Source organism: Microcaecilia unicolor, chromosome 6 (genome assembly GCF_901765095.1).
Source record: "Microcaecilia unicolor chromosome 6, aMicUni1.1, whole genome shotgun sequence".
NCBI classification, from domain to species: Eukaryota; Metazoa; Chordata; class Amphibia; order Gymnophiona; family Siphonopidae; genus Microcaecilia; species Microcaecilia unicolor.
In genome coordinates this window covers 224382437-224670794 of record NC_044036.1, presented here as the reverse complement: position 1 = coordinate 224670794, position 288358 = coordinate 224382437, and the positions used below count along the sequence as shown (strand labels likewise).

Genomic DNA, 288358 nt, shown 5'->3' with positions numbered 1-288358 from the left:
CGATACACTTTGTACCCCGGTATGACAGTGTCCCACTGGTTGTCCTCCTTCCACCAGGTCTCAGTAATGCCTATTATATCCAATTTTTCATTTAGTGCAATATATTCCAACTCTCCCATCTTATTTCTTAGACTCCTAGCATTTGCATATAGACATTTCAGAGTATGTTTGTTGTTCCTATTTGCATGATGCTTAGTACTTGACACTATTGATTTGCCATCTTTTGTCTGATCTTTAGTTATATTTAAGGGCACCTGGCCTACCACGGTCTGTTGTGCAACCTCACTATCCAGAAACCCTATCTTCCCTGTTTGTGAGGTATCCCTGCAAGATACCTTATCCCGAACCATGCGCTTTTGAGCGACTGTCGGCCTTCCCCACATTTCTAGTTTAAAAGCTGCTCTATCTCCTTTTTATATTTCAACTTTTTTATTGAAGTAAGCAAACACATACACAAAGAGAAACTGGTGGTAACAGAAATCTGTCCTCTGTCTGTCCATCGCATAATATCCCCTCCCTTCCCCCCACCCTCCTCCCTCCTCAACCATAGAGAATTCCGAATGTGGACTACATTTCATCAAACCAATCCCGTCCCCTCACCCACCTTCCCCACCCTCGTACCGTAGAGCAAGAAGATCCACTACTATCTGCCTCTAAGCCAGCCCTCCGTAGCCCTCCCCTCCCCACCCCCACTATCTCTACCTCAGTGCAACACTCATAGTGCCAAATAGACTTAGAGGCATATTTTCAAAGCACTTTGGGAGGCTAAGTTCCATAGGTTTCTATGGAACTTTGGGAGGCTAAGTGCTTTGAAAATATGCCTCTTAGTCACCTCTGCCATGGGAGTTTATTCAGAATTTGACTACGTGCCCATGGCGAGATTGTATTTAAATACGCCCCCCACACTGCCAGAAACCTCCGCTGCCTTCCCGGCGACAGACCCGCACCCCTAGCTTCCCAGATCATTAATTCATGCAGTTTGTTCCTCCAATGCCAAAAGGAGGTAGGGTGTTCTTGTATCCAGCAAATAAGATGATCGCGCTGGCTGGTGGCTTGTGGAAGGTGCTGTGAAAAGATGTAAAGTCCGGTCCCTTAGAAGCATTGAGCGAAACAGGGGCTCGCTGTTGGGTGCGGACATTCGCTACCATTCCAGCACAGCCACAGCTACCGGTAAGTATTTGTTCTTTTTTTACACTGCACAGCATGTATGAAATATTCTAACAAATGTGAAAAAAATATATTACTGCTAGTGCTAGTGTGAGAGGATTTGGACTGATGAGGATTCTCGCCAGCGTGAGTCAAATAATTGGCCACGCAGAGCAGAGCAATCAGCGAGCCTGTTATATGTTGGATCAGCTGTTGTAGAGTTTCTGAAGTCTTTTCCTCTATCAGTTAAAAGGTTATCTAGGTAACAGAGATAGTTCGCTTGTTCTATTTAGTGATTTGTATATCCAACAAATAAGGATACATTTTTTCCACACAATGTAAGCCTTCCCTAAAAACAATTTCTCCCCCCATGTGCCTACACTCCATTGACCTGGTGCACTAAATAACACTCTTTCAAATGCTAGTCTAAATGTTCTAACCAGAACCTCTTGAAGAAATCGGGAGATTGCGGTCCAGTAGCTAGCACTATATCTGCACTGCCATAAGCCATGAAAGAGAGTGGCCTCGTCCCTGGTACATTTAGGACAACATTGTGTTGCCGTTACCCCTACATGAACAGCCTGTCTCTGGGAGATGTAAGCCCTGTGCACTGTCCTAAAATGGCACTCCTGGAGCTCTGCGTTATGAGCCAGCCGAGGACCACTCTGGAGAGCCACCAATAACACCTTTGCAGCTATCGGTACTCCTACCTCCCTGCTTCACCTGTCCGGCACCACCTGTAAATCACGGGTTTTTTCTTTACTGCATAATTCTCTGTGAAACCACGCTATTGACACTTGACCCATGGCATCTCCCTCTAATAACACCCGGAGCTGTTCCCCAAAACCAGTCGACAAGCTATCCATCGGCTGCGATCGCACATAGTGGGCCAGTTGGCCGTATGCCAATACGCTCAGGGGACCCCGCCCTCCCAGCTCAGCAAGGGTCTGGTAGTCTACCTAGGAACCATCCTGTTGAAGTATATTTTCCAGCCTGATCATTCCTTTATCCTTCAATTGGCGGAACACCTTGGAGTCCCTTCCCGGTTGAAAGTCTACATTCCACTGAAGTGGAAGCCACACATAGTAACATAGTAACATAACATACTACTACTACTACTACTAACTAACATTTCTAAAGCGCTACTAGGGTTACGCAGCGCTGTACAATTTAAACATAGAAGGACAGTCCCTGCTCAAAGAGCTTACAATCTAAAAGACAAGAGAACAATCTAAAGACAAGTGAATAATCTAGAGGACGAGTGAACAGTTAATCTGATAGGGTGGATAGATTGGGGCATTTTATATTTCTCGAGCGGTTAGGCGCCGAAGGCAGCATTGAAGAGGTGAGTTTTAAGCAGAGATTTGAAGATGGGTAGGGAGGGGGCATGGCGTATGGGTAAAGGAAGATTGTTCCAGGCATAGGGTGAGGCAAGGCAGAATGAGCGGAGCCTGGAGTTGGCAGTGGTGGAGAAGGGTACTGAGAGAAGGGCTTTGTCCTGTGAGCAGAGGTTACGGGCGGGAACATAGGGGGAGATGAGGGTGGAGAGGTAGTGAGGAGCCGCAGACTGAGTGCATTTGTAGGTAAGGAGGAGAAGCTTGAATTGTATGCGATATCTGATCGGAAGCCAATGAAGTGATTTGAGGAGAGGGGTGATATGAGTATATCGGTTTTGGCGGAATATAAGACGTGCAGCAGCGTTCTGAACAGATTGAAGGGGGGATAGATGGCCGAGTGGGAGGCCGGTGAGGAGTAAGTTGCAGTAATCAAGGCGAGAGGTAATGAGAGCGTGGACGAGAGTTCTGGTGGTATGCTCAGAGAGGAAAGGGCGAATTTTGCTGATGTTGAAGAGGAAGAAGCGACAGGTCTTGGCAGTCTGTTGGATATGCGCAGAGAAGGAGAGGGAGGAGTCGAAGATGACTCCGAGGTTGCGGGCAGATGGGACGGGGAGGATGAGGGTGTTATCAACAGAGATAGAGAGTGGAGGAAGAGGAGAAGTGGGTTTAGGAGGAAAGACGAGGAGCTTCAGGTTGGACATCCATGCCGCAATGTCGGATAAACAGGCCGATACCTTGGCCTGGGTCTCCGCGGTGATGTCAGGTGTGGAGAGGTATAGCTGGGTGTCATCAGCATAAAGATGATACTGAAAACCATGAGACGAGATCAGCGAGCCCAGGGAAGAGGTGTAGATTGAGACGAGAAGGGGTCCAAGGACAGATCCCTGGGGAACTCCAACAGATAGTGGGATGGGAGTGGAGGAAGATCCATGGGAGTGTACCCTGAAGGTGCGGTGGGAGAGATAAGAGGAGAACCAGAAGAGGACAGGGCCTTGGAACCCAAAAGAGGACAGCGTGGCAAGAAGTAAATCATGATTGACAGTGTCAAACGCGGCGGAAAGATCGAGGAGGATGAGGATGGAGTAGTGACCTCTGGATTTGGCCAGGAGCAGGTCATTGCAAACTTTAGAGAGTGCCGTTTCAGTCGCGTGCAGAGGGCGAAAACCGGATTGAAGTGGATCGAGGATGGCATGAGAGGAGAGAAAATCAAGGCAGCGACTGTGAACGGCGCGCTCAAGTATTTTGGAAAGGAAGGGTAAAAGAGAGATGGGGCGGTAGTTGGAGGGGCAGGTATGGTCAAGTGAAGGTTTTTTGAGGAGAGGTGTGACAACGGCGTGCTTGAAGGTGTCAGGGACAGTTGCAGTGGAGAGAGAGAGGTTGAGGATGCGACAGATGGCGGGGGTGACAGTATGGGAGATGGTGTTGAGTAGGTTGGTGGGGATGGGATCAGAGGAACAGGTGGTGCATTTCGAGGAGAAAAGAAGGCGGGAAGTTTCATCCTCGGTGATCTCAGGAAAAGAGGAGAAAGAGACCTGGGTAGGTTGGTTGAGGGAGAGGGTTGAAGGGTGAAGAGGAGGTGGTGGCTTGGTCATGAACTCAAGGTTGATCTTTTGCACTTTGTCGTGGAAATAGTCGGCCAGTGATTGAGGAGAGAGAGAAGGGGGAGTAGGAGCGGGGGGCACTTTTAGGAGGGAGTTAAGGGTGGTGAAGGGTTGGAGCTGAGAGAATTGGTCAATTGGGTGTAATAGTCCTGTTTTGCACGGAATAGGGAGGAGTGGAGGGAGGATAGCATGAATTTGTAGTGGAGGAAGTCTGAAAGGGTACGAGATTTCCTCCAGAGGCGCTCAGCGGATCGGGTGCAGGAGCGAAGGTAACGGATGCAAGGAGTCAGCCAGGGCTGGGGATTGGTGCGTTTTGTGGGATGGGAGATGGATGGCGCGAGGGTGTCCAAAGCAGAGGAGAGAGCGGTATTGTAAGCGGAGACCGCTTTGTCGACAGTTGCGGAGGACGTGATGGAGGGGAGGAGATTAGAGATAGTAGATGATAAGGTGGAGGGGTCAATAGCCTGGAGGTTCCTGGAGGTGGTGGTTAAAGTTGGACGGGGTGGAGGGGGGGTGAAGAAGTGTGAATGTGATCAGGTGATGGTCGGAGAGAGGAAGAGCTGAGACGTGGAAATTGGAGGGTGAGCCGGAGGAGGAGAGGACGAGGTCAAGACAATGGCCGTCACGGTGAGTAGGGGTGGAGGAGCACAGCTGGAGGTTGAAGGAGGATGTTAGGGTGAGGAACTTAGAAGCATGGGGGTCGGATAGGTCATCAGCATGTACGTTAAAGTCTCCGAGAATGAGGGACGGAGATGAGGGGTCAAGAAAGACAGAGAGCCAAGCATCAAAGTCGGTAAGGAAGGAAGGGAAGGATTTATCAGGGGGGCGGTAAATGACTCTGAGTGGTAGCGGGTAGAATAGCCGGATGGAATGGGCTTCAAAGGATGAGAAGCAGTGAGACTGCGGAAGGTGGAGGGGTTGGAAACTACAGGAGGGTGAGAGTAGTAGCCCAACGCCTCCGCCGCGGCCAACTGTGCGGGGCATGTGGGAGAAGAGATAGCCTCCATGGCAGAGGGCTGCAACTGAGGCAGAGTCTTCCGGGGAGATCCAGGTTTCGGTTAGGGCAAGCAGTTGAAGGGAGCGAGAGATAAAGAGATCGTGGGTGAGAGACAGTTTGTTGCAGACTGAGTGGGCATTCCACAAGGCGCATGAGAAGGGGAGGGAGGAGGGGGGAAGGAGGGGAATAGAGACGAGATTGGAGACATCCCGGGTTCGTTCGCAGGGATAGGACGGGGACAGGTGGGGAGGACCTGGATTAGGGTTAATGTCTCTCGCGGATAGCAGGAGGAGGAGCAAGAGAGTGCGGAGGAGGGTGGGGGAGGTCGGGCGACGAAGGCGACGAAGAAGTGGCAGGAAGGAAGTGCCGAAGGTTGAGAGCTACGAAGGAGGAGGGGGACAAGAGGGATGGTGAGGTGAGGGATGGAGGTGAATAGGGTATTGCGGTGGCGGGCAGGGTGGGAGGGCAGCGGGTAGTTCTAATGGTAGACAGTGGGAGTGGGGGGGAAAGAAGATTAGGAAGGGACAGGGCAAGGAAGAGAACATGGACAGGGGCCATAGGTGGTGACTGAGGTGTAACAGGTGACTGTATAGTGACTGAGGTGTTAAGCAGTTAACACTGCTTGCTTGCCCGCTCCAGCCTCTCCCTGCTTGCCTGCTCCAGCCTGTTCCAGCTCTCCAGATCCCTACATACATAGTAACATAGTAGATGACGGCAGAAAAAGACCTGCATGGTCCATCTAGTCTGCCCAAGATAAACTCATATCTTGAATTTGTACCTGTCTTTTTCAGGGCACAGACCGTATAAGTCTGCCCAGCAGTATTTCCCGCCTCCCAACCACCAGTCCCGTCTCCCATCACCGGCTCTGGTACAGACCGTATAAGTCTGCCCTCCCACATCCTAGCCTCCCAACCACCAACCCCTCTTCCCCCCACCTGCTCCACCACCCAATTTCAGCTAAGCTTCTGAGGATCCATTCCTGCTGCACTGGATTCCTTTATGCATATCCCACGCATGTTTGAATTCCGTTACCGTTTTCATCTCCACCACCTCCCGCGGGAGGGCATTTCAAGCATCCACCACCCTCTCCGTGAAAAAATACTTCCTGACATCTTTTTTGAGTCTGCCCCCCTTCAATCTCATTTCATGTCCTCTCGTTCTACCGCCTTCCCATCTCCGGAAAAGATTTTTTTGCGGATTAATACCTTTCAAGTATTTGAATGTCTGTATCATATCACCCCTGTTCCTCCTTTCCTCCAGGGTATACATGTTCAGGTCAGTAAGTCTTTGGTCATACGTCTTGGAACACAAATCCCATACCATTCTCTTAGCTTTTCTTTGCACCGCTTCCATTTTTTTAACATCCTTCGCAAGGTACGGCCTCCAAAACTGAACACAATACTCCAGGTGGGGCCTCACCAACGACTTGTACAGGGGCATCAACACTTCCTTTCTTCTGCTGATCACACCTCTCTCTATACAGCCTAGCAACCTTCTCGCTATGGCCACCGCCTTGTCACACTGTTTCGTCGCCTTCAGATCCTCGGATACTATCACCCCAAGATCCCTCTCCCCCTCAGTACCTATCAGACTCTCACCACCTAACACATACGTCTCTCGTGGGTTTCTACTCCCTAAATGCATCACTTTGCATTTCTTCGCATTGAATTTTAATTGCCAAACCTCAGACCATTCTTCTAGCTTCCTCAGATCCCTTTTCATGCTTTCCACTCCCTCCCGGGCGTCCACTCTGTTGCAAATCTTAGTATCATCCGCAAATAGGCAAACTTTACCTTCTAACCCTTCGGCAATGTCACTCACAAATATATTGAACAGAATCGGCCCCAGCACCGATCCCTGAGGCACTCCGCTACTCATCTTTCCCTCCTCCGAGCGAACTCCATGTACCACCACCCTCTGTCGTCTGTCCGTCAACCAGTTCCTAATCCAGTTCACCACTTCGGGACCTATCTTCAGCCCATCTAGTTTATTTAAGAGCCTCCTGTGAGGAACCGTGTCAAAAGCTTTGCTAAAATCTAAGTAGATTACGTCTATAGCACGTCGATGATTCAATTCTCCAGTTACCCAATCAAAGAATTCAATGAGATTCGTTTGGCACGATTTCCCTCTGGTAAAACCATGTTGTCTCGGATCTTGCAGCTTGTTGGCTTCTAGGAAATTCACTATCCTTTCCTTCAGCATGGCTTCCATTACTTTTCCACACACTACTCATAGGAGTCTGCTGCCATAACGGCAACACTGCTCTCCACAATTGCCATAAGGAGCACAGTGAAATACTGTTTCGAAAATATTCAGGGACGTGTAGCAGCGAGGCCACATTCCAAGGCTTGAAGTAACTCTTTTCCAGCCCCATATACTACTACTACTACTACTTAACATTTCTAGAGCGCTACTAGGGTTATGCAGCGCTGTACAATTTAACATAGAGGGACAGTCCCTGCTCAAAGAGCTTACAATCTAATAGACAAGTGAACGGTCGGTCCGATAGGGGCAGTCTGGATTCACTGAACGGTAAGGGTTAGGTGCCGAACGCAGCTTTGAAGAGGTGGGCTTTAAGCAAAGACTTGAAGACGGGCAGGGAGGGGGCTTGGCGTAAGGGCTCAGGAAGGTTGTTCCAAGCATAGGGTGAGGGAGGCAGAATGAGCGGAGCCTGGAGTTGGCGGTGGTGGAGAAGGGTACTGAGAGGAGGGATTTATCCTGTGAACGGAGGTTACGGGCGGGAACATAAGGGGAGATGAGGGTAGAAAGATAGTGAGGGGCAGCAGACTGAGTGCATTTGTAGGTAAGAAGGAGAAGCTTGAATTGAATGCGGTATCTGATCGGAAGCCAGTGAAGTGACTTGAGGAGAGGGGTGATATGAGTATATCGGTTCTGGCGGAATATGAGACATGCAGCAGAGTTCTGAACAGATTGAAGGGGGGATAGATGGCTAAGTGGGAGGCCGGTGAGGAGTAAGTTGCAATAGTCCAGGCGAGAGGTAATGAGAGCGTGGACGAGAGTTCGGGTGGTGTGTTCAGAGAGGAAAGGGCGAATTTTGCTGATGTTAAAGAGGAAGAAGCGACAGGTCTTGGCTATCTGCTGGATATGCGCAGAGAAGGAGAGAGTGGAGTCAAAGACGACTCCGAGGTTGTGGGCAGATGAGACGGGGAGGATGAGGGTGTTATCAACTGAGATAGAAAGTGGAGGAAGAGGAGAAGTGGGTTTTGGTGGAAAGATGATAAGCTCGGTCTTGGACATGTTCAGTTTCAGGTGGCGGTTGGACATCCAGGCAGCAATGTCGGATAAGCAGGCCGATACCTTTGCCTGGGTCTCTGCAGTGATGTCTGGTGTGGAGAGATACAGTTGGGTGTCATCAGCATAGAGATGATACTGGAAACCATGAGATGAGATCAGGGAGCCCAGGGAAGAGGTGTAGATTGAGAAGAGAAGGGGTCCAAGGACAGATCCCTGGGGAACATTAACAGATAAGGGGATGGGGGTGGAGGAAGATCCATGAGAGTGAACTTTGAAGGTGCGGTGGGAGAGATAGGAGGAGAACCAGGAGAGGACAGAGCCCTGGAACCCAAATGAGGACAGTGTGGCAAGAAGTAAGTCATGATTGACAGTGTCAAAAGCGGCAGATAGATCGAGGAGGATGAGGATGGAGTAGTGGCTTCTGGATTTGGCAAGGAACAGGTCATTACAGACTTTACAGAGTGCTGTTTCTGTCGAGTGAAGAGGGCGAAAACCGGATTGAAGCAGATCGAGGATGGCATGAGAGGAGAGAAAATCAAGGCAGCAGCTGTGGACTGCGCGCTCAAGTATCTTGGAGAGGAAGGGTAGGAGGGAGATGGGGTGGTAGTTGGAGGGACAGGTAGGGTCTAGTGATGGTTTTTTGAGGAGTGGCGTGACTACGGCATGCTTGAAGGTGTCGGGGACAGTTGCAGTGGAGAGAGAGAGGTTGAGGATATGACATATGGGGGGGGGGGTGATAGTAGGAGAGATGGTGTTAAGTAAGTTGGTGGGGAAGGGATCAGAGGAACAAGTGGTGCATTTTGAGGAGGAAAGAAGGCGGGCGGTTTCCTCCTCGGAGATATCAGGAAAGGAGGAGAAGGAGGTCTGGGTTGGTTGGTTGAGGGAGAGGGTTGAAGGGTGAAGAGGAGGAGGTGGCTTGGTAGTGAACTCAAGGTTGATCTTTTGCACCTTGTCGCGGAAGTAGTCAGCCAGTGATTGAGGAGAGAGCGAGGGGGGGGGGGGGTGGGAGCGGATGGCACTTTGAGGAGGGAGTTAAGGGTGGCGAAGAGACGACGAGGGTTAGAGCTGAGAGAATTAGTCAATTGGGTGTAATAGTCCTGTTTGGCAAGGAATAGTGAGGACTGGAAGGAGGATAGCATGAATTTGTAGTGAAGGAAATCTGAATGGGTGCGAGATTTCCTCCAGAGGCGTTCAGCAGATCGGGCGCAGGAGCGAAGATAACGGATGCAAGGGGTCAGCCAGGGCTGGGGATTAGTACGCCTTGTGGGACGGGAGGTGGATGGTGCAAGGGTGTCCAGAGCAGATGTAAGTACATATCTATGTAAGTACTGGTTCCTAGCAACCAAACTCTTAAATATCGGAGCAGACAGGCTTGATTATACCTTCTAAGGTCAGGAAATCCCAACCCTCCAGATTTTGTGTTGCCCACCACCAGCTTCCATTTCATCTTTGCCTTCCTACCCCCCCCCCAGCAAAATCTTGCCGCCAGTTTGTAAAACGCTTCCAGATCCCGTATCATAAGCCAAAAGGGCAGTACTTGCAATACATAAAGCCATCGTGGAAAAAGAATCATTTTAAGCAGGTGTATCTACCCAAAAATGACACCGGAAAGACCAACCAGCGCACCACCTGTTCCTTCGTCTCCTGCAGCAACTTAGATATATTGATCTTGTACAGCATTGAGGTGTCCATTGCTATCTGAGTTCCTAAGTATCGAAAGTTCCCTGTTGCCCACCTCAAGGGGAAATCCCTTCCCCAAATGTTTCTTATTTCTTCCGAGCTTGCCAGTGCCTTTGATTTCAATAGATTCAATTGGAAACCAGAAAAGTCTCCAAATTCCACAAGACTTTCCATAAGATTTGCCAAGGAAGTCTTAGGGTCTTGTTTTTCTAGGAGTTGGTTTATCCACCCCTCTCTAGACCTACGGGGAATCCCTTTCCACGGTGAGGTGAACAGGGGACCAAAGGAATTCCTCCGGCCACGGAGGTGTAGAGGGGGTGACGGAAGGCGCAATTCAAATCTAACTCCCATGACCTCGACTTCTAGGATCTATGTGTATCTTTGGCCACATATTGTCAACCCTAATATGTTTGAGAACAGGTGTTAGTTTCTATTGTGAGTGTGTAGGTGCATTGAGGGAAATAGATGTAAGATGCAAAGAATTGATTCAAAGACTGAAATAGATACAGATAGAATAAGTCTTTATTCTTACCGAATGAGGTTTCAATCTGTTACAGACATCAGTCAAATTCTCAGTTCAACCGACCGTAGCTTCGCTGACGGTGACAGGCGTTGGGGAGTGACTCCGACGCCTGTCCAGATTTGCAACCCTTATATAGCAAATCTCCCCAATACAATTCTATGGAGAGATACTTTTTTTTCCTATTTCTGATTCATGCGTAACCGCAGGTCAGGTGCCCACCTCTCCTTTCCGTTTAGTTATTGCAAATTATTGTGTAATTTCCTTTTTTGTCAACATCTCCTTATATGAAGATACCCTAATATGGACAAATCAGTCTCATATCATCTTGTGATCTGGGTGCCATCTTATAAGGACAGACTCCATCTTATGAACCAAACTTTTTACCATTTCTGCCATTAATTCCTTCATCTTAACTCTTACACTGAATTTGAAAGTTGTACTAGGTTTCAATAAGACTCACCAAGCAGTCCTGCTCTTGCAGGCTCTCAACTATAAGGCCATCATCTGATTTTCAGGCCTAGTCAGTGCTTTTCAGCAGTTTAAGCTATGTAACCTGGCCCACCACTATTCCAGTGGATGGGTCTCAAGCTGGGACACATATTAACATTCCCCTCTTCACCCTATCTCATAGGGTGACACCAGGGTTATCTTACCATCCATTCCGGAAGGTATCCTGTAAAACTATCGGATTAGAGAGTCTAATTGAAAACCGGTATGGCCAAGATTTTGGAATTCAGGTTACAACATAGACACTGTTTCTGTTATTCTAACCCTTCTTGGGGCTTACCCATATCTGCGGTTAAGTAACATATTATGATTACAAAGATAATATATTTCAACCTATTAATATGCAGGTTAAATCTTGCTTTTACATATGTATATATATTGCTAACAATCATTAATTCTTTGGTTATATACTGATTATATGCTAAGTATACGTTTGCATTGATTACATAGTCATATTGCTTATTGATCACATCATTTTATAAAGCCTTACATCATTATATTGCATCCCTGTGTGCTCTTAATCGATTATACAGTTGCAGACATCTCTACAGTGTTTCTAACATTTGCATAGCGATTGGTCCATTTCATAGGGAGATAGTCCAATGTGTTGTCTCCTGTGGTATTGGGAAGGAGATTTTCGTACAGGACATATTGTCCTGTGGCTGCTTTCTTGGTTATGGCAGTTTCAATTAAGCGTTCTACTAAGCCTCTAGCACAAGGGATTATGCAGCATCCTACTAATACAAAAATTGCAACCACTATGATTATGGTGGTGGCTGCAGAGATGATAAATGTCTTCCATTTACCAAATGCTTTATCCATCCAACCAGTCCAAGATGTATCAACACCTGAGTTCTCAGCCAATTCCTTTGACAGTGAGGTAAGGCCTTTCAAAGCTCTAGTAATTGACCCATCTGGGGCAGTGTTGTTGGGGATAAGGTGCAACACTGTGTACCTATTTTGTGACATATGCCGCCATCTGCCGCTAGCATTTGGTCAAGCACTAATCGATTTTCAAGCGTCATTCTGCTAGTGGCATCTAACTGCGCTGCAATTCCTTGAACCGCATCTCTAGTATAATTCACAAATCTCTGCTGGTTGTAATATACAGTGGTGGAAATAAGTATTTGATCCCTTGCTGATTTTGTAAGTTTGCCCACTGACAAAGACATGAGCAGCCCATAATTGAAGGGTAGGTTATTGGTAACAGTGAGAGATAGCACATCACAAATTAAATCCGGAAAATCACATTGTGGAAAGTATATGAATTTATTTGCATTCTGCAGAGGGAAATAAGTATTTGATCCCCCACCAACCAGTAAGAGATCTGGCCCCTACAGACCAGGTAGATGCTCCAAATCAACTTGTTACCTGCATGACAGACAGCTGTCGGCAATGGTCACCTGTATGAAAGACACCTGTCCACAGACTCAGTGAATCAGTCAGACTCTAACCTCTACAAAATGGCCAAGAGCAAGGAGCTGTCTAAGGATGTCAGGGACAAGATCATACACCTGCACAAGGCTGAAATGGGCTACAAAACCATCAGTAAGACGCTGGGCGAGAAGGAGACAACTGTTGGTGCCATAGTAAGAAAATGGAAGAAGTACAAAATGACTGTCAATCGACAAAGATCTGGGGCTCCACGCAAAATCTCACCTCGTGGGGTATCCTTGATCATGAGGAAGGTTAGAAATCAGCCTACAACTACAAGGGGGGAACTTGTCAATGATCTCAAGGCAGCTGGGACCACTGTCACCACGAAAACCATTGGTAACACATTACGACATAACGGATTGCAATCCTGCAGTGCCCGCAAGGTCCCCCTGCTCCGGAAGGCACATGTGACGGCCCGTCTGAAGTTTGCCAGTGAACACCTGGATGATGCCGAGAGTGATTGGGAGAAGGTGCTGTGGTCAGATGAGACAAAAATTGAGCTCTTTGGCATGAACTCAACTCGCCGTGGTTGGAGGAAGAGAAATGCTGCCTATGACCCAAAGAACACCGTCCCCACTGTCAAGCATGGAGGTGGAAATGTTATGTTTTGGGGGTGTTTCTCTGCTAAGGGCACAGGACTACTTCACCGCATCAATGGGAGAATGGATGGGGCCATGTACCGTACAATTCTGAGTGACAACCTCCTTCCCTCCGCCAGGGCCTTAAAAATGGGTCGTGGCTGGGTCTTCCAGCACGACAATGACCCAAAACATACAGCCAAGGCAACAAAGGAGTGGCTCAGGAAGAAGCACATTAGGGTCATGGAGTGGCCTAGCCAGTCACCAGACCTTAATCCCATTGAAAACTTATGGAGGGAGCTGAAGCTGCGAGTTGCCAAGCGACAGTCCAGAACTCTTAATGATTTAGAGATGATCTGCAAAGAGGAGTGGACCAAAATTCCTCCTGACATGTGTGCAAACCTCATCATCAACTACAGAAGACGTCTGACCGCTGTGCTTGCCAACAAGGGTTTTGCCACCAAGTATTAGGTCTTGTTTGCCAGAGGGATTAAATACTTATTTCCCTCTGCAGAATGCAAATAAATTCATATACTTTCCACAATGTGATTTTCCAGATTTAATTTGTGATGTGCTATCTCTCACTGTTACCAATAACCTACCCTTCAATTATGGGCTGCTCATGTCTTTGTCAGTGGGCAAACTTACAAAATCAGCAAGGGATCAAATACTTATTTCCACCACTGTATGTAGTTAATCCAATCTACGTTCTTATTGATGGTCGACCACCAAAAGAAGGCAGATTCGAATCCTGCAGCAATCTGATTTCTAGCTTTGAACTCATCAGGGACCCCTCTTGGAACTTCAATTGCATCTTTATAGACCCGATCGTCAAAAGATCCAGGCATTGCATGTCTCTTTACTCGTGAGGAAGAGCTGCTATGAGGAGGAATCAAAGATGCTATAATGATTGGAATTACCAATTTGACTAGGGCACATCTGCCTGTCCAACTTCTGTGAAGTGTATGGTGGATGGTGTGGGTTCCACAATACCACCATACATCGGCTCTAGCCTGTGAAAAGTCTGTGAGGTTCAGACCTCGCAGAGCCCCTCTTCCAAGGGTGGTATTGCAATTGGTCAAATTTCCCTGAAACCGTGGGTTTTTAACTGCATATCGGTCCAGACATGTATGATACTTTGTGGCAGAGTCTGGAATTCTGAATGCGGGTGGTACCCTCAACCAAGGGGGCAAGTAGGGGTGATGTTTGTCAAGATGTTGACAAGACTGATTAATTTCTTCTTTTACCTGCAATAGCTCTAACATACACCAAAAACCATCTGGATCATTGTAAAGATCTAAAGGAAAAGGGACGACTGTAGGTTCTGCCCTTGCATGGGCACAAAAATAACAATTAGAAACATTCAGACTCGCTGTAGTATAGTGGGCCCATTCGAGCCACAGATTAGTATCCCCAAACCCAGTTTCTAGTGCAATTAAATCTTTGGAGTTATTAATCGGTACAACTTGATAGGGAATCTTTACTTCCGGGATCTTGGTTGGCATTAAGGGGTTTCTTGCAGGTTGTGGAGGGGGAATAATCTGAAATATGCCAATAGGATCCCTGCCTGTGGTATCTATTCCTAAGGAATAGGTTCTGTACGTAACAGCAGTTACTCCTCTGAAAGTGATAGCTACTTGATTGCACTTGGTCATTGGACAACTAGTAAGCACTCGTGGTTTCATAATAGAAATACTCTTTTTGAGTTCTGGAATCTCTCTACCTGAATAGGGAACCCATGTACCCGTGTACCACCATACTTCTGCCCAACTTCCACATGTGGAAAAGGGACACAGGTATATCTCAAAAGCTGACAGATATTGCTGCACAGGATGTTCATCACACGCAGTGTAAGCACACACATCGAGGGTTATTGTAATCGTCTTCTTAGTTGTAGCTAATGTTATTTTGTTATTAGGCATCATTTTCTGAATAAAACTTTCTAAAGTCTGCATTCCTTGTACAATGGGCATGGTGAACACACATAGTAGGAGGACTAGGCACATCATGTTGGCAGTTTTCATTATTAAATAGCGTATCAGGACTGTAAGAATGGCAATTGACGGGTAATGAATAATGTGAGTAACAAAATTAGTCCTAGGGTTTTAGCAAGAGCTGCAATTACAACAATCACTATTCCGAAATACACCAAGAACTGATATATCATTAGGTGTTACTTGGGTAAGGAGGATAGATTCTAGTAGCTCCTGTTTCGGTGGGACTACCTGTTTCAAAAAGGCTAAATACCTCCAAAAGTCTCGATCCTACCTCTCTAATGAATAGAAAGGGTATCCAATCAGTTTTAAGCACACCGTATGTGATTAACCAGAAATCTACTACCTCACGAGTTCCTGGTCTCACTAGGGGCACTTCAGTCTGTTCTACTTGTAAACCTAAACTTCCTCCAAACAATGCAAGGGTATGAATGACAGTCCGACTGGGGCCAATAGTCCAACTCTCAAGTAAGGGTTCACACAGTGTATGATACCGGGTAAAGGGATCCCAACTGGGAACGTCCTGTGGAGCTGGGTCCCAGTGGGGATATCTCAACCCTCGAGGATCTGAAAAGTGATTCGGGGGTTCAGGAATTACTGAATTCCAGAAGTCGGAAGGTGACAGTGGTGGGAATTCGAGGGAAGGTACTGTTTGTGGCGGTGAATGCTGGTTATCTATTCTTCTGCGGGACATATATTTATATGTCACGGGTGTAAACGGACTGCGGCAAATGAACCCTTGCCGTCTGATGAGATGCAATACTTCTCAAGGAGTCTGTTCCCGACTTTTCTAACGAAAAGCCAAGGCAACCAATCTGTACAATAAAGCTTATAAGTGACAATCCAAAAGATAACTTCTTCACCTGTATGAGGTCTAATGAATGGGAGAGTACCTCGTGCTACCTTTACTGTTACTGTGTTGTGAAGTATCGAGGCGAGATGTTGTACAACTCTGGCGGGGCCAGGACCGGAGGCGTGTAATAGGGGCTCACACAACAAATGATATCTGTAATTGGGATCCCAAAGAATACAATCGTCGGGCGCTGGATCCCAATATCCAGCAACACTATGCAGGGGGTCAATCTGGCTCATATGGGGGCCTGTTACACTTAATAGGAGCGTGTGGTAGGAAGGGAAAGTTCTATGGGTTTGCTACAATGCCCAGGTTAAGTGGGAAGCCTTCTGAAGGAGATGAAACGGCGATGCGGTCTGGGTGGGCGTGTATGTGAATCGGTAGCTGGGACTTCGGTATCCTGGGTGGTCAGGGTAGTATTCGTGGGAGGAGGAACGTCGCTATCAGGCACCAGAGGATAAGAAGGAGGCAAGGTAATATTATCCTCAGAAGTAGTTGCAAAAATGGGGACAATATGGTCTGAGCTACCGTTATTATTGGGAGCACTTGTAGGATGCAGAGTAGGAAAATCAGTGAGGACAGGAGTAGTCTCAGAATTTTCAATTGGCAATGTAAGATTTCCAGCCGGAAATTCTGTTGCGGCAGGTGTGTCTGCCAACGGGGTGGTATTACTGGTGGAGATAGAACTGAACCTTATGGCCGTGTGGAGGGATGTGCTTTCAGGTATATGTCTTGATGTGGTGTTCTCTTTGGGCGTTGTGTAGGCTGCTGGAGTAGTTGCTAGTACAGTGGCGTCTCCAACGGGCAAGGTAAAGTTGCCAGATGGAGAGGCACTGAGTGTGGGCCAATAATCACTTAGGTTTCTGTTGGTAGTGAAGGTAAACAGTGCAGTAAAAAACAACACCAAACCTATGCAAAATATGATAAAACACACAAGTCCAACTGCAAACAACCGAACAGATGGGAAGCAGAAGAAGAGGGTGTACTGATGTACCACCGCGACTTCTGCGGAGACAGCACTTGCAGCGGTGCTTTCTTCGTCAGTGTCTCCAATATCGTTGGACCACTGAGTGATGGTATCGGAAAACTGCTCAGAGTTACACTTATCAACAGGGTAAAGTTCAGTTTTACGTGGGTCAGGTTCCTTGATGTCGTCGAGGGCAGTTAGGTCCTCTGCAGTTGGTTCCTTGCGGAGTACAACACCAACGAGAGAAACTGGAGGAGGTGGTACCATAACTGGGATACACAAAGGAGGTGGTGATGGAATTGAAACTTTCTGCAAGGGAATAGCCTCTGGAGTGGACTGTGGCTTAGGTTGCTGTGGCATTTATCTGGCTTGATTCGGGAAATACAGATGCAAAATGTCGAGCAGGTCGGTGATGTTGCAGTATAGATTCTGCAGGGTAGAATACTCGGCAGACTCTGGTTCACCCAAATCCAATTCTGCTGCTAAATTGTGGATTCGGATGAGACGGATACGGAGATCTACGTAGGGAAGTGGAAATTCTGGAACACTGGAAGGTGGAGGTGTGGATGCCCACTCACGGGGAGCAGGTACAAGTTGAGGTGAGAGGAGCGGTGGTGACTCAGGTGGTGACTCAGGTGTATCTGCGATCTCTTGGACGGTGATGTCGGAGAGATCAATCAACTGCTGGACGGTGATGTCAGAGAGATCAACCAACTGCGACTCAGGGGAAGGTTGGTCAGGTTGGTCAAAGTGATTAAGAAGAGTTGGGTTCGGTGTCGGAGGTCTTGGGCTCAGTGGCGGTGGAGATGAGTGGTCTTCGAGCTTGGCAGCTGTAGCTGACAGAGCTTCAATCTTGAAGGGCCCAATATAGATGGGATCTCTCCAGGTCTTGTGCGTATAATAACGCCGGTGCACCAGATCACCCACTTTAAAAGGGGGGGATCTATTGGCATCACAATCCCCTCTTCTGTCCAAGATAGCCTGCGGAATTGAGGACAGAGAGCTTACTATCGTTTGCAAGACATCCCAATATACTGAGTACTGATCGGGCAATAGAGCGTCTGGATTGCCAGGTAGAAGTCGCATAGGGCGACCGGTACATAATTGAAAGGGAGTCAGCTTTAGGGAAGCGGATGGAGCGGCACGAAGGGATAAGAGTGCCAATGGAAGGGCATCAAGCCAATTTTTAATACCATTTGCCATAAGCTGACGCAATTTGGTTTTTAGCAATCCATTGTACCGTTCAACCAACCCATTACTGGTGGGTTTGTAGACACACACAGTTCTGTGTGTTATACCAAGTGCAGGAAGGAGAGATTGCAGGAGTTCATTAACAAAGTGTGTGCCATTATCGGTGGTGATTTTGGCAGGGATTCCAAATCGTGGGATAATTTCATTACAGAGTGACTGTGCCATAATTTGTGCAGTTTCTCTAGAGCAGGGGAAAGCTTCTACCCACTTAGAGAAAGCGTGCACGCAGACAAGCAGGTACCGTTTACCACAAACAGGTGTCTGCATATCTGTAAAATCAACGTGCCAATGTTGGCTGGGTCCTTGGACCACGGGCAAATGACCCGAAGGGATAACGGGTCCCCGTTTGGGTGTATACAAGAAACATTTATAACAATTGTGATCAACAGTGTGACACATGGGCATCAGTTGGGGAGCCCATAATTTGGAAGAAAGTTGATCATACAGTGTATTGGCATTTAAATGTAAAGGGTAATGGAGAGCATGCAGAAGAAGGGACAAAACATGCTGTGAAACACATAATTGACCATTGGGATGGGTCCAAATACCATTCGGGTTAAGGAAACATCCAGCTTGCTTCCACAAGGTGAGTTCTGCTTATGTGAGGGAGGAGGTAAGGGTAGAAGAGAAGTCGGAAATAAGGGAGTCAGAGGATGAAGGAGACGTAGCAGGAGAAGAAAGCTCTTTCGGAGTAGGTGCAGGTACAGGAGATAAGAGGGAGGTAATGATGGGAGGAGCGTGAAAAAGGGGAGGGGTACTCGGAGAAGAAGTATCAGATTCTGTGGAATCCGATGGAGTAGAAGGAGGCGTGTCAAAGAGAGGCGCTGAGGACGCAATTACAGGAAATGTAGCATCAGCAGCGGATCCGGAAGAAAGGGTGGAACTGGAAGTGACCTCACAGGCCAGCTCATCAGCAGCATGGTTGCCATTGATGGCGAAAGAAAAAACCGTCTCCTGATGCACTTTTATCCAGGAGATACTGGTGCGGAGACCTTTCTGATGGCGCTGCTCCAGCGCATCAAAAAGTGCTGTCCACAAAGGTAAATGACTTAAAGGTTGCCCAGTAGAGGAAATCATACCCCTCTGGTTCCACTTGCGAACATGGGAGTGCAGGGAAGCAAAAACATAGTCAGAGTCAGTTACGATGCTCAAATCTGAGTGTAGTGCTTTAAACAGCAGAACATATAAAACAGCGGCTAGTTCTGCAGTTTGAGCTGTGAATGTATCGGGTAGTCTAAATTGTACCGGGTCCAGTATGTCTTCTTCTGGTGTATAGCGGAGGGCAGCAAAACCGGCTACCCCATTTTGCTGGGAACCGTCTGTAAACCAAATCTCGCCATTCTGCAAAATTTCAGAATGCACATGGAGGGATTCGGGCACAGACAATTGGGTAGTGCACTGGTGGGGAAAGATAGCATTCTGTGCTGTCTCTGTGACGGTGAGTAGTGGATCCAGACGTTGAAGGTCAGTTAAAGTTAATGGGTGAATGGAGTGCACTACACTAAACAAAAGTACCTGATACTTTTGTAAACGGCAGACAGTCATGTAACTAATCTGTTTGTCTAGCAGATATTTAACATCATGGGACGTATGGAGAATCACCGGAAGGTGAGGAATGTAGCTGTATAATTTCGTAACAGCAGTGCTGGCGGCAACAAGGCCTTTCTCACAAGTAGCAAATGCCTTTTCAACAGGTGAAAAGGTACCCGAAAGGTAACTGCATGCAATGTCATCATGCTCTTGGGTAATCAAGCAGGACCATGTGTCTTCAGTATGCACAACCCATAGGTGCACATCCTGAGACACATCTATGGTTGCCAATGGTGATGAAAGCATAACATCTTTCACCAGGGCCATAAGATCTGTAGTCTCCTGGGTTGTAAAATGCAAGGGTTCACGTTTAACTTTCTGTTTGCCTTGCAGTTTCATATAAAACGGCTGAGTCCGGGCCGAATAATTGGGTATCCAGAGGCGACAAAAATTTAACATGCCAAGGACACCTCTGAGATCGGAAACGGTTGTAGTCCATAGTGAGAGGCTACTCCTCTCGGATATTCAAGATTCATTCCAAGTAACTTCAAACTATATGATAACATCCTTTTATTACAAAATTTGTATTAACCTTCCTTAAAGAGGATTGTATCACTTTAAATCTTTCAATAAAAGTGATTGGATAATAGGATACAAACAGGTTAGCTCAGGGATTGGCTACCTGAAATAACTACGGAACTCCTACTGGGTGGAGTTATTGATGCTGGCGTTCTATATTAATAGTCGCCATGTTCTGAACCAAGGTTCGCGATGGATAGAAAAGAAACATATTTAATTGTTTTTGGATATTTCTCCTGACGAAGAACGCGAAACAGTGGGGACCCTTGCTGTCGAGAAAATCAAGAAGACATTACGGCTGAGCAGATTTACCGCTCTAGCAGCTCCCACGTTAAAATATTTTGCTTCACAACCGGAACTATAGGTGTCTGAAGAATAAGAACTAGAGTTGGGAACCGTTTTCAACTGCTTTTGGTGGACTGTTTCTGGTGGATATAAGTGACAACATCCCCAGGCTTCAAGATAAGTGGTTTATTTCAATATTGAAAATAGGTTCCAACCAAGCAATGAATTAATGAATGATGGTTCTCTATTCCTGAACATCGCTTCAGTATACAACTTTAAGAGGATTGTGAAGTGACTTCATATACTTTTTCTTTACTTCCATTTAATACTCTCTGTGATATAATGCACTTATAGTCATATTGATATTTGAATTAAGTTATTAAAACACCCCTCCATCCGTTTTTTATTCACAAGATCTTTTTCTTCCTCTTGTAGGGAGTTTTTTGTTACTTGTGGATGTTTTTTCGGAAAGGAGGAGGAGCCCATGATAAAGGCCAATTCAGTGGAGTCCTAAGTAATGGTTCCCTGGGCTATTGAGGCTAGTTTATAAACATAAAATAGATGATATATATCAGTATTGTGCAATTTTTCACAGAGTGTATAGCAAGAGTGCATTTACTAGTTCACTAGTTTTTTGATATATGTTAGTGCATTCTAGACAATTGAAGATATTTCCATTTTTGTATTAATTGTCATCATGGCTCAGAACTGGCAGTCTGGGTTAAGATTTACAGCAGACCAAAGGTCTTCTATATTACAAGCACCCACACTATCCCAACTGGGCAATATGGGTACTGATAATTCTCAGATATCTGAATTATTTGAAAACTACAAAAAATTGACTCGCTGGGAACTACATAGTGCCTCTTTAGTTGAATATTGCAAATTAGAAATCATCCCTAGAGGTTTACGCATGCAAAGAGGTCCGAAATTGTTCCCAGAAGATGAGACATTTGTCAATAGTTGGAATAGTATATTAAATCAATGTTCCTTAGACCTCATGTTACTTTTAATTCAAACCTTACAACAAAAAATTAACATTGAGAAACCACTAATTGAGGAGAAAAAGGGATGCATCTTTTCTCAGGAAGGTTTAGATAGGTCTTTAGAGGAATTTAACATGAAAATAGAGAAGTTTAATAAAGATCTACAACAGGTCAAATATAAAAAGATGACCCGTGATAAAAAAGATTATTCAGATGGGTTTGTTTATATTTGGATGAAAAATCAAGGGACTCACGAAAATAGTGATACAGATAAACCCCGAGGTGAGTTATCATCTAGTGTCTCAAGTGGAGAAGATGATTCCAAATCGGGGTCGACATATATGAGAACAAGGGGTTGAGGAAGGGGGACTCGAAGAAATCGAGGAAGGGCCACAGTAACATTCGAGCAATCCAGACTACGAGGGAGATCACGCAAAAGGGAAGACTCCCTGTAGTTAATTTAACTACAAAAAATTTTTCTCCCACACAAATACAAATACTCAGTAAAGGTTTATCGTTTGTTCCAACTACGATATATGATCCCTTTCAAACTAGGGTGGACATTGCTAAATTTATTAGAACTTTACGTTTGAAAATGTTTTTCGGACAAGATGACACACAACATAAGGGATATTCTACAGTCTATCAAAAAAGTACATGGACTCCTTCCGGTACGGTAGATCCTGTGATAGACACTTTTCATAGACATATTATGAAAGATTTAGAACAAATGGAACATCAACATATTCATTTCAATCATAATGTTTCTAAAGATGAAAGGGAAGCAATTCAATCTTTGGCCCATGATACAGAAATTGTCATTCGCCGTGCCGATAAGGGCGGCGCTATAGTCATTCTTCACATTAATGACTATTTGAAAGAAGCGTATAGACAACTGAATGACACTAAGACGTACCAAAGGATTGATAAGGACCCTACTGACAGTCTATTAGAAGAAATGTCAGCCATTACCATCGAAGCATTCCAAACTGGATTCTTGACTAGAAATGAAATGAAATATTTAAATCATAAGAAAGCCAAAATCCCGATTTTCTACCTTCTCCCCAAAATTCATAAGACTCTTGTCGAACCCCCAGGTAGACCTATAGTGTCAGCTCGAGACTCCCTATTAGAAAGATCTTGCAAATATATAGATGGATTCTTAGCTCCTCTAGTGGTCAATACTAAATCTTACATTAAAGATACGACTCATTTTTTGACAAAACTAGAAACCTTGCCAGTTCAACCAAGTACAGTAATATTAGTCACATTGGATGTTCAATCTCTTTATACCGCGATACCCCAACAAGAGGCACTAAATGTCATTGAATTGATTTTGGAACAACGTCCCAAACCTGTGACTGTTCCCACGGATTTTTTATTGAAGTTGTTGAAGTTGTCTTTATTCAATAACTATTTTCTGTTTAATGGAGAACTGTTTTTGCAATTATCTGGAATTGCCATGGGAGCAGCTTTTGCTCCTGCAGTGGCCAATTTATTTATGGCCCATTTGGAAGAAAGTGTCATCTACAAGCTCCCTCGGTACAAACATGCTAAATGCTGGTGGAGATTTATTGATGATATTTTTATTTTATGGGGTTCCTCATTAGAAATGTTAGATTTATTTCTGATTGATTTAAATGCATGCCATCCTACGATCAAATTTCAACACACGGTTCATAATCATGAAATTAGTTTTCTAGATGTTAAGATCAATAAAAATAGAGAGAAGTTTGAAACCGATGTTTTTACTAAACCAACTGATCGTAATTCATTACTATCCTATGATAGTATGCATCCAATTCATATTAGGAACAATCTTCCATTTGCACAATTTTTACGTTATAGACGCATCTGTGATAATTCACGGAAATATAAAGATTCAGCTGTCCAATTGAAAGATAAACTTACGGAAAGAGGGTATCCTAGTAAAATTGTTAAACAAGCTTATAAAAGAGCTCTTTATAATCATCGAGAACATTTATTAGAACCCAAATCTCAGGAACATCAAACTATAAAAGATCAAAAAGCGGTCTGCATTATGCAGTACACATCAATGGCACCCAGGGTTGCTAATATTATATATAAGAACTGGAAAATACTATCTATCCATCAAATGTTTGCCAAACAAAAATGCATGATATCATATTCCAGACGTGCAAATTTAGCAGAAGTTTTATGCCATTCAGATGTTAGAACAAATATTTGGCATAATGACAATGATATACGTGGCCATAAGAAATGTGGAGAATGCATTATGTGTTCAGTCATGGAGGAAACAAACAAATTTTGGGATAGAATCAAACAGAATTGGATATATCTAAAAGGAGTGACTTCATGTACATCAAAAGCAGTAATTTACATGATTACATGCCCATGTGGATTACGGTATATAGGTCAAACTAAACGCATGTTTAAAATTAGACTCTCGGAACATAAGCATGCGATTCAATCGGGCAAAACACACATGCCTTTGGCTAAACACTGTATAGAAAGGAACCATAAATTTGAACAGCTACGTTGTCTAATTATTGAACAACTAATAGATAACAACAGAAGAGGTGATGTTTCACGTGTTCTACATCAAAAGGAGCAGAAATGGATTTACTATTTGCAAACTGTGTATCCAGAAGGTCTAAATGGACCGATGGAATGGGAAGCATTTTTTTAATTTTCAAAAAAGCATACACTCAGGATCATTATCATCTGAAGAGAAAGAAAAAATATTTTCTTCACACGTGTATATAAATAATCTCGATTTCAACATGTTAACATCTAAGATCATTGATAGAATAGTCCATAGTGAGAGGCTACTCCTCTCGGATATTCAAGATTCATTCCAAGTAACTTCAAACTATATGATAACATCCTTTTATTACAAAATTTGTATTAACCTTCCTTAAAGAGGATTGTATCACTTTAAATCTTTCAATAAAAGTGATTGGATAATAGGATACAAACAGGTTAGCTCAGGGATTGGCTACCTGAAATAACTACGGAACTCCTACTGGGTGGAGTTATTGATGCTGGCGTTCTATATTAATAGTCGCCATGTTCTGAACCAAGGTTCGCGATGGATAGAAAAGAAACATATTTAATTGTTTTTGGATATTTCTCCTGACGAAGAACGCGAAACAGTGGGGACCCTTGCTGTCGAGAAAATCAAGAAGACATTACGGCTGAGCAGATTTACCGCTCTAGCAGCTCCCACGTTAAAATATTTTGCTTCACAACCGGAACTATAGGTGTCTGAAGAATAAGAACTAGAGTTGGGAACCGTTTTCAACTGCTTTTGGTGGACTGTTTCTGGTGGATATAAGTGACAACATCCCCAGGCTTCAAGATAAGTGGTTTATTTCAATATTGAAAATAGGTTCCAACCAAGCAATGAATTAATGAATGATGGTTCTCTATTCCTGAACATCGCTTCAGTATACAACTTTAAGAGGATTGTGAAGTGACTTCATATACTTTTTCTTTACTTCCATTTAATACTCTCTGTGATATAATGCACTTATAGTCATATTGATATTTGAATTAAGTTATTAAAACACCCCTCCATCCGTTTTTTATTCACAAGATCTTTTTCTTCCTCTTGTAGGGAGTTTTTTGTTACTTGTGGATGTTTTTTCGGAAAGGAGGAGGAGCCCATGATAAAGGCCAATTCAGTGGAGTCCTAAGTAATGGTTCCCTGGGCTATTGAGGCTAGTTTATAAACATAAAATAGATGATATATATCAGTATTGTGCAATTTTTCACAGAGTGTATAGCAAGAGTGCATTTACTAGTTCACTAGTTTTTTGATATATGTTAGTGCATTCTAGACAATTGAAGATATTTCCATTTTTGTATTAATTGTCATCATGGCTCAGAACTGGCAGTCTGGGTTAAGATTTACAGCAGACCAAAGGTCTTCTATATTACAAGCACCCACACTATCCCAACTGGGCAATATGGGTACTGATAATTCTCAGATATCTGAATTATTTGAAAACTACAAAAAATTGACTCGCTGGGAACTACATAGTGCCTCTTTAGTTGAATATTGCAAATTAGAAATCATCCCTAGAGGTTTACGCATGCAAAGAGGTCCGAAATTGTTCCCAGAAGATGAGACATTTGTCAATAGTTGGAATAGTATATTAAATCAATGTTCCTTAGACCTCATGTTACTTTTAATTCAAACCTTACAACAAAAAATTAACATTGAGAAACCACTAATTGAGGAGAAAAAGGGATGCATCTTTTCTCAGGAATTTAACATGAAAATAGAGAAGTTTAATAAAGATCTACAACAGGTCAAATATAAAAAGATGACCCGTGATAAAAAAGATTATTCAGATGGGTTTGTTTATATTTGGATGAAAAATCAAGGGACTCACGAAAATAGTGATACAGATAAACCCCGAGGTGAGTTATCATCTAGTGTCTCAAGTGGAGAAGATGATTCCAAATCGGGGTCGACATATATGAGAACAAGGGGTTGAGGAAGGGGGACTCGAAGAAATCGAGGAAGGGCCACAGTAACATTCGAGCAATCCAGACTACGAGGGAGATCACGCAAAAGGGAAGACTCCCTGTAGTTAATTTAACTACAAAAAATTTTTCTCCCACACAAATACAAATACTCAGTAAAGGTTTATCGTTTGTTCCAACTACGATATATGATCCCTTTCAAACTAGGGTGGACATTGCTAAATTTATTAGAACTTTACGTTTGAAAATGTTTTTCGGACAAGATGACACACAACATAAGGGATATTCTACAGTCTATCAAAAAAGTACATGGACTCCTTCCGGTACGGTAGATCCTGTGATAGACACTTTTCATAGACATATTATGAAAGATTTAGAACAAATGGAACATCAACATATTCATTTCAATCATAATGTTTCTAAAGATGAAAGGGAAGCAATTCAATCTTTGGCCCATGATACAGAAATTGTCATTCGCCGTGCCGATAAGGGCGGCGCTATAGTCATTCTTCACATTAATGACTATTTGAAAGAAGCGTATAGACAACTGAATGACACTAAGACGTACCAAAGGATTGATAAGGACCCTACTGACAGTCTATTAGAAGAAATGTCAGCCATTACCATCGAAGCATTCCAAACTGGATTCTTGACTAGAAATGAAATGAAATATTTAAATCATAAGAAAGCCAAAATCCCGATTTTCTACCTTCTCCCCAAAATTCATAAGACTCTTGTCGAACCCCCAGGTAGACCTATAGTGTCAGCTCGAGACTCCCTATTAGAAAGATCTTGCAAATATATAGATGGATTCTTAGCTCCTCTAGTGGTCAATACTAAATCTTACATTAAAGATACGACTCATTTTTTGACAAAACTAGAAACCTTGCCAGTTCAACCAAGTACAGTAATATTAGTCACATTGGATGTTCAATCTCTTTATACCGCGATACCCCAACAAGAGGCACTAAATGTCATTGAATTGATTTTGGAACAACGTCCCAAACCTGTGACTGTTCCCACGGATTTTTTATTGAAGTTGTTGAAGTTGTCTTTATTCAATAACTATTTTCTGTTTAATGGAGAACTGTTTTTGCAATTATCTGGAATTGCCATGGGAGCAGCTTTTGCTCCTGCAGTGGCCAATTTATTTATGGCCCATTTGGAAGAAAGTGTCATCTACAAGCTCCCTCGGTACAAACATGCTAAATGCTGGTGGAGATTTATTGATGATATTTTTATTTTATGGGGTTCCTCATTAGAAATGTTAGATTTATTTCTGATTGATTTAAATGCATGCCATCCTACGATCAAATTTCAACACACGGTTCATAATCATGAAATTAGTTTTCTAGATGTTAAGATCAATAAAAATAGAGAGAAGTTTGAAACCGATGTTTTTACTAAACCAACTGATCGTAATTCATTACTATCCTATGATAGTATGCATCCAATTCATATTAGGAACAATCTTCCATTTGCACAATTTTTACGTTATAGACGCATCTGTGATAATTCACGGAAATATAAAGATTCAGCTGTCCAATTGAAAGATAAACTTACGGAAAGAGGGTATCCTAGTAAAATTGTTAAACAAGCTTATAAAAGAGCTCTTTATAATCATCGAGAACATTTATTAGAACCCAAATCTCAGGAACATCAAACTATAAAAGATCAAAAAGCGGTCTGCATTATGCAGTACACATCAATGGCACCCAGGGTTGCTAATATTATATATAAGAACTGGAAAATACTATCTATCCATCAAATGTTTGCCAAACAAAAATGCATGATATCATATTCCAGACGTGCAAATTTAGCAGAAGTTTTATGCCATTCAGATGTTAGAACAAATATTTGGCATAATGACAATGATATACGTGGCCATAAGAAATGTGGAGAATGCATTATGTGTTCAGTCATGGAGGAAACAAACAAATTTTGGGATAGAATCAAACAGAATTGGATATATCTAAAAGGAGTGACTTCATGTACATCAAAAGCAGTAATTTACATGATTACATGCCCATGTGGATTACGGTATATAGGTCAAACTAAACGCATGTTTAAAATTAGACTCTCGGAACATAAGCATGCGATTCAATCGGGCAAAACACACATGCCTTTGGCTAAACACTGTATAGAAAGGAACCATAAATTTGAACAGCTACGTTGTCTAATTATTGAACAACTAATAGATAACAACAGAAGAGGTGATGTTTCACGTGTTCTACATCAAAAGGAGCAGAAATGGATTTACTATTTGCAAACTGTGTATCCAGAAGGTCTAAATGGACCGATGGAATGGGAAGCATTTTTTTAATTTTCAAAAAAGCATACACTCAGGATCATTATCATCTGAAGAGAAAGAAAAAATATTTTCTTCACACGTGTATATAAATAATCTCGATTTCAACATGTTAACATCTAAGATCATTGATAGAATAGTCCATAGTGAGAGGCTACTCCTCTCGGATATTCAAGATTCATTCCAAGTAACTTCAAACTATATGATAACATCCTTTTATTACAAAATTTGTATTAACCTTCCTTAAAGAGGATTGTATCACTTTAAATCTTTCAATAAAAGTGATTGGATAATAGGATACAAACAGGTTAGCTCAGGGATTGGCTACCTGAAATAACTACAGAACTCCTACTGGGTGGAGTTATTGATGCTGGCGTTCTATATTAATAGTCGCCATGTTCTGAACCAAGGTTCGCGATGGATAGAAAAGAAACATATTTAATTGTTTTTGGATATTTCTCCTGACGAAGAACGCGAAACAGTGGGGACCCTTGCTGTCGAGAAAATCAAGAAGACATTACGGCTGAGCAGATTTACCGCTCTAGCAGCTCCCACGTTAAAATATTTTGCTTCACAACCGGAACTATAGGTGTCTGAAGAATAAGAACTAGAGTTGGGAACCGTTTTCAACTGCTTTTGGTGGACTGTTTCTGGTGGATATAAGTGACAACATCCCCAGGCTTCAAGATAAGTGGTTTATTTCAATATTGAAAATAGGTTCCAACCAAGCAATGAATTAATGAATGATGGTTCTCTATTCCTGAACATCGCTTCAGTATACAACTTTAAGAGGATTGTGAAGTGACTTCATATACTTTTTCTTTACTTCCATTTAATACTCTCTGTGATATAATGCACTTATAGTCATATTGATATTTGAATTAAGTTATTAAAACACCCCTCCATCCGTTTTTTATTCACAAGATCTTTTTCTTCCTCTTGTAGGGAGTTTTTTGTTACTTGTGGATGTTTTTTCGGAAAGGAGGAGGAGCCCATGATAAAGGCCAATTCAGTGGAGTCCTAAGTAATGGTTCCCTGGGCTATTGAGGCTAGTTTATAAACATAAAATAGATGATATATATCAGTATTGTGCAATTTTTCACAGAGTGTATAGCAAGAGTGCATTTACTAGTTCACTAGTTTTTTGATATATGTTAGTGCATTCTAGACAATTGAAGATATTTCCATTTTTGTATTAATTGTCATCATGGCTCAGAACTGGCAGTCTGGGTTAAGATTTACAGCAGACCAAAGGTCTTCTATATTACAAGCACCCACACTATCCCAACTGGGCAATATGGGTACTGATAATTCTCAGATATCTGAATTATTTGAAAACTACAAAAAATTGACTCGCTGGGAACTACATAGTGCCTCTTTAGTTGAATATTGCAAATTAGAAATCATCCCTAGAGGTTTACGCATGCAAAGAGGTCCGAAATTGTTCCCAGAAGATGAGACATTTGTCAATAGTTGGAATAGTATATTAAATCAATGTTCCTTAGACCTCATGTTACTTTTAATTCAAACCTTACAACAAAAAATTAACATTGAGAAACCACTAATTGAGGAGAAAAAGGGATGCATCTTTTCTCAGGAAGGTTTAGATAGGTCTTTAGAGGAATTTAACATGAAAATAGAGAAGTTTAATAAAGATCTACAACAGGTCAAATATAAAAAGATGACCCGTGATAAAAAAGATTATTCAGATGGGTTTGTTTATATTTGGATGAAAAATCAAGGGACTCACGAAAATAGTGATACAGATAAACCCCGAGGTGAGTTATCATCTAGTGTCTCAAGTGGAGAAGATGATTCCAAATCGGGGTCGACATATATGAGAACAAGGGGTTGAGGAAGGGGGACTCGAAGAAATCGAGGAAGGGCCACAGTAACATTCGAGCAATCCAGACTACGAGGGAGATCACGCAAAAGGGAAGACTCCCTGTAGTTAATTTAACTACAAAAAATTTTTCTCCCACACAAATACAAATACTCAGTAAAGGTTTATCGTTTGTTCCAACTACGATATATGATCCCTTTCAAACTAGGGTGGACATTGCTAAATTTATTAGAACTTTACGTTTGAAAATGTTTTTCGGACAAGATGACACACAACATAAGGGATATTCTACAGTCTATCAAAAAAGTACATGGACTCCTTCCGGTACGGTAGATCCTGTGATAGACACTTTTCATAGACATATTATGAAAGATTTAGAACAAATGGAACATCAACATATTCATTTCAATCATAATGTTTCTAAAGATGAAAGGGAAGCAATTCAATCTTTGGCCCATGATACAGAAATTGTCATTCGCCGTGCCGATAAGGGCGGCGCTATAGTCATTCTTCACATTAATGACTATTTGAAAGAAGCGTATAGACAACTGAATGACACTAAGACGTACCAAAGGATTGATAAGGACCCTACTGACAGTCTATTAGAAGAAATGTCAGCCATTACCATCGAAGCATTCCAAACTGGATTCTTGACTAGAAATGAAATGAAATATTTAAATCATAAGAAAGCCAAAATCCCGATTTTCTACCTTCTCCCCAAAATTCATAAGACTCTTGTCGAACCCCCAGGTAGACCTATAGTGTCAGCTCGAGACTCCCTATTAGAAAGATCTTGCAAATATATAGATGGATTCTTAGCTCCTCTAGTGGTCAATACTAAATCTTACATTAAAGATACGACTCATTTTTTGACAAAACTAGAAACCTTGCCAGTTCAACCAAGTACAGTAATATTAGTCACATTGGATGTTCAATCTCTTTATACCGCGATACCCCAACAAGAGGCACTAAATGTCATTGAATTGATTTTGGAACAACGTCCCAAACCTGTGACTGTTCCCACGGATTTTTTATTGAAGTTGTTGAAGTTGTCTTTATTCAATAACTATTTTCTGTTTAATGGAGAACTGTTTTTGCAATTATCTGGAATTGCCATGGGAGCAGCTTTTGCTCCTGCAGTGGCCAATTTATTTATGGCCCATTTGGAAGAAAGTGTCATCTACAAGCTCCCTCGGTACAAACATGCTAAATGCTGGTGGAGATTTATTGATGATATTTTTATTTTATGGGGTTCCTCATTAGAAATGTTAGATTTATTTCTGATTGATTTAAATGCATGCCATCCTACGATCAAATTTCAACACACGGTTCATAATCATGAAATTAGTTTTCTAGATGTTAAGATCAATAAAAATAGAGAGAAGTTTGAAACCGATGTTTTTACTAAACCAACTGATCGTAATTCATTACTATCCTATGATAGTATGCATCCAATTCATATTAGGAACAATCTTCCATTTGCACAATTTTTACGTTATAGACGCATCTGTGATAATTCACGGAAATATAAAGATTCAGCTGTCCAATTGAAAGATAAACTTACGGAAAGAGGGTATCCTAGTAAAATTGTTAAACAAGCTTATAAAAGAGCTCTTTATAATCATCGAGAACATTTATTAGAACCCAAATCTCAGGAACATCAAACTATAAAAGATCAAAAAGCGGTCTGCATTATGCAGTACACATCAATGGCACCCAGGGTTGCTAATATTATATATAAGAACTGGAAAATACTATCTATCCATCAAATGTTTGCCAAACAAAAATGCATGATATCATATTCCAGACGTGCAAATTTAGCAGAAGTTTTATGCCATTCAGATGTTAGAACAAATATTTGGCATAATGACAATGATATACGTGGCCATAAGAAATGTGGAGAATGCATTATGTGTTCAGTCATGGAGGAAACAAACAAATTTTGGGATAGAATCAAACAGAATTGGATATATCTAAAAGGAGTGACTTCATGTACATCAAAAGCAGTAATTTACATGATTACATGCCCATGTGGATTACGGTATATAGGTCAAACTAAACGCATGTTTAAAATTAGACTCTCGGAACATAAGCATGCGATTCAATCGGGCAAAACACACATGCCTTTGGCTAAACACTGTATAGAAAGGAACCATAAATTTGAACAGCTACGTTGTCTAATTATTGAACAACTAATAGATAACAACAGAAGAGGTGATGTTTCACGTGTTCTACATCAAAAGGAGCAGAAATGGATTTACTATTTGCAAACTGTGTATCCAGAAGGTCTAAATGGACCGATGGAATGGGAAGCATTTTTTTAATTTTCAAAAAAGCATACACTCAGGATCATTATCATCTGAAGAGAAAGAAAAAATATTTTCTTCACACGTGTATATAAATAATCTCGATTTCAACATGTTAACATCTAAGATCATTGATAGAATAGTCCATAGTGAGAGGCTACTCCTCTCGGATATTCAAGATTCATTCCAAGTAACTTCAAACTATATGATAACATCCTTTTATTACAAAATTTGTATTAACCTTCCTTAAAGAGGATTGTATCACTTTAAATCTTTCAATAAAAGTGATTGGATAATAGGATACAAACAGGTTAGCTCAGGGATTGGCTACCTGAAATAACTACAGAACTCCTACTGGGTGGAGTTATTGATGCTGGCGTTCTATATTAATAGTCGCCATGTTCTGAACCAAGGTTCGCGATGGATAGAAAAGAAACATATTTAATTGTTTTTGGATATTTCTCCTGACGAAGAACGCGAAACAGTGGGGACCCTTGCTGTCGAGAAAATCAAGAAGACATTACGGCTGAGCAGATTTACCGCTCTAGCAGCTCCCACGTTAAAATATTTTGCTTCACAACCGGAACTATAGGTGTCTGAAGAATAAGAACTAGAGTTGGGAACCGTTTTCAACTGCTTTTGGTGGACTGTTTCTGGTGGATATAAGTGACAACATCCCCAGGCTTCAAGATAAGTGGTTTATTTCAATATTGAAAATAGGTTCCAACCAAGCAATGAATTAATGAATGATGGTTCTCTATTCCTGAACATCGCTTCAGTATACAACTTTAAGAGGATTGTGAAGTGACTTCATATACTTTTTCTTTACTTCCATTTAATACTCTCTGTGATATAATGCACTTATAGTCATATTGATATTTGAATTAAGTTATTAAAACACCCCTCCATCCGTTTTTTATTCACAAGATCTTTTTCTTCCTCTTGTAGGGAGTTTTTTGTTACTTGTGGATGTTTTTTCGGAAAGGAGGAGGAGCCCATGATAAAGGCCAATTCAGTGGAGTCCTAAGTAATGGTTCCCTGGGCTATTGAGGCTAGTTTATAAACATAAAATAGATGATATATATCAGTATTGTGCAATTTTTCACAGAGTGTATAGCAAGAGTGCATTTACTAGTTCACTAGTTTTTTGATATATGTTAGTGCATTCTAGACAATTGAAGATATTTCCATATACGCAAGGATGAGACATGTTGAAGAGTATCGGGGCCAAGGCCCTTCTGACGGGGGCCAATGTGATGGCCAAGGAAGGTAACATGTGTCTGAGCAACTTTCAATTTTTTTCTGTTAACTTTATAGCCTTTCATGGCAAGAAAGCCAAGAAAGTCACAGGTGACTTGAACACAGGTGTCAGTCAGGGCATGTGATGAGCATGTCATCCACATACTGAACAATAGAAGTATGTGGTGGGAGAACATATCTGTCACGTTTAAATTCCCGTATGTGCCCATCTAGAGTTTGGGAAAAGATGGTAGGACTGTCGGTGAACCCTTGAGGAAGACGGGTCCATTGATAAGTAGTATTATCGAACTGGAAAGCCGTCAGTGGGCGGCTTTCGGGGTCAAGGGTGATGGAGAAGAAGGCGTTGGATAAATCAATAGTGGAATGATACGTCTGTAGGGAGATGCTATTAAGGAGTGTAGTTGGATTCTCAACATTCGGAAATGAAGAATAAGTGAGGTCATTTAGTGCGCGTAAGTCTTGCACTATGCAGAAAGTTCCAGGTTCCTTCTTTGGAACTGGGAACAATGGAGTATTGTATGGCGAATTGCACTTCTCAATAACGCCTTGCTGTAGTAAGGAATCAATTTGTTCCTGAGCTCCAGCAATAACTTCGGGCTTCAGCGGGTATTGGGCAATTTTAGGGCCTTTGCAGCCGGGTAGGAGCTGGATTCGATGGGGAGGGCCTGTAACCTCACCATAGGGTTTCTCAAGTGTGGCCCAAAGAAAGCCAGGTAAGTCATTTAATGCAACCTCTATTTGTTTCTCAACCATAGAGGTGACAGCCATCATGAGTGAAGTATTCTCATTGGGGGAAGGATCAAAATGAATTTCAAAGTGAAACAATGTCAACAGATCTCTTCCAAGTAAATTAACAGGGCATAGTGGAGCATACAAAAATGGAGCTGAAAGCTGTAGATCGGCATATTTGATGGGCAAAGGCTCGAGCAGTGGTGTGTCCGTTGGGACACCATCAAAACCGGTGGTGGTAATGTTGTCTGGAGAAACTTTGAGAAGTCTCTGCAGTTTATGCGGGACGTGGGCCAGCACAGAGTGAGAAGCGCCTGTGTCAATTAAAAAGGGGACAGGGACATCACAGATAAGCAGGGTGATCATAGGATCATCCAAGCCTGCTGTAGTGCGGACCACGCCTAGTCACTTTGGGCGGCGTTGATCCGGGTTCCACAAAGGGAATGACTGGCGGTCAGGAGGATCTTGACGGACCTGCTTTCTAAATCTATGTGGGTGCGTCTGAGCGCATTCAGCAGCATAATGACCGTATTGCTGGCAGCGGTAACACTGCACATCAGGATAGCGATTGGGACTAGGGCGGGAACGGTAGTCTCTGGGTCGTCTATTTGTATCAGGAGGGCCCCGTGGGGGACCTCTCTGAGGTTGAGATCGGCGACCTCGTTCTTCAGGGTAGTCAGTTCTGCGATCTGGGCGGTAGGGCCGTGGGCCCTAGTTTTGAGTGTTATAGTCGTAGCGTTGGTCAGCATACATGACTATAACAGGGGGAGAGGTCTCGGGGGTATTGGGATCAGTGTCAGAGCTCTTAGAGGCTCTTTTGTCTTTGAGGTCCTCTGTCTGCAACACATCCAGATTAGTGCGTATGGTCTTACGATTTTGAACTTCATCTTGCTTGCTTTTAATAAGCCGTCTGCAATGATGTAAGATATGTTCCCGAATTTTTGGCCATTTTTCCAGTTGGAGACCAACTGTGTTTTCTAATTTATTTCTGATCTCTGAAGGTAGGGTTCCTTTGAGTAAATGGTAGAACACTGGAAGAGCATTATTGGAGTCAAATTTTTCCTCCGTCTCTTCTTTAAAGAGTTCTTGGAGTCTGAGTAAGTAAGTCTCAATAGGCTCGGAGCCCGCTTCCCACCGTTGGGAGGTGATAACAGAGAAATCTTTGAGGGCCGGATACATGGTCCGGATCTCCTGAAACACTCTGGTTTGAATCTCTGTCAAGGGGTTGCCATCATACTTGTTGTCAGTAACAAATTTGGCATAGCCCGATTGAGTGAATATATCGGTGACGCTAGCATGCGGGGTTCTTCCCAATAATGCTTTCATGTCACCAACTGACAGGGTGGTACCTAATGTAATATCTTGTAATTTCTTCAACCATCAGTTGCCACCCATTGCAATATCTGGGAGCTGAAGTATAAGGCCATTTAGTTCCACAGCCGAAAGTGGAGTGTACTCTTTATGAGGAACACCACCTGACATCCTATTCAGCAGGGGTAGAAGTTTAACATCTGGGGAAGTGATTGGGCTTACAGCAGCGGTTGGGGGAAACTGATTCTCATACTTCTTCCAAACCTGAAGGCCTTGGATTAAGTATAATGTGGTCTCCTGTTCCCAATGGGGGTCAGGGTGGTCACGCACTAACAAGAGCTTGTCAGAACGCAAGGATCCTTCACGTGGGTAAAGGGCGGACTGGGGCTGGAGAGCCTCAGACCATCCTGCAAGATCATCGAAAGCTCAAATCCAGATCCTCTAGGGTAGCATTTTCTGAAATGCTACCTGTTCCACGTACAGGGACCAAGAGACAGGCAGAGCTCCAGAGTCTCAATGCGTGGATGAGACGATGGTGCAGGGAGGAGGGTTTTAGATTTGTTAGGAACTGGGCAACATTCTGGGGAAGGGGGAGCCTATTCCGAAAGGATGGGCTCCACCTTAACCAGGGTGGGACCAGGCTGCTGGCGTCGGCATTTAAAAAGGAGATAGAGCAGCTTTTAAACTAGAAATGGGGGGAAGGCCGACAGTTGCTCAAAAGCGCATGGTTCAGGAAAAGGTATCTTGCAAAGATACCTCACAAACAGGGAAGATAGGGTTTCTGGATAGTGAGGTTACACAACAGACCGTGGTAGGCCAGGTGCCCTTAAATACAACTAAAGATCAGACAAAAGATGTCAAATCAATAGTGTCAGGTACTAAGCATCATGCAAATAAGAACAACAAATATACTCTGAAATGTCTATATGCAAATGCTAGGAGTCTAAGAAATAAGATGGGAGAGTTGGAATATATTGCACTAAATGAAAAATTGGATATAATAGGCATTACTGAGACCTGGTGGAAGGAGGATAACCAGTGGGACACTGTCATACCCGGGTACAAAGTATATCGTAATGATAGGGTAGACCGGACTAGTGGAGGGGTAGCATTGTATATTAACGAGAGCCTTGACTCAGATAGATTACAAATTCAGCAGGACACAAATCACACCTTTGAATCACTGTGGGTTGAAATTCCATGTATAAAAGGGAAAAAAATGGTGATAGGAGTGTACTACCGTCCGCCTCTCCAGGATGAGCAGGTAGACACAGAAATGATAAAAGAAATCAGAGACGCGAACAAAATGGGCAATGTGATAATAATGGGTGACTTCAATTATCCAAATATAGACTGGGTAAATGTAACATCGGGACACGCTACAGAGATACAATTCCTTGATGAAATCAAGGACAGCTTTATGGAGCAACTGGTGCAGGAGCCGACGAGAGAAGGAAAAATTCTAGACTTGGTCCTTAGTGGAGCGCATGATCTGGTGAGGGACGTTATGGTACTGGGGCCGCTTGATAACAGTGACCATAATATGATCAGTTTTGACATCGACCTTGAAGTAACTGTACACAGAAAGTCAAATACGTTAGCGTTTAACTTTAAAAAAGGAGACTATGATAAAATGAGAAGAACGGTAAAAAAAAAACTTAGGGGGGCAACTGAGAGAGTAAAAACTGTACAACAGGCGTGGACGCTGTTCAAAAATACCATCCTGGAGTCCCAGGCCATACATATTCCGCAAATTAGAAAAGAAAGACGGAAGTCCAAAAGACACCCGGCCTGGTTGAAAAGTGAGGTGAAGGAAGCTATTAGGGCTAAAAGAAACGCCTTCAGAAAATGGAAGAAGGAACCGTCTGAAAATAACAAGAAACAGCATAAGGAGTGTCAAAGCAAATGCAAGGCGCAGATTAAGAAGGCCAAGAGGGAGTATGAAAAAAAGATAGCATTAGAGGCAAAAAAACATAGTAAAAATTTTTTTTCGGTATATTAAAAGCAGGGTGTTATTAGGAAGGGTATGGAGTCCAGGTGTGCGGATGTTATAATGCCGTTGTATCGCTCCATGGTGCGACCGCACCTGGAGTATTGTGTTCAGTACTGGTCTCCGTATCTCAAAAAAGATATAGTAGAATTGGAAAAGGTACAGTGAAGGGCGACGAAAATGATAGTGGGGATGGGACGACTTTCCTACGAAGAGAGGCTGAGAAGGCTAGGGCTTTTCAGCTTGGAGAAGAGACGGCTGAGGGGAGATATGATAGAAGTGTATAAAATAATGAGTGGAATGGATCGGGTGGATGTGAAGCGACTGTTCACGCTATCCAAAAATACTAGGACTAGAGGGCATGAGTTGAAGCTACAGTGTGGTAAATTTAAAACGAATCGGAGAAAATTTTTCTTCACCCAACGTGTAATTAGACTCTGGAATTCGTTGCCGGAGAACGTGGTACGGGCGGTTAGCTTGACGGAGTTTAAAAAGGGGTTAGATAGATTCCTAAAGGACAAGTCCATAGACCGCTATTAAATGGACTTGGAAAAATTCCGCATTTTTAGGTATAACTTGTCTGGAATGTTTTTACGTTTGGGGAGCGTGCCAGGTGCCCTTGACCTGGATTGGCCACTGTCGGTGACAGGATGCTGGGCTAGATGGACCTTTGGTCTTTCCCAGTATGGCACTACTTATGTACTTATGTAAGAATCGGTTGGGCCGCTGGATGACCGAGGGGTAAAAGGGGCGATCAAGGAAGACAAAGACGTAGCGGAGAGACTGAATGAATTCTTTGCTTCAGTCTTCACCGAGGACGATTTGGGTGGGATACCGGTGTCGGAAATGGTATTTCAAGCGGACGTGTCGAAGAAACTTACTGACTTCACGGTAAACCTGGAGGACGTAATGGGGCAGTTCGGCAAACTGAAGAGTAGCAAATCTCCTGGACCGGATGGTATTCATCCTAGAGTACTGATAGAACTGAAAAACGAGCTTGCGGAGCTACTGCTAGTGATATGCAACTTATCCTTAAAATCGAGCGTGGTACCAGAAGATTGGAGGGTGGCCAATGTAACGCCCATTTTTAAAAAAGGCTCCAGGGGAGATCCGGGAAATTATAGACCGGTGAGTCTGACGTCGGTGCCTGGGAAAATGGTAGAGGCTATTATTAAAAACAAAATTACAGAGCACATCCGAGGACATGGATTACTGAGACCAAGTCAGCATGGCTTTTGTGTGGGGAAATCTTGCCTGACCAATTTACTTCAATTCTTTGAAGGAGTGAACAAACATGTGGACAAAGGGGAGTCGGTTGATATTATGTATCTGGATTTTCAAAAGGCGTTTGACAAGGTACCTCATGAAAGGCTACAGAGGAAATTGGAGGGTCATGGGATAGGAGGAAATGTCCTATTGTGGATTAAAAACTGGTTGAAGGATAGGAAACAGAGAGTGGGGTTAAATGGGCAGTATTCACAATGGAGAAGGGTAGTTAGTGGGGTTCCTCAGGGGTCCGTACTAGGACCGCTGCTTTTTAATATATTTATAAATGATTTAGAGATGGGAGTAACTAGCGAGGTAATTAAATTTGCTGATGACACAAAGTTATTCAAAGTCGTTAAATCACGACAGGATTGTGAAAAATTACAAGAGGACCTTACGAGACTGGGAGACTGGGCGGCTAAATGGCAGATGATGTTTAATGTGAGCAAGTGCAAGGTGATGCATGTGGGAAAAAAGAACCCGAATTATAGCTACGTCATGCAAGGTTCCACGTTAGGAGTTACGGACCAAGAAAGGGATCTGGGTGTCGTCGTCGATAACACACTGAAACCTTCTGCTCAGTGTGCTGCTGCGGCTAAGAAAGCGAATAGAATGCTGGGTATTATTAGGAAAGGTATGGAAAACAGGTGTGAGGATGTTATAATGCCGTTGTATCGCTCCATGGTGCGACCGCACCTTGAGTATTGTGTTCAATTCTGGTCGCCGCATCTCAAGAAAGATATAGTAGAATTGGAAAAGGTGCAGCGAAGGGCGACTAAAATGATAGTGGGGATGGGACGACTTTCCTACGAAGAGAGGCTGAGAAGGCTAGGGCTTTTCAGCTTGGAGAAGAGACGGCTGAGGGGAGATATGATAGAAGTGTATAAAATAATGAGTGGAATGGATCGGGTGGATGTGAAGCGACTGTTCACGCTATCCAAAAATACTAGGACTAGAGGGCATGAGTTGAAGCTACAGTGTGGTAAATTTAAAACGAATCGGAGAAAATTTTTCTTCACCCAACGTGTAATTAGACTCTGGAATTCGTTGCCGGAGAACGTGGTACGGGCGGTTAGCTTGACGGAGTTTAAAAAGGGGTTAGATAGATTCCTAAAGGACAAGTCCATAGACCGCTATTAAATGGACTTGGAAAAATTCCGCATTTTTAGGTATAACTTGTCTGGAATGTTTTTACGTTTGGGGAGCGTGCCAGGTGCCCTTGACCTGGATTGGCCACTGTCGGTGACAGGATGCTGGGCTAGATGGACCTTTGGTCTTTCCCAGTATGGCACTACTTATGTACTTATGTAAGAATCGGTTGGGCCGCTGGATGACCGAGGGGTAAAAGGGGCGATCAAGGAAGACAAAGACGTAGCGGAGAGACTGAATGAATTCTTTGCTTCAGTCTTCACCGAGGACGATTTGGGTGGGATACCGGTGTCGGAAATGGTATTTCAAGCGGACGTGTCGAAGAAACTTACTGACTTCACGGTAAACCTGGAGGACGTAATGGGGCAGTTCGGCAAACTGAAGAGTAGCAAATCTCCTGGACCGGATGGTATTCATCCTAGAGTACTGATAGAACTGAAAAACGAGCTTGCGGAGCTACTGCTAGTGATATGCAACTTATCCTTAAAATCGAGCGTGGTACCAGAAGATTGGAGGGTGGCCAATGTAACGCCCATTTTTAAAAAAGGCTCCAGGGGAGATCCGGGAAATTATAGACCGGTGAGTCTGACGTCGGTGCCTGGGAAAATGGTAGAGGCTATTATTAAAAACAAAATGACAGAGCACATCCGAGGACATGGATTACTGAGACCAAGTCAGCATGGCTTTTGTGTGGGGAAATCTTGCCTGACCAATTTACTTCAATTCTTTGAAGGAGTGAACAAACATGTGGACAAAGGGGAGTCGGTTGATATTATGTATCTGGATTTTCAAAAGGCGTTTGACAAGGTACCTCATGAAAGGCTACAGAGGAAATTGGAGGGTCATGGGATAGGAGGAAATGTCCTATTGTGGATTAAAAACTGGTTGAAGGATAGGAAACAGAGAGTGGGGTTAAATGGGCAGTATTCACAATGGAGAAGGGTAGTTAGTGGGGTTCCTCAGGGGTCCGTACTAGGACCGCTGCTTTTTAATATATTTATAAATGATTTAGAGATGGGAGTAACTAGCGAGGTAATTAAATTTGCTGATGACACAAAGTTATTCAAAGTCGTTAAATCACGACAGGATTGTGAAAAATTACAAGAGGACCTTACGAGACTGGGAGACTGGGCGGCTAAATGGCAGATGATGTTTAATGTGAGCAAGTGCAAGGTGATGCATGTGGGAAAAAAGAACCCGAATTATAGCTACGTCATGCAAGGTTCCACGTTAGGAGTTACGGACCAAGAAAGGGATCTGGGTGTCGTCGTCGATAACACACTGAAACCTTCTGCTCAGTGTGCTGCTGCGGCTAAGAAAGCGAATAGAATGCTGGGTATTATTAGGAAAGGTATGGAAAACAGGTGTGAGGATGTTATAATGCCGTTGTATCGCTCCATGGTGCGACCGCACCTTGAGTATTGTGTTCAATTCTGGTCGCCGCATCTCAAGAAAGATATAGTAGAATTGGAAAAGGTGCAGCGAAGGGCGACTAAAATGATAGCGGGGATGGGACGACTTCCCTATGAAGAAAGACTAAGGAGGCTAGGGCTATACAGCTTGGAGAAGAGACGGCTGAGGGGAGACATGATAGAGGTATATAAAATAATGAGTGGAGTGGAACAGGTGGATGTGAAGCTTCTGTTCACGCTTTCCAAAAATACTAGGACTAGGGGGCATGCGATGAAACTACAGTGTAGTAAATTTAAAACAAATCGGAGAAAATTTTTCTTCACCCAACGTGTAATTAAACTCTGGAATTCGTTGCCGGAGAAAGTGGTGAAGGCGGTTAGCTTAGCAGAGTTTAAAAAGGGGTTGGACGGTTTCCTAAAGGACAAGTCCATAAACCGCTACTAAACAGACTTGGAAAAATCCAAAATTCCAGGAATAACATGTATAGAATGTTTATACGTTTGGGAAGCTTGCCAGGTGCCCTTGGCCTGGATTGGCCACTGTCGTGGACAGGATGCTGGGCTCGATGGACCCTTGGTCTTTTCCCAGTATGGCATTACTTATGTACTTATGTACTTATCAATCCATGGCTGAACATAGTGCCATGAATTTTCATGTAATGCCACATATTGGGCAGGAGTGGTAGGTAGATTAGATAGGGTATGCAATGTACTAGTATCGGTGGCAAGGAGCACTGTAGGTTTACGAGGCCTGCCTGTATCTGGAAGGCACCGGTTAGTACCCTCGGCAGTAAGATAACTTCTAGGTTGACGCTGCCTGGTGTTATGAGCAATAGAGTCATGTTGCTGGGGTAATTCAAATGTCATGGCAGCGGATGCAACTGTGCCAGGGATATCAGGACACGGGTTCGTGGAAAGGGACTTACGTAAGGAACGGAGTCCTTCAGAAAAAAAAGCAAGGTCATCCCCCATACTGGCCAATGTTCGGCCGCATGGTGGCAAAGAACTTGCCCCTGAAGGGATCGGTGTACCACGTGGAAGGGCTGTGGGTAGAGTAAGACGAGGTGAATCGTCTGCAAAGGAAGGGATCGCTTCACAATCCTCAAGGGAGGAAAAGTGGAACGTTGGAAGAGGCTCATCTCGGATATCTTCCTTACCAGATTTGGTTGGAAGTAACAGGGGACGCTTAAGAGCTTCCAACTCTTCCTCTGATGGAGGGGGTCTAACCTTGGGACGCGCGCCCAACATGTCCCATCTCGGGGGAGTAGAGCATTCAGGCACAAGGGTAGGCATCGAAGGATTAACGGGAACAGAGGGAAACTTCACGTAACCCTGATCATACAATTCCTGACAAATAGCGCGTGCTTGCGTAGCTGGGCTGTATGGTACAAAGCCCATCTGTCGTAACTGGGACAGAGTAGGGATGCAGGGGGCAAGGGACCAGTTTGGACAGAAGAGTCCAAAAGTGGTGGTGGAGGCGATGTCTGAGTAGCATTCCACGCATATGGGTTGGTGGTCGTTTGGGTGGTCATGTGTGAGGCCTGGCCTGCCCCTAACTCAGGGCAGGTGGCTGTCTGGGCAGCGGCATCTGCTCTGCTATTAGATGGTCTGTGGGTGGCTACCGGAACCGGGGGATCCGTAACACAAGGATAATGTTCAATAACAGAAGGAGGTATTTCAATTTCGTAGCCATCTATAGTGCGATAGACATGAGATGGCTGCGGGACAACTGTCTGAGTAGATGGTTGCATTGGGGGATAATATGCTCCAGTGGGAGCAGTAGTAGTAGTAGGCATCTGAGCAATAGTTGGGGCCACTGGTATTGTTGGTGGGGTTGTGGACGGCTGAGTTAATGCCGACCCCTGGGAAGGAGGCAGATCAGTTGTTGATCCAGAGGGACCTGAAGGTTGTGTAGGATTAGTTTGGGATGAAAGAGGAGATATATCTACTGTGCCAGAGATGAGCACGGTCGTAGGTGGGTCAAATATCATGGGAGCAAGAGATCCCGGAGGTAGCGGGGAGGTCATCGGCTGAGACCCCTGGGGAACCTTTACCTGGGAATCCATTGCAGGTTTATCACAGTATCCTTAGGGGGTATTGGGGTATATCCCACTGCACATGGTAGCAGCTTGGCAGGACTAGCAGCAGTTGCCGCATCATAAGGTGGTGGGGCACTAGGTGTCACTGCTTCTTGGCAAGGGGCTTGGTTAGTATTGGAGTCAGCCAGAGCTTTATCATGCTCGTTTCGAGAGATAAGTATGAACTTGTTTATGGCAGCTAAATGTTTAACCCTTGATTTTCCTGTTTTGCGGGATTCATTATAACAGACCAAGGCTTGAAGCTTGCCCTGATCAAATGAACCACCTGATGGCCATTCCAGTCCCTGGTCTTTAGTGGACCATGAGGAACTCCATTTCTGACATAAACGGGTGAGTTCTTTCCTATCTGCGGGGAAAAAGTTGAGAACTCTTTCCAGGGGAGTAGGGGATGATGGAGAGGACATGGTGTAAAAAAAAAAAAAGAAGGGAAAAAAACAATCCAAATAGGAAAATATGTACAACGTACAGTAGTGTTTAAAGGCAAGGCCCTCAGGTGGCCCAAGTTAAATCTCGAGCTGGATCCTAGCTCAGGGATTTATAACAAGGGCACCTTTAATATATCTGTGGTAAAAAAATGTGCAAAAAATTATCAGAACAAGAAAATATGCATCATGCATAGACAAAACACCTTAATACTCACGCGTCTTCAAGAGCGTTCCAGCGAAGGGACCTAAAACAGAAATTACTAATTGGCGGAAAGCTCAACGCTTTAACCGCAAGTGACATTAGGAAAAAGAAAGACAAAAACTGCAAACGGAAATGTACCTAAAGAGTGGGTGTATAAGTGAATAAATACCTAGTGTCAGCTTACGTATGTATCCTATTCTAAAAATACTGGCCTCCAGAGTATGCTTCTATAGAAATTGATCATGGGACTACACTCGCCATGAATTAAGCATGGGATTACACTCGCCATGAATTTGGCATGGGATTACACTCGCCATGAATTAAGCATGAGATTACACTCGCCATGGTGAAACCCCAAAAAGCGGGGGAAGCTAAAACCCCTGAAAGATTTCAGAGAACGGCGAAAATAAGTTCCCTAAAACCGAAGGGCAGTGATCTAATGGGTCTTCGCCGGTTAGGAGATACACTCGCCAAACTGTCGCTAACCCCCCAATAGATGCTTAAATATACGTCTAAAAATTTAAAATCCCCTAGTCAGCTTGTCCGAATGGCAACTAATGCATTGAGCGTCCCCTTATAGCACAGCGCGTATCAGAACAAAGCTAACTCATGCAGGGGCTGAAGGTCAAGCTGTGGAGCTAGCACACTTCGAAAATGAAGTGGGATATTGCTCAATTTCTAAAAATCTATTTATACCGTCATCCACCTAAGGGGCAGTTATGAGTCCCATAGGTGGGTGTAAGCGATTCCTCAAGCATCGGTATTAAAGCCAATAGTTATAGCATGACACAAGTAAAAGGTGGAACAGGGGCATAGCATGTCCCTGTGAGTAATACACATGGGCATACCTAAAGGATAGTGCTATTAAAGAAAGTAAAGAGAAATAAAGAGTTGAAAAACAAAGCAAACAAATAGAGACAGAGAAACAAAACGGGTTCTAGATTAATGTTCTAGATCATTAACACGATCTAGAACAACGTTCTAGATTAAGTTATAGACTATGGTTCTATAGCAAAATTGCAGTCTAGAACGATGTGCTGGAGTTACAGTGGGTTATAGAGAAGAAACCAAACCTCCAGATTTTGTGTTGCCCACCACCAGCTTCCATTTCATCTTTGCCTTCCTACCCCCCCCCAGCAAAATCTTGCCGCCAGTTTGTAAAACGCTTCCAGATCCCGTATCATAAGCCAAAAGGGCAGTACTTGCAATACATAAAGCCATCATGGAAAAAGAATCATTTTAAGCAGGTGTATCTACCCAAAAATGACACCGGAAAGAACAACCAGCGCACCAGCTGTTCCTTCGTCTCCTGCAGCAACTTAGATATATTGATCTTGTACAGCGTTGAGGTGTCCATTGCTATCTGAGTTCCTAAGTATCGAAAGTTCCCTGTTGCCCACCTCAAGGGGAAATCCCTTTCCCAAATGTTTCTTATTTCTTCCAAGCTTGCCAGTGCCTCTGATTTCAATAGATTCAATTGGAAACCAGAAAAGTCTCCAAATTCCACAAGACTTTCCATAAGATTTGCCAAGGAAGTCTTAGGGTCTGTAATCAGCACTAGCACGTCATCTGCAATCGCTGTGGTTTTAAAAGTGTGTTCCCCTATTGCTACTCCCCGTATGCCCTGGTTAAGTTGAATCTCTCGCAAGAAAGGGTCCAAAGTTAGGACGAAAAGCAACGGTGACAGTGGGCACCCTTGTCTTATTCCTCTACAAATTGGGAAGCTTTCCGACAGTACCCCGTTAGCAAACACCTGTGCCCTCGGTTCTGTATATAGCGCTCGTACTGCCTTCAAGAACCCGCCTCCTATGCCATATGCTTCCAGGACCCCATACATGTATCCCCAGTCTACCCGGTCGAACGCCTCTATCTCTTTTTTTAAATGCCGATGCCAGCGACTTCCGGTGGAGCTGCCGGTCAAGATGGCCGCCGCGATTTGAGCTCCTGAAGACGAAGATCGGGGATCCCACCAGAAATAGCATTACCGGCCCCAAAATTATGGTAGAAGAGAGAGCTACGGGAAGCGGAATACTTACTGTATGCCTCCGAACACATTACGACCCATCCGGTTCGAATGAGGAGTAGAAATTCGATAAAATCCTGCTTGCTCGCGCCCGCGTGGAGCCGCGATTTGTAATAGCCGGAAGGCACCTTCCAGTTGTAAAAAGAACTGAGAAAGGAGGCGGATTTGACGGGAAAATATCCATACCCGCTAAAGCGAGAAAGCAACGGAGCGGCAAATCGGAGGAGCAAACAGAGGGGCGAACAAGCAATGAGACGCATGTGAGAGAGAGAAGGGAGCCAAGAAAAGCAGCGAAGTGCCTGCGAGGTGAGCGGCAGAGAGCCGAAAAGGCCAAACGAATGGCTCCCACACGTGCTCCTCAAGCTAATCCGTGGAGGATGAGGTTAGCGGTATAAAAAGACTTGTATTTAGTAGATTTCACCGACCAGATCAGACAAATTATAAATATAAAGACATCTACCTTTATTGTAGCTGCAAAGGCAGGGCAGAACTATCTATTCTTGGAAAGCAAATCCGAATACAGGCGACTCCATTACAATTACATGGCGACCAGAAGCACCAAGAAAGAGTTAGAAAAAAACAAGAACGGAGGAACAAAGATGGCAGATAAAAGTTTTCAGTCATCACCATCGGTCAGCTCTGCTTGGGCCTCAGAAATAGTAACAGAAGTAAAAGCTGCTGTGGAGGACACTATGAACCATAAGCTCCAACAAATTATCGATAAACTTGAAGGAATGGATCAAAAAATCACTACTTTTACCACAGAATTTCAGGAGGTTCAACAGAGGTTGGGGTCTGTGGAAGATTCCTCGCAGGAAACATCAAAGTCAATTGAACATCTCCAAAAAACGATTTCAATCCTGGAGGAAAAAGTAGATGACTTGGAGAATCGTTCTCGAAGGAACAATCTCCGTTTAGTAGGAATACCGGAATCTATAACTGATGCAGAACTAAGGGGCTTTTTAGAGCCGTGGCTTGCTAAGAACCTGCCTCACTCAGCTATGAAAGGACCACTTCAGATTGAGCGGGCACACCGCTTGGGACTGCGAAAGGAGGCCAATGCAAGGCCTAGAGTGGTCATCTTACGTTTACTCCATTATCAGCATAAGATGGATGTGCTAGCAGCTCTTCGGCAAGGGAAGGCATTGGAAATAGATGGCCACAAGATACTGTGTTTTCAAGACTATTCTACCAAAGTATCACTCCAACGTAAACAGTATTCACCAGTTTGCGGGCGACTACACAAGATGAAGGTCCGGTTCAGCTTATTATACCCAGCTAAATTGAGAATCCAACACAACGGCGCAGTAAAGTATTGTGACACAGTAGAAGCCGCCCAAGCATTTGTGGACAGGTTGGAGGAAGACAGACTAAATACTTCTGGAAACACCTGAACAAAGACCTAGAGGGAATAAAAAGAGCCTGGACGAACGGATGTGGAGAACGGATGTGATAGTTTAGCAGTTATACAGTTGTTGGTTTAATTTGCAAGGAAACAGGGGGGACGATAAGTATCTAATGATATAGTTTAATGGATCGGGTGGGACCCCAGATCCGGTGCACGGAAGTGAAGCACACGGGTGCTGCAAGGTGTGGAGGGGGTTTGGGAAGTCGGGGAGGGGGGAGGGTAGAGGGAGGGACAATGAGGAACATACATTTCATGGTAGTTGAAGTACAGAAAAAAGGTAATGACATCTTAGACAAAGCATGTTTAGGAGACACACTGTCGCGTCTCTGATGACACGTTTGTGGAGGTGAGCTCTTGAGATTTCCCGAGCTCCGCAGACCAGGAAATAACCGAACACCCCGAATCTTCACCCGCGGCGACCGCCGTTCACCGAGGGTTGAGCCCTCAGCTGCGGGCGGCCAGCAGGACTGCTGGAACCACGGGGAACGGCTGGCCTGGTCGGATCTGGGTACAGCGTCCTAGGTACTGTGGACTAGCCGGGTGGCTAGCGGACAACAGGGACGTACGCTGACTAGACAATTGCTAGCACAACGGCTAGTTGGCTTGGAGCACCACACAGTCTTGGAAAGGACTAGCCGGACGGCTAGCTGGCATGGAGGAGGAACACAGTCTTGGAAACCGCTAGCAGGACAGCTAGCAGTCTTGAAGGACAAACTTAAACTTGGAGAAGACTAGCAGGACGGCTAGCAGTCTTGAAGAACAGACAACACTTGGAAAAGGCTAGCCGGACGGCTAGCAGTCTTGAAGGAGAAACAAACGTGGAAAAGGCTAGCAGGACGGCTAGCAGTCTGGAAGAACAAACACACTTGGAAAAGGCTAGCAGGGCGGCTAGCAGTCTTGAAGAACAAACAAACTTGGAAAAGGCTAGCAGGGCGGCTAGCAGTCTTGAAGAACAAACAAACTTGGAAAAGGCTAGCAGGGCGGCTAGCAGTCGTGAAGAACAAACAAACTTGGAAAGGGCTAGCAGGGCGGCTAGCAGTCTTGAAGAACAAACAAACTTGGAAAGGGCTAGCAGGACGGCTAGCAGTCTTGAAGAACAAACAGGCTTGGAATCCTCTTGGCAGGACGGCTTCAGACAAGAAAACGGAAGCACTGGTTCCCCTCCGTGCTTCCGTTTAAATCCCCCGCTTGCCTTGACTGAAGAACAGCTGGCGCCAATCGTCTCCAGCCCCGCCGACCCCGGGAACCGGATTGGTCCCTTCGTTTGATGGGCGGAGTTCCCCAGAAGATGCGCCAATCCGGCGCGGGTGGGCGGAGCCTCCTCGCTGGTCCTGCTGCAGCGAGGAGGACGCCGACGTCGGCGCCGCCATCTTGGCGGGCGGGTTTCACTCTCCGAGGCCGGCGTTAGTTCTTTGGGATCGCCGGCCTCGAAGCACTCCATCGTCGCGACGATCCCCGCGGCAGCCCCCACCCGTCGGTCAGCGCTCCCCTGACGCCTTTGACGACCGCCACGGGCCGCGGGGCGCCAGGTAAGAGCCCGGAACAGGACACACACTGTCTAGTCATTGGTGGCGGGGGCACAGGCTGGGATGCCCCTTCTGCCCAAACAATGAAATCTTAGAATCATGGGTTTTAGCATCAAAGAGCATGTGGGATGACACTTAAAGTAGTGTCCTGGAATGTGGGAGGGATATCTTCACCGATAAAAAGACAGAAAATTCTCCAGGAACTTCATAAGCAGAAAGTCACAATTGCAATGCTGCAAGAAACACATTTAAATGCCAAAGAACATGAGAAATTACGGCGCTGGTGGGTAGGTACATATTATGAATCTCCGGCACAGGCTAAGAAAGCGGGAGTCATAATACTGATTAAGAAAGGGATCCAGGTTGAGACACATAAAATCATTGCTGATAAGGAAGATAGGTTTGTATTGGCACATTTAACAGTAGAGCGTCAATCAGTGGTTCTATGTAACGTTTACGCTCCTAATACATATGCCAAGGGATTTTATAAACAACTTCTGTGACATCTAATAAGTTTTGAAGGTACCCCCCTGCTGGTGGGAGGGGACTTCAATGCGGTGGGAGACCCCAAACTAGACAGGTCGCAGGGGGAGAAGAGGGGGGCGGGAGGGGAATCTAGAGGGATAGCAATGTTGAGTGGGGTCCTTGACCTGGTGGACGTGTGGAGAACATTGCATCCATCAGAGCGTGACTATACTCACCTGTCTCGGGCGCACGGCACCATGTCGAGGATAGACTACATATTTATCTCCCGACCACTCTTTACACAAATCCGTGCAGCGGACATAGGCCCTATTAAAATATCAGACCATGCTATGGTAACAGTAATGTGAGATGCATCAGAAAGAAGACCTGGTTTATTTCAGTGGAGATTTCCTCCTCGATTGTATAAAGATCCGAACTTTAAAGAGTTCATACTTAAAAAATATAAGCAATTCCAAGACGCTAATCAGGCACATAAGACGACTCCAATACTTTATTGGGATACGGCCAAGGCCGTACTTAGAGGGGAGACAATTGCCTATACTAGTCACCAAAAAAAGGTATGGGAGAAGCAACAGCTTCGGTTAGAAAAAGAAATAACAAGGGTTAGGCGAGAATATGGCCGACGCCACACTATAGCACTAAAAGCCCAACTTTTGGAATTACAACAAACATTGAATGAGAGGCTGCACTGTAGGGCAAAAAAAAATTATACTTATTATAGATATCAATTATACAAATATGCCAACAAAAGTGGAAGAATGCTGGCCAGACTGACAAAGTCTCAGCAAGGCCCCTATAAGATAAATGCATTGCAATCAGCTACAGGAACCTTAGAAAACGAGGATATTCAAATTAATAAAATTATGCAAGAATACTATAAGAACCTATATGCCATCCCAGATCCACCTGCGGTAGATAGTGAGATCTATTTTGATGGACAGGATCTCCCACAAATAGATGTAACAAGCTTAGAAATGTTAAACGCTCCTATTGAAGTAGAGGAAGTCTCATGGGCTATACAGCAGGGGCCTTTGGGTAAAGCTCCGGGCCTGGATGGGTACAGAGGAGAATTCTACAAATTATTAAAAGACGAAATAGTAACACCACTTACTTCAATGTTTAATGCTATAGTGCAGGAGAAACAAATGCCCGCCTCTCTAAGGACAGCACAAATCACAGTAATTCCAAAACCAGGGAGGGATATCCAGAAACCTGAATCCTATAGGCCAATATCACTGCTTAATTATGAAGCTAAATTATTTGCTAAAGTCTTGGCAAATCGTCTATCTCGAATACTGCCAGATCTAATTGAGGAATCTCAGGTGGGTTTTGTACAGGGTAGAACTATTACCAAAAACATGAGGAAGATTTTGACAACCTTGGAGAAGACATCTAAACAGGCCATGCCATCGGTACTAGTTAGTTTTGACGCCGAAAAGGCGTTTGATAGAGTAGTATGGGGTTTTTTATTTGGAACTTTAGACGCCTATGGTATAAAGGGGTTCTTTCAAGAAGCGATTCAAGCTTTATACTATCTGCCACAAGCTCAGGTGGGGGTCAATGGTATCTTGTCCTCGCCGTTTCCCATAAATCGGGGGACAAGGCAGGGATGCCCATTGTCGCCCCTATTGTTTGTTCTAACTTTGGACCCATTGATAAGAGATATACAGAAGACACCTGATGTACAAGGTATTCAGATGGGATCGGAAATTTTTAAAATAGCAGCTTTCGCCGATGATTTACTAGCTCATGTAATCCGACCAGAAACATCGTTGCCGGCTCTTTTAGAGTGTATGGCAGAATATGGTGACTTCTCTGGCTTTAAGCTCAACCTAGAGAAGTCTGAAGTCTTGCAGAGGGAGGGAGATCAAATAAGAGATAGGTTGAGACACTTACCACTGAGATGGGCAGAGGAATCCTTTAGGTATTTGGGAATCCGCTTGACAATGGATACCACAAAAATCTATACAATTAATGTGGCAAAACAATTACAGGATACTAGACAGTCTATTGAACGATGGAACCCCTTACCGATATCATTAATGGGCCGAATAAATCTATTTAAAATGATCATATTCCCTAGATGGCTCTATCTGTTGCAGGTGCTACCAATATACATAAACAGTAAGGATTTACGACAGTTGAATAAGATTTGTCGGGGATTTTTATGGGGAGGGAAGAAATCCAAGGTGCGATTTGACTACTTGAACGATGGGTGGGCGCGGGGTGGAATGGGATTACCCTGTATTAAAAGGTACAACCAGGCATGCCTTACGAGACATCTCAGGGATTGGCTCTGTAATACCACTCAGTATACACCATTGAGCTGGGAGCAAGCATTATTTAGGCCCTGGCATCTGAACTTCTTGTTACATGCAAAAACAAAAAGTTTACCAGTTTGTGCCAGAAACAGTATATTGCTTCAACCTTTGAGAAGGGTATGGAGAGTAGTTATGCAGTCTTGGAAATATAATCCCAATGTTAGTGATCAGCTCCCAATGTGTGGGAATGGAGACTTCCTACCAGGGCTGGAAAAGGGGTTATTTGAGAGATGGTCGGCACAGGGTATCACCTTGTTAGAACACTTAGTGAATGAAGAGGGGTTTCTATATAGTTTTAATGATATGAGGCAGAGATTATCTCTAAACGCTAAGGATCATTACACATATCGGCAATTACATCACTATTGGTACAGCATGGACCAAACTGCTCTGGGCATAAGGTTGGGATCCAGGATTCGTGATTTTTTGAAAGGGGACGCGCATGGGCAGGTGTCCATATCGAGTTTACACAAAGTGTGGGAGACCCTTAGTCCCCCCCGTGTATATGAGACACTTGAAAAGTCATGGAGCAAAGATTTAGGATATGAGCTGACAGGTATAGATTTTGCAAAATTGATAAAAGATATTCCGGGACAAGTGGGAGGGGCGGAACTACAGGAGAGTCAATACAGGGTAATTCACAGGGGATACATATCGCAATCACAAGCAGTAAAGGCAGGATGGATAACAGATGTACAATGCCCAAAGTGCCATGAAGACAATAATACATTTTTACACGCATTTTGGCGATGTGCTAGTATACAACACTTTTGGAAAATGTTGCAGACATATTTCGAACAACTTTTGGGACATAGATTGTTACCCTCATGGAGGGGAGTGCTTTTGAATAAAAGAAATGCGTATGGGATTTCTGATAAAGATCAGGAGCTATTTTTGTGTAAGGCCTATGCAGTGGGGAAAAAATGTATACTTAAACATTGGTTGCAGGCCGAACCTCCATCCTTTTGGTACTGGAGAAGCAGACTACATGAGTTAATGCTCTGGGAGGCCAGGGAGGTGTACAGCGCTCCGAAGAAAAGGAAAATATTTGTTAAGATATGGTCAAGCTATTTACAACATATCTCCCACAAGGCTAGAAGTGCAGTGCTTAACAAATTGGGGCCGCCCTAGACAGTGCAACATTAAGCAGATGTGGGCTTTGGACTGTAATAGACATTGATAGTATCAATACCATGGAAAATAGTAGCTATAGATAAAGGGACAAATGAGGAGGGGGGGTGGGGATAAGAGGGGAAACTGTGAAATAAGGAAGATGATGTAAGATTTGATGCAGGTGAACACTTGTGTTATGACTGAATGGTTACACAGTGAGTGACTTTATTGGTTTTTGTTTGACATGGTGAATCATCAATCAAAATCGTTAATAATTAAAGTATGGGGAAGGGGAAGGGGTAGGGACTGTTCATACATGTCACAAAGCTTATCAATGAGGTAAAAGTCAGCTGTTGGTTAGACTGCTTTGTTTAAGTTTTTCGATCCATTGTATACTGAACTCGTGGGAAACATATTTTGTTACATCACCAATAACACTTGTTGAAACGTAGTCAGAGGGGGAGGGGTGGGGGACGGGAGGAGGGGACGGGGGGATAAAAGGGGGAAAAATTTGTATAGCGACTGGAGTTATGGCATTGACAATGTATAATGGTCTCTTTTCAAAGCATACTCTGTATCAGTTTTGTTACAATTAATAAAAAGATTTAAACATAAATGCCGATGCCAGCAGCCTGGTCCCACCCTGGTTAAGGTGGAGCCCATCCTTTCGGCATTTCGGCATAGGCTCCCCCTTCCCCAGAATGTTGCCCAGTTCCTAACAAATCTAAAACCCTCCTCCCTGCACCATCGTCTCATCTACGCATTGAGACTCCAGAGCTCTGCCTGTCTCTTTGGCCCTGCGCGTGGAACAGGTAGCATTTCAGAAAATGCTACCCTAGAGGATCTGGATTTGAGCCTATATTTGGCTTCCAGAACCTCTCTCCTACATTTGCTATGTCATTGGTACCCACATGTAACAAGACAGCCAACTCCTCCACAGCACTATCTAAAATCCTATCTAGGTGACGCGTGAGGTCCACCACCTTCGCACTAGGCATGCAAGTCACCAGGCGATCCTCACATCCACCAGCCACCCAGCTATCTATATGCCTAATGATCGAATCATCAACTACAACAGCTGTCCTAACTTTTCCCTCCCAGGCAGCACTTGGAGACATATCCTCGGTGTGAGAGGATAGTACATCTCCTGGTGGGCAGGTCATGGCTACAGGAGTACTTTCTACTTCACCAGGGTGATGCTGTCCTTCTAGGAGACCTCCCTCCTGCAAGGTAGCACAAGGGCTACCAGACTGGAGGTGGGACTTCCTACAACATCCCTGTAGGTCTCCTCTATGTACCTCTCTGTCTCCCTCAGCTCCACCAAGTCTGCTACTCTAGCCTCAAGAGAACGGACACTTTCTCTAAGAGCTAGGAGCTCTTTGCATCGGGCACACACATATGACATCTCACCAACTGGGAGATAATCATACATACACTCAATGCAAAAGACTGGATAGTACCCCTCTTGCTGCTGGACTGCTGACTCCATCTTAGTGTTTTTGAGTTTTTCAATAATTTAAAACTTGCTACAGTATTAAGGATATTAGCCTAATATAAAAGTGTCTTTTAGTTTATATAGTGTAGTGTATGATTTATTTAGTGTTTCCTTCTTAGATGGTAATGGTCTTACGAGGCTTGGCATCTATTTTTAAAAAAATTTTTTAGAAGTCTTTATTGAACATTGTTAATTCTGAACATAGCGTACCTAACACATTCTCAATACAAAATTGCACATAGTAATGTGCCAATTACATAACAAAGAATACACAATAGAGTTTGCCATGCGTAATCAAATACAGAACATACTTCAACTTTTTAATTTTTATTTATGAGTGACCTCCCATTCCCTGCCTATCGCCCTCCCCTCTCTCCCCCCTCCGACTCCCCCCCCCCCGAATCCCTCCCCTTTCCAGTAGCATCCATCCCATTGTCAGTCAAATTGATGGAAAGTATGGTAGCCAAACAACTCACAGATTACATACACAAATTCTCAATACTACATGAATCACAGTCAGGTTTTCGGCCCTTACACAGCACAGAAACAGTACTAATCACTCTACTAGCCAAATTCAAGCGGGAAATTGCAACAGGAAAAAACATACTCCTCCTCCAATTCGACATGTCTAGTGCATTTGACAAGGTAAACCACAATATATTAATAAGATTACTAGATAAATTCGGGGTTGGTGGTAACATACTTAGCTGGGTCAAAGGCTTCCTAACCACAAGAACCTACCAAGCAAAATCAAACTCAAACATATCATCACCTTCGAAAGCAGACTGCGGAGTACCACAAGGATCACCGTTATCACCAATCCTCTTCAACCTTATGATGACCCCTCTAGCCAAGACCTTATCCAACCAAGGACTTAACCCTTTCATCTATGCAGACGATGTCACAATATACATTCATTACAAATCTAAATTGACAGAAATAACCAAAGAAATCAAGACCAGCTAAAATATCTGGACTCTTGGGCAAACGCATTTCAACTAGAACTCAACAAAGAAAAAACACATTGCCTTGTCATCTCATCCCAACACAGCACAGATAACCCCACAATCATCAATACACCAGACTACACACTCCCTAATTCAGACAGCCTGAAAATCCTCGGAGTCACATTAGACCGCAACCTAACACTAGAGAGCTAAGTGAAAACCACACAAAGAAAATGTTCCAATCAATGTGGAAACTTAAGCGCATGAAACAATTCTTCCCGAGGGAAACATTTCGCAACCTAATACAATCAATGGTACTAAGTCATTTAGACTACTGCAATGGAATTTATGTGGGATGCAAAGAACAAATCCTAAAGAAACTTCAGACAGCTCAAAACACAGCAGCCAGGCTCATCTTCGGGAAAACGCGATTTGAAAGTGTTAAACCCCTTCTCGAAAAATTACACTGGCTTCCAATCAAAGAACACATTGCTTTCAAAATCTGCACTATGGTCCACAAAATAATCTACGGTGAAGCCCCGGGATACATGACAGACTTGATCGACGTACCAACTAGAAACACTTCTGAATCATCACGAACATACCTAAGCCTGCACTACCCAAGCTGCAAAGGACTCAAATACAAACCATCTTATGCATCATGTTTTTCCTAAATAAGCACACAACTTGATCGATCTTCCGCCCAGGAATGCCAATGTTGCTCGGTCTTATCTCCATCTACACTTCCCAAACTGTAAGGGTGTCAAGTACAAGAAGATTTTCACCTCTTCTTTCCGCTATTGGAGCCCTAAACACTGGAATGCTCTCCAGCATTACCTTAAAGCTCAAGTGGACCACACCCTCTTCAAGAAGTTGCTGAAGACCTACTTCTTTGCTAAGACTTACTCCCCTATTTACACCGCTGATTGATGCACCCTCCCTGACCCCTACCCTGCTTAGTCTCACATTGTTCGCTGTTGTTCCCCTTGTCTATTCTTGGTATACTTTTCTAAGATTCTTACATTGTAAATTTTACTTAACTTTCTTTAAGCCACATTGTGCCTGCACGAGTGGAAAAATGTGGGGTATAAGTGAACCATAAATAAATAAATAAACTGTGGAACGTACTACCAAAAGCCTTAAAAACCACGTACGACCATATACACTTACGGAGAACACTAAAAACTAACCTGTTTAAAAAGGCATACCCCACCAATCCAACATAAATGCCTGATCTCTGGAACAACAACAACAACAAAAAATAGACATAACACAACCCTTCCAGCTGCGATTCCCTTATTTGGCTATACCACATGAACTTTATCTTACCACAACGTCACTATGTATTTGTTTACACTGGGGTCCGCAATCGCCTCTCCAGTACTATGTAAGCCACGTTGAGCCTGAGGTGGGAAAATGTGGGATACAAATGTAACAAACAAATAAATAAAATAAATAAATAAATAACAAAGTAGGCAGTAATTCTGTTTTCTTAAGGGAGAATATTAGGCATAAAGCTACATTTTGGACTGTTTGAACTTTTCTCAACAGATATTCTGGTAAAGCCAAATAGATAATGTTACAATAATTGAGCTTACTAGTTGAAATAGGTCAACTGAAAAAATATTTGCAAATAACCCTTAACTTTCTCATAGTATAAAATAAGCTGCTTAGTAAAGAATTTATATGATGCTCCATAGATAATTTATCTAATATAACACCCAGATTTTTAATAAATTTATCAAAAGCAAAACAAGAGCAGTTTTGATCTTATTTCTTGATCCTGTTGTGCCCTATTAATAGAAATGTAGCTTTTTTTCTTATTCAGTTTCAAATAGAACTCTATTTGAATTTTACCCACACCCTTTAATTTCACCCCACATCCTTTTCTTAATCTCATTTCCCACCTAGTCCTGCCTAATTATGCTCTCATCTATCTACCCTTAATTATTTGTTTGTCCTTGAGATAGTCTAAATCCATGGTTACTTACTGCAAATGTATTAATTTGTTCTTGAAGTTATTGTAATTTGTGTTATATTCTGTATATTATTATGTTTTATTCACTTTATTGTTTGTTTGTAAGCCACATTGAACTTGAGTCTATTTCGGGCTAATGTGGTATATAAATGACATGAATAAATAAATAAATAGTGAGATGACATAGAATTGGTGATAGTATGAAAGCAATGAGAAACAGTATCAATTAAGGTATGAAAACTACGTGATTACGACAAAATGAGAAAAATGGTGAAAAAAAGACTGAAAGGAGCAGCTCGCAGAGTAAAAAACTTGCATCAGGCATGGATGCTGTTTAAAAACGCCATCCTGGAGGTTCAGGACAAATATATTCCACGTATTAGAAAAAAGGGAAAAAAGACTAAACGTCAGCCGGCGTGGCTAAACAGTAAGATAAAGGAAATCATTAGAGCCAAAAAACAATCCTTCAGAAAGTGGAGAAGAGAACCAACTGAAAGTAACAGGATAGATCATAAGGAATGCCAAGCCAAATGCAAAGCGGAGATAAGGAGGGCAAAAAAGGACTTTGAGAAGAAATTAGCGTTGGAAGCAAAAATACATAGTAAAAACTTTTTTAGATACATTAAAAGCAGGAAACCGGCCAAAGAGTCGGTTGGGCCGCTGGACGAAAATGGTGTTAAAGGGGCGATCAAGGAGGACAAAGCCGTAGCGGAGAAATTAAACGAATTCTTTGCTTCGGTCTTCACCGAGGAGGATTTGGGGGGGACACCGGTGCCGGAAAGAATATTTGAAGCGGGGGAATCGGAGAAACTAAACAAATTCTCTGTAACCTTGGAGGATGTAATGGGTCAGTTCAGCAAGCTGAAGAGTAGTAAATCACCGGGACCTGATGGTATTCATCCCAGAGTATTAATAGAACTAAAAAATGAACTTGCGGAGCTACTGTTAGAAATATGCAATCTGTCCCTAAAATCGAGTGTAATACCGGAAGACTGGAGGGTAGCCAATGTTACTCCGATTTTTAAGAAGGGTTCCAGAGGAGATCCGGGAAATTATAGACCGGTGAGTCTGACGTCGGTGCCGGGCAAGATGGTGGAGGCTATTATTAAGAATAAAATTGCAGAGCATATACAAAAACATGGACTGATGAGACAAAGTCAGCACGGATTTAGTGAAGGGAAGTCTTGCCTCACCAATCTAATGCATTTTTTTGAGGGGGTAAGCAAACATGTGGACAATGGGGAGCCGGTTGATATTGTATATCTGGATTTTCAGAAGGCGTTGACAAAGTGCCGCACGAAAGACTCCTGAAGAAATTGCAGAGTCATGGAATCGGAGGTAGGGTATTATTATGGATTAAGAACTGGTTGAAAGATAGGAAGCAGAGAGTAGGATTGCGTGGCCAGTATTCTCAGTGGAGGAGGGTAGTTAGTGGGGTCCCGCAGGGGTCTGTGCTGGGTCCGTTGCTTTTTAATGTATTTATAAATGACCTAGAGATGGGAATAACTAGTGAGGTAATTAAATTCGCCGATGACACAAAATTATTCAGGGTCGTCAAGTCGCAGGAGGAATGTGAACGATTACAGGAGGACCTTGCGAGACTGGGAGAATGGGCGTGCAAGTGGCAGATGAAGTTCAATGTTGACAAGTGCAAAGTGATGCATGTGGGTAAGAGGAACCCGAATTATAGCTACGTCTTGCAAGGTTCCGCGTTAGGAGTTACGGATCAAGAAAGGGATCTGGGTGTCATCGTCGATGATACGCTGAAACCTTCTGCTCAGTGTGCTGCTGCGGCTAGGAAAGCGAATAGAATGTTGGGTGTTATTAAGAAGGGTATGGAGTCCAGGTGTGCGGATGTTATAATGCCGTTGTATCGCTCCATGGTGCGACCGCACCTGGAGTATTGTGTTCAGTACTGGTCTCCGTATCTCAAAAAAGATATAGTAGAATTGGAAAAGGTACAGCGAAGGGCGACGAAAATGATAGTGGGGATGGGACGACTTTCCTATGAAGAGAGGCTGAGAAGGCTAGGGCTTTTCAGCTTGGAGAAGAGACGGCTGAGGGGAGATATGATAGAAGTGTATAAAATAATGAGTGGAATGGATCGGGTGGATGTGAAGCGACTGTTCACGCTATCCAAAAATACTAGGACTAGAGGGCATGAGTTGAAGCTACAGTGTGGTAAATTTAAAACGAATCGGAGAAAATTTTTCTTCACCCAACGTGTAATTAGACTCTGGAATTCATTGCCGGAGAACGTGGTACGGGCGGTTAGCTTGACGGAGTTTAAAAAGGGGTTAGATAGATTCCTAAAGGACAAGTCCATAGACCGCTATTAAATGGACTGGAAAAATTCCTCATTTTTAGGTACAACTTGTCTGGAATGTTTTTACGTTTGGGGAGCGTGCCAGGTGCCCTTGACCTGGATTGGCCACTGTCGGTGACAGGATGCTGGGCTAGATGGACCTTTGGTCTTTCCCAGTATGGCACTACTTATGTACTTATGTACTTATGTACTTAACTAGCAGCAAGGGGAAAAATTATAGTAATATCATCAGCATAAATGAAACTTATGTAACCCTCTTTCTCCAAAATATGACCCCAGGAAGACATAAGAATCCCTGGGGTGCCCACGAAGGTGGGGATGAGCACAGGGCCGGTCAAACCCGGTAAGCGGGATAAGCACGCAGGGGGGCGCCTGCCTTCAAGGGCACCGCTGCGGTGCTGCGCCGCCATACCGCACTGCCCTTGGGGGTTTAAATCTTTTATTTACCTCCGTTGCAGCGGCCGCGTCATTTCAAAGCCCTGCCCGTCTCTAGCCTTCCCTCCCTTTGTGAGTTCGTTCCCTCAGAGTCCCACCGTCTGACGTCATTTCCTCTTTCCTCGAGGGCGGGACTATGAGGGAACAAACTCACGAAGGGATGGAAGGCTAGAGATGGGCAGGGCTTTGAAATGACACGGCCGCTGGGACAGAGGTAAATTAAAAAAGATTTAAACCACGCAGGGTGGCAGGAAGAAAAAAGGGGATGTTGGGGGGGGGGGGGGGGGGGGGGAGAAGTCTCTCTTTTTAAGTGCTCGTGACTTTGCTGAGGTTCAGTAGTGTTTCCTCAAATTCAGATTATTGTAGATTTCATCTTTTCTTTTTCTATACCTGTTTGAACCCACAAGTTTAAATCCTGGTTGCACATTTGGTTTGTACCCAGTGCCACTGCTATATGAATACTGTGATAGGCTTATTTTAATTATTTTCTTTTTCACCACCAATTTATTTTGCATTGTTTTCTTCTCAGGTCATTCTGTAAAGAAGTTAGCATTTTGTAAAGGTTTATGAAAAACTTACAGTCATGTGTTTTATGTCCTATTGATAAAAGGAACCATGGCAGGAAAGGGTTAATTTTAATAAATGCTTTAGGAAGATTTTGCTACAATTTTGACCCCGTCCCCTTTTTTTTCTTCCTCAATGGATTGCAGTTCACATTGTAAAGCAGTCGGACTGAGAGGTCTGCCCCCAACCCATGAAAGCTATTAAGATGCCATATTTTTTGGTTTTTTATTTGTAAGAAGTCTTTTATTGAAAATTCTCATTAGACAACATACAATATTCATCGCTCTACACTGGCATGTTTACAATGTAGTCCAAGTATGCCAACCCGCACAGAAGGTGTTTTTTCCACAGCAGAGCAATGAAGCAAAAACAACAGTGGATCCAAAAAACCTCTCAGATGGTGTCTTCTTAAACAAGTTCTTTATTGTAAAGTGAATAAAAATGAATAAAAACAACAGCCCGACACGAAATCGTGTTTCGGCCGTATAGGCCTGCGTCAGGGGTCTATAAATGAACAAATACAAATCAATATACATTCAGATTACATGTGGAACACACAAAAATAAAAATAAAAATAAAAACATATATATGTATCTTAAAAATGAGGTATAAATATCTATACATAGAGGAACATACCTATTTCCTTCCAATCAAGAAAGAAATATGTAGATAAAATTAGCTGAACAAATTTCTGCAAATTGAAATGCTCTGTGATAAAAAGATAACAAAAAACAAATTACATATGACATAAGCAGATAAAATATAAAATATAAATATAACACAAAATCATGTATCTATGTTTTTTGAGCGTCAAACTTATATTGTTAATACATTCAGAAGGAGGGAAGTATAAATACTAATAATAAATGTTAATTAAATGCTGATGTATATATATCTGTACAATCTTTAACTACAAACAAAAATACAAAAACCAAAGAATCAAAAACAAAATAACACAAATTAAATGATAATATTATAATGAATATGAGAAAGACAAGACACAGATCTATATGCAAAGCCCCAAAAAAAAAGGATGAAATGTGTAAAAAATATATATATATATATTCCATGTATATAGATGACAAGAGATGCATGTAATGTATTAAAATTATATCAAAAAATTTTTTATATATAAAAAAATATATATATATAAAAAGTGTAGAAAAAAACAAATAAAAGCCAGGCATATGACTCCAAAAATATTTATAAGCAACGCTAATTTAAAAAAAGAAAAGAGAATATAAAGGAGCGCATGCATATGACTTCAAAAAAATTTTTTTAAAACCGCAATTGGAACTATAGACCGCACTGGTATGAAAAGGCAACTGAAGAACGGGGCATGATAATGCAATAATTGCCCACCAGTTTATAAAAATGAGGGTCAACGGCATCGAACTTAAGAGGAATGAAATTTGTAAAAAAACTAAATGTGGAGACAGGCCAAAACGTAGCTACTATGTAAAGGAGGAACGTTTCCGTTTTTTTGTAACGTCACTTTTTTTTATATATATGTATACATTCAAATTTAAGCCCTAACGTCTCTAAACCCATAATTGTATATCTGTAGGCGCTTGTAAAGGCACTATTATAAAAGTAACATCCATTTAAGGTAGCCGAAAAGTGGAATATAATAAATCACCGAAACGTGACTGCTATGTAAAAAATGAACGCTTTCGTGATTTATACAACGTCACTATTTCTATATATATATACATTCAAATTCAAGCCCTGACATCTCAAAACCCATAATTGTATATCTGTAGGCGCTTGTAAAGGCACTATTATAAAAGTAACATCCATTTAAGGTAACCGAAAAGTGGAACATAATAGATCGCCGAAACGTAACTGCTATGTAAAAAAGAACGCTTTCATAGTTTATACAACGTCACTATTTTTATATACATGCAAGTTATAGCCTTAATATATCTGGTCAAGTAATTGTATATCTGTGGGCGCTTGTAAAGGTAATCATGTAGAGGTAACATCCGTCTAACGTAACCGAAAAGTTAAGTATAATAAATCGCCGATTAGAACTTTCCTGTGTTGGGAGCACTATGTGCTTTCACAAAAACTAAATCTCGAAATAAATTTTAGATTTTACCACTTACCGATTCAAGGATACTGCCACATAAACTTTCCTGTCAAGCCAGTGATTACACAAATGTAAAAGCGGAAACAGACCCGCAGTACTCCAAAGGGATTTTGAAACATAACAACGGAAATGACGTCACTCCAATCTCATGAAAGTATATAAATAACGTATCTAAAAGAGGAGTAGTTGTGCGCAACTCAAAAAAAAGGAGAAAACATATTGTGAACAATGAGCTAATAAACAGATTGACACAAGAAAAATAAAAATAAATATAAATAAAAATAAAAAATTCCAAATAGATATTGTGAAGTAACATAAAAATAAAAATAAAGCAAGTATGCTGGTATGAAAAAGTATGCAAACTGCCGGCCCTAAATACATCGGTTAAACACATTAATAAAAAATCAAGATACTAATTTTAAAGGCACAAACCACTACGTGGTTATGTAAATCTGTATAAGTATAAATGACAGAACTTATTGCGATATCTATACATTAAAATACGTTAAAATACGTAAGAACTGATTAAAATGATCTGTGCACATAAAAATGAAAAAAATTATTATATATATGGTTTGGGTATGTGAAATAAACTCTTGTACACTTAAAGAAAGAGGACGGGGGGGGGGGAAGGGAAGGGGGAAAAAAAAGGGGGAGGGGGAAGGGGGAAGGGGTGAGGGAAGGAAAGAAGGGAAGGGGAGGGGTGGGAAAACAGAAAAAAGGGGGGGGGGGAAGGGGGGAAGGGAAGGGGAAGAAAGGGAAAAGGGGATAATTTGACCATATGGGCTCTAAAATGGTCAATATAAAAGATATTAAAAATAAAATTAATCCAAACTATAAAGAATATATATATAATTGGATACTAATTAGACTATAAAAAAGTAAATATATTAACATGACCCAAAGTAACAGGATATGCATATATTGATCTGTGTTGCCATCATAAAACCTATCTTACAAGAAAAAACTCCAAACTTACAAAAGGAACTTAAATCCGTGTCAGTGTTTAGACCATTTGGTATAACTGTATTAAGAGTATATATTGTTCTTTGTTCTTCTCTTAACAACTTAACATCAATATTTCCTCCCCGCCATGACATATATAACTTCTTATATACAAAAAACTTAAGATCTTCTATAGTGTGATTCTTTTCGACCCAGTGTGGAACCAATGGGGCACTTTGCACCTGTCTTGTTAAACAGCTCCTATGTTCTATTATTCTTGTTTTCACTGCCCTTTTAGTTTTCCCCACATATAACAAGCCACAGGGGCATATAATAATATAAATTACACCCACAGTATTACAATCTGAAAACTGTTTTAAAGGATAGTGTTTTTGATTGTTTTGACAATAAAATGATGTTAGAGTCAAAGAGTGTTTGCATACTGAACACCTACCACAAGGGATGTGACCATTACCTCCATCTATAGTTGAACTGGGACCTGGAAGGGTAGACGGTACCAAAAACTCTTTCAAATTACGGTTGCGTGAATATGCTATCACTGGTACTAAATCAGTAAAGCACTTTTCTGTTTCTAAAATGTGCCAGTGTTTTTTGATAATTTTCTTGATGCCTCCTGAAAAATGTGAAAATTTGAGCGTACAAACTAAGTCTGGGCTGCGTCTGTCTGTCTTCTCATATAAAAGATCTTGTCTATCCTTCCCAATGGCCTTTCTTAGACTTTTCTTTACGCATTCTTGGGGATAACCTCTATTGTTAAACCTATGAGCCATATATTTAGATTTGTCCTTGAAGTCGTCAAAATCTGTACAAAGTCTCCGTAACCTCAAAAATTGTGAGTATGGTAGATTTTCTTTTAATGACCGGTTATGAAAACTAGTGAAATGTAAGTAATTATTCTTGTCTGTAGACTTCCTATAGATCGTTGTTTTAAAGGAATAAGTAGTTTTTTTAATCAAAATGTCTAAAAAAGAGATCTCATGATAATGATAATGCATCTGGAAATGTAAATTTGGGTCCCTGGTATTCAACCAATCTAGGAAAGTGAATAAACTTTCCATGTCGCCCTTCCATAAGATGAAAATATCATCTATGTAACGTTTGTACAATCTTATTTCTTTTTTATATTGATGCTCTTTCAAAAACTTTTGTTCAAACTCCGCAACATACAGGTTAGCAATATCAGGAGCCATGGCCGACCCCATGGCTGTCCCTTTTATTTGTTGAAAATAGCTCTCCTCAAAACCAAAGTAGTTCTTTGTTAATGCGAGAGTAGCCAAAGTAATTATAAAATGGTTGGGGACACGTCTATCATGGGTTCTTCTTCCAAGAGTGTTTTCAATAACCAATAGAGCCTCTAACTGTGGTATGTTGGTGTAGAGGGCCTCTATATCTAAAGTGACCATAATCAAGTCATCAAGTTCACCATCAAAAGTCTCCAAAGTGGTAATCATATGTGAGGAATCTCTGACATAGGATTCTATTAAAGGAACAAAAGGTCTTAAAAAGTAGTCAACAAATTTAGAGAGCGGTTCTAAAACAGATCCATTGCCTGATATAATTGGACGGCCTGGAGGGTTATCTAATCTTTTATGAATCTTGGGTAGCATATAAATAGTTGGAACTGTAGGATATTTAATGGTAAGAAAGTTTTTCTCTTTAGATGTTATGTACCCTGCGTCATAGGCAAAATTTACCAATCCTAATATCTCTTCCTGGAGAACGGGAGTAGGATCTTCTTCTAATTCAACATAATATTGTCTATCAAAAATCTGCCTTTTAACCTCCGTTACATAGAGCGGCATAATCGACCAGAAACGCCTATCTCCATGGGCGTTAATCTCCGAGAACGGGTCCGTGAAGGGGCGGAGTGAACCGTATTTTTTAAAAAAAATAGACGCCCATGCTTTATTCGCCAAGGTGTGAGCTGGGCGTTTTTGCTTTTCACCGATAATGGAAAATGAAATCGCCCAGCTCAAAAACGAATAAATGCAAGGCATTTGTTCGTGGGAGGGGCCAGGATTCATAGTGCACTGGTCCCCCTCACATGCCAGGACACCAACCGGGCACCCTAGGGGGCACTTTTACAAAAACAAAAAAAAAGGTAAAAGAGCTCCCAGGTGCATAGCACCCTTCCCTTGGGTGTTGAGCCCCCCAAATCCCCCTCAAAACCCACTGCCCACAAGTCTACACCAGTACTATAGCCCTAAGCGGTGAAGGGGGGCACCTACATGTGGGTACAGGGGGTTTGGGGGGGGGGTTGGACGACTAGTAGCATTAAGCAGCACAATTGTAACAGGTAGGGGGGGGATGGGCCTGGGTCCACCTGCCTGACGTCCACTGCACCCCCTAACAACTGTTCCAGGGACCTGCATACTGCTGCTTGGGAGGAGGGTATGACATTTGAGGGTGAAAGTAAAAAGTTGTGAAACATCATTTGTTGTGGTGGGAGGGGGTTAGTGACCACTGGGGGAGTCAGGGGAGGTCATCCCCGACTCCCTCTGGGGGTCATCTGGTCATTTAGGGCACTTTTTGGGGCCTTATTCGTCAAAAAACAGGGTCCAGGAAAAGTGCCCTAAATTCTAGCTACAAACGCATCCATTATCGGCGAAGGGCGCCCATCTCTGTTCGGGTGATAACCACGCCCCAGTTCCGCCTTCACCACGCCTCCGACACTCCCCCGTCAACTTTGTCCGCATCCGCGACGGAGTGCAGTTGAAAGCGTCCAAAGTTCGGCTTTCGATTATGCCGCTTTATTTGTTTTTGTGAGAAGAACGCCCATCTCCCGATTTAGGTCGGAACTTGGGCGTTATTCTCGTTCGATTATAAGCAGGATAGTCATCTCTGTTTTGTATGACTATTGCTCCTCCTTTATCAGCTGGTTTCAAGACAATTTCATGGTTACGTGATAATGCTAACATGGCTGTGTGCTCATCTTTTGTGAGATTATGATGTGCCTTGTATTTATTTTTCTCTAAACGGTCGATGTCTGCTAAAACACATTTGTAAAATGTAGACACGACCGGATCAGGGGGGCCAGGTGGCATCCATTTAGATTTGTCCTTCACAACTGAAGTGTCATTACCTATCTCCGCATTCCCAGAAAAGAACTTCTTTATTAATAATTTCCTATAAAAACGATACATATCTACCCTCGTTTGAAATGAATCATACTTAGCTGTAGGTACAAAAGACAATCCTTTCTTAAGGACCTGAATTTGATTTTCCGTAAGATTAATATCAGAGAGATTCACAATAGGAGTATCTTCATTAATGTCTATATCATCTAGTATTGTTGATTGTAATGATTCTGATAGGTGAAGCTTTTGCCTCTGGGTCGGCCTCTTCCTCTTCCTCGATGGTAATAGTGGCCTCTCATGTAATGACCCCTGTTTGGAAACTGTGCATTGGCCCCTGTTGTCTGTCTTTCTTCTAAATTTCTCATTGGTAATATTTGGTCTAAAAAAGACAACGAGTTTGATGGGCCTGCTACTGGGGCATGAGTAGGGCTTGATAAAGGTGAAGTAAAAAATTCTTCCGAATCACTCCTAATTCTCTTATTATTTCTATGATTAGGTGAACCATTAGAATCTGCTGATCTTTTATTCTTTTGATGTATATAGCCTATAGGCTGTCTATAGGCCGGATAATTCTGAAAACGAGACCTAGATCTTGACTGATTCGGTCTCTGGTCTTTCTTTGGCCTAGACCATGGGTATATTGAGCCCCTCTTGTAGTCTTCATTATCTCTATGCAATTTGTTAATCTTATTTCTCTTGATTTCACTCCTAAAATTATCCATCCTCCTATTTACATCTATAATAACCTCATCGAATTTGGGATCAATATTTTTCAAAACTTCTAATTTCTCAGTCACATTAGGACGTAAGGTATCGTTCCTTTTCTTAGATGTCTCTATAATGAGAATCATCAAATCCAAAGAACATTTATTCAAGATAGAACACCACTGATTGAGGAAGTCCTCATCATCAGTGAAGAGCCTAGGTTCTTTCATAACTCTTAATCCCCTCGGGATCTTTTTATTTCTACAATATTGTAACAGAGTAGCATAATGCAATTCATTCTGTATTATAGATTTATTAACCTTAACCATATTCATCCACATATCTGTAAGGGATACAGTAGAATCTTCTTCACCTTCTAGAGGTGTAAAATCTTGCATCAGTCTTTGTAATCTCTCTCCACTGAAGCTGAGGACATCGTCCCATGGCTCAAAAGCCATGTTGTACCTTCGGTACCAAGTATGCCAACCCGCACAGAAGGTGTTTTATCATGCCCCGTTCTTCAGTTGCCTTTTCATACCAGTGCGGTCTATAGTTCCAATTGCGGTTTTAAAAAAATTTTTTTGAAGTCATATGCATGCGCTCCTTTATATTCTCTTTTCTTTTTTTAAATTAGCGTTGCTTATAAATATTTTTGGAGTCATATGCCTGGCTTTTATTTGTTTTTTTCTACACTTTTTATATATATATATTTTTTTATATATAAAAAATTTTTTGATATAATTTTAATACATTACATGCATCTCTTGTCATCTATATACATGGAATATATATATATATATTTTTTACACATTTCATCCTTTTTTTTTGGGGCTTTGCATATAGATCTGTGTCTTGTCTTTCTCATATTCATTATAATATTATCATTTAATTTGTGTTATTTTGTTTTTGATTCTTTGGTTTTTGTATTTTTGTTTGTAGTTAAAGATTGTACAGATATATATACATCAGCATTTAATTAACATTTATTATTAGTATTTATACTTCCCTCCTTCTGAATGTATTAACAATATAAGTTTGACGCTCAAAAAACATAGATACATGATTTTGTGTTATATTTATATTTTATATTTTATCTGCTTATGTCATATGTAATTTGTTTTTTGTTATCTTTTTATCACAGAGCATTTCAATTTGCAGAAATTTGTTCAGCTAATTTTATCTACATATTTCTTTCTTGATTGGAAGGAAATAGGTATGTTCCTCTATGTATAGATATTTATACCTCATTTTTAAGATACATATATATGTTTTTATTTTTATTTTTATTTTTGTGTGTTCCACATGTAATCTGAATGTATATTGATTTGTATTTATGTTCATTTATAGACCCCTGACGCAGGCCTATACGGCCGAAACACGATTTCGTGTCGGGCTGTTGTTTTTATTCATTTTTATTCACTTTACAATAAAGAACTTGTTTAAGAAGACACCATCTGAGAGGTTTTTTGGATCCACTGTTGTTTTTGCTACAATGTAGTCCAGACAAGATGAAACCCAGGTAGTGCAATTTACTGCCACAGTACAACAATTAAATATAAACTGTAGAAACTTCAACTTTTTATTGAAAAAAAAATTCCCACCCCATCCCCCATCTTATCAACAGCCCCCATCTATTGCTAAATCCTGCCCAATCCCTCCCACCCCCATCTATTTCCCCGCCCTACACAACTGTCTCACTATGTGCCACTCACACTTCTCGTATGTGCCTGTTCTAAACATTACCTGCTGCATTAACAAAAAACTGCCATATGTCATGCCACTTGTGCGTTTGATGTCTCCTGACTGCCAAGAGTCTTTCCATCTCACACACATGTTTCAGTTTATTGTGCCATCTCTTAACCGACGGGACCCCCTGTCGTTTCCAGTGCTGGGCGATTGTCACTCGGGCAACACATACCGCCTGCCTCAGCAGTTTATGCTGCGCAGCCGGCATGCCCTCTACTTTTGCAGCAAAAAGAAACACCGTCGAAGGCCATGGAATTGGTGTTTGTAACCAGCTCTGCAGCCTGTTTTGAACTGCCTTCCAGAAAGCTCTCACTTTGTAACAACTCCACCAGAGATGCCCCATAGTCCCCCTCATACCACACCCCCTCCAGCAGAGACCTGATATGTTTGGGTATATGCGCTGGAGGCGATCAGGAGTAAGGTACCACCTGTATAGCACCTTCATAGCATTTTCCTTTAGCGGGACGTGTATGGAGACCTTTGTCGCTTCACGTTCTATTCTCTCCCACCCCGGCACATCCAGTGTCACCCCCAATTCCCTCTCCCATCCCCTCCTATGGCACTCGTACACAGGGTTCTGCGCAGTGATATATTTGTAAAGTGTGCCTATCAAGCCCCTAGAAGTGGTTAACTTTTCACATATCTCCTCCAGGTAGCCTTTGGTCCGCTTAATTACCGTAGTAACTGCCTTGGTACGGAGGAATTGAGCTAATTGGTAGTATGCAAAATCGTCTCTCAGCACCCCAGGGTATCGTGACTGCAGCTCTCCAAATTCAAGGAGAGTGTCTCCATCAAATAGCTGGTCCCTTGTTCGCAGCCCTTCCCCGTACCACCTCATGACGAACCCGTCCGTCGTCCCAGGCAAGAATAACGGATTGTGAGCTATAGGGGCCAAACGTGTCAAAGTACACCTGCCCCCCCGGAAACAATTTATCCCAGTAGTGAAGGGTAACTTCCACCGAGGGACACACACTCTCACCTAGTTTGCGAAATGGCTTTGGTAGCCACATAAGTGCTCCCACTCCCAACGGTGTCGCCCCCGCAGAGTGTTGCTCCAAATGCACCCATTGTCTATCCGGATATCCCTGGTACCATTCCAAAGCTACCTTTCCTTGGGCCGCCCGATAGTACCAGAAGACATTCGGGACCGCCAGGCCTCCCCGACGTCTCCCTTGATATAGTAGGGTACGGGACAGCCTAGGATGTTTTCCTGCCCAGACGAAACGCACAATTCTATCTTGCAAAGAGGCAAGAAATCGCCTGGGCATCATTACAGGCAGCACCTGGAATAAGTATAAGATTCGTGGTAAGACATTCATCTTAAGAATTGCTATACGACCAAACCAGGAGACCTCTAAATCACCCCAGCGTTCCATATCTGCCGCAAGGGCTCGAACCAGGCCTCTATAGTTAGCTGAGAATAAGTCTGACAAGTTGGAAGTGAGGTTCACCCCCAGATATCTAATATATCTACCCGCCCACCGAAATGCATGAGCAGCTTTAAGTTCTGCAACTGTATCTTCCGGTAGAGAGATGTTCAGGGCCTCAGACTTGGTCATATCGACTTTAAAGCCCGATACTACAGAATACTCCTCAATAAGTTGAGTAAGCCTAGGGAACGTGTCGTGGGGGCGGGTAATATACAGCAGAACATCGTCCGCAAAGAGTGCCATTTTATGCATTCTCCCTGCCACAGTAGGCCCTGCAATCAGCGGATCTTTCCGAACCTTGGAGGCAAATGGCTCCATGACAATAGCAAACAAAAGAGGGGAAAGAGGACAACCCTGCCTTGTGCCCCTATGCAAGGAAAATGAACCTGAGTGGCTGCCATTAATTTTAATGCAAGCTCTGGGAAAGGAGTAAAATGCCTGTATCCAGCCCCTAAACCGTGTACCAAACCCCAAAGTCTCCAGGGTCCTGTACATAAAGGGCCAGTGGACCCTATCGAAGGCCTTTTCTGCATCTAAGCTTAAGAGGCACAGCGGTCTCTGGTTTCGCTTGGCCAAGTATATGAGATCTAAAGTGCATCTGATATTATCCATCGCCTTTCGATAGGAAACAAAGCCCACTTGGTCAGGGTGCACTAGGGTTGGTAGGAGTGGCACCAGCCTATTAGCAAGGACCTTTGCCAGGATTTTAACGTCAGCATTTAGTACAGATATAGGCCTATAAGAGCCGCATTCAGTGGGATCTTTGCCGGGCTTTGGGATCACCGCTATCCAGGCTTCTAACGTATGCGGCAGAGTTCCTCCCACCCCTACCTGATTAAACATATCTGCAAGCAAGGGGGCCAATTCAGTGGCGAATGTCCGGTAGAAGTCATTGGGGAAGCCATCAAGCCCTGGGGACTTATTTGAAGGCATACCTCCAATCGCCTCCTGGACCTCTTTAGGTGTAACAGGTTTCTCCAACAGTTCCTGATGTTGCTTAGCTAAAGGGATAAGATCACTGTCTAGCAAGTAGTTATCAATTTTTTCCCTAGGAGGTTCAATCTCCTGCTCGTATAGCTTCTGGTAATATTCTCTGAAGCGCTGGCGAATAAGTGCCGAGTGACGCAACAAACCACCCCCCGTATCTTTCACCTGTTTAATTGTTCTGTCCACTTTCTGTCTTCGCAACCTCATTGCCAGGAGTCGCCCAGCTTTATTAGTTAATTCATACGATTGCACACCCTGTCTTGCCCTGATTAAATCAAGTTGTTCCGAATACATCGAGTCCAATGCCATTCTCTCCCTACACAGGGCATCCCAAATTTGTGGCGAGGGACCGGCCTTGTGCTGTTGCTCCAATGCCTGTATATGCCCTGTGCATGCAGTTAGGCGAGATCTACGGGCCCTAGCACGAGTACTAGCCAACTGCAAAAAGTGCCCTCTGGACACCGCCTTTAAAGCGTCCCACACAACATGCAATGGTGGACTGGAAGCTAAGTTGTGGTCCAGGTATTCTTTAAGCACCTGTTTATAGCCCTCCACCACCTGCTCTTCCTGCAACAGGCTCGTGTTCAGTGACCAGCGTCTGTCTTTGACTTCAGTCTGAATATTTGGGAGAGTGACCCATCTTGGGGCGTGGTCGGATATTGTCATACTACCAATTCCAGCGTCCGGACCCAGTTCCACTAATGTTGTGTCTAGGAAGATATAATCAATATGGGAGTATGTTTCGTGTACCGGAGAATAGTAGGAGTAGTCCCGTTCTGTATGGTGTGTTAATCTCCAGAGATCTAAAAGTCCCAGGGAATAAGCCAACAAGGCCAATGATTGCGCTTCTTTGTGCCCCTCCTTCCTAGCTGCCCCTGAGCGGTTGTGTGCTGGATTCATAACTGCGTTGAAATCGCCCCCTAGTATGAGTGCCCCTGTAGTGAAGGTCCCCAATAAGGTTCGAATCTTGGTAAAAAAGTCCCCTTGGCCAGAATTTGGGGCATATATTGATGCTATCGTGAGGGCTACTTGATCTAGCGTAAGTTGTAGAAATAAATAGCGCCCCCCAGGGTCTCTTTTAGTCTGCGTCACCTGGGCCCCAAGTGAAGAGTGCAGCAATATCGCCACTCCTCCCCTCCTTGAGTCCGCCCCAGATGCGCAGTAGACCCCTGAATAGCCAGGGCAGGAGAGAAATTTCTCGTGTTTGCGACGCAGGTGCGTTTCTTGCAAAAGAACTATATGTGGTTTTAACCGGTGGAGTTCCCCATAGAGCTTCTGTCTTTTTTGAGGCATGTTAAGTCCCTTGACATTATAGGAGACTATCTTCAACTCAGGACACATGTCTTAGTGTGGAGAAAAAGCTGAGGTCTGCATAGGATGAGAGTAGTGCACATCCCCCTTGTGAGCAGCACAGTTCTGTATAGCCAAAGTTGTTACCCATGTCCTCCCTCTCCCCACAACCCTCCCTCGTCTCGTTCCCCCAGTCTCTCCCCGACATCCCCCCACTGTTACACCAACCAGGAGTGTACAACCTCTAGATGGGTTCCGAGAAAGTGGGTCACAACACTCCTGACACCCCAGCCAGGCATCCCCTCCCCCCGCCCAGTTGTATTTCAGCATTCAACAATCATTGTATACAGCCCTATCTGTCCCCCTTCAACATAGTGATAGTTCCTATAAAGTGTGTCTATACACATCCATCCTCAGCCATCCACATCATGTCATTCGTGCTATCTAATCAAACTTATAACCCCACAACCCTCACCTCACAGCAATATTTAGCTGGCCGTCCCCCAGACTTGCTCGCCTGTTTGAGCAGTTCTTGTCAGACCAACGAGAGCTAAGCAAAAAGATATATATCTATGTCCATTTACTCAGTCCAAATGTCTTTTTCTGAGCTTTGGTCTGTCCAATCATCTCTTGGTTTTGCCACGTCGCACTGGTCCCGCTGCTCGTTGCCAGCCCTGAAGCTTAGCCATGGTAGATGACGCCAGTTCACCTGGTGGGACGGCCGAATTCACCAGCTTTGCCGCGTGCAGGGCCTCCCAGGCTTCTTGTAAAGATCGCACACGATATTTGCTACCCTTCAGGGTAAAGTTCAAAGAAAACGGGAAGCCCCATCTGTATTGCACTTGATTTTTTGTTAAAGTATCTAGGGCTGGTTTCATTTGTCGTCGTTGCTGTAGGGTATATTGTGACAAATCTTGATACACCAAAATCTTTGCGCCTCCAAACTCGAGATTCTGCGCCTTCCGCGCCTTTGTCATGATCAATTCCTTGGTTTCGTATTTGTGGAAGCGGACAATAATATCTCACTGTTGCTGTTCTTTGCGAGCTCCAAGCGCTCTATGCGCTCTGTCCAGTTCCACGGTATTCTCTCCAGCTTCTGGGCCAAATAAGGAGGCACATAGCGTCTGCACAATCTGTATAACGTCCTCTGTTTCTCCCCCTTCTGGCATGCCACGAAACCTAAGGTTGTTTCGCCTCCCTCGATTTTCTAACTCATCTAGCTTATATTCTAAGTCCAATCGGTGTTTGTCCAGTTCAAGCAGCTTTTCGTCATGTTTAAGCAATGTCTCTGCCTGCTCTTCTAGTTTAAGTTCCGCATCTTCCACCTGCCCCCCCAACTCACGGAGATCCGTGTTCAAGGAGTCCATACGTTCCAGGATTTCATCCTTCGACTGCTTTATCTCCGCCTGGATATTCGCTAGGAACCTCCGCAGCTCAGTCGGGATACTTTTTTTGGAGGGCGGGTGTCGCTGTTCAGCCTGAGACTGGGCCGAGTCGGAGTCAGAATGCGAGGCTTGCTCTGGTGACTCATGGCGTTTGGCGCTTTTTCCCGCCATGATTTTCTTGGACCACTCGTTCTCTTTTTTGCGTGTGGCGGGGGTTTTGCTCATCGCCAATTCTGTTGAAGGGGGGTTTTAACAAGCTGTGATCGCTATTTTCTCCCGCTTGCTGCCGTTTTTTTATTGCTGTTTAAGGCTGATATCTAGCGCGAGGAGACGGAGCTTCCAAGCTAGACTGCCATCTCTCCCGGTGACGTCACTTCCTCTCAAGATGCCATATTTTAAAAAAAATGTATGGGTTTTCCTGCAAGAGAAATTCAGAGATTTGTTTACATGCCAACAGGGCTTTCCCATTTAATAACTCTGGATCCCAGGCAGGCTACTTTGGTGTCACAGGCCAAAGGCTGGCATGGGATCTTCTCGAACACTATTCCACATGGGCTCTCAGAAGAGAGATGTCATTGTAGCCAACATGGATGCTGTCCTATGTTTGTTAAAACCTGTAATTGTAAGGCATAGTTTGTGCCCTTCAAACAGCAGTCTTTAGAAACATATGTTTAATAAGAATTTTCAGAATAATGTTTCATGTGTGTAGCTGTAGTGACAGCATATATAGAAAAGGTGAGATGTTTTAAAAGAAATAGGACAGTTAAATGAATTACTGGCTTCCAAGGGCTGTTCAAGCTGTAGAAGCAACCCCATCTCCTATGGCCCATGTTAGATATTTTAACGTTTTACAGACAAAGCATAACTGTCCAATGCAGATGAAATAGAATTGATACAGGAATCAACACAGATTTGGTTTTAAGAGCACATACATGGCTGTATGAGTAGCAGCACAGGTGTGGGGTTACTGAAAGTAAATACAGACTGCTCTGCATCTTTCCCCTTGCAGATTATCTTACAATCTGAAGAATATCTTGCTACTAGTAGTGCCCGTCAATTTTTATTATCACTGCATTACCTCCTCGAGACCCCTCTGTACAATGTCAGTTATAATTTTATTTTTCCCTTAGTTTAATGGTTCACAGTCAGAAAAAAGGTATAAACCTTCATGCTATCTTGCTAGTTCCCGTTCATGCTGGCAGTCATTGAATGTGTCTCACCTGGATTCCCTGTGGTCCTGTCCTAGCATACCTAGAAATGGCCATCCCCAGTTCCTCCTCAGTTTTTGTGTTTTCAAAGTGTGTTTCTTTTCTACTGTTGTCATGAGGTGCTCCATAGGCGGTCAGTAGCCCAACTGTTTGGGGAGGCTAAAGGGGCGGGGTTAGGGGTGGGGCCAGGGGTGGAGCTTAAATCCATAATTGTCTGATAACACGCAGAAAAAATAAATAAAAATAAAAGTCACAATTAATACCTTTTATTAAATTTAGATATTAGATATGTATCATATGTCAAAGAATAAAGTGGTTGCTCAAAGCATATTCTAACCATAATCGCTCAACTGCAAAACACTATGCACAACTTTGTCCAAAAGCACACTCAGAACCTTACTGTACCATAAATATTACACTGGGCAGACCTAATACACCAATATACCACTTATATGGAAAATGCAGACTGTCAACAATATGAAACAAGGGATCATATCATCACAATTCTCATGTAGAGCCACAAAACATCCTAATTCATGTTTAATGTGGGATAAAATGCCATACATAAGTAAATAAATATAAATTTTTAATGTTGAGCACCTGATTCTCAAAGTGGACATATTCCAAACACTATAATGAAAATAAAATGATCTTTTCTTCCATTTTTATGTCTGGTGACTTTTTCTGATCATGCTGGCCCAGTATCCGTTCTGCTGCTATCTGTCCTCAGTGCAGGTCAGGAAGTCATCCTCATTAAATATCTCCCTGGCAACCCAGGACACCTCCAGCCAACCCCCCCTGCTTTCCCAGCAGTAAGGTAAACAAACCATAAACCAATTTCTACAACTGCTAGAGGGCTTTCACTGCAGCTCCTGCTGTAAGGATGGAGGTAAATCAACAATTTAATCCCCTCAGAGCAGCTGGACTCCACAGCTGATCCATTCTGCTGCAGCAGGGGGAGGCTTAGCCTCTCCAAGCCTCTTATACCGGGCGCCTATGAGGTGCTCCTTGTATCCTCCCAGAGTTCTGGCTAATGTTTTCTGGGGCCACTGTTTAAATTTGACCTCTGCTGAACAACAGTACCCGCTGAGCACAGGAGTAGCACTAGAGCAATAAGGGCATGGGCTTACTTAGAAGGCTGCAGCATTAGGGTTTGGCAAGAAATGTTCAGATCACTGTTTTCCAGGCTCATTATACTGCAGCACAAGTTGCTTGATGTTCCTTCCCTGTGAAGTGGTTGTAAACCCTCTATTTGTTCAGCAGTCCCACAAAGATGCACTCCATCTCTTTCAGCTCCTATTTCCTTTGCATCTTGTGCTCCCTCTGCCTGCAGTGGATTCTGACTTAGGCTATTTCAAGTTGGGTTGTTATAGACTCGGCTGTAGTTTCTGTGGTGAAGTGGGAGTGGTAAATTAGTGCTATACCTCCGCCTCTCTTTCCCTTCCTGGTCCAGTGAGTGATTTTGTATCCTGGAGGGCACAGATCTAGGATTATGGGGTCTTTTTGATCGCGGATCCAAGTTTCATTGATGAAAGATAGATCGAGGATTTTTTTTTTTTAATTATTTGTTTATTAAATTTTTGCAACTTAAACAGACATACAAGAACTGTTAAGTGAAATACAGCTTTAGAAACAAATTGAATATACAGAAATTTACTTTCCTCAATAGTAACATATCATTCAGCTTCTATTGTTTTAGATCTCATAGAGAGAAACAATTTTCTTTTTTGTTGAGTAGTCTTTGTTACATCTGGATAAATCCAGATTTTACAGTATGTCCTCCAAATATACGATTTGTAGTTTTAAAATAAAGTCTCATTACTGAGTTCAAATCTTGCTGGAAGACAAAAGAAACAATCAGAGTTGCTCTTTCAGTTGGTTCTTCTAAAGATTGTTCCAGAATGGCTGTAATATTGTTTAAATCCACTGATTTTTCTCCTTCTACTTTTTTAATTGTATTAGGTATATAATATATTTTATTTAATGGCGGGATTGCCTCATGTGGAAAATTTAAATTTTCTCTCAAAAATCTTGTAAAAATCTCTAATGGGGAAATCCCCACTAACTTAGGAAAATTAAGTAGACGAAGGTTTAGTCTTCTATTAAAGTTCTCCATTTGCTCTATTTTTCTTCTTAATTCCATATTATCTTTTATTGCAGCCATTTTGAATTCAGTATTTTGAATGATCTCTTTCTGTAAAGTCTCTATCTTAGAGGAAAAATCTTGTTTTACAACTTCTATGGAGTCCTTCAATTCTTGTACAGTAACATTCAAAGTTTTTACCTCTGTAGAGGACTGCTGTAAGGTTTTATCCATATCCAACAACTTCAGCCAAATCTGACCTAGGCTTAGATCGAGGATTTTTGACATGATCCAATCTGTAATTGTTGCTGCCTTATTAACTGCGGATCTGGCGTTGATGTAGCTCACGTGAATGTTTTGGTAATGTGCGGATTTTAGTTAGTTGTTGTTCCTTAGTTAGTGTGTGTTTGTTGTGGTTTTTCATTCTGTGTTGTTGATGCTGTCTATATGTAGGTGTTTTTCTTTGTTTTGGTGATTGTCTGTTTGGTGAGGTGTGGATTGTCTGATCAGCCTTTTGTGGTTCTGTAGGATGGGTATGATGTTGTTGTCTGCGAATGGGATGACTAGTGTTAGGTGAATCAGTGATAGGGAGTATATTGCTAGGAGTATTTGGATTGTATTCATTTCGTTGTCAGTTTGGAGGTAGGAAGATGATCGGGAGTGATGTCCTAGGGTATGGTGTCTTTCATGTAAATGTAGTACCAGTTAGATGTACTGAGTATTGCCCAGGGTCCAGAGGCTCCGTGGTTCTGGGAACTGTGGTAGTGATTGGAGATGGGAAGCTGGGAAGAGACAGTTGTGTTGCTGGGGCGGGTGGGTGGTCGAGCAGGCGGAAGGCGTTTGGGGTTGCGGAACCACAATCATCGCGTTCTCACAGAAACGTCCAGAATAGAGGTGGTGTCACTCCAAACAGCTTGATGTGCCACATGGGGTAACATGATTTATATTAATGTGAGGATCTCCTGTTATGAATTTTACCTTTAACTAAATACTGGACCCACTAGTGAGGCGTTTCGGTCTTATGGCTTCCTGGTTGTGCTTAGTATGTCAGTCCTTTTAATTTGATAATCTTTATTGCAAATGAGGCACTGGTGTTTTCATTATTGTAGCACCATTCTAATATAGTTAGGTGTTTTATATTGGTGTCTCAGGGGAAGAGGCTCCGCTCATAGGTGCCCGGTATAAGAGGCTTGGGGAGGCTATGCCTCCCCAGCCACAGCAGGATGGATCAGCTCTTTCTATAGAAATGCTAAATAGTATTAGTAGTAGTTCTCCTGCGAGTCCTGCTGCTCTGGGGGGGGGGGGGGGGGGGTTAAATAGCAGCAGCAGCTGCAGTGAAAGCTGTCTCTAGCCTTGTGTATAATCAGTTGTAATTTGATTATCTTACTGCTGGGAGAGCAGAGCAGCGGGTTGGCTGGAAGTGTCCTGGGTTGCCAGGGAGATATTTAACTAGGATCATGAATTCTGAGCAGTTCACACCAAAGAGACTTACACTGACCCCTGAAATTTTAAAAGTGCTAAAAATAAGTTTTAAATGTATTTGCACTAAATCTAATTGCAGAATTTAGGTGCTAGGAAGTGGGATTGGTATGCTAGGTACTCAAATTTGCTCAAGCCATATGCAAATTAGTCCGTTTTTGGGAGGTTCTCATTTGCATATTTATGGGTAAAAATTGTTGGAAATGTTTACAGCCTTAATGTTAGGGCATGGCTCTGATCAAAAATGTGAACTTTGATCCAAAAACGAAGAGTTTAGCTAGTGTTTTTGACTAAAAATTCCCATTAGAATGTCTGTATGTTAATCTGCATTCAAATAGAGCTCTCTGATTGGATGAACAGCTCCTGTTAGAAAATCTGCCCTGGAACAGAGAGGAGAGGACAGAATCAATGGGTGGGTGGGTGTACATGGCTGGAGGGGGGCAGGGGAGAGGAGAGAATCAATGGGTGGGTATGGATGGGGAGGGGGGGGGCAGGGGAGCGAGGACAAGAAATGAAGAAGAAAGGCAGAAAGTAAAGAAATAAATGGAAAGGAAGCCCTGGAAACGGAGTTAAGAAGACAGATAGCAGCAGAATCGGATACTGGGCCAGCATGATCAGAAAAACAAAGTCACCAGACAACAAAGGTAGAAAAGATCATTTTATTTTCATTATAGTGTTTGGAATATGTCCACTTTGCGAATCAGGTGCTCAACATTAAATGTTTATATTTATTTATTTACTTATGTATGGCATTTTATCCCACATTAAACATGAATTAGGATGTTTTGTGGCTCTACATGAGAATTGTGATAGTATGATCCTTGTTTCATATTGTTGACGGTCTGCATTTTCCGTATGGGAGGTATATTGGTGTATTAGGTTCTGCCCAGTATAATATTTATGGTACAGTAAGGTTCTGAGTGTGTTTTTGCACAAAGTTGTGCATAGTGTTTTGTAGTTGAGCGATTGTGGTTAGTATATGCTTTGAGCAACCACTTTATTCTTTGACATATGATACATATCTAATATCTAAATTTATTAAAAGGTATTGTGACTTTTATTTTTATTTATTTTTTCTGCGTGTTATCAGACAATTATGGATTTAAGCTCCACCCTTGGCACCACCCCTAACCACGCCCCCTTTAGCCTCCCCAATCAGTTGGGCCTATGTCGGAGACTCCGTTTTCTAACTGTAGTGGTAGTATATCAGTCCCTCTCACTTAGATAAACTTTATTGCAAATGAGACACTGGTATTTTCATTCTCCGAGGACAAGCAGGTGTAAGAAATATAAAGTGGAAAGAGTTGAAAAGTTCACAGCAGCAGGAAGTGCTGACAGTGATTAATGCAACCTCCCCCATGTCTTCAGAGAGAAAGAATGTGCTGAAATATGGGCAAGGTGCCTGACTGTCTGTGAGAGAAGAAAATGGAGCAATAATGGGAAACAGATGTAGCATATGTTCTGCTTTAAATTAAGGATTTATGGTATGGTACAGCCTGCATACATCCTGCACGTGATATCAGGAGAAGATTATTCATAAAACAGTATATAAGGAGGGTAGAACAAAGAGGTAGTAAGCATTTTGATTTGCCTTAAGCATTCTAACTTGTATATTGCTTATACAATGCTTCCTGAATAAGCCCATTGATGCTATTCAGTAAATTCTGAACTAAGAATAAACTTTTTATATTAAATATGAAATTCGTCTAGCCTTTTCTTCAAAGTGGCGACCGCGGCAGGACTGAAGATTTATGCCGCACACGGAAAGAGAAGGCGAGACGAATGACAAATTAAGTGTTTGTTGTTAACGAAGTTTTTTACAGGATTTTGAGAGCAAGCGTTGTTTAAGCCTGATTTCTGTGCACCACGGAAGTGGGAGTGATCAACCTACTGAAGTGGACATACAGGCGACGACTCCTGAGCTTGCCAAAGAGAAATAAGAAGACGCGTGAGTAAGCTTACATTGTGGACTTATTAGTGGTATATTTGTTTAGCTTTGTAGTTTTCTTTTTTGTATATTTTCTTTGTTTAGGTGCATTAGTATATTTTTGTAGGTTGTGGTTATATCGGAGAAATTGTAATAGTCAGAATAAAATGGAAGGGAAAGGGGCAGATAAGAAAGAAAAGCCCCCTGTATATACTTTGTATTTAGATTTAGATAGTTCAAAAAAATGCACCCCTTTGCAGCATGTCATAGAATTATTCCCGTTAGAAAAAAAACAGATTGAAAAAACACATGAGAAATGGGTCAAATATGATGCAAACTGGTCTCAGTATGGATCGTTTGATCGTCCAAAATTATTATCTCTCCTGAGATACTTACAAGAAAATAAAAATAAGCAGAAGAAAAGTTTAGAGAAGCATCTTACAATTTGGAATTTATTTTCTGTAGCAGCAGATCTTTTTCATGCTGATGTAGATAGGATACAACAAGAGGCAGAAATGTATAAAAGAAATAATCCCCCGTCGTATGAATCTAGCAGGGACACGTTGTGCCCCCTAAGGGCGACTGATAAAATGAAGGAATCAAAGCCAAAGCGCCCTGTGCCATGCGCTGGGTATTCGGCTCTTGATGACCCCCCCAGTGATTCAGAAAGTGAAAAGGGAGGGGATAATGAGGACAGTGATGTGGGGACTAGGGAACAGAAAAAGGAGGAAAAACGGGTGAGACAGAAAGAAAAAGGAAAGTTTAATATAGATTCAGGTACTTACCCTGATTTGAAAACTCTAATTACATCAGAACAATATGACCTAGCCACACAATTTGAAATTGAGGGATGACTGCGGATGTATTCCGAGCCTCCCATGACCATGTCAACCCCAACTCATAAGCGAACAAAAACTATGCCAACATCTTTAACCCCAGGGCCCCCCAGGCCAATTTTTCGAAGCAAGCATGTGGCTGCAGAACTTATGAGACTGAATAGTACTAAATATGGTGAGGAATGGTGGGGGGCTACTAGACACTTGTTAAATGTAAAATGGCTCCCCTTGCCGTGCGATGAAAATGGTCCTAGTACACATGAGGACATTCAGGAATTATTAAAGGCTGTCCACAAAAATTGCCCGGGTATAGGGAATGGAACATTTGTAAAAGAGGGATTGGAATTCTGGGATAATTGGTTCCACAAAATAAAACGTGATTTGGAAGAAGAACAAAAGCAGGAAGTCTGTGGGGCATTGGCCTCCAGCTTCAGTGAACAGGTCATGCCAGTTATGACACGGGTGGACGCGGCTGGCAATCGAATACAACATTACAAGCCATACACCCCCGTAGATGTTACAACTTTAGTTGCAAAAATTCCCAGTATAGTGAAAGGAGCTCGTATGTGGTTAGATGGGATAGAACAGGCAACAGCAGGAACTCAATTGACTATTGGGGATTTTAAAGCTTTGTGTGCAGCATCAGGTATCAGTATTTCTCAACTGGCAGTGCAGTGTGGATATCAGCGTCTGCCGTCACATACTGCAGATGGGGATGTATATGTAGGGAATATTAAGGCTGCTCTTTCTGCAGCTCTGCATGTGATGTATCCAACCCCGATTGATTTTTCAGCCATAACGGCAAATAAATGGGACCCTAAAACTGATTTTTCGGCGCATTTAACAAAATGTATAAATTTGTATAAGGCTCAAACAGGGCAAGATGCGGATGAGGACCATAATGTAGCAGTATTTTTACACCTATTCATGTCCACACTGCCTGATAATATGCGTAAGAATTTAGATGCTGTCATTGCCCTGTCCTCAAAGCCGTGGCCAGAAATAAGAGAGACGTTGATGCATTTTAGTAATGTGCATCGTAAAATGATAGAGACCCCTCAGAAAGAACATGTTAAATTAACTTCTAAGTTAATGACTATGCAGTTAAAGGATTTGGAAAGCAAGGAACAAGATAGAAACAAAAAACAGGAAACAATGGTAATGCCCTCTGCCTCACCTCCACAGGTCATTTACTATGTACAACCGGGATATAGCCGGCCGTACCAACCAAGGGGACGAGGCATGGTTAGAGGAAGGGGTAGAGGTCGAGGGATGCAAGGATCAGGACCATCACCTAATAGAAGGGCACATGTACAATGTTGGGGATGTCAGCAATATGGTCACTATGCTTCAGAATGTTATCAGAACACAGGAATGCCCCAAGTACAAATGCAGACGCAGCAAGGATTGATGCCCCAAGTAGTAGGGATACCTGCGAGTGCCCCGCAGACTGCAATACAGCAGCCGGCGACGCAATCACAGGGACCAGGAGCGGCAGTACAGAGACTGGGCACTGTAAATGCCTTTCCAACTTGGCAGAATATTCCAGACCAATGCTATTGACTGGAAGCAGACCAGTGTCAGGAAGAGGGAATGATTTTCAGGTTAGACACAAGGGAGCCCTTTATTACATTGATAATTGGCAAATATGGAACTCCTGTGAGATTTTTGATAGATACAGGGGCGAGTACCTCTGTGTTATGTACAAAACCACAGGGAGTTAAGCTTTCAAATCAGTATAGAACAACAGTGGGATTTACGGGGATAGAACAAAGAAAAAGGCTAACAGAATCGACTCTGGTGCGACTGGAATGCCAACCGCACGGTTCAAGGGAGGCTGTGGTACCCTTCTTAGTGGCACCTGATTGCCCAGTAAATTTGTGTGGTAGAGACTTGTTGTCTCAATTAGGATTGTGTTTAGATTTTGGAGATAAAGAAATACCAAGTTTGCTCACCATGGTTCAACAGTTGAATAATGAAAATAAAGTAAGGGTTATGGAAGAATTACTGCAACATATTTGGAGTACAAGTGATTCACCATATGGACTAGCCGTAAATGCAAAACCCCATAAGATAGAATTAATAGAAGGGGCAAAGGGGCCGAAGCAAGACCCTTACCCCATACGACCTAAATTAGTATCCAAAACCCTGGAACACATTGATAAATTATTGAAATGTGGTATTATTGAACCTTCAGTATCCCCGTACAATACCCCATTGTTTCCGGTCCCGAAAGGGGAAAACAATGTAAGGATAGTACATGATTTAAGAGAGCTAAATGAGGTTACAAAAAATCAATTTCCGATTTGTGCAAATCCTGCTACTCTTTTGCATACCCAGAATATATATGCATATAACACTGTTATTGACTTGTCTAATGCATTCTTTTCAATACCTCTTCATCCAGAGTCTAGGGATTTGACGTCATTTATAGTACAGAATGAGGCATATCGATGGACTAGGATGCCGCAAGGCTTTACTGATAGTCCATCGGTATTCTCAAAACAACTAATGATGGATTTAAAGGATTTCAGGAGTCAATTGCCTGACACGATGTCATTGTTTGTCTATGTAGATGATATTCTACTGTCTGCTGAGACTGAAGCAGAATGCCTAGAATGGACTAGAAAATTATTTTTGTTATTAGGAGAGTTAGGATATAAATGTAACAAGGAGAAATGTGTTGTAGCTCAGTCTACTGTCACCTTTTTAGGACAAAATGTTTCAGCAGAACATAAGGTCATTATACCGGAAGTTATATCTATTTTAAATGAGACCCCGGTACCGCAAACAGTTACCCAGTTACGTGCTGTTTTGGGAATGTTAAATTACTGCAGACAATGGATACCAAATTATACACAAAAAGTAATGAGACTTTATAAACATTTGAAACTGCCCGCAGCTACACCTAAGAATACACTAATTGTGTTGGAAGAGCAGGATAAGATAATACTGGCTAAGATTGTGAGGGATTTGTTATCCCCAGAACCCTTAGCAGTAATAGATATCCAATCACCTGTGCATTTGTGGGTAAAAGACATGGGAAACAGTTGGGCAGCTATGATTAATCAAAATAATGAAGTAAATACACCAGTAACTTTTTTATCAGGCTCTTTTAATCATGTGGAAAAGGGAATGAAAGAAATACCAAAGTTATTGACAGCTATTGTGGCAGCAGTAGGCAAATGGAGAGCACAAATGCCTTTTGTGCCTATTGTAATACATACCAACCACACGATTAAAACGCTGTTGAGCCCTAGCCAGACGGCATTGACAGCCACTAGATTTGGAAAATATCAAGCAGTACTTTTAGGACAAGATATAAGAATAATACCATTAACTAAAGAACAGAGAAATAAGATAGATCTGCTTTTTCCTGTCGATCAAGAGGGTGAGATCGATACTATAGAAATCCCTACATTTCACTGTCTTACTTTTGAACCCTTATCTGATGGGTTAATATGGTTTACAGATGGAGCTTGTGAAAGGACTGTTGCAGGCTTTGCCTGCGTGCAGGTAGATGAGAATCTAAGAAAGATAATGCAAGTACAATATAAAACCCCTCCTGACCATACTGCACAGCATGCTGAACTTTTGGCCGTTATTACGGCCTTACAACAAACTGATATGACTCAAAATGTCACCATATATACTGATAGTGGTTACGTTGCAAGTTCACTACAGTATCATATATTAAAATGGCAATGTAGGGGATGAAAACCAGTGCAGGTAAAAATTTACAACATTACACATATTGGAAATTGCTGTTTGAAATTTTGGCAAGAAGGGAACGTGAAGGTAGAAAAACTGCAGTTGTGTGGACCCCGGCCCACACTGAAAGGCCAACCTTTGAGGCACTAGGTAATGCAATGGCTGATGCAGCAGCAACGGAGGTGGTTAAGCAAAGTGAAAAGATTTTGTATAATACTAGACAGACACAGGAAGGGCCACTTACGAATGTAGATAAGATTAAAATGTGGCAGCCAGAGGGACAGGAAAGTGAAAAATGGTTGAAGAAAGGATGTATGAAATTGGGAAGTGAATGGTTTAATGAGGAAGAAGGATTACCTTGCATGCCAATGAGCCAGGCGATTAAGGTATTAACTGGGTGGCATGCAACCATGCATTGGAATAAGGAAACAATGAAACAACAATTTGAGCAAAGATTTTGGACTTTGAAAATTGATAACTTGATTCAACAGGTTGTGCAAAATTGCATGGTATGTAATATTAACATACCTAAAAGAGGTCCTAAAATATCACCTGGGACACTTCCAATACCAGAAGGCCCAGCAAAAGAATGGTATATTGATTTCACTGATATGATTGTTCCAGTGCAGGGAAAAAGATATTTGTTAGTTTGGGTGGATGCTTTCTCAAGGTGGATAGAAGCATTTCCATGTAAAAGGGAGACAGCACATGAGGTGGTACAATGCCTGGTAACTCATATTATGCCAAGACATGGGTGTCCGTCTAGAATAATTTCTGATAACGGGACACATTTCAATAACAGTATTTTGAAAGAAATGGAAACGATTATGGGTTTAACACACAGGAAAGTATCAGTGTATCGCCCCACCTCCAATGGTTTGGTGGAGCGCTACAATGGTATTTTAAAAACAAAATTGAGAGTCTTATTAAAATCTCTCAATAAAGAAATGGTGGGAAAATTATATACATGGCTTGATGTATTACCATTAGCATTAATGACAATAAGGGCCCAACCTAATGGGCGTACAAAATTGACCCCATTCCAAATTCAGACAGGACGTCATTTCTTCCCGATGCAGACAGCAAGTACTGATAGCACAGCTCAGTACTGGCAAAAGCTACAACCAATGTTGAACCTGACGAGTGATATGATCCGAACAAATGTAGCATCACAGGCAGGGACTACTAATGATGTTTGTGCTTTTAAAGTAGGTGATCTAGTACTAAGAAAGAACTTTACACATAAAACGTGGAAGGATCCTGTGTATGTAGGGCCTTTTGCTATCATGGCCCTTACTCAGACCGCTGCCCGTCTGGAAGGTCATACTTCTTGGATACATTTATCAGATATTCGACGAACTAATAATATTGAAATGGACAAAGAATAAACAAACATCATGTCCCTAAACATGATGGTATTGGGATGTTGTTGTTTTGTTGTTGTTTGTTAATGGACAATGAACACATATGAGAATAGACTTGTTACAGCAGCCAAGATGTTGAATTTGACTGATTGTATCATATGTGCCCACCGACTGACTGATATATGGGACTACAATGATAAAATCATGTCTGTTATCCCAATAATACCTGTGTAAGGAATGGTGGAAACCTTCATTGGACAAATGAGACTATTTATAAGCAAGCCTTGCTTACGGACAAGTATCCACAGACATCATTTTGGTGTCTAATCAATAGTATGACAACTGAAAACATTCCCCCGATAAAGTGCAATTACACGCACAATGTTGTAACAGGTAATTGGTCTATAGGAAAAAGTACAGTGATTGTAAATGTCACAGCCACCAAAGAAAAGTGTGGCAATAAAACAAGCTGCAATAAGACTTTAACTCAATGGTATGTAACAACTGATTCAATGAATGTTATGCTTTTAATTTGTGTAATTTTTAATACCACATCAGTTAAGGGAGCCCTCACAGCCTAAGCTGTGAGGGTAATAACATTGACTGAAGGCAAAAGTTAGTCAAGTATGGAGGGAGAGGTGTGAAATAAAGGGAAGGAGTGGGGGTGGGGCAGGTCAGATGAGGGTAGGCAGGTTAGCAACAGAAGGAAAAAGAGGAGATTGGATGGAAAGGAAGGAAGGGGATTGGATGGGAAGAGAGAGAGGAGGAGATAAGAAAAGAAGTTTGGCGCTCAAAGTATTCTGTGGGAGGGTAGGAGAGGGTGAGGGTGGATTGAGGGGAGTTTTGACGATTTAGGGTGAAGGAATTGGAAGGACTTACCGGGAGTGCCTGGTGTAGAGCGGCGGAGAGTTGTCGGTAGTTTTTTGCTGAGGCGCGAGGTCACTTCCGGTTTCGTCGGCTGTGGAGCGGGAGGTCTGAAGAATTGAGGAACCGGCGGTAAAGTGCGCTGCAGAGAGGCAGCTTTAAGACGGCAGTGACAGCAGGAGTGACGCGGAACAGGCAGGCGGAGGGGAGCGGAATCTGTGGGGGGTGAGTGTTTTGTGTTTTGGGGGTGTTTGAGTGGAAGTTGCTGATGTTGGAAGCGGAAGTGGGGAAGCGTTTCTCGGGGGAGGAGGAGCTGTAGCGGCGGCGTTTGTAATAGATAACGGAGGGAAAGGAGACAGAATTGTGGGGGATGCATATATGGGGTAATTGTGAAGGGAGAAGAGGGTTTGAAGGTAATAAATAAATAAACGAAGGGAAGGCATTGTTTTTGGGGAGGTAGAAGTTTGTGAGTGGGAGAATTGTTTATTGGGGAAGGCTGGTGTGGGCTGTTGGGGTAAAGTGTATGTGGTGCAGTGAAGTGGGAGTGACTGCAATATTTTGGGGAGTATTTGTGTAAATGGGGCACAAAAAAGTGGCAAAGAGTGGGGGAAAAGTTGTGGGGAAGAGAAAAAATTGTTTGGAAGGTGCAGAGTCGGGGGGGAGGGGTATACTTATGGGGAGAGATGGAGAAAGTGTAATAGGAGACCGGGGTCGATTGTTGGTGGAAACGGGGTGTCAAGTGGGCTGGAACATAGGGCAAGAGCGAGCTGAATTGATGGCAATGGGCAATCCAGCAGGAACAGGAATGAGCAGTGGTGTGCAGCGGCGGGATGATGGGCCAGATGGTGATGGAGCTGGCGAAGATCCGCTAGAGGGGCCTTCTACAGGAAGAGCTGTTGGTGAGTTGACAGATGTCAGCGCAGATATGTATGAAAGGGGAAGGGAGGGAGGGCAGTTGCGGGAGGGGATTCGGGAAAGGAGTGGTCAGATCAAAAAGGTGCATGGTCGGGGTTTGAGGAAGAAGTTGAAGAATAAAAAATTCTTGCGGAATTTATGTCATGTAGTAAAGAGATTAGAGCGTGAAAAAAGGGAAAGGAAAGGAGGGAGTGGTGACCCGTTGCAAGTTTGGGAATCGTCAGATTCATGGGATTCTTCGGGGTCGTCTTCATCTTCTTCTGAAAATGAGGAAGAAGGTATGGGAATAGGGGTGTCGGGTGTGGAGAATACGCAGATTCCAGGTGTGTGTGCCAGTTCGAGGCTGGGGCATACATTATGCAATATAGCACCGTTGGATAGTTATATCACGGTGAAGTGGAGACAGCGAATTTTAAGGGGTAAATTTATTGATTTATTTGCATTGCTAGCACAGGATAGGGATGGTAATGCGGGGAAGGATGGGGGGAAAGAGGAGGGTAAAAAGAAGAAAGGGAGGGTAGCGAAGACGATTATGAATTGGTTGTTGAGTTTTCATGTTTTTGCTAGTGTGCTGGGAGCTAGGAAGCCGGAGTTGTATTCAGGTTTATTGAGATATTGTGATTTAATATTAAGGGCATATAGAATGTATGGGGGGTGGGGGTGGGTCAATTATGACGAGCAGTTTAGACGGAGTTTAGCGAGGGACAAGTCTGAGAATTGGGGTGTACGTGATGTGGATTTGTGGATTGCAAATTTTACCCCTACGGTTAATGCCCCCTTTCGTATGGGAGCCTCTGCCGGAGTGCCCGGGTATGGTAGTGGCTCAATTGGGTTTGCCGGGGGAGCGGGAGTGGTGCGAACAGGTAATGTTGGTTCGGCAGGAGGAGGAGGATTGGGGTCGAGTGGCTTCGGAAGTAGGGGGAGTGTTCCCAGTAATGCGTGTTTCCAATTTAATGCAGGAAGATGTACTCGGGCTGCCTGCAGATTTAAGCATTGTTGCGCCATATGTCAGGGTCTTCACCCGGCGTTTAAATGTAACAGAGGAGGATTCGCAGGTAGGGGGAGGTCGGGTCGAGGAGGAATTCCGAGCGGGCCCGGTTTGGGCTGGCAAGGCCCCTTCTCCCATTAACCTGTTGGTTTTGGAAACCTGGTTGCGCCGGTATCCACTTGGTGGAGAGGCATATTTGCTCTGGGTTGGGTTTTCTGAAGGTTTTCCAATACCGTATGAAGGACCACTGTTGGTGCATAATGGGGAAAATGCGGTATCGGTGGTGCAGCATGCGGAGGTGGTTAAGAAAAAGTTGGAGAAGGAGTTGAGTCTTGGTAGGATTGCAGGACCCTTTGCGGACCCGCCAATTCAGGATTTGATTATATCTCCATTGGGTGTGATACCGAAGAAAGAACCAGGTTCCTTCCGGTTGATTCATAATTTGTCTTATCCGGAGGGTTATGGGGTCAATACTTTTATTGATCCGGAATTTTGTTCGGTGCAATATGCAAGTTTTGAACGGGCGGTGGAGTTGTTGAGGAGGATGGGACAGGGGGCGTTGATGGGAAAAGCAGATATTGAGGCAGCTTTTCGTTTGCTCCCAGTGCACCCGACGGCGTTCAAGTTGCTGGGGTTTAAATTTGCAGGCAAGTTTTATTTTGACAAATGTTTGCCTATGGGGTGTTCAATTTCTTGTAATTATTTTGAAGCCTTTGCTACATTTTTACAGTGGGTGGTGCAACAGGTTAGTGGTTTGGATGCTATGGTGCATTATCTAGATGATTTTCTTTTTGTTGGTCCAGCGAATTCGGATCAGTGTGCGGCTTTGATGTCGGCATTTGGTACAGTGGCAAAGGAGATGGGTGTACCTTTGGCAGTGGAAAAAAGTGAAGGCCCAGTCACTCAGTTGGTGTTTTTGGGAATCGAACTAGACTCCGTGAGGATGGAGTCGCGTTTGCCCAGCAAAAAGATTATTGCATTACGGGAGGAGATTGATCGGGTATATACTAAGAATAAAGTGACTTTGAAGGAGATTCAGTGCTTATTGGGGCATTTTAATTTTGCCACAAGGGTGATTCCCATGGGTAGAGTATTTTCCAGACGGTTAGCTTTGTTGTCAGTGGGGCTGAGGCGGAAGCATTTTAAGGTGCGTTTGACACAAGCGGTGAGGGCGGATTTGCAGTTGTGGAGAAAGTTTTTGTCGGTATTTAATGGCATATGTATCTGGCAGGATGTAGTAGTGTCTAATGTGGATTTGCAATTATTTACTGATGCATCGGGGGAGATAGGATTTGGGATTTACTTTGGAGGTGCATGGTGTGCGGAGGTCTGGCCACAATGGTGGAGAGAGATGGGATGGTGTGCAAATATAGCCCTGTTGGAATTATTTCCGATTTGGGTGGCACTGTGTCTTTGGGATCGGAGATTGAAGAATAGGAGGATTGCTTTCTATTCAGACAATATGTCAGTGGTATGGGCCATCAATAAGCAATATTCGCGTTGTCCACTGTTGATAGAGCTGCTGCGGTTAATAGTATTAAAATGTTTACAGTTGAATGTATGGTTAACTGCTAGGCATGTGCCTGGTGTGTCAAATGAGATTGCTGACTCTTTATCTCGTTTGCAGCTACATCGATTCAGAGCTTTGGCCCCGTCAGCCGATTGGGAGCCTACACGGATGTCCGAAGATTTGTGGCTCAATTTTCGAGAGGTTGTGAGTCGCTGCTGATGAGGGCGCTAGCTACAAATACGTGGAAGGCGTATGGAGTTGGTTGGCGTAGATTCTTAACCTTTTTGGAAGAACAAGATTGGGATTTGGTTTTTCCGATTGGAGAAGAGAGAGTGGTTAGATTTATTGCTTTTGCGGAAAAAAGAGAATGGTCGTTTGGGATGGTTTCCCAGGCGATTGCCGCGTTAGCATTTGTTGCAAAATTGCTGGGTTGGAGTGATCCCGCCGGAACTTTTTTGGTCCGCAAATTATTGTGCGGTTATTCAAGGAAGAAAAAGAGTTCACGCATGGAAAGGGTGAGGCTGCCACTGTTCTATGTGCAGGTTGTGCAGTTGTGTAAAGTTTTGCCGAGGATTTGTTTCTCGGAATACGAAGTAAGGTTGTTTCAAGTGGCGTTTGTGGTGGCTTTCTTTGCTGCTTGCAGAGTGGGGGAATTGGTGGTTTCCTCGAAGAGGGCAAAGGGTGTTGAGGGTTTGCAGAACAGAGATGTGATTGTAGAGAAGGGAGTGTTGCGTTTGTATTTACGTAAGTCAAAAACTGATCAGGCTGGTAAGGGCATGTGGATTATATTGAGGGCAGGTAAGGGTTTGGAATTTTGTCCGGTGCAATGTGCAGTGGATTATAATGGGATAAGGCCTGTGGGTGGGGAGGTGTGGTTGGTACATAAAAATGGTATCCCATTGACTAGGTATCAGTTTGCAGCTGTGCTCAAAAAGGGTCTCAGACAGATGGGTTTAGAGCCTGAGGAGTATGGGACGCATTCATTTAGAATTGGAGCAGCTTCTAATGCAGCTCATGCAGGGGGGTCGGGAGCTTTGATACAGCGTTTGGGGCGGTGGCGTTCTAGCCGATATAAAGGATATATTCGTGAAGGGAAAGTGAATATTGCTTGTTAACTGTTTTAGTTTATTTTGCAGATGGATTGCCTCCTGACATTTGTGTGTGGATTTGTGGCCATTCATATGTCTTCTGGGCCCACAAGCATGCTCGGGAGTCCAAGTGGGGACCCAACTTGGGACTCGTGGAATTCGGTATTAGGATTCGATGGTTGACCATACGAGGCATGATGTGGAAGCAGTTGGTGCCAGCATTGCTACAAGCCCGGAGATTTTCATCACCAGTTTTAATTTGTATTCATTTGGGGGGTAATGATTTATGTAACATCAAGGGAGTTGATTTAATTCGGGTTATGAAAAAAGAATTATTAGATGTGAAGGGTTATTTCCCAGAGGCGATGATTGTATGGTCACATATAATTCCCAGGCGAGTGTGGAGGGGGGCTCACAATCCTAAGGGTGTGGAGCGTTTGCGGCGTAGAGTGAATGGGGAAGTGTCTAAATTTCTGGGAAGAATGGGGGGTTTGGTGTTAGTGCATGAGTTAATTTCTGCGGATTGCGCAGGATTATATAGGAAAGATGGAGTTCATCTTTCAGAAATTGGGATGGATATATTTTTGAGTACACTCCAGGATCTCTTGGAGGATTGTTTAACAAAGGATTTGGCTGCAGCTTATATGGTGGGGGAGCGGCACCGCCACGAGTAAGATGTGGCTTGACGGCACCGTAAGTCACATGGGGAGAAGGGGGATAATGTGGGTGAAGTGAGCCAGTTTCGTTACCGAATGGCTTAGCAATAGTGAACCGCTATGGGCAATTAAATGGGTTTAAAAGATTTTGATGTTACAAAGACAATGTTAGGTGATGTTGAGATATTTACTGATGTTTGGTGAATAAAGCTGCAGCCAAAATTTTATTCCAAAGAAAGTGTTATGGTGTTATTTGAGTTACTAGTAGAGTGTGTTGAAGGGACTGACTGAAGTGCGAATGTCAATGTTATGCAATTAGGCATTATCCTTATAATTGTTCTTATATGAAAAGTAAGAATGACAGGTATCTGTGATGTGACTATAAGTTATAGTACAATTGAATCTGTTTAATGCTGTGTACCATGTGTATTAGCATGTTTGCAAAGATGTGCCAGGATGCTTTTAAAATGACAATGGTAATTGAAATCAAGAATGAACAGAACTTTAATATGTCAGAAAAAAATATTGAAAGACGTACGGCCCGGAGGACTTTCCAGCAAAGTCTTGAAATCTTTAAGTGTCCCTTGTTGCGCGGGCGGCACACTGCGCATACGCAAGCTCCTCTTCCCGCCCGCCGCGCGGACACGTTCCTCAGTTGTTTTTTCTCCGCGTCTGAGGCGACACGGAATTCCATCGATTTCGTGTTGCTTCGAAGCCTGGAGGTGAAGAACTTCAAATTGTATCCTTTACTCTTCTTAGTTTCTTTTTCCATCGTTTTAAGTTTTCTTTCTTTTAGTCGCGACTGTATTTAAGTCGCTCGTTCAAGTTCTTTTCCTTCGTTTTTTTGTGTGTCTCTTTTTTCTGGCACAATCGCGTCCTTTGATTTGGCAGGGGCTGTTTTTCCCGACATGTCATCGAAGACGCCCAGCAGCTTTAAGCCTTGTGCCTGCTGCCACCGGACCATCTCTGGCACTGACCTGCACTCCTGGTGCCTTCAGTGCCTTGGGCCAGAACATCGTTCGGAGGGCTGCAAAATGTGTCTCGCTATGAAAAAGCGGACCCTGCTCTCTCAAGATGCCCAATGAGAGAAGATTTTTGGATCCGGTTCCTCGACGTTGACGCCGTTGACGTCGAAGGCAGCATCGGCATCAGGAGTCTGGGGACAGGCTGCCAAACGACCGATGCAGGCTGGGAGCAGTGATGCATCGAGTGGGTCTCCACCTGCCTCAGCGCCTCCTGCTTTGCAGGCCCCCTGGGACCGTCCCGCATTGGACCCGGACCCGAAGAGGCATGTGGATTCCACGTCCTCCGGCACCGAGGAGCCTCGACGGCGGGCATCGGGCGAAGGCCAAGAAGCACATCCGTCGTTCTCCTTCTCGACACAGTACCGGGAGCTCCGGTACCGATGCGTGGGTCACCTGGCAGCCCAGTCCCGGCTCCCCAGCCTCACCAGACTCTGCCTCCAGCGCCTGTACCGGCCCCACAGCCTCTTCCGACAGCAACTCTGGATGAGCGTATCAAGGCTCTCTTTCCTTTTTTTATGGAAACGATGCTGCGCCAGTTGCACTCAGTACCGGGGGTGCCGGTGCCGATGGAGTCAGAGGCGCTGGTGTCGCCGGTGCCGGAGGTGTCGGCAACGTCGGTGCCGGAGATGCCCGCGGCATCGAGCCTTATGCCTGTGGTGAGGTCTCTTTCACCGGTACCGCTTTCGGTGCAGGTGTTGCCAGCCTCCCGGGTCGACTCTCCGGTAGCATCGGTGGAGGAAGCTTTACCGGAGTCTTCTGGACTGTCGACTTCTCGACGCCCCCATCGAGGTCGTCATGCCTCTTCGTCGAGACGGGCTCGGTTTCGGACGGCTCTATCTGAGCTTTTAGCCCCTTCTGATGATACCTCATCTGATCATGATGAGAGGCGTGAGGAGTTCTCTGCCGAGGATTCTCAAGGCATCCCATCTGATTCTACTCCCTCGCCACAAAGACAACTTTCTCCTCCTGAGAGCTTGTCTTTCTCCTCTTTTGTTCGGGAGATGTCTGAGGCCATCCCCTTCCCTGTGGAGCTTGTGGATGAGCCCAGCGCCAAGATGCTCGAGGTCCTGGACTATCCATCTCCAACTAAGTCTTCTGCCACAGCTCTGCTTCACGATACACTCGGGGAAGTGCTGTTGAGGGGAGAAGCCTCTTTCTTGCCCATCTGTCCCCAAGAAAGTTGAGTCCCAGTCTCGGGTCCACAGGGAACCCAGTCTCATGCAGGCTCAGTTGCCCCATGATTCAGCGGTGGTGGATTCCGCTCTCAGGAGAGCCAAAAGTTCTAGGAACTACGCCTCGGCGCCCCCGGGGCGGGAGTACAGAACTTTGGACTCTTTTGGGAGAAAGGCATATCAGGCTGGTTTGCTCGCGACCAAAATCCAGTCTTACCAGCTCTATACGAGCATCCATTTACGGAACTCTGTGCGGCAACTTGAGAGTTTGGTGGATGCACTCCCACCGGAGCAGGCTGAACCCTTTCGCCAAGTGGTCAGGCAGCAGAAGGCGTGTAGCAAGTTCCTGTCCAGGGGTGTTTATGACACTTGCGATGTGGTATCTAGATTTTCTGCCCAAGGTATAGCGATGCGCAGACTCTCATGGCTGCATGCCTCTAACCTGGAGGAGAGGACTCAGCAGAAAATAGCAGATATCCCGTGCCAGGGGGATCACCTTTTTGGAGAGAAAGTAGAACAGTTGATTGATAACGCTATGGATTCTCTCTCCCGCCGGGCGCCTTCTGCATCCACTTCCACCTCTAGGAAGTATTTTAAGGGAAGGAGAAGTGCTCCTTACACTTCTAGGGGCCGTAGGTACACTTCTTATTCCCGACAGCCGGTTCAGGCTCAGCCCCAGCCCGCTCGCTCTCGTCAGCAGTGTGCGCCGAAGCAGGCCCCTGCAGCTCCCCAGCAAAAACCAGGGACGGGTTTTTGACTGGCTCCAGCAGAGCATAGCCAAAATCATTGTATCTGTACTGAATGATCTACCTGTCGGAGGAAGGTTAAGATTTTTTCACCGAAGGTGGCCTCTGGTAACCTCCGATTGGTGGGTTCTCAAAATAGTTCGGTCCGGGTACACCCTCAATCTGGATTCCGAACCTCCAAATTGCCCGCCAGGAGCTCAGTCCTTCAGCTCCTACCACAAGCAGGTACTTGCAGAGGAACTCTCCGCCCTTCTCAGCGCCAATGCGGTCGAGCCCGTTCCACCTGGGCAAGAAGGGCTGGGATTCTATTCCAGGTACTTCCTTGTGGAAAAGAAGACAGGGGGGATGCGTCCCATCCTAGACCTAAGGGGCCTGAACAAATATCTAGTCCGAGAAAAGTTCAGGATGCTTTCCCTGGGCACCCTTCTACCCATGATTCAGGAAAACGATTGGCTATGCTCTCTGGACTTGAAGGATGCTTACACCCACATATTGATACTTCCAGCTCACAGGAAGTATCTTCGATTTCGGCTGGGATCGCAGCACTTTCAGTACTGTGTATTGCCTTTTGGCTTGGCTTCTGCTCCCAGGGTTTTTACCAAGTGCCTGGCAGTTGTTGCAGCATCACTACGCAGACTGGGAGTGCATGTGTTCCCTTATCTGGACGATTGGCTGGTGAGGAGCACTTCCTCGGAGGGAACTTTGCAGTCCCTACGAATGACTATTCAGGTGCTCGAGCTGCTGGGCTTTGTGATAAATTACCCCAAGTCCAGAAGTTGGAATTCATCGGAGCTCTTTTGTGTACACAGACAGCTTGTGCCTATCTTCCCAGTCCCAGAGCAGACAACCTTCTGTCTCTGGCTTCCAGGGTGCGAGCGTCTCAGCAAATCACAGCTCGGCAGATGTTGAGACTCCTGGGGCACATGGCTTCCACAGTTCATGTCACTCCCATGGCACGTTTACACATGAGATCTGCTCAATGGACCCTAGCTTCCCAGTGGTTTCAGGCTACAGGGAATCTAGAGGATGTCATCCAGCTGTCCATCAGCTTTCGCAACTCCCTCAAGTGGTGGACCATTCGCTCCAATCTGGTCTTGGGACGCCCATTCCAAATTCCTGAGCCACAAAAAGTGCTGACGACGGATGCATCCCTCCTGGGGTGGGGAGCGCAAGTAGATGGGCTTCACACTCAAGGAGCTTGGTCTCTTCAGGAGAGGCATCTCCAGATCAATCTCCTGGAATTGCGAGCGATCTGGAACGCTCTAAAGGCTTTCAGAGATCGGCTATCCAGCAAAATTCTAATTCAGACAGACAATCAGGTTGCAATGTATTACACCAACAAGCAAGGGGGTACCGGATCTCGCCCTCTGTGTCAGGAGGCCGTGCAGATGTGGCTATGGGCCCGCCAACATGGGATGTTTCTCCAAGCCACTTATCTAGCCAGTGTAAACAACAGTCTGGCCGACAGGTTGAGCAGGATTATGCAGCCTCACGAGTGGTCCTTGAACATGACCATTGCCAAAAAGATTTTTCGAGTATGGGGCACTCCCTCGATAGATCTTTTTGCTTCTCAGGACACTCACAAGGTCCCTCAATTCTGTTCCAGACTTCAGGCCCAAGGCAGGCTAGCATCGGATGCCTTCCTCCTTCATTGGGGGACAGGCCTTCTGTAGGCGTATCCTCCCATTCCTCTGGTGGGGAAGACTTTGCTGAAACTCAAGCAAGATCGAGGCACCATGATTCTGATAGCTCCCTTCTGGCCGCGTCAGATATGGTTCCCTCTGCTTCTGGAGTTATCCTGCAGAGATCCATGGAGATTGGACTGTTTTCCAACCCTCATTACTCAGAACGAGGGGGCGCTGCTACATCCCAACCTCACGGCCTGGATGTTGAAGGCATAGATTTTGCCTCCTCAGGTCTTTCTGAGGGTGTCTCCCGAGTCTTGCTTGCTTCCAGGAAAGATTCCACGAAGAGATGTTATGCTTTTAAGTGGAAGAGGTTTGCTGTCTGGTGTGACGGCCGGGCCCTCAATCCTCATTCTTGTCCTACACAGACCTTGCTTGAATACCTTCTGCACTTATCCGAGTCTGGTCTTAAAACCAACTCGGTCAAAGTCCATCTTAGTGCAATCAGTGCTTATCATTATCGTATAGAAGGTCAGCCTATCTCTGGACAGCCTTTGGTGGTTCGCTTTATGAGAGGTTTGTTTTTGACAAAGCCCCCTGTCAAACCTCCTCCAGTGTCATGGGATCTCAACGTCGTCCTCACCCAGCTGATGTCAGCTCCTTTTGAACCACTAGACTCCTGCCATCTGAAGTACTTGACCTGGAAGGTCATTTTCTTGGTGGCTGTTACTTCAGCTCGTAGGGTCAGTGAGCTTCAGGCTTTAGTAGCTAATGCACCTTTTCTTAGTTTTTATCATGACAGGGTAGTCCTTCGCACGCACCCTAAGTTCTTACTGAAGGTGGTGTCGGAGTTCCATCTGAACCAGTCAATTGTCTTGCCAACATTCTTTCCCCCTCCTCATATGAGCCCTGGTGAAAGCAAGTTGCACACTTTGGACTGTAAAAGAGCATTGGCCTGTTACGTGGAGCGGACAAGCCCCTTCAGACAGTCCACCCAGTTGTTTATTTCTTTTAATCCCAACAAGAGGGGAGTTGCTGTCGGGAAATGCACTATATCTTATTGGCTAGCAGATTGCATTTCCTTCACTTACGCCCAAGCTGGGCTGACTTTAGACGGTCATGTCACGGCTCATAATGTTAGAGCCGTGGCTGCGTCACTGGCTCATCTAAGGTCAGCCACTATTGAAGAGATTTGCAAAGCTGCGACGTGGTCTTCAATCCACACATTCACATCTCATTACTGCCTTCAGCAGCATAGCCGACGCGACAGTCGGTTTGGGCAGTCGGTGCTGCAAAGTCTGTTTGGGGTTTAGAATCCAACTCCAACCCCCCTAGGCCCATTTTTATTCTGTTCCGGGCTGCACTCTCAGTTAGTTGAGTTTTGTTTCAGGTCAATCTACGTTATGTCCTCGCCGTTGCGAGGTTCAATTGACCATTTGTTTGTTATGTTGAGTGAGCCTGGGGGCTAGGGATACCCCACATGTGAGTATATTAGCCTGCTTGTCCTCGGAGAAACAGTAGTTACTTACCTGTAGCAGGTGTTCTCCGAGGACAGCAGGCTATATATTCTCACAACCCTCCCACCTCCCCTTAGGAGTTGTATTCCTCTAATCCTTTGGATATAACTGAGGAACGTGTCCGCATGGCGGGCGGGAAGAGGAGCATGCGCAGTGTGCCGCCCGCGCGACAAGGGACACTTAAAGATTTCAAGACTTTGCTGGAAAGTCCTCCGGGCCGACGTGGCGTCACCCCACATGTGTGAATATATAGCCTGCTGTCCTCGGAGAACACCTGCTACAGGTAAGTAACTATTGAAGTACCTTTCTAGGTGCCGTCTGTTAGGTCCGAGTCATGCTCTGCTGCACTTTCCCTCTCTGCTAGTCGTCCATTGCATGACTGCACAGCTTGGCCACGTTCTCCAGACCTTGGGCTTCCTTCCGCGGCGCAAGTTGTCTGTTATCCGCTAGTCTCGCGCTCAGAGCTTGGCTCCCGCATGCAGTCACGACTCAACCCGGTCAGGGGCTGTCCGTTTCTCCACCCCACACAGCTCTGGGGCTTGGAGCTCCCGTGGGCAGCCGCGTCATACGCTGGTCGGGGCCAGCCGCCGATCCCCCGTTCTACCCCTGGCAGTGATCTCCCAACAGGCTGCTGCCATGGCCACGGGCGTTGTGGCGGATCTGGTAGGGTGAGTTCACGGTCAGCACTCGGCGTTCGGCGGCGGCCTCCTGTTTCAGCAGCGCCCAAGGTGACGGTGGTCGCCCTTGGCTCTCGGCAATGGCCTACCTCGGCGGGATGTCCGCATGGGGCTCTGGTCTATCCTCGTCATTTGGGGCTCGGCGGTGGCTGCCCGCCTCAGCAGTAGTTGAGGCCCTGGTCTTGGGCAAGGCGGCAGTCGCCTTCAGTCCTCGGCGAGACGTCTGCGGGGGGTGCCGGTCTACCCTCATACTCACTCTGCCCTCGAGAACTCCCGCGAGGGGCTCCGATCACCTTCAGCGAGTCGCTTATGGAGGCTCCAGTCCACCCTCAAATTTTCCTCTCTCTTCAAGGCAAGACCCTCGCTTTAGGTCGATTTCCGACCTGGTCGCCGGAGCTGGTAGTTCTCGACAGGGTTGCCAGGTGGAAAATTTTTTCCCCACCCAAACCAGCCTAAAACCAGCCCAAAACCCGCCCAAAGTCAAACCCCGCCCCTGACACCCCCACCCCCGCCGTCATCAACCCCGCCCCGGCCGTCATCGGCCCCGCCTCTTCCGTCACTGGCCCCGCCTCCCCGTCATCGGCCCCGCCTCCCCGTCATCGGCCCCGCCCAGAACGTCACTAACCCCGCCCAAAACGTCACTAACCCCGCCCAAAATGCCACTAGCCCCGCCCCCGCAGCCCGAAAAACCGCTGAAAAAACTGCCAAAAGAACCCAAAACAAGCCCAAAAAAACGCAACCCGCCACGGGCAAAAATCTCCCGTGGCGGGTCGCGGAAAACCGCCCACCTGGCAACACTGGTTCTCGAGTCCTCTAGGGCAACTCCTACCCTATGGAAGGCCATTCCTTCATTTGCTGTAATTTTCATCCATGCTTACGTCCACAGGTATCCAATGTGGCTTTTTGTGACACATTTCAATTCATTCAGCACAGACAGCTTGTGGTTGTGCAGCTTTTTGCATCACTCATTAATCTCCTCATTTTTGGTCTTCCACTTTATTACCTTATATTCACGTGCATCCAGATTCATTATCTCATTCACCCCTTTATAATTATGCACATTCCGAATGATTATTATTTTTTGCTTTTAAGATACATATACATTCAAACAGAAACATCAGTACTTAAGGTGATTCACATCACACATACTTTAACACTAGTAACTTTTTGTCATACCCATTAATCTATCCTTTTTGGTTTTCCATAACATAATTTCATTCACCTTATCACTTTATGATTATGCACTTTCAGAATAATCATATCACTCACCTCACTTTTATAATTACATATGTTCACAATATACCTTTTTGCTTTCAAGATACACATGCATTAAGTAGAAATGTCCATCTCCATGGTGATTCACACATACTTTAACACTAGTTACTTCCACCACACACACACCCTCTTGTGGTGACTTTTCAATTTTTTTTGTAGCTATCTTCCAACAAGACCTTTTAGATGATATTTGACATATTTATCTTTTATTGATTTTCTCCTTTACAATCAAACGTGGAGGGGCATAATCGAATGGTGCGGCCAAGTTTTCATGAGGGGGCGGTGCAACCCATATTAGTGAAACAAGATGGGCGTCCATCTTTCGTTTCGATAATACGGTCGGGGACGCCCAAATCATGAAATTTAGGTTGACCTTAGAGATGGTCGTCCTTAGGTCATTTTTGAGATGGTCGTCCCTGGTTTTCGGCGATAATGGAAATCGAGGACGCCCATCTCAAAAAAGACCAAATCCAAGCCATTTGGTCATGGGAGGAGCCAGCATTCATAGAGAAGTGAAGTGGAAGGACAGTGGTCCAGGCTGAAAGAAGCTATAAATAGGGCCACAAACCTTTATGTAAGAAAAGTAAATAAAAGCAAGAGAAAAAGGAAACCGCTATGGTTCTCCAAGCAAATGGCTGAGAAAATAAAGGCTAAAGAGTTGGCGTTCCAGAAATACAGAAAAACTCAAGACAAGGAACACGGGGAGGAATACCAGAGGAAACTGAAAGAAGCCAAGAGAGAGGTACGTCTGGCGAAAGCGCAAGCTGAAGAACAAATGGCTAGAAATGTAAGGAGGGGTGACAAAAATTTCTTCAGGTATATTAGTGAAAGGAGAATGACTAAAAAGGGAATTGTGAGACTAAAAGATACTGCAAACCGCTATGTAGATAATGATGAAGAAAAGGCAAATTTGCTAAATGGATACTTTTGTTCTGTTTTTACTGAAGAAAATTCAGGAGAAGGACCACGATGGACTGGCAAAAGATCATTTGAGAATGGAGTGGATATAGCACCGTTCACGGAAGAGAGAGTGTATCAACCAGGGGCGTATCTGCGTGGGGCCTCAGGGGCCTGGGCCCCCGCAGATTTTGCCCTGGACCCCCCTACCGCCATCAACCCTCCCCCGCTGCCGTTCTTACTTTTGCTGGCGGGGGACCCCAAACCCCCGCCAGCCGCCCCGCGGTGTTTGAAATTCATCTTCGGCCTCCGTGGCCGTGCTGCTGTGATAGGCGCTGTTGAAATCCACTTCGGAGTCTGACGTCGTTGTACGTTGTACGTGCTGCGACGTCAGACTCCGAAGTGGATTTCAACAGCGCCTATCACAGCAGCACGGCCACGGAGGCCGAAGATGAATTTCAAACACCGCGGGGCGGCTGGCGGGGGTTGGGGTCCCCCGCCGGCTGAAGAAGAAGTTTTTACGGCAGCGGCAGGTGGAAGCACACCTCGGCTGGCGGGGGGTTGGGGTCCCCCGCCAGCAAAAGTAAGAACGGCAGCGGGGGAGGGTTGGCTGCGGGAGGGGGGTAGAGAGAGTCATTGGTGGCGGTGGGGGCTCGGCGGTGGGGGGGGGCTAAAATGTGCCCCCTCTCTCTGGCTCTGGCCCCCCCTACCGCCGGAGTCCAGATACGCCCCTGGTATCAACAACTAGAAAAACTAAAGGTGGACAAAGCCATGGGACCGGATGAGATCCACCCCAGGATATTGAGGGAGCTCAGAGAGGTTCTGGCAGGTCCTCTTAAAGATTTGTTTAATAAATCCTTAGAAATGGGAGAAGTTCCGAGGGATTGCAGAACGGCGGAGGTGGTCCCTCTTCACAAAAGTGGTGATAGGGAAGAAGCTGGAAACTACAGGCCGGTAAGCCTCACTTCAACTATTGGAAAAGTAATGGAAGCGATGCTGAAGGAAAGGATAGTGAATTTCCTGGAAGAAAATGAGTTGCAAGATCCGAGACAACATGGTTTTACCAAAGGGAAATCGTGCCAAACAAATCTCATTGAATTCTTTGATTGGATGACCGGAGAATTGAACCGTGGACGTGCTATAGACGTAATCTACTTAGATTTCAGCAAAGCTTTTGACACGGTTCCCCACAGGAGGCTCTTAAATAAACTGGATGGGCTGAAGATAAGACCCAGAGTGGTGAACTGGATTAGGAACTGGTTGATGGACAGGCGCCAGAGGGTGGTGGTGAATGGAGTTCGCTCGGAGGAGGGAAAGGTGAGTAGTGGAGTGCCTCAGGGATCGGTGCTGGGGCCGATTCTGTTCAATATATTTGTGAGTGACATTGCCGAAGGGTTAGAAGGTAAAGTTTGCCTATTTGTGGATGATACTAAGATTTGTAGCACAGTGGACACCCTGGAGGGAGTGGAAAACATGAAAAAGGATCTGAAAAAGCTAGAAGAATGGTCTAAGTTTTGGCAATTAAAATTCAATGTGAAGAAATGCAAAGTGATGCACTTAGGGAGTAGAAATCCACGGGAGACATATGTGTTAGGTGGTGAGAGTCTGCTAGATACGGATGGGGAGAGGGATCTTGGGGTGATAGTATCTGAGGATCTGAAGGCGATGAAACAGTGTGACAAGGCGGTGGCCGTAGCTAGAAGGTTACTAGGCTGTATAGAGAGAGGTGTGACCAGCAGAAGAAAAGAGGTGTTGATGCCCCTGTACAAGTCATTGGTGAGGCCCCACCTGGAGTATTGTGTTCAGTTTTGGAGGCCGTATCTTGCTAAGGATGTAAAAAGAATTGAAGCGGTGCAAAGAAAAGCTATGAGGATGGTATGGGATTTGCGTTACAAGACGTATGAGGAGAGACTTGCTGACCTGAACGTGTATACCCTGGAGGAAAGGAGAAACAGGGGTGATATGATACAGACGTTCAAATATTTGAAAGCTATTAATCCGCAAACAAACCTTTTCCGGAGATGGGAAGGCGGTAGAACGAGAGGGCATGAAATGAGATTGAAGGGGGGCAGACTCAAGAAGAATGTCAGGAAGTATTTTTTCACGGAGAGGGTGGTGGATGCTTGGAATGCCCTCCTGCGGGAGGTGGTGGAGATGAAAACGGTAACGGAATTCAAACATGCTTGGGATAAACATAAAGGAATCCTGTGCAGAAGGAAGGGATCCTCAGGAGCTTAGCCTAGAATGGGTGGCAGAGCTGGTGGTTGGGAGGCGGGGCTAGTGCTGGGCAGACTTATACAGTCTGTGCCGGGGCTGGTGGTTGGGCGGCAGGGATAGTGCTGGGCAGACTTATACGGTCTGTACCAGAGCTGGTGGTGGGAGGCGGGACTGGTAGTTGGGAGGCGGGGATAGTGCTGGGCAGACTTATACGGTCTGTGCCAGAGCTGGTGGTGGGAGGCGGGGTTGGTGGTTGGGAGGCGGGGATAGGGCTGGCCAGACTTATACGGTCTGTGCCCTGAAGAGGACAGTACAAATAAAAAAGTAGCACATGAATTTATCTTCTTGGGCAGACTGGATGGACCGTCCAGGTCTTTTTCTGCCGTCATCTACTATGTTACTATGTAGTGCACTGGTCCCCCTGACATGCCAGGACACCCTAGGGGGCACTGCAGTGGACTTCACAAATTGCTCCCAGCTGCATAGCTCCCTTACCTTCGGTGCTGAGCCCCCCAACCCCTGCCTAAAACCCACTCCACACAACTGTACACCACTACCACAGCCCTAAGGGGTGAAGGGGGCACCTACATGTGGGCAAAGTGGGTTTGGGGGGGGGGGTGGAGGGCTCAACATTTACCACCACAAGTGTAAAAGGTAGGGGGGATGGGCCTGGGTCTGCCTGCCTGAAGTGCACTGCACCCACTAAAAACTGCTCCAGGGCCCTGCATACTGTTGTCATGGAGCTGGGTATGACATTTGAGGCTGGCAAAAAATGTTTTTTTAATTTTGTTTTTTTGGGTGAGAGGGGGTTGGTGACCCTGGGGGAGTAAGGGGAAGTCATCCCTGATTCCCTCCGGTGGCCATCTGGTCAGTTTGGGCACCTTTTCGAGGATTGGTCGTAAAAAATAATGGACCAAGTCGGCCAAATGCTCGTCTGAGATGCCCTTCTTTTTTCCATTATCAGCCGAGGACGCCCATCTCTTAATCGCACCCCAGTCCCGCCTTCGGTATGGTGCCGACATGCCCCTGTGAATTTTGGTTGTCCCTGCGACGGAAAGCAGTTGAGGATGCCCAAAATCGGCTTTCGATTATGCCGATTTGGGTGACCCTGAGAGAGGGACGCCCATCTCCTGATTTGTGTTGGAAGATGGGTGCCCTTCTCTTTCGAAAATGCCCCTGATAGTGGTTTTATTTTTCTCTTGCAAGCAGCAGTATTATCATTCTCTCTCTCTCTCACAGCTGTTTTCCTTTTTTACCTGTTCTACGGTCTATGAGATACACACAGCAAAAAGCTCTCTAAACATCTTTTTAATTATTTTTCAAATCATATTGCTTTCATCAGTTTGAGCACTTTGCATTTTCGCTTTTGTTTATCTCATTTTATTGCACAAGGTGTTCCTTCGTTCATATAACATCATTATTTCCATCACCATATTCATCACTTCAATATCACAATGTTCATACTGTTTTAATGATATATTCACATACTTTTTAGCAGCACTTTCATTCTCATTTTAATTTAATTTGTTTATTTTTATTTACATTTTAACCACACCCACACTTTACATCACATTACACAATGCATCAAGGTAAAGTGTGTTTTTATTCTTTTTTCTCTTTAGACCAGCTTATGTTTATTTTGCAAGACGTATTGCCAAAGATTATCAAATATACGCATCAAGGTTTGTTGTACTTTTTTAGTCATATATATACATCATTCTTTCTGTGTTTTTAAAGATATACAATGTTATAACCTCATTAATCAGTCTTAAGTTGTACTTTGTTGTTTTATTTGATTGCATTCTTTTTATATCATTGCTATTTATTATTATGCACTATCTTATGATTGTTTATTTGTCTCTTTATGCATTTATTTATATTTACAAAATCTCCAATGAGTGCTAGTGGGAGAAACTAAGTAAATACTATACTATATTGAACTTCCACTCTCTTGTAAGAAGCAATGTCTATTCATGCACGATCGTACTTCTTCTATTATCTGTTGAGACAATCAAGCAGGAAAAAAGCCTCAAAGTGCCTCGCTCGGTCCATTATACTTCATACCGGCACCAGATCAATCCCGTTGACCAGTATCACGGTCTTAAAGAAACTTGATATTTATCTTGGGCAAAAAACCTCCTTGATGTCAAAAGGGCATGCAATCAAAAACTGGTAATGTGGACATCTTTTATCTTAAGTCTTATCTCTCCAGAAATCACGTACTGCATGCACTTTATAGCAAGTATTAGTCAAGCAAAATAAACTTAGCTTGTATTGGACTATCGATTGGAATCCACGGTTGCCACATCAAAATTTCCCCTGACCAACGATGGCCAGTGTTTCGCTTGCTTTTTAACAGACTGTAGCTGCTTCAAGGTCCGTACGGGGAATAGCTGTGGAAAAATAAACAGGCTAAATGATACCTGCCCATGATAAATATTAAATCCCTTTAAGTCCTTTATTTATATTTACACAGACTGCTGAGGCAGGCATGTATGTGCCAAACCATGGTACCATGTCGAGTCATCTTAAATAAACATCTTTAATTTCACATTGAGAGTCCTGAGTCTGTTTTTAAAGAGCCAGATCCAGTTCCCACTTCTTGTTTTTGGCCTTGTGTATCCTGTGGGACTTTTGTGTTCTTTCCACTTTTTTTTTTTTTTTTTTTAATTTCTATTGGCATTGAGTGTGCATGTTCAACAACAATCATAATAATATGGGATATAAATGCTACAAATAAATAAACAAACAATCTGTACTATTCTGGCTGGTTTAGGTGTATTGATGTTCAAGTGCTGCCTTTTCCTAGGTACACCCTTGTTGTTTGACACATAGAAGTTACTGCTTATAGTATAGAATTGCTCTGTAGATCCTGAGTAACATTTGTTGTGTTTTGTATTAATTCACAGTATGCCTAATACTAGATTTTGGATTTTAGTACAGAAGGTATTTTCCTGTCTTCTGGAGGGATTACAATTTAATGTAACAAAACATAACAGCTACTCATATACCACTGCCACCTCACAGTGAAGTTAACAATTAAAAGAATCTAGAATATATATCTAGGAATTACATAAAATAAAATAAAAAGGGGAAATGTACAAATCAATTAACACATAGCTTTGAAAAAGTAAAGTTTTTAAAGAATTTCTAAAATCTGTATGATTATAAAAATGCAAAAGAAGGTTAGAAATTTCCATTCCTATTTTAAGCTGCTTGAAAAGCTAATAGTGATTCATAAATAAACCTTAGGATTTCTGTTACAGTGCTGCATTATTTTTTTTTTTGAATTTGTAAAAACTGTTTATTAATAAATCAAGGTAACAATAACTGGGAGACTTACCTGCTTATAATCGAAAGAGAAAAACGCCTATATTTCGACCCAAATCGGGAGATGGGCATTTTTCTCGCAAAGGCGCCCAAATCGGTATAATCGAAAGCCGATTTTGGGCGTTTCCAACTGCACTCCATCGCAGAAATCAATAAAGTTGATGGGGCGTGTCAGAGGCGTGGTGGAGGTGGGACTGGGGCGTGGTTATCAGCTGAGGAGAAATGGGCGTCTTTAGCTGATAATCGAAAAAAAAGGTGTTTTGACCGCGATTTTGGGTCACTTTTTTTGGACCCTTTTTTCTCACGAACAAGTCCCAAAAAAGTGCCCCAATGCCAGATGACCACTGGAGGGAATCGGGGATGACCTCCCCGGACTCCCCCAGTGGTCACTAACCCCCTCCCACCAAAAAAAGCCCCACTTTAAAAACTTTTTTTTCAGCCTGTATGCCAGCCTCAAATGCCATACCCACCTCCATGACAGCAGAATGTGTTCGATCCTGTCACAGCCTTTCCCTGGATCAGATGTGGCTCTCGGGTGCAGTACAGGGTCACATCAGCATTGCATTGTGGTGGGTGTAGGGTATTGGGCTCCGTGATTTCATTAGCTTGTATTACAGTCTCACGATGTTGGTAGTTGGTAGGCTTTTCTCCCATGGTGCTTTTCCCCCTGCCTACTGGGTCAGAGTGTGCAATGTTGTGTTTCCTGTTGTAGTCCATGCGGTAGTGGCCATTTTTGTAAGCCAGTTTTAGTTCCCTTTCCTGTGTTAGCCACGTTACAGAACTTAGTTCTTACCTTGAATGTGGCTGAAAGAGGGCATTGTACAGCATTCTGCCAGCTCTGACGTACTGCTAATCTCAGTACCAGGGAGACTCGTTGCCAGTGGGGCGCAACCTCTGATCTGCAGTTAACTGTGAGTAAACGCGGTTATTCCAATAAAGGACGTTTTCGGAGAAATTAGTCTTCAGGTGTCAACTGGTGTGCCAATGTTATACAGCAGCAACAAGTCCTAGAGGCCTGCGTGTATGCAGGTCCCTGGAGCACTTTTAGTGGGTACCGCAGTGCACTTCAGCCAGGTGGCCCCAGGTCCATCCCCCCCCCCCCCCACCTGTAACACTTGTGCTGGTAAATGGGAGGCCTCCAAAACCCACTGTACCCACATGTAGGTGCCCCCTTCACCCCTAAGAGCTATGGTAGTGTTGTACATTTGTGGGTAGTGGGTTTTGGGGAAGGGGGGTTGGGTGCTCAGTACCCGTGGTAAGGGAGCTATGCATGTGGGAGCATTGTCTGAAGTCCACCGCACTGACCTCTAGGGTGCCCAGTTGGTGTCCTGGCATGTCAGGGGGGGCGAGTGTACTACGAATCGTGGCCCCTCCCACGATCAAATGGCTCGGATTAGGACGTTTTTGAGCTGGGCGTTTTTAGTTTCCATTATCACTAAAAAAAACCACGCCCAGCTCAAAAAATGTCCATTTTTTCGAAAATACGGTTCGACCTGCCCCTTCATGGACCCGTTCTCGGAGATAAACGCCCATGGAGATAGGTGTTTGCGTTCGATTATGTCCCTCTTAGTCTCCTACATACTTCCATAACATCAACATCCAAGCAATGCCAACATCCAATTTTTCCCCCTTTTAACCTTTGTCCCCCCCCACCCTCATCTCCCCTCTCCCGTGTCCTCCCCTTCCCCCCACCCAACCCCCCCTCTTCTTGCACCATTAATTTATATCATCTGACTCCCTTCTCCCCCTTCCAATTGTAACCATTCTTCTGCATTTGAGTTATATTTTCCCCTGCGTCTATCCGTCAACTTTTCCAACCCCATCAGTGTTTGAAGTTTTCCCTTCCAGTCTTGCCCCGTGGGACCCATCTTCTGCTTCCATTTCAGTGCTATAGTTGTTTTTGCTGCTGCTAGGCACAGTCGTTTAATCCTACATTGCCATTTCTTCCCTCCTGTATTCCCATATCCCAGCAGACACCATTTGGGATCACAAGGAAATTGGGCCCCAACTGCTATTGTTATTAATCCCGTGACCACCTCCCAAAACTCTTGCAGACTTGGGCATTCCCACCATATATTTATTTATTTATTGCATTTTTATCCCACATTATCCCACCTATTTGCAGGCTCAATGTGGCTTACAATGTATCGTTCTTGGTGGTAATAGATTAGAACGTAATCACTTATTGTTACATAGAGATATTGAATAACATATTAGAGTTTAGAGCAAGCAGATATTATAAAAGTAATTACTTATTGTTAAATAGAGATTATGAGTGATATAGTAAAAGTATAAAGCAAGCAGATATTATAAAATAGTTCTGAGTAAAGGTGTGGGAGATGTATACATTTATATTTGTTATTGTATGTGGTATGCCTTTTAAAAAGATGGGTCTTCAGTGATATTCGAAAGTTTGTTAGTTTGTAGATCCCTCTCAGGTTGTGCGGTTCCCTTCCCCTGCTCGCATCTCCAGCAGATATCCGAGGCATTAGGATACATAGCTTTTACTCTATCTTGGGTATAATACCACCGGCTCATAACCTTGTAAGCATTTTCCTTCACTAGCACACACACTGATGCCTTTTTAACCTCCATACATATTTTCTTCCACTCTCCCCCACTTAACTCGATTTTAAGATCCTGTTCCCAGGCTTTCATGTAGGACAACTTTACAAACCCTGATCCCCTAATATGTTCATACAGCTTAGAGATTCCTTTCCCTCCACCACTTAATGCCCCCCCCCCCACCGATTTAGTGCTGCATTATTATGGAACCAGCAATTGGTTCATATTTATTCTGAATTTTGTAAAGAAATTTGAGATGGTATATCTGTATCAACATGAAATGAAATTGAGTGGAGCTCAACAAAGAAAAATTAGAAAAGCAAAAGAGGAGGTGATTGAAGCATTGTCAGGATCTATGTTGAAATATGTAATGCCTTTAGCATCACATATAGGTAATAAAAATTTGGAACAAGTGCAAGCTAGTGCATCCAAAGTACCAATACTAGAAACAACACAAGATGATTCAGATGACACAGGGCTGAAAGACGACAATGAATCATCATCATCTATAAGCACTGACAATGAGGAAGAGAAAGGAATTGATAGCAAGTGTCAACATCAACAGGATAAAAAAAATAATGGAGAAGAAAGAGACACTAAGGGCCTTGTTTACTAACACGCGCTGTAGGCATGCTTACATTTTTAGCGCATGCTAAAATTAGGAATATATGGGTGTCTCTAAAAACACGGGCATTTTCGAAAGAGAAGGGTGCCCATCTTTCGACACAAATCGGGAGATGGGCGTCCTTCTCTCAGGGTAACCCAAATCGGCATAATCGAAAGCCAATTTTGGACGTCCTCAACTGCTTTCCATTGCGGGGACAACCAAAGTTCCCGGGGGCGTGTCGGCAGCGTACCGAAGGTGGGACGGGGGCGTGCTTAAGAGATGGGCGTCTTCGGCCGATAATGGAAAAAAGAAGGGCGTTCCTGATGAGCATTTGGCCGAATTGGGCCATTTTTTTTCACGACCAAGCCTCGAAAAGGTGCCCGAACTGACTAGATGACCACTGGAGGGAATCGGGGATGACCTCCCCTTACTTCCCCAGTGGTCACCAACCCCCTCCCACCCAAAAAATTAAAAAACATTTTTTGCCAGCCTCTGTGCCAGCCTCAAATGTCATACCCAGCTCCATGACAGCAGTATGCAGGTCCCTGGAGCAGTTTTTAGTGGGTGCAGTGCACTTCAGGCAGTCAGACCCAGGCCCATCCCCGCCTACCTCTTACACTTGTGGTGGTAAATGTGAGCCCTCCAAAACCCACTGTACCCACATGTAGGTGCCCCCCTTCACCCATAAGGGCTATGGTAGTGTTGTACAGTTGTGGGGAGTGGGTTTGGGGGGGCTCAGCACACAAGGTAAGGGAGCTATGCACTTGGGAGCAATTTGTGAAGTCCACTGCAGTGCCCCCTAGGGTGCCTTGTTGGTGTCCTGGCATGTGAGGGGGACCAGTGTAGTACGAATGCTGGCTCCTCCCACAACCAAATGCCTTGGATTTGGTCGTTTTTGAGATGGGCGTCCTCGGTTTCCATTATTGCCGAAGACTGAGGCCGCCCATCGCTTAGGTCAACCATCTCAACCATTTAGGTCGACCATCTGTAAGGTTGGCCTAAATTTCATGATTTGGGCGTCCCTGACCGTATTATCGAAACGAAAGATGGACGCCCATCTTGTTTCGATAATACGGGATGGTCGTCCCCGTTCAATTATCCCCCTCCAAGTGCGCCTATGGCCCCAAGAGTTTGAACAAATGGCAACGAATAATATTTTACTTTATTGTGATGTGGCTGCTTGAGAGTTAATCTAGTTAAAAGGGGAAGTGAATCTCTTCAGAATAAAGTTGGACCTTTCTCTGCAGTTCAACGAGAAGGAAAAAAGAGCAAAGGAAGCAGTTAACACTTAACAACTTCATGGTTTTATAAATCTTTACCAAAGGGCAAAAAAGTGCTGAGAACTTGGATGGTTTATTCAAAATCAAAAAATTATTTGTGTTATTTTTGCTACAGACTGTTTGCAAATAATGAGACAAAAGCTGGAACATCCATCTTTATAACTGGCTTTAAAAACCAGTGGCGTAGTCAGACAGCCAATTTTGGGTGAGCCTGAGCCCAAAGTAGGTGGGCACAAAATGTTCTCTCTACCCCCCTCCCCCAGCACCTCCCAACTCAAAATATAAATACTGTAGCTGATAGGGATCCCCAAGATCTATTACATGAAGACTTCCACCAAAGATGGCCATAATTCACTTTTACCAAGCTTGGCAGGCAGCAGAAACTCCTTGAGCCATCGATGCCGGCACCCCATGCATGCTTAGTTGTCAGTGGCTCAAGGATGCTGCCCCCATCTGCCAAGCTCAGTAGAAGGGGGTTCTGTCCACCTTCAGAGCAGGTCCTCAGCTAGCAGGGCTTGAGGAGTCCCACCAGCTACAGCAAGGGTCAGGGCTGCTGTTAGCCATGCTGGGACCCAGGGCAGAAAATAAAGAAGCCCTCTCCTCTCTGCCTCCTCTCTAATCTCTTCATCTGCCATTACAGTCACACTGACAGACCACCAAATACAGAACAAGGGATCACAAATTAGAAATAAAAATTTCTAATTTGTATACCCTGGAGGAAAGGAGAAACAGGGGTGATGTGATACAGATGGTCAAATATTTGAAAGGTATTAATTCGCAAACGAACCTTTTCCGGAGATAGGAAGGCGGTAGAACTAGAGGACATGAAATGAGATTGAAGGGGGGCAGACTCAAGAAAAATGTCAGGAAGTACTTTTTCAATGAGAGAGTGGTGGATGCTTGGAATGCCACGGGAGGTGGCGGAGATGAAAACGGTAACAGAATTCAAAAAAGCGTGGGAATCCTGTTCAGAAGGAAGGGATCCTCAGACGTTTAGCGGAGATTGGGTGGCAGAGCCGGTGGGGGGGGGGGGCTGGTGGTTGGGAGGCGGGGCTAGTGCTGGGCAGACTTCTATGGTCTGTGCCGTGAGGATGGCAGATACTAATCAAGGTCAGGTATAGACAAAAGGTAGCACATATGAGTTTATCTTGTTGGGCAGACTGGATGGACCGTGCAGGTCTTTCTCTGCCGTCATCATCTACTATGTTACTGACAGACCCTCACCAAATACAGAACAAGGGATCACAAAGTAGAAATAAAAATATGTAGACAAAAATTGAACTGGGAACCTCAGCATACACTGAAACACTAGAGCAATAAAAACAAAAATGTATTTCCTTTTCTACTGAACACAATAAAAAGACATCCACTATGCACATTTCCCAAAACTAATATATTCCATAAAATAAAGGTCCCTGTTTGCTAAGCCACGCTGTAGGTGCACTGGTATATGGTGCCCAAAATTATTATTCTACCTTTGTTGTCTGGACATTTTATTTTTCCATCATGTTGGTTCCAGTTTCAGTTTTCCACTTTCCTGTCTGACTTCTTCTAATTCTTCAAGCTGCTGCTATCCATTTGTCTTTTCTCAACTCTCGTTCTGTTTCCTCACTACACCTGCCTCTGAAATATTGATCTTTCCATTTTAGTTCTTTCCTTTCTGGGTTTTTTTTTCTGCTTCTTTGCACTCAAATTTCACCCTCTTTCTAAATCTTTTCCTTCTTTTTACTTTTCAGATATCTATCAAATTTCCATCTCCTTATACCCACTCCTTCCCAGCCTTCCATTCCCTTCAATCTATGCGCCATTACCATATTTCTACCCCCTGTAATCACTATCATCTCATTCATTTTCTTGCAATCTCCCCTCCCTTGGCTTCTCCCACATGGTTTCCACAATTCCCAGTGTCACCCTCCCTCCACCCTTCTAGCCCAGTATCTGCTCTCTCTTTCTCCGCTCCTCACCCTCATAGCCTGACATCTCTCTCTCTCTCTCTCCCCTGTTTCCCTGCCTTGAGTCCTTGGTCTAACATATCTTTCTCTCCCCCTCCCCTCTGCTCCCCTCCCCGCAACACCATGTTCAACATTTCCCCCTCTCATCTCTCCCTCCCTTCCTTCCACTGCCATGTCCAGCACCTTTGTCCTCCCTTGTCCTTTACCACTCCCATGCAGCCTTTCCTCCCTCTCCTCACCCATATCCAACAATTCCTCTCTTCCTCCCTGCATCTCACCCTCCCCCCTCATGTTGAACAATTATTCCTCTATCTCACCTAGCATTATCCCTGTCTCACTCTCTCATGCCAACAGTGCTCATTTCTCTCCCCGCCTCCCCCATGCCACCCACCGGCATGCTGCAGGTTTTGTTGGCTCCCTGCCTCGCTTACCATCTCTGCTAGACTAGTATGCTGTAGGTTGTTTTTCCATCCCCCCAGCCACCTACCGGCATGCTGCAAATTTTTGTTCCCTCCCTCACCCTAGCCACCCGCTGGCATGCTGAGCCCAAAGTGGGTGGGCCCTATGCCACTGTTAAAAACTGTTGGAAGTTAAATCTGAAAGTCCCTGAACATGAGATATCCGAACAACATCTCTCCTGTTTAGAAAAATGGAAGACCTTGGCAATGGGACTGCAACTCAAAAAAAACTGTTGATAAAATCCATCAAGTGGAAATGGATAAAGAGAGAAAAAACTGGAGAGATATTTTAAATCGTCTTTTGGTCATAATTATGTTTTTGGCCAAACAAAATCTTCCTTTCCATGGTCACAGATATCAGCAAACAAAGCTCAAAAGAAACTGGCTTGCAGACCTATATATGGAATCTGAAGCCAAAGAATGTCGAAGGTGGAGAGTCCAGATAAATTATATTTGGGACACCACTGTGAAGCCAGAAGCTCCTGAAGAAGCATTGTGTACTGAAATGGAAGGGTTCCATAGAGCTTAAGCTGGGCTGCTTATCAAGTTTAAACCAAAGTTAAGTTATATTATCATTGTTGAACTTCACAGTAAAAAAAAACTTTTATATAAAAAGGACAAAAATGTTTAAAAATAAAAAATAATAAAAAATAGGAAGGGAGAGATTTTCTGACTGGTGATGTGTTATACAGCAGCTACATTTTACTGAAGTCTTTCCTCACTAAATGAAAAATAATAGAGAGTGCAATTTTTCAGCAGACTTGGTTTAGTTTTTGATCAGCAAAAAAGAACATTTTTTGGAGTTGATAGACTTATTCTCAAATTATGACCCAATTTTGAAGAAACGTTTTGTAAAAAAATCATACATGCTGTTCCTTCTGAAGAGAGATTAAGTTCATACTTATCTCCAAAAATTCAAAATGAATTCATTCATCTCTGGAAAATTATGTCAAAGAAAAAATAGTGGCAGATATTTAAAAAGCAAAATATTTTGGAATTCTTATGGATAGCACTCCTGATGTTTCACACACTGATCAAATGTGTGAAGTTATCTGATATGTCCATATTGAAGATGGTAAAGTTGAAATAAACAAATCATTTTTGGACGTCTTTCCTATTTCCCGGAAGACTGCTGCTGACCTCACAGAAAAGATCTTGAAACCACTGGATAGTGATAGACTGGACATAAATCTCTATTGTGGCCAAGGATATGACTACATTGCAACTATAGCTGATATTCATGGTGGTGTTCAGCCAAAAATCAAAGAAATTAATCCCAAGTCTTTATTTGTACCTTGTGCAAATCATTCTCTGAACCTTTGCAGAGTTCACTCTTTTGGAAGTGTTTCTTCAGGCGACCCTCAGGGGGAGGAATGCTGGCTTCGGCCTACTACTACTATTTAACATTTCTAGAGCGCTACAAAGTGTACGCAGCGCTGTACAAACACAGAAGAAAGACAGTCCCTGCTCAAAGAGCTTACAATCTAATAGACAAAAAGTAAAGCATTTAAATTTAAAATATTTAAGCAGTCAAGCACAAGAGAACAGTCACAGAAGGACAGAAGATGTTGAAGGGTGGTCAGTGTGATTAGGTGTAACTCTGGTTGGAGTAGTGGGAGAAGGTGATAGAAGAATAGAAATGGGTGAGGTAAAGTAATGAGTGGGTTGATAGGGAGGTTATATAAGACATGTCACTCTAGGGGTGGGTGGGTAGAGGGGTAGGGTGGGTGGAAGCAGGAGAAGGTATTCTCTGCAGCCTATCTGTGAGATGGAAAATGCTCTCTGAAGCTGCTGCTATAAGTTGTTAGTTTTCTCTCCCTGAAAGAGATCCAAGCCACACCCACGAAGTTCAAACTGTCAGTGGGGAGGGTGAGGGGAGGAAATGGCAGTGCTTGATGAAAAAGAGAGCTCAGTTTGATAGGAGATATACTATAGGATGTCATTCTGAGGCCAGGCTAAGTCTAAAGCAGGAGAAGGTATTCTCTGCAGCCTATCTGTGAGATGGAAAATGCCTAACCCCTGGTAAGCCTTTTCCTCAGCTGAGAGGTGCCCAGCTCTACCACCGGCTGCCTTTCAGGTGCTGTAGAGGACTTGCAGCTCATCTGCATATCCTTTACAGCCTTCTCCGGGGTGACTCCCAGGTCCACTCTGATCCACTCAGGGCCTTCGCTCTAGGTGCCGCGGGCCTAACGGCGCGCGGGGCGTTTTTCTCTTTACATCTACTTTTCTCCCAGTTACTACTTATGGCTCCACTACACTTTTTCTTCTTGGCACTGTCCCTTCCTAATTTGTTTCTCCATCTTAAACCACTGTACACTGCAGGAACACATTGTCCACCATCTGTATTCATAATCTCACCATCTCTTTTTTCCTCTTCCTTTTTCTCAGCTCTCAACCTTAAACATTTCCTTCCTTCTATTCATCCATCTCCTTTCTGAGTACATCTCGCCTTCGTTGCCTTTGTCGCTGTCGTCGTACCTCTCCTACTCTTCTCCGTATTCTCTTACTCCTTCTCCTGCTCTCCGCTGGGGACATTAATCCCAATCCTGGTCCTCCACATCAGCTCTCATCCTATTTGTGCAGGTCACACCATGTTATCTCCAATCTAATTTCTGTTCCTCTCCTCCCCCCTCCTTCCCTGCCTTTCTCTTGCGCTCTGTGGAATGCCCGTTCTGTCTGTAACAAACTTTCCTATATCCATGACCTCTTTATCTCTCGTACTCTCCATCTGCTTGCCCTAACTGAAACTTGGCTTTACCCTGAAGACTCTGCTTCAGTTGCGGCCCTATGCCATGGAGGTTATCTTTTCTCCCATACTCCTCACCCAGTTGGCCGCGGAGGTGGTGTCGGGCTACTACTTTCACCCTCTTGTAGATTTCAACCTTTTCTTCTACCTCAGTTTCACTGTTTTTCTTCCTTTGAAGTCCACTCCATCCATCTATTTGCTCCTCTGCCTCTCCGAGTAGTAGTCATTTATCGACCCCCTGATAAGTCCCTTTCTTCCTTTCTCACTGACTTTGATGCTTGGCTTTCCTTCTTTCTTGAACCTTCATCTCCTTCCCTCATTCTTGGGGATTTTAACATTCATGCTAATAATCCCTCTGACTCTTATGCTTCGCAGTTTCTTGCTTTAACATCCTCTTTCAATCTTCAACTGTGCTCCACTGCCCCCACTCACCAGAACGTCCACTGTCTTGATCTTATCCTTTCCTCAAACTGCTCACTCTCCAGTTTCTGTGCCTCAACTCTTCCCCTCTCTGACCATCATCTGATAACTTTCACACTTAAATACCCTTCTCCCCAGTCCCGTCCAATCTTAACCAATACATTTAGGAATCTTCAGGCTATTGACCCTTCTACTCTGTCCTCCAATGTTTCAAAAGGAGGCGGGGCCTGGGCCAGGGAAGAAGAGACATCATGGAGACTCTACAACCAACACAATAGATCTTCCTGCCCGTGCAGCGCTTCTGAAAGAGGTGAGAGGCGCTGCTCGGGTCGTTAATAGGGAGGGGGGTCTCGGTGGAGGGGGGGAGCGGCGTAGTCGACCTCAGGGGGGGCAGCGGGGGCGGGGCACGGGGCAGAAGAATGACGGGAGGCGGAGTTAGCTCTGTAGAACACAGGAACAGGAAGGGAGGGGGACCGGGGCAGCTAGCATTTTGCTTTTTCGGGGGGGGGGGAGCGGCGGAAAGTGGGGAGCAGCGGGGGGGGGGGGCAAGGCCGTCCATACAGGACGCTCCTGATGAGCGCCCTTGCCCCCTCCCGATCCTTTGTTTTTGGATTTTGCTGACCGGGTAGCCACGTGTATTTGTTGTGGCTTTTTTTTTGTTTTGTTTTTACGTTTGCAGCATGCGCAGAGCAGCCAGCAAAACGCTTGGCTGCTCTGCGCATGATTTAGGGGCCGATTACCGATGTGTATTGTGATTCTTTGATACATTGTACGTTTGAATACCGATCTGAGCATGTGTGACTTTTTTTTTTGGTGCATTCTTCGTTTTTTAAAAATCGTTAGGGACTTTAACGATTTTGATTTTTTTACGTTTGGTTGCTGCATCTGCCTCTAATTCTCTTGGCTCAAACCCTCGTGGTCTCTTTGCCACAATGAACTCTCTCCTCAAAGTGCCTTCACCTCCAACTCCCCCTTCATTTTCCCCCCAGGCACTGGCTGAGTTCTTTCATGATAAGGTTCACAAGATTAAACTTGAATTCTCAGAGATCACTTGATGCCTTGAGGGAGCAAGACGTGTTTCCTTTGCTCTCCGGGACCCTTGCTCCTTAGCATCATTAAAGTAATTGCCTTTAACACCTAATCAGCATTTTATTGCTGTAAATTTGCAGCTCAATGGACAGATACTTGGCAGCCTCCCCGAGCAGTATGGTAGGGAAAGGAAATCAAGGAGAGAAAAAGAAAGCAAAGCAAGCCGGAAATATGGAGGCGAAAAAACAACAAGAAGGGCAGTTCTTCTCCCCAGAGCAGCTGCAGCAGCTAACATTAACAATGTCGAAGGTTTTGGAGCCTCAGATGAGAAAACTGACAGAGCAGCTTGCTTCATTTGAGACACTTTTGGCTGCAATGGGAAACCGGACAGGAGACCTACAGTGGAGGGTCTCTTCTCTGGAAGATGCGGGGCCTTCAGCTGCGGAAGAAAGAAGCAAGCTGGCCAGCACAGTGAGGATGTTATCAGAAAAGGTGGACGATCTTGAAAATCACTCCCGGAGGTCAAATTTAAGGCTTATTGGAATACCAGAATCGATCGGAGACGCGGTGCTTCCTACTCTGTTGGAAGCTTGGCTGAAGAAAGAGTTTGCCTTATCCGACAGTGCGGGGCCGCTGTATCTGGAAAGGGCACACCGAGTGGGCAAGAAGATGGCCGCAGAGCACCAAGAGCAGTGCTTACTAAACTACATAACTATGTCCATAAAGTGGAAATATTACGTGGCTACAGAGTAAAGAAGGACACCTTACAATATGAAGAACACCAAGTTCGCATTTTCCAAGATTACTCGTTTGCTGTGCAGGAGAAACGGAGGCAGTCTACACCACTATGCCATCAGCTGTACGAGAAAAACATCAGGTGCATGTTGTTATACCCGGCCACACTAAAAATAATGCAGAATGGACACTGGCAACTTTATGATTGTGCAGAGACTGCAAAGGCTGGCGTGGCAAAAATTTTACAAAGTTTGCCGGATGCTCAGGCAAAAGGCTGAATCGGGACATGCCCAGTGAGTGTAGAAGGTAACCTGTGAGTGTCGCTAAAATGACAAAGTTATTATATGTAAAGATTGGTTTATAGACATGTTGGGTTTAAAGGTATGTTGAATTTAGAATGTTATTTGTGGGGCGCGGGGGTCCCTGGCAAATTGTATGTGATCTCAGTATCTATCTTGTTCGGAGATGGATAAATGCAAGGGTTTAGGTGGGGGATGGGGAAAAGTGGGGAGGGATGGGAGGGGAAGTGAGGGGGGGGGGTGGGAGAAGGACATAACACTGCAGAGAGTACATGAGTGGAGGGGAAGGAGTAGAGGCAGAAGGAAGAGTGGGGGGACTGGGTGGAGCTGGGCGCCTAGACCCCATACTGTTAAGTTTGAACGTGGAAGGAGAGTAATCTTACAACATTATGATCCAACCTAACACAACGAGATTCATAACATGGAACGTTGGGGGTTTCTCATCACCAATTAAAAGGAAAAAAATTTTAAACGCACTTAAAAGACATAAGGTGGACGTAGCTTGTCTGCAAGAGACACGACTAACAGAGGAAGAGCACCAATAGTTAGCTAGAGACTGGGTGGGAGAGGTGTATGCAGCTTCTTTAGAAGGGAGATATGGGGGAGTAGCTATTTTAGTGCGCAAAGGCCTGGCAGCCAAAACGAAACTGCTGGTACAAGATCCTCAGGGCCGTTACGTGTTGGTGCGCATGTGGCTCCAGGGCCTGGATATGTTAGTTGCGGCAGTATATGGCCCTAACACATATAACCAAAAATTTTACCATGAATTGATCCATCACTGTAATCAATATTCGGGACTCCAACGGTTGATACTGGGAGATTTGAATATGGTAGCAGACCCCCAGTTAGACTGCTCACACCCACGGAAAGCCCATAGGGGGGGCCCTAAAGCTAGAGCGCTATCCCGCCTCATGATAGCAACAAATACAGAGGATGTTTGGCGTGTCCTGCATTCCGGTGAAAAAGACTTTACACATGTCTCGAGAGCCCATGGCACCCAATCTCAAATAGACTATATTCTAGTCGGTCAAAAACTATTTCAAAAAGTTTATGCAGCTGAAATAGGGCCTGAAGAAATATCAGATCATGCCATGGTATGGCTCAATTTAGAGGCGGGAAAGTTTTACCAGGGGCAAGCGGGGTGGAGATTCCCAACTTATTTGGCGACTGATGCAAATTTTAAAGCATATGTGAACAAAAAGTGGGAGGAGTTTGCCAGTCATAATAAGCAAAATGAACAAAATCCAGAGTTGTACTGGCTGACTGCAAAAGCGGTACTGAGAGGAGATATAATAGCATTTGCCTGTGCGCGGAAAAGAAAACTAACCACAGCTATAGTGAGGTTAGAGGCAAAGGCGAGGAGGGCCAAACGCAAGTACACCCAAACACCAAATAAAGAGCATAGGGAGCAACTGCAAGCAGCACAAGTGGCACTTAATTCCCTGCTGCAAGAAAGGGCACTTAAGGGGGCCATATATCACAAGTACAGGCTGCATAGGTTTGGCAATAAAACTGGGACCCTGCTTGCCCGAGTGGTGAAAACATGGGGAGGAAATAGAGTGCTATCAGCCATAAAGGACGAGAAAGGTAAAATACATACGAAAAGCAAAAAAATAGCAAATATATTCCGAGCACATTTCAGCCAAATATATCAAAAATATAAAGACATAGATAAAGAATCCTTCATGAGTTATTTAGAAGCCTCCAAGTTAACAAAACTCTCTGCACTAGCATTACAGACACTGAATGGCCCAATCACTGGTAAAGAGCTCCAAGCCACCATAAAGTCATTGCCACATCACTCTGCCCCGGGCCCCGATGGATTCACGGGAGAATTTTACAATATGATACCCCAGAAAGCGTTATTGGCACTGCATGACTATCTAGAGGACACAGTGGAGACAGGAAGGTTTCCCATTCACAATAATATGGCATTAATATCATTATTACCCAAACCAGGTAAAGAAAGGGACAAACCGGAGGCCTACCGACCAATTTCATTATTGAATGTAGATATAAAAATATTAGCAAAAATCTTGGCCACCAGGTTGGCTCAATACTTACCAGATATAATTGGGCCTGAACAAGTGGGCTTTGTGAAGGGCAGACATTCTTCTACTAATGTGCGTAAATTGCTGATGGCAATGAGCTACAGCCAAGTAAATCATGTACCTGCAGTCCTCCTCAGTCTCGACGCCGAAAAGGCATTTGATAAAATAGGATGGGAATTTTTGTTTGGGGTGTTAAAGTATATGGGCATGCATGGCTGGTACCTTCAGGCCGTACAGACATTATACACTAAGCCGACGGCCTCTGTATTAATTAATGGAGTGCGAACAGACCCTATAGTCATAGAACGGGGTACTCGTCAGGGGTGCCCCCTCTCACCCTTATTGTTCTTGCTGTCTATTGAGCCACTGCTCCGCACATTGAAGACAGATGAGCAGATAAAGGGGCTAGAGGTGGGTGGAGAGGTAGTGCAGACTTTGGCATTTGCGGATGATCTGTTGGTGGTGATGAGGGACCCCCAGAATTCATTGAGGCAGCTCTGGGCACGGATAGAACAATACAGTGCTCTTTCAGGGTTTAAAATAAATGCACACAAATCACATTGGCTCACCATCTCTCCTGGGGTGGGAGGCACAGGGTTAGAGGAACTGGGAGTGGAAGAAGCTGAAGAGGCAATCAAGTACTTAGGAGTCCAAATCCCCCATAACCTGGCTCAAGTGTGTGCCCAAAATGTGAACAGGCTATTGGAGGATATGGCGGACAAGTTGAAGCTGTGGCAATCCCTCCCGCTCTCTTTGCTTGGCAGAATAGCGCTATACAACATGATGATTGTACCCAGATGGTTATATGTGTTCCAAATGCTCCCACTTTATCTTCCAAGGAAAGTGGAACAGCAAATAAACAAAATATTGCAGAAATTCCTTTGGAGAGGAAAGAAAGCAAAAATTGCTCTGCGGATTCTGCAGATCCCAAGAGAATACAGGGGCCTCGGCCTCCTGAGTTTGCGATACTTAACGGTAGCCTGTGGAATCAGGCACCTAAATGACTGGTTTCGAAAGACAAGTGAATACTCTGCTACCACTATGGAATTAGGCTTGTTTGGCCCAGACAACTTTACAGGATTTCTGCATGGTAGCAAGCAACATCCCCCAGCAGTCCTACAGAAGTCACATATTTTGCCTACGATGAAAGCGGTGTGGAAATGGATCTGTCGCATGCATGGCTTTTTGCCTAAAACTACCCCCTACCTGTCGATTTGTGGCAACCCGGGGTTTGAGCCTGGGACAAGTTATACTGTAATCAACAGATGGAAGGAAAAGAGGATAGAATACCTATATCATGTGCTCACAGACGAAGGGCGTATCAGAACGTTTCCAGAACTGAGAGCTCAGTTTAAAATAAATTCAGCGGACTATTTCCATTATTACCAGCTGAGGCACTATGTGTCCAGTCTGACTTGGACAGACCTCACCGAGGACGTGAGGGAAGAACTGGCTGCTGCTATGTCGCTGGGGGTGCAATTGAAAGTGCCCATGGCCTACCATCATCGCCACATCCGAGATACAATGCCAGAATTGGATTACATGGGCTACGCGGCAAAATGGAGCCAAGATCTGGGAAGCCAGATAACTGAGACTATGTTTAAGGACCATGTGCGGTCGCTCTGGCAGACCACAAAACTGGCAGAGCACTGGGAAATACAATATAAATTCGCACTAAGGATATATGTGGCACCTAGAAGAGCTTTCCATATGGGAGCATCACTGGATGGAGCATGTGGGAAATGCCATCAAGAAGGGGCTACATTGGCTCACATGTTTTGGACATGCCCAAGAGTGGTTTGGTTTTGGAAAAGTATACTACAACAAGTGACAGAACTCTGGTCCCGAAGATGGACATATGATCCAAAGTTGCTTTTTGGACACCCAAGGCTAAGCAAGCCAACGCCGAAGGGATTCACAGACTTTGTAAAAAGAGCTACAGTAGTAGCGAAAAAAGCAATCCTGCAGGAGTGGCTGGGGAACAAACCACCATCACTGCAATATTGGCGAACTCAAATGCTTATACTTTTACGTACAGAACATCTGGCAATGCGGAACCAGCCACGGATAAGAAGACAACAATTTGAATGCAGATGGGCACCCTTTTGGGAAACCTTGACCCCAATGGTCCGGAGCCAGATATTGAACCTATAATCCCCGTTGCTGCTGCTCCTGTAACCTCTGCTTGTTATTGGATATATAAGGGGAAAAAGGGGGGGGGGAGGCTTTGGGGAGGGAAGGGAGGTAGGGAACAGGGAGGGGAGGGGGAGTAGTTTAGGGGGGGGGAAATACTAATATCAATAAAAATACAAAATGTGAAAATATGCCAATTGCTGTTATGGAACTTGCTTATGTAATGTAAAATGTTACAGCTGATTATGTTCACTTAATAAAAATGATTGAAACATAAAACTTGAATTCTCAACCAGGTCACCTCCACCTCTCCTTCCCTTAGTCCATTCTCTCAACCCTCCAACCCCTGCCTCCTTTTCTTCTTTTTCTGAAATCACTGAAGAGGATACACATCTTCTTTCCTCCTCAAAACTAACTACCTGTTCCTCTGATCCTATTCCCACCCATCTACTTAACACTATCTCTCCTACTGTCATCCCGTTTATCTGTCATATCCCCAATCTTTCATTGTCCACTGCGACTGTTCCTGATGCCTTGAAACATGCCGTAGTCACACCACTCCTTAAAACCTTCATTGGACCCTACCTGTCCTTCCAACTATTGCCCTATCTCCCTCCTCCCTTTCCTATCCAAGATACTTGAACATGCCGTTCACCGCCGTTGCCTTGACTTTCTTTCATCTCAAGCTATTCTTGATCCACTTCAATCTGGCTTTCGCTCCCTTCATTCAACTGAAACAGCGCTTGCTAAAGTCTCCAATGAAAAGGTCTCTATTCTATCCTCATCCTTCTCGATCTATCTGCTGCTTCTGACACTGTTGATCATAGCCTACTCCTTGATACACTGTCCTCACTTGGATTTCAGGGCTCTGTTCTACACTTCTCCTTTCTTCCTCAAAATGTACCACCTGTTCCTCTGATCCCATTCCCACCCACCTTCTTAATGCCATCTCTCCTGCTCCTATTCCTTTTATCTGTCACATTTTCAACCTCTCACTTTCCACTGCGACTATCCCTGCTGCCTTTAAACATGCTGTGGTCACACCTCTCCTTAAGAAGCCTTCACTCGACCCTACTTGTCCCTCTAATTACCGACCCATCTCCCTCCTTCCCTTTCTCTCCAAATTACTTGAGCGTGCTGTTCACCGCCGCTGCCTTGATTTTCTCTCCTCACATGCTATTCTTGACCCACTACAATCTGGTTTTCGCCCTCTCCACTCAACCAAAACTGCGCTTACTAAAGTCTCCAATGACCTATTACTGGCTAAATCCAGAGGTCAATATTCCATCCTCATTCTTCTTGATCTTTCCGCTGCTTTTGACACTGTCGATCACAGCATACTTCTCGATACCGTGTCCTCACTTGGATTCCAGGGCTCTGTCCTTTCCTGGTTCTCTTCCTACCTCTCCCTCCGCAACTTTAGTGTTCACTCTGGTGGATCCTCTTCTACTTCTATCCCTCTGCCTGTCAGCGTACCTCAGGGTTCTGTTCTTGGTCCCCTCCTCTTTACTATCTACACTTCTTCCCTTGGTTCATTAATCTCATCCCATGGCTTTTCCTACCATCTCTATGCTGATGACTCCCAAATCTACCTTTCTACCCCTGATATCTCACCTTGCATCCAAACCAAAGTTTCAGCGTGCTTGTCTGACATTGCTGTCTGGATGTCTCAACGCCACCTGAAATTAAATATGACCAAAACTGAGCTTCTCATTTTCCCCCCCAAACCCACCTCCCCGCTCCCCCCGTTTTCTATTTCTGTTGATGGCTCTCTCATTCTCCCCGTCTCCTCAGCTCGAAACCTTGGGGTTATCTTTGACTCTTCTCTCTCCTTCTCTGCTCATATCCAGCAGATCGCCAAGACCTGTCATTTCTTTCTTTACAACATCCGTAAAATCCGCCCCTTTCTTTCTGAGCACTCTACCAAAACCCTCATCCACACCCTTGTCACCTCTCGTTTGGACTACTGCAATCTGCTTCTTGCTGGCTTCCCACTTAGTCACCTCTCCCGTCAGTTCAAAACTCTGCTGCCCGTCTCGTCTTCCGCCAGGGTCGCTTTACTCATACTACCCCTCTCCTCAAGTCGCTTCACTGGCTCCCTATCCGTTTTCGCATCCTGTTCAAACTTCTTCTACTAACCTATAATGTACTCACTCTGCTGCTCCTCAGTATCTCTCCACACTCGTCCTTCCCTACACCCCTTCCCGTGCACTCCGTTCCCTGGATAAATCCTTCTTATCTGTTCCGTTCTCCGCTACTGCCAACTCCAGACCACTCCTTCTGTCTTGCTGCGCCCTATGCCTGGAATAGACTTCCTGAGCCCCTACGTCTTGCCCATCCTTGACCATCTTTAAATCTAGATTGAAAGCCCACCTCTTTAACATTGCTTTTGACTCGTAACCACTTGTATCCACTCGCCTCCACCTACCCTCCTCTCCTCTTTCCTCTACACATTAATTGATTTGTTTGCTTTATTTTTTGTCTACTAGATTGTAAGCTCTTTGAGCAGGACTGTCTTTCTTCTATGTTTGTGCAGTGCTGCGTACGCTTTGTAGTGCTATAGAAATGCTAAATAGTACTAGTAGTAGTAGTGTTCTTTCCTGGTTTTCTTCTTATCTCTCCCAGCGTACATTTAGTGTATACTCTAGTGGATCCTCTTCTACTTCTATCTCACTGTCAGTTCTCAGGGATCTGTCCTGGGTCCTCTTCTCTTCTCCATCTATACTTCTTCCCTTGGTACTCTGATCTGATCCCATGGTTTTCAGTATCATCTTTACGCTGATGACTCCCAGATCTACCTCTCCACACCAGAAATCTCAGTCGAAATCCAGGCCAAAGTATCAGCCTGCCTGTCTGACATTGCTGCCTGGATGTCTCAGCGCCATCTGAAACTAAACATTACCAAGACTGAGCTTCTTATCTTTCCCCCTAAACCAACCTCTCCTCCTCCCCCATTCTCTATTTCTGTGGATAACACTCTCACCCTTCCTGTCTCATCAGCTCGTAACCTTGGGGTCATCTTTGACTCCTCCCTCTCCTTCTCTACACATATTCAACAGACTGCTAAAACCTGTCGTTTCTTTCTCTATAATATCAGCAAAATTCGCCCTTTCCTTTCTGAACACACTACCAGAACCCTCATCCACGCTCTTATCACCTCTCGCTTAGACTATTGCAACTTGCTTCTCACAGGTCTCCCACTTAGCCATCTCTCTCCTCTTCAATCTGTTCAAAATTCTGCTGCACGACTAATATTCCGCCAGGGTCGTTATGCGCATATTAGCCCTCTCCTCAAGTCACTTCACTGGCTTCCTATCCGTTTCCACATACAGTTCAAACTCCTCTTATTGCCCTATAAGTGCATTCACTCTGCAGCTCCTCAGTACCTCTCCACTCTCATCTCTCCCTACATTCCTCTCCGGGAACTCCGTTCACTGGATAAATCTCTCTTATCTGCACCCTTCTCCTCCACTGCTAACTCCAGACTCCGTTCCTTTTATCTTGCTGCACCATATGCTTGGAATAGACTTCCTGAGCCGGTACGTCAAGCTCCATCTCTGACCGTCTAAGCTAATCTAAGCTAAAAGCCCACCTTTTTTATGCTGCTTTTAACTCCTAACCCTTGTTCACTTGTTCAGAACCCTTATTGTATCATCCTCACTTTAACATAAGCCTCTTGTTTGTCCTGTTTGTCTGTCCTAATTAGATTGTAAGCTCTGTCGAGCAGGGACTGTCTCTTCATGTTCAAGTGTACAGCGTTGCGTACGTCTAGTAGCGCTATAGAAATGATAAGTAGTAGTAGTGTGACTTTTTTGGAACTTTGGGAAAAAAATTATTCATTCTTTTCAGTCTCACCTCATCAATGGAAAATGCTGCAGAATGTAGGTATAACAGTGAAAAGACTTTCCCAGACAAGATGGAGTGCACATGAAGCTGTGTGCACAATAAAGACACATTTTGTGAACAGTTAATCTCTACCTGTGTGATTCAAAAGAAAATGTGGATACAAGAGGATCAGCTCAGATTTTGCTCTCTGCTGTATGAGATTTTTTTTGCTGTATCAGATTTTTTGTTATCTTTTTTTTCTGGTGTGAGTTTTAGATGCGGTCAGACACAAAAATACTTACAAACAGCCATAATTAGCCTTAAACAATGTACAGTGAAACTGCAAGCTTTAAAATTGTTCCTTGAAGATCAGTGCACAGAATTTGTGAAGGCCATTAACTATGTAACAGCAAAATGTAAGGAAATGGACATTGCCATAAAAAAGAATCAAATTTCGAAGAAGAATGCCTAGAGAAACTACAAAAGATGCTGGTCTTATATTACCAGAAGAAATCAAAAGGGCTATGTTTGAATGCTTTGATCATTTTCATCAAGAACTGGCAACTCGTTCTAAAGCAATGGATCAAACAATGTCAACTCAGTATTTGCTATCAGCCATTCTTTCTGATTTTGGCAGAAAAAAAAAACTTTGGAAGCTTTTACCAAATATAGTTGAAATTTATGATGATTTTTCTGGTGAAGAGATTTTAGTGGAAATGTTTTGACTGTGGAGACATTTAAAAGCTGCTGAAATCAATCCCTAAGAAACAAAGATATGTACAGTGACTTTATAGACTTTTCCTATTTGTATATCTGTTGTTTCATGTGAAAGAAACTTTTTACAATTAATAAAAAGAGTTCTTTGATCAACTATGAGTAAAAATAGATTGACAAATCTGACTATACTGTCCATTGATCAAATTCGATGAAGTCATTGGCAAATTTGCAGAAGTTAAGGCTCAAAAACAGAAACTGTAATGATGTTATTCATTACTGCAACAGATCAATATGTAGGCATGGGGTTTTCCCCCCTCTTTTTCAAAAAATAGATTAATATAATTAAAAAGCATTAATCCATTACTTTTTCCTTTTTTATACTTTAATATTTATTTTATTTTGTTTTTACTGGCATGATGATTACATACAAGGTTTAATAAAAGACAATGTTCACTGTCTGTGTTTCTTTTCTGACCATTTGTCTCATTTCATGATTATTACTAAGTAGAGGAGTGTGGTAGCCGTGTTAGTCCACTCTTAAGGTTATCAATAGAAATCAAACAAAATAAAACATGGAAAAGAAAATAAGATGATACCTTTTTTATTGGACATAACTTAATACATTTCTTGATTAGCTTTCGAAGGTTGCCCTTCTTCGTCAGATCGGAAATAAGCAAATGTGCTAGCTGATAGTGTATATAAGTGAAAACATTCAAGCATTGCTATGACAGTCTGGCAGGGTGGGAGGATGGGGGTGGGTAGGAAGTATGCATGGGGACATCAAAGCATATCATTGGTATTCTAACAGGGTGGGTGTGGATAGGTGAGGGGAGGGTGATCAACAGAGACATACAGCTTTATGGTTTATAATGGGCTAGGAACCCCAGGTCCTTGTTAAGTCCTTTCTGTTGGGTGTTAAAATATTCAATCATTCTGACTTCAAAGGTCTTACGTTCTTGTATGGTTTTAAAGTTACCTTTGAGGATTCTCACTGTGAAGTCACTGGTGCAGTGTCCTGGTCCTGTAAAATGTTGCCCAACAGGCGTGGGAACCCTGCTGGCACCAGCATTGTTTATATGATGTCTATGTAAATTGAATCTTGTCTTAAGCATCTGGCCTGTTTCTCCAATATAGCATCCTTCGTTACATTTTTTACACTGAATGATATATACCACATTGGAAGATGAGCAAGTGAAAGATCCCTTTATGTTGAATATCTTTCCTTTGTGGATGACTTTGGGGTCCTGTGAAATATTTTGGCATAGTTTGCAACTGGATAAATTACAGGGAAGTGTGCCCTTCTGTTCCTTTTCAGTCTGTGAAGGAAGTTTACTTCTGATTAGCTTGTGTTTTAAATTGGGTGGCTGTCGGAAGGCCAGTACTGGTGGGGATGGGAATATCTCTTTCAGTAATTCATCCTCCTGGAGTATAGGTTGTAGGTCTCTTATGATTTTCCTCAGTTTTTCCAGCTCTGGATTGTATGTCACTACAAGCGGGATTCTGTCTGTGGATTTTTTCTTTTTGTACTGTAGCAGATTCTCCCTGGGTGTTTTGAGGGAGGAGGCAATATTCTTGGAGATTATTTTGGGGTTGTAGCCCTTCTGTTTGAAGGATTCAGTCAGGGTTTTAAGGTGTCTGTCTCTGTCCCCTGGGTCAGAGCAGATACGGTGGTATCTTGTGGCTTGGCTGTAAATGATGGACCTTTTTGTATGTGAAGGATGGAAGCTGGAGTTGTGGAGATAGCTACATCTGTCTGTGGGTTTCTTGTATATAGATGTTTGTATACAGCCATCACTGATTGAGACCGTGGTGTCCAAAAAATTGACTTTTTCTGGGGAGTAGTCAATTTTGAATCTGATTGTAGGATGGTATGTATTGAATGCAGAATAAAATTGTTTCAGAGTTTCTTCACCCTCCGTCCAAATCATAAAAATGTCATCGATGTACCGGTAGTATTTTAGAGGTTTGGTCTGGTGTGTATTCAGAAATGTCTCTTCCAGCTCAGCCATAAAAAGGTTGGCATATTGGGGTGCTGTCCTGGTGCCCATCGCAGTGCCCATTATTTGCAGATAGATATCATTGTTAAAGTGGAAGTAGTTGTGAGTTAAGATGAATTTGATTAATTTTGTGATAGTTTCTGGTGAGTATTGATGGTCCAGTGTGGATTTTTTTAGGAGTCTTCCACATGCAGCTATGCCATCCGCATGTGGAATGTTGCTGTATAGTGATTCTACATCCATCGTGACCAGAAGGGTGTTAGGTGGTAGTTGCTTGATATTTATGTATTTATTTATGTAACGAAGGATGCTATATTGGAGAAACAGGCCAGATGCTTAAGACAAGATTCAATTTACATAGACATCATATAAACAATGCTGGTGCCAGCAGGGTTCCCACGCCTGTTGGGCAACATTTTACAGGAACAGGACACTGCACCAGTGACTTCACAGTGAGAATCCTCAAAGGTAACTTTAAAACCATACAAGAACGTAAGACCTTTGAAGTCAGAATGATTGAATATTTTAACACCCAACAGAAAGGACTTAACAAGGACCTGGGGTTCCTAGCCCATTATAAACCATAAAGCTGTATGTCTCTGTTGATCACCCTCCCCTCACCTATCCACACCCACCCTGTTAGAATACCAATGATATGCTTTGATGTCCCCATGCATACTTCCTACCCACCCCCATCCTCCCACCCTGCCAGACTGTCATAGCAATGCTTGAATGTTTTCACTTATATACACTATCAGCTAGCACATTTGCTTATTTCCGATCTGACGAAGAAGGGCAACCTTCGAAAGCTAATCAAGAAATGTATTAAGTTATGTCCAATAAAAAAGGTATCATCTTATTTTCTTTTCCATGTTTTATTTTGTTTGATTTCTAATGATTATTACTAAAACTAACTTTTTCAAATGGGGGGGGGGGGGGGGGTTAGAAAATGATCAGCCCCAGGTGTCAAATACGCTAGGTACTGCACTGGTCTTTGGTTACTTTTATGTCTACCAGGACCGGTGAGGAGAGGGGGTGTCCTGGATAGGCCCAATAACCTAAGGCTGAATTAACTTCTGTTAATAGAAGCACTAACCGTGGAGTGGAGGAGTTCTCTGGGTGGGAAACAGGGGTAACCCAGCTCAGCAGAACAGGAAAAGCCTGTTTGGAGCCAAAGGCAGTAGCCCTGAGAGGTACACTTTTGGGAGAGAGAGGAGGACAGACAGGAAGGTCTGAACCTAAGTGGAGACATCTTGCTGCAAAACTGCTTTAGGCAAACCTTTGGATTATTCTGTCCAAAAGGATGGGTATTTGGACTGGAGGAGCTGTTTGTATGGATTTATAGGATTTGCAAATAGACTACTGATCTACACCAAAACCCTTTGACTTAACCTTCTTTTGAACAAGTTATCTGTTTGGATATAAATTGACCTGTTTGATACTGAAATAACAGTTTGCCTCCAGAATATATGAAGTTTGGATTAACTGCCTGTTGCAGGGTTCAAATAAAGTTCGTGTTTGGTTCATAAAAACCTGGACTGGAGTATTTCTTTGAGTGGGAGTGAAGTTTATTTGCTCCCGGACTAATAAAGAAATATAAAGAATAAAAGTGTGGCTTAAAACCCTATGGCCTACCAGAGTTAGTCCAGCCCCGGCCTGCAGCTAGCTCAGAAGTAGAACTTAAAACTTTTGCTGTGACCCTGGTTTTGGGTGTGATCCGAAGAGCTAGTTGGTGCCTGGAACCTTTATGGTGAGACCAGGGTTACATTTTCTTTATTTCATTTGTGTACAGTGCTGCATACATCTTGAAGCCCTATAGAAATGATTAATAGTAGTAGTAGTAGTAGTAGAAGAAGAAGAAGCTCCTGGTGGACACGCTGACCAATCCCTGGCCTGTACCATTGTGGTCACTCCTGGAGGGGAGTACCAGTACAAAATGATTCAGTCTGCTCTACAGTACCTGAATTCAAGATGCCATCTGCTGAGAGAAGCACAGAACTTAGTCAAGGGTACAATGGCCATACTTTACATATAATTCTGATATGATATGGGAGTTTGTATAAAAAGGATGGTAGTAGATATATTCCTTAGTGATGCACATACTGGGGAACTGTAGGTTTTATTGATGACGCACTCCCATTACTTTTTTATTTTTTTCAAACTATGAGCTTAACAATAGCAGCATTTACTCAAAGTTAAATAAATAAATAGTGGTATTATGTTTGTGTTCTTGATGATAGCTATATTACATGTTTTGTTACTGTGTTACTGAGATAATACTGAACCCATACTGGAAATTGTTACTGCAGATAGTCATACTACATATTGTCTTTTGTTCATGAAATTGCTCTTTGTTTATAATTCCAAGAACCATCTAGTTGAAAAACCTAATGTTACCCAACTTGTCACAGCTGCCTTCCTGGAGGAGGATCTTGTGCTGCCACTCTCACTTCCCCCTGACTCGGAGTTTTACTGCAGCACACTCTGGGTTTAACACATTGCACCAGGGGCTTCTGTGGCAGAGCTCCCCAGCAGGGCTTTACCTTGCAGGCTCTGTGGTCTGCACTTTGAGACTGAATGCTTTTGTCTTCCAGAGAGGGTAGGTAATGTGAATATCCTGCCTCAGCACCACTTCCTGCATTTCAGGTCACTTCAATTTCATATCTTTAAAGGAAATCATGGGAAATGGGCTTGCAAGTTTTCATTTGTACTATGAGCAGGTCACTTGGGAAACTGGCTGATTATTTTTGTAACTGTGATTGTACCTTTGACTAACCTAGGCTATGCTTGATATTACACTGACTGTCAAGAGATGTTCTTGTCCTGGATTTTGTTTGCTGTAAGCAATCTGCTAGAGTTACAGCCCCAGTGCTGATGTATCAGAGAAGAGCTAAGTTACTCTTTAAGCTGGAATTTCTTTTAAAAACTGTTACCTTTTATCATCCATACAAACATGAGATCAAGCCTAGTGACTCTCAGTTGTTTGCCAGTAGACTGGATAAAGAATGACTCGTCCATATCAGCAAATTACAAAATATTTCTTTCAATGGAAATGATCTTCTGCTGGTTTTAATCTATGTCCTCTAGTTCTATCTGTTCCATCTGTTTTACAATTCTTTTGTATGAAGCTATTACTGACACATTTCTAAAATCTATGCGCGTTGTTATAGAATACATCTAGTCCAAACCTAATTTAGGCATTAGTCGCGCAGACCGTCATTCGCTGGATTCTTATAAACTGTGTGGAAATTTAGGTTTATTCTATAAAGTATGCCTAAATTATGGTGTACTTTATAGAATGCACTTTGGCAAATTTAATTTTGGATCCAATTTTTAAGCTTGATATATAGAATCTAGTCCTATAAGCTGACTCTACTTTACTTTCTGACGTTTATAGAAGCTTGGTTTCTGCATCCTGTGTTCCTACAGCTTAAAACCTCCCAGCCTGTTCCTCCCAACTTATTCAATTCACTCTACATACTTCATATTTTGTTTTAGAATTTGTTCTTTCATTTGTGAAGAGGGCATACAGATTGTGCCTGTCAGAGACAACTTGGCAGTAAACTCTATTGCTCTTGCAGTTTCCAAACCAGAGCTGATCATTTTGCCTAGTAACAGCAGTGGACGAAAAGGCTGATGATCAAAGGGAAACATGGTTGCTAGAGGCCATTTGCGCCAAGCCCGAGTTTGCCTTTGCACTATGATCAGTCAGCTGGCTGTGAGCGCAAGCAGCATACAAATGCATGCTAAACAGGGCATTAGGTATTCCTCCGCAATACTCAGTGGGCAGTACGCCAACCATTGAATTAGCTCCTGTGGCAAACCCTACACCAGCTCAGAGCTGGTGTTAGGGACTGCGGAGTATTGGGGAGGAATGGGGAGCCCCCATTGTAGCCCCCCCCCCCCAGAAAAGGGACTGGAGGTCTCCAGCCCCCACATTCAAAACAGTTTCCCTGGTGGCCCAGTGGGCACCCCCCTCCTGTCCTGGTGGCATAGTGCTCCCCAAGCCCTGGTGGCCTAGTGCCCCCCCAAACCTTTTGAAGAAGGAGGAGGGAGTAGCACTCTCTCCTCCTATGAGCACTACCTTCAAAATGGTGGCGCCCTGCCCTGTCTAGTGCATCCTGGGATGCACTGGGTGGGTCTTCAATACCATATAAGGGAGAAATGTCCTTATAAGATACTGAAGCCCCGCCCAGTGCATCCTTCCTCCTGCTTCAAAATGTACAGGAGGGAGGCTTGGGGGGGGGGGGGGGGGACTGTGCCTTGAGCACATGCCCAGGCACAATCCTCCAGCAGATGTACCCCAATGATCAGAGCTAAGAGCGCACCTAAATTTGCATGCTATTAACTCTGATTGTTGGTGCTTTATTTCCCCACACTGTTCCGGTGCTATTTTTACAGCAGTGTTCGGAACAGCATGAGGTTTTTGATCATCTGCTGTGAGGGACTATGAAACCCTATGTCATGCACGTGGCCCTATCTTTGGCTCTTTGCTCCCCTGACCACTGCATCATTAAGTAAGGGGGAGCTTGTGACTGACTAATATGGCCATTGCCAGGGGAAATAAGGAATGAGGGAAACAGAAACAGAACCTACCAGTTGTTGCACTGATTCCAGGAGAAATAAGGTAATCAATAGAAATAAAACATGGAAAAGAAAATAAGATGATACCTTTTTTATTCGACATAACTTAATACATTTCTTGATTAGCTTTCGAAGGTTGTCCTTCTTCGTCAGATCAGAAATAAGCAAATGTTGGTAGATGACAGTATATATAAGTGAAACATCAAAGCATTCCAGTGACAGTCTAACGGGATGGGGGTGGATAAGTGAGAGACAGGAAGAGGGACAGGTGAGATATGCATGGAGACAGGAGAGGGACAGTATTGGTGTCCTGGTTGAATCAGGTTCTTTCTAGACTGGTGCATGCAGACCAGACTGGCTTCGTTCCAGGGTGGTATGCTTCCAATATTATTTGGACCTTGTTGGCGTTGCGGCCTCGAGATGGTCTTGAAAGGGAGGCAGCACTGGTCAGCCTAGACACCAGAAAGGCATTTGATCCGCTGAGAGACAGAGCTGGGCCCAGGGCAGGACTGCCGCCCCCTCACTCAGGCCGCAGCTGCCCCCTCCACTCAGGATGCAACTGATGCCCCTCGCTCACTCAGGCTGCCACCGTCCCCTGCCCCCTACCTTCCTGAGTCAGTGCATCTGCTCTTCCCCGGCCTCCAAGGTGGGGGCCTGGTGCCAGGGTCTGTCTCTCTCAAGGATCTAACCTTCTTGGTCTCTCTCCTGCTTCTGTGTGCCAGGATTGGGTTATCGTGTTAACACAATCACCTGGGTCCTGGCAGGAGCAGAAGAGAGACAGACCCCGGTGCCATGCCCCCCTTGGAGGCTGGGCCTGTGGAATTTTGCCCCTCCCCCGCTACCCTTCTTAGGCCCTGTATATGCATTGGGTGTTGGGGTGGTTTGGGATTAGGGGGGATTTTTTGCAATGGTTGCGGGTGTTATATGCAGCTCCTTAGGCCTAGTTGTTGTTAAATGGGATACTTACTCAACCTTTCCCCCTTTGACAGGGCACTCGACGAGGCTGCCCTTTGTCTCCGCTTCTTTTTGTTCTTACCCTGGAACCCCTGGCACCTAAATTACGCACGAGAACCACTATTGCAGGCATTCAGCTGAGGTCCACAGAGCAGAAAATACACCTTTGTTCAGATGACATATTAATGTTTCTAGAGGATTCAGCTTATAAATCAATTTTGTTCTTTTTCCGGCCTTAAAATTAATTATAAGTCTGAAATTCTCTAGATTTCCTGAAACAAGCCTGGGGTTCTAAAGTACCCAGGCATATGTTTTAGTGTGGATGTGAAACGCCTTTATAAAAGTATAGGTCAAAATCGACCATATTTAGATAAGTGTGTAATAAATTGGAAAGATCTCCCTCTCTTTTTTTGCTGGGTCGGAATGACTTATTCAAAATGGTAGCTTTGCCTAAGCTTTTATATCCTTTGCAGATGGTCCCTTTTTGGATCACTACAAAGGATAAGTGTTGGTTGCAGAGCATTCTTAGACAGTTTCTTTGGAGGAGATGTGTAGCCTGCATTAGTCTTGCTAGATTGTATTTGACTCAGGAGCAGGGGGTTTAGGGGCCCCAGATATCTGGTGATATAATGTTGCCACATTAATGTGCTAGGTACATGAACTTTATAGTACAGCACAGAGGTGCTGGCAGGAGATCTGGATCCTTTGACTACTTCATTGTGGGAGTGGAAGAGGATGGCAACCAGGTATTGTACCTTGTTGTGTCCTTGAAAAAAGCATAGTTCTGGTGGCGGAAATTTTGGAAGTGTTCCGCCAAGATCTCCTCTTTTATGGCCTTAGTAGGGAATCCAGAATTTGAACCTGGTCTTTCTTAGGGTGTGTGTCACCAATGAGTGTGGAAAGGGTGTAGGAGATTAGGTGATCTTCTTAAGCTAGAATCAGCAGCTTTTCCTTCTTTTTGACAGGTCAGGTGGAAATGGGATATTCTCAAGCAGCATTTCTTTTGGTTTTTTTGCAGATCCGCCACTACTATTGAACTTTACTGGCTAAACAGGGAGGAGAAGAAGCATTATAGATGGGAGAGGCTGATGAAGATTTTGAGGGTTGTCTTGACAAGCTGACCATTTGGTATGGGGATGGGCAGCTAGGTCGACCAGAAATGGTTCTGGGCCCCCTGGTCCAGATTTGGTCAGCTGATCTGGCGATTTCGCTTAGTGGGTTGGAATTATCTAAATTATCGGTCACTGGTTATAAATTACTGGCTAGTACATATTTACAAGAAACATTATTTAAAATAATACATAGGGCTTACCTTACCAAAGTGTGTGGTTGTCAAATGCGACTCTGGAATGATGAGTCCTGTTTGCATTTTAAAGTTGGTACAGGCACATGGGTGCATACTGTTTTAGATTGTCCCTGTTTATATGAACTCTGGCGGCATCTTCAGGTGCTGTTGGGGCAGGTGGTGGGAGGGGGTATTGAAAGGACGTAAGACTTGCTGTTGGGTAACTGGGAAGGGCAGGAACGGGTGGCTACATGGAAGAAGAGGATCATTATGTGTGAGATCTTTATTGTACATAAGCTGATTCTACAGAACTGGATTAAAGAAGACTCATCATCTTTTGTCTACTGGACTCGCCAAATGCGCCAACTGGCCCAGTTTGAGTTCTGGCATCAGACCTGGCATGGTGGGAGATATGTCCTCTCTCAGAAAGTACTTTGGACTCAATTGTAGAAGTTCTACCCACAAACCATTCTGCTTCGAATGACCCTCCTTCCTGAGTTTGGGGGATGCTTCTTCTAAGTTGGAATGTGCATACTAGGGGTTCTGCTACCTATATTTATTTTCTGTATACCTTTTTTGGGGTGGTTAAGGGGTTGGGGGTTAGGGAGGTTTGATTATGCATGAGGATGTTTAGGGTATGATTGGTTGAGTGGCTGCGGGTTTGGGGATTTATATGAAAACTATTACAGTGGGCTGGTTAATGTTGTGCACTCTCCTGGATCAGAACCAACCAGGTAGCATGGTGAAATTCATATCTTGTTCATGTTTTCCTATATTGTTTTTGTGTATTTCAGTTTCTGTTTGCTGTTTTTATAATGGCTGTTAACTAGTGTACTGTTTGAAAAAATTAAGGTTTTAAAAAAAAAGGTTTCCTAAATAGGCAGTCCATGATGCTTCTGGCCAACTAGACAAGCGAGTGGTCCTCTCAAAGTTTATTGAAAAATAGTCCAGATCATCTTCTAAAGAACTGCCTGTAGCACTTGGGTTACTTGTATCAGGGACATAAGAACATTACCAAAGGTCAAAGGAATCTGATTGAATTCTTTGACTGGATGACCAGAGAACTGGATCGAGAACATGCGCTAGATTTCAGCAAAGCTTTTGACACAGTTCCTCATAGGAGGCTTTTGGAAAAAACTTGGCAGGCTGAAGTTAGAACCCAAAGTGGTAAACTTGATTAGAAACTTTCCTTCTCTGCCCTGTATTTCGGGGTTATCTCTGCTATAGTTTTTACCTTGTAGCAGTTGCTGTTTTTGTGACTGTGTTTTGTTCTCTGTGTTCTCATAGTGGAGGGAACTGCCCATAGACTGTGTTTTCATAGTGGGGGGAACAGCCCCAGACAGTGTGGGAGCTGTGAGGAGGGAACATATTAACTTTGATATGCCTAGCTGTTGTTCTCTCTCATCAGCTTTGTTGTTGTTCTCTTTTAGTTTTTTTCATATTGTTAGATGGGGCAAGGGTGTTTCTGTGGGGTCTGGAAGAGGGGGGTGGACTGGGATTCGAGAATGAGGGAATCAGAAAAAGTGTTTGCGATGGGAGAAAATTTTTTTTCATTATAGTTTCTTTCCTCTTTGGGAGGATCTCCTACTAAGAAGGGGTACCAGAGCGTGAGGGGTTTGTTAAGTGAACCCATTTTGGAATGTGTAAGGGGGATGGGTTGGGAGACGCAGGTTGTCGGGGGGGGGGGGGGGGGAGGAGGTTATTCAAGGGTTGTGTTTGAGAGGATTGTTTCTACGTTTGGGACTTTTGTTTTGTGTTACCAGTTTATTTTGTTTGTTTGTTTTCTCTCTTCTTCTTCTTTTGGCACACGTGGAGGGGCATAATCGAACGGAAACGTCTATCTCCATGGGCATTTATCTCCGAGAACGGGTCCGTGAAGGGGCGGACCGAACTGTATTTTGGAAAAACATGGACGTTTATCTTTTTTTGAGCTGGGCGTTTTTGTTTTTTAGCGATAATGGAAACCGAAAGCGCCCAGCTCAAAAACGAATAACTCCAAGACATTTATTCGTGGGAGGGGCCAGGATTCGTAGTGCACTGGTCCCTCACACATGCCAGGACACCAACCGGGCACCCTAGGGGGCACTTTTACAAAAAAAAAAAAAAAGGTAAAACAGCTCCCAGGTGCATAGCACCCTTCCCTTGGGTGTTGAGCCCCCCAAATCCCCCTCAAAACCCACTGCCCACAAGTCTACACCATTACTATAGCCCTAAGGGATGAAGGGGGGCACCTACATGTGGGTACAGTGGGTTTGGGGGGCGGTTTGGAGGGCTCCCATTTACCAGCACAAGTGTAACAGGGGGGGGGGATGGGCCTGGGTCCACCTGCCTGAAGTCCACTGCACCCCCTAATAACTGCTCCAGTGACCTGCATACTGCTGCCAGGGAGGTGGGTATGACATTTAAGGGTGAAAATAAAAAGTTGTGAAACGGCATATTTTGTGGTGGGAGAGGGTTTGTGACCACTGGGGGAGTTAGGGGAGGTCATCCCCGATTCCCTTCAGTGGTCATCTGGTCATTTAGGGCACTTTTTGGGGCCTTATTCGTGGAAAAACAGGGTCCAGGAAAAGTGCCCTAAATTCTCGCTAAAAACGCATATTTTTTTCCATTATCGGCGAAAGGCGCCCATCTCTGATTGGCCGATAACCACGCCCCAGTTCCGCCTTTGACACGCCCCCATCAACTTTGTCCATATCCGCGACGGAGTGCAGTTGAAAACGTCCAAATTCGGCTTTCGATTATACCGCTTTATTCGTTTTTGTGAGATAAACGTCTATCTCCCGATTTGGGTCACAATACAGGCGTTTTTCTATTTCGATTATAAGCAGGATAGGAATGTCCAAAATGGGGGAGGATGCAGGCTGGCATGTCCTCTTTTTTATGGAGTACACTGCTTGCAGATCGCTACTTTTCCTTGGCACTAGCAATGGTAGCTGGTGTACTAGAACGTCAGTGGCATTACATCATCTATTAAGCGAAGCAAACTCCTGCAGGGTGTTCAATAGGAAAAATGGGAGACATTTAAATTCCATAGAACACAAGAAATTATGTCGCTGGTGGGTGGAGGATTATCTAGAGAGCCCTACACCCAATAGGAAAGCTGGGGTCATCATACTGTTTCATAAGGGTTTGCTTCTAGAGAAAAAGCATCATTGGGGCGCTATATAATAGCGCATGTGGTGTTGAAACGTGTGCCTGTGGTGTTGGTGAATGTCTATGCTCCCAATCACTATAATAAATCCTTTTCTAAAAATCTAATTGGTCATCTACAAACTTTTGACAATGTTCCTATAATTATACGAGGTGATTGTAATTCCGTGTTTGACCCTTTATTAGGTAATCGGTCTCGAGTCTCCCCGCTAGATTACTCGAGGGGAGTTCCTTTGTTTTGTAATGTGCTTGATTTTGTTTTGACTCCTGGTGGTTGTTTAAACCTGGTGAGCGTGATTATACTCACCATTCTCGGACTCATGATACTTTGTCCCACATTGATTATCTTTATTGTCCTTTGCGTTGGCTCCTTTTTTTTTTTTTTTTTTTTTTACAGCAGGCTGTGATTGGTCCTACTCAAGTTTCTACTACTACTACTATTTAGCATTTCTATAGCGCTACAAGGCATACGCAGCGCTGCACAAACATAGAAGAAAGACAGTCCCTGCTCAAAGAGCTTACAATCTAATAGACAAAAAAAATAAATAAAGCAAGCAAATCAAATCAATTAATGCGAACGGGAAGGAAGAGAGGAGGGTAGGTGGAGGCGAGTGGTTACAAGTGGTTACGAGTCAAATGCAATGTTAAAGAGGTGGGCTTTCAGTCTAGATTTAAAGGTGGCCAAGGATGGGGCAAGACGTAGGGGCTCAGGAAGTTTATTCCAGGCGTAGGGTGCAGCGAGACAGAAGGTGCGAAGTCTGGAGTTGGCAGTAGTGGAGAAGGGAACAGATAAGAAGGATTTATCCATGGAGCGGAGTGCACAGGAAGGACGAGTGTGGAGAGATACTGGGGGGCAGCAGAGTGAGTACATTTATAGGTTAGTAGAAGAAGTTTGAACAGGATGCGAAAACGGATAGGGAGCCAGTGAAGGGTCTTGAGGAGAGGGGTAGTATGAGTAAAGCGACCCTGGCGGAAGATGAGACGGGCAGCAGAGTTTTGAACTGACTGGAGAGGGGAGAGGTGACTAAGTGGGAGGCCAGCAAGAAGCAGATTGCAGTAGTCTAAACGAGAGGTGACAAGGGTGTGGATGAGGGTTTTGGTAGAGTGCTCGGAAAGAAAGGGGCGGATTTTACGGATGTTGTAAAGAAAGAAACGACAGGTCTTGGCAATCTGCTGGATATGAGCAGAGAAGGAGAGAGAAGAGTCAAAGATGACCCCAAGGTTTCGAGCTGAGGAGACGGGGAGAATGAGAGAGCCATCAACAGAAATAGAAAACGGGGGGAGCGGGGAGGTGGTTTGGGGGGGAAAATGAGAAGCTCGGTTTTGGTCATATTTAATTTCAGGTGGCGTTGAGACATCCAGGCAGCAATGTCAGACAAGCACGCTGAAACTTTGGTTTGGATGCAAGGTGAGATATCAGGGGTAGAAAGGTAGATTTGGGAGTCATCAGCATAGAGATGGTAGGAAAAGCCATGGGATGAGATTAATGAACCAAGGGAAGAAGTGTAGATAGAAAAGAGGAGGGGACCAAGAACAGAACCCTGAGGTACGCCAACAGGCAGAGGGATAGAAGTAGAAGAGGATCCACCAGAGTGAACACTAAAGGTGCGGAGGGAGAGGTAGGAAGAGAACCAGGAAAGGACAGAGCCCTGGAATCCAAGTGAGGACAGGGTATCGAGAAGTATGCTGTGATCGACAGTGTCAAAAGCAGCGGAAAGATCAAGAAGAATGAGGATGGAATATTGACCTCTGGATTTAGCCAGTAATAGGTCATTGGAGACTTTAGTAAGCGCAGTTTCGGTTGAGTGGAGAGGGCGAAAACCAGATTGTAGTGGGTCAAGAATAGCATGTGAGGAGAGAAAATCAAGGCAGCGGCGGTGAACAGCACGCTCAAGTAATTTGGAGAGAAAAGGAAGGAGGGAGATGGGTCGGTAATTAGAGGGACAAGTAGGGTCGAGTGAAGGCTTCTTAAGGAGAGGTGTGACCACAGCATGTTTTTTTTTTTTTATTTGTAAGAAGTCTTTTATTGAAAATTTGCAATAAACAATGTACAATAATCATCGCTCTACATTGGAGTGTTTACAATATAGTCTCAGCAAGGTGAAGTCCAAGTAGAACAATGAACTGCTACCGTACAACAGTAAAATATAACTGTAGAAACTTCAACTTTGTATTATTATGTTTTAATAAGGAAACATTCCCCTCCCCCTAACCCTCCTCTCAACAGTCGCCCTTTCCAAAATTAAGACCTACCTAATCCCTCCCACCCCCTGTTTTCTTCCCTGCCCTTCATGGCTGTCTCACTTTGCATCATACAGATTTTTCCCGTGCATTTATGCTAGTAATTACCTACTGCAGTAGCAAAAAACTGCCATATATCATGCCATTGTGCAGTTGATGTCTCCTGACTGCCAAGAGTCTTTCCATCTCACACACATGTTTCAGTTTATTGTGCCATCTCTTAACCGACGGGACCCCGTGGTGCTTCCAGTGCTGAGCAATGGTTACTCGTGCAACACACACCGCCTGCCTCAGCAGCTTATGCTGCGCTGCCGGCATGCCCTCTACTTTTACAGCAAAAAGAAACACCGTCGGGGCCCACGGAATGGGCGTTTGTAACCAGCTCTGCAACCTGTTTTGAACCGCTTTCCAGAAAGCTCTCACTTTATGGCAGTTCCACCAGAGGTGCCCCATCGTCCCCCTCATGCCGCATCCCCTCCAGCAGAGACCTGATGTGTTTGGGTATATGCGCTGGAGGCGATCAGGGGTAAGGTACCATCTGTATAGCACCTTCACAGCATTTTCCTTTAGCGGGACATGTGTGGAAACCTTTGTCGCTTCACGTTCTATTCTCTCCCACCCCGGCACATCCAGTGTCACCCCCAGCTCCCTCTCCCAACCTCTCCTATGACATTCATACACAGGGTGCTGCATAGTAATGTACTTGTAAAGTGTACCTATCAGGCCTCTAGAAGTGGTTAACTTATCACATATCTCCTCTAAGTAGCCCTTGGTCCGCTGGATTACCGTGGCCACGGCCTTGGTGCGCAGGAAGTGAGTTAATTGGTAGTATGCAAAATCATCTCTCAACACCCCAGGGTTTCGTGACTGCAGCTCTCCAAATTCAAGAAGAGTGTCCCCATCATACAGCTGGTCCCATGTTCGTAGCCCTTCCCTGTACCACCGCATGACCGAACCCTCCGTCGTCCCCGGCAGGAATAATGGGTTGTGTGCTATAGGGGCCAAACGAGTCAAGGTACATTTACCCCCCGGAAACAACTTGTCCCAGTAGTGAAGGGTAACCTCCACCGAGGGACAAACGCTCTCGTCGAGCTTGCGAAATGTCTTTGGTAACCACATAAGCGCTCCCAGCGGTGTCGTACCTGCGGAATGTTGTTCCAAGTGCACCCACTGTCTGTCTGGATATGCCTGATACCACTCCAATGCTACCTTTCCCTGGGCCGCCCGATAGTACCAGAAGACATTCGGGACCGCCAGTCCCCCGCGGCGTCTTCCTTGGTACAACAGGGCACGGGACAACCTAGGATGCTTTCCTGCCCAGACGAAACGCACAATTTTATCTTGCAATGAGGCTAGAAATCGCCTGGGCATCATTACAGGCAGCACCTGGAATAAGTATAAGATTCGAGGTAAAACGTTCATCTTAAGAATTGCTATACGGCCAAACCAGGAGACCTCTAAATCACCCCATCGTTCCATATCTGCTGCAAGGGCTCGAACCAGGCCTCTATAGTTGGCAGAGAATAGATCAGACAGGTTGGAAGTGAGATTCACCCCCAAATATCTAATGTGTCTACCCGCCCACCGAAAAGCATGAGCAACTTTAAGTTCTGCAACTGTAGCTTCCGGTAGGGAGATATTTAGGGCCTCGGATTTTGTCATATTGACTTTAAAACCCGATACTACAGAATACTCCTCAATAAGCTGAGCAAGTCTAGGGAACGCGTCACGGGGACGGGTTATATACAGCAAAACATCATCCGCAAAGAGTGCCATTTTATGCATTCTCCCTGCCACAGTAGGCCCTGCCATCAGCGGGTCTTTCCGAACCCTAGAGGCAAATGGTTCCATAACAAGTGCAAACAAAAGGGGGGAGAGAGGGCAGCCCTGTCGTGTGCCCCTATGCAAGGAGAAAGAGTCTGAGTGACTGCCATTGATCTTAATGCAGGCTCTAGGGGAGGAGTAAAATGCTTGTATCCAGCCCTTAAACCGCGTACCGAACCCCAAGATCTCCAAGGTCCTATACATAAAAGGCCAGTGGACCCTGTCAAAGGCCTTTTCTGCATCTAGGCTTAAGAGGCATAATGGTCTCTGATTTCGCTTGGCCAGATATATAAGATCTAAGGTGCGTCTGATGTTGTCCATCGCCTTTCGGTAGGAAACAAAGCCCACTTGGTCAGGGTGCACTAGGGTTGGCATCAACGGTGCAAGCCTATTGGCAAGGACCTTAGCCAGAATCTTGACGTCGGCATTTAGGACAGATATGGGCCTATAAGAGCCACAGTCAGTGGTATCTTTGCCGGGTTTTGGGATCACCGCTATCCAGGCCTCCAACATTGTCCGCGGCAGATTTCCCCCCACCCCCACCTGGTTGAACATATCAGCAAGCAGGGGGGCCAATTCAACGGCGAATGTCCGATAAAACTCGTTGGGAAAGCCGTCAAGCCCCGAAGACTTATTTGAGGGCATACCTCCAATCGCCTCCTGGACCTCTTTAGGTGTAACAGGCTTCTCCAACAATTCCTGGTGTTGCCTAGCTAAAGGGATGAGATCACTATCTTGCAGATAGTTGTCTATTTTTTCCCCAGGAGGATCGATCTCCTGCTCATAGAGCTTCTTATAATATTCTCTAAAGCGCTCACGGATGAAAGCCGAATGACGCAACAAATCACCCCCTCTGTCTTTCACCTGCTTAATCATTCTATCAACTTTCTGTCTTCGCAGTCGCATTGCCAGTAGGCGCCCAGCTTTATTAGTTAATTCGTACGATTGTACCCCTTGTCTCGCCCTTATTAACTCGAGTTGTTCCGAGTACATCAGATTCAGTGCCATTCTCTCCCTGCACAGGGCATCCCAGATTTGCGGCGTGGGACCAGCTTTGTGCTGTTGTTCCAATGCCTGTATCCGCCCCATGCATGTGTTTAAGCGGGATCTACGGGCTCTTGCTCGAGTACTAGCCAATTGCAAAAAATGTCCTCTGGACACCGCTTTTAAAGCGTCCCACACCACATGCATCGGTGGGCCAGAAGCTAGGTTGTGCTCAAGGTATTCTTTAAACACCTGTTTATAACCCTCCACCACCTGCTCATCCTGCAACAGGCTTGTGTTCAGAGACCAGCGTCTATCTTTCACTTCAGTTTGAATATTTGGGAGAGTGACCCATATTGGGGCGTGATCAGATATCGTCATACTACCAATTCCAGCATTTGGGCCTAATTCCACTAGCGTGGTGTCTAAGAAGATGTAGTCAATACGGGAGTATGTTTCGTGCACTGGAGAGTAATATGTATAGTCCCTTTCTGTATGGTGTGTCAACCTCCAAAGATCTAAGAGCCCCAGGGAATAGGCCAACGAGACCAGCGATCGTGCTTCTTTGTGCCCCTCTGTCCTGACAGGCCCAGAGCGATCTTGTCCTGGGCTCATAACAGCATTGAAATCACCCCCAAGTATAAGCGCCCCTGTAGTGAAGGTCCCCAATAAGGCTTGTATTTTGTTAAAAAATTCCCCTTGTCCAGAATTTGGGGCATATATTGATGCCACTGTGAGGATTACTTGGTCTATCTTAAGTTGTAGAAATAAAAAACGCCCCCCAGGGTCCCTTTTAGTCTGCATCACCTGGGCCCCCAGTGAAGATTGCAGCAGTATCGCCACTCCTCCCCTCCTGGAGTCCGCACCGGATGCGCAGTAGACTCCTGAGTAACCAGGGCAGGAGAGAAATTTCTCGTGTTTGCGACGCAGGTGTGTTTCTTGCAATAAAACTATGTGTGGTTTTAACTGGTGGAGTTCTCCATAAAGCTTCTGTCTTTTTTGAGGCATGTTAAGTCCCTTGACATTATAGGAGACTATCTTCAGCTCAGGACACATGTCTTATCGTGTAAAAGACAGCTAATATCTGCAAAGTGTAAAAGCAATGCACCTCCCCCTTGTGAGCAGCACAGGTCAGTAGAGCAATAATTATTACCTATGTCTTCCCTCCTCCCACAACCCACCCTTATCCCTCTATCCCAGTCCCTCCCCCCACATCTCCCCCCTGTTACACCAGCCAGGAGTATAAAACCCCTAGATGGGATCCGAGTAAGTGAGTCACAACACTCCCGACACCTCAGCCAGACATCCCCTCCCCCCGCCCAAGTGCTTTCCAGCATTCAACCGCTATTGTATGCCCTCCTGCCCATCCCCCTCCAACATAGTGTTATTTCCTGTAAAGTGTATCTATACACTTCCAGCTTCAGCCAGCCGCGTCGTGTCATTCATGCAATCCGATCAGTCCTACAGTCCCACAGGCCTCACCTCACATCAAGAATTAGCTGGTCTTACAGCAAACTTGGTCGCCAGTTAGAACAGTTCCTGGCGGACCAATGGTAATCTGACATAGTGGCACATGTCTTTGTCCAGTTACTCAGTCCAAATGTCTCTTGTCTCTCCTGGAGTCTGTCCAGTCATCTCTTGTTGCTGCCTCGTCGCATTGGCCCCGATGCTCTTTGCCAGCCCTGAAGCTTGGCCATGGTGGATAAGGCCAGCTCACCTGGTGGGATAGCCGAGTTCACCAGCTCTGCTGCGTGTAGGGCCTCCCATGCTTCTTGTAGGGATCTCACACGGTATTTGCTACCCTTCAGGGCAAAGTTCAGAGAGAACGGGAAACCCCATCTGTATTGCACTTGATGTTTTGTTAGTATGTCTAGGGCTGGCTTCATTTGCCGTCGTTGCTGCAAGGTATATTGCGACAAATCTTGATACACCAGTACTTTTGCGCCTCCAAACTCCAGGTTCTGCGCCTTCCGCGCCTTAGTCATGATCAATTCCTTGGTTTCGTATTTGTGGAAGCGGACAATAATATCTCGCTGCTGCTGTTCTTTGCGAACTCCAAGCGCTCTATGTGCTCTGTCCAGCTCCACAGTACTCTCTCCCGCTTCTGGGCCAAGTAAAGAGGCACAGATTGTCTGCACGATCTGTGTAACATTCTCTGTTTCTCCTCCTTCTGGCACCCCTCGAAACCTAAGGTTGTTCCGCCTCCCTCGGTTTTCCAAGTCATCTATCTTGTATTCTAAGTCCAATCGGTGTTTGTCCAGTGCAAGCAGCTTCTCATTATGCTTAAGCAGTGTCTCTGCCTGTTCCTCTAGCTTAAGTTCTGCGTCTTCCACCCGCCCCCCCAACTCACGGAGGTCTGTGCTCAAGGAATCCATGCGTTCCAAGATTTCATCCTTCGACTGCTTTATCTCCGCCTGAATGTTCGCTAAAAACCTCCGCAGTTCAGTTGGGATACTTTTTTTGGAGGGTGGATGTCGCTGCTCGGCCTGCGACTGGGCCGATTCGGAGTCGGAGCGCGAGGCCCGCTCTGGTGACTCGTGGCGTTTGGCGCTTTTTCCCGCCATGATTCGCTCAGACCGCTCGCTCTCTTTTTTTCGCGTAGCGGGAGTTTTGCTCATCGCCGATTTTGTTGAAGGGAGCGTTTAATAAGCTGGTTTCGCTAGGTTCTCACGCTCGCTGCCGTTTTTTATAGCTGTTTAAAGCGTAAATCAAGCGCGAGGAGACGGAGCTCTCAGGCTAGGCTGCCATCTCTCCCGATGACGTCACTTCCTCCGACCACAGCATGTTTAAAGGCATCAGGGACAGTCGCAGTGGAAAGTGAGAGGTTGAGAATGTGACAGATAAAAGGAATAAGAGCAGGAGAGATGGCATTAAGAAGGTGGGTGGGAATGGGATCAGAGGAACAGGTGGTACATTTTGAGGAAGAAAGGAGAAGTGTAGTTTCCTCAATAGTAACTTCAGGAAAGGAGGAAAGGGAATGAGGGGAAGGAGAGAGAGGGGAACAGACTAGTGGAGGGAGAGGTGGTGAGGTAGAGAAAGCAAGGTTTATCTTTTGAACCTTGTTGTGAAAGAATTCAGCAAGGGTCTAAGGAGATAATGAAGGGGGAGTTGGGGGAGGGAGCACCTTGAGGAGAGAGTTCAATGTGGTGAAGAGAAGTCGAGGATTAGAGCCAAGAGAGTTGGTCAGTTGGATATAATAATCCTGTTTGGCACGTGAAAGAGCAGATTGGAAGGAGGTCAGCATGAACTTAAAGTGTAAGAAATCAGCAAGGGCCCGAGATTTTCGCCAGAGGCGTTCGGCGGAGCGGGTACAGTTTCTGATCATGCTTTGATTTGGATTGCATTGAATTGGGGCCTGGAGGGTGCAAGGGCTTTTTGTTGGTAGTTCCCTAGACATTTGTATTACAATACCAAATTTCATACTTACCAAAATAAAGACTGTTTCCCTTCCAATCTGGTTCTTTTTTGGGAGGCTGTGAAAGCAGTCTTACATAAGTAAGTGATCTCGTATGCGGCTCATAAGAAAAAAATCTGGTGAGGCGGAGTTACTTCGTTTAGAGGCTCAGGTTAAGAGAGATCAGCAATTGCTTGGTTCTCATCCCACTGCTTTCAATCGGGCTCGTATGCTGGCCTCTCCGTTAGCATACAATCAGCTCGTACACATGAGGACTGAAATCTTTTGCCTATTATCGTTACCAGTTGTTTAAGAATGCGAACATACAGGGGAGTTTGCCGGCTCACTTGGTGCTGCAGTCTGGGAGTCCACGTCGGGTGGCACAATTAATTGATGGGGCTGGTTGCTATGTTTAGTCTGAGGAGGGTATTTGCATTCTTTTCCAGGACTTTTATACCCATCTTTATTCTTTCCTGGAGGATGTGAGTCTGGAGAATGTGCCTTATCTTGCTGATCAGGTTGTCCGATTTGCATGCACTTATCGATTAGGTGGAGTGGGCGCTTAAAGCTACTGGGGTGGATGGCTTGATGTGAAATTTATAAACTGTTAGCCCCCGGCAGTCATCCCTTGTTTGACCATGGCATTTAATTCTTATATTAGTAGTGGGACCCTGGCAGACACTTTACCAATGGCCCAAATTGTGGTGCTTCTCAAATTGGGCAAAGATCCCAATTGTGTGGATTCTTATCACCCCCATCTCCCTTATACCATTCAAAGCTGAGTTGTAAGCTAAAATCTTGGCAAATCATCTGGCCCAGGTTATGCCTCAGCTTGTGGCAGCTCCCCAGGTGGGTTTTGTAAGATCTTGATGATGAAGGTGGTATATCGTCGTTCTATGCCTTCTTCTTTACAGTTTTGATGCAGAGAAGGTATTTTCATGTTTGGGGTGTAACATTTCTGTGGCTTTTCTGGATCTTTTCTGGCTGTGTTTTGAGCTCTTTATCAGGATCCTTGGGCAGTGGTCGTGGTGAATGGGCTAGCATCTGATCCCTTTCCTATACAGGGGGGATGAGACAGGGTTGCCCTCTTTCCCCCACTTCTTTTTGTTCTTGTTTTGGACCCTTTAATTCAAGATCTAATGGGGACTGTAGATATTCAGGGTGTACAGGTTGGCTTTGAAAACTTTTGCAGATGACCTTTTGGTCCTTCTTAGTGAATCTCAGGCTTCATTGCCATCCTTATTAGACACTCTAGCGGAATTCAGAGATTTTTCTGGTATTTGGATTAATCTTACTAAGCCTGAAGTCCTGCCCATTAATGCAGGGGATGTGGCCTTGTGCTGTCCTTTGTGCAGAGTCCAAGACTCCTTTAATTAGTTGAGGATTCAGCTTTATGTGGATATGTCTCAGCTATACACTACTAACTTGTCTCACCCGTTTTCTTTTACTAAACACAAATTGCAGTAGTGGTCTGGTCTTCCTTTATCTTTGTTAGGGAGAATAAACCTTTTTACCATGGTTCACTTTCCCAAATGGCTATATTATTTACCTTTATATTTGACTGCCAAAGATTTGAGATCTTTGTCTGATTTACTTTCTCGGTTTTGCTGGGATGGTAAGAAACAGAAAATTCAGTATCACACTTTAGTAGGTAATTGGTGTCAGGGGGACTTAAGTCTTCCAGACATTAAATTGTGCAATATGGTGTTCTGCTCTGTCTCCAGTTAATCAGAGTATAAAACATCACTGTAAAGACTCAGAACCCTTGAACCAAAATCTTCTTTAATGTAACTTCAAATAAAAGAAAAATGACTTACAATGAGATGTGCTGGACAAGAGTCTCTGCCTTGCAGAACTGGGAGTCTGTTCTCTACTAGCTCACCCTGTATACAAGGGGAGCCAGGAGATCTCAGCACCAAGCTGAGAGAGTAGATGCTGTGAATACTTTAAAAATGGTAAAAATGTGGTTATTTTACAGTAGCATGAAGGGAGAGTATGCAACTTACAGATCTTAGAAAAGCATGCTACAAACACACTCTCATTCCCAATGGAGAGAAAAGGGGTAGGCTACAGCCCAGCATACACAGAGACAAGGGCCAACCAATAGGAAAAGTCCCACATGGCATAGGGAAAACCTATTACAGAGCACTGCAGGAAGACTAAGATTTGTAGTCCAAAGATACTTCCTGCCTTTCTTAAGGGCACATGCACAGCAAACTGCCACAGGCAATGCAATTTGACATAAACAATGTCCAACAAAATATATATAAACAATAGGCAACCTTCCTCCATGCAAATGGGGACACAGCAAAGGCCTGTATGTTGCGCCATTTGTGTGATTGGCTTTCCTAGGGGATGCTTATACTCCTATACTTTTGGAACGTGCTTTATGTTCTCCCCTGCATCATCTTTATGTGCTGCATGCTAAGCCCTCTACATTACCATCTCACCTGTGCAAGAGTGTGCTGGTGCAACCAGTTCAAAAGGTTTGGTGGGATTTAGCTTGGTTGTGGATGTTTAACCCACATTGCAGTGGGTTACTGTCACTCTGGGAGAACTTGGATTTTACTCCTGGCATGGATAATTCTTGGATGTTGCACTGGATGGACCGGGGGGGTTTCTTTCTTCAGATGGTTCCCTACAGGCAGTGGATGCTCTATTTCCCACGACGTTGGACTTCATGGACTGCTATGTGTTTTGGCAACTTATCCATTATATTTCCTCATTAGACTCTTTGCACCTCCTTATTGATTTGGATTCCAAATTCACCAAATTAATTGATGTGCCATCTGTGGGTCCTGTTTCCATTTCTTTGTTACATAAAAGGTTGCTTGTCTCCTGCGAGATCTCAATGCATTAGCCGTTCGGTCAAACAACCTCTGCCTTCGAGTCAGTTCTCAGAATTTAATGGGTCTATGAATTCCTTCTTGGATACACAGTGTAGAACTTCAGGACTGCCAGTATCGTGTGATCCTTCAGGCATAGGCGTAAACTGGGGGGGGGCGAGGGGGGGCAATGCCCCCCCAAACGACGAGGACGTGGACTGGCGCTAGAATGAAAAAAAAAAAAACAAGCAGGCACGCGCTCGTCTCCGTCCGCTTCGCTGCTTCCCTGCCCTCTCTGTCTGCGTCCCGCCCGAAAGGAAATGACATCAGAGGAAGGCGGGACGCAGACAGAGAGGGCAGGGAAGCAGCGAAGCAGACGGAGACAAGCGTGTCTATCTACCCCCTCTCTTCCTACCCTCCGGCGCAGGCAGCACCAATCTTCTCTAAGCCTTTCTTGTTCCTGGCAGCGGTAGCGACGTACACGCTGCCTTCAGCTCTGCCCCGAAGCCTTCTCTTCAAGTTCCTGTTCCCGCATAGGTGGGAACAGGAACTTGAAGAGAAGGCTTCTGGGGCAGACCGAAGGCAGCGTGTATACGTCGCTACCGCTGCCAGGAGCACAGAAAGGTTGAAGAAGACTGCTGCCTGCACGGACGGAGAGAGGAAGAGAGGGGGTAAACGGAGTCACGATCCTGGACCTCGCGCGGGGAGGGGGGGGGGGGGGTAGGGTTACCATATGGCTCCAGAAAAAGGAGGACGGATTGAGCCAGCCGGGTTTTACTTCCATTGCTTTCAATGGAAGTAATTGCTTTCAATGAAAGTAATTGCCCATTGCTTTCAATGGACAGCAATGGAAGTAAAACCCGGCTGGCTCAATCCGTCCTCCTTTTTCTGGAGCCATATGGTAACCCTAGGGGGGGGGGCAGCAGAGGGAAGATGAATGGGACTGGGAGGGTGGGAAGCAGTGGGAAGGAGCAGGAGATGGATGGGACTTGGAGGGGTGGGTGGGGAGCAGAGGGAAGGACCAGGAATTGGATTGGACTGGGAAAGGAGGTGAGCAGAGGGAAGGAGCAGGAGATGGATGGGACTGGGAGGGGTGGGTGGGGAGCAGAGGGAAGGAGCAGGAGATGGATGGGACTGGGAGGGGTGGGGAGCAGAGGGAAGGAACAGAAGATGGATGGGACTGCGAGGGGTGGGGAGCAGAGGGATGGACCAGGAGATGGATGGGATTTGGAGAGGTCAGGCACAGCAGAGGGAAGGAGCAAGAGATGGATGGGACGGAGGGATGGTGAGCAGAGGGAAGGAACAGAAGATGGATGGGACTGGGAGGGGTGGGGAGCAGAGGGAAGGAGCAAGAGATGGATGGGACTGGGAGGGGTGGGTGGGGAGCAGAGGGAAGGACCAGGAATTGGATTGGACTGGGAAAGGAGGTGAGCAGAGGGAAGGAACAGAAGATGGATGGGACTGCGAGGGGTGAGGAGCAGAGGGATGGACCAGGAGATGGATGGGATTTGGAGAGGTCAGGCACAGCAGAGGGAAGGAGCAAGAGATGGATGGGACGGAGGGATGGTGAGCAGAGGGAAGGAACAGAAGATGGATGGGACTGGGAGGGGTGGGGAGCAGAGGGAAGGAGCAAGAGATGGATGGGACTGGGAGGGGTGGGTGGGGAGCAGAGGGAAGGACCAGGAATTGGATTGGACTGGGAAAGGAGGTAAGCAGAGGGAAGGAGCAGGAGATGGATGGGACTGGGAGGGGGGGGAGCAGTGGAAGGAGCAGGAGATGGTTGGGACTGGGAGGGGTGGGGAGCAGAGGGAAGGAGCAAGAGATGGATGGGACTGCGAGGGGTGGGGAGCAGAGGGATGGACCAGGAGATGGATGGGATTGGGAGAGGTCAGGCACAGCAGAGGGAAGGAGCAGAAGATGGATGGGACGGAGGGATGGTGAGCAGACGGAAGGAACAGAAGATGGATGGGACTGGGAGGGGTAGGGAGCAGAGGGAAGGAGCAAGAGATGGATGGGACTGGGAGGGTGGGGAGCAGAGGGAAGCCTACTGGAAAGAAGACACTGCATAAAACAGAAGACACTGGGATCAAAGCGAATAGAAAAACTACATGATCAGACAACAAAGGTAAATAAAAGTTTATTTTATTCATAATTTATTAATTGAAATGTGTCAGCTTTTTGAAATGTGCATCTGTGATATTTTGCCTGTAAATTTCATTTCCTTCCTCCATATTAGCATATTCATTTGCATATGTATATATGCAAATGATATGCTAATATGCTCCGCCCATTTTTTGCCCCCCCAAATGAAACAGTCAAACTACGCCTATGCCTTCAGGCCTATATTTCGTAGTCCAGAATTGATACCCCTTTGTGTCTCAAATATGGAGAGTGTCCCAATACCTTTTATCATGCTTTTTGGGGGTATAAGCTGATTAAGTCCTTCTGGAGGTCTTTGATGCCTTACATTTATATCACAACTAGTAAAAAAGCACCGTTTCTGATGCAAATGAAACGGGGGCTAGCAAGGTTTTTTTCAGAGTGTGCATGTGGGAGTGTGTGTGTCCCTGCCCTCTGCCCTCTCTCCCTTCCCCTGTGCTGTCTGTCCCCTCCCCCCTCCGAGTGGAGTCCTTCAGTGTTAAGTTTCCTGCTGTGCTGTATTTGTGTTACAGAGAGAGTGAGGGCGTCTCTCTCCCCTCTCCCCTCTGAGTCCTTCACTGTGCTGTTTTCCTTCACTGTTTGTGTTACAGAGAGAGCGAGGGTGGGGCAGACACTCATGGGGAAACCGGATATCTCTGGCGCTTCACACTTCCAGCTGGAGGCTTCATTAGAACGTTGGTGGTGCCTTTTATATATAGAGATATTTCTTTTCTCCCTGGTGGTATTCTTTTGGGTCAGGTTTCCACCTTGTGCCTTAGCACTAAAAATCAGAAGGCTTGGGTAATGAAGGCTTGTATAGTGAGGAAGAAGTATCTAGCAATATTGGACCAAATCGGAAGCCCCACAATACTGGCATTAGAGGAATAAGCTCCATGGGTTGCTTTTGATGGAGCTTAGAGCTAAACAGTTTACCTTTAAATCCCAGCGTCAATTTTATTCTGTTTTGGGGAGCTATTCAGTGGCATAGTCACAGGTGGGCCCGGGTGGGCACAGGCCCACCCATTTTGAACTCAGGCCCACCCAGCAGCAGCACAGCTGTGATATGGCTGGCAGGGATCCCCAAGCCCCACCAGCTGAAGGCTCCTGGCATTTCTCCCTCTCCTCCCCACCAGGTGATTGGAAGTCTCTTCACTCCTCTTCCCCAACCCCCCCAGTACCTTTTAAAGCCTTCAGTTCTTTGCCAGCAGCAAGTAGTGACCAGTATTGCCAATTACCCAGTCCCCAAACCCACCCAAAAAGTTCACATCCCCACCCCCGCCGTCATCAACCCCGCCCCCGCCATCATCAACCCCGCTGTAATCAGCTCCACCCCTGCCATCATCAACCCCGCCTCCTCCGTCATCAACCCCACCCAAAACGTCATCAAACCCCGCCCAAAACGTCATTAGCCTCGCCCCCGTGGCCCAAAAAACAGCACAAAACCCCCCAAAATAGCCCAAAAAACCACGACCCGCAGCGGACAAAATTTCCTGCAGTGGGTCGCGGAAAACTGCCCAATTGGGTGGGAAAACCGCCCACCTGGCAACCTTGGACTAGTGACTCACAACCTCTGTTTGTGCCAGCCCTGAGCCTTCCCTCTGACAATTTCCTGTTCTCAGGACCAGGAAATTATGTCAGAGTAAAAACATCAGGGTCAGCACAAGTCATAGCTCACTGCCAGCAAAGAACTAAATGACTTAAAAGGTACCGGGGGGGGGGGGGGGGTTGAGAGAGATGACTTAAGAGACCCCTGTTCACCTGAGGGGGAGAGGGAGGGAGAAACGCTGGGCCATGGGCGGGGTAATTGTCAGTGGTGTAGCTAAGGGGGGGCACAGGGGTCCCCCAAACGGATTTTTATTAAAATGGTGCCTATGCAGTTTTGGACCGGCATTTTTCTAATTTGCGCTTTTTCCCTTCCCACCGTTCTACAACATGCCTCCCTCCCAGCGCCTCTCTCTGTTCTCCTTCTCCAACCCCCCTTCGTACCGTCAAGGCTATTTTGTTATTGCTGCAGGGGCTGCTTCCGCTGCTAAACAAGCAGCCTGATTGAGCCCGGTGTGGGATTCTTCCCTCTCTGCTTGCATCACAACTCCCACCCTCACGCAAACAGGAAGAAGAGCTAGAGCAGCGCCGGACGTGGTAGAGGGAAGGAAGGATCTGACGCGGCTCTGGCAGCTTACTTATCGCTGCAGGGGCTGCTAAATGAAGCAGGTTTGATGGTCCGGGAGGGGGGGATACAGAAAGAGGTACTGGACTCGGGAGGGGGGGTTTGAGGGGGGGAAAGAAACCGGTGCTGAACTCAGGGGAAGGGGAGAGAGGGGGGAAAGAAAGTGGTGCTGGACTCAGGGAAGAGAGAGGGGGAAACAAAGCAGTGCTGGATTGGGGGATGGAGAGAGAAAGGGGAAACTGGTGTTGGACTCGGAGAGGGGGGGGACAGAAACTGGTGCTGTACTTGGGGGAAGGGGAGGGGGGAAAGAAAGTGGTACTGGACCCAGGGGAGGGAGAGGGGGAAACAACGCAGTGCTGCACTGGAGAGGGGTAGAGAGAGAGAGAAGGGAAACAGTGGTATTTGACTCGGAGAGGGGAGAGAGAGAGGGAAACAATGTGGTTCTGGACTGGGGGGTAGAGAGAGAGAGAGAGGGGAAACAGTAGTGTTTGACTCAGACGGGGGGGGGGGGGGGGGGGGAACAGAAAGCCATGCTGGACTCGGGGTGGGGGTTGAAGGCAAGGAGGTTAGATAAAGCAGGTGATGGGGGAGGCTATCAAGAGGTTTGACCCAAAACAATAGTAAAAGCTATAGAAAATGATAGCAAAAAGATTAGCAACAAGGGACTACCTATGTGTGGTCCATCTGTAAAAAGTCTAAAGCTGTTCTATTTAGATAGACAGTGCCTTAAAAGATGGCGGACAAAATTTTTGTTTTTACAGCTTTTCAGTTTATTTGAAAGCTTCCCATATGTAGATATAAATATCATGAAATAACAATTGAATATCACTAAAACAGCTTAAAAATTATTGTATCTGGTAGAAACAGCAGTAATAAATGCTGTATTTTGTGCTCATTTTTCTACGCTGTTCTATATAATACAGATGGCCAAATTTCAGTGAGGATATCCTGTTTCCTGATGGGTTCATGTTAACCGTTGTAATCTGCCTTGGGAGGCCTGATGTTATAAAGATGGAAAGCAGAACTAGAGGAGGAAGATTGTGGACTATAGGAGGAGGAGAAGGGAAAGTGAGTAAGAGAAGGGGAGAAATGCTGGGCCCACAGATGCAGCTACATAAACCCTGATGGCTTGCTCCTTCCCGGATTGTGTATGAAGTAAACCACACTTAGCAGGCTTTCCCTTCTGGTGTGCGGTTTGCTGCTTATACAAACTGGAAGACTCATGGAATTAGGGATTTCTGTAGCCATGTCTCCTGGCACAATAAGAAGGAAAGGGGGACAGAGGGGATAGGGAATTGCTGGACCATAGTGGTGGAGGGGACAGGGAGAGGGGATAGGGAAATGCTGGACCATAGTGGTGGAAGAGAGAGAGGGGTTGGGGGACATTGAGATGCTTGGCTACAAGGGTGTAAGGGGAGATATTGGCATGGTGGAACAACGTGGGGAGAACCATGGCAGTTCTCAAGGAGAGATGAGTGAGAGGAGGATGGTAAGTACAGAGAATAGAATTATATAATGGGAAGTGGGTGAAAGAAGGGATTTGTTTGCTTTATTTTTTGTCTACTAGATTGTAAGCTCTTTGAGCAGGGACTGTCTTTCTTCTATGTTTGTGCAGCGCTGTGTACGCTTTGTAGCGCTATAGAAATGCTAGTAGTAGTAGTAGCCTTTTGGCCTCGACACAGCTCCCCGAACCTTTTCCAAGGTAATGGTGGTAGTAGCTGCCTTTCTCAGGTGAGAGGGTATCCGGGTTCACCCGTACCTCGACGACTGGCTCATCAGAGTGGACTCTGCAGAAGAGAGTCGTCATGTAACAGCCAGAGTTGTCTCAGTACTGCAATCTCTGGGCTGGGTCATCAATATACCCAAATGTCACCTGACCCCCTCTCAATCTCTAGAGTATTTGGGGGTTCGGTTCGACACGGCCTCGGGGTTGGTTTTTTTACCTGAGCAAAGGAGGTGCAAGCTTCAGACCCAGGTCTGTCTGCTCCTGAGGATGCCTCGCCCGCCAGCTTGGGACATTGTCCAGCTCTTGGGGTCAATGACGGCCACCCTAGAAGTGGTGCCTTGGGCGAGAGCGCACATGAGACCGCTGCAGTGTTCCCTGCTACAACGTTGGTCTCCCATTTCCCAGGATTATCAGTGCAGATTCAGTTGGCTCCCTGCGGCCCAACTCAGCATGGAGTGGTGGCTCTCAGACAGCAAGCTGCGGGGAGGAATGCCGTTAGCGCTCCCCGACTGGTGCCTGGTGGTAACCGATGCCAGCCTGAAGGGCTGGGGAGCTCATTGCCAGGAGAGGCATGCCCAGGGTCTGTGGACACTCGAAGAATCGAAGTGGTCCATCAATCACTTGGAGTTAAAAGCAGTTTTCCAGGCGTTGCTGGCCTTTCAATCGACCTTGGAGGGATTGGCTGTCAGAGTGCTGTCGGACAATATGACGGCAGTGGCCTACATAAATCGTCAAGGCGGAACACAGTGCAGAGCACTGGCCGCACAGGCCACTCAGATTTGCCACTGGGCTGAGCTGCATCTACAGTTCTTGTCAGCAGCTCATATTGCAGGTCAGAGCAACGTGCAAGCCGATTATCTAAGCAGACACCACATCGACCCAGCAGAGTGGGAGTTGGCAGACAAAGTGTTCCTTCAACTCTGTGCAAAATGGGGAACACCCGTAACAGATCTGATGGCGTCAAGCACAAATGCCAAAGTCCCGTGCTTTTATAGCAGATGGAGAGATCCTCGCTCGGCGGGGTTGGATGCCTTGGCTCAACCCTGGCCTCTGGGCCTCCTATATGTGTTCCTGCCTTGGCCCTTGATAGGGCGAGTACTCCTGCAAATTCGGCTGCACCAGGGAGTGGTGATTCTCACTGCCCTGGATTGGCCCAGGCGGCCCTGGTATGCGGACCTCCGGCGGATGCTGGTGGAGGTTCCTCTTCCTTTGCCTCTGGTACCAAACCTGTTGACGCAGGGCCCGGTAACCATGGAGGATCCCTGCCGCTTTGGTCTTACGGCATGGCTATTGAGAGGGCGCAATTGAGAGACAAGGGCTATTCTAACAACGTCATCTCCACTCTCTTGCAGGCCCGCAAGCGGTCCACTTCCGTTGCGTATGCCCGGATTTGGCACCAGTTTAAGGCCTGGTATGTTCCAAAGGCGATCACACCCATGCGGGCTTCTGTCTCGCTGATTCTGGACTTTTTGCAGGATGGTGTACAAAAAGGCTTGGTCCGTCCCCCCGTGCAGGCACCTTGTCCGGCTTGGAACCTGGGGCTAGTATTAAAGGCTCTTCAGTGTTCACCCTTCGAGCTGCTGAGGCGAGCTTCGGAGAAGGATGTGACTCTAAAGACAGTCTTTTTGGTGGCCATTACATCGGCGAGACGGGTGTCTGAGCTCCAGGCGCTGTCCTGTCGAGACCCATTTCTGCAATTCTCAGAGTCCGGAGTTATGGTACGTACTGTGCCTTCCTTCCTGCCTAAGGTGGTTTCAGCATTTCACCTAAACCAGCCTATTTTTCTGCCCTCGTTTACTAGGGAGGAGTTTCCGGAATCTTTTGGGCAATTGCACCTTCTGGATGTGCACAGGGCTGTGTTGCAGTATCTGCAGATGTCAAATGCTTTCAGAACCTCTGATCACCTTTTTATATTGTTGTCAGGTCCTCGCAGAGGGTCTCCAGCGTCTAAAGCCACTATAGCCTGTTGGCTTAAGGAAGCCATTTTTTCTGTATATCTGCTATCTGGTCGGCCTCCGCCTGACGCCTTTAAGGCACATTCCACAAGAGCGATTTCCTCTTCATAGGCTGAGACGGGAGCACTCTCTCTTCAAGAGATATGTAGTGCAGCTACTTGGGCTTCTAAGCTCTTTTTTGCCCGTCATTACAGGCTGGATGTGGCTGCCAGGAGGGACGCGCTTTTTGGAGCACAAGTGCTTGCGCGTGGTGTGGCTTATCACCGCCCTATCTAGGGGTTGCTTTGATACATCCCATGTGTAATGGAGTGGAGGAGCAGCCTAGTGGTTAGTGCAGTGGACTTTGATCCTGGGGAACTGAGTTCAATTCCCACTGCAGCTCCTTGTGACTCTGGGCAAGTCACTTAACCCACCATTGCCTCTGGTACAAAATAAGTACCTGAATATATGTAAACCGCTTTGAATATAGTTACAAAAACCTCAAAAAGGCGGTATATCAAGTCCCATTTCCAAATTCATCTGCTGCTGATGACAAGGAAGGGAAAATTTATTTATTTTTATTTGTTGCATTTGTATCCCACATTTTCCCACCTCTTTGCAGGCTCAATGTGGCTTACAATACATCATGAGAAATTATACATTTAGTAATAACAGAAGGATTTTGGGTAACATGCTAATGATAAGACATAATAGTATTTTAACGCTCAAACATAGTAATAAATATTTAAGAAATGTATAAGAATTATATAAGAAAATATACATTTTGTAATAGCAAAAGGATCTTAGGTAACATGATAATGAAAAACATGATAATAGTTTGGCAAGTAAATATTGTAGAGGCAGTTCTGGTTATGTGTATAGGAGTTCATATTTGTTGATCATTGTTGTATGCCTTGTTAAAGAGATGAGTCTTCAGTAGAATTCGGAAGTTAGCTAGTTCATAGATTGTTTTTAAGTTGCGCGGCAGTGCATTCCAGAATTGTGTGCTCAGGTAGGAAAAGGTTGACGCATGCGTTAGTTTGTATTTAAGACCTTTACAGTTTGGGAAGTGAAGATTAAGGAATGTACGGGATGATTTATTAGCATTCCTGGGTGGTAGGTCTATCAGGTCTGACATATAGGCTGGTGCGTCTTCGTGAATAATTTTATGGGCTAGGGTGCATATTTTGAACATGATACTTTCTTTGAGTGGGAGCCAATGCAGCTTTTTGCGTAAGGGTTTAGCGCTTTCATATTTTGTTTTACCGAATATGAGTCTAGCTGCAGTGTTCTTGCTGTCTGTAGTTTCTTGATTATTTGCTCTTTGCAGCCAGCGTAGAGTGCATTGCAGTAATCTAGGTGACTGAATACCATTGATTGTACCAGGTTGCGGAAGACGGTTCTTGGGAAGAAAGGTCTTACTCTTTTTAATTTCCACATTGAGTGGAACATCTTCTTGGTTGTGTTTTTCGCGTGACTCTCAAGTGTTAGGTGTCGATCAATGGTAACTCCAAGAATTTTTAGGGTGTCTGAAATTGGAAGATTCAGTTTTGGTGTGTCAAGGGTGGTGAATTTGCTCGTGTTGTCTTGTGAGGTGAGTATTAGGCATTGGGTTTTTTCTGCATTGTAGGCTTTGGTTGATGTAATTGGAAATTTCCTTTAGATCTTGTTTAAATGGAATGTAGATCATTACGTCGTCTGTGTATATGTATGGGTTAAGGTTTTGGTTTGATAATAGTTTTGCCAAGGGTATCATCATTAAGTTGAATAGGGTCGGTGAGAGGGGGGGATCCCTGTGGAACTCCACATTCAGGTATCTATGTAGCTGATGTAGTCGAATTAGATGTCACTTGGTGTGGTTAGGAACCCCTTGAACCAGTTGAGAACATTTCCTCCAATTCCGAAATACTCGAGGATATGTAATAGTATTCCATGATCAACCATATTGAAGGCGCTAGACATGTCAAATTGTAGCAGTAGTATATTCTTGCCAGTTGCAATCATTTGTTTAAACTTATTCATGAGAGTAACTAGTACTGTTTCCGTGCTATGGTTAGACCGAAATCCTGACTGGGAATCGTGTAATACTGAAAATTTGTTTAAATAGTTTGTGAGTTGTTTGGTTACCATTCCTTCCGTTAGTTTGGTTATTAAGGGTATGGATGCTACTGGCCTGTAGTTGGTTAGTTCACTGGCACTCTTCTTTGCGTCTTTGGGTATAGGAGTGAGTAGAATGTTTCCTTTTTCCTTCGGGAAGAGTCCAATTTGTAGCATATAGTTTACGTGATTCGTGAGGTCTGTTATAAATTGATGAGGGGCAGATGTCATAAGGTTGTTTGGGCATATATCTAATTTGCAATGAGATTTGGCAAATCTTTTGAGCGTTTGGGAGATAGGATCCTCCGATAATAACTCAAAATTGGTCCAGGTTCTGTCTGCTAGGTATAAACCAGGGTCTGGATCTAGACAGTCAAGGAGTGCGGCATAATCGGTGGTGCTGACTGGTATTTTAAGTCGCAGTTGTACGATTTTCTCATTGAAGTATCTCGAGAGATTGTCTGCTCCTGGTGTGTCTTTGTTGTTGGTTGTGATTGGTGTGGTATCTAATAGTTTATTCATAAGTTGGAAGAGTTTGTGTGTGTCTTTGTAGTTCGGTCCGATTTAATTTTTATAAAATAATCTTTTAGGGGGTCACGTGACGTCATGAGCTGAGCTAGCAGCGTGGTGCCTCAGCTCCAAGACCCTCATCCCGTAAACAGCCTAATTCACCAGGGAGAAGTCCTTCAAAATTCGCTGAGCTAATTAGTAACAGCGTATGGAAAAATACATCACGAAATCGCCAACAGCAATGACCCAGCGGCTGGCCAATAAAGGGAAAAACAAGGCGAGCAGCGCAGAGGGCAAGATGGCGGAGGTAGGCCTCGAAGCGGCGGTGCCGAGTTTCACGGAGCAGCAGCTCTCCCAGTTGACCGGCGCAATTACGAGCGCTTGGGCTCTGAAATGGACAGCGCTAAATGATAAATTAGATAATCTCCAAATGGCAATGGACGGTCTGGGCACTCGAACAAGTGACTTAGAAACGCGAGTCTCCGCAATCGAAGACGATACACGCAGCTATGGACCCGATTTGCGAAATTTACAGCAACAGCTGAGAGAACAAGGGTTAAAAATCGAGGATTTGGAGAGCAGATCACGAAGGAACAATGTGCGCATTGTAGGGCTTACTGAACAATTGCCGGAGCGCAACCTAGAGCCATGGCTGGAGGCTTGGTTGACAAAGGAATTGGCCCTAACAGATTCGGCGGGTCCGTTGGTGATTGAGCGCGCACACCGCGTGGGAAGGAAGCTGGAGATAAATGCTAAGCCCAGGGTAGTAGTGGCAAAAATCTTAAACTACAAACACAAGCTTGAAATTCTCCAGGGCTTTAAGATACGGAGAGATTCATTGAAATATGGAGGACAGAATATACTGATTTTTCAGGATTACACCCAAGCAGTACAGGAGCAGAGAAGAAGATTCCATCCTATCTGTTCAAAGCTGGCAGCAAAAAAGATAAAGTTCACTCTGCAATAGCCCGCGAAACTACGGGTGCAGGTGCAAGATCGCTGGCAGACCTTTCAAACAGCAACAGAAGCTGAGAAAAAGCTTAATGAACACCACATGTTGGCAGAGTCCTGACTGTTAATAGGCCTTAATGGTGGAATTGAGAAAAGCTGTTTAATACCTGGTCTCTACTTGTTGCTGACAGAGAGCGGGGACTGGAGGGCGGCAAGGAGCACAGATACCAGCAGAGAGCGGCAAAAAGAATCGGTTGGATTTGTTTGGAAAATTTTAGAGTTTTTGGGTTAACCACTGGTTTATATTAACTATTAGTTTTGATCTACTTTTAAGTTTCACAAATGCGGAGCAGAACTTTATATTTAATCTGTTCAGGACTGGTGGATGAAGGGGAGGAAATTGCAACATCATGGCTGGCAAAATAATGAATGAAAAACCAAGATAACTGGCAGCCCTCTCAAATATTTGGGGCAGTAGAGAGTAAGCTTAATGTAAACAACATGCTGGTGGTGTGAAGCAATACACGTTCCTCTATGAGGGAACAGGAAAAAATTTCCCACCAACGGGCTGGCCAGCTGCTGAAGAGTTAAACTCGAGATTGGATGTTTGTAGAATATATGATTATCATTAACAGTGCAGTGCTAGCGAGATGATATGTTCTAAATGGTTAAAATTGTTTACGGGTTTACAAATGTATTGCACCTGTTGCTATGAAAGAGTTTAAGAAAATTTAATAATATTCAAAGGTTATAGCATTGCAGGAGTTGAGAGATGGTGTCTGCCCGCCCTGATACAGGTTCTTAGGGTGCCGGGGAGAACGGGAGAAATGTTAAAAATGTTTCTTTTGGCAAATACATATCTGTGGGAGTTCATTTGCAGAATATAATCTGCATAACAAGTGAGATGGAGTAGATGGTGAGAGAAGGGGTGGATCACTAATTTGGCTCAATAAGAAGGAGGTATATCACCTAAGAATAGTATTGGCTGGTTGGGCGCGGGATGGGGGGGAGGCGTTAATAGTGACTAAGATCTCGCAGAGGGATAGTAGGGGAACGAAGGGGAGTTTGGGTGGGATGCTTCGGGGTGGGATGGGAAGAGGGTTGGGAGGGACGTTTAGAAAATGTGCGCCAGACAGGAAGAATAAGATTGAATTTTATGCAAAAGCAAATTATTATGATGTGTGTGCTAGTGAGGATTTTGAGATCTTACATGGGGGGGACCGGAGGCTGGGCTGGTTCCCCCTGGACATGGTGTTAAGTAAGTGGGGTTAATTATTATTACCTGTAGGAAACATTGTTAAGATAGTTACGTGGAACGTGGGGGGTATTCACTCCCCCATAAAAAGATCTAAAATACTGCAGTATTTACAACGTATTAAGGCAGATATTGTGTTTTTGCAGGAAACGCATCTGTCGGAGAGTGAACATGCTAAATTAGCAAAATGGTGGGTGGGGGAGTGTGTGGCTTCAACGGCAGTGGGCCGCAAAAGAGGAGTGGCCATTTTAATCAGAAAAGGGGTGGCAATGCAAATTAATAACATCCTGAAAGATCCAGACGGACGCTTTATTTTCTGCCGGGTGACAATAAAGAGACAGCAGTTGCTCCTGGGAAGTATATATGCCCCAAACCAGCTTGACCTAAAATTTTATAAGAACTTAGTAGCGATTTTATCTAAAGTAGAATCTATACCTTTGGTGTTAGGGGGAGATTTTAATACGGCTTGGAATCCTCAGTTGGACAAATCTAATCCCCCGTCAGGGCAAGGGTCAATGAAGGTGAGGGGACTGCCAGATTTCTGTTCAATACTTGACCTTATAGACGTATGGCGAGTCCTACATCCGTTAGAAAGGGAATATACGCATCAGTCTAGAGCGCATGAAACTCATTCCAGGATTGACTACTTGTTGGTCTCGCGAGAGAGTTTCTCGGATGTAGTTGGAGCGGAGATTGGCCCCTGCATAATTTCAGATCATGCAGCGGTGTCGATGTCATGGAAAGTGGGGATTCAAGAGGGGAAGGGAAGAGGTTGGTCTTTTCCTAGTTATCTTTACAAAGATGAAAAATTCAGGGAGTTTCTTGTAAACAAGTGGAAGGACTATTCACACAATAATGAAGAGATGAAAGATAGGGTTACTTTATTCTGGGAGGCTGCAAAAGCGGTTTTGAGGGGGGACATAATAAGTTATGTTAGTCACCACAAGAAAGCCAGAGATAATGAAATTTTACGCTTGGAAAAACAATTATTTGGTTTACGAAAAAAATTTGGAGAACAACCTACTCACCAGATTAGACAAAACATTTTAAATGTCCAGACTGCGTTGAATACTTTACTACATGACAGGGCAGTTAAGTCGCAGGCATATTATAAATTTCAACTTTATAAACATGGGAATAAAGGGGGCAAAATGCTGGCGAAGCTGATTAATTCCAAGAACATGTCCAGACATATATTAACCATTAGAGATGGAGGGGGTATACTGCGTCATGCAGATAAGGATATAAGAGATGTTTTTCAAAGGTTTTTCCAGCAATTATATAATCCAGGAGAGGAGAGTGGCCTTTATTTGGAAAATGTTTTACTACCACACATAACGCAGGAAGAATGTAAGGTTTTGAACGCTCCCATAAGTAGTGATGAGGTGAGCTGGGCCATAGGAAGTTGCAAGCTAGGTAAAGCTCCGGGCCCAGATGGCTTAAGGGCAGAATTTTACAAATTGTTGGGGGATTCCATAGTGCCATCTTTAACTGAGGCATTTAATTCTTGGGTGGAACACGGCCAACTACCAAAACACCTCAATTTAGCCCAGATAATAGTACTGCCTAAACCAAAAAGAGATCACACCCTGGTAACATCTTATAGGCCAATCTCGCTTCTTAACCAGGAAGTAAAGCTATTTGCAAAAATTTTGGCGAACCGGTTGGGACGAGTGCTTCCAGGTGTCATCCACGAGGCACAAGTGGGTTTTGTTCAGGGGAGGTCGGTAACACGGAACCTTAGATGTATTTTAGCCTCCCTAGAACGTTTAGAGAACACAGGTGACCCATCCATTATGATCAGTTTTGATGCCGAAAAGGCATTTGATCGGGTGGAATGGCCTTTTTTGTTTTCTACCCTAGAAAAATATGGATTTCAGGGGTGGTTTATGAGGGCGATAGCAGTTCTATATGAAGCGCCACAGGCTAAGCTGTGGGTGAATGGGATGCACTCTGAAGTATTTAACGTTCAGCGGGGTACTCGGCAGGGTTGCCCGCTTTCACCCCTACTTTTTGTATTATATATGGATCCTTTGATCCGCGATATTTACTCTTGTAGGACAATTAGTGGGGTGAAGTTTGGAGACCGAGAATTTAAAGTGGCAGCCTTTGCTGATGACCTGCTAGTGGTCCTTACTAACCCCCGGGAGTCACTGGGAGACTTGTTGGAAATATTTTCAGAATTTGGGGCATACTCAGGATTTAAAATTAATTATGACAAATCAGAAGCGCTGGCCATAACGGCAGAGACCCGTAGATCATGGGTGGGACAATTTCCACTGCGATGGGTGGAGAACTCCTTTCGTTATCTGGGTATATTACTGACTACAAGGACAGTGGAATTACATAGAACTAACATACAATGGTTGTTAGAGAAAACAAAACAGCAGTTGGAAGCTTGGAAGGCGTTAACACTGTCACTGTCAGGTCGACTGTGCCTGGTACGCATGGTTATTCTCCCTAGATGGCTATATGCCATGCAAACATTGCCAATAAGACTATTACAGAAAGATATACGACTGTTTTATCGTTTGGTGACGAGGTTTTGTTGGGCATATAAAAAGGCAAAGATCCGGTTGCCCTTACTTTTGGGGGGGTGGAAGCAAGGTGGTATGGGATTGCCTAATATTAAATTATATAACATAGCATGTAACCTGAGACAAGTACGTGATTGGATTTGTTTCTCTGAATACCATACACCCCTGGGCATAGAAAGGGAATTGTTTAAACCTTACCAACTGGTCTTGTTGTTGCATGGGGATGGTGCATCATTGGCACACATGGGAGGTAAATCTGTTCTTCTGGGACCTGTATGGGATGCATGGAGATTCTTGGGGAAACATCTGGGAGGGGATCCACAGGTGTCGGAACTCTTAACGATTAGAGGGAATCCTATGTTTGGACCCGGACAGGAAAATCCAGTATTTGTGCGGTGGGAAGCACAAGGCTTCAAGAACTTGGGGACAGTGGTAAGCCACACAGGAGAGCTTAGACTTTTAGACCATCTGATCCCTCAAGAGTCCATTCGGTGGGGTGACACCTTTGCACACTGTCAGTTGAAACACTATGTTCACTCTCTCAATAAGGCGGCACTTCAGTTTCGCTTGGGAGAGAGAATTTTAAACCTATTTGCCGAAGTCTCTAATGAGGCCCCCTCCATTTCCAATCTACAAAAGAAACTTTGGGCATTAGTGCCTGAAAAGGAGCTGGTTCAGCTTAAGAGACGTTGGGAGGTAGATGTAGGCCAAGATCTAGCATCTTGGGATATTGCAGCGCATCTTAAGAATATTACACTATTAATTACTGGTGCAGGATATAGAGAGTGCGCATACAGAGTTATACACAGAGCATACTTCTCACAAGTTCAGCTATTCCGAGCAGGTGGAATAAAGACACCCACTTGCTTGAAGTGCAACTTAGCTGATAATTCTTTATATCATGGGTTTTGGGGATGTCCGCTTATAAGATGCTTTTGGAAGAGGGTGGTGGCATTTCTTTCTCTCATGATGCCGAAATGTGTACAGGGAACGCCTGCCCAGGTGGTGCTTGATTGTCCAGACACATTTAGAGGGCTTAGAGCGGGTGAAGCCTTGCTGTGTCGCAAGCTTTGCTTGATAGCAAGAAAGTGCATCTTGCAAAAATGGGCCTCACAGGACAAGCCAGAATACTGGCATTGGCGAAACCAAGTACATCAGGTAATTACTTGGGAAGCACAAGAGGCTAGAGGTTCTTATAAACGTAAGCTCCGATTCCTTGGGATCTGGAACCCCTACTTGGCCAAGATAACACAACGGGGAAGAAGTCTAATCCTTAATAAATTATGATTAATATTATACTTAAGACTGGTGCACGGTGGGGAAAACATTATATGGGTATATAGGGAGGGAGGAGGGGGTAGGGGAAGGGAGGGGGGTATATGAGTTCAAATATAATACAAGCAACTTATGTTGTCAGGGTGATATACCAGCAGAATATACTGTGTATATGTGGTTTTGGTGTCAGTGGTTTTGTAATTTGCTGTTAATAGGTATATACTCAGTATCACCAGATGGCTGTTTGTTTCTTGGCTTAGTCAAGTCATCAATAACAATCGTTGAAATATAGCAAGTTAAACATAGAACACAGTTAGGGAGGGGGGGAAGGGGATAAAAGTTATAAATATTTGATGGCTGTACGTAATGCAGTATTTTTGAAGTGTTGCTCCATTGAGTTCTGTTAAATTGCACTGAAGCCGCTATGTTAAGGTGTATTTGTACTTTTCGATTTGTCATCAATAAAAACCATTGAAACTAAAAATAATCTTTTAGTTTGCCTTATGGTATACTTATATTTTCTTTGAAGTTGTTTCCAGTCGTTAAGTGTTGGGTCGTCTTTCTTTTTATTCCATGCACATTCTAGCCTTCTAACTTGTGTTTTGAGCTTTTTCAGTTCTTCGGTGAACCATAGTGTTGATTTCTTCCTGTGTGAAGTTCTGGTTTGAGTTGGGGCAATGTTGTCTAGTATTGTTCTGCATCTATCGTCCCATTGTAGGAGGAATTGGTTTGTGTCTGCTTTTGTTGTCCATCCGTTATGGTAGATCTGTTGCCAGAATATTACCGGGACTATTTTTCCTCTCGTGGTGTAGGTTTTTCGTTCTTGTTTATTAATTGTGTCTTTTGTTCGCCATTGGAGGGAGATGTATGCTTTATAGTGGTCTGACCACGGTACGGGCGTCCATCTTGTATCTATTAGTAGAAGGTTTGAGTCTGGATTGAATTTGTGTGTGATAATGTCTAGTGTGTGTCCTTTTATGTGTGTTGGTTGTGTATTTGGTGCATAAAGATCCCATAGTTGTAGGAACTCTTTGCATTCTTGGGTGCTTGTTAAGGTAAGATCTTCAAGATGCAGGTTGATATCTCCTATTATGATAAGATTTGAGGTAGAAACACAAGTGTTCAAGATGAAAGTCCATAAAGTGTGTTTGGGAGTCTTGCCAGTTGCCTGGCGGTCTGTAGAGTAGGATTGTGTTGAGGTGTTCCTGCAAGTTTGGGTGACTGATTCTTACCGAGGCGATTTCAAGTTGTGGTAGAATGGATTCAGCTGTGGTGAACTCGGATTTGTAAATTATGGCTATTCCACCTCCTCTTTTTCCGTTTCTTGTCCAGTGGGTAATTTTGTATCCTGGTGGGCATAGATCTAAGGTTATGGGGTCTTTAAGGTCATGAATCCAGGTTTCAGTGATGAATAGAAGGTCAAGATTATCTGTAGTAATCCAGTCTGTTATAGTCTCTGTTTTATTTACTACTGATCTGGCGTTTATGTACCCCAGTTGGATTGAATGGTAAGGCTCAGTTTGGGGTTTAGATGTGTTGGTTTTTATTAATTGCCTGTTTTCTTGGTATCTGGTTTTGTTGTTTCCTTTTTTCCTTTCCTGTTGGTTATGTCCTTGTGTATTTGTTCTTCCTTTTAGTTGATTATTGTTCTTTTGGTCTGATGAGTAGTAAATTGGTTGTCTGTAGGGTTTGTGTATTGTGGGTAGATTGTTGTTTAGATTGGGGGTGGTCCATGCGTGGTAGATTATGGGAAGGAAGTAAATTATCATGAGTAATTTGTTGGTGTTCATGTTGGTTATGGTTCGTGGTGCTTGGTTGTGCTTGAGGGAATTAGTGAATGAAATTTTGTATGAACGCTAAGCAGAGTCAGTATTAAGCAGTTTCAACATCAACATTATTAACAATTAAGTAGTGAGTAAATGTATTTTTAAGCAGTTTCTACATTGAGCAGTCTTATCAGCATGGAGGTTTAATAGGCATGAGTGGAAGAAAGTCTATTTAGTTCATTGTAAGCAGGGAGCCTGCTTGGTTATCTCTGTTTCTACTACCATAGCTACTGTCATCCAGTTCATTCAGAAGTAGGTCGTGTAGTCCTATGAGCTGTTTTAAGGGGGTTTTAATAGGCTGTAGTGGCAGTGAGTCTATCTAGTTCGTTTTAACAAAACAAGGCAAAACAAAGCAGACAAGCAAAATCAGAGGCAGCCAATCTGATTAATTTTAGCAAAATAAAACAAAACAAAAACAAACATAAAATAAAACAAAACAAACAAGCGAAATCACGGGTAGCCTAGTGGTAGCAGCTGTCATCGGGTTTTACGCAGGAAGGCAGTTCGGGACCTTTCTGTTTCTGCTGCTCTGTGTAGCCGTCCTCTCCAGTGTACACAAAACAAAACAAGACAAAGCAAGCAAAATCACAGGCAGCCTGACGGCAGCAGCTCTCATCGGGACTCCAGGTCGAAGGTATGGGGCTGGTCCTGGTTGGAGAGTCCACTCACCCGATCTAGCCTCAGGCTCCACCATGCAAGCAGGCCGCATCCGTGTGGGTCCTCAGTATGGATGGTATTGAGCTAGGAGGTCGTGCCCAAGTAGGTTTCCCGCTCCGGAGGCTGTGTTCGGGTGGTTTTCCCGGCTGTGTTGATCCGCCTGGTAAGCTCTTGGTCCGGCGTGTGGTCAATCGCGCGATGCCCTTCTCCTCCTTGTCTCGGTCTGGTGTCTCTCCACGTCTTACGCCCCCCGGGCGTGTCGAGGCTCCGAGGTTCTCCTCAGCTCTCCGAGCCCCGGTCTAGGGAAAGCAGGTCTCGTGGCGGTCTCCCGTGAGTGCCGTCGGTCGATGAGGTCGGACGATCTCAGCGCAGTTGAGCCCCAGTCTAGTCGGGATGCGTCGCGGTCACGAGGCGGCCTACATCCATGACCAGCCTCGGTTCGTTCACCGGCGTTGGTAATTTTCTTTCCTTTAGTCACAGCAGATAAATCCATGATCCCTCCCTGATTAACTTTGTTTTGTGTTCAGTTTTTCCTGCAGATAGGTTCCTTCATTGGGAGAAGTTGGAAAACAGTCTTCAGGATTTCTGTTCTACTACAGGAGGTTGAGTTTGTCCCTCCTTTGTGTTCTTTCTCCTGTTCTGGGGCGTTCGTTCGCTGTGAGGAAAGTTCATGTTATGCTACTTTGCGGTTTAATACTACTTTGAAAGCTACAAATACTGAGAGGCAGATGGAGCTAGCCGTCCAGGAGGCACTATGGTTTTCAGTGTTCTCTATCTCCCCCTGGACACAACCCATTCATAATGGATTCATCTGCTGTGACTAAAGGAAAGAAAATTACCAAGGTAAGAACCTAATTTTCCCATTTTATTGGACTAATACATTTAGCTTTCAGAGGCCAAAACCTCCGTCCTCAGGTCAATACAGCATAGTGCTGTTACAGTATCCTGACCTGAGGAAGGGGGTTTTGTTCTCCGAAAGTTAGACAAAATGTATTAAAATTAGTCCAATAAAAAGATTACCTTATTTACATGTTCCTTTATAAACATTTATTAACGCATCTACAATACTACTTTATCCTAAAGCAAAAAAATAAAATATATATTTTATTTACAGTTTGTTGTCTCTGGTTTCTGCTTTCCTCATCTTCTTTTCACCGTCTTCCTTCCATCCAGCATCTGTCTTTGCTCTCTCTCTCTCTGCCATCCAGTGTCTGCCCTCTCTGCCATCCCTTCCATCCACTGTGTGCCCTTTCTCTCTGCCCCTTCAATCAACCATTTGCCCTCTCTCTCCCATCCATCCAGAGTCTGCCCTCCCTCTCGCTGATCCTTCTTTTCAGCCCCCAGTTCCAGCCCCATTATCCCACCTGCCCCTAGTTCCAGCCTTAGCCCACATCTCCCACCTGCCTCTCCTTTTCAGTCCCCAGTTTCAGCCCCACTATCCCACCAGTTCCCAGTTTCAGCCCCAGCCCTTTTCTCCCACCAGTCCGGAGCGTCAGCCCCCAGCCACTTCTCCCTGTCCCCTTTTCAGCCCCCAGTCTACACAGTTTCAGCCCCTGCCCCTTTTCAGCCCCCAGTTCTAGTACTAGCCCCCTTATCCTACCTACCCTCCTTTTCAGCCCCCAGTTCCCTTCATCCACATGCCTTGCATTAGGCCCCCCTTTTCAGCCCCAGACCCATTCTCCCACTTGCCCCAGGCATGGCCCCATTCTCCCTCCTGCCCCCTTTTCAGGCCCCAGTTCCAGCTCCAGGCCCCTTCTCCCATCTGAGCCCACCCCACCCACACCCAGTCCCCTTCTACCATCTGAGCCCCTCTCCCCAGTCCCCTTCTCTCATCTGAGCCCCCTCCCCCACCTGCCTACCAGCTCCTTTGACTGTCAGATGACCCTCTTCTCCAGCACTCAGCTTTAAAAAAAAAATCAGCGAAACGCCTCGCGTCTGCTCTGCACTGCTGTACAGCAAGCAAATTGCCTTGTCGCGTCGGCCTTTCCTTCACTGTGTCTCGCCCTCGTGGAAATAGGATGTTACATCAGAGGGCAGGACACAGTGAAGGAAAGGCCGACTCAACGAGGCAATTTGCTTGCTGTACAGCAGTGCAGAGCAGATGCGAAGCGCTTCGCCAATTTTTTTTTTTAAGGCTGGGTGCTGGAGAAGAGGGTCATCTGACAGTCGAAGGAGCTGGCGTGGACCGCCCCGCCCTTGGTATGAGCATGTTGGCTGGGCGGGCCTGGAGGGAAAGTGGGTGGGCCTGGGCCTGGGCCCGTCCAGGCCCACCCGTGGCTATGTCCAACTATACTCCACCTCCCCCACTCATCAAAATGGTCACTGTCTTGATCTCATCTTCTCCTCCAACTGTTCACCCTCTAGTTTCCTTGCCTCCGATCTTCCCCTCTCTGATCACCATCTTATAACTTTCACACTTAAATCTCCTCCCTCCCAGTCCCGTCCTATCCTATCTAATTTATCTAGGAATCTTCACGACATTGACCCTTCATCTCTATCCTCCCATGTTTCAAACCTCCTCTCTACTGTGGCACCATCCACGTCTGTCAACGAGGCTGTTTCTTCTTACAACAATACTCTATCCTCTGCCTTAGACACTCTTGCACCTTTGATGACCCGCCCTGTAAGGCGTACAAAACCCCAACCTTGGCTGACTTCTAATATCCGCTACCTACGTTCCTGTACCCGCTCCGCCGAACGCCTCTGGCGGAAATCTCGGGCCCTTGCTGATTTCTTACACTTTAAGTTCATGCTGACCTCCTTCCAATCTGCTCTTTTACGTGCCAAACAGGATTATTATATCCAACTGACCAACTCTCTTGGCTCTAATCCTCGACTTCTCTTCACCACATTGAACTCTCTCCTCAAGGTGCCCCCTCCCCCAACTCCCCCTTCATTATCTCCTCAGACCCTTGCTGAATTCTTTCACAACAAGGTTCAAAAGATAAACCTTGCTTTCTCTACCTCACCAGCTCTCCCTCCACTTGTCCGTTCCCCTCTCTCTCCTTCCCCTCATTCCCTTTCCTCCTTTCCTGAAGTTACTATTGAGGAAACTACACTTCTCCTTTCCTCCTCAAAATGTACCACCTGTTCCTCTGATCCCATTCCCACCCACCTTCTTAATGCCATCTCTCCTACTCTTATTCCTTTTATCTGTCACATTCTCAACCTCTCACTTTCCACTGCGACTGTCCCTGCTGCCTTTAAACATGCTGTGGTCACACCTCTCCTTAAGAAGCCTTCACTTGACCCTACTTGTCCCTCTAATTACCGACCCATCTCCCTCCTTCCTTTTCTCTCCAAATTACTTGAGCGTGCTGTTCACCGCCGCTGCCTTGATTTTCTCTCCTCACATGCTATTCTTGACCCATTACAATCTGGTTTTCGCCCTCTCCACTCAACCGAAACTGCGCTTACTAAAGTCTCCAATGACCTATTACTGGCTAAATCCAGAGGTCAATATTCCATCCTCATTCTTCTTGATCTTTCCGCTGCTTTTGACACTGTTGATCACAGCATACTTCTCGATACTCTGTCCTCACTTGGATTCCAGGGCTCTGTCCTTTCCTGGTTCTCTTCCTACCTCTCCCTCCGCACCTTTAGTGTTCATTCTGGTGGATCCTCTTCTACTTCTATCCCTCTGCCTGTCGGCGTACCCCAGGGTTCTGTTCTTGGTCCCCTCCTCTTTTCTATCTACACTTCTTCCCTTGGTTCATTAATCTCATCCCATGGCTTTTCCTACCACCTCTATGCTGATGACTCCCAAATCTACCTTTCTACCCCTGATATCTCACCTTGCATCCAAACCAAAGTTTCAGCGTGCTTGTCTGACATTGCTGCCTGGATGTCTCAACGCCACCTGAAATTAAATATGACCAAAACCGAGCTTCTAATTTTCCCCCCCAAACCCACCTCCCCGCTCCCCCCGTTTTCTATTTCTGTTGATGGCTCTCTCATTCTCCCTGTCTCCTCAGCTCGAAACCTTGGGGTCATCTTTGACTCTTCTCTCTCCTTCTCTGCTCATATCCAGCAGACCGCCAAGACCTGTCGTTTCTTTCTTTACAACATCCGTAAAATCCGCCCCTTTCTTTCCGAGCACTCTACCAAAACCCTCATCCACACCCTTGTCACCTCTCGTTTAGACTACTGCAATCTGCTTCTTGCTGGCCTCCCACTTAGTCACCTCTCCCCTCTCCAGTCAGTTCAAAACTCTGCTGCCCGTCTCATCTTCCGCCAGGGTCGCTTTACTCATACTACCCCTCTCCTCAAGACCCTTCACTGGCTCCCTATCCGTTTTCGCATCCTGTTCAAACTTCTTCTACTAACCTATAAATGTACTCACTGCTGCTCCCCAGTATCTCTCCACACTCGTCCTTCCCTACACCCCTTCCCGTGCACTCCGCTCCATGGATAAATCCTTCTTATCTGTTCCCTTCTCCACTACTGCCAACTCCAGACTTCGCGCCTTCTGTCTCGCTGCACCCTACGCCTGGAATAAACTTCCTGAGCCCCTACGTCTTGCCCCATCCTTGGCCACCTTTAAATCTAGACTGAAAACCCACCTCTTTAACATTGCTTTTGACTCGTAACCACTTGTAACCACTCGCCTCCACCTACCCTCCCCTCTTCCTTCCCGTTCACATTAATTGATTTGATTTGCTTACTTTATTTATTTTTTGTCTATTAGATTGTAAGTTCTTTGAGCAGGGACTGTCTTTCTTCTATGTTTGTACAGCGCTGCGTATGCCTTGTAGCGCTATAGAAATGCTAAATAGTAGTAGTAGTAGTAGTAGTATGTCCCTGCATGTAGTACAATACCAGAGAAACATGAAAGAAAGGCATTTCCTCCTGTGCAAAATATAAAAATTCAGCACATGCCAGGGATGGTGTTAGGGGTTGCAACTAGGGCAATTGTGCCTGGTTCCCTGGCCAGAGAAAGCCCGCCTGCTGGAAGCTGAAGGTGCAGCCTGGTAATGGACTTTGGGGTCATTTCCTAGATTTCTATCCTGGACCCCAGCCATGTTTAAAATCAACTCTGGCAAGATGTACATTCCAAATCCAACATATTATATTCACAACATTGAAAATAAAATAATTTTTTGTGCCTTTTTGTTGTCTGGTCATTTTATTTTTCAAATCATATTGGTCCCAGTCTCTGGTTTCTGCTTCCCACTGTCTTCTCTTAACTCACTTGCCAGGGTCTTCTGTCTATTTCACATTTCTTCTTTCTCCATGTCCATCATCCATCTCCCATCTCTGTTTTCCTATATTTCCTTATCCAGTATCTCCCCTGTGTTCATATCCCCTCATCCATCATCTTTCCTCTGTGCATCTATGCAACCCATGCCCAGCATATCCCTTCTTTTTTCCTATCCCCCCCCCCTTGCCCGTTATCTCTCCCCCCCTCTGTGTCCATATACCCCCCTCTCCAGTATCTACATTGTATCTCTATTCCATGTCCCCCTTCCCCCCCTTGTCAGGCATTGCCCCTCATGCTGCCCACATACAGCATCTCACATTTGTGTCCCTGTCCCCATGCTCCCACCTAATGCCCATCATCTCAATTCTGTATCTGTACACCTCCCTATGTCCCCTTTCTCCCTCCTCCACACCAATGTGTCCCTCTCCTCTCTAATCCCACCCCAACCAGTTTCTCTTCCTCTCTCTTTCCTTCCCCTTATGCATCTGGCTCTTCCTTTATCCCCTTGTCCAGCATCTCTCTCCCTTCCCTCTAACCCCTCCCATAGGTCCAGCACCTTTCTCTGCTACAGCCCTCCTTGCAGGTCAACATCTCTCTCCTTTCCCTTCAGCCATCACCTGCATATCCAGCACCCCTCTCCCTTTCATCCAGCCCCCCACTATGTGTTCGGCACCTCTCTCCCTTTCATCCAGCCCCCTACATGTCCAGCACCTCTCCCCTTCACTTCAACCCTCTGCATATCCAGCACATCTCCCCTTTCCCTTCACCCCCCCCCCAAAATATCCAGCTCCTCTCCCCTTCCCTCCAACCCCCCCTGCAAATCCAGCACCTATCCCCTTCCCTGCAACCTCCCCCCTGCAAGTCCAGTAGCTCTCTCCCTTCTGTTCTCTCCAACCCCCTGCCCCTTGCAAGTCTAGCACCTTTTTCTTCCCTTCAGGCCCCTCCCCTCCAAGGGCCAGCACCTCCGCATCTTCCTTAACCCCCCCCCCCCAAAAGTCCAGCACCTCTCCCTTCCCTTCAGCCCCTTCCCCTTGCAGGGCCAGCACCCCACTGTCTTCCTCACCCTCTCCCACCCTTGCTGCAGCGCTGCCTCCTCCTGTACCCTACAGTCTCTGTCTCCCACCCCAGCGGCAGCGCTTGCAATTTGCTATCGGCACTGCCTGACAGAAACTCACAGATGCAGTGCCAACGTCCTGCTCCAAGACCTTCCCTCTGCCATGTGCATCCCGCCCTCAGCACGGCAGAGGGAAGGCCCCGGAGCAGGACATTGAGCGGCATCTCTCAGCTGTCAGGCAGCGCCAATAGCAAATTGCAAGCGCTGCTGTGGGGGTGGGAGACAGTGAGGAGACACGGAGCTGGATGGGCCTGGGACAAAACTGGGCGGGCCTGGGCCCATCCAGGCCCGCTCGTAGCTACGCCCCTGGTTTTAGGGGAGCTCGGGGGTGATCTTGGATCTTACCCACTCTTTGGCATGCATCACAGGTTCAACAATAGTCAGCTACGGCTCGAGATACTCCTGGCCAATAGAAGTTCTGGGTCAATGTAGTGCGTGTGCGTGTCACCCCCTGATGTCCTGCTAGTGCCCTGGGCACTATAAGCTGCTTGCCTGCTGTCCAGTGCCTATTAGGATCAACAGGCCCCCTTTCCATAGGATATGATCTTACAAGTCTCACTGATTGGTTGACCAGCCCTCTGCCTCAGGGCTGCCAGCCTTGGTGCAGGAACTGCAATTGTCTTTAGTGCAGGCTTGGGATTATCTGGGCAATCCACTTTGAAACATCCTGCATGCCCACACTGATGACAAAGACACTCATACCTAATGTCTTTAAGTTTTTGGGGAACACTGGAGGGTTTGCTGACAGTCTCTGAGGTTGTCAGAGCACTGTGCTTCCTGAAAAGCATGTCTCTGTCTGTCTTACATCAGTATCCATATCTGGAAGGGTCCTCTGCTGGTGACTGACAAATCAGGGTCATCAGTCTGATCAATAGGCGTGTCACTTAAGTCAGGCTGTTCCATACTTACGGCCCCGGTCACCTTTAGAACTGGTGCTACTCAGTGCCGTAGCGAGGGCTAATGACACCCGGGGCGGGTCGCCGCTGCGCACCCCCCCCCCCCCCCAGGTGCAGCACAGCACGACCCCCCCCCCCCCCCCCGGACCGCATTCTTACCTGCGGGAGGGCCGATCCGCCCCGAGTGCACGTCACTCGGAGCTGCGTCGGCCCCGCTGGTTCCCTGCTCTCTCTGCCCCGGAACAGGAAGTAACCTGTTCCGGGGCAGAGGGAGCAGGGAACCAGTGGGGCCGGCACCCCCTGAGCACGTGCACCCGGGGCGGACCGCTCCTCCCGCCCCCCCTTCCTATGCCACTGGTGCTACTTGGAAGCACTGGAGCGCCTCCTCCTGTCGCTTGGTCAGCTGGTTCCACCTGGACTTATTCAGGATCTGGGACTGGAGTGGTGATCTCTGCTGCTTCTGCTTGTTGGGCCGCCCGATCCCGACTACGAGTCATCATAGCGGAAATGCTGACTCCGCTAGGTAATGTTCATTGGACCCATGTTGGTCCCACACAGCATTGGTACCAGCATGTTTTTCATTATGCCTACTTCTCTGTATCTAGGCTTGGTACCCCAATCCAGGAATACTCGAGCAATGGGCACAGTCTCTCTGGATCCATTGGCTAGCACTACCTCCACAGTACACCCTGGTAGAATAGCATCTTCAGGCACTAGCTCTGGTTGTAACAGTCATGCTAGAGCCAGTGTCCATAAGCCCATCCACCTGGGTCTGGTTCACAGTTACTGGGGTGCTGCAGTGTTGTGGAAACCTATCTGCTTCCTTACTTGATGAATAGCCAGTAACATTTTGTGCTGCAGCAACTGTGAGGGTCTCCTTCGTGGTACTGGAGACACCCACGAAAGCTGCCAGCCTTGGTGCAGGAACTGAAATGGTATTTAGTGCAGGCTTGGGCAATCCACTTTGAAACGTCCTGCACGCCCACACTGATAACAAAGACACTCGTGCCTAAAGTCTTTAGGTTTTTGGGGACCACTGAAGGGTTTACTGACAGTCTCTGAGGTTGCAGGGATATTTGGCTTAGGGCCCTGCCTGCCCTTATATACTGGCTGCTTTGGATATGGACAGCTTCTCTTTGCCAGCCAAGGACAGATGTCAGCTAACTCAGCCACCTTCTCTGGAGTACGGGGCTGGTGATCTTGAACATGTTCCCTCACCTCTGGACAACAACGCTAAAGAAATTGCTACAGGATCATCAGGGTTTGGCAGTCCTCCAGGGTTTTAACTTCAGCTCCACTGAGCCACCGCTGATGCTAGTATCTTAACTGGATCACAAACTTGCTGTGAGTATCATTTTCCCCCTTTTGCAAAGTCCGGAACTCCATCTATAGGTCTCGGAGGTAACAGCATAATGGTTCAACAAAGTTTTGCGCACCTCCTCAAACTGGGAGCACGTCTCCATAAACAGTCCTTGGAACGCCTCAAGTGCTCTACCAGTGAACTTTCCTCCCAGATAGTGCACCCAGTCTTTCTAAGGAATCTCATTGAGGTGGCAAATTTTTTCAAATGCAGTTAAATATTCATCTATGTCACCTCGGGTATCATCAAACTGCGAAAATAAGTTGGGCCCAATCCAAGCTGTGGATCCTGCCTCAGCAAAGGAATTGGGCTGGAGCATTGGAAAAGAGCCATTTCCATCTCCAGCTTCATTTTCTGCAGCTGGAATTCACGCTCTTCTCGCTGCTGTCGCTCTACTCATTCTTCATGCTGCAGTTGATCTAGCCGCTGTTGCTCTATCATGTAGATCTGTTGGATTTCAGCAGGTGTGGCACCCGGCCCTGCCAACACATGAGCCGTTGTCCACAAGGAGTCTGGCCTCCCCTCAGGAGAACTCTGCGCAGGCCAGTCCTGTGTCTCTTTCTCACTGAGGCCATTCGGTTGCTCTTGTGTTAGGTCAGGCATCTCAGGTGTCTGCTGACCGCTGCCAGTCACCATCAGTGCACTGCTAATCTCCTAACACTACCAAAAAAACTGAACTGGGAAGGGACCCTGTTACTGCTGCACTTGTTTACTGTGCTCTATGTCTAGAGGTTACAGATAAAAAAAAAAGATTCTGAACCACTCAGTGGATGATGACCCTTATGCCACATGCTAAGCCTGATAATCCCACCATGCTGCCACCAAAAAAGGACTAAAAGGTCTGTCACGAAACGCCTAGCCACCCGCCTGGGGTTACCTCGCGGCCACTTAGAGGGTCTATCCCCAGCATAGCTCAGGCCCGCCTGCGCCTGTTGCTTGTGCTCTACACTAGCACCCTCCTCCCACTGGCTGGTTCCCAACCACCTCTGGGCCAGTCTCCTGCTCTCAAATTATCCCCAGTGATTTCTAAGTTACTGGAGCCATGCTCCCAGTAGTCCCACAATTCTCAGAAAGCACTCACAGACCCAACACACAAACCACCAGGATTCTTTATCAGTCCAGACATACAGAGGCAACAAACTAATTTCTAGAAAGTACCTGGGGAGATCAGGACATATAGCTACTCACCAGTTATCAAATATAACTGTTTTACAGGGCTTCAGCAAAGAACTTTCTCTCTCTTCTCTCGGGCTAAAACGGGCAGAAGAGTACAATCCAAATGAAATGAGCTCCTGAGCCAATCAGAGCCCAGAACAAGTTTCAAAAACAGCTGATTAATTAGAAAGGTACAGAGCAACGGTTAGAAATCGAACAGGCTAACAGAACGCCATCTTTCAAACGGCTGAATCAGCAAGCTCCGAGGCCTATAATTATAAAATTCCTTCGCTATCCAACGGCGTTGCTCATCCTGCAAAGGGCGAAATTAAAGGTGCCACTTGCCTGGGATGGTGCGAAGCTCTTCATCTTCCCGGATCTGAATAAAACCACTGTCCAGAGAAGAAAGGCTTTTCTGCTGTTCCGGGATCATCTGAAAGCTCGGGGCTCAGTATGGTCTCCTTTATCCAGCGCGAATGCGTGTGACTGTTCATAATACGACCAGACGTTTTGACGACCCGCAACTCCTGGACTCTTTCCTGGACTCATTTAAAAAGTGAATTTATTTTTCACATGTTATGCTTACTGCTGGCTTATTTTTCATAATTACTGTTTGATGGTAGTTCCAAGTATCTTATGTAGATGAACGGGCGGTCTTCAGCTCTACTTTCCATCTCCCATGATCTCTTGTTCTCCTTTAGTTGCTTGCAACTTTTGTTATTTTGAATTTTGCCCTCAGAGGTTTAGTTTTGTCTGTGTTATGTTTCTTTTGTTCTTTTTATACAATTCCGTATCTTTTTGAGGACTCGGGTGCTATCTTCATTATTTGTGTTCCATTGCAGCTTGTTAGAGCTTGCATATGTCTCATGTATATCTTCCTAGTATCTCCTACCACTACATTATATTGGGGGCTATTTATTGCAATGTGGCTAGAATTTCTCAGTTGCCTATTCTTTTATTACAAGGGAATGTTAAATAGCACTCTGTACTTGCTATGGTGCCTCCTTGTTCTGCACATGTGGTTACTCATACTGGGTCCTCCCTCATGCAGTTTTACTGGTACTGCCCCACTCTGATAGGGTCTGCTTTCCAGTTCAAATCCCTCACTACTTTTGAATGGAATTTGATTGGGTATTGCTCATTATTTTTTGGTGCATCTAAATTCATAGGTGATGTCTGTGTTTTTAATAGAGTTTCCTTTTTCTCTTTATTGCAGGGCGCATATTTCACTGTTATACTTCTCATAGCTTCTGTTTTATAAGTACATAAGTAATGCTATACTGGGAAAAGACCAAGGGTCCATCGAGCCCAGCATCTTGGCCACGACAGCGGCCAATCCAGGCCAAGGGCACCTGTCAAGCTTCCCAAACGTACAAACATTCTATACATGTTATTCCTGGAATTTTGGATTTTTCCAAGTCCGTTTAGTAGCGGTTTATGGACTTGTCCTTTAGGAAACCGTCCAACCCCTTTTTAAACTCTGCTAAGCTAACCGCCTTCACCACATTTTCCGGCAATGAATTCCAGAGTTTTGGTGCTGCTATGTATCTTCTGCACTGACTTCCCGCTGGGATTTCCTACCCACTGGTTGGTCATGTCAATTCAATACTGCTTTAGTTACTATAGTCTCTGTGGGAGTTTTCCAGTAATATTTCATTTCTGAAAACTCACCTTTCAAGCGATGCATCTCTATCGCTTCATTTGTATTTATTCTGTAATTAGATGAAAATACTTTCCATTAATGTACAAGGCTTAAATAATCCTATAAAGCGTAAGAAGGTACTGTTGTACATTAGGAGATTACAGGCTGACATTATTCTAGTACAGGAGACACATCTTCTGGCGGCTGATGCGGTGGGATTCCAAGACCAGTTTTATTCTCTTATTGCCGCTTCTTCTGCAGTGCACAAGAAAAATGGAGTTGCGATTCTGGTTCGCAAAACACTTACTTTTTCCATTATAAAACAATGCTCCGATAATGAGGGCAGATGGCTATTGGTGAACTTGGCAACGCCTGCTTATGATCTGTTAATAGGCAACTTGTATGCCCCAAATTCTGACTCTCCCACGTTCTTTCATGCTGTGATTGCTGAGATTGTTTCCTTTGGATCCACACATATCCTTCTTGGGGGTGATTTTAATCAGGCTCAGGATCTTCTTCTGGACCGGAAATCCAACTGCCTCTCTAGGGTGTCGAAATCCCTATATGCGATCCAGGACCTTAAGACATCCCTGGGTTTGGTAGACCCTTGGCTTATTTTTCATCCCACTGAAAGGGACTTCACTTTTTACTCTCCTCCTCATGGAAGCTTCTCTAGAATTGACTACTTTCTAATCTCCTCGAATTTATTGCCACACACATGTGCCGTAGATATACTCAGTAGAAGTATCTTCGATCACTCACCAGTGTCTCTTAACTTTAACGATTTCTTGCACAAACAGAGTATACCGCCTTGGAGATTTAATAGTCTGCTGTTACAGGATGATACTTTTGTACAATTTCTTCACTCCAAGATCGAGGAATTATTTCATTTCAACATTTTGGAGGAGGGCAAGGCTCTCTTGTGGTGGGATGCTTTCAAGGCTTCTACACGGGGGCACATAATTAGTTATTCCGCCCTGGTAAATCGCAGGCGCAGAAGAGATCTGGTTGAGAAAACTACCAAACTCAAATTATTAGAACAAAGGTACATTGTAGATAATGATCCGACGACTCTGTCGTGCTTGCAGAACTTAAAGTATGATTTTAACACGTCCCTTACCCGAGAGGTGTTGGACCTGATTCACACTCATAAATCAACACTTTACGCGGAGAGTAATAAAGCAAGTCACCTTCTTGCACAATACCTCAAAACTAAAAGATGCAGGAATAGGATTCCGCAAACTGTTGACTCCACAGGGGTCGTACACACTTCTGATGAAGCTATTCCTCAACAATTCCACTTGTACTATAATAATTTATATATCTCTGAGGTTCCCTTTTCCATAGCTTCCTTTGGGGAATTTGGAAACCATCTTGATAGGCCTCTAATTGACCTCTCTCAAAACCACTCTTTAGAACAGCCCTTCTCCCATCAGGAAATATTGGAAGCAATTCATTCTCTTTCTACAGGAAAATCGCCAGGGAATGACGGTTTCACTGTAGAATTCTATCAGAAGTTTGCAGATCTTCTGGCACCCAAGTTGAATATCATTTATAATTCGCTCTTAATACATGAGGGTCAAACAGGCTCCTTTTACCAATCGACAATTATTGTGATACCCAAACCAGACAGAGTTCACTCTAAAGTTGAGAATTATAGACCTATTTCTTTAATTAACATAGATAATAAAATATATGCAAAAATTTTGGCTCGGCGTCTGCAGCATATTGTTCCTGATATAATTCATAGGGATCAAAATGGGTTTATGGTTGATAGACTGGCTAGTGATAATTCTAGGCTTTTTTGGAATATCCTAGCGCATGTCGAGGGTTCCCGTGAACCTTTTATAGCGGTATCCCTTGACTCTGAGAAGGCCTTTGATAGAATTGAATGGGATTACTTGTTCCATACTTTGGCTTGGTTTAATTTTAGCCCCTCCTTTATTAAAATGATAAAAATTTTATATACTAATCCAATGGCTTCACTCTCAGTGAATGGTACTGATTCTCAACTTTTTCCCCTTAGAAGAGGTACTAAACAAGGCTGTCCATTATCTCCTCTCCTTCTTAATATTGCTTTAGAACCATTGGCAATAGCTATTCGGGCTCACTCATCTATTTCTGGTGTATCTGTAGGAGAGGAGATGTTCAAGCTTTCCATTTATGCGGATGATATATTGTTATATACTACACCAAATTCTCTTCCCAGTATATTGGATGTTATCAATTCTTTTTCTTCTCTGGTTATAAAATAAATTGGTCCAAATCAGCCGTAATGCCACTAAATTCACTGGTGCATAGATCTCAGATTTCTCACTTCCCATTTTCCTGGGAGCCTAATAAAATTAAGTATCTGGGCGTATGGTACTCAAAGTCGGTGGATCAGACTATGGCTCTTATTAAAGACCAACTCTTAACTTTAACCTCTTAAATTTTGAATTTATGGTCTCCACTTTATTTGACATGGTAGGGAAGGATAGAGGCTATTAGGATGGTTCTAGCTCCAAAGTTAAATTACATTTTTAGTATGACCCCCTTCTCTTTTCCGAGTACTCTCTATAAAAAGATTGACTCTCTGCTGCTTAAGTTTCTTTGGAGACAAAAACCCCCTCGTATTTCACTTAAGAAACTTAAGCTACCGAAGCATTTGGGAGGTCTTAATGTTCCTGATTTTAAAAACTATCACATTGCCTTTCAACTTGCACAGTCTCTGCAGTGGTTCCAAAGGGAATTCTCACATCTCACGCCTAGGTGGCTGATTTTGGAGGCCGCCTTGGTCCATCCATGCCCTTTAAGTGTTCTCCCTTGCACGGATTTTTATCCATTCACCAAACGTCTTAGACTGTTAAAAGCCTCTGCTTCTACTATCCGTACATTTAGAACTGGTCTTGGATATAGCGTTAGTTCGCTGGAGGATGTCTCTCTCTGGTATAACTCTGCCTTCCCCACGGTTCTTCTGCGGTCTCTAAGTGAGGAGTGGATGGGAAAGGGAATATGGTTGTTATCTCACATATTTCTTGCTGGTACTCTGTTATCTCCGGATGCTGTATCAACTTTATATGATGTCTCCTTAATAGATCCACATGGGTGGAGGGACATAGCTCAGTGTATTTTGTCCTTTCAGGTCTCTAACTCTCTTTTGTCTACTCCTTCTGATTTTGTCTCCTTCTGCCGTAGCATTGCAACAGGTAGAAGGAAGGCATCTCTGTTGTATAAGAAACTTCAAGATTCCTATGTGGATGCTGTTGCTCCCTTGCGGCTGTCTTGGGAAGCGGATTTGAGTTTTGACACAACTGACTTTGATTGGTATACCTTTTGGGTTAATTCACTGCGTCCTACTAAATCAGCGGCGATATCCCAATCCTCTTATTTTATATTCCACAGAGCCTACTGGACCCCTGCTAGAGTGGCTAGGATCACTAAAAGTGTTACCTATAAATGTTGGTCGTGTCAAGGCCCTGATGGGTCACTAGCACACATGGTTTTCTTCTGTAAGAACGTTAGAGCATACTGGCAACTTATTTGGGCAAAAATGTATCTTGTTTTTCATCTGACAATGACCACAGCAATCTCTTATGAAATTGTGATTTTAAGAGCCTCTTCTCCTTCTATCACTATTTTGGAATCGGATAAGAAATTGTTCAACATCCTATTAGCTGTTGCCTTGCATTTAATTATCTCCAATTGGAAAAATAATGAACATTTAAATTACAATGAATGGTGGAGCTATGTATGTGTGATCAGAAAGTATGAAATGATTTTGGCTCGCAAACATCATAGAGTTAAGTCAGTATTAAAGACCTGGGCCCACTTGGATTTATTTTGTCAAGAATCTCCTGTCATTACCTAACGTATATTCCTGCTGGTATCTAGGGATGGAACGCTGCTAATGCTCTGATCTTTTATTGTATATGCCATGGATTGTTGTTATTGTTTGTTTTACTGTCTGTTTTATGTTTGACACAAAATTATTAATAAACATATGAAGCAAAAAAAAAAAAAGGTACAGAGAAGGGCGACAAAAATGATAAAGGGGATGAAACAACTTCACTATGTGGAAAGGCTAAAAGGCAAGGCTCTTCAACTTGGAGAAGATATGGCTAAGGGGAGATATGATAGAGGTCTATTACAACAAAACAGTGGGTATTAAGTCTGCAAATTGTATTGAATATTTTTTTAAGTGTATTTTGCTAGTTTGGCCAGCAGGTTGTGCATGTTTGTTTTAAGCTGTTACAAAGAAGGGAAAGGTCTGTACTTTGTAACAGCTTAAATCACACATGCACCACCTGCTAGCCAAACTAGAGAAATACACTTCAAAAACTATTCAATATAATTTACAGGCTTTATTTATTTATTTATTTATTTATTTATTTATTTTATTCTCAATACAAAATGGTTGTACATAACAAAGAAAGATATGCATTACAACAGCTTATTCATCAAACAAGTATACATAACTGCATCAACTAAGTAAACCAGTACAAAAACTTGTGCAATATGGTATCCGGTGTAAAACAAAAAACCCTAAACCTTCTGTATGTATTGATTTTTCATTTTACCCCTATCATCCAATCACACATAATCCACCTCACCAATCATATATGTCCATCCACAACATCCAGCCCCTTGCATCCTGTTGCCCTAAATCCCCCCTCCCCCCTCTTAGCCCAGCATGTTTATACAGAAAGCCCACAGATATGCATATTGGCGATTAATCAATTTAGAGGAGCCACGAGAGATCTGGATCTCGTATTTGCCTACCACCCTCATTTTAACCTTCCACATCTCCCCCATTATCCTCTCCGGGGATATCCAATACTGCAAGACAGTTTTTCGGACCAGCAACAGCGATACGTAAATGAGTCGTCGCTGTGGGAATCTAAGTCCTTGAGTCACCAATAAGGATTGGTCCCCCAATAGTAGAGTTGCATAGTCCCACTCCAAGGTTCTATGTACTATAGCATTTAGGACAGAAAACGCCTCATTCCAAACCTCCAGAGCCGGGTACTCCAGAAATGAATGGAGGAGATTCCCCCCTGCTCTGCCGCATTTGCTACATCTATCTTCAGTCCATAGTCCCATAGCAGCCCCCTTTGCCCTAGTGATGTATGCTCTGTGTAGAATCTTGTATTGTGTCTCTTGTAAATCTGCTGCTGTGACCATTTTATAAAGAAGGGAAAAAAGTTTTCCAAATTCTACTCCTGTGTACTGAGTCCCAAGGTCTACGTTCCACTTGTTCACCAATGTCTCCATACCCCCCGTGGGCCCGTGCATGGTCAATACCTTATACCAAGTGGATAAGCTGTTGGCCTTGCTAGGTACATGTAATAAAATTTTATCCATCATGCCCCATGTCCATCTGTCACCATACTTCCCCCTCAGAGAGGACCAATAGTGATGAACCTGCAAATATTGTAACAAATTAGTGTTTGGAACCTCCCATTTCTCCTTTACTTGGTCAAAGGTGAAGAAAGTCTTCTGTTCTTCATCCACTAGCTGACCCAATATCCTACACCCCTTATCTCCCCACTTAGAGAACACCGAATATCCCAAACCCTCTGGAAATGCTGCGTTACCTATCATGCCGAGATACGGTGAAGCATCCGGAGAGCGTTGTTGTTGTCTTCTCCACCATATCCACGCTCTCTGCATTGGTTTTAAAAATTCTAATTTGTTAGTGATCCGGGGGTTCCCGCTAGTGCCCATATGAAGTAAATTAAGAAAGGTCCACGGGTGGCTCCAATCTTCGAACCCTTCCCTAGGTAAAAATCGCGGACAGCCTCATACTCCCTCATAAATAAGTCGCAGCATTGCCGCTGCATTATACCGACGTAGGTCCGGTAAACCCAGGCCTCCCTGGTCCTTGGTCAGGGATAATTTGGCTTGCCCAATGCGTACCCCCTTCCCCCGCCATACAAAAGTTCCCAGGAGGGACCTAAACATTCGCTCCTCTTTCCGAAAAACCCAGATCGGGGCTATCTGTAATGGATAAAGAATTTTTGGGAGTATGACCATCTTCACGAGAGCCACCCTGCCCATCAGTGACAGAGGCAGGTCCTTCCACTTGTCACATAACTGTTTGATTCTGCCCAGGACCTCAACCACATTTCGCTGATAAAATACGTGGGCGCTGGTACTCAAAAAAATGCCCAAGTACTTGGTCACGTGGTGAGATGCAGGGGTGAAGACGTGTTTGTGCTGAGCTCCTGCCAGTTTCCCTCACCTAACAAATTTATCAAGTCAAAACGAGGAATAACTTACCCCCACAACCCGGACTAAGAAAGAGAGAGACAAGGAGTTGTTCTATTCAGGTGATTTGACGGTGTGCAGTGAGATGGCTGCAAAATTACAACGCAAAGATAAAGATAAGGCCAAACTCGTGGAACCTAAAATGGCGGTGGGACAACAGTCCCCGAGTTCAAGCATGTGCTCGACATGGACAGCAGAGATTACTGCAGAAGTAACAGCAGCAGTGGAGGCCGCTTTAGATAAAAAACTGCAGGCAATATTTGACCGAGCAAATGCAGCACACGAGAGACTAGATGGATTCCATTTAGATCTGGATCAAATGCAACAACGTATTAGCGACATCGAAGACCGCATGACAGAATCTGAACAGCCGACGGGAGACCTGCGGAAGCGGATCGAGGAGCATGAAAACAAAGTGGATGATCTAGAGAACAGATCAAGACGAAACAACTTGCGCTTAATTGGACTCTCCGAAAACATTAAAGATGCGGAATTGGGGGCTTTTCTGGAGGGCTGGCTCCCGAGATCATTACACCTTAACAACTTGCCAGGACCGTTAAGAATTGAGAGAGCACATCGACTGGGCCTGAGGAGAACCGGCAACACGCGGCAGCATGCAGTGATAATAAAAATCTTACATTATGGCCACAAACAAGCAATCTTACGGGCCATACGCGCTGGAGGTGAACTGAGTCATGAAGGTCAGAAAATCCTTTGCTTTCAGGATTATTCGGCCCGGGTAGCAGCAGCACGTAAGGAATTTGCGCCAATTTGTGCGGCATTACATTTTAAAAAATGTGATTTGCCCTCATATATCCGGCAAAACTGAAAGTTCAGCATGGTGGAGCAGAGAAATACTTCGCCGATGTGGGAGCAGCTCAGGATTTTATTAACAACCTGGAGCAAGATGGAAATGCCTGATTGTTTAAGCGGCAAACCAATGGAGGCAGGCCTAAGACACAGCATTAAGGTACTCGTTGATTTAAAGGAGATCCCAAGACCCTCAACAAAACCAGACTGTACTGAACATTGAGTATGCATCTAAGAATGTTTGATGATGGGGGGGGGGGGGCTACAGAGGTAAAATGGTGTAATAAGAATTGTTTGGGAATTGGGATGCATGTAAGTGTCTACGTGGAGGGGAGAAAGGGGGGGGGGGGAAAGACCAGTTGAGGCTCTTGTAGGGCCATGTTATAAGTTTGGGTATGTTGCTATGTGAACTGGAGAGCACCTATACGTGATGAGTTCTAATAGAGAACTTAAGAGAATAGGGGGGGGGTTGGGAGGAGGAGGGGGGGAAGGGATTAGGAAGGAACTGGGAGGGAGTAGGGGGAAAAGGGGAGGGATTGGGACACCACAAGGACCAGAGGAAGAAGCTTTTGTTTATAAATAGAGGGATTGTTTGGCTGCAGAGGAGGATTGTGGTGAGGGGTAAGCTGGGATACCTCTCCCCAGTTCAAATGAATACACAGAGCGAGAGATTTAACAAGGGAAAGAATAAGGGAGAGATATGGTAAAAATTATATCATGGAATGTGGGGGGGATTAATTCTTCAATTAAGCGCTCTAAGATCATGCAGACACTGAACAGACATAAGGCACACATAGCTCTGCTTCAGGAGACGCACCTAGATGGGGCAGAACATAGGAAATTGTGTCACTGGTGGGTTGGAGAGATGGTGGACAGCCCAGCAGTCAACAAAAAGGCAGGGGTGATAATCCTGATTCGTAAGGGGGTGCAATGTATCCTACACAGTAAGATCATAGACTCACAAGGCCGTTATATAATACAACACATTACACTTAACAACAAACCGCTTTTATTGGTTAACATATACGCTCCAAATCAATATGACAAACAGTTTTTCCAGACTATTATTAGACAGGTGCAAAAGTTTGAGCAGATCCCAATAATAATAGGAGGAGATTTTAACATGGTTTTTGATACACTGGTGGACAGCACTGGCCCTTCGCGGCTCGGACCGGTGAATTACTCTAGGGGAGTGCCATGGGTTTGCTCCACCTTAAAAGTGCTGGACTCTTGGCGTTTGCTGCACCCGGGAGAGCGGGACTATACCCATCTTTCCAGGGCCCATGGGACACAGTCCCGAATAGATTATCTGTTAATATCTCAGAATATAGCAACCCTACTGACACAAGCAGAGATAGGTCCCACACAAGTGTCTGATCATGCATTGATTTGGATGAAGATAGACTGGGATTGTACACCGAAGGGTCCATATCAATGGAAATTCCTGAGAGCTTTATACACTGACCCAGTATTTCACACATTTATACGAGATAAATGGAAAGATTATGCAGAACTCAACCAAGATAGTTATCAGTCGAACCCCGTACTCTTTTGGGAGGCAGCCAAGGCAGTGTTGCGGGGACATATTATTTCCTATTCTGCCCATAAGAAGAAAGCAAGGGAGGCTGAGATGTTACGGTTAGAAGCCCGAGTACGGAGGCTTAGACAGATATATGGACAGACACGATCTGATACTCACAAGAAGTTATACATGGAAGCGCAAATAGAGTTAAATCACCTGATTCACTTGCGCACACAACACTCTTTAGTTTATTACAAATACCAGTTGTATAAACATGCTAATAAACAGGGGAAACTATTAGCGAGATTGGTCCATCAAGTGGGGGGTAGGAGATGGGTGACACAGGTTAAGGACACACAAGGAATAAGTCACTATAAAAATGAAGATATTTGTCGGGTTTTTGAGACTTTTTATACCCAATTTTATTCCCCGCCGGAAGATGAGGGGTTGGAGGCGGCATCATATCTAGAGGGGCAAGAACTCCCACAGCTTACAGAAAGACAGCGAGATGTTCTTAAGGTGGAGATAGTGGAGGAGGAAGTTAGCTGGAATATCCGCATCAGCTCCCTCTATAAGGCGCCGGGGAGCGGATGGATTTTCCTCGGAGTTGTATAAACTCTTAGTAGAGGATATTGCACCTTGTCTGGCCACAGTGTTTAATTCACATGTCTGTAAGGGAGAACTACCAAATTCATTGAGAACAGTGCAGATAATTGTGCTGTTAAAGCCTGGGAAAGATCCAAGCAAGGCAGAATCATATAGGCCCATATCGTTGTTATCTTTTGAAGCCAAATTACTAGCTAAGATATTGGCCAATAGACTGGCCAGGTTCCTCCCTTCTTTGGTACTGGACCCACAAGTTGGGTTCATTCGAACACGGTCTGTGGCTAAGAACTTGAGAAAGATATTGCTGGCACTGGAACAGCTTAAACGTGAACAAACCCCCTCAATTCTCGTCAGCTTTGATGCCCATAAGGCATTTGATAGAGTACGGTGGGATTTTATGTTTGCTGCCTTAGATGCTTATGGAGTCCAGGGATTCTTCAAGGAAGCTATAAAAACATTATATACCAACCTGATGGCAGAAGTATTGGTAAATGGGATGACTTCAAGGCCAATTGGTTGTTCTTCAAAACCCAAAGGAGTCATTGGCAGCTACTCTGGAAATTTTTAAAGAATTTGGTGACTTCTCATTTAGAGAAATCTGAGATACAACCATTGTATATGCAGGAAGCGGAATGGGCGAGTTTAACCTGTCCTTTCAGGAGAACTGATAATACCTTTACATATCTAGGCATCCAGTTACCGGGCGATCCCGCACACTTATATAAACTGAATATAACCAGCCTATTTGAATATACAAAACATATGTTGAGCAGGTGGTCCAGTCTGCCAGTCTCACTATTAGGGAGGGTCTTTTTATTTAATATGATAATTTTCCCAAAGTGGCTCTACTGCTTTCAAACCTTGCCACTTTACTTAACTAAAGTGGACTGGAAAAGATTGATGAGCCTACTCTCTAAATTCTTTTGGAATAAGAAGCGACCACAGATAAGATGGCAACACATGCTAGATCCTTGGGACAGGGGGGGTTTTGGGGTCTTAGACCTCTATCAATATAATAAAGCTTGCCTGATGAGACATATAGGGGACTGGCTGAGAGGCACTTCACATTATACCCCGAGGGTGGTGGAAGAGGATTGGGTGTGTCCTTTGAGTTTGCATTATGCGTTACCAGCACATTTAAGAAACAACATAGTAATTCAACCCCTTCGACTGGCATGGAAAGATTTGAGCAGGATTTGGCATTTTGACGCACATCATAGCAGATTATTACCCATCATAAGGAATGGGAGTTTCTTCCAGGTATAGAAAGCCCACGCTTTAGAAGATGGCAACAAATGGGGCTTACACACCTACAGGACATAGTAGATGGTGAAGGGCATATTAAGAAAATAGATTCTCTGGGTTTTGGAGACATAACGTGGGGGGACCAATTTGCATATCAACAGATCTCCCATTATGTTGCGAGTATTCCCGATCACTCACTTGCTGTTGATGTATCTAGTGTATTAGATCAACTTTTTGATACACCCACTGAGGAAGCAATATCGATATCATTACTTCATAAAAGAATAATGCAGAATAGCAAACAGAGAGTACTGACACACATTTCGGAAAAGTGGTCACTAGATCTGCATAAGGAAGTTACAACTCAATTGATATTGAAGAGCATGAGACAAATTCCAAAGAAAATCTACAATGCTGATCTTAGAGAATGTCAGGGCAGTTTAGAGCATACACATCGACACTGCGGCTATATAAAATGGGGAGAATAGATTTGCCGAAGTGTGGGAAATGTGGAGGTTCAGAATGCTCCTACTTTCATGCCTTGTGGGAGTGTCCAGAGATAAAGAACTTTTGGACAAAAGTGAGTAATTTCATGGGACGTATATTGAACAAGCACATTCGAGTAGGTCCCGACAATGCCTTACTGGGTGTGGAGACTCTGAGAGGAACAGGTGTTGCTCATCATAACTTGCTACTATATAGAGCATTCCTTATGGGGAAAAATGCATTTTAGTCAATTGGGTCCAAACAGAAGCTCCTTCATATTGGCAGTGGCGTAATAGACTACATGCGTTACTCTTGATGGAATTGCGAGATGTGCGTAAAACATCTAAGAGACAAAGAGAATTCTATTTAATTTGGAAATGCTATATACATGTCCTTTCTCCAAGGACCCGTAGTACTGTTCTTAATCAATTGGAGGGACCCATTACATAAATAGGAGCTTGACCTTATTCTACATGGATGGCATTTAATTCCTTTCATTAAAGGTATTGATCCTTGTGGTGGGAGATTGGGAGGGGGGAGGGAGGAGTTACAATTATGAACAGCATAGTTTTCCTTTTTTTTGGGGGGGAGGGAGGGAAAATGTTATAAAGTTTGATGACTGGGAAAACGGCTGTAATCGGTTGTATTGCCATTGTACATGTTGTAATGCTATACAGTATTACTGTAAAGGAAAAGAGTTGTATATTTTGTTCTGTCATCAATAAAAACTGTTGAAATATAAAATCGCTGGCAAAGCTAAAAAACAAATGCCCAAGTACTTCATGGCCCCCGCCCTTATTGTTTGGATTGGAAGTCCCGCCATCCCCGGGTCCTCCCGCATCCCCGAAAGCGGTAGTAACTCCGATTTAGCATAATTCATCTGCAACCCAGACAATTCCCCGAACTCCCGTACCAGATCAAGTGCTCTCCCTAGATCTCTGGGTGCATTGGCCACATATAGTAGTATATCATCCGCATACAAATTCACGCGTAATTCCCTGCTTCCTACTCTAATTCCTCGTATATCTGCACTTGCTTGAATTGGTATGGCTAGCAGTTCAATTGCTAATAGAAAAAGGAGTGGCGAGAGCGGGCATCCCTGTCTGGTCCCCCGTTGAATTGGGAAGCTATCGGTTAACTTACCATTGACCAACAATCTGGCCGATGGGTGTGTATAGCGTGCCTGAATCCAAGATGTGTAAGCTCCCGTGATGCCGAACCGCCCCAGTACCCCAAAAAGCTAAGGCCAGGATATACTGACAAAGGCCTTTTCCATGTCAAGGCCCACGATGGCTTCCAAACCTCCTTTCCCTTTGCACTCGTGGATAGCCATTAGCACTTGCATGATATTCATACATGCGTATCTTCCTGGGACAAATCCTCATGAACTAGAGTATGTATGACCTGGTTAAGGCGCCGCACCAAAATAGCTGCCAGTAGCTTCACGTCCTGATCTAGTAAGGAGATGGGGCGGTAGGAGCCCACCTGTCCCGTATCCTTGCCCGGTTTCGGCAAAAGTACTATATGGGCCACGTTGGAATGTATGTGGGCTCCCCCCTCCACTAACTCATTGAACCAGTCTTTCAAGGGTATAGCCACCAGGTCAGACATTATACGGTAATACTCGGGCCCAAACCCATCTGGGCCCGGAGCCTTTGTCAGTTTTAAAGCCTTGATTCCTAATCGAATTTCCCCCTCTGAAATGGGTGCATTGAGATGTAATCTATGCTCTGCTGTTAGGAAAGGAACCCGCAATTGTTGGAAAAAATCCTCGCACTGAGTATCATCAAAGTCCCGGGCTTGATACAGAGAACTATAGTATTGTATAAACTGCTGATGGATTTGGTCTTCCGTGGTATACACCCTTCCGGTATCATCCCTGATCACTGAGATAAATTGTTTCTTACGAAAGGGCCTAACTAGGTTGGCCAACAGCTTGCCCACTTTACTGCCCCACTTAAATAAGCGGAGCCATTGAAAATATATATCCCTCTCTGCCCATTGGGCCAGCAGCTCAGTTATCTTTGTCTTAACCTGTTTCAGCTCCATCCTATGTTGAACAGTCATATGAGCTATATGTTGGCGCTGTAGCTGGTGATACTCTCTGGAGAGGCGCAGGAGTTCTGCCTACCTTTGCTTCCGTTTCCCAGCTGTATAAGCTATAATATGCCCTCTCATGACTGCTTTTGAGGCTGCCCAGTACGTTTCGGGTGTGACATCTGCTGTCTGGTTGTGATGCTTATAGTCCAACCATTTAACCCTTAAGTATTCATGGAATTCCTTATCATTAATTAGCGCAGGGGAGAATCTCCATGCCCGCTCGTTCGGCTCTGTGGACCATGGGATCACCATCTCGACAGCCTGATGGTCACTCAATACTGGGTCCACTATCTGCACATTGGAAACCCCGGCAACCACCGAGGGGGAAACCAATAGATAATCCAGTCTCGAATAGGCTTCATGAGGGTGGGAATAAAATGTGAATTCATCCCCCTGTGGATTAAGAAGTCACCAAACATCTACCAGCCCTAGCTGGTTGAGTACAAAATTGACTCCTTTTTCCCAGGTCCCACCTCTAAGTCTTGGCAGTTTACAGTCAATTGTGGGGTCCACCACCACATTGAAGTCACCCCCCAGAATGAGCTGATAACCAGTGTATGCAACCACCCTGGCCACCAGGTCAGAGAAAAATCTATAGGAATACACATTTGGTCCATATATATTACAAAGCAAGATCTGTTGCCCCCCTGAGTTCTCCTAATACCAATATGTATCTCCCCTCTGGATCATGTATCATTTTATGTATATTGAAGGGTAGTCTTTTGTGTATGAGAATGGCTACCCCTCGTTGCCTAGAATTGTACGAGGAAAATCCCACCTCCCCCACCCAGCCTCTTCTTAATTTCTGATGTTCAGTCGCCAACAAATGCGTCTCCTGGAGGTACGCTATATCGACCCCCTCTTTATGCAGCCAGGTCAGTATCTTGGTGCGCTTTATGGGGGAGTGAATACCATCAACATTTAGAGTAATAATTTTTAAGTTAGTCATATATTATATAGGTAGCATTTCAAACATTGACAATTGTTGATCATCCTCACCAGTCTCCCAGCTGAACCCATAAGGATTAAAAGGTATATCACATAGAATCCTCCTACCTGTACTTGAGCCTTGTTCCCCATTAAATTCAAAGGCCCCCTGATCCAACAATCCTGAGACTGTCCCCTCCCGCCTCCCATTCTATCCCTCTCCCTCTCTACCACACATACCAGATCCCACCAAACATTCACTCTCTTACATTCCATCCCCCCTCCCTGTCCCTCTTCCCCCCTCCCAACCCTTTCCCAATTATCCACCTTCATCCTTCACTTACCCAGATCAACTAAAGGAATAAGGCCACTCAACCTCCCCACCCCAAAATAGGAACTCTGTAATATTACAAGACTACGTGAAATAATATTGGAGGTCCCTCTCCATATTTCAAACCCACATAGATAGCATAAATACCAATAACAGGAACCTCCAGAGGAAAAGGCAGGTATCCACCAGTAATGTTCCAAGTCCTGGTCCGATTCACCATCGAACCTGGTGGGAATCAACACCCAACTGCAGTGCGGTATCTTCACTGAATCTCGCCAGGCCAAAATTGTAGTCCACAGATCTCAGTGCAGACGAAATCAGATCCCGTGCCGCATCGCTCCTCGCTCTCTAGCACTACAGGGGTCCATTACTCCTGCTCATCTCGTCTTGCAGCTGGCCCCTTGTTGCATTTTGCCAGGAATGCCTTCGCCGCAGCAACATCATTATTAAGTATGACTTTTCCGTCAACCCAGACTCTCAGCTTGGCCGGGTAAAGCACCTCACCCCCTGTTTATATAAAGCTGAGCACGTAGGTGCCATTGCTTTGCGCAGGAGGGCCACTCAGGTAGAGTAATCGTTAAATAAAAGCAATCTGTGGCCTTCATACAGTAGCGCCTCTTTGGCCCTTGCAGCTTTCAAAATTTGCTCCTTCGCTTGCCAGTTGGTGTAATGCGCTATCGCTGTCCGGGGCCTGGTATTCACCTCACCTCGATGTGCTCTGTCACAGCAGACAGGGCCTTCCCGCTCCGCTAGGCCCAGCTGCTCCGGGAGCCATGTGCTGAAGAAATCATACAGGCGCTGATCGGTCACTATTTCAGGCAGCCCAATTACCCGAAGATTATTCCTGCGGGATCGGTTTTCTTGCTCTTCAACTCAGTCCCGCATCTCCGCGAGTTCTTTTTTAAGCGTGGATACCTGCGCCGCCATGTCCTGCGCTTCGTCTTCTCTCGCAGAAATCCTCCACTCCACCTCCTCCAATCGGGTCGAATGAGAATCACATTTTTCATTGATCTCATCGACAGCCGACTGCAGCTTGTTGAGTTTATACTGCAAGGCGGCGGAGACGGACCGCGAGATCTCCTGCGCCCAGTCCGTGGTTGGGGTTACTGAAGTGGTCGCCGGATGCTGCGTCCCCGCCATTTTACCCACGTTGTTTCTCTGAGGATTTGGAGCCCTTTTTTGAGTTTGCGGGGGCATCCCTTGTGGGATATTGCTGGTATCAGCGTCTAGGCGGGATTGCCGCTCCAAACGACGAGTTCCCCTCGATTTGCTGTCTTGTAAACAGGTATTATTAGCAGATTTTGGCAGATTGATTGTGGAGCCTCTCCTTCTCGCTGCCTTCTAGGTAGCAGGCATCACGTGACCCCCCTCCCCCCCACAATTTACAGGCTTAATACCCACTGTTTTGTCGTAATAGACTTCTATCATATCTCTCCTTAGCCATATCTTCTCCAAGTTGAAGAGCCTAGCCTTTTTAGCCTTTCCACATAGTGAAGTTGTTTCATCCCCTTTATCATTTTTGTCACCCTTCTCTGTACCTTTCTAATTTCACTAAATCTTTATTGAGATGGAGTGATCAGAATAGCACATAATATTCAAGGTGCAGATGAACCATGGAGTGATACAAAGGCATTATAATATTCTGATTTTGTTTTCCATTCCTTTCCTAATACTTCCTAATATTCTATTTGCTTTCTTAGCTGCCGCTGCACACTAAACAGAAGTTTTCAACATACCAATGATGACACCTAAATCCTTTTCCTGTGTAGCGATTCCTAATGTCGAATCTTGCATCATGTAGCTATAGTTTGGGTTTCTCTTCCCTACATGGATCACTTTGCATTTGCTCACATTAAGGGGCTGATTTTCGAAACAGAAAACACCCAAAAAGCAGCATAAAGTGTCAGATGGACTTTTTGTGTGTGTGTGAAAACATCCCAAATTACTATTATCAAAACCAGTTTTTAAGATGTTTTTCTATGTAGTTCATATACAGTGCATCCAAATCATAAGGGGGTATGTTGGGGGCAAGATTTGGGTGGTCCCAAAACTTGGATGTTTTTCTGCCTTTATGCAAGAAAGCAAAAACATCTAGGACTAAAAGTTACACATTTTGGTCTAGACCTGTTTCAATCACAACCAAGTCACAAGAAAGTGCCCTAAATGAACAAATGACCACTGGAGGGATTAAGGTATCACCCTGCTTACTCCCCCAGTGGTAAGTGACCCCCATCCCACCCCCACCCCCACCCCCCAAAAGATATGAAAGAAACAATACATACCAGCCTCTATGACACCCTCAGATGTTATAGCCAATACTATTAGAGCAGCAAGCAGATCTCTGGAGTAGTCTAGTAGTCGGTGCAGTGCATTGTAGAGAAGGGGACCCAGGCCCATATCCAACTCTATTATACTTGTGGTGGAAAGTGTGAGCCATCCAAATTGCCCCAGGTTTACAGAGATTTGTTTCAGTTCCTCTGATTCATCGCCATTAAATACCATTTCTGGCAGTGGTATATCCCCCATATCTTCCTCAGTGAAGACCAAAGAATTCATTTATTCTCTCTGCTATGGCCTTATCTTTCCCAATTGCGTTTTTTACCCCTTGGTCATCTAACAAGCTGATTATTTTACTGGCTTCTTGCATCTAATATACCTAAAACAGGTTTTACTATGTATTTTTGCCTCCAAGACAAATCTTCTTTTCAAAGTTTTTCTTTGCCTTCCTTATCAGTGCTTTGCATTTGACTTGCCATTCTTTAAGCTGTTTTCTATTAGCTTCAGTCAGATCATTCTTCCATTTTCTGAAGGATATTCTTTCAGCTCTAATAGCGTCCTTCACCTCACTTTTTAACCATGCCAGCTATCATTTGGCCATCTTTCTGCCTTTTTTAATACGTAGAATATATCTGCTCTGAGCTTCCTTGATGGTATCTTTGAACAACATCCACACCTGATGTAAATTTTTGACCTTTGAAACTGTTCCTCTAAGTTTCTCCTTTGTGAAAGTTAAATGCTAATGTATTGCATTTCCTGTATGTATTTAATCCAGTTATTAAATCAAATCTGATCAGTTTTGCAACTCCTGTTGTTGCTCAAATTGCTGTCATTGATCCGCATTAGCTGCTGCTGCTGTCCCTCCTCCAATGCCTGAATTAGTTTCTCCATGTTTTCCATATTACCTCAGTGAGCACTGTGCAAGAATCAAACCAAAATAAAAACCTGCCTGTCCAGCACTTACTATACTCATCCCCCTCTCCCCCCAGTTCCTGATGGGCAGGTCTTTTGCCCGATGTTCCTGCATGTTAGTCCTACAAGGCTCAGAGATCCAGAGGCCATGGATTCCAGCTTCTTCTGACTGGTTAAGTTCCTATCCCACAGCAAGAACCCCTCTTTCCATATCATAGCTTTAGACACTATCCAAGCTCAAATCTTTAGTGTGACAACTCCCAACTCGTGAAATTCCCTGCCATTATCTCTAAGATTACAAACTTCCCATTCTATATTCAAATCAGAATTGAAAGCCTTTTTATTTAGTGATGCATTTCATAACTGAACAATAGTCTGTAAGAGCATGATTACATCCATCCTCCTTCCTCCTTCACTTCTCCCAGAGAGTGGGCTGTTGACCATCACTCATGTGATCTCACAACCCTGTGAACAGTCTCATATCTTTCCTTCTCTTTTTTTCTTCTCTCTATTCCCTTTTCTATCAAAATTATAGTTCCTTTCTACACTTTAATATTAGCATTGTCTCTGTATTGTAAATTATAAGGCACTTTAGGTATCCCACAAATGTACTTAGTCAAACTGTGTGATGTGGTTGCCACATCTACCAGAACTTGTGAAAGGCTGGTAAATAGTGAGAAGCATGCACACACAAATAAAGGAAAAATTAGCACTCTATTACAAAACACACCCACACTAATCCAGAATAGTCCTAAAATAGAAATACTGAGTGAATACGGGGAAGAGGACCAGGATGATTTAAGGGCAATCAGCTGAATTGAACTAACATGAACAAGTTTCTTCAGTATCCATTTTCTGGCCGCACTGCTCTTCCCCGTAGAAGTTCCCTCAGACCAGAGAGAGAGAGACATTTGTATGATATATGAACTTGGATTGGAAAACAGTATTTGAGACATTTGATCAAATAGAAACAATACCATTACGGTTAAACCGGCAGTGGTAAAGAACTGATTTAACTCTTTCTGTGGGAGATTTTTTTCTCCAATTGTATTAAGCAAGCAAACTGTTTTTTGAACAGATTAAGCACTGTGGATATTATCATATGATTGGTTGGGGAATGGAAGGGTATGAGTGATGATGGGTAAGTAAATGTGAGTTCCGAGCAATTCATTATGTTATGGGCACATGTTGTTAAATATTATTATTATTATTATTATTATTTATTGCATTTGTATCCCGCATTCCCCCACCTATTTGCAGGCTCAATGTGGCTTACATAGATTTGTTAACATTATCATATCAGGATAACAGATATAGTTGGTAATGTGTGGCGCTCAAGGAAGGGAAGAGGGAAGAAGGAAGAGAGTGATTGGGGTGGTTATAGCAGGTGGGCTTTTATAATTGATTGGGCTGGTGATGTGACTTAGTGAGGTTATATGTTCTCATTGTAGGCCTTGTTGAAGAAGAATGTTTTCAGAGATTTTCGAAAGATGGTTGCTTCGTTGATTGCTTTCAAGTCTGTGGGTAATGCATTCCATAACTGCGTGCTCATGTAAGAGAAGGTGGTGGCGAGCATCAGTTTGTATTTAAGTCCTTTGCAGCTGGGGTAATGCAGGTTGAGAAATTTGCGGGATGATCTTGTGGCATTTCTGGGAGGTAGGCCCACGAGGTTTAGCATGTAGATTGGGGCGTCTGCATGAATGATTTTGTGTACAATCGTGCAGATCTTGATCACAATGCGTTCCTTAAGTGGGAGCCAGTGAAGTTTCTCTCTTAGTGGTTTTGCACTTTCATATTTACTTTTTCCAGATATGAGTCTGGCAGTATTCTGGGCAATTTGGAGTTTTTTGATTGTCTGTTCTTTGCACCCGGCGTACAGTGCATTGCAGTAGTCCAGATGACGTATTACCATAGACTGTACTTTATGAACATATTAACGTTTTAAGGAGATGGACGTCACGTGATGCTAGGCGAGGGGTAGGACGCCGCAAGACTGAGCTCTGAGGCCCCGATGTAACATCGCCCCCCTAGCAGCTTAAATCGGCGAATTTGAAATCTGTACAAGAAGGAAAGACAGACGGGACATCCCAGACTAGCGAACTGTGGAATTTACAAGGAGAAAAACTAATAATATGTCCTCCAAAACGATGCGGAAAGACGGAGCACGAGGGAGAACGGGAGAAAGTAAAATGGCGGATCCCGGCCCCTCGGGGGAAACAGTGAGTTTCGCTTGGGCCAATGAAATTGCAGCAGAGGTATCGCAATTACTGGAATCCTCCGTGGACCTGAAATTGTAGAGAATTTCTGAGAAACTCGATGTCATGGATGAGAAATTAGAAGGTTTAAAAACCGATCTGACGGGATTCCAACAACAGCTATCGGAGCTGGAAGACAGGAGTGCCCAGTAGGAGGGTCATCATAAAGAATGGCAGCAGAGGATTACCCAGTTGGAATCAAAAGTGGATGATCTAGAAAATAGATCACGAAGAAACAATATCAGGCTGGTGGGGATCCCAGAGACTGTACGGGAAGTAGACCTGCGGGCCGTGTTGGAAACGTGGCTGCCGAAGGTGCTCGATGCGCAGGAGTTGGCGAACAATTTAAAAATTGAAAGAGCACACTGTCTGGGTCAACTGAGACCCGAAGCGCAAAGACCTCGAGTGGTAATTTGCAAAATACTAAACTACAACCACAAACAAGAGGTTTTGAGGTTATGGCGATCCCGGGGCACGGTGTGCTACGAAACACACAAGGTGCTGTGCTTTCAAGATTTTTCGACTGCAGTGGCGGCACAGCGAAAGCAATTCGTAGGAGCATGCACTGAACTCCACAACAGACGGATTCGGTTCGCACTGCTTTATCCGCCAAGATTGAGGGTCCAACATGAAGGCCGGACCCGCTTTTTCGACACCGCAACGGAAGCGCTGCAGTTTGCCAAGCAGATACAAGGAGGCACGGAGCAGACTGTCGAGGATGAAGTACGCTGAAGAACAAAGTGGAAACCATAGCAAGAACGAGGGCTCAAAAACTTTCACAGTGTTCTGCCGAAGAGGCGGAGGATATTTAAAGCAGTAGCGGGAGCAGAGCCTTGAGTGCGCTACTGTTGTGAGACATTCTGTACAATTGCTTTAATTTCATGTGAGTTGGGGAATTGCGGGTGGGCAAAAGTTTAATATGCATAACAAGTTGTTTTTAAAAGATATGGTTGAGGTTTTAATTGAAGGTTAACTAGAAGGGGACTCCTCAAATATGTTTAAGGGAGGAGGGAGTTTTCAAGATAAAGATGTTTAATCTGAATGTTGTTTGAAATGGGATTTCCCGAATATGTTAATGGGAGATGAGAGTTGGCAATATAAAGTGGCATAGTGGAGCGGGCCCTGTACATTTCGATAAAGAGGAAGCTGCAGGGGGGAGGGGCAGGGCGTTAGCGTGACCGGTTCTTAGAGAGCACAATGTGTAGTATATGGAAGAGGGGGAGGGAGGGTGGGAGGGAGGGGTGGAGTGAACAGTGGGTAGAGGAGAAGGGGGCCTTCAATTCGTTTCTTTTGGAATTCATTTGGTTTATTTTATTTTATTTAAATGTTTTTTTATCATTGGCTTCGCGCACTGAAGAGTGGCAGGGGAGGTTATTTCGGATAAAAAGAGGGGTACCTAAGGGCTGGGAGGTACGCTCTCTGTTCAACAGGAAAAGGCTGAGACAGTGGAAATGGATGAAGTGGAGTGTTGGGGTCAGTTAAATTGTTATCTTGGAATGTAGGGGGAGTTTCTTCGCCCATAAAACGGAAAAAAATCTTGCAGGCTTTGCAACGCCAGGCGGCCGATATTGTGTTTCTTCAAGAGACACATCTGACGAAGCAAGAGCATGATAAATTCCAGCAGGGCTGGGTGGGTGCTGTAGTGGGCGCTCCTGCTAACAATAAGAAGGCGGGAGTATTGGTACTATTTCGAAAGGGGTTACCAATATCTATAAAATCGGTTAGGAGGAGCGCAATGGGTAGATATGTCTTGATAGAGGTGGAGCTGGGGGGAATTCCCTACGTTTTCTGTAACATATATGCACCGAATGTATATGAGAAAAAATTTTACAAAGAAATTATAGACCTGCTGTCTCCATATCAGGTGGGAAATGTGGTGCTGGGAGGAGACTTTAACATGGTATATGACCCAGAGATGGATAAGACTAGTAAAGGAGGCCCGGGGCCTAGACACTATTTAAGGGGGCTACCATTCTTGTGCTCTACATTGGACCTGGTAGATGCTTGGAGGGTGTTACACCCAGGCAGTAGGGATTACACTCATTTATCCCGGGCACATTCTTCACTATCCAGAATAGATTACATATTTATTTCACGTCCCCTTTTTGCTAAAACAGTGGAGGCAGAGATCGGTCCAAGTGAAATTTCGGATCACTCTCCCATATGGGTACGGCTGGAGTTAGGAGGAGACCGGAGCGTGTATAGGGGTGGTCTTTTCCATTTGAGCTGTATAAGGATGCGAAATTTCGGGAAATGTTGCAGAGCAAATGGAAAGAATATGAATACAACAACAAAGAACATAAAGATCAATATGGGTTGTACTGGGAAACGGCAAAGGCAGCCCTGAGAGGAGAAATTATCAATTATAGGGCTTGGACGCGGAAGCGAAGGGATAAAGAAATATTACGCTTAGAAAAAGAAGTCCGAATACACCGGCTGAAATATGGGGCTACACAGACAAAAGAACAGAAATTAGTCTATCTGACAACCCAGAGAGAGTTAAATGAGCTCCTGCATGAGAGGGCTAAGAAATCTATACTGTATTATAAACACCAGTTGTTCCAGTATGGGAACAAGGCAGGAACGTTGCTGAGTCGATTGGCTAAGGGGAAAAGAGGGACGACTAGACTTTTACAAATAAAACGCCAGGATGGCACAGTAGTCAGACGTGAAAAGGACATAGTAGAGAGTTTCCGCAGATACTATGCAGACCTGTATGGGGAGCCATCGGGGATAATACCAGATAGCACATTGTTTTTGGATAATATTGACCTACCACAGATATCGGCGAAACAGGGGGAAATCCTTGACGCCCCTATTGAGGAAGGGGAGTTCATGTTGGCCCTGCAACAGAGTGAGGTACATAAGGCACCAGGACCAGATGGTTTTAGTGTGGCTTTTTATAAGATTCTACAGGAACAGGTGACTGTACCTCTATTAAATTTATTTAACTATATGGCTAGTACTGCCACGGTCCCAGAGACTCTTGGACTAGCTAAAATTATTGTCCTGCCTAAACCCGGTAAGGATCCAGGGGACATGGGATCATATAGACCGATCTCCCTATTAAACTGTGATGTCAAATTTTATGCAAAAATTTTGGCAAATAGATTGGCCCGAGTGCTGCCAGACTTGGTGGCCTCTCCGCAAGTAGGGTTTGTGAAGGGCAGATCGGTGGCAAGTAATATCAGAGCTCTTATCGCTTCCTTGGAGAAAGTGAAGGAGCGGCAACGGCCTTCTCTGCTAATAAGTTTTGATGCGGAGAAGGCCTTTGATCGGTTGGTATGGCACTTTATGTTTAAAGTTTTGCAGAAGGTAGGTATTGGGGGATTTTTTTAGGAATGCAGTAGGGGCTCTTTACTCAGACCCCCAAGCGTACATGTGGATAAATGGGGTAGGGTCGCAACCGTTTTTGATAAGGAGGGGGGTGAGGCAGGGGTGTCCTCTCTCTCCGCTATTGTTTGTTCTGTCTTTAGACCCACTAATACGAGAGATTGAGTCTCACCCTGAGATAGTGGGGGTTACCTGGGGTTCTGTTGGCTTTAAAATATCTGCCTTTGCGGATGACTTATTAGTGCATCTTACAGAACCCAAGAGGTCGCTGGGAGCCCTATTGGAATTGTTTCAGGAGTATGGAGACTTTGCTGGTTTTAAAATAAACTATTCCATATCTCTGGCATTAACAGATACAGATAGCGTGAGAATGGAGTGGGGGAATGATTTTCCTTTAAAGTGGGCCAGGGAATGCTTTAAATACTTAGGAGTACAGGTGGCCATGAGCACAAGGGCCTTTTACGCTCTCAACTTCACTAAACTACTGGATAATATGAGATGTCGGCTGAAGCAATGGGAGGCCTTGCCGCTGACGCTACATGGGAGGGTCCAGCTGATCCGCATGGTGGAGTTCCACGGATGGCTTTACACACTACAGGTTTTACCGTTGCGCTTAAAAAATAAAGATATTAAGCAGTTCCATAAGTACTTACGACAATTTATTTGGGGGGGGGGGGGGGGGGGAAAAGCCTAAAGTACCTTTAGACATACTGGTAGGCTCTTGGAAATTAGGAGGCATAGGGCTCCCAGATATTAAAAAATACAATCAAGCGTGTTTGTTGAGGCATCTGGGGGACTGAAACAAGACTTCACCCCGTGGAAATTGGAACAGGTTTATTTCTTGCCATTTCACCCACATTATCTACTTCATGAGGCAGAGAACAAATTGCCAAATAAATTTAAGGGAAGTTTGCTATTGGAACCAATGCAGGCGAGCTGGCGAAATCTCAATAGCTATTGGGGGCTGGAAGGGGATATGTCGGATATATTGCCGTTACAAGGTAACCCAAACTTCTCACCTGGGTCAGAAAACAGGGTGTTTCGAAGGTGGGCCTCAAAGGGGATTACGAGGTTGGAACACGTATTGGGGACCAGAGGAGGTCTGTTAAATTTGGGTGCTCTGGGGGTTGGTTTCACTATTAGCCACACATTTGCTCATCAGCAATTAGCTCATTATGTTAGATCCCTAAATATTGAAATGCTTACTAGTGGACATGGGAAGAAAATCAGGGAGTTTTTCAAAACAGTAACTGGGGAGCGGCTCACAGTGTCGGGACTGCACAAGGCTCTATGGGCGATGGGTCCACAGAAAAAAACTGAAGCAATTACCGCACGTTGGGCACGAGATATGCAGAAGCCCAGCTTAGCGCTGGATTATAGCAAGTTGGCATCTCGTATACCTGAGATCTCGATCAATGCGACACTACGGGAATGTCAATATCGAATCTTATATCGAGCATACATGACCAAACTACAGGTATTTAAGATGGGAGGAGTGCCGGACCCACTATGTTCTAAGTGCCGGCAACAAGACAGTACATTTTATCATTGCCTGTGGGAATGCCCCGGAGTGCAAAGGTTCTGGCACAATATAATACAATATCTGGAGGGACTAGTGGGATCTCGGATTAATTGTTCCTTTATGGGGATTATCCTGGATAAACATGAGCTCTTTGTCCTCCAACGAGGTAGTCAGAAGACACTGGTGCGCAAAGCCTGCCTGCTGGGGAAAAAATGGATTATGACTGGGTGGTTGAGTGTGGACCCACCAGAGTTTTGGCATTGGAGAAACAGAGTTCATGAGCTCCTATTGCATGAGCGTAGGGCGGTGGGAACTTCCCCGAAGAAGAGAACACAGTTCCTGGAGATTTGGAGACCTTACATCCAGTCCCTGGCGCCGCGTGCGCGAAGCTTAATATTGAATAGCTTATAAAAAAGCTCTTTTTTTTTTTTTTTCTTTTCTTCTTCTTAAGTTTTACTATAAGGGGGATTTAGTTCATTATTTGAAGTATGGGGGCCTATCGGGAACAGAGGGACTCACTCACAGGGTGACGCAGACGAGCGGGGGGTGAGCAGGGGAAGCCACCCCCGATTCGTTTGCAGATCCTTGTTCCAGGGTACCCTGTTAACAGTCCTAAAGAGAAAGGGACCGTAGTTAACATAGAATATGATATCGTGGATGACAGGGTTACCCTGGAAAGTCTGAACGCACAATGGCAGAGTGAATACTTATTAGGCTTAAAAGGGTGGAAGGAGATGGGAGAGCGGGATACGAAGTTTAGAGGTTAAGATATGGTGCATAACGGTCAGTGGGTTGTTCGAAGGAGGGGGGAAGAGGGGGTTGGGAGGATAAAGGGGGGAGGGTGGGAGAAATTGATAAACTATTGATGATGGCAATTTAGATGGCTGAATATAAGTACAATGTGACGTGTCAATGTAACATGTTAAATCTTACGATTTTGTTAAGCATTGTATCATCAATAAAAACCGTTAAAACATAACGTTTTAAGGAGTACTTTAAATGAATGCAATTGTTGACCCTGTACTCTGATTTACAGACTTTGAACCCTATATTTATATAGTTAAAATTTAATGCCAAGAAGTGCACAGTGATGCACTTGGGGTGCAGAAATTCAAAAGAGATGTACCAGATAGGAGGGGAGATATTGGTAAGCTGGGCTCAGGAGAGGGACCTTGGGGTGATGGTGTCTGAGGATCTCAAGGGGATGAAACAATACAACAAGGCAGTGGCTTCGGCCAGAAAGATGCTAGGCTGCAACAAGCAGAAGTAAGTAGGCATTGATGCCTCTGTAGAAGTCGTTGGTGAGGCTCCACTCAGAATATTATGTTCAGTTTTGGAGGCCATATCTTGCTGAGGTTGTAAAAAGACTTGAAGCAATTAAAAAAAAAGTGAGAAAAATGGTATGGAGTTTGCATAGCAAGACGTATGAGGAGAAACTTGCTGACCTTAACTTGTATACCCTGGAGGAAAGGAGAAACAGGGGTGATATGATACTGATGTTCAAATACTTGAAAGATATTAATCCGCAAACATTTTCCAGAGATGAGAAGGCAGTAGAACTAGAGGACATGAATTGAGGTTGAAAGGGGGCCAACTACGGTATAATGTCAGGAAGTATTTTTTCACTGAGAGGTTGGTAGATACCTGGAATGCCCTCCCACAGGAGGTGATAGAGATGCAAATGGTAACGGAATTTTAAAATGGGTGGGATAACTACAAAGAAATCCTGTTTAGAAGGAATGGATCCAAAGAAGCTTAGTAGAGATTAGGTAGCAGGGGGAGCACGTGATGCCTGCTGCTTGAACAACAGCAAGGGAGAGAGGCTCCCAGGATTTTCTGCTTAAATCAGCTGAAAACCCAGAATCACTGTGAAAAGACGACCCCTGATTAAATCAGTACTTACCTCCAACTGCTGGGCTTGAGAGTAGTGACTTTTCAAATGAATTGGAAAAGGCATGCCCACGAGGGAACAGAGGAAAACGAAGGTACAGCAGAGACAGAGTTTGAACAAGATGGCGAAGGCTCCAGAGGGGCTCTTTACCTTCACAGTCACCCGAGTGGGTGAGGGAACTATCAAGATCGGTTTCAGAAGCGCTGGAAGACAGGTTTACCAGGCTGCAATCAGCTGTTGATGGCATAACTGCAAAACTTGATTCACATACAAAGCGCCTCACAGAAGTGGAGCAGAGAGTATCGGTGGGAGATGATGAGACAAAAGCTATGGCAGCCCAGATGTCCCTACTGCAGAAAGAAGCAAAGGAGCTGAGAGACAGAGTGGATGAACAGGAGAATAGGAACCGAAGGAATAACTTGAGAGTTATAGGATTGCCAGAATCGGTGGCAGACAAAAAGCTTTACCAATTCTTTGATACCTGGCTGCCGGAACGTTTGAATCTTCAGGCTGGGGAGAATAAAGTTTGCTGTGACCGAGTACATCGCATAGGGATCAGAGCCGAAAATGCAACTAAGCCCAGAGCAACGATAGCTCACTTCACTAACTGGCAAGAGAAGGAACAAGTGTTAAGAGCGTTCAGGGCTCAGGAGACTGTGGAGTATGAAGGGCATAAGCTGCTTTTGTTTAATGACTATTCCACGAGGGTGGCCATGCTGCGGAAGGAAATGGCGCCCACCTGCACAGCGTTGCACAAGAGAGGCATACGCTTTGCACTCTTATACCCTGCAAAGCTGAGGGTCTGGCAGGGGGGTCAAGTATTTATTTTCCAGGAAGCAGAAGAGGTGCAGAAATTCATGGACAACCTTATCAAAGACAAGGGAGCTGCACAGCAGGAGACTCATTGATCGCTTATGTGATAGCAAAAGCTGCATGGAGGCAGGCTTTGATAGCAGATGGGTATGATCATGGCATCCAGCTTGAAAGTGAAAGGACATGGAGCTGTATTTGGTGCTTTATTTTTCTATGGTTTTTCTACTTTTCATTAACATTTTCTATTTCTTCTCTCTCTATTTGTTGGACTGGTTTGCAGTTACAGGACTTGTTTACAATAGTTCTCTTGGACAGGTCATTTATATGAAGAGGGGAGGGTTTACTGCTTGCACTGTGCTCATGGCATCCTGGAAGCTGACAAGATCAAATTGTACTTGCTGTACAGGGGGGGGGGGGGTGTTAATGGACATGAACGCATTTATATATGTGGGGAAGGGATAGTTCAGGATGTTTATGTTCTGTTGTGCAGTGATGTTCATAATATCTGAGAAGGCAGGGTCTGGGGGGGGGGGGGGGGGGAACCTCCCTCTGCGGTTTGAGTAGGGGACGGATGGGAGTTGGTTGATTTGGGTAAGTGAAGGATGAAGGTGGGTAATTGGGGTAGAGATGGGAGAGGGGAAGGAGGAAAAGGAGGGGATGGAATGTAAGAGAGTGAGTGTTTGGCTGGATATGGTATGTGTGGTAGAGAGGAAGAGGGATAGATTGGGATGGGGGAGGGGTAAGCTTCAGGATTGTTGGATTAGGGGGCCTTTGAATTTGCTGGGGAACAAAGATAAAGTAACGATAGGAGGATTCTCTGTGATCATATTTTTCATTCCTTACGGGTTCAGCTGGGAGACCTGTGAGGATGATCAACAATCATTGAATGTTTGGAATGCTACCTGAATAACATATGGCTAACTTAAAAATTATTACTCTAAATGTTGATGGCATTCATTCCCCCATAAAGCGCACCAAGATTCTGACCTGGCTGAATAAAGAGGGGGTCGATATAGCGTACCTCCAGGAGACACATTTGTCGGCGCTTGAACATCAGAAATTAAGAAGGGGCTGGGTGGGTGACGTGGGATTTTCCTCATATGGGGTGGCCATTCTTATACATAAACGCCTACTATACATAAAATGATACATGATCCAGAGGGGAGATACATATTGGTATTAGGAGAACTCTGGAGGCAACAGATATTGCTTTGTAATATGTATGGGCCAAATGTGTATTCCCATAAATTTTTCTCTGACTTGGTGGCCAGGGTGGTTACATACACTGGTTATCACTCATTCTGGGGGGTGATTTCAATGTGGTGGCAGACCCCACAATTGACTGTAAACCGCCAAGACTTAGAGGTGGGACATGGGAAAATAAAGGAGTCCATTTTGTACTTAACCAGCTAGGGCTGGTAGATGTTTGGCGACTTCTTAATCCTCAGGGGATGAATTCACATTTTATTCTCACCCTCATGGAGTTTACTCGAGATTGGATTATTTATTGGTCTCCCCCTCGGTGGTTGCCAGGGTTTCCAAGGTGCAGATAGTGGACTCAATATTAAGTGACCATCAGGCTGTTGAAATGGTGATCCCGTGGTCCGCAGAGCCAGGTGAGCGGGTGTGGATATTCTCCCCTGCTCTAATCAACACAGTAGTTAGCTGGCACTTGGGACTTAATCATTACACAGCAGGAGGTAAGGGTTGAGCTCTGAATAGGGGTCAAACCATTTCTAACTTTGCTCAGGTGCTGACCTCTCTGTACCTGAAGCAAACTCCTCCAAAGTATAACAAATTTGGACCTTTTAAATTCCAAACTTCTCAACTTGCTGGCTAAGGTGAGATTCCTGATATTCTCTTTAATTTAAAGCTTAGTGCTTAATTAATTTTTGCCCTGTGAAACCTCTTATTTTCTTTCTTTTTCTCTTCCTACCAAGCTCTGAGAGGGAGGCTGTATTGTATTGGGGCTCTAAAGTGCATTTTACATTGTTGAAACTGATATAATTATTGGGAATATCTGGATTTATATTACAACAAGGAAAGCTTATTTTTTATATTCTAGGGCAAATTTGGAAGTTAAATCATTTGAAAATTCTGGTCCCACCCAGAGAATTGCCTTAACACAGTAGTTAGCTGGCACTTGGGACTGATTGCAGATATTCAAAAATTAGGAAAGAAAAAAGAGGTTCTGTTGATGGGAGATTTCAATCTGCCGGATGTAGATTGGAAGGTTCCGTCTGCCAAATCGGAAAGAAGTAGAGAGATCGTGGATGCTTTCCAAAGTGCTCTGCTCAGACAGATGGTGACGGAACCCACGAGGGAGGGAGCGATGCTGGATCTGGTGCTCACAAATGGGGATAGTGTGTCAAATGTGCGAGTGTGTGCACATCTGGGAAACAGTGACCATCAAATGGTTTGGTTTGATATAACGGCTGAAGTGGAGGGCAGCCACTCTAAACTCAAAGTCCTGGATTTCAAGCGTGCTGACTTTAGTAAAATGGGGGAATACCTGAGGAAGGAGATGATGGGCTGGGAGGATGAACAGGAAATGGAAGGGCAGTGGTCCAGGCTGAAAGAAGTAATAAATAGGGCCACAGACCTTTATGTAAGGAGAGTAAATAAAAGCAAGAGGAAAAGGAAACCGATATGGTTCTCCAAGCAAGTGGCTGAGAAAATAAAGGCTAAAGAGTTGGCGTTCCAGAAATATAGAAAATCTCAAGAAGAGGAACACGGGGAGGAATACCAGATGAAACTGAAAGAAGCCAAGAGAGAGGTACGTCTGGCGAAGGCGCAAGCGGAAGAACAAATGGCTAGAAATGTAAGGAGGGGCGACAAAAATTTCTTCAGGTATATTAGTGAAAGAAGAAGGACTAAAAAAGGAATTGTGAGACTAAAGGATACAGCGAACCGCTTTGTAGATAATAATGAAGAAAAAGCCAATTTACTAAATAGCTACTTTTGTTCGGTTTTCACTGAAGAAAATCCTGGAGAAGGACCGCGAGGGACTGGCAAAAGTACACCTGAGAATGGAATGGATATAGCACCGTTCACGGAAGAGAGTGTGTATCAACAACTTGGAAAGCTAAAGGTGGACAAAGCCATGGGACCGGACGGGATCCACCCCAGAATATTGAGAGAGCTCAGAGAGGTCCTGGCGGGTCCTCTTAAAGATTTGTTTAATAAATCCTTGGAGACGGGAGAGGTTCCGAGGGATTGGAGAACGGTGGAGGTGGTCCCTCTTCACAAAAGTGGGGATAGGGAAGAAGCTGGAAACTACAGGCCGGTAAGCCTCACTTCGGTTATTGGAAAAGTAATGGAAGCCATGCTGAAGGAAAGGATAGTGAATTTCCTGGAAGCCAATAAGTTGCAAGATCCGAGACAACATGGTTTCACCAAAGGGAAATCGTGCCAAACGAATCTCATTGAATTCTTTGACTGGGTGACAGGAGAATTAAATCAAGGACGTGCTATGGACGTCATCTACTTAGATTTCAGCAAGGCTTTCGACACGGTTCCCCACAGGAGGCTCTTAAATAAACTAGACGGCCTGAAGATAGGACCCGAAGTGGTGAACTGGATTAGGAACTGGTTGACGGACAGACGCCAGAGGGTGGTGGTAAATGGAGTTCGCTCGGAGGAGGGAAAGGTGAGTAGTGGAGTGCCTCAGGGATCGTTGCTGGGGCCCATTCTGTTCAATATATTTGTGAGTGACATTGCCGAAGGGTTACAAGGTAAAGTTTGCCATTTTGCGGATGACACCAAGATTTCCAACAGAGTGGACACCCCGGAGGGTGTGGAAAACATGAAAAAAGATCTGAAGAAGCTAGAAGAATGGTCTAACGTTTGGCAATTAAAATTCAATGCGAAGAAATGCAAAGTGATGCACTTAGGGAGTAGAAATCCAAGGGAGACGTATGTGTTAGGCGGGGAGAGTCTGATAGGCACGGACGGGGAGAGGGATCTTGGGGTGATAGTATCTGAGGACCTGAAGGCGACGAAACAGTGCGACAAGGCGGTGGCAGTAGCTAGAAGATTGCAAGGCTGTATAGAGAGAGGAGTGACCAGCAGAAGAAAGGAGGTTTTAATGCCCCTGTATAAGACATTGGTGAGGCCCCACCTGGAGTATTGTGTTCAGTTTTGGAGGCTGTATCTTGCGAAGGATGTTAAAAAAATGGAAGCGGTGCAAAGAAAAGCTACGAGGATGGTATGGGATTTACGTTCCAAGACGTATGAAGAGAGGCTTGCTGACCTGAACATGTACACCCTGGAGGAAAGGAGGAACAGGGGTGATATGATACAGACGTTCAAATATTTGAAAGGTATTAATCCGCAAACGAATCTTTTCCGGAGATGGGAAGGCGGTAGAACGAGAGGACATGAAATGAGATTGAAGGGGGGCAGACTCAGGAAAGATATCAGGAAGTATTTTTTCACGGAGAGGGTGGTGGACGCTTGGAATGCCCTCCCGCAGGAGGTGGTGGAGATGAAAACGGTAACGGAGTTCAAACATGCGTGAGATATGCATAGAGGAATCCTGTGCAGAAGGAATGGATCCTCAGAAGCTTAGCTGAAATTGGGTGGTGGAGCAGTTGGGGGGAAGAGGGGGTGGTGGTTGGGAGGCGAGGATAGGGGAGGGCAGACTTATACGGTCTGTACCAGAGCCGGTGATGGGAGGCGGGACTGGTGGTTGGGAGGCGGGAAATACTGCTGGGCAGACTTATATGGTCTGTGCCCTGAAAAGGACAGGTACAAATTCAAGGTAAGGTATACACATATGAGTTTGTCTTGGGCAGACTGGATGGACCATGCAGGTCTTTTTCTGCCGTCATCTACTATGTTACTATGTAATGATAAAGAATTCCACGAATATTTAAGAGTTAAATGGTTGGAATATAAGCAATATAATCAGACAGCAGATATCACACCCGAAACGTACTGGGCAGCTTCGAAAGCAGTCATGAGAGGGCACATTATAGCTTACACAGCTGGGAAAAGGAAACAGAGGGAGGCAGAACTCCTGCACCTCTCCAGAGAGTATCATCAGCTACGGCGCCAACATATAGCTCACTTTAGGATGGAGCTGAAACAGGTTAAGACACAGATAACTGAGCTCCTGACCCAACGGGCGGAGAGGGATATATATTTTCAACGGCTCCGCTTATTTAAGTGGGGCAGCAAAACGGGCAAGCTGTTGGGCAACTTAGTTAGACCCTCTCGTAAGAAACAATTTATTTCAGGGATTAGGGATGATGCCGGAAGGGAGTATATCACAGAAGACCACATTCGTCAGCAGTTTGTACAATATTATAGTTCTCTGTATCGAGGAGGATCACGTGATGTGCTGAGAGGAGCGGAAGCAGGAAAGTTCCTCTCTTAGGCCGAACCCTCCTCCCCATCGCCCTAGAGTGCTGACCCGACCTCCATCAACAAAGAAACATGACGAGAGGGATCCGTGAGTGCATGGACCATTTCGTCACGAGATTGGAACCTAAAATGCCACCAAAATCGATCAAAAAAGAGGCGGACAGGCCCCGCGTCTCGGAGTCCAAGATGGCGGCGAGCCTTTTGCCTGAAGGGCAGGAGGCGATGTTTTCCCTGCCGCAACTACAACAACTAACGGAGGCTGTGAAAATGGCCCTGCAACCGGAGCTACAGCAGCTCTCTGGCAAACTGGTGGCGATGGAGAATTTGCTGGCAGACACGACGAGATGCACTGGAAAATTGGAACAGAGGGTGTCCGCCGCCGAAGACGAACAGGCCGGAACGACAACAGAACTCGAAGAATTGAGACGGACAGTGCAAAAACAAACACAGCTATTGGATGATCTCGAGAATCGCTCACAAAGAGATAATCTTCGAATCGTCGGCATTCCAGAAACGGTAACACAGCGCTCGCTACCTAGCGTATTGGAAAAATGGCTTCAGGCAGAATTTGCGCTGACAGCATTGGGGCAATTTGCCTAGAGTGCGCCCACCGCGTAGGCAGGAAGGCCAACCCAGACCAGAGACCCAGAGTGGTCATGATTAAAGTCCACAATTTTGTACACAAAATGGAAATCTTAAAAGGAGCACGATTGAAACATGACTCATTGACTTTCGAAGGATCACCAGTAAAAATTTTTCAAGATTACTCCCTTGCTTTACAAGAAAGACAGCGGGCCTACGGGAGGGTGTGCCAATCACTTGTGGATGCCAACCAGAAATTCACAATGACATACCCGGCTACTCTGCGGGTCAACTACCAGAGCAAATGGCATGCTTTTCAATCACCAAAAGAAGCAGAAGACTGGATGGCTGAGAACTTAAATATTAATAACCACCAGAATAGCCCCAAGGGAATTAGACGGTGAACTGAGCTGGGAGACATCGGAGCCAGGGAACTGTCATACTATATTGGAGGTAAAGGGCAATATTTAACAAATTAAAATTGGTGGTGGAGGGGGAGAACCCACATCATTGATCCCTCTATCCTTCCCGTAGGCACCAGAGTGGAGATAGACTGGAGATTCGAGGGGAACAGCAGGGAGGGGGGGGGGGAGGGGGAAGGGAAAAGGAAAGGTTTAGTCACCAAAGGGACCTAAGGAAAACAAGAGAGGGAAGGCCACTAGTAATGTCCAATGTAGGTTGTATTGTAAGGGTGTACCCTTTGCTGAAAGGAGGAGGCGGGGAAAGCAGTGACACCAGTGTACCCTTGGGCGAGGCTGGGCGTCCGAGGAGGCAAAATTTAAGAAGAGTTAGAACGCAATTTCCCATAGGAAAAACACAACATTAAGTCTGTAAGGTTCGCCTCCTGGAATGTGGGAGGTATTTCCACCCCAATAAAACGGACAAAAGTCTTAGCGAGCCTTAAGCGCCACAAAGTTGACATAGGGTGCCTTCAGACCAGACTCACTAGCGAAGAACATGATAAACTAAAGAGACAGTGGGTAGGTGACATTCATGCAGCGTCCTCTGGAGACCGTAAAGCTGGGGTGGCAGTGCTGATTCGTAAGGGGCTGGCCACGAAGTTGGAGTTAATAAAAGCAGATACAAACGGACGCTATAATCTGGTACGACTCTGGGTGCAGCAAAGAGACTTTCTAATATTGGAAGTGTATGGGCCCAATGTGTATGATGCAAAGTTCCTCCCAAACTTAGTACAGATGTGCCTCCCATATAAATCTGCTCACCTTTTAGTGATGGGCGATCTCAATTTGGTTGTGGACCCTAGTGTTGATTGCTCAAACCCAGGGGCGGCTTTGAGAGGGGGGCCCAAGGCACATGCACTCTCCTACTTTCAACGAGCCCTAAATTTAATACACACGTGGCAGTGTTTGCACCCCGGGGAACGCGACTACACCCACCTGTCCAGGGCCCATGGAACGTATTCCAGAATTGACTATATTTTTATTGCTCAACCAGCCTTCCCCTGGGTGCTGGCATCTGAGATAGGCCCGGAGGAGAAAGTGGATCACTCCCTGGTGTGGATTGATGTAGAGGTACCAAATTTCTATCAACAAGCTCGTAACTGGCGATTTCCAGGTTATTGTCACGGGATAGTGAATTTCCAGAATTTCTTAGACAGAAGTGGGAAGATTATCTCCATAACAATAGAGTGCATTCAGATCAGCCCGAATTGCTCTGGAGTGCAGCCAAAGCTGTACTAAGGGACGAGATAATTGCCTTTGCCCATGCAAAAAACAAAAAGCAGACTGTAGCAATAGTGAGACTAGAACGAAGTTTACAGAAAGCAAAGGCCCAATACATTAGACGCCCAACTGAGAGCTATACCAGTAACGCTTAATGCATTGTTACATGAACGGGGGCAAAGATATATGGCCTCTCAACAGCATAAATTCCGCAGATATGGCAGTAGAGCAGGAGCGATGTTAACACAATTAGTCACAGCTTGGGGACTCCGTAAACCAATATTAGCACTCAGAGATGCACAAGGGAACATCCAAAACAAGAGCGAAGAAATATCCCAGATCCTCACAAAATTTTTCACAACATTATACAAATCTAGTAAAGATCCAGATGAAGCGCAGATAAATCAATTTCTGGAGGGGGCAGGGTTACCGAAATTGACCGAAAGGGAACAAGAGGAACTAGAGGCACCCTTAGACGCCAAGGAAATACAGGAGGTAATAAAGTCACTACCCGCGGGGTCCGCGCCTGGCCCAGATGGGTTCACTGGCAAATTTTATAAGGCTTTGCCCTTCTCCTTCATCCCAGTGATCAGCGCCTATTATGAGCAGGTGGTTAACACAGGCCATTTCCCAAAACATGAAAACACAGCATCCATTACCCTGATCCAAAAACCCGGGAAACCAGCCCTCCCTGATTAACGTTGACCTGAATATTCTAGCAAAGATCCTCTCCAACGGCCTGACCAAGATATTGCCAAGGGTGGTGGGAGAGGAACAAGTGGGATTTGTTAAGTCCAGACAGGCGGCTGGGAATGTACGCAGACTATTGCTCGCTATGACAACAGCCCAAATGTCAGAAACGCCAACCTCGTTTGATCAGGTGGGGTGGAAATACCTGTTCACAGTTTTAAGGTACATGGGTATTGGGGGGTGGTTTTATAGGGCCACAGGGGCGCTGTACACCGGACCGATGGCTTCAGTGTTAGTAAATGGAGTTTGCGCCCAATCCTTTCAGATCGCCAGAGGTACTAGACAGGGCTGCCCCATGTCTCCAGCCCTGTTCATACTATCCCTGGAGCCCTTATTGAGGGCTTTAAAAAAACAGAAGAAATCCCGGGTGTGCGGGTAGGGAGCGAAATAATTAAAGCCCTCGCATTCACAGACGATTTGCTGATTGCGACCGCCCATCCTTCAGAGGCTTTAGACCGGACACTGCAACTTATAGAGGAATATGGTCAAATCTCAGGCTTTACCTTAAACATCAAAAAGTCCCTGGTTATGGAGGTGTACCCAGATAGGGGGCGGCCGGGAACCACCTGTCCCCTGACAAGAGTGGAGGACAAGATAAAATACTTGGGCACCCACATTCCCCGGAACTTGACGCGATTGTACCAAGAAAACGTGGAACCTCTGCTTGAGACAACTCGTACAAAGCTTCGGCTTTGGGAGAACTACCCTCTGTCTTTAATGGGCCGCATTGCAGTCTACAATATGATGATAGCACCCAAATGGATATATGTGTTCCAGACTCTTCCACTTTTTCTCAAACAAGAGGATGAAAAACATCTAAACAGACACATACAGAGATTTTTGTGGAGAGGGCGCAAAGCAAGACTTCCAATTACAATAATGCAAATCCCACGTGAGTGCGGAGGCTTGGGCCTACTAAGTATGAGATATCTCACCATAGCCAGCGGCATGCGTCACATCTCCGATTGGTACAGAGCCACTTCAGAATTTTCGGACACCCCGCTGGAGACGTCCCTAACACAAGGAATACATTTCAGTTGCCTACTGCATATGGGAGGGGGTCAAATCCCTCAGGTCTTGACAGAATCGTATATATTGCCCACAGCACGAGCAGTTTGGAGATGGGTCTGCAGACAGCATCATTTTAATGGGAGTGTTACTCCCTTCTTGGCGATCTGCGATAATCCGAATTTCCCGCCAGGATCCTTGCATGGAGCCTTCCACAGATGGCATCGCAATGGTCTGGTGTATCTATACCATGTTTTAACAGAAGAGGGGCAACTGAGGACATTTGAACATCTTCGGGCTCAATTTTCCTTTAAGTCGACAGACCGCTTCCACTATTGGCAATTAGCGCATTACATTAAAAGCCTGCCTTGGGAATGCCTCACGGAAGATGTACAGGAGGAAATCTCATCCGCCTACTCCTTACAATCCCAGGGCAGAGTGTCTTTGACAATGCACCATCGGCATTTAAGAGACATGACAGAAGAGCCGGATTACAAGTCTTTATCCCAGAAATGGAACGAGGATTTGGGCACGAATTTGACACCACGGGATTTACAAGAGTTCATATACGCGATACCTAACTCCTCTAAGATGGTCTTGTATAGAGAAATGGATTACAGATTCGTAATGCGGACCCATATCCCCCCAAGGAGGGCATTTCATATGGGAGTTTCCCCAGATGGAGCTTGCTCTAAGTGTGGGGCGCAGGGAGCGACACTTGGTCACATGTTTTGGGTGTGTCCCGGCGTCCAGAGATTTTGGAACTCTCTCACATAGTCGACATCCAAGATGTGGGGGGCGACCTAGAAGAAGGGACCTCAGATGCTGTTTGGGCAGCCGGTGTTGGTGCGCCCCCTCCCAGCAGGATTCAAAAGCTTTATCCACAGGGCAACTATAACAGCAAAAAAGCTAATACTCACTGAATGGATTACAAATAAAGAACCAACATTGCAACAGTGGCGTGGCTTGATGATAGATTATATGAGGTTTGAAAAAAGAATGGCAGATTACAAAGGGGACCGGGGATTCACCAAGAAAGATTTCTATAAGATCTGGACCCCATTCTAGCAGACCATTCCCCCAGGAGGCAGAGAGCGTATCCTGAACATGTAAACTGGACATATGGACATAGAAAGCATAAACTCTCAAGGGCCCTTCCCTGGGGGTGGAGGAGATAGGGTGGGGGGGCTCTATAGGTTAGTTGGAGTTGCAACAAGTGCCTCATAATGAGATTACCAAGCAGTTTGAAGAAGCAAGGACGGACTAGATAATAGCAAAATTGCAGTATTTCATTATAGTTAGTTAAATTTGTGTTTACTTGCAGTGGTAGAAGACCTTTCAGGTAGGAGCACAGATGTCTAGGGGCAAATGTATTCACTGTTATGTTATGTGAAACTCAATAAACAAATTTCAAAATAGTTCTCTGTATCAAGCCCGAGACTTTGACCATACCCAGTGCGAGGATTTTTTTCAGCAGCTGCGGGTTCCCTGTATAACGGCAGAGCATAGAATGCACCTCAATGCACCCATTTCAGAGGGGGAAATTCGATTGGGAATCAAGGCTTTAAAATTGACAAAGGCACCGGGCCCGGATGGGTTTGGGCTCGAGTATTACCGTATAATGTCTGACCTGGTGGCTACACCTTTGAAAGATTGGTTTAATGAGTTGGTAGAGGGGGGAACCCACATACGCGCCAACGTGGCCCATATAGTACTCTTGCCGAAACCGGGTAAGGACGCGGGACAGGTGGGATCTTACCGCCCCATGCTGGATCAAGACGTGAAGCTTTTGGCAGCTATTTTGGCACGCCGCCTTAATCAGGTTATTCACACCCTAGTTCATGAGGACCAGGTAGGATTTGTCCCAGGGAGATACGCATCTATGAATATCATGCAAGCGTTAATGGCTATTCATGAGCACAAAGGGAAAGGAGGTTTGGAAGCCATTGTAGGCCTTGACATGGAAAAGGCCTTTGACAGCATATCCTGGCCTTATCTTTTTGGAGTCTTGGGGCGGTTCGGCATTACAGGGGCTTATGCATCTTGGATTCAGGCACTTTATACATATCCATCGGCCAGATTGCTGGTCAATGGTAAGTTGACCGATAGCTTCCCAATTCAGAGGGGGACCAGACAAGGTTGCCCACTCTCGCCACTCCTTTTCTTATTGGCAAGAACTGCTGGCTATACAAATTCGAGCTAGTGAAGATATACGAGGAATTCGAGTAGGCAGCAGGGAGCTACGCGTGAATTTGTATGCGGATGATATATTACTATATGTGGCCAATGCACCTAGAGATTTATGGAGAGCACTTGATCTGGTATGGGAGTTCGGGGACTTGTCAGGGTTGCAGGTGAATTATGCTAAATCGGAATTACTACCACTATCGGGGACGCGGGAGGACCCAGGGATGGTGGGACTTCCAATTCAACCAATGAGGGGGGCAATGAAGTACCTAGGCATTTTTTTGAGTACCAGTGCCACTGTATTTTACCAGCGAAATGTAGTTGAGGTCCTGGGTAGAATTAAACAGTTATGTGACAAGTGGAAGGACCTGCCTCTATCGCTGATGGGCAGGGTGGCTCTCGTGAAGATGGTCATACTCCCAAAAATCCTTTACCCCTTACAAGTAGCCCCGATGTGTGTTTTTTGGAAGGAAGAGTGAATGTTTAGGTCCCTTATTGGAACTTTTGTATGGCGGGGGAAAGGGGCACGCATTGGGCAAGCCAAATTATCCCTAACCAAAGACCGGGGAGGCCTGGGTTTACCGGATCTACGTTGGTATAATGCGGCGGCAATGCTGCGACTTATTTATGAGGGAGTAGGGGGGTGTCCGCGATTTCTACCTAGGGAAGGGTTTGAAGATTGGAGCCACCCATGGACTTTTCTTAATTTACTTCATTTCGGCACTAGTGGGAATCCTCGGATCACTAATAAATTAGAATTTTTAAAACCACTGCGGAGAGCGTGGATATGGTGGAGACGACAACAACAACGATCCCCGGATGCTTCCCCGTATCTTAGCATGATGGGTAATGCAGCATTTCCAGAGGGATTGGGATATTCGGTGTTCTCTAAATGGGGAGATAGAGGATGTAGGATTCTGGGTCAGCTTGTGGATGAAGAACAGAGGATTTTCTTCACCTTCGACCAAGTAAAGGAGAAATGGGAGGTCCCAAACTATAACTTGTTACAATATTTGCAGGTTCGACACTATGGGTCCTCTCTGAGGGGGAAGTATGGTGACGGGTGGACATGGGGCCTGATGGATAAAATCTTATTACAGATACCTAGCAAGGCCAACAGCTTGTCCACTTGGTATAGGGTATTAGCCATGAATAGGCCCATGGGGGGTATGGAGATATTGGTGAATAAATGGAATGAAGATCATGGGACTCAGTACACAGGAATAGATTTTAGGAAACTTTTTTCCCTTATCTATAGAATGGTCAAGGCCGCAGATCTACAGGAGACACAAAATAAGATTCTACACAGAGCATATATCGCTAGGGCGAAGGGGGCTGTTATGGGATTGTGGAATGACGATATAGTAAATGCGGTGGAGCAGGGGGGGAATCTCCTCCATTCCTTTTTGGAGTGCCCGGCTCTGGGGATTTGGAATGAGGCGTTTTCTGTCCTAAATGCTACAGTACATAGAACCTTGGAGTGGGACTATGCGACTCTATTATTGGGGGATCAATCCTTATTGGTGACTCAAGGACTTAGATTCCCACAACGACGACTTATTTATGTGTCGTTGTTGGTTCGGAAAACTATCATGCACTATTGGATATCCTTGGAAAGGATAACGGGGGAGCTGTGGAAGGCCAAAATGAGGGAGGTAGGCAAATACGAAATCCAGAGTTTTCGTAGTTCCCCTAAATTGATCAATCGCCAATATGCTTATTTGTGGGCTTCCTGTCTAAACAGGTTGGGCTAGGAGGGAGGAGGGGGGATTTAGGTTATGAGGGTGCAAGGGGTTGGATGTTGTGGATGGACATGCATGATTGGTGGTGGACTATGTGTGATTAGATGATAGGGGTAAAATGAAAACGTAATACAGAAGGATTAGGGGCTCCTTATTACAACGGACAACATATTGCACAAGTTTATGTACGGGTTTACTTAATTATTGCAGCTGTGTATACTTGTTTGATGAATGAGCTGTTGTATTACATATCTTTCTCTGTTACGTACAACAATTTTGTATTGAGAATAAAACAAATAAAGGAAAAAAAAAGATTAGGTAGCAATACTGCTAATTGGGAAGCAAAGCTAGTACTGCTGAGACTTCTAGTCTGTGCTCTGAAGTGGCTGGACAGATTCAGCTTCAAAACTTGGAGAACAAGGCCAGTGCTGGGCAGACCTGATTGTGGCTGAATAGACTTGGATGGACTGGAATGGAGCTTTTCAGGGGCTTCCACAACTTCAGAAATTTTAGAACAAGGACAGTGCTGGGCAGACTTCTACAGCCTATGGTGTGAAAATGGCAAGAACAAAGCAAGATCAGGTATACATATGAAATATCACATACCTTATGTAATGAGTTCATTTTGTTACCACATTACTAAGAAGACTTGGTGTCATGAGTTTCTTACAGTTTAGCCTGTTCTCATCCATGTGAGATTTATGCCATCTCCTTTCCAGTTTCTGTCCTTGTGCTTAAGGAACCAAAATTCTTGAGAGAACCAAGATGAACAATTGTGAGTGCGGCATAAGACTTTTTTTTAGTTGTGCAGTTTTCTCTAGGATCTTAACTAAGTGTGTATTCCATATATCAATCTTTAGGTTTCTTTACACCCATATGGGGATAGTCTATAGGAAATTCTCAGCAGTCAGATGTTTCTTGTTTCTAATTTCCTTACAAAGTCTGGAAGGAGCCAACTGCTTCAGGTAGTCACTAAGAGAAAATTTGATTAGAAAGTGGTCTGCCCATGATAGAAGTATTATCTTGGTGCTCTGGGATGGTGACCACCTTGCAAAACTCCAAATCTAATTTTATCTATATTCTCCAACATGGGTTGGAAGACAAACTGTGGTGGTATCTGGGGTTTCAATATATAGATTAAAGTCTCCCATGATCACCAATTTAGGGAAACTCAGGGTCACCTTTGTAATCAGATAGAGATCTTGCACAGATGTGTTATTATGAGATGGTTGACAAACTATGAGCAGCCAGATTGTTTTCTTTTCTTTTAGCTAGATTAAAATGGATGCTGATTCAGTTAGCTGGAACACAATCAAACAGCACAGAATCAGCATCCCCTAAGTCAGGACTGCTACCCCTCTACCCTGTCTCTCTGGTCTTGGCTGATGTTGGATATTGAAACGTGTTGGGCATAATTATACCCCCTGTTTTATCTAGCCAGGCTTCAGTTATTCCTAAAGTGGCCAATATTCAGCCAGCAGGAGGCAGCTCGCATAAGTGCTGCAGTTGGCGCTGACCCAGGATATTCAATGTTGATCTGTTTTTAGTGACCAGCATTGAATATCTGTGTGGCTTTTGGCCAGCACTAACTAAACCAGTTAACTGACTATTCAGCGCTGGCTGGTTAAGTTAATAGCAGACCAAGATAGGACTGCTACTTATGCAGTCCAAATTGCCCACTAAACTTAGCCAGTCAGTGCTGAATATTGGCGGTTAACATTTTGGCGATATATCCGATTAACTTTTCGGCATTGACCACGAATATTCAGCAGAGATAACTAGCTATCTTGTGCTGAATATTAACGGTTAGCTGGCTAGACTTCCGGCGGAGCTGCTGGCCAAGATGGCCGCCGTAAGCTGAGCTCTGCACAGTCACGATCGTAAACTCTGAAGAAAACCGATGTTGCCTACCCCACCACAGCATAGTTGGAGGAAAACCGCGGGGAGGTAATCGAGAAGGAGATCCGACCCCTGGAAACAAAGCAGCGGCGAAAGCAGAGTGAGGAGAATCGGCAGCAGCGATCTACCCCTCCCCCATACCACGAGGCGAACGACCAGCACCGAAGAGACACTGGAACGAAGAGCACTCTCTGGTCAGAAGATAAGAGCAGACCGAAAACAGTTCCAGCCTGCTGACAGAGTGAATTCCATAAAGAACAAGGGTGAATCCAGGACAGGGGGGGACGGATAACAAGAGAGCTGGTGTCGTAGCAAGCAAAACTGAAAGTGGGGGTCGGAGGGACTAACAGAGTGGATAAACAGCAGCATAATTTATGTAATCCGTTGTAACTAGAGCTCAGAGCTGGTGCAGCAGGGTCAGAACGTTTAAAGAATAACAAAAGCTCAGCTGCAAGCAAGGCAATTTGGTTTTGAGAGTACAGCATGAATATTTAAAGAGACAGGGGCATCCTTCTTCAACTAATCTAAATTTAGCCGAGGAAGAACTGTGGGTGAAGTACAGCACTTAAAATCCCAGCAGGTAGGCTACACTAGTGGTGCAGAACTTGTCTTATACTTTACTGCAGAAGCTTGGGAAGTTCCTAGACACCGAAAAAAGCCATCTCAAAAGCGCTACTTTACTATACTGTGTATGGCGACCCGTGGATCCAAAAAAGAGCCGGAAAAATCCAAAGGAAGAGGCTCCAAGATGGCGGAGAAAAGCTCACTGCCGTCACCATCGGTGAGTTCTGCATGGGCCTCGGAAATCGTGGTGGAGGTTAAGATGGCGGTGGAAGACACCATGAATCACTAACTGCAACAAATAATTGACAAGCTGGATGGCATGGATCACCAGTTTACAACTTTTACAAAAGACTTTCAGGATGTCCAGCAGCGGCTGGGAGAAGTGGAAACATCAACGCAGGAATCTTCCACAGCCATAGTAGACCTTACAAGAAAAATAGCAGTTTTGGAAGATAAAGTGGATGATTTAGAAAACCGTTCTCAACGGAATAACATCAGACTGGTAGGAATACCAGAATCTATAAAGGACGGTGATCTGAGAGAATATTTGGAATCCTGGTTAGCTAAGCTACTGCCCACCGCAAGCACAGCAGGCCTCCTTAAAATAGACCGGGCACATCGTTTGGGACCCAGGAAAGCCCCTAATGAATGGCTGAGGGTGGTCATAGCGCAGCTGCTACACTACCACCACAAAATGGAGATCCTCATAGCGCTCAGGAATTATTCCACTAAAGTCTCTCTCCTGCGTAAGCAATATTCACAGGTCTGTGGTAGACTGCATAAATTGCAAATCCGTTTTGGCCTATTGTATCCAGCGAAATTACGGGTCCAGCACAATGGAGCAGTGAAGTTCTATGAGACTGTGGAGGCAGCCCAGGTGTTTGCAGACCAGATGGAGAGAGAAAGACCGAGTCTGTCTAAAAACAAATAGACTGTGTTGGTGAGATGGGAATCCTGAGTAAATACAGGTAGAAGAGATGAAAAAATCTTATGCTGAGATGGAGTTAAAGTGATAAAAGTTGTGTTGTACAAAGGGGGGCACACGGTTACATAATTTGCGACACATTTGTTAAAGGGAGTCCCCGATCGGAGACACAGAAGTCGAGCACCTTAGGTGCCCAGGAGGTCCAAGAGTAAGGGGAAGGAGGTACGACAGGGGGAGGGAGGGACGGAAGTAGAGCTCATGGGTGCTGCAAGGCAAGGGGAGAGGCGGGGACGCCAGGGAGGGGATGGGGGGAGGGCAGAGGGGGGAACATTGAGGAGCAAACATTTCATGGTTCAAGGAGAACAGGAGAAAGTCGATAACATCTTAGAAATGACACGGAAAGCATATTCTTGTAGAACACTGTCTGGGCACAGGTGGTGGGGGTATAGGCTGGGATGCCCCTCCTGCCCAATTAGCAAAGATATTGGGATCCTGTAGTCTAGGTCTAAAGATCATACGTGATGACCCTTAAAGTAGAGACTTGGAACGTGGGAGGGATCTCATCGCCGATAAAAAGACAGAAAATACTCCAAGCACTTCATAAACAACAGGTCTCAATAGCAATGCTTCAAGAAACACAGTTAAATGCCAAAGAGCATGAGAAATTATGCTGCTGGTTGGTGGGCTCATATTATGAATCTCCGGCACAGGCTAAAAATGCGGGGGTCATAATCTTGATTAAGAAAGGGGTTCATGTTATGACACACAAAATTATTGCTGATGAGGAGGGCAGATTTGTACTGGCACATTTAACAGTAGAACGTCAACCTGTTGTCCTGTGTAATGTCTATGCTCCCAATACATATAGCAAGGTGTTCTACAAACAACTTTTGTGCCATTTAATAAGTTTTGAAGGAACTCCCCTGTTGGTTGGAGGAGATTTCAATGCAGTGAGAGACCCTAAACTGGACAGGTCGCAGGGGGAGAAAAGGGGATTGGGAGCGGACTCCAGAGGCATAGGAATGTTGAGTGAGGTCCTTGACCTGGTGGATGTGTGGAGAACCCTGCATCCATCAGAGCGTGACTATACTCATCTGTCTCGCGCACACACCACCATGTCAAGGATTGATTACATATTCATTTCTCGACCCCTATTTACAAAAATTCGTGCAGCAGAAATAGGCCCTATCAAAATATCAAACCATGCTATGGTAACGGTAATGTGGGAAACATCAGAAGGAGATCCTGGCCCATTTCAGTGGCGATTTCCTATTCGGCTATATAAAGATCAGAGTTTTCGAGAATTCATACTTTAAAAATATAAGCAATTTCAAGACACTAATCAGGTACACAGGACGACTCCAATACTCTACTGGGATACTGCCAAGGCCGTACTTAGAGGGGAGATTATTGCTTATACAAGTCACCAGAAAAAGGTATGGGAGAAGGAACAGCTTCGGTTAGAAAAGGAAGTAACACGGGTTCAGCGAGAATATGGACGCCATCATACCATAGCACTAAAAGCCCAGCTTTTGGAACTGCAGCAAACCATGAATGAGAGGCTGCATAGCAGGGCACAAAACATTATGCCTATTATAGATATAATTTATACAAGCATGCCAATAAAAGTGGAAGAATGTTAGCTAGATTAGCAAAACCTCGGCAAGGCCCCTATAAAATAAATACATTGTACTCAGCTACAGGAACCTTGGAAAATGAGGATATCCAAATTAATAAAATCATGCAGGAATAGTATAAGAAATTATATGCCATTCCAGATCCACCCCCGCTAGACAGTGAGATATATTTGCATGTGCAGGATCTTCCGCAAATAGATACAAAGAGCCTAGACATGCTAAATGCTCCCATAACAGTAGAGGAAGTCTCATGGGCTATACAACAGGGGCCATTGGGGAAAGCTCCAGGCCCGGACTGGTATAGAGGAGAATTCTACAAACTATTAAAAGAAGAAATAGTAGCACCTCTTACCATAGGAGCCAACTTTTCAAAATGATTGGGGGTGCTAAAATTTTTTTTTTTTTACAGGCAGTGTCCCCCCTCCCCCCCCCCCCCCCATACCTTAAAATTATATCTACGGCAGTCTTCACCTGGGCAGTGGCAGCGCCATTCATAGGCTGCCTGCAACCTACACCAGGACTTCTTCCCTGAACAGTCCCACCCCTCAATCCCCCTGTACTGTGCAAATATAAAGAGATGCAAATTTCAAAAACTGACATATTTCAATCACTATACTATAGGTTAACAAATACAAATAAAACAAAAAATAGAAAATATGATATCATTTTTGTGGACTAAATACTTTTTTCAATTAGCTTTCAAAGGCCAAAACCTCTTTCCTCAGGTCAGGACAGTATACTGCTGTTATGGTATTCTGTTCTGACACAAGAAAGGAGGGTTTGGTCTCCAAACATTAGTCAAAATTGTATTAAAATTAGTCCAGTAAACATTACTTCCATTTTCTGTATTTATTAATACAGCTACCACACTACTTTATCCTAAACTAAAAATAAAATTCATTTTTTCCTACCTTTGTGGTCTGGCCGTTTACTGTTTCTAATTGTGTTGGTCCCAGTCTCTTGTTTCTTCTTTCCTCAATCTTTAACTTTCCCCCCTTTCCATCCATCGTCTACCCCCTCTCTCCCCCTTTTCCTTCCAGCATCCGCCCCCTCTCTTCCCCCTTTCCATCCAGTATCTGCCCCCTCTCTCTCTCCTTTCCATCCAGCATCTGCCCCCTCTCTTCCCTCTTTCCATCCGGCGTCTATTTTCTCCATTCATGTGTAGTTTTTCTCCTCTTTTCCCTTTCCCTCATCTCTGTCAGTATGCCTCTCCTTCCTCTTTCTTCACTCTCCTCCATCCATATGCAACTCCTTCCTCTCTCTCTTCCTTCTCCTCCATCCATGTCCACCATTTTTCTTCTCTCCGCCCCTCCATCCATGTTCATCTCACTTCCTCTCTTCCCTCCCCACCATCCATGTCCAGCATTTTCCCTCTCTCCCCTCCATCCATGTGCATCTCCTCCTATCTTACCTCCCCTCCATCCATGTCCATCATTTCTCCTGCCTTCCCCTGCATCCATGTACAGCAACTTTCATCTCTCCCCTGCCCTCCCATCCATCCATGTTCAGCAACTCTCCTCTCTCCCCTGCCCTCCCCTGCATCCATGTTCAGCAACTCTCCTCTCTCCCCTGCCCTCCCCTGTATCCATGTTCAGCAACTCTCCCCTCTCCCCTGCCCTCCCCTGTATCCATGTTCAGCAACTCTCCTCTCTCCCCTGCCCCCTGCCCTCCCCTGTACCCATGTTCAGCAACTCTTCTCTCTCCCCTGTCCCCTGCCCTCCCCTGTATCCATGTTCAGCAACTCTCCTCTCTCCCCTGTCCCCTGCCCCCCCTATATCCATGTTCAGCAACTCTTCTCTCTCCCCTGTCCCCTGCCCTCCCCTGTATCCATGTTCAGCAACTCTCCTCTCTCCCCTGTCCCCTGCCCCCCCCCTGTATCCATGTTCAGCAACTCTCCTCTCTCCCGTCCCCTGCCCCCCCTGTATCCATGTTCAGCAACTCTTCTCTCTCCCCTGCCCCCTACCCTCCCCTGTATCCATGTTCAGCAACTCTCCACTCTCCCCTGTCCTCCCCTGTATCCATGTTCAGCAATTCTCCTCTCTCCCTTGCCCCCTGCCCTCCCCTGTACTCATGTTCAGCAACTCTCCTCTCTCCCCTGTCCTCCCCTGTATCCATGTTCAGCAACTCTCCTCTCTCCCCTGTCCCCTGCCCCCCCCCGTATCCATGTTCAGCAACTCTTCTCCCTCCCCTGCCCCCTGCCCTTCCCTGTATCCATGTTCAGCAACTCTCCACTCTCCCCTGTCCTCCCCTGTATCCATGTTCAGCAACTCTCCTCTCTCCCCTGCCCCCTGCCCTCCCCTGTACTCATGTTCAGCAACTCTCCTCTCTCCCCTGTCCCCTGTCCAGCATCAATGTTCAGCGATTTCTTCCCTGCCCTACCTCTTAAAACTAATTTTACCTGACTGAACGAAAGAAGCAGAGTACAGCCGGCTCCGTCTTCACCTTTCTTCTTCCCTCTCAGCTGTGGTCCCGCCCTCATTTCCTGTTTACGCAAGGGCAGGAGCACAGCTGAGAGGGAAGAAGAAAGGTGAATACGGAGCATGTACTCTGCTTCTTTCACTGCCGTTCAGTAAAATTAGTTTTAAGCGCTGGCTGAGCAGCAGGAAAGCAAGGAGGGCAGGTTTGAAAATATTGGGGGTGCTTGAGCACCCACAGCACCCACGGAGTCGGCACCTATGCCTCTTACCTCAATGTTTAATACCATAGTGCAGGAGAAACAAGTGCCCACCTCCTTAAGAACAGCACAGATCATAGTGATCCCGAAACCAGGGAGGGATATTCAGAAACCTGAATCTTATAGGCCAATATTGTTGCTTAACTATGAGGCTAAACTATTTGCTAAAGTCTTAGCCAATCGCCTATCTCGAATACTGCCAGACATCATTGAGGAATCTCAGGTGGGATTTGTATAGGGCAGAACTATTACCAAAAACATGAGAAAGATTTTGGCAACATTGGAGAAGACGTCCACACAAGCCATGCCGTCGGTATTAGTTAGTTTTGATGCCGAAAAGGCGTTTGACAGGGTAGTATGGGGCTTTCTATTTGGAACTTTAGACGCCTATAGTATAAAGGGATTTTTTTCAAGAGGCGATTCGAGCTTTATACTATTTACCACAAGCCCAGGTGTGGGTTAATGGTATTTTGTCTTCTCCCTTTGTCGCCCTTATTATTTGTTCTGACCCTAGATCCATTGATAAGAAATATCCAGCAGACATCCGATGTACAAGGTGTTCAGATGGGAACAGAAACTTTCAAAATAGCAGCTTTTGCTGATGATTTACTAGCCCATGTAATTTATCCAGAAGCATCACTGACGGCTCTCTTAGAGTGTATGACAGAATATGGCGACTTCTCTGGATTTAAGCTCAATTTAGAGAAGTCTGAAGTTTTGCAGAGGGAGGGAGACTGTCTTGTATGGAGATCCTGTGAGCCCTTAGGTCCAGCTGGAGGGCAGAAATGACGGTAGACACCAGCCCTCCAAGGGACAGCCGAGCAACCCCAAGTCTTCACCTGCGGCGACCGCCATTCCCCAGGGGTTGAGCCCCCAGGTGCGGGTGGCCAACAGGGCTTCCAGAACCGCAGGGGTTGACGGACTGACCACGAATGACAGAAAGTCCAGGCGGCCGGGTCGGGCTACAGGTAGTGCGGGAACAGGAACCAGCAGAGATCCAGGCAGGCTGTAAGCAGAGAATAGTCAGGAATCAGCAGAAGTCCCGGCAAGCAGTAGGTAGAGAGAAGTCAGGAACCAGCAGAAGTCGGGGCAGGCAGCGAGCAGAGAGTTGTCAGGAACCAGCAGAAGTCGGGGCAGGCAGCGAGCAGAGAGTTGTCAGGAACCAGCAGAAGTCGGGGCAGGCAGCGAGCAGAGAGTTGTCAGGAACCAGCAGAAGTCAGGACCAGGTAATACTCAGAAGAAACATCAGAAGCGCTGCCACTACTGAGGGAACCGAATAGAAGCCGAAGCAAAGAAGAACTGGTGGCAGGGCTTTAAGTAGCATATGCAGCTGTCACAAGATGGCTGCCCTCATCAGAGGAGCCGCCCTGTGCCCAAATATGGGCTTCCTTCCTGATCTTGTTAGCTTACGATGGCTTCCTAGGAGATGCTGTATCCAAGATGGCTGATCCCCTTGAGCTACTCAAGATGGCCACGACCATTGCTCCAACCAGGATGACGGCTGCCAGAAAATAGGAAACCACAACCGACCTTTCCTAAGACTGATCCTTGTCCCTTTCAGATGATACTGCGGGATGACCTAGTCGGGAGGAGCGTCGAGCAGGCAAGGGACGTGACAGAGACCAACTAAGAGATAGGCTGGGACGGTTACCGTTAAAGTGGGCAGAGGAATCTTTTAGGTATCTGGGAATTCGTCTGACAATGGACACCACCAAACTTTATAAAATCAGTATAGAAAAGCAATTACAGGATACTAGACGCTCTCTTGAAAGATGGAACCATTTACCGATATCATTAATAGGTAGAATAAATCTATTTAAAATGATCATATTCCCAAGATGGCTCTACCTCTTGCAGGTACTGCCAATACATTTAATCAGTAAAGATTTACGACAGCTGAATAGGATCTGTAGGGGATTCCTATGGGGGGGGGGGGGGAAGAAATCCAAAATGCGCTTTGAATATTTGAATGATGGATGGGCACGGGGTGGGCTAAGATTACCTTGTATTAAACGATATAATCAGGCATGCCTTCTGAGACATCTTAGGGATTGGCTGTTTAACACAATATATCAATATACCCCACTTAGTTGGGAGCAGGCACTATTTAGGCCTTGGCATTTGAATTTCTTATTACAAGCAAAAACAAAAAGCTTACCACTTAGCATTCGGAACAACGTATTACTTCAACCTTTGAGAAGTGCTTGGAGATTTCTTATGCAGTCTTGGAAATATAACCCCAATGTTAGTGATCAGCTCCCATTGCGAGGGAATGGGCACTTTCCACCGGGGCTGGAGAAGGGTTTATTTGATAGATGGTTGGCACAGGGGATTACTTTGCTAGAACATTTAATGAATGAAGAGGGTGTTCTGTACAGTTTTCCGGACCTGCAGCAGAGATTCTCTTTAGCCACTAAAGATTATTACACATATCGACAATTGCATCACTATTGGTTCAGTATGGACCAAGATGCACTAGGCACGAGGTTGGGCTCTAGGCTTCGAGATTTTTTGAAAGGGGATGCACACGGACATGTGTCAATATCGAGTTTACATAAAGTATTGGAGTCCCTTAACCCCCCCCCCCCCCCCCCCAATGCCTACTTGAAAAGACATGGAGCAAAGACTTGGGCTATGAGCTGAAAGGAATAAATTTTGCAAAATTAATAAAAGATATACCAAGACAAGTGGGAGGGGCGGAGCTGCAGGAGAGTCAATACAGGGTAATTCACAGGGGGTACATATCACAATCACAAGCAGTAAGGGCAGGATGGATATCTGATGCTCAATGTCCTAAGTGTCATAGAGATAATAACACTTTTTTGCATGTATTTTGGCGATGTGATCGAATAAAACACTTTTGGAAAATGTTACAGAAATATCTTGAACAACTATTGGGACATAGACTGCTTCCCTCCTGGAGGGGAGTGCTTTTGAATAAAAGCAATGCTTATGGGATCTCAGACAAAAATCAGGAGTTATTCTTGTGTAAGGCCCATGCAGCAGGGGCGTAGCCACGGGTGGGCCTGGGTGGGCCTGGGCCCACCCACTTTGGGCTCAGGCCCGCCCAGCAACGGTGCACCTCAAGCCCAAACGACGTTTCCCTTGCTGCTGCTTACCATCACTTCTGCTTTCCCTCCTCCCAGCCACCTGCCGGCACGCAGGTTTTGCTCCCTCCCGTCATCCGCGTCGTCGGGCAGCTGTGTGTTAGCCGCACACTGTTACAAAATATGCTTCTTCCACCGCAGCGCTGGCCCCGCCTCCTCTTCAGAGAGTTCAACTTCGGACGGGTCGGAGAATGTGAAGCCAGCCGGAAGGAAGGAGGCACGTAGCGGCTCGGCTCCGCTGCACTGCTACAGAATTAGATCGCCGATGGATGGAGGTGGAAGGGGAGTGAGGGGAAAGAAGGCCTGCAGCGCGCTGGTGGGTCACGGCGGGTGGCTGGGAGGTGGGAGAGAGCAAAAATTGCAGTGGTTGGCTGGGGGGGGGAGGGGAGGGGAAAATGTGCAGCATGTCAGCGGGTGGGAGGAGGGAGAGAAATAAACCTACAGCATGCTGGCAGGTTTTCTTGAGGGATCAAGGAGAGAGGGAGAGACAGGAGCACTTGGGATGAGGGCAGGGAATGAGACAGGGTAGTGCTAGATGGGGGTGGAGGAATAATTGTTCAATGTGGGGGGAGGGATGGAAAGATGCTGCAAGGGGAAAGAGAGGGAGAATTGTTGGATAGGGGTGGGATGGGATGGAGAGAGGGAGGGAAAGGCTGCATAGGAGTTAAGTAGTAGTAGTAGTAAAGGACCAGAGAGAAAAAAAAAAGTGTTGGACATGGAAGTGGAAGAAAAGGAGGGAGAGAAGAGAGGGGAAATGTTGAACATGGCATTGAGGTGAGGGGAAGGAAATATGGAGAGATGCTGTGTGGCGGGGCGGGGGGGGGGGGGGGTTGTGAGATATTAGACCAGGGGCTGAAGGCAGGGAGAGGTAGAAAAGTTGGACATGAAGGTGGAGGAGAGGAAAGGAGAGATGCACAAGCGGGGGAGGGGAGAAAGAGGGAAGATGAATCCAGGGAGAGAAGATGGACAATGGATGGTAGGGAAGAGAAAGGGCAAAATGCTGAACAATGGAGGAGGAGAGGGGAGAGAGATGGGACAGGAAAATGCGGGTGGTAAAAGGAATAGGGCAATATCAGGCTATGAGAAAGAGGGAACAGATGCTGGGCTGAAAGGGTGGAGGGAGGGAGACACTGGGAATGGTGGAAAGCATGGGGGAGAGGCCCAGGGAGTGGAGATGGCAAGGAAATAAATGAGAGAACAGTGATTACAGAGGTAGAAATATGGTAATGGTGCATAGATTGAAGATGGAAAGCAATGATAGGCTGGGAAGGAGAGAGATGGGGAATGGGAGAGCTAGTGGGTGAAAGGAAATGGAAATGTGATAGATATCTGAAGGAAAAGATTTAGAAAGAGGATGAAATTTGAGTGTACAGAAGCAGAAAAGAAAGAAAAGAAAGATCAATATTTTAGAGGCAGGTGCAGTGAGGAAATGAAATGACAAGAGAAAAAAGACAAATGGACAGCCGCTTGAAGAATTAGCAGAAGACAGGAAAGTGGGAAAGAGAAATTGGAACCAACATGATGGAAAAATAAAATGTCCAGACAATAAAGGTAGAAAAATCACTTTATTTTGAATGTTTTAAATGGAATATGTTAACTTTGGGAAATGTGCATGGTGGATGTCTTTTTATCGTGTTAAGTAGAAAAGGAAATGCGCTTTTGTTTTTTTTTTCTCCAGTGTTGCAGTGCATGCTGAGGTTCCCAGTTCAATTTTGTCTACATATTTTTATTTTAATTTGTGATCCCTTGTTCTGTAATTTGTGAGGGTCTGTCAGTGTGACTGTAACGGCAGATGAAGAGATTAGAGAGGAGAGGGAATTGGGGAGGGGCTTCTTTATTTTCTGCCCTGGTCACCAGCATGGTTAACAGCAGCCCTGACCCTTGCTATAGCTAGTGGGGATCCCCAAGCTCTACCAGCTGGGGATCTCTTCCGAAGCTGGCCAGAGCTGCCTTCCACCGAGCTTGGCAGATGGGGGCAGCATCCTGGAGCCACTGACAACTAAGCATGTATGGGGTGCTGGCATCAGTGGCTCGAGGAATTGCTGCTGCCTGCTGGGCTTGGCGGAGAGGAGTTCTGGCCATCTCTAGTGGAGGATCCCAGCTGACAGACATTGGGGATCCTCATCAGCTAAAGTATTTATATTTTGAGTTGGGGAAGTGCTAGGGGAGAGGGGGAGAGAGAAAATTTTGTGCCCACCCACTTTGTGCTCAGGCCCACCCAAAATTGGTTTTCTGGCTACGCCACTGCCATGCAGTGGGGAAAAATGTATACTCAGACATTGGCTGCAGGCTGAGCCACCCTCCTTTTGGTACTGGAGAAATAGGTTCCATGAGCTAATGCTCTGGGAGGCCATGGAGGCTTACGGTAACCCAAATAAAAGAAAGATCTTTGTTAATATATGGTCTAAATATTTACAAAATATCTCCCACAAGGCTAGAAGTGCAGTGCTTAACAAATTGGATACGTCCTAGATAGTGAGACATCCAGCACATATTTGCTCCGGATTTTGGACAGGTTAAGACCTGTAATAGATATTGCTAGTATAATTACCATGAAATAAGTAGATAAAGGTAAAGGAGTAAAATAAGGGGGAGGTTGTGGGGGGAGAAGGGGGAGGAAAGGATGTAAAATAATGATGATGATGTTAGACTAGATGCATATGTACAATTATGACATGACTGAATGTTTACAAAATGTTTGACTTTATTGGTTTTGTTTGACGTGATACATCATCAGTAAAAACCGTTGCAATATAACGGTTAGCTGGCTAAATGCTATTTAACCAGCCAGGAAACGTCCCGGCTGGTTAAATATGTTGGAATAATGTATTGTATTTTACATGCATTGCCTGTCACCAATTTTTTCTCTGTGATTACTCTGTGACCTCTGATGTGAATTACTTAGAGAGGTCACACCCATGCAACTTCCTGTGGGGGTTAGACACAGCACATGGAGCTCATGATCTCTCCTAACCTGAGAGGATCTATGGTGGTGTGAGCATCCATTACCATCTAAGCACATGGAAAGAGCTGATAAACCAAATGTATTATATTATGTATATATAAGCCTGCTGAATATATATCTAACTACAAACTGTGAGTAAACAGATGTTTTGTTAATTCAACTTTAAAGTGACTCAGCAGTGAATTATTCTGGGGTGTATGTGAGAGAGATGAAGAAAAGAAATTAACATTTCTAAAGCTGAAGCTGTGTGTATAAAATCTGCTAATTATTTACTACAAATAATCCAACAAAAGGGTTATGGGCCCAGGCCAGGAATTGAAAAAGAAGAGAAATATTACCAGGCAGTAAAAAAGCCACACCTTTTTCTCTTAAGTTTTAAAAGAAAGATTCAGTCTGTCTCTCTCTCCCCCCCCCCACACCAAACAGAAGGCAATGGCTGAGGGAGGAAATTCACCATTTTTCCACTCTCTCAAGGTGCCTAAGTTAACTGAACATAATTATCAGAAATGGGAGCTAAGATTTAAATGTCTCCTTCAAGCAAAGAAATTAAGTATATGTTTAGACCAAAACAGAACAGCTGAAAATATGGCTGAATGGGACAATGCAAACTATTATGTGAAGTGCATGTTTTTTGAAGCTCTCTCAGAGAAACAAGCCATATTGGTGGAGGCAAAAGATACAGCAAAGGAAATTTTAGAAAAACTGAGAACTATGTATGCAACTACATATGCAAAACAGCAACCAATTTGGTTGGCAGAGTTGAATGAAACCAAATTAAGGGATAAAAGTAAGTGTAATGATCACATTATGCATCTTATGTCTTCATTTCAAAAGCTAGAACTTTCTGGAATTCCCATGTATGATGCATTGAAAAGAGCATTTCTTTTTACCTCACTATCAAAGAAGTTTGATGTTTTTAGGTCTGTAAATGAAGCCATTGAAGGGCAATCTTTTGAACAGGCAGCATCAAAACTGAGGCAGGAATGCATAATTAATGATTCTGAGGAGATGTGTTCTCAAAGACAGTCAGAGAGAAATGAAACAAATTTCTTGGCAAAGAATAGAGGAAGGCGGAGCTATGTGAAAACTCCACCCAAGGGCAAGCTGATTTGCTACTCATGTGGAAAGGAGGGACATGTATCTAAATGGTGTAAGGAAACACAAAACACCCCCTCTAGCTCACCTAAGCCAATGGAACAAAAGAATTTTCCAACCAGGAAATGTACAAAGGACAATGATAAACATAAGAGCTTTCTAATGGCAGAAAAATCTTTGACTATGGTAAATAATAATTCAAATGAAAGTACTTGGATTTTGGATTCGGGGAGCACATGCCATTTAACCAATTGTAAGGATTTCTTTCAGGAAATGTGTCCAGAAGAAGGTATTCTTAATACTGCAAACACAGGGACTGCTAAGATCCAAGCAAAAGGCATTGGATTCTTAAAATGCAAAGTGTCTAATGAAGTTAAAGAAATTCCTGTAAGTGATGTCTTGTATATTCCCCAAGCAGTTTGCAATATGCTTAGTGTATCTACATTAGATAAGAAGGGATTTGCGATTCATTTTGAAAACAATAAGTGCACAATCTCTAAAAATGATGAAGTGTATGCTGAAGCTTTTATGCATAATGATGTTTATAAACTGAGCATTTCAGGTGAAGCCTCACATCTGGCGCAAGTAAGGAAGAATGATGGTAAATGTAGTCTGGAAATCTGGCACCGCCGCCTGGGACATCGTGATTTTAAGGTGATCCAGGATCTTTACAGTAAGCAACTTGCCACAGGCATTCAAATCAGTGCAGATACTGGTAAAATGGAGAAATGCATAGACTGTGTTACTCAAAAAGGTGTGAGACCCTCATTTCCTGCATACACAGGAAATAGGAGTAATAAAGTACTGGACTTAATACACAGTGACTTATGTGGACCGTTTAATATCCCATCATTGGGAAATAACAGATTTGTGCTAATATTCTTGGATGATTTCTCTAGATATTGTGTGGCCTATTTGCTGAAAGAAAAAAGTCAAGTCACAGACATGCTGAAGAAATACGTAGCCATGGTGAGCAATAAATTTGAAAGAAAACCAAAGGTTCTTCAGACCGACAATGGTGGTGAGTTCACTTCACAAAGCATGCGCACATTTCTAGAACAAGAAGGCATTCAGCATATCACAACAGTAGCTTATACACCAGAGCAAAATTCTGTTGCAGAGAGAAAATTTAGGTCACTTGTGGAAATGACCAGGTGTATGCTGTCAGATAGCAATCTCCCTAAAAGACTATGGGGGGAAGCCATTCTCACAGCAGTGTACCTACAAAACAGAATGCCAACTAAAGGCGCTGAGCGCACACCACATGAGACATGGCATTGTAGGAAGCCAAACCTGTCACACATAAGAACATTTGGAAGTACAGCATATGCTCATGTACCAAAGCAAAGAAGGCATAAGCTGGATTCCACAACAGAAAGGGGCATTTTAGTTGGCTATGCTCCAGGACACAAAGGATATAGAATTTTGAATCTGAAAACTGGCATTGTTGGCATAAGACATGTTACATATTTTGATGAAAACAAAAGGGTTGATAAAGGCTGGATTATCCCAGATGAGCCTTATCATCCAGAATATGAAACTAGAACCATAATAGACATGCCAGTGTATATAAATGCCATACCAAGACAGATGTCTGAAAGCAACTCATCTGTATCTAACGAGGAACAGGCAGAGGAAGCAGACACAGAAAGGATCATTGCAGGAGACAGTACAGTTGGAGAAGGGGAATCAATTGGAGAAGGACTCTCAGATTTAGAGGATGCGGAAAGGTCAGACCAACCTGTTGTCAGACGCTCATCCAGGGAAAACAAAGGTGTTCCACCCCCAAGACTGTCTTACCTAACAAAGTCAGCAGAAGCTCAAGAGCCCTTAACATGGGATGAGATTGAGAAAATGCCAGCAGAAGAAGCTGCTGAATGGCGTAAAGCTGCACAAGAAGAAATTGATGCATTGGATAAAAATAATACTTGGATTCTTACAAAATTACCTCCTGGCAAGAAAGCTATAGGATGCAAATGGGTATTCAAGTTAAAAAGGAATGCACAAGGAAAAGTGGAAAGGTATAAAGCCAGATTAGTCGCAAAGGGGTATCTTCAAAAATATGGAGAAGATTTTGATGAAGTGTTTGCACCTGTAGTGAAACACACGACAATTAGAACACTTCTGAGCATTGCAGTCTCAAAAGGCATGCAAGTCAACCACATTGATGTGAAAACAGCATTTCTTCATGGAGATATAACTGAAGACTTGTACATGGAACAGCCAACAGGTTTCATAATACAAAACAAAGACAGCTAGTGTGTAAATTAAACAAAGGTCTTTATGGATTAAAGCAAAGTGCAAAATGTTGGAATGACAAATTGCATGAAATATTGACAAATTTAGGATTTAAGCAAGGTGAAGCAGATAAATGCTTGTACACTAGGTGCAGAAATGGACAATATGCATACATTTTAGCTTTTGTTGATGATCTGCTCATTGCAAGCGAAAGTGAGCAAGAGTACAAGGACATTGTAAAATATTTAAACCTGAATGTTGAGATAAAAGAACTTGGTAATGTGTCATACTATCTTGGTATAGAAATTGAGAAACAAAATGATGGTTCTTATCTTCTAAGCCAGAAGCAGAAAATAAATGAGCTTATTGAAAGTTTAGGTATGCAAGATGCCCAAGTTGTAAGCACTCCCATGATCACTGATTTTCTGAAGGATGAAACAGTAAGAGAACCTTTACCAGATAACATCCAATATAGATCAGCCATAGGTAAGCTTTTATATCTGACTACCACATACAGGGCTGATATAGCAAATGCAGTAGGAATTTTGAGCAGAAGGGTCAGCTCACCTACCAAATCAGATTGGACTGCAGTTAAAAGGATGGTAAGGTATTTAAAAGGTACCATTGATTGTAAATTAAAGATTTCAGCCAATAGTAATCCAAAACTAATATGTTACTGTGATTCAGATTGGGCAGGGGATCATTCTGACTATAAATCCACAAGTGGATATGTGTTTATGTATGGAAATGTACAAATTTCATGGGCCAGTCATAAACAAAGTATTGTGAGTCTGTCTTCTACAGAAGCTGAATATGTGGCTGTATCAGAAGCATGCAGAGAACTGATGTGGATTGAAAAACTTTTGCTGGATTTTGGAATAGCTGAACAGAGACCAATCCAGATAATGGAAGATAATCAGAGCTGCATCCGACTGTCACAGAATGACAAGGTTCAGTCACGCACCAAGCACATCGCAACGAAATACCACAACGTGCGAGAGTTGGCGAAAGAAGGGGTCATCAGTCTACACTATTGTCACACCAGTGAGATGACAGCTGACATCATGACCAAACCGTTACCCAGAGAACGTTTTGAGAATCTGCGAATAAAGCTTGGACTTTGTGTGAATTAATAATTGCATGACAGTTATGCATGAGAAGGGGTTTGTTGGAATAATGTATTGTATTTTACATGCATTGCCTGTCACCAATTTTTTCTCTGTGATTACTCTGTGACCTCTGATGTGAATTACTTAGAGAGGTCACACCCATGCAACTTCCTGTGGGGGTTAGACACAGCACATGGAGCTCATGATCTCTCCTAACCTGAGAGGATCTATGGTGGTGTGAGCATCCATTACCATCTAAGCACATGGAAAGAGCTGATAAACCAAATGTATTATATTATGTATATATAAGCCTGCTGAATATATATCTAACTACAAACTGTGAGTAAACAGATGTTTTGTTAATTCAACTTTAAAGTGACTCAGCAGTGAATTATTCTGGGGTGTATGTGAGAGAGATGAAGAAAAGAAATTAACATTTCTAAAGCTGAAGCTGTGTGTATAAAATCTGCTAATTATTTACTACAAATAATCCAACAAAATAGTGCTGAATTGCGGGGGGGAGGAGATGTCTAGTTGCTGTTCACAGATCATTGGGAATTTCTTAGTAGCTGATCTGGCATTCACCAGGCCTCTGGTTCCAAAAGGGAATCTGGGAGTACTGTCAGGCAGGTGTTTGACCTCTTGCACTTATGTGTTCTCTTTGGTTGATGGGGACTATAGTTCCCATTTACACACACCACTGGGATCCCTGAGGTCTCTTGACCCGAGACATTCTTGATGTTTAGGCAATTTTCAGTCTGTGACCAGAATTGAAGAAAGGTCTTTGTCAGTGATTCGGGATGTTACCGAGAGAACAAAATCCTTTCTGTGCTGTTAAACAAAACTGGCTGCAAACTGCTTTGACCTTCCTGTTTAGTAAAAGCAGTATATAAAGACTCAATAAACATAAACAGATAAAGGGCTTTCAGTACTGTGAGACAAATTACTGTGTTTCACAGTCCTTTGTGAATTTCCTCTGGAAAACTGATACAGCTTGGATATTGTGTTCATTATCAAAGTCTTCAGGTTTCTCACTTTCACTAAAAAGCATTATCTGTTTATATGTTTCCAGGGAAAAGTCTGAATATATTCCTGGAAGATCAATCCTCTGTAGTGATGCTGAACACCTCAGACAATGACACGGGCTGTAAGCCACAAAAGCTGCATACTTTTATTCCGAGTTTTCTAAGCTTTGTTTTCTTCTGTGGCTTTGTACTGAACTGCCTCAGTCTGTGGATATTCTGGTTCCGCATCAAACAATGGAATTCAACAATGATTCTCCAGTTTAACCTGGCAATTGCAGATGCCATCATAACACCTGCGGCACCTCTGATCATCATCTACTCACTGACAGATGACTGGATGTTTGGAACCTTCCTCTGCCAGGTCAAAGTCTTCTCTCTGAGTGCTCACATGTATGGCAGCATCTACTTCCTGACCCTGATTAGTCTACACCGCTATTTCACAGTGGTTCACAATGTTAAGAGAACAGTTTTCAACAGAAATTCCTTCATTAAAAAAGTTTGCTTGGTGGTCTGGGGTTGCCTTTTTTGTCAAGGATTACCATTTTTCTTCATTCTGAAGACAACTGAAATCCATGGAACCACAAAGTGCCTCAGCTTTCATCAAACTGATATGGCAGTGTTGTATTTTATGTGGAACTGGGTGATCATATTTACTGGACTTTTTATCCCTTTTGGAATCACAATCACTTGCTACACATTGCTGAGCAGATATATCCTAAAAATTAACCCAATGAATTCAGTTAGCAAAGTCATGAAATCGAAGTCCATCCAAACCATCAGTATCTCATTGGTGATCTTCATTATTTGCTATGTGCCTGTGCATATCACAAGGACAGTGGGCGTCACTGTCAAGTTGTTTTTCCCGATGTATTGTGGATTGCTCGAGAGGGTGGAAGTTGCATATTACATAACCTGGATGTTATCAGGAACAAACTGCTGTCTAGATCCCATATTGTATTGTTTTGGCTCGGAAAAGTTTAAGTATGCATTTACAAATTCTTTTAATTTGCTATGTTTCAGAAAGGGTCGTCCCACTGGCTCTGGTGACAGTACACAGGGCATACATGCAGGTGAATCAGGAACAGCATCAATGGACTCACATGGGCCGGTGGTGACCGAGAGCACTGCATCAACCATGATGTCAGTCTCTACAGGTGTAGAATGGGAGGTACATCATGATTGACTGTTGCCCTCATGGGGTTGTGAAGCTCCAGTTGTAATAAAGAAGGAGCATAGCACTGGGTGGGGGGTGAAGGATGGAGAGTTGTGATATTAGGATGTGCAAAGCTGGGATGAGACTGGAAGCAGAAAGAGAGGCATGAATTTAAAAAAAATATTGAGCTGGAAGGAAAGTTGATATAAACGAAAGGAGACAAAGGTTAGGTTGGCATGGGCCAAATGGAGATGGGAGATTGTAGCAAGCAAGGGAAAGTGAGATACATTTTTCCTATAGGCAGAAATAGATTTTTTTTTAAAATGCAAAAAAAAAAAAAGATTCAGTGCATCTGGCTCAGGCTCAAAAAAGGCTAGAGACAAGAGGATAGGGTATAAATAGGGGAATCTCTAGATAGATTCAGGCAGGAGGGAGGGTCAAACAGGCTAGGTTACAATGGAGATACATTATCAGTAAACTAATCAGTAATCTGAGTTGTTCCTTCCTTGTCCTTACCCTACACCCAGAATATCCACAATTTAATCCTCTAAACTATAGCCTTTGTAAATTTACAAGGGCTTGGATCTTCCTAATGCCATACCTGGGTAGCTTGATGGCTTTCAAAATGTATCTCTGGAGGCTGACACTAGGAAAACTAGAATGCAAAATTAGACATTTCTGATATAAAGGTTGTAGATGCCCAAGATAAACCTTTAACCTTAGGATCTGCCAACTAATTTACAGATTCCTCCCCATGCTGGAATTTTGATAACTATACTCAGAGTGCACCACTGTGTGCTCCCCTCAACTAATTTTTCAGATCCCACTTTCACACCTCACACAACAAACCTGTAAAAAATATATAAGTGGACATAGGAAGGAAAATGTTTTTAAAAAGTTTGCTCTGGTTAAAACTGAAATTGCACATCCGAAAAGCACTTAAAAATGTGCATGGTTCAAAAGGAAAGTATTATAATACTTTCTGTCTGAGAACTACTGCAAAGTTTGTGCAATGTTATAAGAGCCAATGTTGCATGTAAAATATGTTCTCCGAGGACAAGCAGGCTGCTTGTTCTCACTGATGGGGTTGACGTCCTCGGCAGCCCCCTCCATCGGAAAGTTTACTAGCAAAGGCCTTTGCTAGTCCTCGCGCGCCCATGCGCACCGTGCATGCGCGGCCGTCTTCCCGCCCGAAACCGGCTCGAACCGGCCAGTCTTCTTTCGTCCGCGCTCGGTACGGTCGTGTTACGCCGTTCGTGCCCTAGAGAGTCGACCTCGCGCGTCCTTTTCGACGTGTTTTTCATCTCTTTTTCTCAAAAAAAAGTTCGGGAAGCGCTCCGGAAGTGTTCCGGAAGGCCCTTTCGGGTTTTCTGCCCTTCCCGTATTTCTCAGTTTTTTTGCCCCGTAAGTTTTCTTTCGTTGTCGGGGTAGGCCTTTTTTGGCCTCGGTCGAGATTTTTCTCCCTCTAAATTTTGGTGCTTCAATTTTCGCCATTTCGGATTTTGATTTCGCCGGCGTGATTTTTCCGCCCATGACATCGAAGCCTTCCAGCGGCTTCAAGAAGTGCACCCAGTGCGCCCGGGTAATCTTGCTCACTGATAGGCACTCTGCGTGTCTTCAGTGTCTAGGGGCCCAGCACCGCCCTCAGAACTGTAGTCTGTGTTCCCTGTTACAAAGGCGGACTCAGGTAGCGAGATTAGCCCAGTGGAACGTTTTGTTCTCGGGCTCTTCGTCGGCATCGGCACCGGAGGCATCGAGTGCATCGACGTCGTCAGCGTCCGGACCATCTTCCTTGGCTGCCGCTCCATCGACTGCATCGAGGCATCGGGCCTCTGCATCGGCGCCGAGGCATCGGGCGACTGTATCGACGTCGGTGGTACCGAGACTTCGTCTGCTGATGTCGTCGGACGGAGGTGCATCGTCAGGAGTGCAGGTGAGGGCTGTCCATTCCTGGTGGCGGTGATCCTTCGGGTGGTTCTCCTCCTACCCTGAGGGCTCCTGCGGTACAGCCCCCCCGGGATCGACCTTCTTCGGTCTCGGCCCCGAGGAAGCGACGGATGGATTCTACGTCCTCCTCGTCGGTGCCGGGGAGCTCCGGTGACATGCTTCGGAAGAAGTCGAAGAAGCATCGACACCGGTCGCCCCCCCATGTCGGCACCGAGAGCTCTGGGTCGCCGAGGGATTCGGCACCCAGCAGGCATCGGCACCGAGAGGACCGCTCACCCTCTGTTCAGGAGGTGTCGATGCGCTCCGCTCTGGACAGCCCGGAACAGCCTCCTCGCCCGGAACAGGTTCTGACGTCGACGCCTGCATCGACCTCTCAGCCTTTCTCTGCAGCCGCTCTAAACGAGAGCCTCCGGGCCGTTCTCCCAGAGATTCTGGAAGAGCTGTTGCGCCCTACCCCTCCGGTACCGGCGGTGCTTGCGCCACCGGTACCGTCGAGCGTGGCGCCAGCTGGCCCATCGCCCAGGTTGAGGTCCCCGACGTCGGTACCGCGTGCGGTGCCGACTGCGGCCACCTCCCAGGAAGGCTCCCCGACTACGTCGGCGGAGGGAGCTTCGCCGATGCGGGCGAGGGACTCTTCCTCTCGACGCCCCCACCGTGGACGGGGTTCCACCGAGTCGAGCAGGGCGAGGTTGCAGACACAGGTTCGTGAACTTGTGTCTGACACCGAGGGTGAGGCCTCGTGGGAAGAGGAAGAAGACCCCAGATATTTCTCTGACGAGGAGTCTGAGGGTCTCCCTTCCGATCCCACTCCCTCTCCTGAAAGACAGCTTTCCCCTCCTGAGAGTCTGTCTTTTGCTTCCTTTGTCCGGGAGATGTCTACGGCCATCCCCTTCCCGGTGGTTGTGGAGGACGAGCCCAGGGCTGAAATGTTTGAGCTCCTGGACTATCCTTCTCCACCTAAGGAAGCGTCCACTGTTCCCTTGCACCATGTCCTGAAAAAGACATTGCTTGCGAACTGGACCAAGCCACTAAGTAATCCCCACATTCCCAAGAAGATTGAGTCCCAGTACCGGATCCATGGGGACCCAGAGCTGATGCGCACTCAGTTGCCTCATGACTCTGGAGTTGTGGATTTGGCCCTAAAGAAGGCTAAGAGTTCTAGGGAGCATGCTTCGGCGCACCCGGGCAAAGACCCTAGAACCTTAGACTCCTTTGGGAGGAAGGCCTACCATTCTTCTATGCTCGTGGCCAAGATCCAGTCTTACCAGCTCTACACGAGCATACACATGCGGAACAATGTGCGGCAGTTGGCGGGCTTGGTTGATGCTCTTCCCCCTGAGCAAGCCAAGCCTTTTCAGGAGGTGGTCAGGCAGCTGAAGGCGTGCAGAAAATTCCTGGCCAGAGGAGTTTATGACACTTTGATGTTGCGTCCAGGGCCGCTGCTCAAGGTGTGGTGATGCGCAGGCTCTCATGGCTGCGTGCCGCCGACCTGGAGAATAGACTCCAGCAGCGGATTGCGGACTCGCCTTGCCGTGCGGTCAACATTTTTGGAGAAAAAGTTGAGCAGGTGGTAGAGTCTCTCCACCAGCGGGACACCGCATTCGACAAGTTCTCCCGCCGGCAGCCTTCAGCCTCTACCTCTACAGGTAGAAGATTTTTCGGGGGAAGGAAGACTGGTCCCTATGCTTCTGGTAAGCGTAGGTACAATCCTCCTTCCCGATAGCCTGCGGCCCAGGCTAAGCCCCAGCGCGCTCGCTCTCGTCAGCAGCGTGCGCCTCAGCAAGGCCCCGCGGCTCCCCAGCAAAAGCAAGGGGCGAGCTTTTGACTGGCTCCAGCAGAGCATAGCCGACATCCAAGTGTCAGTGCCGGGCGACCTGCCGGTCGGGGGAGGTTGAAAGCTTTTCACCAAAGGTGGCCTCTCATAACCTCCGACCAGTGGGTTCTGCAAATAGTCCGGCAAGGATACACCCTCAATTTGGCCTCAAAACCTCCAAATTGTCCACCGGGAGCTCAGTCTTACAGCTTCCAGCACAAGCAGGTACTTGCAGGGGAACTCTCCGCCCTTCTCAGCGCCAATGCGGTCGAGCCCGTGCCATCCGGGCAAGAAGGGCTGGGATTCTATTCCAGGTACTTCCTTGTGGAAAAGAAAACAGGGGGGATGCGTCCCATCCTAGACCTAAGGGCCCTGAACAAATATCTCGTAAAAGAAAAGTTCAGGATGCTTTCCCTGGGCACCCTTCTCCCCATGATTCAGCAAAACGATTGGCTATGCTCTCTGGACTTGAAGGATGCCTACACACACATCCCGATACTGCCAGCTCACAGACAGTATCTGCGATTTCAGTTGGGCACACGCCACTTCCAGTACTGTGTGCTACCCTTTGGGCTCGCCTCTGCGCCCAGGGTGTTCACAAAGTGCCTAGCTGTGGTAGCAGCGGCACTTCGCAGGCTGGGGGTGCACGTGTTCCCATATCTCGACGATTGGCTGGTGAAGAACACATCCGAGGCAGGAGCCCTGCAGTCCATGCAGATGACTATTCGCCTCCTGGAGCTACTGGGGTTTGTGATAAATTATCCAAAGTCCCATCTTCTCCCAGTGCAGAAACTCGAATTCATAGGAGCTCTGCTGGATTCTCGGACGGCTCGCGCCTATCTCCCAGAGACGAGGGCCAACAACTTGTTGTCCCTCGTCTCGCGGGTGCGAGCGTCCCGGCAGATCACAGCTCGGCAGATGTTGAGATTGCTGGGCCACATGGCCTCCACAGTTCATGTGACTCCCATGGCCCGTCTTCATATGAGATCTGCTCAATGGACCCTAGCCTCCCAGTGGTATCAGGCTGCTGGGGGCCTAGAAGACGTGATCCACCTGTCCACGAGTTTTCTCAAATCCCTGTATTGGTGGACGATTTGCTCCAATTTGACTCTGGGACGTCCCTTCCAAATTCCTCAGCCGCAAAAAGTGCTGACCACGGATGCGTCTCTCCTGGGATGGGGAGCTCATGTCGATGGGCTTCACACCCAAGGAAGTTGGTCCCTCCAAGAACGCGATCTACAGATCAATCTTCTGGAGTTGCGAGCGATCTGGAACGCTCTGAAGGCTTTCAGAGATCGGCTGTCCCACCAAATTATCCAAATTCAGACAGACAACCAGGTTGCCATGTACTATGTCAACAAGCAGGGGGGCACCGGATCTCGCCCCCTGTGTCAGGAAGCCGTCAGCATGTGGCTCTGGGCTCGCCATCTCGGCATGGTGCTCCAAGCCACATATCTGGCAGGCGTAAACAACAGTCTGGCCGACAGGTTGAGCAGGATTATGCAACCTCACGAGTGGTCGCTCAGTTCCAGGGTAGTGCGACAGATCTTCCAAGCGTGGGGCACCCCCTTGGTGGATCTCTTCGCATCTCGAGCGAACCACAAAGTCCCTCAGTTCTGTTCCAGGCTTCAGGCCTCCGGCAGACTAGCATCGGATGCCTTCCTCCTGGATTGGGGGGAGGGCCTGCTGTATGCTTATCCTCCCATCCCTCTGGTGGGGAAGACTTTGTTGAAACTCAAGCAAGACCGAGGCACCATGATTCTGATTGCTCCCTTTTGGCCGCGTCAGATCTGGTTCCCCCTTCTTCTGGAGTTATCCTCCGAAGAACCGTGGAGATTGGAGTGTTTTCCGACCCTCATCACACAGGACGAGGGGGGCGCTTCTGCATCCCAACCTCCAGTCTCTGGCTCTCACGGCCTGGATGTTGAGGGCGTAGACTTTGCCTCCTTGGGTCTGTCGGAGGGTGTCTCCCGCATCTTGCTTGCTTCCAGGAAAGACTCCACTAAGAGAAGTTACTTCTTCCATTGGAGGAGGTTTGCCGTCTGGTGTGACAGCAAGGCCCTAGATCCTCGCTCTTGTCCTACACAGACCCTGCTTGAATACCTTCTGCACTTGTCTGAGTCTGGCCTCAAGACCAACTCTGTAAGAGTTCACCTTAGTGCAATCAGTGCATACCATTACCGTGTGGAAGGTAAGCCGATCTCAGGACAGCCTTTAGTTGTTCGCTTCATGAGAGGTTTGCTTTTGTCAAAGCCCCCTGTCAAGCCTCCTACAGTGTCATGGGATCTCAATGTCGTTCTCACCCAGCTGATGAAACCTCCTTTTGAGCCACTGAATTCCTGCCATCTGAAGTACTTGACCTGGAAGGTCATTTTCTTGGTGGCAGTTACTTCAGCTCGTAGAGTCAGTGAGCTTCAGGCCCTGGTAGCCCAGGCCCCTTACACCAAATTTCATCATAACAGAGTAGTCCTCCGCACTCACCCTAAGTTCTTGCCAAAGGTCGTGTCGGAGTTCCATCTGAACCAGTCAATTGTCTTGCCAACATTCTTTCCCCGTCCTCATTCCTGCCCTGCTGAACGTCAGCTGCACACATTGGACTGCAAGAGAGCATTGGCCTTCTACCTGGAGCGGACACAGCCCCACAGACAGTCCGCCCAATTGTTTGTTTCTTTTGATCCCAATAGGAGGGGAGTGGCTGTAGGGAAACGCACCATATCCAATTGGCTAGCAGATTGCATTTCCTTCACTTACGCCCAGGCGGGGCTGGCTCTTGAGGGTCATGTCACGGCTCATAATGTTAGAGCCATGGCTGCGTCGGTAGCCCACTTGAAGTCAGCCTCCATTGAAGAAATTTGCAAAGCTGCGACGTGGTCATCTGTCCACACATTCACATCTCATTACTGCCTGCAGCAGGATACCCGACGCGACAGTCGGTTCGGGCAGTCAGTTCTTCAGAACCTGTTTGGGCTTTAGGATCCAACTCCACCCCCCGAGGGCCCTGTTTGTTCTGTTCCAGGCTGCACTCTCAGTTAGTTGGTAAATTTTTTAGGTCAATCTCAGTTATGCCCTCGCCGTTGCGAGGCCCAATTGACCATGGTTGTTGTTTTGAGTGAGCCTGGGGGCTAGGGATACCCCATCAGTGAGAACAAGCAGCCTGCTTGTCCTCGGAGAAAGCGAATGCTACATACCTGTAGAAGGTATTCTCCGAGGACAGCAGGCTGATTGTTCTCACAAACCCGCCCGCCTCCCCTTTGGAGTTGAGTCTTCCCTTGAAGTGTATTGTTTTGCTACATACTGGACTGGCCGGCTCGAGCCGGTTTCGGGCGGGAAGACGGCCGCGCATGCGCGGTGCGCATGGGCGCGCGAGGACTAGCAAAGGCCTTTGCTAGTAAACTTTCCGATGGAGGGGGCTGCCGAGGACGTCAACCCCATCAGTGAGAACAATCAGCCTGCTGTCCTCGGAGAATACCTTCTACAGGTATGTAGCATTCGCTCTTAGCACATGGAAAATGCATTATAAAATTACCCCTTAAATTGTATTCTCTTTGGGGCAGGGACAGATTGTACCTGGATTTTAAGAATGCAGTATGTCACCGTACATGGGTTTGCTTTATTTTGATTGGTCTTTTTTTGTTTGTTTGTTTTGGTTTTGGTTTTTTGGAAAGGTAGGCTAGCAATTCAAATGTAGGCTAGCAACATACCTCCTACTGGGAAAAAAAGACAAGCTGAAACATACATTAGCAGAATACTTCACAAAGAACACAGAAAACCACAGATTTACAATAAATATATGCAGACAATAAAAGAACTTCTCCCTATCAGTTCCTTGCAAGATAGGAAAGGATGAAAAAACTGGAGGGGGTGGATGCTGCATTAGGGATCAGAGTTGTTGTTATTTGCATTGCTCTGTCCAGGTTGGCCTCATACGCTCTTCTCTTCCCAACAATAGCAGCAGGGAAGGGACTGCTTCATCCACTCCTGCTTTACCTCCTCTCCTCATTTTCCCTGTGTACTACGTAGGAGAGGAGGGTTGAAAGTAGAAGCAGAGGGCTGTCCTTTTCTTCCTGAGATTTGGGGCACTAGCCAATAAATTCATAGGTATAGCCTTGAGTTTCCACCATTCATGATGTACTGTAAGCCACATTGAGCCTGCAAAGAGGTGGGAAAATGTGGGATACAAATGCAATAAATAAATAAATAAAACAGAAGAGTTGACTCAGAGGTTAGAGAATAGAGAGGCAGCTAGTACATAAAGCAATGTAAATTTTGGACTGGTGAAAAATACAGCTGTTAATATTTGTACCTTAATAAAGACTGGTGCTTTTGAACTTTATCTTGCCAAGAAGAATCATAGACTTGCTAAATGTTTACTTATATGACAGCCTGTGAAAAACTTTTAAATAATATATCATTCATCTTTATTGTTAAATGTAATGCTTTTATTCCTTGCATTGTCATTGTACTTTAAATAACTCGGTAGTCCTTTTCCTTTTTGTTGGAATTTTCTTATTTTATTTGTTGCATTTAACTATTATTGTTATTGATATATTTTTCTCTTTATTAATAAATAAATGAAGACAAAAAAGACAGATGTTTTAGATTTCTAGATTTTTTTTCTCTAGTTTGGAATGAAATTGGAAGTATGAATTATTAATAAATGGGGAAGAGCAGTATAAGGGATAATGGAGCCCACAGTGTGCAATAGGAAGGGAGCAATGTTCAAGATTAAGTGGGATTCTCAGGAAGTAACATAAAGAACCAGATGGAAATCCCAGGGTACAATGTCAACCCTGCCTATGTCTAGCACTGAGATTAGTAATAACAGCAGCAATAAAATGGAACATGAGTAATGCCAGGGATACTGTTCAGAAGCAATAACACCAGATTGATGTCAAAAAAATATGTGGGTCATTATTCAGACTTGGTGGCTATGGCATTAAAAATCTAATATAATAATTTGCTATGTGAATATTCTAAAGTGTCTACCTGGGATCGTAACCACCTGCTGACATCACTGGCCAGCAGTAGAACCCTGCTTGCCTGACATCAGCAGGGGGTTACGATCCCAGTGAGAGACGCACGTTGAAGAACAGTGGGAGTGGGCAGAGACGTCCCTACCTGCACGTCGCCCCCCCCCTCCAAAATCGCCAACCCCCCTCTGCTACCCTCCCCTCCCCCCCAACCAGCGTCAGAGCTGAAAGCAAAGAGAAGGGAAGGCAGCAGACTCGCGAGACTCTTCACTGCTGCCGCCGGGACCCCGATAAGAGGGAGGGAGGGGAGCTGAGGGAGGTTGGCGATTTTGGAGGGGGGGCAGCGTGTACATAGGGGGATGGGCGGGGCCAGTGTGGGGAGGGCCGCAGGTGGAGGCATCGCAAGGATGTGTCTGTGAGACAGAGAGGAGGGGGGACTGGAACTCGGGGGAGGTACAGTCACAGAGGGAAGGAGAGAGAGAGGGAGGGAGGGCCTGGAAATCGGAAGGGAAGAAAGGGGGCCGTGGGACTTGGAAGGGACAGAGGGAGAGAGGGAGGGAGGGAGAGAGGAATAACCTTGCTAGCGCCCATTTCATTTCATACCAAAACGGGCCTTTTTTACTAGTATATATATATTTTTCAGAACTTCTGTATGGATAGACGGTGGCACTAAATATACATGGAAAGTGCTTACATCTGGCAATACCTAGAGTACCTGAATGTAACTCACCTTAAGCTACTATTGAAAAGGTGTGAGCAAAATCTAAATAAATAAATAAACATTATTCAAACAGAGGCAATATTCAGCTGCTATCTGTTTACTAAGCTGTGCTAGCGGCTGCCATGCAGCAATAGCTAACATGACTTAGTAAACAGGAGGGTTAAGCTGTTAGATTTAGGACAGCACTTTTCTCTGTCCAAAATTAAACTGTTTAGCTATATGGCTTGTGGCTGAATATTATCACTGCTATCCATATAGTGAAATGCCATTGCTCTGCCCCAGCACTATGTGGATAGTGATGGAACATTTAGAGGGAGTTTTTAGCAGCACTATCTATATAATGGTGCTGAAAACTCACATGCAGGGAACAAATATGCTTATTGACTGCAGCCAAACATATATCCCTTACATACAAGCATATACTTTCAGAAACAAATGAAGACCATGCAGAGGGGACATTGGGTGTGTGGAAAATGTTTCTGGTGTGCATCCACTACTGAAGGAATGAGCTGGAATTCTCCTTCCAACAACTATCACATTGTGGCCAGAAAGCATTTCATAAGTACATAAGTACATAAGTAGTGCCATACTGGGAAAGACCAAAGGTCCATCTAGCCCAGCTTCCTGTCACCGACAGTGGCCAATCCAGGTCAAGGGCACCTGGCACGCTCCCCAAACGTAAAAACATTCCAGACAAGTTATACCTAAAAATGCGGAATTTTTCCAAGTCCATTTAATAGCGGTCTATGGACTTGTCCTTTAGGAATCTATCTAACCCCTTTTTAAACTCCGTCAAGCTAACCGCCCGTACCACGTTCTCCGGCAACGAATTCCAGAGTCTAATTACACGTTGGGTGAAGAAAAATTTTCTCCGATTCGTTTTAAATTTACCACACTGTAGCTTCAACTCATGCCCTCTAGTCCTAGTATTTTTGGATAGCGTGAACAGTCGCTTCACATCCACCCGATCCATTCCACTCATTATTTTATACACTTCTATCATATCTCCCCTCAGCCGTCTCTTCTCCAAGCTGAAAAGCCCTAGCCTTCTCAGCCTCTCTTCATAGGAAAGTCGTCCCATCCCCACTATCATTTTCGTCGCCCTTCGCTGTACCTTTTCCAATTCTACTATATCTTTTTTGAGATACGGAGACCAGTACTGAACACAATACTCCAGGTGCGGTCGCACCATGGAGCGATACAACGGCATTATAACATCCGCACACCTGGACTCCATACCCTTCCTAATAACACCCAACATTCTATTCGCTTTCCTAGCCGCAGCAGCACACTGAGCAGAAGGTTTCAGCGTATCATCGACGACGACACCCAGATCCCTTTCTTGATCCGTAACTCCTAACGCGGAACCTTGCAAGACGTAGCTATAATTCGGGTTCCTCTTACCCACATGCATCACTTTGCACTTGTCAACATTGAACTTCATCTGCCACTTGCACGCCCATTCTCCCAGTCTCGCAAGGTCCTCCTGTAATCGTTCACATTCCTCCTGCGACTTGACGACCCTGAATAATTTTGTGTCATCGGCGAATTTAATTACCTCACTAGTTATTCCCATCTCTAGGTCATTTATAAATACATTAAAAAGCAACGGACCCAGCACAGACCCCTGCGGGACCCCACTAACTACCCTCCTCCACTGAGAATACTGGCCACGCAATCCTACTCTCTGCTTCCTATCTTTCAACCAGTTCTTAATCCATAATAATACCCTACCTCCGATTCCATGACTCTGCAATTTCTTCAGGAGTCTTTCGTGCGGCACTTTGTCAAACGCCTTCTGAAAATCCAGTTATACAATATCAACCGGCTCCCCATTGTCCACATGTTTGCTTACCCCCTCAAAAAAATGCATTAGATTGGTGAGGCAAGACTTCCCTTCACTAAATCCGTGCTGACTTTGTCTCATCAGTCCATGTTTTTGTATATGCTCTGCAATTTTATTCTTAATAATAGCCTCCACCATCTTGCCCGGCACCGACGTCAGACTCACCGGTCTATAATTTCCCGGATCTCCTCTGGAACCCTTCTTAAAAATCGGAGTAACATTGGCTACCCTCCAGTCTTCCGGTACTACACTCGATTTTAGGGACAGATTGCATATTTCTAACAGTAGCTCCGCAAGTTCATTTTTTAGTTCTATTAATACTCTGGGATGAATACCATCAGGTCCCGGTGATTTACTACTCTTCAGCTTGCTGAACTGACCCATTACATCCTCCAAGGTTACAGAGAATTCGTTTAGTTTCTCCGACTCCCCCGCTTCAAATATTCTTTCCGGCACCGGTGTCCCCCCCAAATCCTCCTCGGTGAAGACCGAAGCAAAGAATTCATTTAATTTCTCCGCTACGGCTTTGTCCTCCTTGATCGCCCCTTTAACACCATTTTCGTCCAGCGGCCCAACCGACTCTTTGGCCGGTTTCCTGCTTTTAATGTATCTAAAAAAATTTTTACTATGTATTTTTGCTTCCAACGCTAATTTCTTCTCAAAGTCCTTTTTTGCCCTCCTTATCTCCGCTTTGCATTTGGCTTGGCATTCCTTATGATCTATCCTGTTACTTTCAGTTGGTTCTCTTCTCCACTTTCTGAAGGATTGTTTTTTGGCTCTAATGATTTCCTTTATCTTACTGTTTAGCCACGCCGGCTGACGTTTAGTCTTTTTTCCCTTTTTTCTAATACGTGGAATATATTTGTCCTGAACCTCCAGGATGGTGTTTTTAAACAGCATCCACGCCTGATGCAAGCTTTTTACTCTGCGAGCTGCTCCTTTCAGTCTTTTTTTCACCATTTTTCTCATTTTGTCGTAATCACCTTTTCTATAGTTAAACGCTAGCGTACTTGATTTCCTAGTTTCACTTCCTTCAATGCCAATATCAAAACCGATCATATTATGATCACTGTTATCAAGCGGCCCTCGTATCGTTACCCCCTGCACTAGATCATGAGCACCACTAAGGACTAAGTCTAGTATTTTTCCTTCTCTTGTCGGCTCCTGAACTAGATGTTCCATGAAGCTGTCCTTGATTTCATCAAGAAATCTTATGTCCCTTGCGTGTACAGATGTTACATTAACCCAGTCTATATGCGGGTAATTGAAATCCCCCATTATTATTGTGTTGCCCAGTTTGTTTGCGTCCCTGATTTCCTTTAACATTTCCGCATCCGTCTGTTCGTCCTGGCCAGGCGGACGGTAGTACACTCCTATCACTATCCTTTTCCCCTTTGCACATGGAATTTCAATCCACAGTGATTCCAAGGAGTGTTTTGTTTCCTGCAGAATTTTCAATCTATTTGATTCAAGGCTCTCGTTAATATACAATGCTACCCCTCCACCAATCCGATTCACCCTATCACTACGATATAATTTGTACCCCGGTATGACAGTGTCCCACTGGTTATCCTCCTTCCACCAGGTCTCAGAGATGCCTATTATATCTAATTTTTCATTTAGTGCAATATATTCCAACTCCCCCATCTTATTCTTAGGCTCCTGGCATTCGCATATAGACATTTCAAACTATGTTTGTTGTTCCTAAGTACATCATGCTTAGTACTTGACAGTATTAATTGGCAATCTTTTGTCTGATTTTTATTGTTATTTAAAGATACCCGATCTACTACAATCTCTTTTGCAACCTCACTATCAGGATACTCTATCTTCCCTGTTATGGTGATATCTTTGAAAGATACCTTATCCCGAACCATGCTCTTTTGAGCGACTGTCGGCCTTCCCCCCATTTCTAGTTTAAAAGCTGCTCTATCTCCTTCTTAAACGCCGATGCCAGCAACCTGGTCCCACTCTGGTTAAGATGGAGCCCATCCTTTCGGAATAGGCTCCCCCTTCCCCAGAATGTTGCCCAGTTCCTAACAAATCTAAAGCCCTCCTCCCTGCACCATCGTCTCATCCACTCATTGAGACTCTGGAGCTCTGCCTGTCTCTTGGGCCCTGCGCGTGGCACAGGTAGCATTTCAGAAAATGCTACCCTGGAGGATCTGGATTTCAGCTTTCTACCTAAGAGCCTAAATTTTGCTTCCAGAACCTCTCTCCCACATTTTCCTATGTCATTAATACCCACATGTACCAAGACAGCCGTCTCCTCCCCAGCACTATATAAAATCCTATCTAGGTGACGCGTGAGGTCTGCCACCTTCGCACCAGGCAGGCAAGTCACCAGGCGATCCTCACGTCCACCAGCCACCCAGCTATCTATATGCCTAATGATCGAATCACCAAGTACAACAGCTGTCCTAACCTTTCCCTCCCGGGCAACATTTGGAGATATATCCTCGGTGCGAAAGGATAATACATCCCCTGGTGGGCAGGTCCTGGCTACAGGAGTACTTCCTACTTCACCAGGGTGATGCTCTCCTTCTAGGAGACCTCCTTCCTCCAAGGTAGCACAGGGGCTACCTGACTGGAGGTGGGACTTCTCTACAACATCCCTGTAGGTCTCCTCTATGTACCTCTCTGTCTCCCTCAGCTCCATCAAGTCTGCTACTCTAGCCTCAAGAGAACGGACACGTTCTCTGAGAGCTAGGAGCTCTTTGCATCGGGCACACACATATGACACCTCACCAATTGGGAGATAATCATACATGTGACACTCAATGCAAAAGACTGGATAGCACCCCTCTCGCTGCTGGACTGCTGACTCCATCTTAGTGTTTTTTGAGTTTTTCCGTAATTTAAAACTTGCTAAAGTATTAAGGATATCAGCCTATCACTAACTTACAGTTCCTCCTTTAAACCCCAATCTTCAAGTTCCGAAAGCACAAGCAAAATTTGTTCACTTACCAGAGAAATATCCTCTTCTCCCAGAACTTATTAGAAGGAAAGCAGAGGCCCCGAGTGGATCGGAACGGACCTGGGAGTCACTCCGGCGAAGGCTCCGAGGATATGCAGATGAGCTGCAAGTCCTCCACGGCACCTGAGAAGGCAACCGGTGGGAGAGCTGGGCACCTCTCAACCAAGAAAAGGCTTACCAGGGGTTAGGCCGAAGCCAGCATTCCTCCCCCTGAGGGTCACCTGATCCTGGCTAAGAAGTACCTGGTAGCTCTGGGTAGGTGGAGCGAAAGCCCTGGGTAACTGTGGCGAAGGCCCTGGGAAGGTCGGGGTGGATTTGGGAGTCACCCCGGATGCAGCTGTGAGGATATGCAGAACGCTGCAAGTCCTCCACAGCACCTGGTAGGAGCACTGTGCACCTTGAGCAGAGGCCCCGAGTGGATCGGAACGGACCTGGGAGTCACTCCGGCGAAGGCTCCGAGGATATGCAGATGAGCTGCAAGTCCTCCACGGCACCTGAGAAGGCAACCGGTGGGAGAGCTGGGCACCTCTCAACCAAGAAAGGCTTACCAGGGGTTAGGCCGAAGCCAGCATTCCTCCCCCTGAGGGTCACCTGATCCTGGCTAAGAAGTACCTGGTAGCTCTCAGAATTCAAGCAACAATGTAAACAGCAAGGTTTCAACATCTTTCTATAATTTTCCAATTGCCTAATAAGCAGAGGTAATATATTCCAATAAACTGTGGCTTGATAGGAAAAAGATGCCTTCATCTGTCTGACAGAAGGAAAAGAAAAGCAAGTGTGAAGCAATTTCTAGTTACTCCAAGACCATTCCCATTTAAAACTAAAACATAATTGGACAAGTAGGCAAGAGCATCTCCATAAAAAAAATCTTATGAACCAGTTTTAGCATCTTAAATTCTAATCTAGCTTCTACCAGTAGCCAGTTTAATTATTTAATCAACAGAGTGATAGAATCATGTTTGCCTGCTAAAAATAGCTGCATTCTGCACTTTGTAACTTGATTTTTAAATTCTTTGTGCAGCCAATATATGCAGAATTGCAATAATCTAACTGGGAAAGGGTTAAGGACTGTACTAACAAATGAAAAATTTCTTGATCAAAAAACGTTTGAATCATCCTCAATTTTTTAAGCAAATAAAAGTTCTTCACTACATTATTAACCTGATGACTTAAGGACAACTGACAATCAATTTCCACTCTCAAAATCTCTGCTTCTTGATGTGCTTTTATCTAGCTCTACTTTTTTAATTATGATTTTAGCACCATTTAATGTGTTTTCAATGTTCTGTTTAATTTTGGGAGGTGAAATGGTGAGTTTTACCTTTTATTTTTCTTTATTCAATGTTTTTGACTGATTATTGAAAGAGGCTCATTTTCAAAGCACTGAGGGGCCCTTTTACTAAGCCGTGTAGGTGCCTACGCTCACCCAACGCATGTCAATTTGGAGTTACTGCCCGGCTACCACGTGGACCTTGTGGCAATTTCATTTTTGACGCATGTCCGCTACCTGTGCCGGAAAATAATTTTTATTCTCCGAGGACAAGCAGGCTACTTGTTCTCACATGTGGGTCGACATCCGTGTCGGCCCAGGAATTGGCAAATTTTTGCAAGCAAAAAAGTAAAGTTTTGCCAGAGTCTTCTGGCGCGCAAACAGCGCACACCACGCATGCGCGGACGACTTCCCGCCCGTCGTGTGAGCGTGGTTCCTCAGTTTTTTCTTGTCCATGACGAGAGAGAGTTTGGCCCAGGAAAGAGTCTTTAGTGTACGAAATTTATATATATCTTTCTTTTCGACATTTCTTAAAAAAAAAAAACTACCTTCCCGTATTTTTCTTAGTTTTAATCCCTTTTTATAAGTTTTATTTCTTTTTCGACATGGTCAGAGTTTAGGCCGCTCGATCGGGTTCTTCCCTTTTCTTTTGTGCCCTTTTTTCGTTCTACTGGCACAATCGCAACTTTTGATTTCGCCGAAGCTGTTTTTCCTTCCATGTCTCATCGAAGACACCAGCGGCTTCAAGCAACCGGACTATCTCAGGTGCCGATACCCACACTTGGTGTATCCAGTGCCTTGGGCCCGACCATAGCCCAGCCGCTTGTAGTCTGTGTCTTTGTATGAAGAAACGGACTCAAGCGTCTCGAGAAGTCCAACGAGAAAAACTTTTGGGGGCTCAGTCCGGTTCTTCGACATCGACATCGGTACCGAGGTTGGTGGCGTCAGCGGCGACATCGACAAGTGCATCGACGTCAGAAAGAAAGGTAATGGCTGCTGAGAGACCAACTCGCGCTGGAAGCAGTGAGGCGTCAAGTGGGTCTCCACCTGCCTCGAGACCCCAAGGAGACATGAGGATTCCATGTCCTCCTCATTGGTACCGAGGAGTCTCTATGACGGGCGTCGAGCGAAGGTGAAGAAGCACCATCATCCTTCTCCTTCGACACACAGTACCGGGAGCTCCGGGGCGTCGAGAGAGTCGGCACCCGAGAAGCATTGGCTCCGAGAAAATCGCTCCCCCTTGATACAGGAGGTGCCGATGCGTCGGTCTCCTAGCAGCCCAGTACCTACTCCCGAGCCTCCATGGATTCTGACACCGCCTGTCCCACCGACCCTGCAGTCTTCTCTGATGGCGGCTCTCGACAAGCACCTCCGGGCCTTGTTTCCAGAACTTCTGAAGGGACTGCTACGACAGTCAACTTCGGTGTCTGGGGTGCTTGTGCCTTCTGTACCTTCTGCTACTGCAGTGGTGTCTGGCCTTTCGCCTGTGGTGAGGTCCCTGACTGCATTGCCACCTGCAGCATCGACATCAGCTGCCACACAGGTCAACTCCCCTTCGACATCGGTGGAGGGAGCTTTGCCGCGGTCGGACCGGGCATTGACCTCTCGACATCGCCATAGAGGACATCGCTCCTCAGCGTCGAGGCAGGTCCAGTGTTGAAGCACCTTAACTCAGGTTTTATCCAACACTGAGCAGGAGCGTTCGTAGGAGTCAGATGAGGATCCCAGGTACTTATCTTCTGATGAGTCCTTTGGGATTCCCTCTGATCCTTCCTCTCCACTAGAAAGGAGACTGTCTCCACCGGAGAGTCTGTCCTTTTCCTCTTTTGTTCTGGAAATGGCTACGGCTATTCCCTTCCCTGTGGAGGATGAGGATGAGCCCAGGACTGAGATGCTCAAGGTCTTGGATTATTCTTCTCCACCTAAAGAGGCTGTGACAGTTCCTCTGCATAAGGTACTGAAGGAAGTCCTTATGCGAAACTGGTCAGCCCCTTTGTTTGGCCCCATGGTCCCAAAAAAAGCTGAATCCCAGTATCGGATCCACGGTGAACCTGGGTTGATGAGGTCTCAGTTACTCCACAATTCCATGGTGGTGGACTCCGCCCTCAAGACAGCCAGGAGTACTAGAGACTATGCTTCGGCGCCCCCAGGCAGAGAAGCTAGGACTCTTGATTCTTTTGGGAGGAAGACGTATCAGGCCGCCATCCTGGAGGCCCAGGCCATACATATTCCGCAAATTAGAAAAGAAAGACGGAAGTTCAAAAGACACCCGGCCTGGTTGAAAAGTGAGGTGAAGGAAGCTATTAGGGCTAAAAGAAACGCCTTCAGAAAATGGAAGAAGGAACCGTCTGAAAATAACAAGAAACAGCATAAGGAGTGTCAAAGCAAATGCAAGGCGCAGATTAAGAAGGCCAAGAGGGAGTATGAAAAAAAGATAGCATTAGAGGCAAAAAAACATAGTAAAAATTGTTTTTCAGTATATTAAAGCAGGAAGCCGGCAAAAGAATCGGTTGGGCCGCTGGATGACCGAGGGGTAAAAGGGGCGATCAAGGAAGACAAAGACGTAGCGGAGAGACTGAATGAATTCTTTGCTTCGGTCTTCACCGAGGAAGATTTGGGTGGGATACCGGTGTCGAAAATGGTATTTCAAGCGGACGAGTCGGAGAAACTTACTGACTTCACGGTAAACATGGAGGACGTAATGGGGCAGTTCGGCAAACTGAAGAGTAGCAAATCTCCTGGACCGGATGGTATTCATCCTAGAATACTGATAGAACTGAAAAACGAGCTTGCGGAGCTACTGCTAGTGATATGCAACTTATCCTTAAAATCGAGCGTGGTACCGGAAGATTGGAGGGTGGCCAATGTAACGCCCATTTTTAAAAAAGGCTCCAGGGGAGATCCGGGAAATTATAGACCGGTGAGTCTGACGTCGGTGCCTGGGAAAATGGTAGAGGCTATTATTAAAAACAAAATTACAGAGCACATCCGAGGACATGGATTACTGAGACCAAGTCAGCATGGCTTTTGTGTGGGGAAATCTTGCCTGACCAATTTACTTCAATTCTTTGAAGGAGTGAACAAACATGTGGACAAAGGGGAGTCGGTTGATATTGTGTATCTGGATTTTCAAAAGGCGTTTGACAAGGTACCTCATGAAAGGCTACAGAGGAAATTGGAGGGTCATGGGATAGGAGGAAATGTCCTATTGTGGATTAAAAACTGGTTGAAGGATAGGAAACAGAGAGTGGGGTTAAATGGGCAGTATTCACAATGGGGAAGGGTAGTTAGTGGGGTTCCTCAGGGGTCTGTGCTAGGACCGCTGCTTTTTAATATATTTATAAATGATTTAGAGATGGGAGTAACTAGCGAGGTAATTAAATTTGCCGATGACACAAAGTTATTCAAAGTCGTTAAATCACGACAGGATTGTGAAAATTACAAGAGGACCTTACGAGACTGGGAGACTGGGCGGCTAAATGGCAGATGATGTTTAATGTGAGCAAGTGCAAGGTGATGCATGTGGGAAAAAAGAACCCAAATTATAGCTACGTCATGCAAGGTTCCACGTTAGGAGTTACGGACCAAGAAAGGGATCTGGGTGTTGTCGTCGATAACACACTGAAACCTTCTGCTCAGTGTGCTGCTGCGGCTAAGAAAGCGAATAGAATGTTAGGAAAGGTATGGAAAACAGGTGTGAGGATGTTATAATGCCGTTGTATCGCTCCATGGTGCGACCGCACCTTGAGTATTGTGTTCAATTCTGGTCGCCGCATCTCAAGAAAGATATAGTAGAATTGGAAAAGGTGCAGCGAAGGGCGACTAAAATGATAGCGGGGATGGGACGACTTCCCTATGAAGAAAGACTAAGGAGGCTAGGGCTATACAGCTTGGAGAAGAGACGGCTGAGGGGAGACATAATAGAGGTATGTAAAATAATGAGTGGAGTGGAACAGGTGGATGTGAAGCTTCTGTTCACGCTTTCCAAAAATACTAGGACTAGGGGGCATGCGATGAAACTACAGTGTAGTAAATTTAAAACAAATCGGAGAAAATTTTTCTTCACCCAACGTGTAATTAAACTCTGGAATTCGTTGCCGGAGAAAGTGGTGAAGGTGGTTAGCTTAGCAGAGTTTAAAAAGGGGTTGGACGGTTTCCTAAAGGACAAGTCCATAAACCGCTACTAAACGGACTTGGAAAAATCCAAAATTCCAGGAATAACATGTTGTCAGCTTGCACCTCTCCGTGCTGTCCGCTCTCCCTTAGACACCCCTCCGTGCTGTCCTTCTTCGCCCGCCCAATTGGGGCTAATCCTCCTACTTCTATTATTGCTGCAAGCTCCTTCTTGTCAGTACTCCACCACAACTCCTGCTTCTGCCACTAAGTTCACTCTAGTCAATAGTAAGCCAATTAGTTCCAGGCCCACCCTCCTACCAAACAGGATCTTTCTCTTTGTGAAGCCCAGAGACTCCCTTCTGTCCCCTGGGCTTTCCCTTAGGGATAGTCCTGCCTCTACTTAGAGCAGACCCCGTATTCGGGGTAGTTAAGATAAGCCACCGAGTTTACTTACTCCCTGACCCTCTCCAGCCCCGGTTAGGAGGCCCAAATGCTTCTCTACTAGTCCTGTTCTGAGCACAGGCCCCTTCAGTCTCTTTCCCTTCCCCCCCCCCCCTCTTGTAGAATTCTAATACAAAGTTCCACTTGCCAGTTCAAATGTTCTTCAGATCAAAGCTTTTCCTCTACTATATGAATCCACTCCTGGGGCTAGCAATTCCTACTTGCTACCCTAGGGACCCACCTCCCTCATTTGTCAGCACTGCTTCCTGACAACCACCCACACAGGTCTGGAATTCATACAGTTTTCCCCTGGACTTACTTTTCTTTAGCCCCTTTCCTGCTACGAGCAAAAGCTGTCAAGTCCATCTCCTCCGGCTCCTCCTCCCCTCCTGCTGCTTGCCAGTCCATATGCTCGTTCACTCCCTCCCCCAGCAGGTGTGCCTCATTCCCCTCCTCAGACTTCATTTCCCAATCAGCCTCCTCCTCCCCCTTTCTCCGGGAAGGAAAGTCCTCCCCCTCCTGTTTCCTACCCAACTCAGGCTTCTGGGACTTGTAGTCTCTGTAGTCCCCCTCGCTCCTCTTGAGCTTCCTATATGGAAGGAGGGCCCCCCTTCTCCCTTTCCCCTTCTGTTTATCTACCCATTCCTCACATACCCCCCCCTTTAAGTGATTGCTAGCCCTCTGCCTCCTCCTACTTTCTCCTTCAGGGCTAGCAATCCTACTCAGAACATCTACATGGGGCAGCAACTTCCCTGCCCTGTGCTCAATGCGATACTGAAAGGGCTGTAATGCTAGATACCACCTCGTCAGTCTCGCATTGCTATCCTTCATTTGTGCTAACCACTTTAAAGGAGCATGGTCAGTAAACAATTTGAATGGCCTCCCATCCAGGTAGAACTGACATTTCTGAATGGCCCATTTTACTGCCAGACATTCCCTCTCAATGGTTGCATACTTTGTTTCATGGGGGAGCAACTTTCTGCTTAAATATAACACTGGGTGTTCCTCCTCCCCATACGCTTGCGAGAGCATCGCCCCCAACCCGGTACCCGAAGCATCAGTGTGCAGGATAAATTCCCTATCGAAATCTACTGCCCTAAGCACTGGTTCTGAGGCAGTGGGCAAAAGAAATTGATTAATTCTGAGAAATCATATGAAGGGTTAAGTCTGTTTAAAAATCCAGGGTTTAAAAGCTTGGTGATTTGAATTCCAACTTTTTACCTTGCAACTAAAGTGAAGGAATGCCAGATGGTTCAGATTATTAGAGTCTAGCTTGCCGAGCTAAAGGTTAGAAAGGTCAGTGAGAAATGAAACTCTGTCCCTTGTGAATGATGAAGGCTAGCTCAACATCTGTATACTATTAGGCATACTGAATAGTTTTGCAAGCAGGCATGAGCCAGACATATGACATATTGTAGTTTAAGAATAGGCTGAAATACTATTTAGAAGTGCTTAATATGTAGATATTCCTGATGTTTAGATTTGTTTTATAGGGAATTTGATTATGCTTATTTTAGAATATGTATTCTGTGTAGTTAATATGTAGGAAACCTTTTTAAATTCTGTATCATTCTTTGTCTGACGTTCTAAGTAAGATTAGACTGCAGTGAAGAGGCCAACATGTGTTTTAAGTTATTCTGCAGTTCTGGCTGGTTCAATGTATAAGCTGATAGGTGAAAAAGGTCAGGACTAGTCAGCTCTCTTCTCCTTGATTAATTATAGGTAAAATGTAGAAATGGTCTTGAAAGTAATAACTGATATGTATGCCATTAAGTAAGACTGGCCCTTGACCCCTTTAATGAATGCCAGAGTTTAGTTAGCAGTTAGTACTAGGAATATGAGAAATCAATCATAATAACATGCAAGAGACTGGAGCCCAAATGTCTGGTGTAAGGGGCCCCAGGTCACAGGTCAGTTTAGGATGTCTGGAACCTATGTAACTGATATTTGTATAGAGCTGATTGGTTGAGGCAAGGTAATCAATCTATTCCTTAACCAATTGGAGAGTAAGGGGGGCTAGGCTAGGCTAGATAGAACTGTATATAAGAGGGAGCAGAAGCAGCTTACGTCAGAAGGAACAGACAAAAGAAAGAAGGACAGAAGGAACAGACAAAAGAAAGAAGGACAGAAGAAACAGACAGAAGAAGGAGAAGACAGCATAAGAAGAGAAGCAGCTGAGACAGAAGCCACAAAGACACAGAGAGCTGAGAAAGAGAAGAAGAGACTTAATGCTGATGTTCTACTTTGTTTGCTGGCAAATAAAGAAGATTTCTCTCTCATTCTGGTGTGCTGTCTGACTCCTGAGGTATCATAAATTCATGCATCCATTCCTGCAACAGTTTCTCACATAGTGCTTGCCGAAGGGCCACAAATGCTCCCTGCTCTGCTTCTCCCCACCTTAACCGATGGGGCCTGTCTTTTTTTAACATTTCCGTCAAGGGAGCAGCCAAGGTAGCGAAGTGAGGAATGAATCTTCGATAATACCCCACTAGCCCCAAAAATCCCCTCAACAGTTTCTTGGACTCTGGTCGCGGAAACAGTTGAATACTTTCTACTTTCCCCTGTAACGGCCTTATCTGTCCGTTCCCTACTTTATAGCCCAAATACTTCACCTCCCTCTGAGCCAAATAACATTTCTGGGGATTAAGAGTAAGCCCGGCTTCCCTGAAAGCCTTCAAGACCTCCCCCACCTGAAACAGATGCGACTCCCAGTCCTGACTATGAATGATGACATCATCCAGATAGGCTGCTGCATAAGCTTGGTGCGGTCTCAACACCTGATCCAACAGGCGTTGGCAGGACGCTGCAGCCGAATTCAACCCAAATGGCATCCGTTTGAACTGAAACAGGCCGAGAGGAGTACAAAATGCTGTTTTTGGCCTGGCTTCAGCCGAGAGCGGAATTTGCCAATAGCCTTTTGTCATGTCAAGTGTTGACAAATACCGGGCTGCCCCTAGTCTATCCAGCAATTCCTCTATTCTCGGCATCGGATACGCATCCGGCGCCGAGAGGGCATTAATTTGACGGAAATCCATACAAAGGCGCCATGTTCCGTCAGTTTTGGGCACGAGCACGACCGGGCTTGCCCAGGGGCTATGTGACTCCTCAATCACTCCCAACTTCAACATCTCTCTGACTTGCCTATTCACCTCCTGCTGCTTTCTGGGAGACAACCTATGTGGCCTCTGCCTTATCACCTTCCCTTCCCCGGTAATGATATCATGTACAATCAAATGCGTTTCCCCTGGGTAAGGAGTCAGCACATCCGTAAATTCCCCCAAAAGAGCCTTTATTTGCTCCTTTTGGGGTCCGTCTAACTCCGCTCCTACTCGCACCTCCCCCTTGGAATTCATCTCAGATATCTGGGGACCTAGATCCTCCTCCACTAAGTCCTCCGCAGTGGCCCAACATACCTCTCTGCCATGCCAGGGTTTGATTAAATTGACATGATAAGTCTGTTTCCTTCCCTGCTCATTCCTCACCTCATAAGTAACCGGCCCCAATCGTCTGATTACCGTCATCGGTCCTCTCCAGTTACCACTAAATTTGTGAGGGTTATCCGAGACCATAATCAGCACTTTATCCCCTATTCCAACCTCCCTTTCTTGAGTTTTTTTGTCATATGAAGCTTTCTGATATTGCTGGGCCGCCTGCAATTTCTCTCTAGAGTAGGCCCCCAACCGCCTCAGGCGCTCCTTTAGATCGTGTAGGTAAGCTACCACGGTGCTATCTTCTAGCTCCGGGGGTACCCACTTCTCCTTCACTATGTCTAAGACTCCCCGGGGAGCTCGCCCAAAGAACAACTCGAATGGGGACACCCCTAGAGAGGCCTGTACACACTCCCTCGTTACATAAAGGACAAAGGGTAGTAACTGATCCCATTTCTCTAAGCTAGGGCCCAGTCCCTTCCTAAGCAATGTCTTCAAGGTCTTATTAAATCTTTCTACCAGTCCATTTGTTTGAGGGTGATACGCCGAAGTGCAAATGTGGACAATGCCGAAGGCCTCCCATACCTGGGCTAGTGCCCGTGATCTAAAATTGGACCCCCTATCAGTAAGCACCTCCCGAGGAAATCCCACTTCACAAAAAATGTGAATCAGTTCCGCAGCAATAACTTTGGCCGATATGCTGCGTAAAGGAACCGCCCACGGGAATCTCGTAGCCATATCCATAATCACTAAACTGTAAGCGAACCCCCGGGTAGATTTTTGAATAGGTCCAATTACATCCATTGCGATCCGCCCCAACGGAGTCCCTATCCGGGGCAATGGATGCAAAGGGACCCTCCCCGGACTCTGTTCGGATACCTTCTGGCATAAAGGACATGACTCACAATAATTTCCCACTTCTTTATATATACCGGGCCAATAAAAGCGTCTTAACAACTGGGAGACAGTATTCTGAGCTCCTTTATGTCCCCCCAAAGGGTGATCATGAGCCAGCCGTAGCAGTAGCCCCCGAAACCCCCGGGGCACCACTAACTGTCTCCTACCGTCCTCCCTTCCCTGCCCAGCATTTTCCCGGAAAAGAAGTCCCTTATCAATCACAAAACCCGGGCCCTGAGCTCCTCTGGCCCCCTCCCTTGCTCGCTCCCAGGCATACTGCAGAGTGGGGTCTGCCTGCTGCTCCCTCTCAAAAGAAGGGAATTGTTCCTTTACCTCCCCTGCCTCCTCTGGGAAGTTAGTCTCCCGCTCCAGCTCCTTCATAGCTAGAGCTCTCTGCCGCTGAACTGCCTTCTTATGCCCCCCGGTATCTCTGGTTTTCCCTGGGTCCCCCAATACCTCCATCTGAAAAGGGAATATACCCGATAAAGTCTGCTCCTGCCCCTCCCCCCCCTTCTGCTGCGACCGAGTAACTACTAAGCCTTCTCTCTCCCTTAAATACTGTGAGAATGGGGGCCAGTCCCTTCCCAAGATAAGGGTTTGAGGCAGCCTGGGCAGCACTGTTGGAATGTAATTGTATTTTACATGCATTGCCTGTCACCTATTATTTCTCTGTGATTACTCTGTGACCTCTGATGTGAATTACTTAGAGAGGTCACATAGCTATGCAACTTCCTGTGGGGGTTAGATGCAGCACATGCAGCACATGGAGCACATGGAGCTCATGATCTCTCCTAACCTGAGAGGATCTATGGTGGTGTGAGCATCCATTACCATCTAAGCACATGGAAGGAGCTGATAATACAAATGTATAATAATATGTATATATAAGCCTGTCTGATTATAATCTAACTACAAACTGTGAGTAAACAGATGTTTTGTTACTTCAACTTTAAAGTGACTCAGCAGTGAATTATTCAGGGGTGAATGAGAGAGAGATGAAGAAAGAAATTAACATTTCTAAAGCTGAAGCTGTGTGTACTAAAATCTGCTAATTATTTACTACAAATAATCCAACAAAAGGGTTATGGGCCCAGGGCTCAGGAATTGAAAAAGAAGAGAAATATTACCAGGCAGAAAAAAAGGCCACATTTTTCTCTTAAGTTTTAAAGGAAAGATTCAGTCTGTCTCTCTCCCCCCCCACACAGCAGACAGAAGGCTAAGAAAATGGCTGAGGGAAGAAATTCACCATTGTTCTATTCTCTCAAGGTGCCTAAATTAACTGAGTTTAATTATCGGCAGTGGGAATTAAGATTCATATGTCTCCTTCGAGCAAAAAGATTAAATATATGCTTAGACCAAGACAGAACAGCTGAAAATATGGCTGAATGGGACAATGCAAACTATGATGTGAAGTGCATGCTTTTGGAAGCTCTCTCAGAGAAACAAGCCATATTAGTGGAGGGAAAAGATACACCAAAGGACATTTTATATAAACTGAGAACTATGTATGCAACTACATATGCAAAGCAGCAACCAATTTGGTTAGCAGAGTTGAATGAAACCAAATTAAGGGATAAAAGTAAATGTAATGATCACATTATGCATCTTATGTCTTCATTTCAAAAGCTAGAACTTTCTGGAATTCCCATGTGTGATGCATTGAAAAGAGCATTTCTTTTTACCTCACTATCAAAGAAGTTTGATGTTTTTAGGTCTGTAAATGAGGCCATTGAAGGGCAATCTTTTGAACAGGCAACATCAAAACTAAGGCAGGAATGCATAATAAATGATTCTGAGGAGATGTGTTCTCAAAGCAAGTCAGAGAGAAATGAAACAAATTTCTTGGCAAAGAACAGAGGAAGGCGGAGCTATGGGAAAACTCCACCCAAGGGCAAGCTGATTTGCTACTCATGTGGAAAGGAGGGACATGTATCTAAATGGTGTAAGGAAACACAAAACACTCCCTCTAGCTCACCTAAGCCAATGGAACTAAAGAATTTTCAAACCAGGAAATGTATGAAGGACAAAGATAAACACAAGGGCTTTCTAATGGCAGAAAAATCTTTGACTATGGTAAATAATAATTCAAATGAAAGTACTTGGATTTTGGATTCGGGGAGCACATGCCATTTAACCAATTGTAAAGATTTCTTTCAGGAAATGTGTCCAGAGGAAGGTATTCTTAAAACTGCAAACGCAGGGACTGCTAAGATCCAAGCAAAAGGTATTGGATTCTTAAAATGCAAAGTGTCTAATGAAGTTAAAGAAATTCCTGTAAGTGATGTCTTGTATATTCCCCAAGCAGTTTGCAATATGCTTAGTGTATCTACATTAGATAAGAAGGGATTTGTGATTCATTTTGAAAACAGTAAGTGCACAATCTCTAAAAATAATGAAGTGTATGCTGAAGCTTTTATGCATAATGATGTTTATAAGCTGAACATTTCAGGTGAAGCCTCACATATGGTGCAAGTAAGGAAGAATGATGGTAAATGTAGTCTGGAAATCTGGCACCGCCGCCTGGGACATCGTGATTCTAAGGTGATCCAGGATCTTCGCAGTGGGCAACTAGCCACTGGCATTCAGATAAGTGCAGATGCTGGTAAAATGGAGAAATGCATAGACTGTGTTACTCAAAAAGGTGTGAGACCCTCATTTCCTGCATACACAGGAAATAGGAGTAATAAAGTGCTGGACTTAATACACAGTGACTTATGTGGACCGTTTAATATCCCATCATTGGGAAATAACAGATTTGTGCTAATATTCTTGGATGATTTCTCTAGATATTGTGTGGCCTATTTGCTGAAAGAAAAAAGTCAAGTCACAGACATGCTGAAGAAATACGTAGCCATGGTGAGCAATAAATTTGAAAGAAAACCAAAGGTTCTTCAGACCGACAATGGTGGTGAGTTCACTTCACAAAGCATGCGCACATTTCTAGAACAAGAAGGCATTCAACATATCACAACAGTAGCTTATACACCAGAACAAAATTCTGTTGCAGAGAGAAAATTTAGGTCACTTGTGGAAATGACCAGATGTATGCTGTCAGATAGCAATCTCCCTAAAAGACTATGGGGGGAAGCCATTCTCACAGCAGTGTACCTACAAAACAGAATGCCAACTAAAGGCGCTGAGCGCACACCACATGAGACATGGCATGGTAGGAAGCCAAACCTGTCACACATAAGAACATTTGGAAGTACAGCATATGCTCATATACCAAAGCAAGGAAGGCATAAGCTGGATTCCACAACAGAAAGGGGCATTTTAGTTGGCTATACTCCAGGACACAAAGGATATAGAATTTTGAATCTGAAAACTGGCATTGTTGGCATAAGACATGTTACATATTTTGATGAAAACAAAAGGGTTGATAAAGGCTGGATTATCCCAGATGAGCCTTATCATCCAGAATATGAAACTAGAACCATAATAGACATGCCAGTGTATATAAATGCCATACCAAGGCAGATGTCTGAAAGCAACTCACCTGTATCTAACGAGGAACAGGCAGAGGAAGCAGACACAGAAAGGATCATTGAAGAAGACAGTACAGTTGGAGAAGGGGAATCAATTGGAGAAGAACTCTCAGATTTAGAGGATGCGGAAAGGTCAGACCAACCTGTTGTCAGACGCTCATCCAGGGAAAATAAAGGTGTTCCACCCCTAAGACTGTCTTACTTAACAAAGTCAGCAGAAGCTCAAGAGCCCTTAACATGGGATGAGATTGAGAAAATGCCAGCAGAAGAAGCTGCTGAATGGCATAAAGCTGCACAAGAAGAAATTGATGCATTGGATAAAAATAATACTTGGATTCTTACAAAATTACCTCCTGGCAAGAAAGCTATAGGATGCAAATGGGTATTCAAGTTAAAAAGGAATGCACAAGGAAAAGTGGAAAGGTATAAAGCCAGATTAGTGGCAAAGGGATATCTTCAAAAATATGGAGAAGATTTTGATGAAGTGTTTGCACCTGTAGTGAAACACACGACAATTAGAACACTTCTGAGCATTGCAGTCTCAAAAGGCATGCAAATCAACCACATTGATGTGAAAACAGCATTTCTTCACGGAGATATAACTGAAGACTTGTACATGGAACAACCAACAGGTTTCATAAATACAAAACAAAGACAGCTAGTGTGTAAATTAAACAAAGGTCTTTATGGATTAAAGCAAAGTGCAAAATGTTGGAATGATAAATTGCATGAAATATTGACAAATTTAGGATTTAAGCAAGGTGAAGCAGATAAATGCTTGTACACTAGGTGCACAAATGGACAATATGCATACATTTTAGCTTTTGTTGATGATCTGCTCATTGCAAGCAAAAGTGAGCAAGAGTACAAGGACATTGTAAAGTGTTTAAACCAGAATGTTGAGATAAAAGAACTGGGTAATGTGTCATACTATCTTGGTATAGAAATTGAGAAACAAAGTGATGGTTCTTATCTTCTAAGCCAGAAGCAGAAAATAAATGAGCTTATTGAAAGTTTAGGTATGCAAGATGCCCAAGTTGTAAGCACTCCCATGATCACTGATTTTCTGAAGGATGAAACAGTAAGAGAACCTTTACCAGATAACATCCAATATAGATCAGCCATAGGTAAGCTTTTATATCTAGCTACCACATACAGGGCTGATATAGCAAATGCAGTAGGAATTTTGAGCAGAAGGGTCAGCTCACCTACCAAATCAGATTGGACTGCAGTTAAAAGGATGGTAAGGTATTTAAAGGGTACCATTGATTGTAAATTAAAGATTTCAGCCAATAGTAATCCAAAACTAATATGTTACTGTGATTCAGATTGGGCAGGGGATCATTCTGATTATAAATCCACAAATGGATATGTGTTTATGTATGGAAATGTACAAATTTCATGGGCCAGTCATAAACAAAGTATTGTGAGTCTGTCTTCTACAGAAGCTGAATACGTGGCCGTATCGGAAGCGTGCAGAGAACTGATGTGGATTGAAAAACTTATGCTGGATTTTGGTATAGCTGAACAGAGACCAATCCAGATAATGGAAGATAATCAGAGCTGCATCCGACTGTCACAGAATGACAAGTTTCAGTCACGCACCAAGCACATCGCAACGAAATACCACAACGTGCGAGAGTTGGTGAAAGAAGGGGTCATCAGTCTACACTATTGTCACACCAGTGAGATGACAGCTGACATCATGACCAAACCGTTACCCAGAGAACATTTTGTGAATCTGCGTATAAAGCTTGGACTTTGTATGAATAAATAATTGCATGACAGTTATGCATGAGAAGGGGTTTGTTGGAATGTAATTGTATTTTACATGCATTGCCTGTCACCTATTATTTCTCTGTGATTACTCTGTGACCTCTGATGTGAATTACTTAGAGAGGTCACATAGCTATGCAACTTCCTGTGGGGGTTAGATGCAGCACATGCAGCACATGGAGCACATGGAGCTCATGATCTCTCCTAACCTGAGAGGATCTATGGTGGTGTGAGCATCCATTACCATCTAAGCACATGGAAGGAGCTGATAATACAAATGTATAATAATATGTACAGTGGGGGAAATAAGTATTTGATCCCTTGCTGATTTTGTAAGTTTGCCCACTGACAAAGACATGAGCAGCCCATAATTGAAGGGTAGGTTATTGGTAACAGTGAGAGATAGCACATCACAAATTAAATCCGGAAAATCACATTGTGGAAAGTATATGAATTTATTTGCATTCTGCAGAGGGAAATAAGTATTTGATCCCCCACCAACCAGTAAGAGATCTGGCCCCTACAGACCAGGTAGATGCTCCAAATCAACTCGTTACCTGCATGACAGACAGCTGTCGGCAATGGTCACCTGTATGAAAGACACCTGTCCACAGACTCAGTGAATCAGTCAGACTCTAACCTCTACAAAATGGCCAAGAGCAAGGAGCTGTCTAAGGATGTCAGGGACAAGATCATACACCTGCACAAGGCTGGAATGGGCTACAAAACCATCAGTAAGACGCTGGGCAAGAAGGAGACAACTGTTGGTGCCATAGTAAGAAAATGGAAGAAGTACAAAATGACTGTCAATCGACAAAGATCTGGGGCTCCACGCAAAATCTCACCTCGTGGGGTATCCTTGATCATGAGGAAGGTTAGAAATCAGCCTACAACTACAAGGGGGGAACTTGTCAATGATCTCAAGGCAGCTGGGACCACTGTCACCACGAAAACCATTGGTAACACATTACGACATAACGGATTGCAATCCTGCAGTGCCCGCAAGGTCCCCCTGCTCCGGAAGGTACATGTGACGGCCCGTCTGAAGTTTGCCAGTGAACACCTGGATGATGCCGAGAGTGATTGGGAGAAGGTGCTGTGGTCAGATGAGACAAAAATTGAGCTCTTTGGCATGAACTCAACTCGCCGTGTTTGGAGGAAGAGAAATGCTGCCTATGACCCAAAGAACACCGTCCCCACTGTCAAGCATGGAGGTGGAAATGTTATGTTTTGGGGGTGTTTCTCTGCTAAGGGCACAGGACTACTTCACCGCATCAATGGGAGAATGGATGGGGCCATGTACCGTACAATTCTGAGTGACAACCTCCTTCCCTCCGCCAGGGCCTTAAAAATGGGTCGTGGCTGGGTCTTCCAGCACGACAATGACCCAAAACATACAGCCAAGGCAACAAAGGAGTGGCTCAGGAAGAAGCACATTAGGGTCATGGAGTGGCCTAGCCAGTCACCAGACCTTAATCCCATTGAAAACTTATGGAGGGAGCTGAAGCTGCGAGTTGCCAAGCGACAGCCCAGAACTCTTAATGATTTAGAGATGATCTGCAAAGAGGAGTGGACCAAAATTCCTCCTGACATGTGTGCAAACCTCATCATCAACTACAGAAGACGTCTGACCGCTGTGCTTGCCAACAAGGGTTTTGCCACCAAGTATTAGGTCTTGTTTGCCAGAGGGATCAAATACTTATTTCCCTCTGCAGAATGCAAATAAATTCATATACTTTCCACAATGTGATTTTCCGGATTTAATTTGTGATGTGCTATCTCTCACTGTTACCAATAACCTACCCTTCAATTATGGGCTGCTCATGTCTTTGTCAGTGGGCAAACTTACAAAATCAGCAAGGGATCAAATACTTATTTCCCCCACTGTATATATAAGCCTGTCTGATTATAATCTAACTACAAACTGTGAGTAAACAGATGTTTTGTTACTTCAACTTTAAAGTGACTCAGCAGTGAATTATTCAGGGGTGAATGAGAGAGAGATGAAGAAAGAAATTAACATTTCTAAAGCTGAAGCTGTGTGTACTAAAATCTGCTAATTATTTACTACAAATAATCCAACAAGCACCGCCACCCAGACCCAATGAGCTCCCAACGGTCCTACTATCCTCACCTGCCGCAGCGGGTATCTACTAGAAGCCCCATGTACACACTGTATAGTGACCTCCTGTTGCCTCCTTCCCACCCTTCCAGCCCCTTTCACCCTGATCTGTTCCCACAAGGCCTGGGCCATCACGGTTTGATCCGCGCCGGAGTCCAACAGGCCTACCACCTCCACCCCCATCACCTCCACTTGTTGGCAGAACTCCTGCCTGACCCCCCTCCTCCCTCCGGCCACCAATTGCAATTTAACCACACAGTCCCTCCGCACATGGCCCTTCCTCCCACACCGATAACACATTCTCTCATCCCCCTTACCCCCCTCCCAACTCCTCATAGCCTTTCCTTCCGGAGCCCTGCCCCCCTTAGGACTACCCAGACCACCCCCCGGCTGGGTCCCTTTGCGGGCACAATGCTGCGATTCTAGGAAGCACTCCATGCTCTGAATTGCTTCCTCCAGGGTTCCGCAGCCCCGCTTAATCAACTCTACTTGAAGCCCCCTTGGCAAGGACTCCAAGAACTGTTCCAGAACTAGATCTTCCATTATCTGTTGCATTGCCCTTCGTTCTGGCTCTAGCCATTTCCCAGCCAAATCACTTAATTTCTGAGCCAGCACCCTAGGCGTTTCCCCTTCTACCCACTTGAACTCCCGAAACCTCCTCCTGTACGCATGTTTACTTAGTCCAAACCTGTCCAAAATAGCTGCTTTCAGCCTGGTATAGTCTGTTATGTGTCCCGTAGGCAGGGCCCGAAAGGCAGCTAAAGCCTCCCCAGACAGAGCAGGAGCTAGTCTTATCGTCCATTGCTCCTGCGGCCACCCCACTGCCACCGCCACCCTCTCAAAGGCTCCCAGATAATCTTCAATGTTATCTGCTTCAGTCAACTTTCCCCACGGAAGCCAGTTCACCCCCACATGCCCTACCAGTCCAGGAGGTCCCTCGCCCCGTCCATTAGCACCGCCCTCGCCAGGCACCTGCCCTCTGCCGCCGCCTCGTAGGAGTTCCTGAAAGAGGTCCAACAGGGGTTGTTGCTGAGCTCTGGAAGCCGCCAACGACTCCTCCATAAGCTTATGTGTCATTTCTTGCTGCTTTTGGAACTGATGGGTCATAAAGGCGAACATCTCCTTCGGATCCATCCCGACTACCTGGGCCTTCCACCTACAAGGAAAAAAGAGAGAAAAAACACCAAGTGTGGCCTTTTCACAACACTCTTACTTCTCCCTCCAACCCCTCCCAGCTCCCGATATGCTCACCAGAAGCTGGAGGGTTTTCCGCCTGCGGGTTTCAGCTCCCCAGCTTTCCTGCTTGGATCTCTCCTCCAAGTCCGCCTTCGGCTCACTGGAACATGGGGCTCGATTCAAAATCCCACCACTGCCACCATTTGTCAGCTTGCACCTCTCCGTGCTGTCCGCTCTCCCTTAGACACCCCTCCGTGCTGTCCTTCTTCGCCCGCCCAATTGGGGCTAATCCTCCTACTTCTATTATTGCTGCAAGCTCCTTCTTGTCAGTACTCCACCACAACTCCTGCTTCTGCCACTAAGTTCACTCTAGTCAATAGTAAGCCAATTAGTTCCAGGCCCACCCTCCTACCAAACAGGATCTTTCTCTTTGAGAAGCCCAGAGACTCCCTTCTGTCCCCTGGGCTTTCCCTTAGGGATATTCCTGCCTCTACTTAGAGCAGACCCCGTATTCGGGGTAGTTAAGATAAGCCACCGAGTTTACTTACTCCCTGACCCTCTCCAGCCCCGGTTAGGAGGCCCAAATGCTTCTCTACTAGTCCTGTTCTGAGCACAGGCCCCTTCAGTCTCTTTCCCTTCCCCCCCCCCCCCTCTTGTAGAATTCTAATACAAAGTTCCACTTGCCAGTTCAAATGTTCTTCAGATCAAAGCTTTTCCTCTACTATATGAATCCACTCCTGGGGCTAGCAATTCCTACTTGCTACCCTAGGGACCCACCTCCCTCATTTGTCAGCACTGCTTCCTGACAACCACCCACACAGGTCTGGAATTCATACAGTTTTCCCCTGGACTTACTTTTCTTTAGCCCCTTTCCTGCTACGAGCAAAAGCTGTCAAGTCCATCTCCTCCGGCTCCTCCTCCCCTCCTGCTGCTTGCCAGTCCATATGCTCGTTCACTCCCTCCCCCAGCAGGTGTGCCTCATTCCCCTCCTCAGACTTCATTTCTCAATCAGCCTCCTCCTCCCCCTTTCTCCGGGAAGGAAAGTCCTCCCCCTCCTATTTCCTACCCAACTCAGGCTTCTGGGACTTGTAGTCTCTGTAGTCCCCCTCGCTCCTCTTGAGCTTCCTATATGGAAGGAGGGCCCCCCTTCTCCCTTTCCCCTTCTGTTTATCTACCCATTCCTCACAATGTATAGAATGTTTGTACGTTTGGGAAGCTTGCCAGGTGCCCTTGGCCTGGATTGGCCGCTGTCGTGGACAGGATGCTGGGCTCGATGGACCCTTGGTCTTTTCCCAGTATGGCATTACTTATGTACTTATGCTCGCTGCCAAGATCCAGTCATTCCAGCTCTTTACGAGCATACACTTGTGGGACTTGATACGTCAACTGTCCAGCTTGGTTGATGCACTCCCTACAAAGCTGGCTGACCCTTTTCACCAGGTGGTCAGGCAGCAGAAGGCGTGTCGCAAGTTCCTGGCCAGGGGTACTTTTGACACTTTTGACGTGACATCCAGGATCGCTGCTCCAGGTATAGTGATGCACAGACTCTCATGGCTGCGTGTCTCTAACCTGGATCATTCTGTCCAGCAGCGGATGGTGAATGTTCCTTGCCGGGGGGACAATCTTTTTGGTGAAAAAGTAGAAGATCTTGTTGATCAAATCAAGAAGCATAATGATGCTATGGATTCTTTCTCCTACCGGGCACCTTCTGCTACTGTCTTCTCATCTAGGAGGTTTTTTGGCGGGAGGAGGAGTGCCCCCTATACCTGTTCTAGGCATAGGTACACTCCTGCTTCTCGGCAGCCTGTCCAGGCTCAGCCCCAGCGTGCTCGTTCTCGTCAACAGCGTGCGACTAATGGCCATTCTGCTCCCCAGTAAAAGCAAGGGACGGGCTTTTGACTGGCTCCAGTTCAGCATAGCCTCTGTAAAAGTGTCCGTACCGGACGACTTGCCGGTAGGGGGAGGTTGAAGTTTTTTCACCAAAGGTGGCCTCTCATACCCTCCGACCGGTGGGTTCTTCAAATAGTCCGGTTAGGATACACCCTCAGTCTGGAATCCAAACCTCCAAGTTGCCCACCGGGAGCTCATTCTTACAGTTCCTAGCACAAGCAGGTAGAAGAGCTGGGATTCTATTCCAGGTACTTCCTTATGCAAAATAAAACAGGGGGGATGCGTCCCATCCTAGACCTAAGGGGCCTGAACAAATTTCTAGTTCGAGAAAAGTTCAGGATGGTTTCCCTGGGCACCCTTCCTCCCATGATTCAAGAGAACGATTGGCTATGCTCTCTGGACTTGAAGGATGCTTGCACACATGTTCCATTACTTCCAGCTCACAGGAAGTATCTGTGATTTCGTCTGGGAACTCAGCACTTTCAGTACTGTGTACTGCCCTTTGGTCTGGCATCTGTGCCCAGGGTGTTCACAAAGTGCCTGGCGGTAGTTGCAGTCTCGCTACGCAGACTGGGAGTGCATGTGTTCCCTTATCTCGACGATTGGCTGGTGAAAAGCACCTCGAAGGCAGGCGCTCAGCAGTCCATGTGAATGACTATTCAGTGCTAGAACTTCTGGGGTTCATGATAAATTATTCCAAGTCCCATCTCACCCCAGTTCAGAAATTGGAATTCATTGGAGCTCTGTTGAACACAAAGACAGCTTGTGCTTATCTTCCCGAGGCAAGAGCAGACAACCTCCTGTCCCTGGTGTCCTTAGTGTGAGCGTATCAACAGATCACAACTTGGCAGATGTTGAGACTTCTGGGGCACATGGCCTCCACAGTTCATGTGACTCCCATGGCACATCTACACATGAGATCGGCTCAATGGACCCTAGCTTCACAGTGGTTTCAAGTTGCGGGGAGTCTAGAGGATGTAATCCAACTGTCCACCGACTTTCAGAATTCTCTGCAGTGGTGGGCGATTCGATCCAATCTGACCTTGGGGCGTCCATTCCAAATTCCTCAGCCACAAAAAGTGCTGATGACGGATGCATCCCTCCTGGGGTGGGGAGCTCATGTAGATGGGTTTCACACTCAAGGAGCCTGGTCCTTTCAGGAAAAAGGTCTTCAGATCAATCTCCTGGAATTGGGAGTGATTTGGAACGCTCTAAAGGCTTTCAGACACTGGCTGTCCAACAAAATCATATTGATTCAGACAGACAATCAGGTTGCCATGTATTACACCAACAAGCAGGGAGGCACTGGATCTCACCCTCTGTGTCAGGAAGCCGTCCAGATGTGGCTTTGGGCGCGCCGTCACGGCATGTTTCTCCAAGCCACTTATCTGGCAGGCGTAAACAACAGTCTGGCCGACAGGTTGAGCAGGATAATGCAACCTCACGAGTGGTCACTGAACATCGGCAAGATCTTCCGAGTGTGGGGCACCCCCTCGGTGGATCTTTTTGCCACTCAGATCAATCACAAGGTCCCTCAGTTCTGTTCCAGACTTCAGGCCCACGACAGACTAGCGTCAGATGCCTTTCTCCTACATTGGGGGACAGGCCTCCTGTATGCGTATCCTCCCATACCTCTAGTAGGGAAGACTTTGCTGAAATTCAAGCAAGACTACGGAACCATGAACCTGATTGCACCTTTCTGGCTGCGTCAGATTTGGTTCCCTCTTCTTCTGGAGTTGTCCTCCGAAGAACCGTGGAGATTGGAGTGTTTTCCAACCCTCATCACTCAGAACGAGGGGGCGCGTCTACATCCCAACCTCCAGTCTCTGGCTCTCACAGCCTGGATGTTGAGAGCTTAGAATTTGCCTCCTTGGATCTTTCAGAGGGTGTCTCCTGAGTCTTGCTTGCTTCCAGAAAAGATTCCACAAAGAGGTTGCGTACAGCAGGCTGATTGTTCTCACAAACCCGCCCACCTCCCCTTTGGAGTTGTTGTTGTTTATTTGAATTTTTACTTTTTGATTAAACTGAGAAGGCACACTCACGCGACAGGTGGAAAGTCATCCGTGCATGCGCGCCAGAAGACTCTGGCAAAACTTTACTTTTTTGCTTGCAAAAATTTGCTGATTCCTGGGCCAACGCGGACGTCAACCCAATGGAGGAGGTTTGCCATCTGGTGTGACAGTAAGGCCCTAGATCCTCTTTCTTGTCCTACACAGACCCTGCTTGAATACCTTCTACACTTGTCAGAGTCTGGTCTTAAGACCAACTCCGTAAAAGTTCACCTTAGTGCGATTAGTGCTTTCCATCGCCGTGTAGAAGGTAAGCCTATCTCTGGACAGCCTTTAGTTCGCTTCATGAGAGGTTTGCTTTTGTCAAAGCCCCCAGTCAAACCTCCACTAGTGTCATGGGACCTCAAAGTCGTTCTCACCCACCTGATGAAACCTACTTTTGAGCCACTGAATTCCTGCCATCTGAAGTACTGGACCTGGAAGGTCATTTTCTTGGTGGCTGTTATTTCAAATTGTAGAGTCAGTGAGCTTCAGGCCTTGGTAGTACATGCACCTTATATCAAATTTCATCACAACAGAGCAGTCCTCCGCACGCACCCTAAGTTCCTGCCAAAGGTGGTGTCGGCCAAAGATGGTATCGGAGTTCCATCTGAACCAGTCAATTGTCTTGCCAACATTCTTTCCCCGTCCTCGTACCCGCCCTGGCGAAAGCAGTTTCCATACCTTGGACTGCAAGAGAGCATTGGCCTTTTATGTGGAGCGGACGAAGCCCTTCAGACAGTACGCCCAGTTATTTGTTTATTTCGATCCCAACAGGAGGGAAGTCACCATCGGAAAATGCACAATCTCCAATTGGCTAGCAGATTGCATTTCCTTCACTTATGCCCAAGCTGGGCTGTCTTTAGAGGGCCATGTCATGGCTCATAATGTTAGAGCTTATCTCATGTTTGTCTGTCCTAATTAGATTGTAAGCTCTGTCGAGCAGGGACTGTCTCTTCATGTTCAAGTGTACAGCGCTGCGTACGTCTAGTAGCGCTATAGAAATAAGTAGTAAGTAGTAGTAGCCATGGCTGCGGCAAGTGGCTCACTTAAAGTCAGCCTCCATTGAGGAGATTTGCAAGGCTGCAACGTGATCATTAGTCCACACATTCACATCTCACTACTGCCTTCAGCAGGAAACCCGACGCAACAGTCGGTTTGGGCAGTCGGTGCTGCAGAATCTGTTCGGAGTTTAGAATCCAACTCCACCCCCCTAGACCTAATTTTGTTCTGTTCCAAGCTGCACTCTCAGTTAGTTGTTTATGGTTTCAGGTCAATCTATGTTATGTCCTCGCCATTGTTTTGAGTGAGCCTGGTTGCTAGGGATACCCCACATGATGTAAACTTTGATTCGCTTGAATGCACACCAGCTGAATATTTGCCAAAGCACCTTAGACATAGATATGAACACCAGCAAGACACTCCTAATCATCCATAGTCTCACCTTACTCTTACGCACAAACTTAACCTACAACCTAGACAACAACAACCCCATTACCCACAAATCACACAGCACTCACATACACATAATGCACACCCTAATCAGCATTCATAACAACTCACCCACAATTCACCAACCCTATGCACAACCTTTTAACAAACTACCAAATCAAAGACACAATAACCAACCAAAAGGAATAATCTCCGGATATGAACACCACCGACAAAATGAGGAAAACAACGACAACAACAAATTCCACCACCGAAGAAACAGGCAGCTAATAAAAATAAACACATCAAACCCTCCCTTGGAATCATATCACTCAATCCAACTAGGATACATCAATGCAAGGTCAGCAGTTAGCAACTCAGTAGACATTCTAGATTGGATCATCGCAGACAAACTAGACCTCCTATTTATCACAGAAACCTGGTTCCATAGTCCCACAGATCCCGCCATCTTAGAAACGTGCCCACCAGATTACAAAATCACCTACTGGACAAGAAATGGAGAAAAAAGAGGAGGCGGAATAGCTATAATTTACAAACCCGAATTTACCATCACAATCACGGGCGAATCTACCTCCCCACAACTCGAAATTGCATCGACAAGAATTAACCATCCAAACTTAACAGGACACCTTAACACAATCCTATTCTACAGGCCACCAGGAAAATGGCAAGACTCCCAAACACAACTCATGGATTTCATCTCGAACTCCTGCATATCTGCCTCAAACATCCTTATACTAGGAGACATCAACCTACACCTAGAAGATGACACCTTACCAAGCACACGAGAGTTCAAAGAATTCCTAAAACTCTGGGATCTGCAAACACCCAACATGCAACCAACTCACGAAAAAGGACACACACTAGATATCATAACGAACAAATTCGAATCGGACTCAACTATCATACTCACTGACACAAGATGGACACCTACATTATGGTCAGACCACCATAAAGCAAATGTCACTCTTTGCTGGCGAAAAACACATCTAAACACGACCAATAAACATGAGCGAACAACATACACAACGAGAGGAAAAATAGACCCCACAACATTCTGGCAACAGATCTACCAGAACGAATGGACAACAAACGCTGACACCATCCAATTCCTCCAAGAATGGGACGATTTATGTACAACAACATTAGACAAAATCGCCCCAATCCAAACCAGAACATCACACAGGAAAAAAGCAAACCCATAGTTCACCGAAGAGCTGAAAAAACTTAAAACACAAGTCAGGAAACTAGAACGAGCTTGGAACAAAAAGAAAGACGAACAAACACTAAACGACTGGAAACTACTTCGGAGAAAATACAAATACACCATAAAACAGACAAAAAGACTACATTACAAAACAATAATAGGACCAAACTACAAAGACACACATAAACTCTTCAACCTCGTGAACAAACTGCTAGACACCACACCAGTTACAAACAACGGCAAAGATATACCAGACGTCGACAACCTTGCGAAGTACTTCAAGGAGAAAATTATACTATTACGACACAAAATACCCGCTAGTGCTATAGAATACGCCACTCTTCTAGACTGTCTAGATCCAGAAGAAGGAACACACCCAGCAGACAGAACCTGGACCGAATTCGAACTACTATCAGAAGACCTCATCTCTAAAACTCTCAAAAGATATGCCAAATCCAATAGCAAACTAGACACATGCCCAAATAGCCTCATGAAATCTGCTCCTCAACAATTCAAAATAGACCTAACGAACCATGTAAATTACATGCTACAAAACGGACTCTTCCCAAAAGAAAAAGGAAAAATCTTACTCACCCCAGTTCCCAAAGATACAAAGAAAAACACAAGCGAAATAACCAACTACAGGCCAGTAGCATCCATACCACTAATAACCAAGATAACTGAAGGAATGGTAACTAAACAACTCACAAACTATCTAAACAAACATTCAATACTGCAATCAGGATTCCGGTCGAACCATAGCACAGAAACAGTATTAGTCACCCTTATGACTAAATTTAAACAAATAATAGCAACTGGCAACAATATACTCCTCCTACAATTTGACATGTCAAGCGCCTTCGACATGGTCGACCATGGAATCCTACTACACATACTTGAATACTTTGGCATTGGAGGAAATGTCCTGAACTGGTTCAAGGGGTTCCTAACCCTGCGTTCGTATCAAGTCACATCAAATTCAACCACATCCAAGGCATGGACACCTGAATGTGGAGTTCCACAAGGATCACCTCTCTCACCAACTATTTTCAACCTAATGATGATCCCTTTAGCAAAACTCCTATCAAACCATAACCTCAACCCATATATGTACGCCGATGATGTGACGATATACATCCCTTTCAAACAAGACATCAAAGAAATCTTCAACGAAATCAATCAAAGTCCATACATCATGAACACGTGGGCAGATGCATTTCGTCTGAAACTAAATGCAAAAAAAACTCAATGCCTGATACTCACCTCCCAAAACAACACAAATGAATTCAACGCGATAAACACACCAAACCTAAACCTTCCAATCTCAGAAACGCTAAAAATCCTTGGAGTCACTATCGACCGCCACCTAACACTCAAAACTCACGCAAACAACACAACTAAGAAGATGTTCTACTGCATGTGGAAATTGAAAAGGATAAGACCATTCTTCCCAAGATTCGTCTTTCGCAACCTAGTACAATCCCTTGTCCTCAGCCATCTGGATTACTGCAACTCACTATACGCAGGCTGCAAAGAGCAAATACTGAGGAAACTTCAAACAGCCCAGAACACAGCAGCCAGACTCATCTTCGGAAAACCAAAATATGAAAGGGCAACACCACTACTAAAGAAACTACACTGGCTTCCACTTAAGGAACGCGTCACCTTTAAGGTATGCACAATAGTCCACAAGATCATTCACGGTGAAGCCTGATGATTTACACCCTATATGTGTGTAAATAAAGAAACTGACACCTGTTATAAAAAGAATAATCAAAAAAGTTTTATTTTTGTCGACTGCCCCCCGTTGGACAGAAGCATCTGAGGAACACTCAGATGGGAGCGAAAGTTATTTTTATCAAGAATACAAAGATATATATGCTTAGCAGGAGTACAGAGATATATTTGCTCAGCTTAGATATTGCTTTTGCTCAGGTCACATATATGCTACTCTGTTTATATTCACTTTCTTTCACACTGAACCCAATGTGTACGTCATCAACCCTCTCTCTTTGAAGCTCGTTCTCACATTTCTTATCTTACAAATGGCTGCAATCCACATTCTTTCTGGTACCTTGCACAGACTCTCTCTCCCCCCTTTACAGCCTCCTGTCTCCGCTTCACAGTAGGCTGCTCATCTCAAGGTTAATTCTATAACTCCCTCTTCGTTCTATGACTTCATTATTGTTTTCACAAGCCTGTGGACTCATATCTCTTTTGCCTTTAATGCCTGCATTCCACTGACCATAGAAACTTCATACAATTCAACAGTTTCTCATTATATTTCTGTTCATTATTATTAACATATCCTCCCTTGAACCTTGAAAAACAAGGTTCACCAAAAATTTCATGGTTATAGTTTTCATCACTGTTAGACTGGGCATCATCCTATAAATAGGTAACACCTCAGGCCGTCCTGGCAATGACAAACATTTTCTATCAAACCACAGAATTTCCGGGAGTCATCAGTAACCCAGGACAGTTTGGTTCAAAGTCACTGGTGTCAGGTATTATATTCTGTATCTGAGTTACCATGGTCATTTTCAATGAATCTTGGCATGTTCGTCTCCAGCAACCAAGTAAGCAAGGCAGACAACATAATAAGAGTCCTGCAACACATATGAAAACAATACATCCAGTCACAATCCCTCTTAACCATGGGCCTAATCCTCCAAACCAATTTTTTATGGTATCCCACCATGACGTGTCCAATATCCCTTCATAATCACTTACTTGAATTCTTGCTAGAGAAAGAATGCACTGCATTGCATTTTTAACAATTATTGATTGATTTCTAATAACTGAACAACAGGAGGTATCATTCACTATGCCGCACACTCCTCCAGATTGGGCCAACATAAAATCAACTGCCATGCGTGTGTGCATTGCATATCTCGCTGTATCATCAATTTCCTCTTGAAGTGCTGTTATAGCTATGTCTAATTCATGTGTCACAACATGTAGTAGTGATTGTAAGCGTCTGATTGACATACCCATTTCAGCTGCAATGGCAGATCCTGCAAATGGAAGCCATCCAGTGGCTGACAAGGCATCTAGACGTTTCTTGGTCATAGGATATGTACTGTTAATATAATCTAATGCTAATTGTAAAGCTTGATCATCTCCTGTTAAAGCACTAAAGGAGGTACTGGAAACATCTCTTTTACTTCGTTTCTGACTATTAGAACCATGTGATGTGGCATTTAATGGAATGATCAAATCAAATAAATTTAGTTGAACAAGAGTGCAGAACTTATAACATGATGGAAGATAAGTGTACAGGATATTATCACATAACAAATAATCCCCTAACCGTAAAGACTGTAGAGAAGTTAGGTTATGATATAAAGCATATGTTTGAGAAAAAGGAAAAATAGGATTATCTGGTTCCTTAACTGAAGAACAAGCAGTAGGTACAGCAGTAATAGCTTGCATGGAAGAGGCATTAAATTGACATAATGAAAAGAAGAAAGTCAAATTTGTGAGAGTAAGGTTAGTAGAGGTCACATAAGAGGTTGTCAGTGTCCGGTGACAAGTTGTTTTGTTAGCACAGGCTATAGATGTTGCAGTCTGATTTATGACATAGGATCCCTGTAACACAGTCCAATTCCGGGATTGTATGTCATAAGTATAATTACATAAAACATTAGGTTTCTCACCCTGAAGTGAACTAGAATTTATCAGACACCAATAGTTTAATGCAGGAATAGTATGAGCAAATAAAGAAGGCAGGCGTTGAGTAGTAACATTGCTCCAATATTGCCTGTGCTCATGACCCAGACCCAAATAGCAGGTACCATTACTGAAACAGTTATGAATACCTTGCAACTTAATCATAGAATAAGGGTGAACATGTGCTGGAATGGTAGTTACAGAAGTGACAAGTGGAGTGCAAACGATACAGTTAGTCAGATTAAGAGTCTTTAAGGCATGTTGAATTCTTTCAACATATGTATTGAGTCCATAAGTAAGTCCTACCAGCAGACAGATTACAAAAACCTTCATAATTCCTCTGCACTGATGATGTTGTTAATCAATGCCTTCTGGGGGTACAATGGTGGTTTCTATTTGCTCAGGTGGTCCTGGATCAGGAGCCTTGCGTAAATCAGATAGATGTATCCAGGTGGTGTGGTCTGACAATTTTGCTGCTGTGCGAGTTAAATCAGTGATAGTGAATGGTCCCACATAAACTGGATCCTTCCAGGTTTTGTGAGTGAAGTTTTTTCTTAAGACCTGCTGTCCTATGGAAAAGGAAAGAGAGAGATCATCACCTCTGTCCCTACGAGACTGTTTCTGAGTTGGGTTAGCTAAAGACTGAACCAGTTCCATAACAGGTTGCAATTGCTGCCAGTAGACTTGCGGCGTATGCAATGGAGTAACAACAGGCGTTCTCATATGTCTGCCTGTTTGTAATTGAAAAGGTGAAATTTTTAATTTACTCAGTGGCGAGCTACGTATAGACATGAGAGCCACTGGAAGTAGATCATACCAATTGTACTTATTATGTGGAGCCACAGACTCCAAATCATGCAACAATGTTCTCAATTTAGTTTTCAGTATACCATTGTATCGTTCCACCAGACCATTAGAGGTCGGGCTATATACTGACACCTTGCGGTGAGTAATATTCAAGATAGTCTGCAATTCCTGCATAAGTACATTGTTAAAATGTGAACCATTATCTGAAACAATTTTATGTGGACAACCATGTGCTGGCATGATATGTCGAATTAAAGATTGTACAACCACATGAGCTGTCTCCTTAGTACAGGGAAATGCTTCCACCCAACTTGAAAAAGCATCGACCCATAAAAGGATATAGCGTTTACCTTGGATGGGGTGAATCATATCAGTAAAGTCAATATGCCATTCAATACCTGGTCCTGTTGGGGTAGGCAAACATCCTGTGGGTATGGCTGGACCTCTACGGGGAATGGTCACAGCACAAGAAAGACATGTTTTAACAATGGATTCAGCCAATTCTCTAAGATTGGGGTTCCAATACAGTAAAGATAAAGAATCTACCAAAGCTGAAATAGACTCATGGTGCTCACTATGTATTGCAGTAAGTTTAGTAATAGCTTCAGCTGTGGACAAACAAGTTTTTCCAGAAGGATGTATCCAGCCAGTAGAAGTAGAGATACACCCTGTATTTTTCCAGATTGCTTGCTCCAATGGTGTGGGGGGTAAAATAGTCTGAGCAGTACTTTTACCAGTGCGTGTAACAACCATGCATAAGGGAATAGCCTGAGAACTAACAACTTCCATAGCCGCTGTATCAGCAAGCTGATTACCACGGGCTTCAAAACTGTTAGCTCCTGTATGTGCAGGGACCCAAATAAACGCTGTCTTAACCCCTACAGCCTCACGAGCCTGAAGTAAATCAAAAAGCAATTCCCAATAACGGAGGTGCTGTAAAGTTTTACCATTAGATGTAATAAAACCTCTACGTTGCCATTTCAGGAGATGGTACTGCAATGAGCTAATAACATAAGAACTGTCAGAATATATTGTAGCTGACGTTTGCCGCGGCGTGTGTTGTATGGCGGTTATAACTGCTAGTAATTCTGCATGCTGTGCTGTGTGCTGAGGTGGACACA

The 288358-nt window shown here is 45.0% G+C and overlaps 1 protein-coding gene across 1 annotated transcript; it reads left to right on the top strand.

The window, feature by feature from the left end:
• Positions 1-133038: 133038 nt before the first annotated feature.
• LOC115472243 (lysophosphatidic acid receptor 6-like) lies at positions 133039-244216 on the top strand. Its single transcript, XM_030206447.1, has 2 exons — positions 133039-133105; positions 242071-244216. Exons 1-2 carry the CDS (start codon positions 133084-133086, stop codon positions 243204-243206), a joined length of 1158 nt encoding a protein of 385 aa, XP_030062307.1. The 5' UTR covers positions 133039-133083; the 3' UTR covers positions 243207-244216.
• Positions 244217-288358: the final 44142 nt, after the last annotated feature.

Excerpts from the sequence above, each read along its gene's own strand:
- LOC115472243 (XM_030206447.1), top strand. The coding sequence starts at position 133,084 with ATGCTTTTGTCTTCCAGAGAGG. Across the intron at positions 133,106-242,070 it reads GCTTTTGTCTTCCAGAGAGG|GGAAAAGTCTGAATATATTC; the intron begins GTAGGTAATGTG and ends ATATGTTTCCAG.